Consider the following 288,358-nt stretch of genomic DNA (forward strand, 5'->3'; position numbering starts at 1 on the left):
AACTAGGATAATTCAGGTACAACCCTATCCCCCCAGATTTATCTAATAAAAAAGGTGTTTTCTACTAGAATTTTATATTTTCTATAATAAATGTGATGATATTTTTAGCATCATTTTGGTTGAGAAACTAATAAATAAATACTGCTATCTCACATACTGCCATGCTATCCCCCTCTTTTTTCCCCAACACCAACCTCACAGCAAGTCTACTTCCATATAATTTGCTCTACTGAGCTACTCCGTGTGCCTCAGATGCCAGCAGCACTCTCATTGGTTAGATAAGGACCTTGTTCATGAAAGTTATATAACCCAGTGCTGTACACGGGCTTACTGAATATGATTGAGCTTTGTGCATCCTAACTTAACCCTGTGGGTGCCCCAAGAAGTACTCACTACGTCATGGGGTGTTGTGGCATTCATGGGGTGCCATTATGTAGTGGCCAAGTTATGCCCACAGAGGGTTCGTTTTCTAGGGGAGATTGCTCCATGGGAATGCAGAACACCTTCTGCACCCGTTTCTTGGTTATGCAGTCGTGTGACCACGCTTTGCTGGAGGGGGCATCCACGCTGGTGCTGTGGCCCCTCCAGCACCCAAAATGTTAATGCTTTGCCAATTTGTTCAGCAGAATTATCCTCTCTTTAAATCAAGAACAGAATCACTCCTTTTAAATAGCCCTTGAGCATTACCTGACAATAGAATACCTCACCTTATATAAGGAATGTTCTGGACTCTGGAGGATCAGTACATTTTCTAGGAGTAAAAATGATATAAATCTAATACTACTGCTATTTCTCCCAACACCCCCCCCCCCTCCTCCTGATGCCAGCTCTGCTCCGATCTCAGCAGCCGACACCAAAGGTAGGGAGGGGGAGGGGGAGGTGTGGGGAAGTGTGCTGTGAGTGCTGTGAGAGTGTGCTGTGAGTGCTGTGTGCTGTGACAGCTGTGTGCTGTGAGAGTGTGTTGTGAGTGCTGTGTGTTGTGAGAGCTGTGTGCTGTGAGAGTGTCCTGTGAGTGCTGTGTGCTTTGAGAGTGTGCTGTGAGTGCTGTGTGCTTTGAGAGTGTGCTGTGAGTGCTGTGTGCTGTGAGAGCTGAGTGCTGTGAGAGCTGTGTGCTGTGAGAGTGTGCTGTGAGTGCTGTGTGCTGTGAGAGTGTGCTGTGAGTGCTGTGTGCTGTGAGAGTGTGCTGTGAGTGCTGTGTGCTGTGAGAGTGTGCTGAGAGTGCTGTGTGCTGTGAGTGCGGTGTGCTGTGAGAGTGTGCTATGAGTGCTGTGTGCAGTGAGAGTATGTGCAATGAGAGTGTGTGCAGTGAGAGTGTGTGCAGTGAGAGTGTGTGCAGTGAGAGTGTGTGCAGTGTGCAGTGAGTGCTGGGAGTGTGTGCTGGGAGTGTGTGCAGTGTGCTGTGAGCAATGTGCAGTGTGCTGTGAGCAGTGTAGAGTGTGTGCAGTGTACAGTGTGCAGTGAGAGTGTGTGCAGTGTGCGCTGGGAGTGTGTGCAATGTGCAGTGAGAGTGTGTGCAGTGAGAGTGTGTGCAGTGAGAGTGTGTGCAGTGAGAGTGTGTGCAGTGAGAGTGTGTGCAGTGAGTGTGTGTGCAGTGAGTGTGTGTGCAGTGAGAGTGTGTGCAGTGTGGCAGTGTGCAGTGTGCAGTGTGCAAAAAAAATTCAAAATGTTTTTTTTTTTTTAACGGGAGCCACGTGAAAACCGCGTTATAACGGGTCGCGCTATAACGGTGTTCAGCTGTATATATATATATATATATATATATATATATATATATATATATATATATATATTAGAAAAACAAGAAGAGGAAAAGCGCCCGATCCTTGTTTAAAATCCAATAACAAAGTTTTAATGGCATGAATCACGACAAATGCACACTCACAATTTGTCACTGCATATAAAGCATTGTATGGGTAAGCCCATGTGCCAACATATAGCCGAATCGCCATCTGTTTGCTCCGTCCCATTAGACCTCACTGCTGCTCGTGTCACCCGGTATACAGTCCCTCCGGCAACCCGAAATTGCAGCCTGTGGTTCCTGGCAAACTCGATCTGTTTTACGTGCAATTCAGGGAACTCCTTCTCCTTCCTGGCCTCTGGCGTTTGAGCTAATCCACCACAGTATCTCAATTACACCACTTGACCCTACACGTTTCTTCCTGCACAGCGGATTTCATCAGGGGATAAACTGCACTTGCTACTTTATACTCCTTCCGTCCAATCAAAAAATCGTAACAGGATATTATACTAATGACTTATTCAGGTCGTCTGTGCTAGCCTTGACATTAAATTCTCTTAGCAACATACTAAACAGTGAATAACTATGATTGAATGTCTAAGTCCTGCTCCTTTAGCACCTGCCTTGAGCTGGCGTGTTTTTTTCAGCTCATTTTTAAAGCACGATCACTTATCGTAGATTTGAGAATCATGCAGACTGGCAGAAATAAGCGCATTTAGCTGATCGTACGAGCTTTGTGGGACTTTGAAAAATGTCTTGAAAAAAGCCCGTTTTAGAGCGCAAAGTGCCTGTTATCACTGCTGTATGAATCGCGCTGAGTGAAATATCATGTTCTAAGAGCCCTTTGCGCTCTTAAAATGACTTATCACTGTTTAGTGCATAGCCCCCTTAGTGTTTTCCCAGTAACTATGAATCCCCTTAACAAGCTCTTCTTTGTTTGCTGGCTTGATATATTTCCTAAGGTGATGTTTCATAGCATGCCACACCAGTTCTATGGGTTTAAATTGAGGGATCAGCATATATAGAAACAAAGACAGCAAGGTTAGGAACAAAAATATCAACTTAAAAATAAAGCTCAATACAGTTGAAAACAGCTTGAAACAGTTACAATACTTACTCTGGCGGTGTTCTGACCCAGTTGATTCCGCTTTCTTGGATAAAGGCAGCAGAGGGTCGTTATCCTGAAAGAAATGGTGACCAGATGGGAATTCATCTCTAATGTATGGTACTATCGGGGTGATAATGGACTCCTGGAAAAATACTTTATTTATGATTCCTGGACAAATAATAAGCAACTCTGTTATGGCAGGAAATAGTAACATTCATACAGTATACTAACTAGTTGTACTATCCTGCCTAATTTCTGCACTGTATAACACACTCACATATGGTATGGTAATTGCAAAATTTAGATACATTAGAATAGTGTTTTGTCTAATGTAACAAACAAGGACTAAAATGGAAACACAGGGACTTACCTTTAAATATTAATATGGGTCCTGGTCCATGTCTCGATATTGCACCCGACAAATTGACCTTGAGTGTATTCTTGGGCCGAGGTTTCAGGGCAAGACTGTTTTTTTTCCGGAACGCAAAAGTGACAAATATTTCAAGAGAGACTGATGTTTCATCCAAAAATATTACATCATCAAACCTTTCTCCACTATCGATCCATACAGGTGCTTGGTCGACACTTTATCTTGTTGGCCTCCTTTTTCATGGGAAACACGCTGCAATGACAAGAAAGAACGGGTAAAATAAATACTGTAAAACTTTAGCATACCCAAAAATGTTATACTGGACTGTACATATAATACAAGAATAAACAATGCCTGTAGGAGCTGCAGTAGGTATAGTGATGTAACAAGAGACATGACACTTTTAAGAGTCACCCTAATGTACCTGACATGTCCATAAGTCCAGCCCAAATCACATCTCATTTGCCTGATGCTGGTCTCACACACTGTAAGATCATGAACCTCTGCTGCAAACTGCTCATCATTTGTATGGCTGATCTCACCCACCACCCGCGTTGCTCCCCTATAGTATAAGCAATGATTAACGATTAAACGCGTGACAATGATTAAAAGTGTGCAGATGCATACTGTAGGCATACAGTACTGTGGTGCTGTGTGAGGAAAATATTAGAAGCATAAGCGTATACAGTACAGTATTTACCCGGTTCTGACCCTACGGATCCTTCAATCCTAGTCTTTCCATGGGCACGATACCAAACACCTTGATGCCCTGATTCCGCTAGCCACCATTGGATGTGCATTATTCTGTGTACATCTTTGTACATGCGCATTATCGCTATACTCCTTAGAAATTACTTTTCTAGTCATCGCTGCTTTAGAAAGGAAATTAATCACTAATGAACGTGTATTCAATGTGTATTGCGTCTACATAAATTATGCTGTATTTATCAGGTAAATCGACAGGTAAAGTACACGTCTACTTTTGACACCTTTCCAACTTGGCCCCGCCCTACTCCAAATGACGTCAGTGATACTGTGCATAAAAGCTGACAAATTGCATAGCCTCACACACTGATCTCTATCTGAAATATCTCTTGTCCTCTTGTGCTTTCACATACTTTATCTTGCGTGGATCGTATCCACTTCTACAGATGCAAGACCCAGCTTGCTGCTGCTGTCCCAGCCCAGAGTAAGTGAAAGGCAGCAGCTGTAGCCCAGACCCCTAACCAAAAGGCCAAGAATCCTGGACCAGCATGGAGAAAAAGGAACATGGCCAAAGTCATATCCACAAAGAATCCTTGAAGGAGCAGCTCCGGCTCACCTGCACCCAGCCCAGCCCAACCAGCCTTCCCCCCTGCTCACCTCACCCTGCACCCAACCAGCCCCCCTTCTCACCTCGCCCCATTTAAGCACAACCGGACTTCCCCATGTCACCTCAAGCCAGTTCAACCACTCCGAGTCCACCTCGCACCAGATCCAGCTTGCTTGCATGCATGTTGGAACTATTTAGTGCTTTCAGAATGCCTGTTCCAATTCAGCAATACAGGGACAGAATGGAGGCAAAGTTGTATCTCATTTTGGAGAGGATGGAGAGGGACATGGGGGGTCTCTATTCCTTGCTACATGTGCCTGTATGCCATCTGCAGCAGGAGGGAGATCTGCAGGCCCCCTTGCCATCCCCAGAGGCACCACGTGCACCCTTTCCAACACGAATCATCCTGCACACCCCCTACACCATTTGCACCAGCGGAGGCCCATCCCCCGTTTCTCCTGGTTATACCCTTGTTTTGGAGAATATCCCAGATGAGGAGGCAAGATCTGCAATGAGAACCCTAGACAAATGGCTTGAGGGGGGAAGAAGGCGCTTACGTTTATTTGAGGAAAAGTCTGGGGGATGAACTGAGGCTGCATTTCAAAATAACCCCTCTCATTTTCAAAGCCATCAAAGACGCCATAAATGCACTTTTGAGGCATCATAGGGCTCATGGCACTTTCAGGGCATTAAAGATTGCTACCTCAATTATTAATAAAAAAATAGAGATGTGCCAGAAATGTTTTTAATATAATACCAAAAAGTTTTGAAACAAAAATGTTTTTTTTACATTTATCGGAGCACTATTGTATTCATTGTTCAATTCTTCTGTTTATTTATGTTTTGCAGGTTTAGCATCGGGACTAAGCCAACACCATGTTCGTGCAGGAAAGACATCAAGCGACACTGCCTGGTATTGTACAGTACTGTAATTCATGCATCTACTGTTTATTTTCAACCAGGTTCCATAGACACATGCATGCGCAGCACACTACTGTATGTGCGATTATTAATATTGAATATTCTTTCTTTACAGGCCAAGATGTCCAAGAGCCAGCCAGGTCGAAGAAGATAAATTACGAACAAAATTGTAAATTTGGAATAAGAGCGAAGATCTTTGTACAGTATTATTGCATTATTCAAGTAAACTTTGTTAGCAAATAAAAAAATTATTTCTCTAAAACTACTTTTTGGTGTTTTCATGTTTTTACATTTTACATTTAATTACAATACTATTTCATACTATTCAATAGAGTTACATACAGTGTGATACTGTGTGATATCGGATCATGTGAAAATGAATAGGAATAAGGGACGGGTTACATTGCATTTTGATTTTTAAGACATAATTGTGCGCTATCGCCTACTAGCGTTTCTGGCCGGTATTGTAAACAATTGAAATTCCATGTCCAGCCCTCAGTCACAAATGGAATGCGCGTGGTTTGGGGAGACGACCGCAAGGGTACAGCGACCGACCATAGGGCTACTTCAGTCTTCTTCTTAAAGAAATCTATGGCATAGAGTCATCAAAGGTTATTAGCCCCAAAATACGGTATTATAGCCAAAAAAAGGGTTATATCTGTACTGGCAGCAAAATGAGTAAATCACACAATTGTACTCATTTTGATACTAGTCAAGTCTTGACACTATATGAGCATCCATCGGCAACATTAAAATTACTTGGGGGATATCTAAATAAGATTAAGATATCAAATGATACGAGACTGGGATGTCCCCTCTCCTTCTTGCCCTGAATACAGAACCGTTAGTGTGTACCATTAGAGAGAACCCAAACATACACGGCATACCAATTGGCAATGAAGCATATGAGTTGTCTCTATTTGCTGATGATATTATACTGATCATTAGAAACCCATTAATGTCCCTCCCAAATTTACAAGTTTCTGCCGAGCGCTATTCATTAAGCCGCACAAAGAGGCACTTTGCGCTCTAAAACTGACTTTTTCTTGAAATTTTTTCAAAGTCCAACTATGCTCGTACGATCAGCTGTTTGCGCTGAATCCTGCCCTTCTGCGGGATTCACTAAGCAACGCAAACTGATCGTACGTGAAAGTTGCGCTGAATAAAGCTCATCAGCTAAAGGCTAGTGATAAAAAAAGCAGAACTTAGAAAAAATTCTTTGTTTACATTTTTGCATGCGCAACACCCATACAACAGGCCGGCGGGTGTCCCCGGCTGACCCCGCGGGGGTCCGGGTGTCCCCGGCTCACCAAGCGGTGGTCTCCGCGGCAGTGCGGGGGTCCTGGCCGGAGTCCTGGGGTACCCGCAGGCCTGCGGTAACAATGTTGCGCCTCCAAAAATAATAAACAATATTAATAACTAAATACACCCCCCTACCACATACTATACAGTAATGGGCAAAATTACTATTATCCACATATGGATAATAATGCATTTGCCCATTGTAAATACATAAAACTTTCAATAAATACAGTCAATACATATTACACTTACCTTTTACAGGCACCCACGATGAAGGCCGTCTTCATCCTCATCTTCATCCTGCCCATGTCCCTCTGGTGCTGCAAAACATACACAAGAATAAAAACATCCAATGTAATGCCCCCTAACCCCTTAATCACCATAGCGGTTATTAACCGCTACAGTAATTAAGGGGTTAAACCACCCTCACCCACCACTCGGGAGGCCTACATACCCTCTCCCACTACCCCCCACCCTGTGAGGCCTAACTACCCTCACCCACTACCCAGCCGGGAGGCCTACCCACATACCCTACATGATTTATTCTTTTACATACAGGGTTCATACCCCAGGCCCACTTGAGTCCCCGGTGGGCGTGACGGGTCACCTCACAGACCTACAGGTTACCAGCAACATGTTTTACACAGGTTCTGGAGGCCTGTTGGTGGGTCCCGCCAGGTGCCAAGGCCCACCAGGAGGTCTCCGCGGGTCACCGTGGGCCACAATTGGGTCCCCACCGTAGGCCCGCGGATGTCTGGGGGCCCCGGGTCAGACCCACAGGTGTCTGAGGGGCCTCGGGTGGTTCCCACGGGGGTCTGGCGACCCACGGGTGGTCCCTACAGGTCCGCGGTGCCCCCACAGATGTGTGGCCACCGGGTCTTCCCCGCAGGTGTCCCCGGTGGACCACGCAGCGTGATACCTGTGAGAAGCCCGAGGATACCGCAGGTGGTCTCCAGAGGTCTATAGCAGACCAAAGGAACAAACCCTGTATGTAAAAAAATAAACCGGGCCTATACATTAAATACATACATCCACCCCCCCCCCCCCCCCCAACACATAGAGTACAATAATGTGCAAAAATAACTATTATCCAGATATGGATAATAGATTATTTGCCCACTATGAAACACATAAAACATGCATAAATCAAAATGAATTCTTAATCTTAAAATCACCACATAGCATGTTACAAAAAATCCAGCAGCAATTGTAAATATAAACCAACAAACCAGAAGCTACACAAATGTATAGGAAATGTCGCACAATTGCATTGAGTGTGTACATGATGCAATTATCTGTGCATCATGTAACACTATGCAAAATATATGTAACAATAAAATACACTATGAACAATGTCCCCTAACCACCAATGCCATCCTGAAAATCAAATAGAAACTAAGCAACATCAATACAATTACTATCAATCAATTAATCCATTTCCTAAAACAATTACAATACAATTCAAATCAATTATACAATTTCCTATTCAATTCCTAAAGCCAAACCATTGCCAAAACAATTCTAATTGAAAGTAACCACCATCATTCTAATCTAAGTACCATAAAGAAGCCATTAAAACTAAGCTGTAACTAAATACAAATTACATTATTCACACCAATGAAAAAATAAAGCTGATAAATACATTAGCCATACATGAAAAGAACATAAACATTAGCAAAACAATCAATTATTATCCCTGTATGTCTATCCATATAGATAGATATACATAACATACAGGGGCAATAATAGAGCATAAAAACAATGCATTTACATACAAAAATCACATAGAATACACCCATTCAGTGTCCGTGAATGTATGTATATACATAGGTACATAACTACATTCACGGGCATTAAATGGGACTGAAAAAATAAAAGACATGAATCAAAAATCCAAAAAACCTGTAAAAGTTAAAATAATAAACTTTTCTTTTGTTTACTCACCATTAGATGCCCACTCACCAAAATCCAGGCGACCCGGAAGCACAGTATCCAATCCACAGGTAAACCATAAAATAATAAACCCTTACAATCCATAATGGTGTCTTCTTTCTTCTATTTGTAATCCTTCCCGTCTGTCTTGGGGTCTTCTTTTCTTCTTTGGGGTCTTCTCCGTCTTCTTCCATCTTCTTCCGCCACGCCATTCTTCTCTTCTTAGGAGGGGAGGTGTTCCCTACTCAGCGACTGGCTTCAAAATGAGGCGACATAGGCTTTTATAGGCCTATGACGTCACATTTTGGTCAAATGTTTCCCACGGTCCTGATTGGGCCGTGAAAAACATGTGATTTGGCCGGAAAAAAAAAATGATGATGTCATTTAAAGGCAATGAAAGCACAACCAATCAGAATGGCTGTGCTTCAATTGCCTTTAAGATGACATCATGAAAAGAAAGATGGCCGGCTCACATGGTACGGTAGCCAATCAGAGCGTGGGAAATACATTCCAACTCTGATTGGCTCTAGTACCATGTGACAGGCTTTCAATGACGTCACCTCCGTTCTCCCCCAAGCCTCTGTCACATGGTCTACTAGAGCCAATCAGAGTTGGGATGGAGTTCCCACGCTCTGATTATGTACCGTTACTGGTGTTTTGCATAACATGCTGTTCATTTATATGTTAGGATGGTATTGTTATGCTATGTTTTGATTTTAATTATTTCCATGTGTGGTTTGTCTGTCTTTTTTAAAAATGTTTTTTCAATTGCTTTGGATATAGTTCACAGTGAGCCCTTATAGGAGATTACCTCTATGGGGTTTATGTTTTGGATGCACTTCTAAGGAAGTGATTAGTTTATTATTCATCTGGTGTGTTAGTTTTTTCCTACCAATTGATGACGTCCAATTATGGCTTTGGGCTCACTATATAGGCATCACTGTGGGCTGAACCAGGTACCCTATAGGTGGACGAAACGCGTCAGAGTTTTTCTCTGTAGCAGAAGATTTGATGTATAATGCACTTAATATACAACCTTTTTATTAGATTGCGTTTGGCAACCAGTTTTGTGCCTCTACGGTAGCTGTGAACCGCCTGATACTTTCCCTTTAAATGTTTTGATTTATGCATGTTTTATGTGTTTCATAATGGGCAAATAATCTATTATCCATATCTGGATAATATTTATTTTGCACATTATTGTACTGTATGTGTTGGGGGGGGGAGGGGTGGACGTATGTATTTAATGTATAGGCCCGGTTTAATTTTTTTACATACAGGGTTTGTTCCTTTGGTCTGCGAGAGACCTGTGGAGACCACCTGCGGTATCCTCGGGCTTCTCACGAGTATCAGGCTGCGTGGTCCACGGGGGACACCTGCGGGGAAGAACCGGTGGCCACACATCCGGTATGGGGCATCAGAGGCCAGTGTCGCCGCCATCTTTATAGAGCCCACATCGCGTCTTGGACGCTATAAAGATGGCGGCGACACTGGCCTCCGATGCCCCATACCGGGGCCTGTAACTCGGGAAGCAGGGGGTCTCTGAGGCAGAAATCAAAGCGGTTCAGCTCAGGGGAACCCCTGCTCCCGCACGCTATTATTAAAATGTACATTAATGCAGCTTCATTACCCATAGCAGATAGCCGCTACGGTAAGGAATTATTGTTTATTGTTATGTGTGTTTTGACAGTAGTGTAGATGTGTAGGGGGTCTCCTGAACTGAACCCCTTATGGGGTGCCGGTATCCCTCTGCAGAATTTAAATGTCCCGGTCACGTGACGCGGGAGCTTTAAAGTGCAGGGGATACCGGCACCCCATAACGGGGCCTGTATCTCCTGAAGTAGGGGGTCCTTGGACCTGAAACCAATGCGGTTCAGCTCAGGAGACCCCCTGCTCATGTACACTATAATTAAAATGTATTTATTTAGTGTACAATCGCCTGTAACAGCCTTGCATGGAGATGGCAAATCTCCATGCAAATGTTACATGCGGCTTTTTTTTTCTATCAGCTAGCGTACGGGAAGTTTCAATGCGCTAGCAGAGGGAAAATACATTGCACGCACGATAAGCCAGTTTTGGGCACGTCCGATAGAAAATGGGCTCAGGGCCTTAGTGAATCGCGCCGCCGGCTTAATTTTTTATCGGACGTGCTAATTTTTTTCAGCCCGGCGCGAAAGCTCGGAGCTTAGTGCATAGCCCACTATAACTGCTAATGGTAATAAAAGAAAATAATATTCTAAACTGCTAAATCATTACAGGGTATACTGGAAATGCTATACTTGTGTATAATTAAAATTGAGAATAACCTTTCTGGAGCTTACTCAAGTGCCCTAATAACTACAAATATCTGAATATAACCCAATGAGTTCTAAGTATTAGTTATAAATGCTCTGCAGCATGAGAGTGATTTGCAATGCCTTTGTCATACAGTATGTTATAAATAGAAACTGGTTTATCATGTTTCGTGTAAATCTCTTCGGCAAAGTGGGTTTACACCAGATCAAACCTTGTGGTGTTTGCTGCTACAGATAAAACACATTTTTTAAATTGAAATTGAAGTTACAGTGCAGGCTCCCAAATTTATTTATTTATTTATAAAATATTTTACCAGGAAGTAATACATTGAGAGTTACCTCTCGTTTTCAAGTATGTCCTGGGCACAGAGTTAAGACAAATAATACATGTTTACAAATACAGTTACATAATGAGCAGGGAATACATTATATACAAGACATTGCATGCACAGTTAAAGATAATTTGTATTATGGGCGTATGAAACAATTACAGACCAGATTAAAATGTGTGACAGCCTTAGATTTGAAAGAACTTAGACTGGTGGTGGATGTAAGAGTCTCCGGTAGGTTGTTCCAGTTTTGGGGTGCATGGTAAGAGAAGGAGGAGGGTCCGGATACTTTGTTGAGCCTTGGGACCATGAACAGTCTTTTGGAGTCTGATCTCAGGTGAGACTCCAGGAGGAGCCAAAGCAAAGGTGCAACTGATCAGCTGGGTTTGAGGAACACAAACCATACTCAAAACTTTGTAGAAGTTGAGACTCATTTATAGATTGTACTGCAAAGCAGCTCTCAGCGGTGAATCAGGACCAAAAGATGGTGTAGTCTGCAATATGTGTTGCAGATATAAGTGATCTCCTTTCATGAATTCAATAATGTTTGAACACAATCATTTGTGGCTGCTCCTAGATCCTTCAGTGCTGTTTTATACCAGAGCTAAGCTGATTCAGCGTTATGATTTGTTCAGCCTCAAGCCTGTAAGTGTCATCTCAAGAAGGAGACAGTCTGCTCATCTTGACTGCTTTGTAATGACAAAAGTGCTATATTTAAATCATAGCTGGTAAATAGCCAGTGATCAAAAGACAACAGCCAGACCAGAAAAAAACCCATTTAGTGGCAATTCCAGTAAGGAAGGAGGTAATGCTTAGAGTTCAACAGGCAGTGAGTTATATTTGTGACAGGTGTTCCCCCACCCTCCGGGAGATTTCACTGTCACCTAGTGTTGTTGTGCTGCTCACCTTCTAGGCTTACAGGATACTTAGTGTCCTGGGGACTAACAGGACAGGCTTTAGGGATCTTCCCAGTTCTTTATGGGTTCAGCGCCTCCATTTCCAGCAGGCCCCAGCAGAGTTGGGTGCAGTTCATGCAGGAAAATCCTCTTGCACTCCCCCTGATAATCTGCAGTCTCAGGCAGGAATATAAAACAAAGGATGGTTCTTTATTCTTCATACAGCATACCAACATGTACACTCTTTTCTCTTCCTCTGCTCCCTGGAATAAACTCCCAGGGCTTGAGGGCCCAGAGGTATATCCTTGGCTCCCTTACTCCCTGGTGGTGTAAGGGGTAGTATTCCACTCCCCTGAGTGAGGGGAAGGAAGGTGGCCAGAGCCGTGGCTCCACACTTACAACAACCACTAAATTTGGATCTGCTGTCCCTTTTGTATCCAGGGGGAGGGTCCTAGGTCTGAGCTCATCATAGGGCAGCATACAGGCCTTAGACCCAGCCCCCCGTCACTCAAGGGAGTTGTTTACTGCTGCAGAAGCAAAGGTATAGATTTAACCCTAACACTGCCTGCGCTGGTACCAGGGCTTATGTGTTAGGTAGGAGGATACAAAGGGAGAAGCGCAGGGATTCAATTTCTGTTTTTCACATTTGTATGGTCAATTCCTTCGCCAGCTGCATGCTTCTTACATGGAGAAGCACAGCGATTATACATTTGTTTTACAATATCTGTTGGGCCGATTTTAATCCTTGGTAGCACGCTCCTAGACGGTACCACTATTAGGGTGTAATTAATATATTTAGCCAATCACCTGCAACTGCTTATTGGGCAGCTTGTGGGAGGCCAGTCCCTCCTTCTTCTAGGTATTTAATCTCCCAGCATGGTCCCTGTATTTCACTATTCACTTTACTTGCAGACATGTGAGTATCTTCACTGGTATTTGCCAGTTTTTAACTGCACTAGGTTATATAAGCATATGCTTGGATATATTAACCCCTTCTGGGTTTATTTCACATAACATTTGTATGCATTTAGCGTAGGGACCTGCTATAGAGACTTACCTTGACGTGGTTAGCAGGCTTGGCATTATTTGATCAAAGGATGTAAACCAAAAGTCTCCTTTATTTTATAGATTTTCACACCATATATATATATATATATAGTGTGAAAATCTATAAAATAAAGGAGACTTTTGGTTTACATCCTTTGATCAAATAATGCCAAGCCTGCTAACCACGTCAAGGTAAGTCTCTATAGCAGGTCCCTATATATATATATTCCCCATTTACTGCTATCCCAAAGGGAGAAGCGCAGGGATTCAATTTCTGTTTTTCACAAGAGGATACATGGCTACACTGTATAAAGGGTAGATTTATTTTACAGTACATTACCCCTTGAGCAGCAATAACTTCAACTAAGCATTTCCTGTAACTGCTGATTAGTCTCTCACATCGGTTTTGAGGAATTTTGGCCCATTCCTCCTTACAGAACTGCTTCAACTCAGTGACATTTGAGGGCCTCTTTGCATGGACAGTTCACTTCAGGTCCTGCCACAACATTTCGATAGGGTTTAGGTCCAGACTGACTAGGCCAATCTAAAACGCGGAATTTCTTCTTCTGCAGCCATTCTTTTGTAGATCTGCTTGTATGTTTAGGATCATTGTCTTGCTGTATGACCCACTTTTACTTTAGCTTCAGCTCATGGATGGATGGCCTGACATTCTCCTCTAAAATCTTCTGATACAATGCAGAATTCATGGTTTTGTCAATGATGGTGAGCCGTCCAGGTCATGAGGCAGCAAAGCAGCCCCAAACCATCACACTCCCACCACCATGCTTGACGGTTGGGAGGAGTTTCTTCTGTTCTAACGCAGTTTTGGTTTTCGCCAAACATAATGTTTCTCATTGAGGCAAAAAAGTTCTACCTTTGACTCGTCTGTCCACAGAACATTGTTCCAGAAGTCTTGTGGATCATCTATGTGCTCTTTGGCAAACTTCGGGTAGGTAGAAATTGTATTTTTGGAGAGCAGTGGTTTCCTCCTGGCTATCCTTCAATGACCACCATTCCTGTTCAGTCTTTTTCTGATAGTTGAGTCATGAACACTAACATTAGCCAAGGCATGAATGGCTGCAGATCTTTGGATGTTACTCTGGAGTTCTTTATGACTTCTTTGATGATTTGCCAGTTTGTTCTTGGCGAGATTTTGGGAGGATGACCGCTCCTGGGTAAAGTGACTGTGGTCTTGTACTTTCTTCATTTTTCTGACTGCGGATTGGTGGAACCCAAATCCTTGGAAATGGTTTTGTAACCCTTTCTATGACTGATGATCCTCAATAACTGCTTTTCTGAGGTCCTTAGAGATTTCTTTTAATCGTGTCATGATGTGTTTCCACACACCTGTATGTTGAAGACCAAACTCACAAAGTTTATGATCTTTATATAGGATGGGACCTCCCAAACTCACACCTGAAGATCTACCTAATTATTTAAACACCTGATGTAATTATCCCATTTAATTTAGCTGATAAAACCAGGGTTTTACTTACTTTTTCACATACCCTTAATTACTCATTGTTTGTTTAATTAATACATCACATTGTTTCAAAAGACATGGAATTGGTTAATATAAACCTTACTGGATATTTAAGAAAAGACTGGTTTTGATTCAAGAAGGTTATCAAGGAAAAACGATGGAATTTCTGTAATTATCATTGTGGTTCGCAAACTTTTTCTCACTACTGTACTGTATATACTTCCAAAACTATATGATATAGCTATTTTTTGTTTTGAAATAACACATTGTACTGTTTAATGTTTTTTTTTTTTTTTTACTATTTACATTAAAGTATAATATATCTATTCTACATAGAAAAAAGGCAAGGTTTGAGCACTGCAAAGAGCTGGGCTGGAGGCGGACAAAATTAAGGTCCGAGATGCTATATCAGACACAATGTCATTATAGCCAGTGTTCGACAAACCTATACATTTGCACGCCCCGGGCGAGTGGATTTAACATCGTGGCGAGCTCATTTTGGCCCAGGTATCACACGTTTGGTACTAGGTGGCGAGTAGATTTTTTTGTCGGGCGAGTAGATTTTTTGGTGATTTGTCGACCACTGATTATAGCCAATGATTGGCATTAACAGATGTTGAAATATACAATCTCTCTGTGTGACTTAGACAGCTTTTGCAATGAATACTCAGATTGTATATACTTGAGATGTTTTGATATTTGAACCATATTTAAAATACAAGTCAATCCACACACGTAAGTATTTTGAGAGGCCCACAGAGCAAAAATGAACGTTAGTCAACGTAGATATGTATTGCTATTCTTACTCACTTGTTTTAAAAAAATTAAATGTCATTCATTATTTATTGTAATATTTAGAAATTGTTTGCTTTTGGTCATCCTGCTACTGATTCGTGTGGGGAATCTCCACAACTTATAAGATCTTATATCATCTGCCAGGATCAATACAATATTTAACGTTAAAATTGATAAAAAAGATGGTCACATTTTGGAGCAGGTTTTACATTTTTTATTTGTCTGGTTCTGTGCAGTAAATAATTATAACATCACTCAAGGAATCGGGTAAAATGCAAGTGACTGGAAAACAATATCCAAACACTAAGTACATTTTTATTGGATTTTAAGGTGGTCTTAGTGGATTTAGATATTAGTTGAGTTAGAGATCTGCCTGTTTAAACAGGGTCTTAAAAATGTATTAACATATAAAACTAGACAATATTGAAAAACATTGGTCACTGTTTTGTCATTATCACTATTCCAGTTTTGTACATGTTTAAAATACTTTATTAAACACTGTGTGAATTATAACATTGACTAAAACAATCCAATCATATGCCAGTGATATTTTTTGACTTCTGTTAGTAATCAGTAGATTTTATTCTATGGATAATTATATATTTTTCATATATATGTTGGTGTGCGTTGTATTTTTTGTGTGAGTACATATTGCTCAACTTTGGAATGTATATTGCCCAAAATTGGACTATAAAATATGTAATTTTATATTTCAGAAAAGAGTGAAATATATGCAAGATTCTCACAGAATATGCACAATGAAATATTATAAAAGCATTAACAAATCTGTTTATTATTGTAAAATATGAAGAAAGAGGTTACAGCTATGCCAATTTAAAGATGGAGTATTTTTATGCTGGTCATTTTAAAGGTGTAAGCCCAACTAGGATCAAAATGAACTAGTGACGTATAAAGATTCAAATGTAGGAGATCAAAGTTTTTTTATGATATAAATATGTATCATATGTAAATGAAGGAAGGGTTTTTTTAACCTAAGAGTTAAACATTCCATAAATACATAGATTCTGATGACAGATGAGCACCATGTGATTCATCAACTGCTCATCTTTCCTATCTCAGACATTCCTTCATTTTTAATTCATTTGTTTTTATTGTGCCATTTCCAATACATTTTAGTTCCTCTACTTTATTTTCCCATACTGCCTTTACTGTAAAACTATCCTGTGCATTCAATACTATTTGAGTCTCTCACATTGCCCTGGATATTACTGTACACCCACTAAAACATTTATCTCTCTGATTTCTCCATTTTACCCTTTCCTCTCTCTGACCATTATCTCATCCAATTTGCTCTATATCAGTTCTCCCCTTCTCCACCTCCATCTACCCCTCATTTCTGCAGAGACCTGCACTTTATTCATCTACCGGCTCTTGACTCCACTTTACGCTCCTCCCTCTCCCCTCTTGGCTCCACGACAGACTCTGACAACCTGGTCATGAACTACAACTCAGCCCTATCCTCCTCCCTTGATCTACATGCTCCTTTTTCTCTCTACTACTCTTGCCCTTCTAAATCCAGACCCTGGCTAAACTGCCATACATGCTCCTGCACTCGCTCCTATGAACACCTCTGGAGTAAATCTCATACTCTAGCAGACTTTCTTCACTACAAAGGTACCTTCTCCTGTTTCAACACTGTCTTCTCCCAGGATAAACAAACCAATTTTTTCACTAATCAACACTCACAAATGTAACCCATGCCACCTTTACTCTGTCTTTGACTCTCTACTCATAACATTGTCTGTTACCTATTTTTATTCCTCCATTTCACCTAAGGACTTTGCTGACTAGTTTAAGGCAGAGGTGGATTCCATTTATTAAGACGTCCCGTCTGTACCCTCCTAATATTTTACACCTCCTCTTCCTAACTCTCCTCCTGCCTTCTTCTGCACTTCTTTCTTTGTCACAGATGAGGACAGCGGCAGGAGGATGGGATCTCCTCTTCTCCCTCTACCACTTGCCCTCTTGAACCCATTCCCTCAAACCTCTTGTTCCTACTATTATCCCTACACTCACACATATTTTTAACTCCTCCTCCATTCTGGAACCTTTGTTACCTCCTTCAAGCACACAACAGTTATACCATTACTCAAAAACAACAAGCTTGACCCTACCAGTCTTTCTAACTATGTCCCTGTCTCCCTCCTGCCATTTGCCTTTAAACTCTTTGAACACCTTGTATTCTCTCACTTGCTTCATTTTCTTACCTCCTATTCTCTCATAGATTATGTACAATCTGGCTTCCACACTGCTCAGTCCACTGAAACAGCCTTTAAAAAAATAACTAATGATCTCCATGCTGCCAAAAACAATGGTCATTACACTCTGCTTATATTATTCAAGTTCTCTGCAGCCTTTGATATTGTGGATCACCTCCTCCTTTACATTCTAAATACTCTTGGTATTCGTAACAGAGCTCTATCCAGGATTTCCTCCTCACATCGAACTTTCAGTGTCTCATTTGCAAATGTGAAAAACAGAAAGTGAATCCCTGCGCTTCTCGCTTTGGGATAGCAATAAATGGGGAATAAATATATATGGTGTAAAAATCTTTAAGATAAAGGAGACTTTTGGTTACATCCTTTGATCAAATAATGCCAAGCCTGCTAACCATGTCAAGGTAAGTCTCTATAGCAGGTCCCTATGCTAAATGCATACTAATGTTATGTAAAATAAACCCAGAAGGGGTTAATATAAAAAAAGGGGGTCTCGTTTGCAAACACCTCCTTATCCTCTGTCGCTTTCACTGTGGGGTACCCAAGGTGTCTGTCCTGAGATCTCTTCTCTCTTTACACACTCTCTCTAGGTGACCTTATCACATCTCTTGGGTTCAAATAACTCCTCTATGCTGACACACAAATTTACATTTCAACCGCTGACATTACACCTGCTGTACAGATCAAAGTCTGATTGTCTCTCTGCTATACAGTATCATCCTGGAAGGCCCTCCGCAACTGAAACTTAACATGTCATAGAAGGACCTCCTCATACTTCCTCCTAAGCCTGGCCCTACTTCCCCCTTCTACATTACTGTTGGCAGTACTATCTAGGGTTGCCAGGTGTCCAGTTTTGAACCGGATAGCCCGGTATATTGCCACTGCGTCCGGTATAAAATGAAAGATAATACCGGACATATATGTGTCCGTTAGTACCTCTCTCTGAACGTAGATGGCTTCGGGGGGGCTGGCAGACGGTCAGAGCAGTTATCGCCGGGCCCGGCCCTCCCCCAGCTGCAGGCTTCTACCTCACTATCTGTCCCACGCCAAGGTGTCTGATGCTGATGCGCGCTGGGTCTCTCTGACATCAGTACGCGCCAGAAGTTAGCTGCGCTCAGCTTGCGGTGTGCACTGGTGTGAGAGGGAGGCCCGGCGCTTATCAGCATCAGACACCACGGCGTGGGACAGACAGTGAGGGACATGCCTGCAGCTGGGGGAGAGCCGAGCCTGGCAGCAAATGTTCGTACCCACTGCCACCCCCCACCCCCGGCCCCCCGCAGCTAATGGGCCTGACCTGAGATCATCCCCAAGGTAAGTCTGAATTTTATATGTGTAGTGAGGTCCCCTTACCTGTCCAGAGTGGGAGCTGTCCTGCATCGGGGAGCTGCCCTGCATCAGGCCACTTGTGCCCTGGGTTGTCCGTTGTCTCCATTGGATCAGGAGCCAGTTGCAGTGGCCATCTTGGATTGGCTTTGCAAGTGCCTAACGGAACTACAACTCTCAGAAGCCTCGGGGTGTGTCACATGGGCCGTACCAGCCAATGAGGCACAGTGGTCATTTTGAAGGACTCCTGATATCCTCCGCGGGACAGAGAGAATTAAATCAGTTGTCACAGAGCCAGGAAAGGGGACAGATGCATCCAGGGAGCTCGTAAGCCCCTGGACTAGGCCAGACATCCACAATCCCCAGTTAGCTTCCCCAGCACAGTAGTTGAGTGTTGTAGGGTCTGCCCTAGCTCAGTGATTCCCGGTAGTGTTAGGCTGCAGCGGAGCAGGACGTCAGACAGCATGGAGATCCTCCGGACAGAGACTCCACCACGTCTGCAGGCCTACAGACATCATCCAAGACTCTAAGGTGTGAGGGGATTTGTGTTGGAGGTCCCGCTCCTTGGGACCCACTCCAACTCACTATGCCACGCACATGTGCACCTACATCCACAGGGGGTAGCGCTACCTCACACTTGGGTGGGAATTGCTGGGACAGGATGCCAGGGGTATTGGTGCCACAGCACCCTCAGTACTTTGGGGGAACCACCACGTGTTAGGTCATTGGGTGTACAGTATACTGTGGGTACAGTTGTTGCCGTTATTGTATGTGTGTATGTGTTAGTAGGTGTATACAGTAAACCTTAGTTATACACATTGTGTGGTGTATTATTCTTTACTGTGTATTGGTTCCTGTGAGGGGTTATTCCATCAACGCTGGGATCCCTCATGCACTAAGGAGAAAGAGCTCACCCCAGCCTCCCAGAGGCGGAGGCTTAGGCCTCCTGTGAGGAAACAGGTACAGCAGCACGCGTAGTTACCGCATAGTTCCCTTAGGCATAGGGAAAGGGGACTACATTTGGAGGTGCTGCGGAGACCTGGAGTGCCCGAGATAGCAGAACCAAATTTAGGGAACCATGTTCATACTCTCCAAACAACAGGTCCGTCAGTGGGCCGTGCCATTTCACGAGTCTCCCCGCCACGTGGTCGTGGTGGGGGATGTCCCGGCCGGCACACCCAACAGCAAGTCTCCACCACCTTAAGGCAGTTTCCTGGTTTAGCCGGAGCCTGGGCCATAGGCCAAAAATGGGACCCTACCTACCGCTGGAGTATCGTCATAGTTACTGCTGCAACGAGTTAAGTGAAGATGATAGTCCCCAGGCCCAGCATTTTCCAGAAGCCCTACCCATTTGTTGCCCGCTCATATACCCCGACCTACCCAAACAGATGGAGGAAGATAGTCCCCGACCAGCATCAGTGGGGCCTGCACCGCCATCCCCTGAGAATAGCCCAAGACAGAACTCAGCTAATCCAGAGTCAGTTCACAGCGTTTGGTTGGATTGCCGTAGTCGACACTCGTCCGGAGGCATGGATGTCGAGGAAATATTACAGTGATTGGCTGACAAATTTGCGCATCCCAGGGTCATCACTATCGCAAGCTAAAAGCTTTCTCTGGGGTGCGGCACATGCAGCTGGGAGAAGAAGAGTTTACAGAGTAGAAAGACCATGCGGTGCAAATCCTGCCAGGACTTGCACGGACGCTATCAAGAGACAGCGAATCGTGGAGTGTCTGCGACCCCCGGCCGCCAGCATAGTGTGATTATATCATGGGTGCCATGCAGAGGCTGATGCCCATCTCTGATTTCGGCCTTAGCCAAAGGGAGAGGGTGTATTTTTTTATATCTATTGGGGGGTGTATTTTTTATATGTATTGGGTGGTGTAATTTTTTATATGTATTGGGTGGTGTATTTTTTTATATGTATTGGGTGTGGTGTATTTTTTTTATATGTATTGGTTGTGGTGTATTTTTTTTTATATGTATTGGTTGTGGTGTATTTTTTTTATATGTATTTGGGAGGGGGTTTGCATCTTTTACCATTGTGTCCAGTATTTTTGGAGATACCACCTGGCAACCATAGGACTATCATACACCCAGTATAATAAGAATGCTGCATAGGTGTCACATTTAATTCCTTCCTCACATTCTCCTCTCACATGCACAATGTAGCTAAAATCAGTAAATTTCCCCCCCCATAACTGTTTCTAGAATCACTTTACTCTCTCCTAAATCTGTCAGTGACTCTACTGCTGAAATCCCTCTCCTGGCTCCTATTAAATCCTGTATTACAAGATTTTCCTCCTTTCTTTTAAGGCTATTGTATTGTATGTCTTTATTTATATAGCGCCATTAATGTACATAGCGCTTCACAGTAGTAATACATGTGGTAATCAAATAAATAACAGAGCATGGGAATAAGTGCTTTAGACTAAAAGTAACATTAAGGAAGAGGAGTCCCTGCCCCGAGGAGCTTACAGTCTAATTGGTAGGTAGGGAGAACATACAGAGACAGTAGGAGGGAGTTCTGGTAAGTGCGTCTGCAGGGGGCCAAGCTTTATGTATCATGTGTTCAGAATATCCAAAGTGCTATTCATATGCTTCTTTAAGCAAGTGTGTCTTAATGTGGATCTTAAAGGTGGATAGAGAGGGTGCTAGTCGGGTACTGAGGGGAAGGGCATTCCAGAGGTGTGGGGCAGTCAGTGAAAAGGGTTTAAGGCTGGAGAGGGCTTTAGATACAAAGGGGGTAGAAAGAAGACATCCTTAAGAAGAACGCAAGAGTCTGGATGGTGTATAACGAGAAATTAGGGCTCAGATGTTTCGGAGGGGTAGAAGCGTGTAAAGCTTTAAAAGTGAGGAGAAGAATGGAGTGTGAGATGCGGGATTTGATCGAAGCCAGGAGAGGGATTTCATGAGGGGAGATGCTGAGACAGATCTAGGAAAGAGTAGAGTGATTCTGGCAGCAGCGTTTAGGATAGATTGTAGGGCTATACACTCTTCTGCCCCCCCTTACTTGGCTGCGGGGGGCCTGGCGGCCGGTCAGAGCAGTTGCAGCCGGGCTTGGCTCTCCCCCAGCTGTAGGCTTGTCCCTCACTGTCTGTCCAACGCCAAGGTGTCTGATGATGATGCGCCAATCCAATGTGATTGGAGCTGTACCATCTGACCTAAAAATGTGACTTCACAGGCCATATTTAAGGCCTTGACGCCTCATTTTACATCAAGAAGCCGACATGACAACATCGTGTTGTGGATTTACTATGGGGCTTTGTGGATTAACAGATGAAGATAGAAGACTAAAAAAAGATAGAAATAATGACAGATGAAGAAAGGAGAAGGTGATAGAAGATCAAAGAAAGAAGAATTTTGTTACCTGTTCCGGATCTTCAAGGTGGATGGCGTTGGATTGAGTTTCATGATGTTGCGGTACGAGAGCTTCCTGATACCCCTGGATTCGAAGGGCCAACGCTTCTAAATGTAAGTAAAATATCAAATGTATGTGATTTTTTTTTTACAGGTTTTTTTGTATTGTATTTCTTCCTTTAAATGTTTTCATTGCCCATTGACTGTTAACGTATTAATCTGTGCCAGTTTAGGGTACTGATAAATACAGTGATAGCCAATGCATTTTTTTTTAAAATGCTTGTTTTTTATTGAGTGTTATTTTTTCTATTTAGCTTGATGATTTGGATTAAATGGTTTGTAATTTGGATGGCTTGTTTTTATGTATTTTTTCGATTGATTAGCGTTTTTAATTAATTATTTTGTTGGCTTTTGTTTGAATTGATGTGTTGGTTAGTGGTTTTATGAATTAATTGCTTTGTTGTTTACTAGTTACAAATATTTAATTGTTTTGTTGATTAGTGCTTTTATTAATAGAATTTGTTGGCTAGTGCTTTTATTTATTGAATTGTGGTGTTTAGGTGCTTGTGTATGTTTTATTATTGTATTTTTTGGGCCTTCATGTATTTTTATTAGGGTGACCATTGTGACGATGGGGAGGATTTGGCCCGGGATTAATGGGGTTACAACCCCATTTGGCCACCCTCTACTCTCATCAGGGAAGCAAGGGGTTAACTGGACTGAGGTCCAATAATGTGTTTTTACCTCGCTTCAATATCCAAATGCTTATTCCCCTGTGTAACTGTATTGTGTTATCCTGTTGTTGGCACGCACACATACACTTGGGTTGATGCGGGAGGGAAGGGGTTAATGTTATTTAGTGATTATAGCCCTTTGTTACCTTTTCCCGCCTTTTCAGGCTCCATTTTCAGCCGTCTAACTGGTTATTCCCCTGTAAAAATGTATTGTTTCTGGGCCAGTGTCTGCACCACACACACTGGGGCTTAAGGGGTTAATGAGCTGCAGTTTAGGAAAATACATTAGGATGCGTGGTATCTTTTTAGAAATATCTGGGCTTCAAAGGGCTTGATTGAAGTTGGGTGTGAAAAATTACAGATGGGGGTTTTGGTGCACAGTATGTTAATACCTAATTTGCAGGCCAAGGGAATATTGCTGGGAGACAGCTAGGACAGGAGGTCTGGGGCATTGGGTATGAAATCTAACACCAGGTGACAAATGTCCACTACCCAGGGGTCCCTGCTTCAATGGATGTATTGATGGGGGCCAGGGGTGCGGTTACGCAAGGAGATATCAGAATGAGTGACCATATTAAATATTAGAATAATATGAGATGTCCTCGGCTGAACGTGCTAGAGTTACATATGTGTATTTATGGGACTGACTCGCACATAAGGAATACAAACACCTGATGTTTAGCCGGTCCTAACAGACAGATATTAATATCTCTCTTAATTTTAGTATTACACGGTAATATTTAGTCTCATTGGGAGCGTCATGCGTGACGGAATGCGTGCCAGTAAGTACTACTGAACTGAAGTTATGAAGTTATTTACAGTGTATATGGAATTTTGGTTCTCTTCTGGAAACTGCAGACTCCACTGTTATGTTAATAGGCAGGAAGGGCATCCTGCAGGAATTAACATAGCCTGGTGATCAAAGGCTAACTGCCTAATTGTTTATGCTGGGCCCAGGAACCAAGGAACTGACTGTTTTTTAAGTGTGATACTTCACACTTACAATAGAAGCCCAAAATCTGCTTCAAAGATTTTTGCTAGACAACTCGGCATCTAGGGTTAAGAGATGAGTTTGACATGGTATTTTAGTCAGAGTCACCCCTTACTCAAATATCTTCATGCCGGAGGTCTTCATGTATAGTCTTTTCATGTCTTTCGTGTCTTGATGATTATGAAGATTGCTGTATGAACTGCCAGTCCAGATATGACTGTTTCATCATTTCCATCTTAAGTAAGTGTCCATATTTTGCCTTTTATTTGTATATCTCGTGTGTTCACCTTTATCAAGGAATACATTATATTTTATCATAGCTAAGTCTCGTACCAGTTCAACCCAGTTATATATATTTTGGTGTAAATTGCAGCCTGTCATAAGTCACCGTGACAACCATTGACTGCCATAGTAACTTATCATGCCCATATTATATGGGTATGATGTACCACTAAGCCAATCAATGGGTACAGGGTGGGTATAGTGGGTCCAGGGTGGGTGGTTAGGCCTCTCGGGTGGGTAGCGGTAGAGGGTGGGTTAACCCCTTAATTACTATAGCGGTTATTTACTGCTAAGGTGATTAAGGGGTTAGAGGCCATTAGATTGTATTTTTTTATGTATTCTTGCTGGCACCAGAGGACATGGCCCTGCAGTATGCTAACGAGGACACCCTGCATGATGGCAGGGGTAAGTAGAAAGGTTTATTTACTTTATTTCTTTTGCCTGGCTAATGTTTGATTTAATAATGGTCAAATGAGCTATTATCCATATCTGGATAATAGTTATTTTGCACATTACGGTACTCTATGTGTTGGGGTGGGGGAAGGAGGGAGGTGTATTTATTTCACTGTATGCTAAATTTTATTTTTGAATACAGGATTGGTATCGCAGGCCAGCGGGGACCACTCGAGGAGCCCCAGACACCCACAGGGACCAACTGAGGACCCCCGAACACCTGTAGGGAACACCCACAGGCACCACCCGAGAACTCCCAGACACCCGTGGGAACCACCCAAGGGCCCCCAGATACCCGTGGAACCAACAGAGGGCCTCCAGCCACGCACAGCTACCAACCGAGGGCCCCAAGACACCCATGCTGACCACCCTGGGACCCCATTGGAGCCCCCAGACACCCACGGGGACCACCTGGAGGTCCACGAACACCCGCGGGGACCACCCGGGGACCCCCACATGCCTCTGGTATCAATCCTGTGTATCCAAAAATAAATGTTGGTTTTATGTGGGGGCACAGGTTGTGTATTAGTGGTAAGTACATATTGTAATGTTTATTGGGACAGAGGGGGGGAATGAAGGGCCAAGTCACCGCTTCATTCACCCCCTCTGCCCCTAATAAAGTTGCTGTTGTTCCTTAACCCCTTCATTGCCTTAGCAGTTAGCTGCTAAGGTAATGAAGTTGACTGTAATTGCATTTTTATTGCAACAGATTGATGCTGGGGTTCTCCGGTGCTGATATTAATGAATATCAGCTCCGGAGTCTCCCGGCATCAATCCGATGCAGGAAAAATGCATTTATTTTTTCTAAGTCCCGTCTTGCCCCTTATCGGCAGCTTCTCACCACCCTCTTGCCAACTTTTCCTGGTGCAACGTTTTTGAGAAGAAATCTCAATTCTAGAGCAGCGATTAGCCTCGATAAGCTAACCGGGGCTACTAGAATAGCACAAGTTTGAGAAGCTGGCGATAAGTGGCTTATCATCGCGCGTTTGGCGGTTTTTTTTTCTCTGCAAATTTTTTTGCCGAAAACGTCTCTTATCGTCGACTTATCAGGGCTTACTGAATCGCTGTAGGCTTTTTTGGCGATAAGTGGCTTATCGCTGCTTAGTGCATACAGTAGGTCCCTATGTGTTATATTAGTATGTCACGAGTATTACTGCTGTGAAGCACTCTGTACATAGATGGCGCTATATAAATAAAGATATACATACATAATGAGGCATTCACAGAAGCTGTTGATAGTGTATACGGCACTGTAACTTGAAAAAAATACATTCTAAGTGTTCTTGGTCTTTGGCAAAACGTGTGCAGCAAAAACTGTACCAAGAATGTAAAATTGTTAAGAAAATTGAGATTGTCTTTTTAAACCTAATCTACTATTTATATGTAAATTTGGCCAAACAAAATTTGATAAATGATAACTGGCATTTTTTTTTTATTGAATACAACATATTGCTACATACTGACGAAAACTAAATTGTACATTGTTAACTGGGGTTTAACTGAGATTTGTTTTAACCTAAGTCTTCAATGACAGCACAATCCTTTAAACACACGGTCCTATCAGCAGGGGCAGTTAAACATACTGTTCTTGTAAACTGGTCTTGGCACATTCTGCCTACACTCAAGAAACATTCCATACTACCAAGAACAAAGCAACACTGGAACAAATATTGAGAAACTATTATGACCAATATGAAATTATTTCCTGGTTGACTTTCCATGTTAAAGCTGCAGACCAAGCAATATCCTACTTGTGTTTCTTTTTTTTTTTCCATAAATCAGTTCTGTACTATGAGAAAATACTTGTAGCATTTAAAAAAAAAAAAAAAAAGCAACTGTTAAATGACATTTTAATGTATTATAATGTAACAAGCATTTTATGTTTCTATAGCAACCATTTACAAAGTCACATCCCCTTCCTCTTCAGAAACAGGCTCTGGCACACCCCTTTTTGAGCCCAGCCTGCTCTCTAGCAGTGCACAAAATTGTATCTAGTAACTGCCTGATCACATGATCTTCCCCACAGAACTTTACATCTTTGGTACTCTTCTGCTGCACTGACAGACATTTAGTGAACCGCAGAGCCGAATCTTCGCCGATCAATCACAGGCAAACGGATTGATTGGCAACTTAGCTAATTACTTATCATTGTGTGAATTGTATTGATGCACATATTAAAAGGGGGGAAAAGAAAACAACTTGCCATGGGACCTCCCATTACAACAAGTGTCAGAGAGCAGTAGTGGAATTTTCTTCCCTAGCGATGTGCAAACTTTTAAGTTTGCGAACCAGGCGAAATTTACTGAATCTTCGATTTGAGACAGCCAGAGAAAGCGAGACTGAGATGGATTTTTCTCTGGCGAAATTTAACTATTTTTAATGAATCTGTCAATTTTAGCTTCAAATTGTCAATATTTCCAGAACTTTATTGGCTAAAAGGTTCTAGAGAACATCTTGCAACTTTTGAACTTTTTGTAGTTTGAAGGATACATAGGCAAACCGAATTTGGGCACATTTGTACATCTCCAGTCTTCACAAAAGCAGGGGCAGCCATATCTGGCTGGGCGGTGCCTGAAAAGTGTGTGAATGATTAACACAAGAACACCCAACTTGGAAGTCATTCCCCACAGTAATGGGGAGTCTCTGTTAGGGAGTTAAGAGCATGAAAGAAAAAGGTGTAAAATAAAAGAGCGCTTTTTGGGAAGCATGAAGTCTTGTTAAAAGGCCACATAAACTAATGTGGGGTAGGTGAACCTTTCAGATAAATAAATACAAAATGTCAATTAGCGCAGAATCAATCCAGGAAGAAACGGTCATCTTCCTGGAGAATAAACAACAAATGGATCACATCTGTAGGTTTCAGCGCATTTGCAATGTAAACCTGCTTACATGCCAGCACATAAATAGGGCAAGCTTCTGCAATGACGATGGGTCAGAGAGAAAGGGGACTGCTATATGGAACAAAGTTTCCTAGAAGCAAAACCTCTGGGAAAAAAATACTGCCCTATTTATAAGACAAAAATAAAATGCAAAACAATGGTTTTTTTTTTTTTTAATCGGGGTGGTATATTTTACCAGCGTTCTGAACCAGTCTTGCGGCAGGATACTTTGATACAAGCCCCAGAAGGGATAGTCCTGTGAGTCTACGTTTAAGAAGCCTGTCTGTGCTAATGCATTCCAGCTAGAAAAATGTGCACTTTTTTAAAGGTAAATTACAAATCGGTGTATTTCTTGAACAATACATACTGCTGCCCTAGTATTGTGCTAATAATACACGATTTATGTCACATTTAAGGTAATGGAGAAAACCTTCAAGAAAAGTAACGAAAGTTGTACATTTCTTAATACATTCTGCATACCTGTGACAATGTGGATTATTACATAGGCGCTGCCTGTCACAAAAATGTTTCAATGCTACTTTTTAGGACTTGATACATAGAGCTAGGGCCCCTGGGACAAGTGTCCCTTGTCTGGCAGCTCTGCGGGACCCGCTTGTCCTGGACAGGAAGTTAGGTCTAACTTCCTGTAATAATGTCAGCAACCGGGACGGGCCCGTCTCTCCCTTCTGTTCCTGGGTTGGCACGCCTCTCCCTTCAGTTCCTGGGCAGCTGGTCCTTCAACAGGGCAGTTCCTCGGCTGCAGGTAGACCCACATGGTCCAGTGCCCTCCTCTTGGCTTCCCCTCTGTCCCCCCCCCACAGCTCCTACCCTTTCCATAGCTCCTTTCCCCCACATGGCTCCTTCTCCCTTCTCATAGCTCCTTCTTGCCCCCCATAGCTCCTTCTCTCTCCTCCCCATAGTGCCTTCTACCTCCTACCTACAGCTTATTTTATTTCCCCCCTCCCCATACCTCCTTCTCCCTCTCTCCCCTGCCATAGCTCCTTCTTCTCCCCCCACCCCCATCCAGGCCCCTACCTCATCCCCTCCACTCCAGGCCCATACCTCCTCTCTTAAGGGGGGTTACGCCTTGAATTTGTTCTGAGCCACAAGATTTCTGTTGTTGGCCCTGCATGGACCTCCTGTCTATCTTAGTGTAGAAAACATGGCTTGGGCTGCAGGAAGAAGGGACCATCAATGTACTGTAAATCTTCTAAATGATGGATCCAGTCTTACCAGTCCTAATATTTTGCGAAAGGCCAACATGGATCAGCTCTTTAAATGAGGTTTTGGGATTGTCCTGTGAGTCTAAGTTTAAGAAGCCTGTCTGTGCTGTCTTTAAATGAGGTCTTCCGTAACATCAGGTGTATTCAGACAAGTAAAAGGGAAGATTTGATGTAACTTTCTTGCATCCAGATACATGGAAAATATCCCTTTACAGTTACAGAACATTCTCCCTACATGTCACTTACAATAGACACCTCTCCATAGCACATGCTGTCACATCGTTCAGGAATTTATAGTCATTATTAAGTTCTGTTACATTTATTGGAAAAACACTCAAAGAAAATTAGCCAGAAAAGAGTTAAGAAATCAAGTCATCTTTTTTTGCACAGAGAATGGTAAATATGTGGTTTGGCAACTTAAAAAGTATTTGTATTTTGTTGTCTGTATTGCGGTATGTATAACCATGTGTTGTGATACTCCAATACACACCGTCCAGTTGTAATAATAGCTAGCATGTGATGAAGGGACAGCTCCTTTGGATTTGAGGTCACTTTTATCACGCTAAGATGAAATTGATATATGAATATATGATTCTTTCCCATATCATATTGCAGAGGTTCCCAACCCCAGTCCTCGAAGGATCACTAATAATGCAGGTTTTAAGTGTATCCCTGCTTCAGCACAGGTTGTTCAGTCAAAATGATTGGGCCACCTGGGCTAATGAGAGGATAGCCTTAAAACCAGCACTGCCGGTGGTCCTTGAGAACTGGATTGGTGAAACTCTGGTGCCACTGTATGACATTATACACCGAATGTACCTATTTCTTTTCTGTGGATAGTTTTATTGACTCGTTCTCCTCATTAATACTCTCGGAAGGACAAGCCTGAAAAGTATTGCAGAGTACAATGTTTCAGGCTACTCCATAAGTAGTTGGGTCTAACAGAGTACTTACCGTCATTGTTACAGAAAAGCCAATCTCTTCTTACTGCAGTTCTTGCTTTTTTCTGTTTGTCCTTATTTTTTCTGCGCTTGCCTGTACTTTTGCTTGAGCTTTGCAAAACAATTTTATGAAACAAGTTTTTCTGGCAAGACAAGATTGCTTTCGCATGTTCTTGTTTGTATCGCTTAAGTTTAGGAAGTGGCTTCCTTGACATAACTGCTTGGAAGTGGTCAGATCTGGCCAGGGGTGAGATTCTCCAGCACAGACCCCAATATTACACAATGCTAAGATCTTTCAATGATCCTGCTATGGAGCGTGAGGACCCTGCCTCTCAAACCAAGATGATAAACTGGGATATTAATGACATCAAGCTTTCACAGGTACGTTACTAATAATATATTGAAACGGTTAATTGTTTTGTGCTGTCTGAGAGGCACTTTGTGTAGAAAGACATTTTGCCGAACCCCACCACTTGCAGAGTAGCCAGCGAATTTCTATGCATTGCCATTCCGTCTGACAATGTGTTCGTTAACCAAAGACAATGTGTTGCAGGCTTCAGTGGAGTTTAAGGGGTAACACTTTGTAGAAATGATGCTAGATGTTTGATCTCAGTTCCATGTTTTACTTTTTCTCATTCGATCTTGAATGTACTGTTAGGTAAATATTGGGAACACCACGTGGTCCCTTGTCTGATGTCAGTTTCGAAGGGCGTTATGCAGCAATACTGGGCTTTTAATGGGACACGATGAAACAGAAATAAAAAAAATAACAGTGTAATTGATTCCCTGGGAAAGTTTTTTTCACCGTTAAAGCAAAAGTTTTACTCATTTGCGTTCTGTGGAAAAAGGTTATCAGCCATGTAACAGGTCAATAAAAAGTTTTTTCAACAACGTATTAGTGTAATTTACTTCTTAAGAAAGATTGTATCCCCCTTAAAGTTACTGTTTTACTTATATACATCCTGTTAAACCAACACCACTACAGTCCCCCTTTTTTCCTTGTTTTAATATGTAAAGCTTGTGACAATGTATTATATACAGTACATTGTTACCTAAGCTGCCAATCTTTTGGTGCTCCTGTTATAAATCTGTAAAAATCCTGACTGTGTGCCTAACATAATGGCCGCCTTTCAGTTTCAATCAATCCTTCAATCAGTGTAACTCAGCAGCTACAATATATCCTGATATTACTAAGGTAATATTGACTATTGTTACAGTTTTGCAGCTCAAACTGCTGGGAACATTAGCAACAAATTATCCCAAACAGGAAAGTGTTGCAAATAGCTTGCACTGCTTGGGAGGTGGGTTAAAAGCTGCTATAGAAATCGAAGGATGCTTTCAAACTAATTTAAAATAGCATTAAAAGTTACATTCAAGCATATTACCTACTTATGTTGCTCTGTCTGGCTAATTATAGCTTCCTAATTACTTTACCAAGAAAAAACAGGACGATAAAAACATTTACCTGTAGAATTTAGGATTTGCAAACAGTATTTTCTCCCAAAAAGGATGAAATTATTATTGTTTAGCCCCAACATGGGGGGTACAGAGAGATGAAGAGCTCCTGAACCCTCCGCATCATTTGTTCAGCACGGAGACATTAAAAGTGTGCAAATTATTTTTAAAATACTTACATCTTGATTCCTATTATGTATCCTGTGTGAAAATATAAATAGAAAAGCTTTTTGTTTTTAACATGCACTTATCTCATTCTTGACCTATTGCACCAGCCACTGCCTTGTTAAATGCATTTTCTATTCACATATCCATTGGGTTTCACTTTTGCAATAACATCAATACCACCCACAGAAGCAGTCATGCTGAAAATGCATCAAATGTTGCAGAATTCCACTTAAAATCAACATGGAAAAAAACCTCTCTCTAGAGTTTTTTTTTTTTTAAGTTTTTTTTTTTTTTTTTTAAATCTCATCGCGAGCCGCACAGAGAGGCCGGGTGGGCTGCATGCGGCCCGCGGGCCGTATGTTGTGCAGGCCTGTTCTAGACTGTTATATACAGCAAGAGTTCCGCGCTCGGGCTGTCACTGACCTTCTTACAATTAAAATCCCCTTGCAGCAGTGTGTGCAAGAGCACTCTCTAGACTGTTTTTCAAGTGGCCCCACATCTTTTCCTGTGAAACAGTCATCGGACTAGAAAAGATTTTGAACTGGTTTTTTTTGGGGGGGGGAGGGGGTTGCAGTATTGTGCTGATTTTATGCTTTTACATAAACTACTTAATAGCTTTATTTTATATAGCACTTTATTCCCAATGGGACACAAAACTCTTCACAATGACAGTGTAGTGCGCAGTACACTGCACACAGGAATGTTACAGACACAGTCCTTGCCAAGATGAGCTTACAATCTATGTTTGTGGTGCCTGAGGATACAGTGATTTGCCCAAGGTCACTAGGTGCCAATACACGATTTTAACCAGGTTCCCCTGCTTCACACTCTGTGTTATTGTTTACAGTGTTACAGAATAGACATAACACTACAATATTTATCCTCTGTGTTATTATACAGAGTGACTGTGCTGTGGTTTCTTTTTAGCCTCCTGTACATATGATGTGGATAATAGTGATTTGTTTTACTAGAAGTTTATATATGACTGAAAAAATATAAATATTGCAATAATGGGGGAGGGGGGTGGGGAGTTTTACATCTCTGCCTAATTATGAATGTGTAGTAAACTTCATCTCCCTGGTCTGTCACTGTTGACAAAACCCATTTAGAGTTCTGCATCTACCATGACCTTGGTATGCCCTGTATATTGAGATAGTGCATGGAATTAACGTATGAAATAGCAAAATGAAAAGAGTATATATGTTTTATTACTGCTTCTATATTACCATGGAACCCTGGGTGTAATATTATTATAACTCTTGTTCTTTTTGGAATTCACCCCCTCGCTGCTGGAATCAAATGTTTAGTATACTTCTACTCAGTTGTTGAACTCATCATTTTCATATTTTGTATATTTGTGGTTCAGAACCCCTGTTATAGTCTTTGGGCTTTTAGAGATGTGCATCGTATACTCTCCACATGCATTGCAGGTTCTTCCATTGCTCCACATAAATGACTAACTAGAAGGCACTTGCCCGTGGCTATTTCTTTATTGAATGTCGCTACCATTTTGCTCTGCTTCCCTCTTTCAGGACCCAAAGCAAACGGACTGGTTCCAGGAGTGGCCCGATTCACATGTGAAGCACATTTACAGCTCTGCTGATAGAAACGCGCAGAGACATCTGAGCGGCTGGGCAATGCGCAACACCAACAACCACAACTCTCGCATCCTGAAGAAGTCCTGCCTCGGCGTTCTCATCTGCAGCAATGACTGCTCAGCCACAGATGGGAGAAAGACATATCTGAGGCCTGCCATTTGTGACAAAGCACGGCAAAAGCAGCAAAGTATGTATCTGTGTATTATCCTGTGCCGGCCTTTGCACACTTCACTAGTATACTAACAGCCTTATTCTATATTGACTGCGGAGGCATTAAGGCCGTTTTCTGTGGAAAAGTCCTGTACAGCCAATTTGTACAATATAGAATAACCCCCTACGTAGTTACCAAATGTATTATGTTATGATGTAGGTAACCTATATTCTCTATGGGGCTGCCAGCTAATCATGTTAATACTGTACATTTGCAAGTCCAAGGATTACTAAAACATGGGTAATTCCTAGGGCTATTGCACCGTAACCTTTATGATATATAAGATGACTGAGTCTGGGCATCACGGAGCTCGCAGTGTTAACTGACTTTGAAGTTACTGCTGAGACAACATTGAAATCTTATCGCAAACTTGAAATTCAGGTGAAAAAAAATCCCCTTCAGCAAATGCGTTTGAAATTCTTCACTGCAAATACCACAGGTAGGGCAGACACGCTGTGAAGCGATGAGGCTTTATGAGTTGAGGCAAGTGATGATGACGATTACTGAGTTAAACAGCCACAGTGGGCCGCGCCTCAGAGAGGTTAGCCTCACAAATCATCAAAGACCCACAAGCAAGGAATAGGAGCCAACCCCCGTACCTCCCTGTTCAGCGACCTACGGAAGATCTCGGCCTCAACAAAAGAAAAGAACCAGAACCACAATGAAAGAAGATGGGTCCAATTAAAAAAATAAAATTTAAAAGGTCCAAATAGAAGCATAAGAACCAGATGCCTGGGGATCAGAAAATCAATGCAGAGCTCACACCGGGCCCAAGAGCTGTTGGCCTGGCGGCGAGAGCAACAAGGGAGATCCGGCTTGAAGAGAAACACGTGGGCTCCGAAGCTCTGAGCGTGGCCAGAGTCCTGAGCGCTGCAGGAGATCGGGCGCAACATGTGGGTTCCGGAGGGGACATCAATATAGGAACGTGCTTCCTCCCCATGCCACGACCCCCCTCCATGCCCTTCGCCCCAACTCCAGCACCTTGTGCCCTGACCCCCCCATCCAGGCCCCGTGTCCTGCCCCCCCCCCCCCGCACCCTCTGTGCCCCGCACCCGACCCCTCGAACATGTCAAAAACTGTGGGAGGAGGCCGCGACCGACCAGGGCTTGGCCGGGGGGGTTACTGCGGGCAGGATGCGGGTTGCTGGGCATACGAGAGATGGGAGAGACCTGGGTGTCTGGTTGGAGGAGCACCAGCGGAGAGCAGTGCGTGGGCTGTGGAGCTCTACTGGAGATCCGGACGCTTCCTCCCACTCCACGCTGGTGCCGAAGCTCTGATCTCTGCCGGAGAGCTGGAGAGAAATAGACGGACGCCTCCCCCCCCTTCACTCCATGCTGGCACCGGAACTCTGAGCTCCTCTCTCCTCCAGGCCCTGCACCCCGACCCCCTCGATCATGCCCAAATATGCAGGAGGGGGCTGCGACAGTCCGAGGTCAGGCATGGGACCCGAGGGAGGGGTGAGAGACATGTGTCCGGTTGCTAGCCAGGAGTGGAGGCAGCATGGTACAGACGCTCGGCCCAACCAACAATCCAAGCTACAACATCGGACGACATGCCGCAGACACGCATAACTAGGTTTGATACTCCTGATAGATGGGCTCCAACTGAGCGCCGACTTGGGGTTAGGGGTGGGTGGTGGATAATCGGCGTGGCACAAATGCATGGGCAGGACTTGAGCCTAATACCAGTGGAACTGGGTGGAGCTTCGTAGTCGTCGTCCCCCCTCTAGTTATAAAGTTAAGATGGCCAACCAGCCTATAGGATCTTCGGAGGGGCCCAAAAGTAAAAATAACATTAAATGTAGTGTCAAATGCAGTTGGGAAAGTTATGTGAAAAGTGGTGTGTTACAGGGTGAATATACGTCACCAGCCATATACCTGGCAGACCTATGTTTAATTTTGCAGTGCAGCAGTGACGAGGTTAAGTTTCAGGTGAGAGGGCTGCTTAATTAGTCTGATACCAGCTGCCTCATCAAGGTGTTTTAAAACCCCCAGGCTGTACACACATGCAGGCTAGCTGGTCAAGAGAGAGGACTGAAATGCGGAAGTAGATTACTGCTATAAGGTCTGTCTTTTTGTATGCTGTCTGAAGCAGGGAGATACCCTGAAACTCTGGAGAGAGAATAGCTTGATTTAAGGTCTGTTTTCAAGATACATGTTTGATGAGCTGTTTTGTTTTTGAGTGCTGGAAAGAAGCTATTTTGTTTTTGTGTGCTGTATTTTTTAAGGCTCAATAAATAAGCCTTATCAAGAAACCCTGCGTGTGGTTGCATGTACCCTGCAACATGGTGCAAATAAATAAATTGATGTTTCTGGTCCCCCTCCCTCCTTGCACTCAACCGCCCCATTCCCTAGCCCCATGCCTACCGCCTGCCTCCCCCATTCCCACTTCCCCCCTGTACCCACCCGCTGCAAAACTTAGAAATCCCCCTGTGCCCCCTGGTATACCTGCTGGCCAAACCAGTAGAGGAAATAAGCCACCCTATTAAGCGCCTGATATTGTATATTCTGACAGCAGCCGCTTGGAAAAACCCATCGTCTCCATCCAGGTCAATGGTAACAAATAGAATTAACGAAGTGATGTTGATGGAGAGGCTCACTGCCTTCCTTAAACACAAAATATGGGATCCATGGCTAGAAGCCTATTAGAAGACAATATAGGTCATATAAGTAGGAGTTCGAGAAGCTCGAGACCTAGGGTTGAGCCTGGAAGAAAGGGAGTTAGACAGCAGAAATGAGAGACACACAGAGACTCGCTGCCCAGGGAGCCAAGCCAAACAGAACAAGATGGTTGGTACCCAACCTCCCCCCCACCCTCCTACCCTTACCCCCCCCACCCTCCTACCCTTACCCCCCCCACCCTCCTACCCTTACCCCCCCCCCCCTCCATTTTATTTTCTCTTCTTTTGCTGTTTATCTCAAATCAGTTTGGGTTCCACGGTTCCCCCATGTAATAACTGTATGTATTTACAATTGTTTGAAAACACAAAAAAAACTTAAAAATAAATAAATAAATATAAAAAACAGCCACCGTGGGGAAGGAGACGCAACCTCTTTGTAATCACACTATTTTTACCCACTCCTGAAGGTCAGGATTCCCAAATGCCCAAACATAACCACTACAAATGCAATAAATACAATGGCAATGTGCTGCAGACAAAAGCCACACAACCGTCCCTCAGGGTGCTCATGGAAACCCAGAATATGGCGGTATATACAAACCTCTTGGCCCCTTTAGTCTGTCCATTGCTATTCTAATCTTCTGTGGAACTTCAGACCCTTGGAAAATGACTTGATATTAATGAAGAACCCTTTCCTGGAGGAAAACACAGGACACGTTTTTCTGACTGCTCTTCTCAGACTGTATCAGGAAGAAAGATAGCTATCTGAAATACCTTCTCACTGCTCTTGTTAAAGTGACCATGTCTGCACTCTGAGTGAAGTACAGTATACACCACATTAAACTGGAATGAGATCAGTCAGACAAGTGAGTTTGATTTTAAATGAATCCCAAAGATAAGGGGCGACTAACTCCAGTTCTCAAGGGCTACCAACAGGTCAGGTTTTCCGGATATCCTTACTTCAGCAAAAACCTGACCGGTTGGTGGCCCTTGAGGAGTGTAGTTGGCCACCCCTGCCCCAGATGGATTGCGTAATATATAATTCCATGAGAGGTTCTTGTTACACCCTCCCCCATTCCTCCCTAACGGCCCTGCCCGTTCCTCTGATACACAAGAATCTCTATAATGAATCACGTGATCAATATGACGAGATTAACTCCTTTCTGCTATAAAGCCACCATCACACATTTTTGCACACAGATACACTAGAAGGAAAACAACTGGAGGCATGAGACTCTGCCAGAGCATATTATTCTTAGGGAATGTCAGAGGAATGGCTCAGCATTATAGAATCTTGAGTTTCTGAAATGCTTGCATGAATTAGTGTATGAAATCATCAATATGTTATTAGTGTTCTTTAAGAAGTGAAGGATCCCCCATAGTCTGAAATTGGTTAACAAACTGCACAGTTAGTGTGTGATGATTATACATGAATAAATATGATTCTGTGTGCCAGTTAACATCATTTGACCAATATTTTCTGCATTTCTTCATATAATTTAGCCTCGACAATTTGTAATTTAAATAAAAATCACTATATATATATATATATATATATATATATATACATATACACAGTGGTTGACAAATCACCAAAAAATCTACTCGCCACCTAGTACCAAACGTGTGCTGACTGGGCCAATATTTACTCGCCCGGGGGTTAAATCCACTCGCCCGGGGCGAGCAAATGTATAGGTTTGTCGAACACTGTGTATATATATATATATATATATATATATATATATATATATATATATATACATATATATATATATATATTGTGGTGCCGTCGCTGCCCTCTAGGGGCTAGAATGGGGCAGTTGTGGGACTTTACAGATCTCATAGAGTTAATCATTCTGGATAGCGCTGTTCAGCTGTGAGTTAATGAGCTAATTAGCCTAGCCTGTATAGTCAGGAAGTGATACAGAGATCCCCCCCCCCCCATGCTGCCAGACAAACACTGTTGAGAGTTATACAGAGAGGATGAGAGAAGCTGCTGTAGACTGATCTGGGAAGGCACACACAGACAGCCCTGTGAGAGACTGAAAGGAGACCTGCTGCAGGTACACTGGGTAAAGTGGGGAAAGAGTTTAGTTCTCCCACGATTTAGTTAGGTTCTAAGCAGTATTAGTCAGTACTCCTGGAAGGAGTTAGGTCTTTTGTTTCTGTTTTGTGTTATGAGTTAACCCTGTACCTGCCTTATACCCTGTAAATAAACCCCTGCTTAGAAAGTACAGCGTTTCCTGCCTTTGATCTGGACAAAAGATCCGACGCTGGGACTGAGACGTCACAATTGGTGGAGTTTAACGCGGGCAGTCCACAAGGCAGTGAAAGGGGAAAATGGAGTTATTTCTCACCTCGCTTCAGTACAAGCAAACGGAAAATTCTGCAATTTTAATGCGGGGTTTGCAGCAATTGGCAAAGACACAAGAGGAGATGTCAAAATCCTATAATGAGGGTTTACTACAGATGACAAAGTCACAAACTGAAAGTACGGCGGCGTTAGTACAGCAGATGGCGCTGTCCCTACATCAGACGCTAAAAGAGCAAAACGAGGCGCAACTTCGCCTACACCAGGATCTCCGAGCGTTGGGACAGAAAATTACCGCCCAGCCTAGAGTGGCCCCACAGGTCGCTCACCAGGTAAAAACGCACCTCATTCAGAAAATGACAATGGACGATGACGTTGAGGCGTACCTGTCAATCTTCGAGCGCACCGCAGCACGCGAAGGGTGGCCAGCTGAGGAGTGGGCGGGAATAATTGCTCCCTTCCTGGTGGGTGACTCACAACAAGCCTATTATGACTTAGAGCCCGAGCAAGCTAAAGACTATGACACCCTGAAGGCGGAGATTATGGCACGGCTAGGGGTCACCCTCGCGGTTCGGGCTCAACGGTTCCATTCCTGGCGTTATGATTTAGAGAAGACACCCCGCTCTCAACTCTATAACCTTATACACTCTGCAAGAAAGTGGCTCCATCCTGAGGTATGTTCCATCGCTGCAGTTGTCGAAAGAGTCGTTATAGACCGGTTCCTGAGAGGCCTCCCCCGCACCATCCAGAAGTGGGTGAGCCAGGGTGACCCCAAAGATGCCGAACAGTTGGTCGCTTTAGTCGAATGTTACTTGACTGCCGAAGAGATGTCCAAGAGCTCAAGTCCAGATGAGTGCACCGGTTCTCGCTTCCTGCGCTCCAGGAGGTCCGATAAGACTGTTCAACCGAATAGGAATCCCCAAGGACTCACTGACTTGTGTAAGGGAGTAGGAAGTCCCACAGCACCTAAGAGGGACTCTGGTCTCGTTGTTCCCAGTAGACTGGTGACAAAACGCCGACCCAGTTTTGGAAGGTATATAGAGTGCTACAGATGCCATGAACTTGGACATGTGGCCGCAGTTTGCCCTCGGAACGTGGAACAAATGGAATGTAACTTTTCTGTGGGGCATGGTTCGCGCTGGGTTTCTACAGTTCAGCACAGTTCTTGCAGTTCAGAAGAGGACGATGAGGACTCCTATGTGGCCCCGCGGAATGGACAACCTCCGTGTGCAACAGAAGCTGCAGGGAAAGGTTACCCCGTGGCATCAGAAAAGACCAGAGATGGACTACAACACAGAGCGCTTGGCGCAATCGTCACAGGAGTGACTACTAGCCTTGGCATGACAAAGGATACCGCCATAAGCAGAAATCCAAGTGAGCCAGACCAAAAGACTGTTGACTGGAAACGGTTCTATGAGGCGTCCCAACAAGACGTTCAACGCCTCATCGGCAAGCAAGAAGTTTCTCAGCGAGAGGTCTGCACGTTAAAAACAGAGCTGGGTAAACTAAAGCAACAAGTGCTACAGGAGCGACTGAGTACCCAGTGTGTCCCCGCCGAGCAACATGATGAGCTGAAGGCCACCCTGAGCCTTACCCGAGCATCACTGGAAGCGGAATATGAAAAAACTAAAAATGTCCAAACCTTGGAATCTGAAAAACTGAAGTTGGATAAAAGGCTTCTAGAGCTGAAGCAGATAACTGAACACACGTCCCAGCAGCTCACAGCTATAAAGGAGGACAACCTCAAGCTGGAGAAAGAGCTGGAGAAGCAGAGAGCCTGCTCCATCACCAAAAATCAGTACTCCCAGGAGAAAGAGGCATGGGAAACAGAAGCAGCAGCAATCCTAGCGACAAAAACTACAGAGATCCAAAATCAGAAGGATGCGCTGACACAAACCCAGAGCAAGCACCGGGAAGAGATGAAGGCCCTGAGAGGAATTGAATTGGCAGCTGCCTTGAGCCAGAGAAGAAGTATAGAAGGACAGCTTCAAGACCTGAGAAAGGAACTGGAGTTTGAGCATGCTGGCCGCAAGAAGGCAGAGAAACAACGGCGTGACCTAGGCAAAGAGCTCGAAGCTCTGATGACTGAGTGGGACACTATGCTGGGCTCTAATATTGCTCGGCAGGAGGTCTAATGAAGAAAACCTTTAAGAGGAGGTGGATGTCAGACAGGTCTGACAAAGATGTTAGTGCACGGGCCGCTCACAGGACAGTGTTTCGCTGGGGGGAGGGATATGTGGTGCCGTCGCTGCCCTCTAGGGGCTAGAATGGGGCAGTTGTGGGACTTTACAGCTCTCATAGAGTTAATCATTGTATTGTATTGTATGTCTTTATTTATATAGCGCCATTAATGTACATAGCGCTTCACAGCAGTAATACATGTGGTAATCCAATAAATAACAGATAATATAAATAACAGATCATGGGAATAAGTGCTTTAGACATTAAGGAAGAGGAGTCCCTGCTCCGAGGAGCTTACAGTCTAATTGGTAGGTAGGGAGAACGTACAGAGACAGTAGGAGGGAGTTCTGGTAAGTGCATCTGCAGGGGGCCAAGCTTTATGTGCCATGTGTTCAGAATAGCCACAGTCCTATTCATATGCTTCTTTAAGCAAGTGTGTCTTAAGGTGGGTCTTAAAGGTGGATAGAGAGGGTGCTAGTCGGGTACTGAGGGGAAGGGCATTCCAGAGGTGAAGGGCAGTCAATGAAAAAGGTTTAAGGCGGGAGATGGCTTTAGATACAAAGGGGGTAGAAAGAAGACATCCTTGAGAAGAACGCAAGAGTCTGGATGGTGCATAACGAGAAATTAGGGCTGAGATGTAAGGAGGGGCAGAAGAGTGTAAAGCTTTAAAAGTGAGGAGAAGAATGGAGTGTGAGATGCGGGATTTGATCGGAAGCCAGGAGAGGGATTTCATGAGGGGAGATGCTGAGACAGATCTAGGAAAGAGTAGAGTGATTCTGGCAGCAGCGTTAAGGATAGATTGTAGGGGAGACAGGTGAGAGGCAGGAAGGCCGGACAGCAGGAGGTTACAGTAATCAAGACGGGAGAGAATGAGGGCCTGAGTCAGAGTTTTAGCAGTCGAGCAACAGAGGAAAGGGCGTATCTTTGTTATATTGCGGAGGAAAAAGCGACAGGTTTTAGAAATGTTTTGAATGTGAGGGGCAAATGTGAGAGAGGAGTCGAGTGTGACCCCAAGGCAGCGTGCTTGGGCTACTGGGTGAATGATCGTAGTTCCAACAGTAATGTGGAAGGAGGTAGTAGGGCCAGGTTTGGGAGGAAGTATGAGGAGCTCTGTTTTGGCCATGTTGAGTTTAAGGCGGCGGAGGGCCATCCAGGATGATATAGCAGAGAGACATTCAGAAACTTTGGTTTGTACAGTAGGTGTAAGGTCGGGTGTTGAGAAATATATTTGTGTGTCGTCAGCATAGAGGTGATAATTAAACCCAAAAGATGTTATTAGGTCACCTAGAGAGAGTGTATACAGAGAAAAGAGAAGAGGTCCCAGGACAGAGCCCTGGGGTACCCCCACAGAGAGATCAATAGAGGAGGAGGAGGTATTAGCAGAAGAGACACTGAAAGTACGATGGGAGAGGTAGGATGAGATCCAGGATAGAGCTTTGTTCCGAATGCCAAGAGTATGGAGAATGTGAAGGAGAAGAGGGTGGTCCACGGTGTCAAATGCTGCAGAGAGGTCGAGTAATATGAGCAGAGTGTAATGACCTCTGTCTTTGGCAGCATGGAGGTCGTCAGTTATTTTAGTGAGGGCTGTTTCCGTGGAGTGAGCAGTGCGGAAGCCAGATTGTAGAGGGTCTAGGAGAGAATAGGTGTTGAGAAAATGGAGCAAGCGAGCGAATACAAGACGTTCAAGGAGTTTAGAGGCAAAAGGCAGGAGGGAGACAGGCCGATAGTTAGAAAGACAGGTAGGGTCAAGCTTGCTGTTTTTGAGTAATGGTATGACTGTTGCATGTTTGAAGGAGGATGGAAAGGTTCCAGAGCAGAGGGAGGAGTTAAAAATGTGCGTGAGCGTAGGGATTATAGTAGGAGCAAGAGGTTTTAGGAGATGGGAGGGAATGGGGTCAAGAGGGCAAGTGGTAGAGGGAGAAGAGGCGATCAACAGCGACACATCCTCCTCTGAGACAGTGGAAAAAGAGTCAAGGAAGGCAGGAGGAGAGTTAGGAAGAGGTGTAGGATGGGAGGAAGAAACAGAGGGGATGTTCTGACGTATGGATTCCACCTTTTCCTTAAAATAGTCAGCAAAGTCCTGAGCGGAGATGGAGGAAGGAGAGGCAGCGGAGGGTGGTTTGAGTAGAGTATCAAAGACAGAGAACAGTCGGCGTGGGTTAGACTTGTGCATGTTGATTAGTGAAGAAAAGTAGGCTTGTTTAGCTTGCGAGAGGGCAGAGTTGAAACAGGATAGCATAAATTTGTAGTGAAGGAAGTCTGCGAGAGTATGAGATTTCCTCCAGAGGCGTTCAGAGGAACGAGTGGAGGAACGCAGCATGCACGTGTGGGAATTTAACCAGGGTCTAGGGTTAAAAGGGCGAGTGCGGCAGAGAGAAAGCGGGGCATGTAGATCAAGAGAGGAGGACAAGGCAGAGTTGTAGTTCCTGACCAGTTTGTCAGGGTCTGTAGCAGATCTGAGAGAGGAGAGGGAGGAGTGTAACGTGGACTCAAAGTCAGGTAAGTGAATAGAGCGCAGGTTTCTGCAGAACCGGGGTGTAGATGGAGGTTGAGAAGCGAGATAGAGAGAATGAGATGAGGTGATGGTCAGAGAGAGGAAAAGGGGAAATGGAGAAATCAGAGAGAGAGAAATTTTTAGTGAAAACCAGGTCTAAGTAGTGGCCATCCTTGTGGGTGCTGGCTGCAGTCCACTGTTGAAGGCCAAAAGAAGAGGTTAGAGAAAGAAAGCGGGAAGCCCAAGGGAGAGAGGGGTCATCAATGTGGCAATTGAAGTCCCCAAGGAGAAGAACAGGGGAGTCTGAGGAGAGGAAGAAAGAGAGCCAGGATTCAAAGTGAGAGAGAAAGGCAGAAGGGGGATGAGTAGAGGTAGGTGGGCGATACATGACCGCCACATGAACAGGGAGAGGAGAGAAGATCTGGACAGTGTGAACCTCAAAGGAGGGAAAGGCAAGAGAGGGGGGAATAGGAATAGTTCGGTAACGGCAGAGAGAGGAGAGCAGGAGCCCCACACCTCCACCCCTGCCATCAAGGCGCGGAGTGTGGGAGAAGGAAAGGCCACCATAAGAGAGGGCAGCTTCCAGAGCAGAGTCAGACTGAGTGAGCCAGGTCTCAGTTATAGCAAAGAGAAGCAGGGAGTGAGAGAGAAAGAAGTCATGCACAGAGAGGCACTTGTTAGAGAGGGAGCGAGCATTCCAAAGGGCACAGGAGAAAGGGAGAGAGGAGGGAGGGTGGCAGGGGATGGGTATGAGGTTGGAGGGGTTGACACCAGAAGGAGTAGAAGTTGTATGTGGGAGGCGAGGACGAGAGCAAGTAGAAATAAGGCAGGGACCAGGATTGGGAGAGATATCCCCAGAAGCAAGGAGGAGAAGCATGGATAGAAAGAGGATGTGTGAGGATGATTTGTAGGGGTGTGTTTTAGTGCAGGAGGTATAGCTGTGTGGTGACAGAGGACGCAGGTAAGAAAGGAGTTCATGTGAACTGAGAAGTGGGGAAGAAAGGAGAGATGGAGATATATGAATAGAGTTAGAGACATAAGGAGACTGGTGGAAGGAAGTGCATAATTTGAAAATAAGTGCGGTTGCAGCAAATATAAAAAATAAAGGCGGCATCACAGCAATAGTTAAGTGTTGAGATGTGCATTCTGGGATAGATGATATCCTCTTTTCCAACGTAGATCAAAAGCAGGAATCAGAAGCAGTAGGTGTTGTCCACTTTTCCACTTCTTTTTGAACTTCCTTTTTAAACTTCATAAATACTTGAAACATATATACTTGGGAGGATATCAGGATAGACAGACAATTGGAATATGTTTTTACCTAAATAGAACTAAATACACAGCATGGGAGGATATCAGGATAGACAGACAATTGGAATATGTTTTTACCTAAATAGAACTAAATACACAGCATGGGAGGATATCAGGATAGACAGACAATTGGAATATGTTTTTACCTAAATAGAACTAAATACACAGCATGGGAGGATATCAGGATAGACAGACAATTTGAATATGTTTTTACCTGAGGAAAGAGAAGAGATGAGTGAGTGATTCAATAGTCTTCCTTCCTTTTTAAACTTCATAAATACTTGAAACATATGTAACGGGTGTTCCCTATGACTACCGCCGCTACTACTTGCTGTACAACCTGTGTGGCTCTCAGGAGCCTAAGCCTCCGCTTGGGGAACCTGGGGTACATCTTTATCATACATCTCTAGGTGCAACGCCTCCACCTGGGAGGGATCCCAACGGAGTGGGAGGAGGCCCTCACAGGAACAACCACACAACACTACCGAATATAAAACAGGACGGGCTTTACTGCATGGAAACACACAAATCACGTAACAGCATAACATCAAAACAGCATAACATCAAAACAGCATAACAGCATTATGCGCCACGGCGGACGCTAACCACACTATGCGTCACGGCGGACGCTACCACCTTTAGGCGTCACGGCGGACGCTATCACCTCTAGGCGTCACGGCGGACGCTATCACCTCTAGGCGTCACGGCGGACGCTAACCACCCACAATGTGACCCCACCCTGTGTCCAGTAACCCCCACCCAAATGTCTCGTGTTCTCGAAGTCAAATACCACTGTACATGTGTGTGTGTGACTGCGCAGCCACTATGTTTGGTGATAGGCCTGGTTGGTGCACGTGAGTTGCAGGTTACCTGCCCGGGCTCCAGCCACGGGTACCGCGATATAAATCCACACGATCCGACGGGGTCCTCCACACCGCGTGGGTTGAAAGTCCAGCGCGACAATGTCACTCCTTGTCGCAGGGTCTTGGGTGGTGTTCTGAGCCCAGAACCCACCTCACAGGGCCGCACGGCTTCAACACTGTGTCCCTGTCTATTCAACCAATAAATGGGGTAGTGTCCCTATCTAGGGCCTGTCCCTACACTCCACAAGCTAATAGATGGCTCAGGACCTAACTGGGACCTTGGGGGCTGCTGGCCTAATGCAGAGGGTCACTCACCCCTGCATCCACCTCCTACCCCTAGCTGGTCCGGATCCTGAGTGCCTGCGTGGCTGCAAAACCCCGCGAAATGTAGCAATCTCTCCCCAGGCAAATCCCTCAGCCCTATTGGTTCCCTGGCGTCAGGTGTCTCTGCCCCTATGCACCCTGGGGGCTGGCATGCTCATCTCGCGCATGCGCGAACTATCTGGTCCTCCCGCGCTGGGTTGGGGCACTGCGCATGCGCAACAGCCCTAACATGGCGGCGCCCTGCTTCCCGAGCCGCCGGGCCGGTAGCAACGCGATCGCGGCCTTAGCGACGGCCCGATCGTGTCCCCGGCAACCGGCCTGCTCGCCGCTCGCGTCCCTAGCTACCAGGGATCGCTCCTTCGCGCGCGCGGCCCCCCCTCACTCCCTCGCACACAGCGTCTGCCGAAAGGGAGGAGGGGGTCAGCCATGACAGGGGGGAACCTGGCTACATCCTCCCCCTGGTGAGAACTCCAACGTCCTCGCTTGAACCACATAACCTTCCAACATGTACAAAAATTATATAATAAAAATGCAGTGTTAAAGTACAACTTAACGATTACTCTAAACGAGATTGTACAGTTCAACAAACATATTGATAACTGAGGCTAGCTTGGCTTTAGCTTGCTGCTGAGATAAGCCACTCTAGTGGGAGGGCGTCTCACTCTCTGACTCCTGCGAGTCTCGGTCTCCATTTCTTCCTCTTGAGACAGACCATCGTAGGCTTGAGGCCTAGACTCTCTGGCAGAGGGTGAACCAGTTTGGGGAAAGTCTCTTTGCAACTGAACATTGTCTCTTTGAGGCACAAAACTCGGAGTGGTAGGATCTAATGATTGATTACTTGGTGAAAATTCCAATGGAGGTACTTTGTCAGTTGGCCCCTTACTTGTTGCGCCTTCGGGAGGTGCCCACCAGTCTCTGTTGGATGTTCCCTCCAAAGGATCCTGAATGGTCTCATCTATGGGCCCTGGATTCTCAATAGACTCTTCAGGCTCACTGTCGTTCATTACTGTTTCTGTTTCGGGTTCACTTTCTCCCAGTTGGGAGATAGGTAACAAGTGGTTTCGGTGCCAGACTTTTACTCTGCCATTCACGTCACGTATGCGATAAACAGGGAGGCCCGGCATTTGGGACTCTCCTTGAAAAGGCCCCTCTCTCCAGCGATCAGCTAACTTGTGCTTGCCTGGAATCCCTAAGTTGCGTAGGAGAACGGCGTCTCCTGGTTGGAGCGCTCTATAGCGTACTTTGTGGTCGTACCGTCTTTTATTATTGGCATTCAGTCGAGCGGTGGCTCTTTCAGCTAACTGATAGGCACGGTGCAGACTGTCCTGGAGTCTCTGCACATATCGATAATGAGCCATGTTGGGTATCCCGTCGGTAGATACCCGTAGGCGGATGTCGATTGGCAGTCTGGCTTCTCTCCCGAACATCATGAAATATGGGGTGTATCCGGTGGACTCGTGCCTAGTGCAATTATAGGCATGCACCAAGGCCTCAACATGTTTACTCCATTCTCCTTTTTGGGAATTTTTCAGAGTGCCTAGCATGTCCAGCAATGTCCGATTAAATCTTTCAGGGAGCGCATCTCCCTCTGGGTGGTAGGGAGTAGTCCTGGACTTTTGAATGTTCAACAGTGTTAGCAACTCTTTGATCAGCTTGCTCTCAAAATCCCGTCCCTGGTCAGAGTGCATCCTGCTGGGCAGACCATAATGCACAAAATACTTCTCCCACAGCACTTTAGCCACTGTGGTAGCCTTCTGGTCCTTCGTGGGGAAGGCTTGAGCGTATCGAGTGTAGTGATCGGTCACTACTAGCACATTTCCTATACCCTTTGAATCTGGCTCTATGCATAAAAAGTCCATACAAACTAAATCCATAGGCCCAGCACTTTTGAGATGGCCCATTGGGGCAGCACGGGTGGGAAGGGTCTTCCTATGAATGCACCGTAGACATTTTCTGCAGTGTTGTTCAATTGACTCCCGCATTCTAGGCCAGAAGAACCGGTCTCGCACTAAACCCAAGGTCTTATCCACCCCCAAATGTCCATGATCATCATGTAGTGATCTTAAAACGAGGCCTTGCATACGCCGAGGTAGAAATAGTTGTCGACGGTCAGGATGATTGTGGAATTGAACAACCCTATAGAGTAGGCCGTTATTCATCTCAAACTTATCCCATTCTCTCATGAGAAGACTCACATCCTCGCGAGGAGCCCGTTTCACCAGTGAAGAGTCATTTGTGTGTAGGGCCTCTCGGACAGCCTTAGCCGCAGGATCATGTGTCTGCGCTAGTACCAGTTCCTTCACCGTGAAGATGACGTCTTGTGTTAGACCCATGCCATCAGGGTGGCAGTAAGCTTCTGGAAGGGCTTGAGGTCGACACCCTAAAGAATCCACTACTCGTAGCTCGGAGAATGCCACTCGGTCGTTTACAATAGCAGCAGTGGAACACATAGCTCTCATTCCTGGTCCTGGAATTTCTTCCCAAGGGCCATCGTCGGCGGTCTCGCCCAGTCCCGATCTCCTAGATAGAGCATCGGCTCCTATATTGAGAGGTCCAGGCTTATATTTCATAGAAAACTGGTAATTGGCGAGGGTGGCCAACCATCTGTGACCGGTCGCATCTAATTTGGCCGTGGTTTGTACATAGGTCAGCGGATTGTTGTCTGTTCGGACCTCGAAGGTAACCCCATATAGGTAATCATGTAGTTTGTCAGATATGGTCCATTTGAGGGCGAGGAACTCCAATTTGTGAACTGGATAATTCTTTTCACTGGGAGTCAAACTTCTACTTGCATATGCCACAGGACGAAGCCCAGTGGGGTACTTCTGGTGTAGCACAGCTCCCAATCCGTTGAGGCTGGCATCCACGTGCAGGATGTAAGGCTTCTCCGGGTCAGCATATGCTAGAACGGGAGCCTCTGTTAAACTATTCTTCAGCCTCTTAAATGCTTCCTCACAAGCCGGCGTCCACCAATCCCCGAAGGGGGTCCTGGGGGGGGTCCTCTTCTGCTTGGGTTCCTCTGGATAGACCTTCAGCAGATCGTTCAGCACAGCTGCCTTCTTGGAGTATCCATCCACGAATCTTCTATAATATCCACAGAACCCGAGAAATGACCTCAGCTCCAGCACATTCTCGGGTCTTGGCCAATTCACCACCGCCTCCACCTTGGCCGGGTCGGTGGCCACTCCGTCTGCGGACACGATATGACCCACATAAGTGACCGATGTTCGACAGAAGCGGCACTTATCCAATGAGAGCTTCAGGCCTTCTTTCCCTAAGCGATCCAATACTTTCATCAGCCTAGTCTCGTGTTCTTCAAGGGTGGCTCCGAACACGATTATGTCGTCTAGATAGACCAAACACTCACGCGGACACATATCTCCAATCGTCTTTTCCATAAGCCGTTGGAAAGTGGCTGGAGCGCCACAGATACCTTGGGGCATCCGAGTGAACTGATAAAATCCCAGGGGACAGACGAACGCCGTCTTTTCTTGATCAGTAGGGCTCATCGGAACCTGGTAATACCCAGATCGAAGGTCCAACACGCTAAACCACTGGCTTCCGGACAGTGCGCTGAGAATCTCCTCTATTCGGGGTAGCGTGTATTGGTCAGGCACAGTACGTCTGTTCAATGTTCTGTAGTCCACGCACAATCGAACAGACCCATTCTTCTTTCGTACCACCACAATCGGTGAGGCATAGGGACTCCGAGATCCGGTCACTATGCCGGCCGTTTCCATCTCGTTCAGGACACCCCGCACATCCTCCACATCTCTGGGAGCTAAGCGGCGCGACCTTTCCCTAAATGGCGTGTCATCATTCAGACGAATCGTGTGCTGAGCGCTTCTGCTGCATCCCACGTCCATCTCACTAGTAGAGAACACATCTCGTCTCTCTCTCAACTGAGCACATAGCTTCTCTTTCCATGCCTCTTCAAGGGGAGACTCTCCGAAGTCGAATTGTAGTGCCTCGGCCTCTTCTCCCACACGGGCAGTGTGAACGGTCACTGGGTCGTCTACAGGATCCACAGGATAAATTCTACCCAACCTTTGTCCTACTTCTAGCGGCACGGTATGGAGAGACATGTTCTGGATAGACACAGTAATCTTCCTGGGGACGGTAGATGGCCAATCCCGTACTTCAGGTATCATTCGGTATCCCCACTGATTCTCAGACTCGGGGAGGGTCTCTAGCGAGAAGTATCGGTCGTGTTCGCGCCGACTGGGGTACTTGATCAGCGCTGTCACGTGCCTCACTCCCCCTGGTGGAATCTGCAATAACCCTCGCTCTTGATTAAAGATTTCACCATACTGTTCCTCATACGCCACCCTATAGCATTCTTCCCGCAGGCCAGGGGCTATATTCAGGGATGACAACGGTAGCTCACCGGCTTCTTGTAGGAATGAGCGAATCACCGACCTCACAATATCGGCATTCGTGCCTAGTATGATGGGGGCACTGGGATGTTCTCGAGCCTCTGGACAGACCAAAGCTTCCACCAGCATGGGATGCGACTTGTTAGTGTTCAACTGCAAGATATCCAGCTTGACCGCTACTATTCCGTCTATGGGATAATCATCTTTACTCAGTCCCCATAACTTCATCTTTTCGGCTGACTGCAAGGGAAGATGGCTGAGGTGCTGGTCGTAGAATGGACGGTAGATGATGGTCACTTGTGATCCAGTGTCCAGAAGTGCTGAAGAGTATATCCCCTCCACGACGACTCTTATTACAGCGGTGGGCCCTACTCGGCAGTAAGCATCGGACGGGGGCGTCTCCTCCGTGGAAGGCCTCCCCGACTCCCCGGCAACATCTTCGGGTATGGTTGATAGGGACGAGCTTGCCTTCCGCACGGTCACGGTGTAGGTCTGGGCCTTAGTGGGGTTTGAACAGTTCCTTGCAACATGGCCCTGCTCGCCACAGTTGAAGCAACGGAAGTCTGGGCGGGGACCCGGACCGTCAAGTGACCTGGGAGCGGACCTAGGCACCTCCGGGGTGGCCGTATCCTTACCGCTCTTGCTCCCCTTTGCTTTGGGCACTGTTGCTTCCTTGGTCTCATCCTTGCGCGGGTCTTTGGCCTTCTTGGGCGTATGCAACCTAGTATAGGCCTCATGACCCTTCACCTCATCCAGTAGGTCTTCTAGAGTAGGGGGGTCTCCCTTCTGTAGCGTGCATCTGATCATTATCACGATATGGTGCGTGGGTATGGCTCCCCGCAGGAATTGAGTGCGCCTATACTCATTTACTTCTGAGGCCTTGATGACTTGGCGGGAACGTAGCTCCCACAAGAGCAATTGGATCCGTTGTATGAACTCGGATAGGTCTTCCCCCTCTTTCTGGCGGAGATTATAATACTTAGTCCATAGCTTACTCACATCATCTTCCTTACCATATGCCCGGGTAAGCGACTCCATCATCTGATGTGCGGTAACCCCCGTATGCTGATCTTTATACATCTTGATGGTAGTGGACGCAGGCGGGCGCAGGCACTCCATGATTTGTTGTCTTTTCACCTCATCAGGACAGGTCCACTCTTCCAGTACCTGTGAAGCATATTCCTTCCAAACATCAAAAGCCTCTTCACCAGTGGGAGTAGGGTTTACCCCTGAAAAGAGCTTTAACTTGCGGTATGGCTGAGGGGAAGGGGATTCGTGCTTGGGCCTACCCAGTTGTTGGATGGCCTGGGCTAGTAATTGGATTTCTCCCATTCTACTGGGGCTGGAGCTCCGTCTGCTTGAGCGACAATTAGCACAGGATAATACACTGGCCTCATCCCCACATATACTTTCTGGTGGGGTCCGGGACATGCACATACTAGTCTCTAGCAAGTCTGTCCGGGGGCTACAGGGTTCGGGTTTTATCGGCATTTCAGGATATATAACAGGACACCCTGAGCTGAGGGCCCCGTGGAAACGCAAGTTGGATGGGCCTTGTTGGGGCGACAATTCACATCCCCCAGTGATTAATACGGTGCACCATGACCCGTCGGGGTCGGAGCGGCGACCCAAGATTCTGGCATCTTCTAAGCCTGGGTACTGCATTAGGATTAAACATAGTTCATAGGATGAGGCATTGGCGGGCACTTGCCCTACAGCAAGGGTTTGTGAGGGCGGGACTTGCCTTTTTACCGCCCACGTGTACACCTCTTGGCGGGAAGGTAACGTGTAACCTAACGACATTTTTACTGAGTTCGGGCACCCCAGGTCTGAGATCTCAGCAGCGCCTCCAAATGTAACGGGTGTTCCCTATGACTACCGCCGCTACTACTTGCTGTACAACCTGTGTGGCTCTCAGGAGCCTAAGCCTCCGCTTGGGGAACCTGGGGTACATCTTTATCATACATCTCTAGGTGCAACGCCTCCACCTGGGAGGGATCCCAACGGAGTGGGAGGAGGCCCTCACAGGAACAACCACACAACACTACCGAATATAAAACAGGACGGGCTTTACTGCATGGAAACACACAAATCACGTAACAGCATAACATCAAAACAGCATAACATCAAAACAGCATAACAGCATTATGCGCCACGGCGGACGCTAACCACACTATGCGTCACGGCGGACGCTACCACCTTTAGGCGTCACGGCGGACGCTATCACCTCTAGGCGTCACGGCGGACGCTATCACCTCTAGGCGTCACGGCGGACGCTATCACCTCTAGGCGTCACGGCGGACGCTAACCACCCACAATGTGACCCCACCCTGTGTCCAGTAACCCCCACCCAAATGTCTCGTGTTCTCGAAGTCAAATACCACTGTACATGTGTGTGTGTGACTGCGCAGCCACTATGTTTGGTGATAGGCCTGGTTGGTGCACGTGAGTTGCAGGTTACCTGCCCGGGCTCCAGCCACGGGTACCGCGATATAAATCCACACGATCCGACGGGGTCCTCCACACCGCGTGGGTTGAAAGTCCAGCGCGACAATGTCACTCCTTGTCGCAGGGTCTTGGGTGGTGTTCTGAGCCCAGAACCCACCTCACAGGGCCGCACGGCTTCAACACTGTGTCCCTGTCTATTCAACCAATAAATGGGGTAGTGTCCCTATCTAGGGCCTGTCCCTACACTCCACAAGCTAATAGATGGCTCAGGACCTAACTGGGACCTTGGGGGCTGCTGGCCTAATGCAGAGGGTCACTCACCCCTGCATCCACCTCCTACCCCTAGCTGGTCCGGATCCTGAGTGCCTGCGTGGCTGCAAAACCCCGCGAAATGTAGCAATCTCTCCCCAGGCAAATCCCTCAGCCCTATTGGTTCCCTGGCGTCAGGTGTCTCTGCCCCTATGCACCCTGGGGGCTGGCATGCTCATCTCGCGCATGCGCGAACTATCTGGTCCTCCCGCGCTGGGTTGGGGCACTGCGCATGCGCAACAGCCCTAACATGGCGGCGCCCTGCTTCCCGAGCCGCCGGGCCGGTAGCAACGCGATCGCGGCCTTAGCGACGGCCCGATCGTGTCCCCGGCAACCGGCCTGCTCGCCGCTCGCGTCCCTAGCTACCAGGGATCGCTCCTTCGCGCGCGCGGCCCCCCCTCACTCCCTCGCACACAGCGTCTGCCGAAAGGGAGGAGGGGGTCAGCCATGACAGGGGGGAACCTGGCTACACATATATACTTAAAAGCATATCTGCTTAAAAGCATGGCTGCTAGCAGCAATGGCTGTTAGGAGTTTACTTATATACTTTTACAAAGTCACCTGGTTGGCATAACAAACTTAATTAGCACATGTGAGGGTAGTTAAAGCAAATGGTTTTTCTAAGGTGGGTGTTGCCTTGCCTTGCACAAGTGTGAAAGCTGAATTAAATTAAGACAGTAGGGGGATGATTTACAGACAGACAATTGGAATATGTTTTTACCTAAATAGAACTAAATACACAGCATGGGAGGATATCAGGATAGACAGACAATTGGAATATGTTTTTACCTAAATAGAACTAAATACACAGCATGGGAGGATATCAGGATAGACAGACAATTGGAATATGTTTTTACCTAAATAGAACTAAATACACAGCATGGGAGGATATCAGGATAGACAGACAATTGGAATATGTTTTTACCTGAGGAAAGAGAAGAGATGAGTGAGTGATTCAATAGTCTTCCTTCCTTTTTAAACTTCATAAATACTTGAAACATATATACTTAAAAGCATATCTGCTTAAAAGCATGGCTGCTAGCTAATCATGCTAGCTAATGCTAATCATTCTGGATAGCTCTGTTCAGCTGTGAGTTAATGAGCTAATTAGCCTAGCCTGTATAGTCAGGAAGTGATACAGAGATTCCCCCCCTCCCCCCCCCCCCATCCCATGCTGCCAGACACACACTGTTGAGAGTTATACAGAGAGGGTGAGAGACGCTGCTATACTGATCTGGGAAGGCACACACAGACAGCCCTGTGAGAGACTGAAAGGAGACCTGCTGCAGGTACACTGGGTAAAGTGGGGAAAAGAGTTTAGTTCTCCCACCATTACTGTAGTTGGGGACTAAGCAGTATTAGTCAGTACTCCTGGAAGGAGTTAGGTCTTTTGTTTCTGTTTTGGTGTTTTGAGTTAACCCTGTATCTGCCTTATACCCTGTAAATAAACCCCTGCTTAGAGAAATACAGTGTTTCCTGCCTTTGATCTGGACAAAAGATCCGACGCTGGGACTGAGACATCACAATATATATATATTGTGACGTCTCAGTCCCAGCGTCGGATCATATATATATATATATATATATATATGTCAACTTTTAAATATTATTTGCAAATAAAATTGTGTAGAATATTATGTTGTTATGTACAATGCAAGGTAAATCAATTGGGTCATTATATGCACATAAAGTAAAGAAAATCTTTGCATCAAATAATATTTTATTCCTAACAGTTCCAAATACAGTATTGCGGCTAATCTGTGGCAATAGTTCCACTATAGAGCGGGCCAGCCCAATTGGGCGGCACAGCCAGTGACCGGGGGGCGTGGCCTCCCCGAACCAGGTGGGCCACAGGAGTGGCCAGGGGCAAGCCGGGGGAGGGGCCAGAAGGGGGGTTATACCTGCGGCCAGGAGCAAGGATCAGTCACTTGCTTCTGGCTCGCAGCAGAATCCCACCCACCCATCTTTTTTCTTAGTTAAGGATCATCACAATCACGGGGGCCGGTATAACGTCTCTTTATTCCACAGAAGCCAAGATAGACCGGATCGAAAACGGAGACGGAAAGATCCAGATGGAAGGATCAAAGTGGGGCCAATTTGCTTTGTCACGGCGGCAGTTGGGGAGGGGGGGGGGTAGGTGCTCGTCCTGCCGGAAGGGACTCGGGGCTGGTAAAGCGGGTTGAAGCGAGGGGGCAGGTCACCGGGACATACTTCCGGGCCCCCCCCCCCCATTGCGTTACCAGCACCGAGCACTTCGGGCGCGGACCGGGACAGTAGCTATCTCCAGTTGTAAATAAACAAATCCACGGCCTTTATACCTCCAAAACGTTGTCCTTCTCGTCATTCGGTCATTAACGTGTAATTAGTGTAAAGGGGTTGGGGGGGATACTCGCGCCTCCCTGGTCATAAAATCAGTAAGTGTCAACTTCTTGAGGGCAGTTCCTGCTAATTTGCATAAATTCAACATTTTTAAAACAACTGTAATTTGCCTTCCTTAAAGAAATAAAAGTATACTTACACAAACATGTGTCTTTGGTTTCTTCGGAAATTAAAATTATTTTTAATTGGGCCTCTGGATGTTGGTGCTTGTCAATGAAGTGTTTACCCAACCTGTAGCTCACACAGCCGATAAAGCTAAAAGGGAGTAACGAAATCAAATCACACCACTTCCATGTGTCAGCTCACCATGTTTACCAAATAAAAACAATATTCAAAAATACTTATTAGTGTCATATTTATGTAAATAATAATAATAATTAGTCATCCAGATTGAACTACTTAAACTTGTCATTGATATTGTTTTAATTGGTCGGAGCAGGGACGGTACCTTGTATACCTATATAACCCTGTTTATTTAATGTAACCATGTATTATTTGTCATCTTAACTCTATGCCCAGGACATACTTGAAAACGAGATGTAACTCTCAATGTATTACTTCCTGGTAAAACATTTTATAACTAAATAAATAAACAAACCTTTGAAAGTGGATAAACATCTCTCAATGATGAATAGTCATCAGACCAATTATAATGCAATGATGGCAGTCATCACTGCAGTAATATTATGGACACTGTTCTGTTTGCCAAAAGAACATTATAAGAAAGGCAAATGTATTTACCACTTATTCATTTTCTTTTACCCCTATAGAGTTTACCATTGCAGCGGCTAATTGTCTCATTTCATTATAAACACAAGGAACGACAGGGGAAGGACAGATAGTGCAACTTGATGTGGTTGTATTTTGAGATGATAGACGGATAGAGTGGGCGGGGAATACGTGTACAGTACTTTTGAATCTTGGGGTAAATCATGCACTCCTTTCCCTCTGTAACCTATTTATGATTTATTTACAATACAATCCTCACCCTGTCACAATGAGCTGGAAGGTGACAGAAGAATCTGAGATGGAAATCATTTTGAGAAAGGTTTTCAGGCATTGGGTTAGCCAGTTCTGGTAAAGGTTCTGTGTAGCCACACAACACGGATATATTTATTTTTTACGTACAGTTTGGTTCAACCAGAAACAATCCAATATTTTGGTAGCATTGTGCTTGTGCGTATGCAGAGCCTTTAATATAATTTTACTCATAGTGCATTTGCAAATTTTTTGCATTAATTCAAAAGCTTGTGAATCTCTTTTCAACTTCATTTTATGTAAATAATATGATACATGAAAGATAAAAAACTGATTTGATGCTAAAATATACTCATAATATACTTTGTTCCACCACATGCCTTTTTTGTGGGTATCCCCACATTCATCAAGATCAAGTTCTCACTGAGGAATCGATGGTCTCTTTTGAATGGAAAAATAAATTGATGGCACATAAGGGTCACTTGACGCCGTCTGGGTAGATCCACAGAAGTCCGTTAATGACTTAAGCCGTTTACGTCTCGTTAAGTGGTAACGGGGATCTTGAAAGTTGCCTCACGAGGCGTTAAGTGCTGTCTTAAAAGTAAGACAGCCTGTCGTTAACATTAAAGCTGCAGTTCAGTCTTTTTTATTTTTTGTTTGTTTACATTTATTTTTTTACTTCAATAGTTTCATGTGTGCAATCTCTAATTAGCTAAAGAACTGTACAGCTGCAGGTCAATTCGTTCTCCATGTATTGATAGGTCGAAATTTGGTGACATATTAAAAGCTGGGATTTGTTTATAATCTGCTTGTCTGTCAGTGGAAGCTCATGAATATTCATGAGCATTCCTGCACTGACAAGTGCTAGAGGGAGGGCAGGGCTGACAAAGGGGTGTGCCAGGGCTTGTGACAGGACATGAAGGGGCAGTGCCTTAGCAAATGGCTGTTAAAATAGAATACAAGAAAATTGGTCTTTCAAAGTTGTTTTTTTAAAAACAGAAAATGCTAAAAGTATTTTTTCTTACTACAGAACAGATTTATTAAAAAAAAAACACACATGCAGGATATTGACTGAACTGCAGCTTTAACGGACGTTAGTGCTAATGATAAGAAAAACAGGTGTGAACCACTCAACGCATATATAGTGTGTATATATATATATATATATATATATGTATATATATATATATATATATAATTATATACACACACGTCTAATTGCAGTTATGATTTATCTTCCAGGTAAACATTGCCCAAATTGCAGTGGATCTTTGAAACTCATCTCTTGTCGTGGTCATGGCGGATTTCCCGTCACCAATTTCTGGAGACATGAAGGAGCATTCATATATTTTCAGGTTGGTTGCAAAATGATTTAATCAGCATACATACAATAATCTGCCGAGAACCAATATCTCATCTACTGTCCTCCACCCAAGGTGGTTCTCTGTTAATTGACGGAAGAAATCTTCAGAAACTTGGGGAGCACAGGTGCCAAAAAAAGGGAGATAAGGAAACGTAATAGTGCAATACTATTTTTTCACAGAGTAGTAGTGTGGGTTATCTGATGTAGTCGCACGCATATGTTGTATATGTGTATAATGAGAGATGCCGAAGAGAGACGCGGTCCTACAGACGCCCCTTCACCCGAAATCCAGACCGGATGTGACGCGGACGCATCGCAAAGGACGCTGAGACCAGTGTCGGAGGCGGGGAGACCGCAGAGACGCCATCTTTCTCAAAGAGATTTTTTTTTTGTCTGATATATGATTTTTATTTGGAGTGCAAACTTTGATGTTCTGTTTTTGAAACCTATACAGTTGCTATACAAAAAAATATAGTGTTTAGCCAGCACAAAAAATCCGAAAATCCTAATAATGGTGACGCAATAGGAACAAATGGGACCCCAGATCCCTAAGAGATAATAATACAAACAAACAAAAAATAGGGGGAAGGAGATGAGAAATACTAATTTCCTTTTGTTCCCCCAGATTGGTAGTTCCTTCTATGCTTAGTCTCTCTTACCTTATTTTGATGTATAATTCCCCCTTCTGTTAGTTCTGATATTGATGCCTTCTGTATGTATTTATTAGCACTGTATGTGTTTTTACACATTGTCTATTGCTATTGATATACATTTTCAGTAAAAGATTGTGTCAAATGGTATAAATGGTATAATGGTATATAGGCTATAGTGTGTAAGGGTTAATTCCGTCAGAAAAAAGTACCTGCATGCAATGAAGCCGTACTATTATCTAAAAAACCAGCAGTATAATGAAATAATATCTACCGGTACTGAATCTAAAGGAATATAATCCAAATAGCACAAAATAAATACCAAAAAATGGTGACACACGCCTATCATACATCTACACCGTTATATAACACTAGCCTTGTACTTCATATTGGCCATTTCTTGGTATTTACTCTGTGCTATTTGGATTATATTCCTTTAGATTCAGTACCGGTAGATATTATTTCATTATACTGCTGTTTTTTTAGATAATAGTACTGCTTCATTGCATGCAGATACTTTTTTTCTGACGGAATTAACCCTTACACACTATAGCCTATATACCATTTGGCCATGTATAGTGTATTCTTAGGTCTTCTTCCCTACTGACTTGATGTGGAAGTTCATCTGGTATGTCATTAGGGGGTGGTCTTGGACCTTCTTACCACACCCCTCTGTACAAACATATTTTTATTATTCATTAAATTGATTTTAATTACATTTCATCAATTTCACTAGGTCTATCTGAGTGCATTCATGAGGGACCCTTTTGTTTGTTTTTTGTATATTTGTATATAGTTATCATACTGTATCCCCTCTTAGATGCCTCTTTTCTAATGTAAACAAATATAATTTAGCTAGCCTCTCCTCATAAATCAGATTATCCATCCCCTTTATTAATTTGGAGGGTCTTCTATGCACTTCATCTAGTTCCATAATGTATTTCCTAAGGAGTGCTACCCAAAATTGTACTCCATATCAAAGAGTGGTCTTACTATTGCTTTATAAAAGAGCATAATTATGTTTACTTCCTTTCCATCAAATGCCCGTTTGATGCAAAATAAGCTCTTGTTTGCCTTTGCAGCTACTGCATGACTTTGGGCACTATTGCTAAGTCAGCTGTCTACAAGCACTCCTAAATCTTTATCCATCAATGATTCTTCTAATGTATCCCCATTTAATTTGTAAATTGCCTGTTTATTCTTGTTTCCCAAATTCATTAAGGTCATTAATAAACAAGTTAAAAAGCAGCGGTCCCAGTACCGATCCTTGAGGTATTCCACTCACAACTTTAGCCTAACCTGAAAATGTTCCATTTATTACAAATCTCTGTTATCTGTCTATCCTTTATCCAATTTGCTTTATTTTGTACACTAACCTCGTGTGGAACTGTATCAAAAGCCTTTGCAAAATCTAAGAAGACCACATGAACTGCATTACCCAGGTCTAAATTCCTACTTACCTCCTCAAAGAAACTAACAAGCATTGTTAGCATTGTTCGTTATTATAGAGGTTGTGGCTTCCTCCTGCAGCACTACTATTGCAATGGATTCTTCCCTGGTAAACACTGAGGCAAAGAATTTGTTTAATATCTCTGCTTTTTCCCTATATCCAATAATCTGCCTGCCCATCTCACACAGAAAGGGTCCTATATTATATTTTCTAAAAAATTTTGTTATTAAGGTACTTAAAGAACTTTTTTAGGGTTGATCTTACTTTCTATTGCAATCCTTTTTTTCATTATCCATTTTTGCTAATTTGATTGCCCTTTTGCCATTTTTGTTACATTCCTTAGAATTCTGATATGATGCCTCCATCTCTGCTGACTTTAAGAATAGAAATGCCTGCCTCTTCTTTTCCATTTCCTCCCCTCCCTGTTTATTTGGCAACATTTGGTTTAGACTTGTTTCTTTTATATTTATTACCAAATGGTATACACTGATAAGTGTGCTTTTCTAACAATGTTTTATAGACTGTCCATTTATATTCCACATTTTTCCCTTCAAAAACATCATCCAAATGTATTCCTTGTAGATTAGTCCTCAGTTTATTAAAATCTGCCTTTCTAAACTTTAAAGTCTTTGTTGAACCCAAGTAATATAGTTTCTTGATCATTTATTTCAAATGAGACCATGTTATGATCCCTATTACCCAAATGTTCTCGGAATTGAATATTTGTTATTACTTCTACATTGTTTGATATTACCAAATCCAGTATTGCCCCTCTCCTGGTTGGTTCCTCAATAATTTGGGTCATGCAATTGTCTTTAAGCACTCCCAAAAACGCTTTTTCCTTTCATTATAACACGAATCTCATTCCCCTAGTCTATACCTGGATAAATAAAATCACCCATTATGCAAAAGTGACCTAGTTTTGATGCCTTCTCTGTTTGCAAATGCACTTTGGCTTCCTCCCTCTCACAGATATTTGGTGGTATTTGATAGCCTATCCTTACAAACATTTTCTTTGTACTTTTACCTCCACTGCTAATTTCTATCCACACATGGTTTATAATCGTATATATCTTTGCTTCTTCTGAAGTAATGTATTAATGTATTAATTTGTTTTGATCATATATTGTGTCTTAGTTATTACCTTTAGTGTGTTTTCATTTCTTGTAGACAAAAGGGGTTCATGACCATTCAAAACCGGAAACAAAACTAGAATCAGAAGCCAGAAAGACTGGACATAAGAAACGTACAGCTATTGTATCCACCTCCCTGGGACTTAAAAGGAGCAGAGCTGATGAGGTACAGTAGCTTTGTTTATTTCTGTACATTTAGCATATATAACAGACAGCTCTATAAACCATCCAGCCTCTTCAATTGCATAGTTGATTGTATTGCAATATGTTACTGAATTATTTGGCAGAAACAGTGTAATTATAGAATTTGCTGCTCTTTATTAAGATCACGGTGAGGGAGTTCACAGGGCTTACAAGAGAATGGGTAGTGAAGTGAGAAACCCCTTCACTATGTGAGGCTCAGGAAACCACACCCAACTCTGAGGTTCTGCCTGGAGTGCAGGGATTGTTCCCACTCAACTACTGATAAGGATTGGGGTTATAAGGGAGAGGGATCTGCAAGATCTCCAAGAGAGTAGGTTCCAAGAGGGGCCATCGGGGGAGGGGGGGGGGGCGGGGGACACTTCTACCCTGCACCAAAGCTGAGCAATTTGTTAGCTACTTTTGTTTGGTTGTATTCAGGGCCTGCTTGGAATTTTGCGGGGCTCGGTGCAGGGGCTTTCGCGGGGCCTCTAACCTGGTCCGGTGGGCCTTTCTCTTCCTTAGATGTCACGGCATCACGTTGTCATGGCAATACGGCATTGATTTCAGGTTCGGGGACTCCCTGCTTCCCGAGGTACAGGCCCCAGTATGGGGTGCTGGTATCCCCCTGCATGGTTTAAATCTCCCGCGTCACGTGACCGGGACAGTTAAACGCATAGGAAATACCGGCGCCCCATACCTGGGCCTGTAACTCGGGAAGCATGGAGTCCCCGGACCTGAAATCAATGTGGTTCTGCCCCTTAAACCCCCTGCTCACGTACACTAGTATCAAGATGTAAATAAAAGCTGTGCAGGGAGAGGCAGCTCTCTCTGTGCAGCTCTTACAGACTGCGTCCAGATCGTACAGGGGAGAACTTTGAGAGAGGCTGAGATACCATCGCTGCTACACCGAGAGGTATTGGCATTTTCGTACCTCATGGTTTGAGACTTGTGGAAATGGTTTCAGATTCTTGCTGAATACCGTGATGACACAAATGACAACCCGTTCGGTGGGAACAAGCCACACCGTTCGAGATGGCAAAGTTATCGAACCTACTAGAATAAGCCCCAATGTGTTTTCTTCACTTCCGCATTGTTTTGTGTGTCCATGTTATTTGCCCTATGACTATATTTACATTGTTTTTGTTTGTCTGCCTACTTTAAACCTTTTAGTTTTATTTTTTTTCCCTTTACACATTAAAAATCCTTGTAAAATGGTGTTGTCGGTGGGTTTTGTGAGCATTGCGATTCCCTGGGCGACAGTGAGAATAACAATGTTCATGCTTTGTTGACTTTACAAGGTCTATTACAGCAGTTTTTGCACGGATTTGAATCTTGCCATATTCATTAAGCCCTTCTCATGTCCAAACCGTACAAAAACCAACTTTGTTAGGATTTTTGTGCTATTTGGTTGTGTGTACAGTATGCGATGCCATGTGAGATACAAATGAGGCAAACTTGCTCAATTACAAATCCATGAGCTGTCACCTGGACAGTCACAGCCAGGTATCTCACCTCGCTCAGGTAGGCAAAGTAATGCTCCTGCTGCAGAGGGGGAGGAGAAGGGGAGATTCTCTCTCATGCAAAAGTCCTATTTCACCTACCGGAGGGAGATGCGATTTCTGTACGTTTCCAGCTGGTATTGCAGTCAGGCGAAAAGCGCATGCAAATGAGATGTCAACCGTGTATCTTTTGTGCAGGTAATTTAGAAGGCTAATTGCCAGATTTTTATTGCGTCACATTGCACGCTGGTTTTTTTTTTTTTTTTGGCCGATTGAGTTGGCAATATTGCAGTTTTATTAATAGGTTCCTACTGTATGTCTCAGACCTAATCTCCCACTATACCTGTGCTTTATTTATTTATATATCATGAAACCTTTGCCCTCACTGCCCTCTACCTCTTTATTCACAAAGCACCTTTATTCATAAAGCATCTCAAATGCTTAAAATAAAGACTCCACAATCTTATCACCCAGACACCCCTTTGTCCGAACACTTCAACCCACTCCACTCATTATATTTACTCCTACTGCTTCTGTAAGTGTCACATTCACATACCACTTCGTCCCAGTAATTTGAATGGTAGCTTCACATTTATTTTAAATAGGGACCTGACATAGGTTTGTTTTTTAAACTAAAATCTTCCCCTGCACTGTGACACAGGAGCCAGTATATTGAATAGGTGCCGTCAAGGAGATTCAGTAAACTCCGATAACGGGTATTGAAGATCAATCCTGAGTTTACTGCCATTTAGTTCAATGGCAGTTAATGAGGGATTGAGCTTCAATACGAGATAAGTGAATCCAGGCTTGTCACGAACACCATGCCTGTGCGCACGCGGCTGTGTCTGTGAAAGGGGTTAAAACATTCAGCTGACTCACTTACCTCCCCCGCAGGCCACTAAAAAGGAGCAATATCATGCTACACCTCAATTATGCTCCGACCACCAGGTCTAATTTAAGGTTTTACCCTCAGGAGTTCCTCGTCTACCATTTACCAGAAAAAAAGATGTAATTAACAAAAAAAAACAAACAATGTAGCAATATGTGTCCGAAAATGCGATTAATCAAAAGGGTATTATGTTTAATTAGAGCCCAAGGACCATAACTTATTACATCTTAGATATAATAGACGAAACACGGTACTGTGCTTGTTTACAGAAAATAAATGTTACAAAGACATACAATATATAAATGGAGACATTTTCATAAACTGATAAAACAGAGAACCTATATGTTACCAATGAACAATATTAGTTTCCGTCAAAGAGGTTTTGATGTTGAAGATATGAGAATTCCCGTGTTAATTGGTATAATACCCCTCTTTGTTGAATTCTAATTTTGATACCTAAATGCATTAATTTTGTCTCAAATCTTTGCACCTGTGACCAGGACAGGCCAACCTTTTGTGGGTCTGTCTTATCTCCCACTCATCAATGTTTTGTGACATTTATTTCTGGGAGAGAGAATTATTTTAAACTCAAATGAATCGAAGAGTATAAAAAACCCTATAACGCTCTCCCTGTAGACCTTAGAACGATCGGTGGAAGTCATCTCAATTTGATTTTTTCAGCGACCGCAGCCTGATGTCACCGTCGCGTCGCCATCACCGGCACTATAAGTGCAGCCTAAGGCTAAGGCCCCGCTCCCTGCGTCAGCGCGCCCGCACTGCAGACAGGCGGGGCGCTGACAGACACAGACCGCGATATGCGGTCTGTAGGGAGCCGGAGCCGGAGCGGGAGGTGGGCGGGAGTGGGAGGTTTGAGCGGGAGGGGGGGCGTGGCTTGAGCGGAGGGACCCGTTACAATCCCCCCCTCCCTCCCTCCACGAGCTCGGGCTGGCACTCATACACACACGCAGACACACACACACACACACAGAGACAGAGGCAGGCACTCACGCACTCAGACACACACATACACACACACGCAGGCACTCTCACACACGCACGCACGCAGGCACTCATACACATACACACACACACACACACACAGAGGCAGGCACTCACGCACTCAGGCACACACATACACCCCACACTCCTCCCCGCTCCCCGAAGCCTCTCCTCCTCCCGAAGCCTCCCCTCCTCATTGGCTCACAGCCACACCACGTGACGTGTCAACGCTAGGGATCACCATTCTCTTGTATCCCGTAGCGGCTGACGCGTCACAGCATGTAGTGAGCTGTGCAGCCAGGGGGGACCGGGACCGGCTAGGGAGGATTCCCCTGCTGGTGGGGAACTCGCGTGTGGCCGCCCGCGCCGCCGGGCGCACCGGGTCCCAGGCCTAATGCATACTGGGACATCTGTCTTGACAGGGCTAATTTTAATCTTTGCGGAAACAAATATGACAAATGCACCACAGACAACCATATTCGATATTGTTGCCTAATTTTGCCCACTACAAATCTTTGTTCTCCTTGGGAATTGCATCAGATTTTAATTATCATACATGGTTAAATGCGTAAGGAAATAAAGAGTGCTCTTTCTGTCACCGCTTTGTCTGCTAACCAGGACAGCGTCAGGAATGTACACGATTCCCTTTGCAGTTAACCTAGGTCAGGGGTAGCCGACCACCAACAGGTCAGGTTTTGAGAATATTCCTGCTTCAGCACAGGTGGCTCAATCAGTAGCCCCGTCTTTGATTGAGCCACCTGTGCTGAAGCAGGGATATCCTCAAAACATGACCTGTTGGTGGCTCTTGATTACAGGAGTTGGCTACCCCCGACATAGAGATCAGGTCAAATCTCTGGTACATCTGTACACTTTCACCAGTCACTACTATTATAAACACATTGTTTTTATTGGCCCATTAATGCCAAGACCAGGTTAACCCTGAAGACAGAGAATTACATTTTTTTTTTTACATGTAACCCCTTGGTGGCTGTATTGTTACCACAACTAAATGTGCGAATACCTTTAACCTAATGTAACGGGTTCCCCCCCCCCCCAATCTCACATTGGCCCGGGTACGTAGTCTAACCAACCCCCCATTACGTGTTTGTGTGTGGTGGTGCACCTGTAGGCAACAGGACTCCTGAGTCTCCCGCTTGATGGTATTAGGGGATGTCATCAGGACAGGTAGCTGAGGTAGTGGGTGCGAGTTCAACTTACATCATGTGCAGCGCCTCCACCTCATCAGGGTCTGTGCATCCGCAGGGAGATGGTCCTGATGAGGAACTCCTTCTTGGTGGTGACTGCCACTGCTGAGTAATCTCACACTCACACAGTGGGGGTTTCATTAACAAGGTCATCTTTATTGTAGATTGGGATGTAGCAGACTGCCCCATGCAGCTGCCGGCTCTAGCCGCACATCTCTCCGTGCTGTCCCTTTGCCAGGTACGCCCTCCCAAATTGGAGTGGGATTCCCTCTTCTCCTAGGGAGATCCTCTCTGTGCCAGGTCCCTGGACACAGAGTGGCTTAGACAGGCTTGATTGGTCAACCTGGACCGCTAGTTACTGCACTAGGGTCACAAAGTGTTCCTATAATCCCTTATGCAGGAAAATACAAGCTACCAGCTACTTCGTATAACTGCTGGAACCCACTAACTTATATACTTCAGGAGGCAGGCGCATCCCTGATGTCACTATCCAGGGACTCAGAGCATACAGCCACTCCCCTCCATACATAGGGCACCTCACCAAGGTGTGAGGGAAAACCTCCATAACTACTACTGGCATACCCGTACATATCAGGACTTACTGCCAACAGAGAGGAAAGTAGTATACCATTATTATGCATGGCTATATACTCCCCCTGGTGAATCCCCACCGTCCCGGCTGGGGCCTAAATTTGGTGTACCTTGCGCCAGGAAACACTGTAAAAGAACACACAAATTAAGCGTCAAACATTACCACATCTACATAATAATGTCAGAACATCACGCTCACTGACCAGCAGGGAGCACTTAAAGAAAAAGGCAGACCACTCTGTTCCGGGACCTAATAATAGTGTCGAGGGTCTGGTTTCTTCACCTCCCGCCCCGCTGCATCGGTGACTGTCACGCTGTACTCTCGAGGCAGACCTCGCTCATTACAGTACACCGCTTTGTGCATATAAATGCTGCTCCCGATTTTCCAAACCCTCATTAGTTGGGAAACCCTCTGCTCAGCCTGAACTCCCTTAATGGCCCCTCCCTTATTAACAATGTAATATTCTATGTCATTACGGAGCCACCTTTCTCGATTATCCTCTATCTCTCTCATCAGAGGTTCGGGGACATAAGGGTACTCAAGCCCATGAGACCGCTTATACTTTGCCATAATGGCTCGTTCCGCTCGACAGGCTCGGGTCAATTTAGTGTGCCCAGCCCTTCCCGGCAACACCCATGACAGGGGCTCATCTGACTCCACCGGATCCTCTAATCCTTCGGAACCCTTCGGTTTAATATAACCCGCTTTAATTCGGCTCCACCTCACTCTCAACTCTTTGAGGTAAGCATCATCACTGAACTCCCCGGGAGCCCACCAATGGTCCACTACCCCATCCCTTTCTAAAATGAAACGGGTGCGGTCTATCCAGGCGACATACCCCTCATATAGTGGCGCCCACCATCTAGTTTCCCGTACCTCCTCTGAGTTGGATTCTAGTGGCTCTTCCTCTTCAGGCCCGCCCGATGATACCCCTGAAGTACTCTCAGATGGCGTAACCTTTCCCCAAGGCTGTGATCTGTTTCCACCCATGATACTCAACACACTGGTACTATCACTGGGTACCGACCCTTGTCGGGAAATCCTCCCTCCACCCTCCGATCCATCATCCGAAGTTCCCCAGTCCAGGCTCTCAGTCCGATCCTCGGTAGGCCCCCGGGAATCCCCTGACATCCCCAGGCTAGATGTAGACCCGAATGAACACGTGACAGGGACAGGGGATTTAACTAGGGCCTTGGGACTAACTCTGGGAGTGGACGGGGTTGGGGGACGGGGCCGGACGGTAGGTATCGGCAGGGTTACGACCTGCTCCTCCGCAATACCTGACTCGCTTCCGCCACAAAGTCTGTTCTTTTCTTTGGCAGCTGGGCTCCTCTCTCTCCGGCTCGAGCGCCCATTCCGTCTGTCCGTAGGGGATCGACTTCCGCTGCTCGACCGCAGAGGCGCGATCATCTCCCACTCGATGCCACTCTGGTCATCCGGAACTGCCTCTGGACACGCACGTGCTGCGACGCCATCTTGGGTTGGGTCCCCAATCGAGACCTCTTCCTCCACAAGGACATCCGGCAACGCCCGTCTGCTACGCGGTCCAGCCTGACCCTGGATCCGCTCTTCTTTCACCTCCACCCCCTGGGTCTGCGACGAGCACTGGGCTGGCCTACTGCTTCGCAGCGTCGGGGTGGATCGACCTCCTTCCGATCCGCTAGTCACCACGGCAGTGGGACTCCGGCGATCGGGTGGTCGCGGTACTGGAGACACTTGACTCCGTGTCTCCACACCACGCGGGATAGCATCCCGCCAAGGCGTACCACTGGTATGGTACTCGTTTAACAAGTCCTGGGTATCAGCCAGTCGGGCACACTCCTCATCCGAGGACTCCAATTTACAGTTCGGGCGGGGCATTCCAGTAGGGGACCGCCGATGAGCTCCTTTCCGGTCACCTCTCCGATGGCTGGTCTTCTCGGCCTTGAGAACCCGGCCTGATTCCTGCTCCGCGGAGCCTGCACTCTCCCTCCACAGTGCACCCGGAAGCTCTGCTGCCAACATCGGGGTAGAATCTTTCACTCCCATGGCTTGTACCGGCACAAACGTCGTCATAGGCCACATATACTGCAGTCTACAGTGAGGGCACCGAGCCTCGCTGCCCACAGCTCCACCCGGCAGTCTGCACTGCAGGCAGAGACAGACCACTGTCTCCACACCCTCTACGCGGATAATCAGGAAGCCTCCTGGAGCCGAGTAGGGATGGTTAGAAATCAAGGGACTCTGGTCCACTTTTTCAGACTGTTCAGCCATAGTCACCAACGGAGGCACTCTTTTTAGAGGTCTGTATCGATCAATGGCTCTTTGCAACTGAAGGGCAGGGGCTGGTTGAGCAATCCCTCCTCCTTCTTTCTCCATCAGCATCCGGTGGAAAGGCAAACCACTCCCCCTGGTTGAAACTAGGGGGATGTCTCCTAGACTTGTAGGCTGACCCAGCACAGGTGCACAGTGAGTCATAGTCCATGAGGGCGTGGCTCCAGCTTTCGCGCCAAACTCCCCAGCAGGGTAGAGTTTTCTCGTTGCCGCCACCTGGCCAACAATTAGCAAACTGCAAAGTTGCAAGACTTTCTGCAGCTGGCCCACGCGGTAGCCCGGGAACGCGGGAACCGCCATTTTGGTGAGTATCGTCTTTTTCCATATTTGAGGTAGTGTCTGGCTGTTTGTGTATTGGTGTATAACAAAGTCCATTTCGTTCCTCCCATCTCGCAAGGCTGTCGTCCTCACTAGTCTCGAGGGTACTTTCCCGAGAACATAGACAGGACAAACACGGCGCAGCCACGGCTTTCACGCCATTCCATAACAAGCTCACAAAAGTCTCTTCTGTAGCTAGTTCTTCTTCCTCAGTCCGACATCCTGGACCTTCTGCGCTTTGCAGATCCTCCATTCTGATGGTTGTTTCTCGATCACTGTATACTGGATTATTGTACATGGAGCTCCGCTCTGCGGGGCAGCTACCACATCAGTACAATAAACATGCCTTGTACACCACCTTATGTACCTAACGTAGATCTGACTCGTGCTTGCACTACCTCAGGCTAGGCTCACTCTCTCAGTGTCTACTGTATCTCCTTCCCCCCAGTCTGTGCTCCCTTCGGTAAGTGATCTGGAATGGCTAGAGTACTCTGGGGCTTCCATGCAGTACTTGGGCGTCTACCTCTCTTGGTCAGCCTAGTGCAGACCCTCTCCAGGAGTCCTGACCTAGTTAACAGGTTATCCCTTCAGGTGTCCTACCCCTAGCGCTACCTCAAGGTGACTCGGACAGCTATAGCCCCTCTCCAGACCCACTAACTCCTCTCAGGTTCTCAGGTTATCCCTGCGGTTCCATCCCAACACAGCACAAAGTGGCAGCATACACTTTCCCTGTTTCCTAGCGTGTGCCTAGCAAAAGCCTGTCCTGTTGACAGGTCCCATCTCAGCAGCGCCTCCAATTGTAACGGGTTTTCCCCCCCCTAATCTCACATTGGCCCGGGTACGTAGTCTAACCAACCCCCCATTACGTGTTTGTGTGTGGTGGTGCACCTGTAGGCAACAGGACTCCTGAGTCTCCCGCTTGATGGTATTAGGGGATGTCATCAGGACAGGTAGCTGAGGTAGTGGGTGCGAGTTCAACTTACATCATGTGCAGCGCCTCCACCTCATCAGGGTCTGTGCATCCGCAGGGAGATGGTCCTGATGAGGAACTCCTTCTTGGTGGTGACTGCCACTGCTGAGTAATCTCACACTCACACAGTGGGGGTTTCATTAACAAGGTCATCTTTATTGTAGATTGGGATGTAGCAGACTGCCCCATGCTGCTGCCGGCTCTAGCCGCACATCTCTCCGTGCTGTCCCTTTGCCAGGTACGCCCTCCCAAATTGGAGTGGGATTCCCTCTTCTCCTAGGGAGATCCTCTCTGTGCCAGGTCCCTGGACACAGAGTGGCTTAGACAGGCTTGATTGGTCAACCTGGACCGCTAGTTACTGCACTAGGGTCACAAAGTGTTCCTACAATCCCTTATGCAGGAAAATACAAGCTACCAGCTACTTCGCATAACTGCTGGAACACCCACTAACTAACTGTGTTGTGCCTTATATACTTCAGGAGGCAGGCGCATCCCTGATGTCACTATCCAGGGACTCAGAGCATACAGCCACTCCCCTCCATACATAGGGCACCTCACCAGGGTGTGAGGGAAAACCTCCATAACTACTACTGGCATACCTGTACTTATCAGGACTTACTGCCAACAGAGAGGAAAGTAGTATACCATTATTATGCATGGCTATATTAACATGGCCACAGAGTGAAATCTATTGGTTGCAGGGTTTCTTTATGGATAATGTTCACGCTTGGAGCACTTAGCTCTGTGTTGTATTCGAGTTGTTGGTATTTTAATATCTCTTTTGTAAAGTGCTGTGGTTGTGACCTTATAAAGACACGCGCATTATTGAATTCCTTTGGGTATGCATTAAAACTCACCTTACAACATTCCACAGGCTCTGAACACACCATTTCACTTTGCCTGGGGCCAGGAGGCTTCTTACCTACTTTTCAGCAAGACATGCATTTCATTGTATTGCAAAACTATTCAATACAAGCAACATCATGTTAACAGGCTCAGCAACATCATTATAATAGCTGCTGGCATTCTGCAACATTGCAGAGTAGCAATTACAGTATTTTTTTTTCTTTAATCTTATACGCTAGCAAAATTAATTATGTTTGCTATTGCATCGATACACTATCTGTATTTCTACAGCAGCTTATGTACCTAATGTATTTGTGTGTATTTTTTTATTTAATTTATGTCATTTATTTTGCACTGTCATGATGGAGCAAACTTCAAAGTGCAATCCCAAATAAGACAATAATGAACTGTTAGCGTGCATTGGGTTACTATATAGGTAATGTCAGATATTGATCATTGTCTTGGTAATGGTTCTTACCAATGTACAGTACCTTACAGGCTGCATGTTATCCTTTTGCTGTTGTCATACTGCAAATTAAGTTAGGTTTGCTACATTTAAGTTTTGTAAATACGGGACGCCAAAATTCAGTACGAAAATTACATTTAAATCCAGACATTTCATATATGTTTTCATGACAAAAACACACACTGTTTTCTCTCCCCCCGCCATTCTCTCTCCTCCCCATCTTTCTTGCCCCCCTCTGTCCATCTCTCCATCCTCCTCACAGCTCCTCTTCTCCTCCACCTCACAGCTCCCCTTCTCCTCCTCCTCACATGGCCCGATCTCCTCCATACAGCCCCCCTATCGCTGCACAGCACTTACCTGGGGGAAGACAATTCAAGGACAAAGGTCAGGCCAGTAACGATGGTAGGAGGATGGCAGCTGCGGAGGAGGACCATGGTGGCGGAAGCGACGGCAGAGGGCAGTGCTGGATCCTGCCCCAGCAGACACTGAAAGTTGTAATTGACTTCTGGGTCATATACCACTGGGGCGAGCTCCATCACTTCCCTCCGCTGCCATCGCCATGGTCCTCCTCTGCAGCCACCATCTGCCATCCTTTTCCTCCTGTCACTGCCGGTCGGACCTTCGTCTTCGAATTGTTCCGGTGCCCCTGAAATACAGGACAATTATGTATCCTGGCACACCTTTCAGGGACAATTCATTTAAATAAGGGACAATCCCGTATATATACACGGGATGTCTGGCAACCCCAGTTAAGTATCATCCCACTCTGCTAAGCCCCTATTTAATATGGGGAGAAGCAGGGTAACATTCAGCAATACAGTAACTCTTTCTGTCAGAGGGGTGAGCAGTGCATTGTAGGCCCACACTAACTTCAATTCACAGGAGTGGAAAATAAAGCATGGTTAACACTGTACAACTCTAATACACACCATATAAACAGTTGGGCTAGTTTGTCCTCTGACAAAAAGGTGAGTGGTGCTCAAGGGCTTAAAAAAAGCGGAGTTCAAGAAAAAGTCTTAAAGCCAGAAGGAAAAAGTGCAGTTTGTCAGTGGGATAGATCAAACCAAATGCACTCCAAAGAAAGTAAACAGCATTAATTTCTTACTCACAGAATATATGCTGCATTTACTATGTGAGTAATACAGTAATTTTATTTACTATATTTGGATTGCTGCTGCATTTTTTACCTGTCCTCGTAAAAAGGGGAATACGCCTAAATCTGTTTATATTATAAAAGGGGCGGGGCAAACATGATACAAATAATAGCATCCCTTTCTCAGAGTCCCATTGTAAATAAGAACTAGCAAATGTTCAAAAATGATTTCAATATTGCTACTTGCCAATTTGTTTTATAGCATCAGCCACCAATATTTAACCCATTGAACCTGCTGTTAATGGACTGTAAATGTGTGCAAAACAACTACAGTACTAGAATACATTTCTGAAATAACTCATTTGGAGTCTAAACAATATGCTCCTTTTCCTCGATTTTACTACACTGAGCACTGAACGGAGACATTTGACTTGGCATGGTTGTGTGCAACTACGTCAATGAACTTTAATTCTTCTCTATGAACCAATACAGTTACTAGAGCATTAGATGTGGAATATGAAATAAGAGTACTATGGAATGAAGACAGTCTGGTGATTCTACCTGATTTTCTTATGTCTTTGCAATTTTTGATAGATGACGAGGCAATAGAATATAATGATTGTTTGAGAAGAGAAAGATGCTATGTATAAATCAGTGCACAATGCAGTGGTTGTGTGATTGGAAGGTAGTTCAAGAAGAAAAAAGGTCTCAGATGTGAGGACAGAGCATTCGACACAAGTGGGGAAGAGAGGAGACATCCTTTAGCAATGACAAAGGAGGGAGAAGGAGTAGGTGGTATGTTAGCTTTTATTGGACCAACAAGTAGCTATGTTACAACTACATATCAACTACTTGTTGGTCCAATAAAATCTATCATACCACCTACTCCCTCTCCCTCCTTTGTTACTACATGGAAGAAAGGATCAACACCGCTACCCACCCTTCCATCCTTTAGCAGAGAAGAAATAGCAGGCTAAAAGGTAAGAGATGGGCGCTCGGATATAAGGAGAGGCAGTGTAGTGTGAAGCCTTGACAAACTCTGTAGTAGAATTAAAAAAAAAAAAAAAACAAGCGGATTTATAGCAGCAATTCCCCCAAAAATGCAGAAGCTACTGAACACTGAAATATTTTTGGCAAATCAGAACACATTTTACGTACAGTAGGAACGTTGAGAGTTATGGTAAACCAGACCATCACTGTGTAAATATCATGTTAGGGTTATTCATGTTGCTCTACAGCCTATAATAACAGCAAGACAGCCTTTCCCCACCACATGAATTTCAATGTAACGGTGAGAAATACGCAGTGGGTGTCAGCAGTTATAATTTATACAGGGCTTGAGACTATTTTAGTATTGTAGCTGTATTCATTTTTGCTTAGTAATGCAGCATATGCATTATCAAAGGGGTTTATGAATATATCCATTTTGCAAACAAAGCATTGATGCACATTAGTTTACCACAATCTACAATTCTGAACTAAATATCTTTATAGTGCAAGATGCCTTATTGGGCTCAACTACCATTTTACTTCTGATGAGAAAGCAAATGAACATGTTGCACAATACGTCATGTCTCGAATTTGTATCCATACAGTATACTGAAATATTTGCAAATATACAAAAATTATTGAGATCTAGTGCTAACTTAATATTCAATTACTTTTCTCTCAGACCCTCCCAGGTGAAATACATAATCAGGAGAACCTGCTCTCCACAGTCTTCAACCAGGAGGGCCTTCCACCTTCCTATGACTTTAATGATATGGATACGGATCCCTCACCAACCAAAAACATGCTGAACAACTGCTTGTCTCTTGCAAAGAGCTACAACTTTGGGAGAGCGACTTATTTCATGGAACCTTTCAGTGAAGTGGAATGGAGCAAAAACCCCAACAGATACAACCAGAATGACAGTGATGAGTACAATGGTGGGGACTTGACAAAGCCAGCTATGGACTTTGATCTATATAATGAAGATCAGCAAACACGGAACAAAACTTTGGTGGGAAAAAGTCCTCACGGTGACAACTACTTCTCCAACTACACACAACCACTGGAAGATCTGTGCTGGGAAATCTCATCTTTACATAGCTGCCTTGACTTGAATAGCCACCAAATTCCCAATGTGGAATCTACAACAAAGGGGGGTTTCCTCAATTTTAAGTCCACCGTAGATGATCTACACGGAGGGATATTGCATATCAACCATAACAGCAGCGTATCTCCATCAGCTGTTTATCATCTCTATCAGGAAGAGCCATACGTAATTAGATATAGTTCAAATTGCCTTTCTCCAACAATGTGAAAATGAACTGGGGTTTGCCAGAGAAAGAAAGTACCCGATTTATTGTTTTGAATTTTCTTACAAAGCTGATACTCTGCTTGATTTTGAACCTTTGGACTTCCTACAGCATTGAACAGTTCTCCCGCTGCAGGACAATGTATTTTGACATGAATCAGGGGTGCCCAAGCATGGATATCCTGAACCTGATTTGTTGGGGGGGGGCTTGAGGACTGGCGTTGAGCAGCCCTGATTTATGTCAAAATACATAAATGACATAAATCACTCCGTTCATATGAGCAGTTAAACAATGAAGCTTCGGTTTTAAGATTAGACATATGGCTTCATACAGTTTACCACAAAGGGCAAACAAATATAACTCGTTTAGAAACCTGGTGTATTTCAATAGGCAACAACACAATTTATTTGGACCAGATTTATCAGTGAATTTATGCTTGTAAACAATAGATCTATGAAAAACATATTGCTACCTGTAGGTCGCAAAGCTTCCTTTTGAACAGCACTTTTTCTTTGCCAGAGGAAGGGGGGAGAATAAAGCCCAATGTCCGTGTGTACAATAGAATAATTCTATTAAGCAGCTACTATTTAAATAGGTCCATAAGGGAATGTCTACTTCAGCTTGCACTTTGGTAAGGTTCCGAGCACCCAATTACGTCAGGTGTCCTTGATATTGCATGTACCCTCATTTCATTCAAATGTAGAATAATCTCTTTCCCTAATGGTTATGAAAGGCTTGACATTGTGGTGGAAGGGCATCACACTGAACAAATGTCCTTGAACAAGAAAAAAAAAACTTTTTTTTTAAACATTTGATGTTGTTGCTATGGGGGAATAATAAGATTTAGGGAAATAAAGGGTGAACTAAGACAAATGGATAACAAAGTGATCACCACTGGCAGCAATTTACATGGATATTTAATGTTAACCTATGCGCAGGGGGTCTCAAACTCAGTCCTCAAGGGCCACTAACCGGTCATCTTTTATGGATATCCAGGCTTCAGCACAGGTGGCTGAATCAGTGGTTCAGTCATCCACCTGTGCTGAAGCAGGGATATCAATAAAAGCTGTCCTGTTGGTGGTCCTTGAGGACCGAGTTTGAGACCCCTGTCCTATGGTATCCTCAAATAATTGGAACTCTTGCTGCAGTTGGTGGCTAATGAGAATAGAAAGTAGAAGACCTCAGAGTGTTCCTACTGTGAATACAGAAGATGTGAATATTTGAGTAAACATCAAGTAGGGGGTGAAAATATTTGATTGCACCTGCATGTTGAGGGCTGTGTAAATCGGACTATAAATAAAACTGCCAAAAAGAAAAGAGGCTGTTCTTTCTTTTATATGTAAAATATCTCTCAAGAAGAGACATTGTTTAATGCCTGTAACTATTACATAAACCAATATTATTTCCTTACATAAAACTTTAAATGCTGAAGGCACGGGTTGATAAAGTGACTTGCTTGTCAAACAAAATTTAGCAGATACCAGACCACTCCTCATATAGAAAATTCAGATGCATATTATTCCACCGATACGTACAGCTCATAGTGACCCTACCCGTGTCCTCAAGTGGTTATTTGACAGTAGTCGGAGAGAAATCGGGGCACAAAGATTTTGCTAGCAATTTTTTTTTGTTAAGCCATAATTTATAGAACCACCATTTTGGCTGTATGATACAGCCTTTTTTTTTTAAGGATATTGCTTACAAAATAAGGTTAAGGGGATATACATATACGGGGATATACACATACAAAAAGTGACTCTCCTCAGCTTTCCCGGTGCACTCCAGCTATACAAAACGCATGGGTGAGGCACATTTTTCACTAGTCCATGGGACAATTATTAAGAATATTCAGGTACCTGCAAAATTTGGTTATGCCTTAACATGGCTTGCAGGCTTATATCGCTTTGGCCAAAGTGTTTAACAAAATCACCTTATTCATGAGATTACTGTTTTATTTTAGCCTAATTGGTAGGAGCGCAGGAATCGTTCTTTTCGTTTTTCTATATGTAAGGCCCATCTTTTATCAGCAGCAAACTTCTATAGGGAGGAGCGCGGTATTATGTACAGTCTCTCACGGTAATGTCAGTGCATGATAACCGATAACTGCACTAGGCATAATACACCATAAATGCCACAGTAAAACAGTGAATCGATCCATAGGTTAGGTACTATAGGGAGATTGACTAACCTCCGGTATGGTTAACGCATATTAACTACCCGAAGCAGAATCTCTGTCGCGCAGACTCTCCCTTTGCTCCAAGGTATTTGGTCTTGTAGACAGAATCACCTTCTTGCAGCATGTGTAAAAATGGGCGCTCCGCTCGCCCAAAGGTGAGACCTGACAGGAGCTCCAAAGACTAGGAAAAGGACACTCAGCGTGTTAGAAAAGCCTTGGCAATGTAATACTCAGGAATCAGGCTCTGTTCAAAATCAGCATTCTTTTTATTATTCTTCAATCAGCTTTAGCCAAGATACAGCATATTAGATAATCTGATAGTCTTCAGTATCTAAGAAGGTAGTAACTTATGCTTAATATTGCTCCCTTCTTATATGCTAAGGACAAATAGATATAAATCACTTATCTTAGCTAACTTCTTTTGCGGACTAAAACATTCTGTTTTTTTAGTGCTAAGCTGTATTTACTCTTGTACTACACCAAATTGCCCTCAGCAAACATCTGTCTAGGATCTTATCACTAAAAAGGGTTCACAGTGTAGTGCAAGACCTGCGTTAATTTGGTTATACCTTGACGTTGGTGTGCAGGCTTATGACGCTTTGGCCAAAGGGTTTAACTAAATAACCAAGTATATACAGTATTATTATTGAAGTATGCAAACCTTATACTTATTACTTTATGTTTTGTCAATTGGATGTAGCATTGGGCACCCGTCTTTTGTTGTATACATTTGCCACGCCCAGTAGCACTCTTTTTGACAAATATATATTCATGATGTGGTGTGTGTGGGTGTTTGAGCTAGCACTGGGTAGCAACATCACCCCTTCATATGCCAACCTATGCATGACCCATTTTGATAAACAATACATTTACCCCATGAGCATTTCTGCAAAATCTAAAAACTATGGGCAGGGTCAGTTGGAGGATGTCTATGATTCTTTGACTATACTGGATACTATATATTCCTACAAAACCATGCGAGTCGTGAGCAGATACCCTTTCTTGATATGCTCAACTCTCTATCACAACAATTGCTTGCGATCCATCTGTTATCCAGTAATGGTCCCAGAACAAGAACTCATCCTCACTTCATGCATTGGGACAGAATAAAATGGCTTTAGAATGTCATGGAACTCTTATTGTGCTTAAATATCATTGGACTGCCACATATGAAAACTGTAAATGGTGTAATGTTCTTCTCTCTTTAGCTGGGATTCACTAAGCTCTAATAGCAGGTATCACAGGGCGGTCCCCACCACTAGCACCTATTCACTTGATTGCGATAGCCTCCCGACTAATCCCCTGACCTGTCTCAGAGCTTTTCTGACAAAAGGAAAAGCTGATTATTTCCAGCCAAACACATTGGAAATAAATACATTGCAAGCTGCAAAAATTCCGGGCATTACTGAATGAATAATGCCCGGAATTTTAACCTATCTGAGAGCAGGGATTTCAGTAATGACCAGAATTTACCAGCTTTAGCCTATAATAATTATCACCTATTCTAGATTGGCTGGTCTTATATATTATATATAATTTTGGCCATTCATACAATATTGCCAGACATTGGAGTTTAGTAAAGATCATTTTAATAAGTAATTTGGCGTTACTCGTGTAGGTGATGCGGTAAATATATTGCCGTGGCGTAATGCCCCATAACGCTGCTTTAAAATTGGCGTTAAACACTGGTAACAACAATATTTAAATTTAAAGACCTTTAAACAACCTGGTCCATTAAGATTTCAGTAACAGTTTGGGAGACACTCAAATGCAATTCAGTGGACCAAAAAAACAAAAGCACGCAGACAATTTTAAAAGACATTTATTTTAGATCTGACAGGTCAAAGCACAATTTCAACAAATTTAGGACATACCTGATCCTGACACCTTATTTAAAGACTGCTTGTTGCATAATACAGCTGTGGGTTGTACACTTCAGTTGCTTTGGGCTTAAAAAAGGCATTTAAAATGGGGCAGTCCCTGTTGGGGTCAAACTGGACTTCTGATGTGTGGCATGTTTAACATTGTTAAAAGTATGTGTGATTGATGCCCGAAAAGAAAAAAAATACAAAAACAGACCCGGAAGAATTTTTCTAATTATTTTTTAAACATGCTTTGGACGGTGTTTGTACAATAGTTAATCTCTTTCATAAGACAAGACTCGTGGCACTTGAAATCTATATTTGCATTGAAAAGTACTTATGAGGCCATCATTACAAGATAAGATTACATTGAGGACCTATGAAGAACAAGGTGGTTCTGGCGCAGCAGCCAAAGAGTGGGTCCCAAACAATTGATGTTAAAAATAATTCTTTATTAATCCATCTAAAAAAGTGGAGGCACTAACCCTCCAACATTCCCAATCATTTTGACTGATTATGTATATAAAAATTTACAGAATTAAAACCAGTGTCCCTCTGAAGCTGAACCATGCTATCTTTACCCCCAGTCATCCCCTGGTTCACAAGACACGCATGGTTTTAGTTGGATGCTGCATTAAAAAAAGTATCAACTTTCCCAAAGGGACTTTAAGCACGATTATTTTGTCAACAATGTGGGACAGCCCCTTTAAATTCTTAAGAGAAGAAAGGACTTTCAATCTTCCACAGAAATTAGATTAAGGCCCCAACCAGTATATAGGTGATAAATTAGTTCCACCGTCACCTTAAAACAGATAAAATCCTATGATGGCAATGTAGACCATTTTTACTAAGCAGTGTTACACTGTAAAGCACCTCTAAGCCCATTCAATTGAACAAGCTGTAAGGTGTCTAAGCTCTTAGCACCGCTTGTTAATATGGCCTTGTAACCCCAAACACACAACGGTCACTAAAATACAATTCAATCATGTTGCCCATATTCTTCATCAAAAAGTGTACCCTAGATATGCACAGGACATCGCCCGGGGATAATTTATCCTGCACAAAATATGGTGATTCGAGAAGCATCATATTCTCCCAGGCCAAATTTACAACATAAATGAAAAGCAATAAAATGAAACATTAGCAGTGGGGGCGGAGAGAAATGTGTTTGTATAGATAGCAGACAGTCACCCCTTGAATGTAAGAAGGGTTCAAATAGAACAATGCATTCAGCACATTTATTTTACCTTTAAGCTTCATCACTTTAAGATAAAAAGAGAAGGGGGGGCAATAAAGTCAAGGAACTTAGGAGGAAACCCAACTTCTAAAACATAATTGTGTAGCAAAATTATTCTCTAGTTCCTGGCTAGGCTTAAGAACGGCATCTATTTGTGTTGCCGACAATGATTAGACAACAACTGAAACAAGGAAAAAGTTTTGAAGGGTAGGAAATACCGTGCAGAAGGCCGCTGTCTCCAGCGAGAATTACTGATCATCAACATGCTTTATTCATTCACCACAAATAAAATCTCTAAATAGCTCAATATGTATATAAAATATATATTATATAGATGGTTTCATTTATTTAATTATATTAGCAATGTGTTTGTATTCTGGGGACTATGCACATGCATCTATCAGCTGCTGACAAATATTATTTTGCAGACTTATGGGGGGAGGGGGAGAATAATGATTTGATTGCTCTAAAATGTATTCTCTTTCCCATCAGCTTTTCTGCTGCTCTGCAACATGTTCTGGAGTACGGGAGTCAAACTCGGTCCTCATGGGCCCTCAACAGCACAGGTTTTATGAATATCCCTGCTTCAACACAAGTAGCTGAAGCCTGAGTTTGACACCCCTGTTGTAGAGCAATGAGATGTACGTAACTGCAGCAGAAAAACATTTAACAATCTGAAGACCTGGTGTGCCAACGAACCCTTCTCTCAGAGCAAGACTTGTAGGTATGAGGTGTGGTTATAAACTTAATGTTTCCAAACTGATCGCACTGCTCCAAGAGAAACTTGGCAAAGCCTTTGCCAGGATTACCCAAAAATTATTGCAAAATGTACACGTTACATAGTAGAGGAAGTGAAAAAAAAAGACATACAGTATGCCCATTAAGTTCAACCTATGCTAAATTTAGAAACTATTTATCATCTAAACTCTAGAAAAAACAAATCTCCCTCCCCCTTCCACATATGCGCACTAGTGATTCGATTTAGGGAAAACCCCCCCACCATTTGCAGGAAAAAAAAAATGTATACTGTAAGCGCCAATGCTTGTTTTTTTTGTAATGATTACTCATGCAAGAATTAGGGGAGGAAAGACTCTAGAGAGGCCTTTCTGAAACAGCAGTGAAGCTCTTCACACGGGCAAAGAACATTGGTGTGTACATCTTGTCAATGTCAAATGCGGTGACAGCCGTCTCTCCAGTGGATCTGAAACAGAGTGCACAATGAGATTATTTACAGTTTAAAGCAGGATTGCAGACCTATACAAAAGTTAGCCTATCCACAAACAATTACAGTACTTCCATCCTTACCCATTAGTATTTTATAACCTGTGGAATTATTCTGGTTATTTTAAATTGGAGTTTTATTTTATATGAACCGCTAAATTAACCATCTAATGGGCAAGGCCAACAAACAATCCTTCACAATGTGTATGCTGGAACTCAATATTTACTGTACCCAACGTATATACCTGTAGGGAAAAAGAGCTATTTACAGATACCGTAATGTGCAGTCTGATGCTTCTCGGTTATATCGGCAGCTGGTCTTATGTGATGCCAAGACAGTGTCTGGAATGCTCCATTCATTGGTTATCCCATTTTTTTGGCTATCCCTATTCTTCTGATTAGAATCAGAGGTATCCTATATCCAAAACAATCAGATGCTTTTGCAAATGAAGCTCATTCATCCATACCGCAGTACTGCCGTATGGATGAATGAACTTCATTTGCAAAAGCATCTGATGTTTTGGATATAATCCACCTCTGATTCTAATCAGAAGAAACAGGATAGCCAAAAAATGGGATTAAAATAAATAAATAAATAAAAATAGGTACGGGGCAGTAATGGAGGTTGCCACTTAAAATTGCATGAGAGACAGACCATGACAGGTTTGCTGCAGTACATTATACACCAATGAATGCATGATCAAACCAAGAATCACAAACTATGGAGACCAACACCGCTACTAAATTTCCACGTAAGAACCAGATTAAATGTATCCCGTCTCCAATGCCTGATGAATACCCACGTAAAAACCATAGTGCTCCACAAATCCTTGCCAATTACACAGTACGGAGCATTTTACATGGTTAACATCTAGATATAGCTTCACTTTCAAACTTACCTGTACGTAATATGGCAAGAATGATGGATCCAAACCATTTTGTTGAATTTGTGACGACCGCTTGAGCATAGCTGAAGCGCCACGTGGAAGCTGCGGTCTGTTTCCGGCACAGGGGCACGACGGATATATCGATACTTTTGGTACTCACTTGGTTTCTGTAGGATGGATAGGAGGTGGTAAATGGTGTAATTTAATTCTGGGATATTCAGCACATAACAACCGTGCAGCTATTCTCTTCTCCTTTAATAGTGCATGGAATGCCTAGAATTGTACCCTTTCCCTTCAAACCTTTTCTATTATAGTACCCTGCCAAACACCAACACAATGCTATTGCAAAAGTAGAATTGCTTCATTTACTTAAACCCTTTGCTGCTGGATGGACAGGCAATGTATTATGTTACCAATAGTGTCCGACTGCTGTCCAAAGTTATAAGGCTCATCATATAGAATGTGTGTTGTGACCTCTTAGGCCAAAACAGAATACTACTGACAACAGGCAGAGAATGTTTTCTCTGGAAGGCAACCATCACATTGTATATACAACATAGAGCTCTACATGAAAACTGTACATGAATACAAAAATATATACTTTCAGTCAAAATGCCCCAATAGTAAGTCACAGTATCAGCTTTGAATGTTACCAACTTCATTAAATGTACTATTTTAAATGGGGTCTTTTTAAACAAGGTTATAAAAGTTTTGTATGGCTCAAACCATTTTACCAATTATATGCTCAAACTTAAGAGGAAAATGTGAAAATTACAAGTGTTTACATTTCCACTACCTAGTACTAATTCCTACGTAGCATACAGTGATAGTCATAATAGGAAAAATACCACACAAGCACAGGCAAAAACTTACCTCTTCCTTCTTGTTAGTTATTACTGCAAAAACTTTGGTTTGGTTGTCTGTATCTTGAGACATGCGGTAATGGCCAAGCAGCATTGGATCAGTTCTGCATGGGTGAACCAAGGATGGGAAGCAATTAAGTAGAGATGCTTGTGTTTCAACAACATATCTGAAAATGCGTGATTGAGTTGCCGCACTGAAAGGATTTAACATGTTAACTGTGAGCTCTTAAACCAGTGTTTTTGAACAGGATTACCAGGACCCTTGGGATTCCCAAGCATCCTTAAAGAGTTCCCTGTAATTTTCAGGTCATTTGAAAATTGTACCAAATACAGAAGAATGTACAATGCATCTGATCTCAGACGCGCTATTAGAGAGGGTTGGGGTGCCGCAGAATGCATTTGATCTCAGACGTGCTTAATAGAGAGGGTTGGAATTCCTTACAATGTATCTGATGACAGACGCGCTATTAGAGAGGGTTGGGGTTCGGCAGAATGTCACAATATAAATTATAGAGTTTAACAAAAAAAAGTTTTTAAAAAAAAACTGTGTTAAACAATGCGACTGGAATGTAATATGTGCTAGCCATGCAAAAGTCAGCATTAAATGCTGAAACTATTCTGCCATGTCGAACATGGCTTCAAGATTCATAGAAAGCAGGAGCATTGCACGGGGGCACATGTGAAAATTGCATAACCACATTGTACTTATATATAACAAGGGAGTTAAGCAATAAACATGAGGTTTAATATCTTAAAGTTCAGCAGCACAATATTTATACAGTTTTTTTTTTTTTTTTATGGAACTTAGAAATTTAGTTAGCAAGCAGTGGTAATTACATACTGAAGGGTAAATGGCTTATTTATAAAAAATATTTTACTGGGAAGTAATACATTGAAAGTTACCTTTCGTTTTCAAGTATGTCCTGGGCACAGAGTTATGCTTAGTATTATGCCAGAAGTTAATACTCACACAACAAAAATGTGGCGTGTTGTTTGGATGGCAGGAAAAAGAGGTTCTACTGGGAGAGGTCCTCTATCAATACTATTACTCCACAGAGTTTGCTCACAGTCAGCAGCTATTGCAGTGGGAGCAGACACAATTCTAAACCCAGTCAGATAACAAAAAGGTGTAGTTTGGTCATGCCCTGGCTTTGACTCCAAGAGTTAAGTTTTGTTGGACTTGGTGGGACCTGCTTATTAAGCAGGACTATAAAATGCAAAAGGGGTGAGAGTTGAAAAACCTGTGAGCTGGCTATTATCTTAGCTGGAGCACTGTAGGAACAATAGCAGATGAGGTTGAAAAAAAAAAAAGACAGAAGTCCATCAAGTTCAACCTATGCTAAATTTAGACTACAGATACTTTATCCTATATCTATACTTACAGTATTTTTATCCAGAGGAAGACAAACCAAAAACCCCAGTGAAATATCATCCAATGATACCTCTTAAGGGGAAAAATGAATTCCTTCCTGACTCCAAGAATTTGCAATCAGATTACTCCTTTTCTTTCTAAAAAAAGATGTCCAACCTTTTTTGAACAAATCTATTGTATCTGCCATCACAGTGTACATAGATAATGAATTTCACATTTTAACTGCCCTTACTGTCAAGAGCCCTTTCCTTTGTTGCTGGTGAAATCTCCTTTCCTCCAACCTTAAGGGATGACACCATGTCCTTTCTACTGCCCTTGGGATGAATAGTTATTTTGAAAGCTCCTTTTACTGTCCCCGAATATATTTGTATATAGTTATATACCCTCTTAGATGCCCCTTTTCTAATGTAAATAAATCTAATTTAGCTAGCCTCTCCTCAGAAGTCAGATTTCCATCCCTTTATTAATTTGGTGGCTCTTCTCTGCACTCTCTCTAGTTCCGTAATGTCTTCTCTAAGGAGTGGTGCCCAAATTGTACTCCATATTCAAGGTGTGGTCTAACTAATGCTTTGCAAAGGGGCATCATTTTGTATACTTCCCTTCCATCCATTGCCCGTTTGATGCAAGATAAGATCTTGTTTGCCTTTGCAGCTACTGCATGACTTTGGGCACTATTGCCAAGACTGCTGTCTACAAGCACTCCTAAAGCATTCTCCATCAAGGATTCCCCTAATTTATCCCCATTTAATTTGTAAGTCGCCTGTTTATTCTTGTTTCCCAAATGCATAACCTTACATTTATCTGTATTAAACCTCATCAGCCATTTACCTGCCCAAGTTTCCAGTCTCTCCAAGTCCTTCTGGAGAGAAATTATATCCTGCTCTGATTTTACAACCTTATACAATTTAGTATCGTCAGTAAAGATGGAGACTTTGCTCTCAATGCCAACCTCAAGGTAATTAATAAACAAGTTAAAAAGCAGGGGTCCCTGTACCGATCCCTGAGGTACTCCACTCACAACTTTAGTCCAATCTGAAAAAGTTCCATTTATTACAACCTCTGTTGTCTATCTTTCAACCAGTTTTCAATCCAGGTGCAAATATTTTTACCATGTCCAATTTGCTTTATTTTGTACACCAGCCTCGTGTGGAACCGTATCAAAAGCCTTTGCAAAATCTAAGTAGACCACATCAACTGCATTACCCTGGTCTAAATTCCTACTTACCTCCTCAAAAAAACAAAAGTTTAGTTTGGCATGATCTATCCTTCATAAATCCATGCTATTACTAATAATTTTATTTTCCATTAGGTATTCCTGAATATTATCCCGTATTAAACCTCCAAGTAGCTTCCCCACTATTGAAGTCAGGCTTGCAGGTCAGATTTCAAACAGAAGCGGCAAAGTCTGCTTTAAAGGTGGGAAGGGGTCTCTGGAGGTGATTAGCCGGGTTCATTTCCATGATACATACTTCCGAAGGTGCCTCAGTTTTGTAGAGTCCCGGGTGAACAATATGGCAGTTTAACGATCCCAAGTCACCGGGGTCAATAAGAAGTCGCTATCCATCACAGCTTCCTATTGGCCTGCATGACCGGGACCTTTAAACCTGTATGACGAACCTGGCCAGTGTTTGTAAACACTGCCATATACAAAGCGCTTTATTTATATTTACAAAAATTTGAATCTTAGACTAAGGTCGTGGATAGAGTAGGCAGGCGCGCACGAGATGGAGAGCATGGCATCGCGCGCACCTGTTGCTTGAGCGATCCGTTGCCTTAGGGATGGGAGTGGTAGGCACAACGGGGAGGTGTGGCAGAGGCGTGACATCACGAAGCCGGTCCGCCTTCATTGGATGAACCGATCACGTGACCCAGCAGTCGTGCGACCAAAACAAAATCTTTTGTCTGCTTCAAATTCGGCCACGCCATCGCGCGCTCTATGACCTGCCTCATAGAGGTACGGCCTTTTGTACGCAAGCCATGCGGAGTATGGACGCAGCCTAAGTATTTTTAAAATGTTGACACTCCCCCCCCCCTCCAAAAAAAACCAGTACCTTGCATTTTTCGTCCGTAAACGAGGTACAACAGTTTGCGGCTCCTCGGGTGTGGTCAGCATTATAACTTGACCATCTGGAAAGAATCTCAAATACCTTAATAAAAATAATGAGAGATTAAAATGATATTTTACTGTACAAGAATGGTCCAGAACAAAAAGCTAACCCCCCAGAAGGAAAAAGCCAAATTAGGTTCTTTCAATATCTCTAAAACCTGAGACACCCTGGGTCCCGAAAATACAGTAACAACAAGAATACAGTAGGAAGAAAAGCTACTTCAATTTGTTTTGGCTGTCGGGAAGGTACAAAAAAAATTGGCTTTATGATTGCACAGTCGTTGACAGTAGTATATGGGTGGGCCCACGACCAAACTGGGGCTTAGGGCAAACAGGGGTCACCTGGTTGAAATGCCCCCACCCAAACTTCCCACAACGATATAGATATATAGATATATATAGATATCTATCTATATATATATATATATATAAAAAAAATTCAAAAAACACATCCATGGAGTACAACCTTTGTTACTTGGGTAAGAAACCCATCGTGAATGATATATAGATACTGTATATAGATATATATCTAAGTACAGTATACGATGGATTTCTTACCCAAGTAGAACTTAAAGGTCACACACAACCACACAAAAAATAATATACAGTATATAATCATTTTTTATAAAAAAAAATTAAAGTTCCCCAAGCCATGCGTTAGTTTATCACAGCTTATACCTATAATATTCCACTTGGTGCCAGGCCCGGTAAAATCCATCCAGAGACTGTTCTCCCATGCGTATGTACGTGGTCTTGCTGATATACACACCTGAAAAGAATAAAATATATTAACTCCTTGTGTGTGAAACAAATAATAAAAAAAAAGAATTACAAATAACTTCCATGTTTTATGTAAAAGTAACAATGTTTTAACATATACAAACAAGATATAAAGCGCTAATAAACAATCTATAATATAAAAATATATAAAATAGTGGTGACCACAGTGAAACTGTCCCTAAGTGACTATGCTGCTGAAATAAAAATGGTCCTTAGTCCATTTTGATTGTAGAATAAAAAAAGAGAAAATACTCTGAATGTTTTAACATAGTAGGCTAAACAAATAGTATTATTGCACCGAGAATCACAATACACCAGTCTTCTCCTAAACGCAGACATATTTGTGGCAAAGTTATTATATTAAATCATTACTGCATAAAGCATTTATAGCATGCTATGCAAGTCCATGCAAAGACAAAAATGTAGTGACATTTTAACTTTGCTTTAAAGTTTGTAACTGTAAACCTACTGTATAATGAAAACGATTCATACATATTGCAGATCAGGCTTGTTTAGTGTAGCACAAATCCTACAGCTAACCCCTCTGCCACGTGGAAAGGAACCACGCTTCTACTATTCGCTTATTGTTGTCCAGTGAGAACTTTATTTGCGCTGTAGTGTGAGAACACTAGTGTGTGCGACTTTGAAATAACCAACACAGACAATAAACTAGATGTTTTATAAGCGGTTATGTAAAAGAGGCAAAGAAGTGGGGAGCGCAAATATCAGTGATCAGGTGAAATAAAGAAACAGAATTGTGTGACAGAAAATCAGCAAAAAGCCCGTCCACACAAAGTGATGGAAGAAAGAACGCGCATAACCACACAAAACTAGCAGCTCTAATCTAGAGTAAGTGGCAGAGGCTTTCGTTTGCAGCGGTCTCTCCTTGTTTGATCTTGTAGTCGGCAGAATAAGCTTTTGAGTGAAACGCGTAGTAGAAAATCTACTGCTGCCTTGGAGACTGCTTCAAGCCTCCTCGTTACCGGAGCTTCTGGGACTGGATGAGTCAGCGCTGATCGAGGCCAGTTACGAGGGACGCACTAGCTCAGTGGCGGTGAGATCCCCGATACTCTAAAGCTCAAACCAATGCGATTTTTATATGGCTACAGTGTGAGGGTGCATTGTGATGTGTTTTACTTACTATCCCTATTCTGCTGACTACAAGACCAAACAGGGACAGACCGCTGCCTCTGCCACTTACTCCAGATTAATGAGCTGCTAGTTTTTTGTGGTTATGCGAGTGCTTTCTTCCATGCAGTGTAGACGGGCTTTTGCTGATTTTCTGTCACATTTCAGCGTTTCTTTATTTCACCTGATCACCAATATGTAAGCTCCCCCCGCTTTTTTTTGCCTCTTGCATATATGTTGAAGAATGAGAACAGTTCTTCTTTCTGGGTTTTGAGCTGCAATTTAACCATTGGCACCTGTTCACATTTCATGGATTATTCTTTTTTGTTAAACTATTTAATTTGTAATCACAGTTTTTGGGAGCAACGATGAACTTTTTGTTCATTATGTAGAAGACCAAAACCGTGATATTGGAAGGCGCTATACACACCACTTATTTACAAATAGTGAAAAATAATAATCTAGTATGATATATGTGTGTAAAATAGAGTGATCAATAGGTGATATTAAGTGACATAAGATTGGGTAAAAAGGCTCAGACCTCCGGTGGGGACTTGTTTCCACAGTCCCCCGCCACATATAACTCTCCAAAATTCCAGAGGGAGTACGATCAAACCCAAAAGAAAAAACAAAATACATAGTGCACTCTGATGTGACAGGTTGATATTAATATTTAATCTTGGCTCGTATAGATTTCCTACTTACATCAGGTAAGTAGTATAATAGCCTTTCTCCAAACTGTTGTGGTTGGATAATAGATGTTTCCTCAGGGTGGGAAAATAGCTAACATGGTGCAGATCAGATTGTCATACCTTTATAAATATAAGTGCAAGCCATACTCACATTTTTACAAGAATAAAAAGCACAAAGTAAAAGAGGAAGATATGGACACGGTGCTGTCTTTATATTCCCCTTTGGATTCGAGTGGTCGTGGCGTCCCTTTGCCGATATGCATCGCTAGCTGCCTTCGCTTCTCAGCAGCTGATGTCCCTCACAGGCTACCTTTGCGGGTTCCTCGGCGTCCAACGTCACTCTCGCGGGATTTCGATCGCGTCACTTCCGGGTGTAGCTCTGTTCGGCTCGTCTGTGTTATTTGTCTTGGCACTTAGCTCCTGATGAAGCAGTCAACTGCAAACCGCGTAGAGAAGCAGAGAGAAGGCAGGAGTCAGATAGCCAAGTGCCATGACAAATAACACAGACGAGCCGAACAGAGCTACACCCGGAAGTGATGCGATCGAAATCCCGCGAGAGTGACGTCGGACGCCGAGGAATCCGCAAAGGTAGCCTGTGAGGGACATCAGCTGCTGAGAAGCGAAGGCAGCTAGCGATGCATACCGGCAAAGGGACGCCCGACCACTCGAATCCAAAGGGGAATAGAAAGACAGCACCGTCTCCATATCTTCCTCTTTTACTTTGTGCTTTTTATTCTTGTAAAAATGTGAGTATGGCTTGCACTTACATTTATAAATTTATGACAATCTGATCTGCACCATGTTTGCTATTTTCTCACCCTGAGGAAACATCTATTATCCAACCACAAGAAGAAACAACAAACCACAACAGTTTGGAAAAAGGCTTTAATACTACTTACCTGATGTAAGTAGGAAATCTATAGAAGCCAAGATTACACATTATGTAGAAGAGACTGAATTGCAACGCAGCACTGTTAGCATGGGAAGGCGGGAAGACGGAAACATTATTGATAAACACAAAAAATAAATACAGCAGGGCCCCGCTTCTCGGCGATCCGCTGATACGGCGGCACCGAGAAGGGGGCCGCCATGTTCAATCCAAAGTCGCGCATGCGCAGAACGGGCAGGTGAGCCCGGCGCAGTTTGCGCACGCAGAGCATAGGTCGCACATGCGCAGACCGGCGAAAATGCCGGTTTGCACATGCGCAGAACTGAAAATCGCCGAATCTGCTTTCCGGCGATTTTCACTATACGGCGGGCCTCTGGAACGGTACCCGCCGTATACCCGGGCCCTCCTGTACAGAATCAAATTTGAAAAGTTTTTCATTTTTGTTACAAAAATAGCTTAATGGCTCTACATTTATCGTCATCATTGTTGGAGAAAATGTACCGTACACATTTTGAAGCCTGTCCGCTTTAAATATAGCCAATCTGATAACCAAGATTATAGCTTTGAAATCCATAGCGGTAGGTTTACCAAGGTCTGTTTGCCGGTTAATGCACCAGATCCGGTGTTCACGTCAAGAGCTGTTAACGCTGGATCTGGTGCGTTACCCCACAATCTGGAAATCTTTCCTCCAAACAAAAACAAAAAAAAGGTGAGATCAAGACTAAAAATCGATTCATTTTAATTTTTTGGGTGGTTATTAATATTAGTCGTAAAAAATTTCAAATAAAAACATGCAAAAGAGCACTTTGCAAAAATGTAACATATGTGAAAACAATGCAGCAAAGTTAATAAAGATTAGAAAATTACATTTTTGTTGCCAGAAATGTGTATGGTTCTTTTAAACTATCCTGATGCCTCAGAGTTGACAAGTGGTAATGCCAATATGTAGCACGTACCATCAAATCGGACACGCGGCCTCTCTAGAAACATTTGCCTCCAGGTGATGTACGGGACCAGCTTGACACAGTTCCTGCCCCATATCTTTAAGCATGCCAGGCGCCAGATCTCAGGATCCCTGCACGAGGGAGAACACACATCTCATATTTTGCCACTAAATAACCAGTCTGTAAAATACTAGAGGCATTATTAATAGATCAAAGGTAAATAATTGGCACCATAAAAAATAAAGTGTAAGTATTTTTAAAAAGATTCTTTGAAAGGTTGATTAAGTCTTTATCAAGTCCCTTGGTGAGGAGACTGTATAGTGAGTGCCAGACCCCATGACATATTAGCTACAGTACACACGGCACTCAAAGGCTAATGGACTAAAGTGTAATAACGGCAGTGACATGTCTAACCATTAGGGTACCACCGGATGCCGTAAACAGAAGTGGAGGGGGCCGCACTTACGACCGATAACCCCTAGAAAACAAGCATGTGCCTATATTATAACTGCTACATCATAAGGGCAATGTAAAGAGTAATGGGTAAATAATGCTCTGTGCTCTTACAATTTTTACCCAATCTCATTTGAGAGAAGACTGTAACCTGTTGTATATACAGGAAAATGGCAATCCAGAATTTGCTTTTTTTGTTCTGTGTAAAGTAATTATGTTGTTATCAGTAGCAATTGATAAAGAGGGAAAACAACAATTAGTCAACAACATTAGACTTATACAGGCACCCAGGAAATTAACTTATTTTTTACAAGCATGCGAGTAAAAAATGTACTTTAATGGTAGCTGAATTTTTCCAAGGAAGACGGTTAAATCGAGAAGTTGAAACAAACAAATCCACCGTCTCTCTCCTGCGTGCCTTACCAATAAGCACCCTCACCTCAGCATCTAATCAACGTTACAAAAATCAAAGAGTAGTGGTGCCAAGGAGACTACATCAACGTTATCTTCATATCATCTCCAATGCCATCCTACCATGGCGGAGTAGCAGCGCATACCCTTAACACTCCTACTCCCGACACATTTCGCAACATCACGTCCTCAGAGCGAAGAAAGTGACACTGTGGTAGTAAACGTGTCAGGGGAAGGAGAGTGTAGAGGTTTGCTGTGACACTCAATGATAATCTCTTAAGGATTCATATACATGTGTACTCCAATAATTTTAAAACACCCTGTCTCTTAGCAGAGGCAGCTGTATACCTTGCACAGATGTAAAAGCCCTTGCAGACCACGGATAGTTGCTCTAACGCTCGGAGATCCAGGTCACTGGAAACCACCCAGCGAAAAATGTACATCAGCACCTCCATTGGGAGCACTAGGAAGAGAAACAGACATTCATATAAAAGCATTCCATGCCAGTACATTACTAGAAGAATATACCGGCCTCTGCTACAGAAAACCCAACATGGTCATGCCACTAATCAGGGAGTATTCTATACAATTGTTAGAATGTAAAACTCAGTAGAAACCTTCTATACTCTGCAAGTATGCATGCATCGCGTTTGTTGTGTCACTTTTCCAACACTAAATATGATTTACCTTTGTGGAATATTGCTTCTGTATAAACACATGGTTCCAATTCCTATTTTAAAATAAAGTGGATATGTTTTCCCCCCAGAATACATTTGCTCTGCAAGGCATTTCAAACCTTTCTAGTTGCAAAGAGGGTCATTAAGTATGATCATGTACTTGGGGTCTTTGCTTTGACAAGTATCTGAAATGGTCTTAATCAGCATTCTATTTGGAAGAGGAATTTCCATTCCAGTAGCATGGAAAATCTCATACCCGAGATATGAGTCTGGTTGACGTCATACTCTGGCTGGCATAGTTTATAGTTTGAGCGCCCTTGAAATGTCAGCTGCTGCTGGAAGTAATATAACAGGTCAGCCATCTTGCTGTCATCATTGGCATCTTCCATGCTGCAAGGAGAAGATAAAAGAATTATCTTACCAACTTATCTGGGAGAAGGAATAAAGCTACTGTCTAATGTTTGAGAGTGAAAGTGAGGGGATGGGGGTGGAGGGGGGTGCTGTTCAAGCCGGTGCCAAAACCATGTGATACTCGGCGAGTCAGGTCATCTCCTTTTCTCTCCGCTGTCTAAATACATATTATACTATAAAAAATCCTGCCTAGGCCCATTGATCAGAAAGTGTATTACACAGATGCCAATGTCAATTGTTAACTAGCAGGATATCGGGTATACTACAGCACTCCAAATTCACATCAGCAAACTTGACCTTCTATACAACTCAATATGCCATTAAATGTTATTATGCAACTTCAACACACAGCATTGTGATATGTTAATTGGACTAGTTTATCTATCTCTGAGTCCAGGCGCAACGTCTCATGTTTTACCTCCAAATACTATCTGGATAAGTTATCTACATTATCTGAGCAGGCTTCTCACCCCTACTGTACACAGCACTGATCTACTTAGATCCGGCACCGGAAACGTGCTATAGTTAAGGTTCAATAAAGAATCTGATCGCACTTTCTTCTCTTACCCAATATCCCACTCTTAAAACCACCTTCGGTCTAAGGTCTTTCAAGACTTTGGCTGTTTCCTACTTTAAACATGAAGATGTTTGTATCTGTAACTTGTAATGTTGTATATGTATTTTGTTAGCAGGACATACTTGAAAACGAGATGTAATGCACAATGTATTTTTTTTCTAGGTCAAATATTTTTAGAAATAAAATGTGAAAAATTCCATTCACTTAACTGTTACCGTGCTTCTTACTATACGTAGTTGGGGAATAATTGAGGAAAAGTCAGCTACAAAGTACAGTACTAGGAGGCCTCTAAAAAGTTAAAGAAGCAGCTCTCCCCAATACCAGAACACATTTGTTGCCCATTATTTGAACGGATTGTCCCCCAGAGATGAACATCTCTTTTCATGGAAAGGGTTAATGGTCCTCTTGGTATGCAACACTGAATCCCCGAGTCTGACTGCATTGTTAATATTGGGCCAGGGATTTTGGAACAAAAGAGGTGGAGCGAATGAGGAAAAATACAAAACATAAGGAACCAGTTTGGACCAATGATAATTATTTGGGACTGAGTTTGAACTGTTGTACAAGGATCTAAGTGAAAGGATATCATGTATTGTTTATTAAGCAGGTCAATATGTAGACTTCCTGGAAAATGAACACAATGTGAAGAATTATTGGACATCCATTGACCACCAAAATAGAAAGGATTTGGTACATACAAGCTTTTTCCAACTCCATCACCATCAGGAGACCAGGTGTAGTTAATTTTAAACTCAATGTCTGGCACGAGTTGCATTGCTCGACGATAAAACTTGATGGCTATAAAAACACAAAAGAAGCAAAGCAGCAGAATTAGTTTTACTTTATAAATTACACTACAGCCGCATGTTAATAAAGTTCAGATAGTTTAACTTTGGGGTTCTAAAGTTTAATAAACAGATCTTACCAAAATATGTACATAATTCCCTGCTAACAAAAAAAAAAAAAAGGAAAAATTCAGCGCAACTTACAACAATAGGGAGGGGAAAAAAAAGTTAAGTATAGTGTAGTATATTAAAAACAAATTGTACGGGGAAATCGATTGAAAAAGAGTCACATTGAGTGTTCAGAACAGGTGTGACTAATCCGTGGTCCACAACTGCATTTGGAATGGCCCGTGTGATGAAGGTACAAAAAAATACAATTGACTGAAAAATTGTTAAAGGAATAAAACTCGGGAGATCAGCTGCTCCGGGGGGCGGGAGCTCCACCGGTCTCCTCCTGCAGCCACAAGTCACAACCCCTCCACCCCCCGCAAGTCAGGAGACTTACCCCTCCTGCCGCCTTCTTCCGCTGCCCCGTGCACCCAAGCAGACGGCTCTCCACTCTGCTATCGCGAACTCCCAGGCTGCTGCTGTCGTCTTCATCGCTTCACTTCTCCCCGTCGCTGAGGGATTCTGCTTCCTCTGGGGCTTGTCCCCGAGAAAGCAGGATCCACTGTGAAATGCATAAGGCCGACGGAGGACTGGAGGCGGAGCTAGATGTGATGAGCAGGAAGTGACATCAGGCGCCGATAGCACTGCTGAGCGCATGCATGAGAGACTTCCCTGCATCTGTCAGTTGCTCCGTCTTTACAGCAAAACAATATTAAGCCTTTTGATATTTGTTACATTTCTTGATTGAACATGTATCCCCCAAATGTGGACCTCTGAACCAGGATATCTACGGTTATTCAAATTCCTATATTCTAGGCACTCCATGTGAGTATTTTAAAAACAAAATAAATATACTACAGTATATTATACTTTTTATTTTCTCCTTTTCGCTCTATTTTTGGACGTTGCGCTGGATTTTTCCTTTGTAATTTTTTTTTAAATCTGTAATCTGACTATGGAACGGTAATTATCCTAGCAGCGTTGTCGTAATTAGGGTTAAACAGTATACATCACGTTTAATCACTTTCAACACTCATATTTCTTCACGTGTGATTCATTCACGCTTTTCTAATACATATACATAATTGACTGTATATGTTAGGATTATTTGCCTGGAGAATGCACCTTGTTTATTGATATCTATAAGAGACCAAAAGGACTTTGCCCTTGTTGCATACTGAAAAAAAAATGCAATATCTTCAACTACTTCCGCATTCAACTAATCCTAGAGACATGTCCTGTACAATTTGCTAATCATTGTTATTCTACTTTCTATTACAAATGTGGGACACATCCTCGTAAAAAACAAGAAGGAACTAGCACTCCAGAGGTCTTCATACAAAAAAGAATAATTTTAATCCACACAGATCAACGTTTCGATTAAATACACTGACCTTTGTCAAGATAAAGTGGTGTGCATACAATGCTCCTTATATCTGGGACTAAAGTGAACTACTTTACATGATACAGGTGAAAGGGGCGTGACTAATCACCGCCCATAAAAAGGGACATTGAGTGTGTTGGTGTATCCTAGATCACACCAATAAACACAGTGATAAAGTTAGCCCTATACACCTTAGCATTGTAAAAAATACCTGATTGCAATCAATCATGAACACCACCATCCTCATAATAGTGTGCAAAACTGGTGGAGCAACCTAAAAACAAACAGCTTCAAAAACTGACGGGGTGCTGGAGGTTATGCTGCAAAGAAAGTCAGCCCTGGGATGCTGCACTTAGGCTATAAATAAATTTGATGGCGGCCGGCCACACACACACACACACACACACACACACACACCTTGGAAAAAGTAAAAGCTTAAACTTTTATTAGAACAACCTGAGAAATGTGCTGACGTTTATGTTAAACAATCACCTCCTTCCACATAAAAACAATTATGTGCACTCTTATCCACCCGTTACGCGCGCGCCTTCTTACTGAGTGCAAGTTAAAGAGCAATGCCCTTCAGAAGCTTATTCGAGTGGCAATATAATGCTAGTATCCTGCCCCATGAGCATCATGTGTTTTCTCAATGTCTAGCATCCGTGGTTGCCATAATAACCTCAGACTGCTCGGGGCTTGGAGGAGACATCCATTTTGACCTAACAGACACTTCCTATTTCATATCCTCAGCTCCTGAACGAAACACTAGATTTTACATATAAGAACTTCCCCTGACGGCGCAAGAGAATATTTAAATAAATAAAACGCTGACCAGAGCAGAATCCGGCTTTACTATTATAATGGCACCCCCCATTGCAAATACATGCACTCGTGATGAGGTCTTGACATGATAGGGTCCACAGGCCATGTATACATATCCAAAGTGACTGCAAGCTCACTCAACTGATACATTTATATTGTACTGCATCTAAAATAGGAAGAATACAGTAGTTGCTTATTTCTATTACAACAAAATACATTTCTATTTAATAATCATTGCTGCTTTGTGTTTTTATTATATATTTTTTGATTACATCAAGTAGGGACAGGGGCATTCATCACATACAGTAAATATTTCGGCAGTACCTTCATATAAAGCTCCATTTTCTTCTTGTTCTGCTGCTCTAAGGAAAAGTTCTCTTGCCTGCATACAAGGAAAGCAGATTGACTCACAAGCATTCAGCATCTCAACGTTAACACTACAAAGATGCACTGAGACTAGTGAGGGGTACGGTGCTGGGAAGAAGCACGTAGAATGCAGAATATATATGGACTAATCGAGTTTCAGATCATTAGTATTAGTCACAATTATAAAAAAGATTATACGAGTGCTCTAGCAACTGGATCAAACAAAAATAGTATAGGATATAACTACAGAAATCCAATGTGGGTAATGATAATAATTGTGCATATAAACAGTCCTGATACCTTGGAAATGCCAAATTGACAGATGTCCCCTGAAGGATTGAAAAAAGTGCGGTGCCCCACACTTGACCAAAACCTCATTGGCGGTGTCTTCCAGGAATAGAACTTCAATCAGGGTACAGTATATGTTACGCACAGTATAAGTAGAAGCTGCCCACTCCAGGAAAACCTCTGTGGCATGCCAACTGCTGCAGTTGAACCCAGTGCTGAAGCGTAGAAAAAAGCAATGCACAGCCAGGATCAGGGTCCAAAAAAACCACTTTTGCTTCATTAAGACATGGTTAAAAAATAGGACAATACAACCCTCCGACGCGTTTCGTACGGCAAGTACTTTATCAAGGAGTAAAGATGTCATCTTCCCTGAACACTTTTAAACTCTGAGACCCAGCTGTGTTTTCGCGCCTAAAACGTAATGACGCATGCGCGCATGAGCCCTCCGACGTCCAGCCAGTCAACCACACCGAGTCTGCGGTAAAAAAATATAAGATGCAATTGTCTCCTCCCTTACGTCACATCACCGCCTCATAACAGGGTATGAGAGAGCGTGCGCACACAAGTGCCTGCATATGCGCCAACCATTAACCCCCAAGGAGAAACCCCATACCACCGGCGGTGAACGGCTTCACAGGATGAGACGACAAACAAACATACAAAATGAAAAAACTAAAAAAATTATACTGTTATCATTTTATGACAAAAGTTGTCAATACTAAATTTCCAATAAGGGAAAATGTCAATATGTCTCTCTGCAACCACACTCTTGTGTGATACTTTTTGTGTATTTTTGTATCTCCTATCAATTATACATAGGGATTCACATATTCTCAGTACTGAGACAGATTAAACAAACTACATGATGTATTCCTTATAGTAATTCAAAGAAAATCATAACAAATGCCATTTTTACCTGCGTGAATAGAATGGCATTATAGAAACTACCTAATCCAAGTCAAGGCAAAGAAAGACTCACCCACCTACAGAGATCTAGTAGAATCATATATCAGACTACTAGCATCAATTTCCTGTATACTCTTTCACATATGATTGTTGTAAGAGGATACATCATTTTTCATAATACCTTTTATATGTATATTATAAATCCTCTATTAAGGCAATAAAGAGACTTCCAGTTTTTATTCTTAAATCAAAAAATTACTACGATTCAATTCAACATTAATACCTTCAGGTGCTCAGAGTTTAAAAGTGCTCAGGGAAGATGACATCTTTACTCCTTGATAAAGTACTTGCCGTACGAAACGCGTAGGAGGGCTGTATTGCTCCTATTTTTTTAAACCATGTCTTAATAAAGTAAAAGTATTTTTTGGACCCTTATCCTGGCTGTGCTTTGCTTTTTTTCTATGCTTCCACACAGTTAAAGTTATACTAGAGTATATATTCAGAAAAAATACACTCGCAGAAAATCACATTTTGAAGAAACCGGCAAGTGCATGATTGCCACAAAATTTAGACAAAAAAAAAACACACACAAACAACCACAAAAGCAATTCAGATACAGAGTTTCTTCCATCTGATAAGGTTGCAAGCATAAGCAGGGAAACAGCTTCATAGCAACTCCTTTGACACTGATGACTGCACATTTGAAATGTAGATTATATTTACATATCTGACATGGTGAAAGATTGTTGTTCTAATTATTCGCTAAACCAACTATGACATTGTGTAAAGATGGTCTCTGAGTATTTGTGGAGCAAGAGCCACTTAACTCCAATAGCTTTCAGTGTCATACTTATCTGAAGGAGAAGATCACTCGCCCAAACCTTATGAGGTAACTGTTTTTGAGAGTGAATAAATGAGTGTGTCTGGTTTCTATTTTATGTGTGTGCTACGTGTATATATGGGATTGAGGCAGTGCCCCAAAGTTTAATAGAGCACTTCATCAAGGTGCCTTCTTTCTTGTTTCCTTTTCCAGTTTCTTCCCTTTTGTAGCGTGGCCTTTTTTTGTTATTCTTTCTTTTACATCAGTAAGGCATGTTACTACTTTTTACAGTTACCGAGTATTTAGAAAAGATGCGGATCTCTACTACGGAGACGTTATTATTCCTCTATAGATTTATACAATACCTCATCTCTGCTCATATATGCCCAATAAAACTTTTGTTCACATACCATGTTTTGAGGCATGGCATGAAAACATACACACATATACATATATATGAAGCCCTCTGTCTACACAAAAGGTTATATTTGACAAATGTACAATGACAATGTGTGGCCTGTGATTTACCTTCTCCTCTTTAGCCAAATCTATTTTCCCTCTGGTATCTGGGGCCTTTCCCATAGGCCCTCTCGCTGACGCCTTGCGGGGTCTAGTCTCTGCACCTCCAGGACTCACTCCGGGAGCGAGTTCAGACATCCACCGAGCTCGGAACATCTGCAGCTCTTCCTGAAAGACAGTGTATTCCATTGCAGTCTCAATTCAACCTTGTTGGCAACCCAAAGTACTACCACAGCAATACATGCTACAGAAGCCAATGTGATGCTGCTGTGGTAGTACTTTGGGCAGTAGACAATGGTGGCGACTGCTCATGTTTCCAGAACAGGAGGGTCTCTCAGAGCATGAATGGCCCAGTCTTTGTTGCAGAAAGCTGCTTGCTACACACCATGACATGGAGGATAAGAGGGCTCCTAGTAATGTTACGGCTGCTAAGTTATGGTGCATAACATTCCTCCTTATGGTTGGCTCGAATTGTGCCATGCTGCTGCCAAAGTCAGAACCTATGGAAGCAAACAGCACACAACAGAGGTTGCTCCCTGGAGCACATCGGCTTTACCGGATTCAAGGCATATGACAGTGTGAAATGCTGACAGTGGGAGATTACCCCTTTAAATCGTCAATACAAAGTCGCCACCTCCAGAAATGAAAGGAGGAATTAGTACATTACTGAGACTTAAGACTTACACATCGACAGAACAACAAATGAAAGATCCTTTACCTGAAGATTTGTTTCTCCAGGTCTTCCATTCTCGTCAGACTTTAGGATGTCCGGGTAACAATCCTTATCACCTTCCGCCTGGAGAGAGAAAAAGGGAACACACAAAAGGAAATATTTAAGTTTCTTTACTTGCCGTAATCGAGATGGAAAGTTTAAGCCAAATGATATCTTCTAAAGTGGTGTCCCAAAACCAACACCTCATGAATTCATATACAGAGACAGTTCAGCAGCATTTTTCAGGCCACCTGCTACCTTCTCGTTTCTGTTCCCTGAAATCATGGGTGGTCAGTTTTAAAAGCAGCATTAAAATATACACACACACACCTCTGTGTGCGTAACAGATGCACACAGCCGGCAAACTCCCTCCCCCGCCCTGTTTTTTTCCACTTCAATTTTTGACTCTTAAAAAATCCGTCTGGCTCCTAAGTTTTCAGTCTTTTTGTCCACCCTGCAGTCATATTATTGCTGTGGGTGTGTGAAAGTATATTAAACAGCAAGCTACCGCAATGCTTAATAACATGGAAAGCAAAAGAAAAGAAAAATGCTATCAGTGCTGCCCTCGAAAATACAAATAGTCAGCAGGATGGTACCTCTGCAGGAGCAGGAACTCCACTGGCCCCATACTATTGTTTATCAGTTCGTGTAGGGTGCTTGCCCCCAAATTGCAGACTGATTATTTCTTGCGGGAACTTTAAAGTTTTGAAGCATCCCTGAATCGTTTTAGACAGACAGACACTGAAAAGCAAAGTATTCTTAAAAATGCAGTGCCATTCTTATTTACTTACAATTCTTTGAGTTTCTGCCTATTTCCTATGATGTAAACCGTGGTTATTTTTGTATCCAGGCATATCTATGCATTTGTGTGTGTGCATTTCAAACATCTCTGCAGTTTTACATCATAAAAAAAATAAATCAAAACAAAGGAGCAGGATAAAATAATTGAAAGGTGACGTGTACTCCCAAATACGGTAACAAGGATTGTACATGTCACACTTATGGTGCTGGTAGTATCCGATGTACCAGGGCGCCAGACCTTCCAGTACAAGGATAATGTGATTGCAACACAATCAATACCACATTGCTACACAATCAATACCACACGTTCACAACCTGTTCCAAACATCAGGAACAGAAGAGGAAGTCCCCCTCTATCATCCTGATCACTCCTGGCCATGAAGTTCATTGTACGTCAGAACACCATGTGGCATTTCGTCAATGTCAAATAGGGCACACTAAGGATTCATTCTATAGCTCGAGTTTACAGGAATAGCTTACTAATGTCAAGCGCTGGAAACTGCCCTGCAATAGGATTCATATATATCCTTATATATTTAAACCCTCTGCCTTAGCCTTTCTGGCTTGAGGTGTAGGCATTTCTGCACCTCTGAAAATGAGCATGTCTCAGCGCAATATGTGCTCTTACAGACGATTCTTTTAGGTCTGATACAAATATTGTTCATCCACTTTCTATTAAGCACAGTAAGTGTCCCTGATAATTGTAGCTTGCGAGACCCATGGCATTCTAATACTTATCTTAAGCCCCCCCAAAAAATAAAACACCCGGATTGGCAAATATCAGTTTCTTAAAAACACTTTCAGTTCAACTTCTGTTAAGCAGAAGTGTCTGGAAATTAACATGAATTATTAATTTGAGCCTGTGATTAATGATTTTGCAGAACTTTAGGTTTTCAAATAAATAAATATTCACTTATGGGAGACAGATTAGAATCAAAAGGTGGTGCAACACAAACATAAAATGTTCTTTTAAAAATTGTAGGAGTTAGTTTGCTTGGGCAGGACAGACACAACAGGTGTTACACCACTAGGAATCTGCAGCAAGAATGTCAGACTATAGCTAGACCACCAAGGATATACGCAGCATGCAAGCAGATAAATATGCAGTGTAAACAGGATAAGCCTTGGGGGCATCTGACTCAGCAGCGGCTATAACAGGGACGATACATGAACTCCACTCTCTTCTTACACCTAGAGCCGGAAGTGCCAGTGCATTCTAGAACATCTTTTTTCCTCCCATATTAGCTTACAGTAAAATGATAACTAATACAAGTATTGCTGGAGACCAAAAAGTTGGAAACATCAATTTAACCATGTCAATATATTTTAGCACTAAAGCATACTATTTCAACACAAGGATACACTATTAAAAAAAAAAGTGAAGCAAAATGTCACTCTAGTCAGTTAACATCATCAAAACATGAATTAATTAGGCACATCACCCAAAAATGTTTTGCTTTAAAACTTTAATTTGGTTTCAACTTACCCGACCAGTTTCATAGTTTATTTGTTACCACAGAAGTAGTTCCATGGTAACACTTTGCTGCGAAATAATAATAATAATAATAATAATAATAACATGTTCTTGTATAGCGCTGCTAGTTTCTTCATCTTCGCCGCTGTCTGTCGGCTCCCCTCTCCCTGCCGTGCGCGCGCGGCACATCTATAGAAAGGCTGACTAACGTCAGCCAACTAAAAATCAGCACGTGCCCAGCACTATAGAACGTGCCTTAGAACACCGAAAGAGAGACTGTTGCATGAATACAAGTTTATACAACTGTTCGGGACACCTAATGATGGCCTCAACCGAGACCGAAGTTTTATGAGTCACTACTGACATGAGAAAACTCTCTTCCCATGAGTGCTAAAGGTCATGTCTATACATACTGTGCTATATACAAAAACAGAAAAATAACAGGCGCACTCAGAGCGTAAAAAAGTATAACAAATATTTTATGGAGTCAAGGATATAAAAAACACACTCACAAACATAACAGAATAAAGAGCAATTTTGAGTATTACTCAACCAGCCAGACGCAGGAACCAGGTGTCGGGTGACTTCAGTAAAGTATCCGGTGTGGGTGAACTGCAGCAACCTCGGTAATAGCCTCCGAGTACCGGGGAACATGAGGAACGCCGCCTTCCTCCAAATCCAGCGTCACAGCAGTAAGTTCTCAACTACAAGTACCGCGAGAACTCGATGACGTCAAGGGGATGAAGTCTTTTGAGACGAAACGCGTAGGGAGTGTTATATGGACGTGATATTGTCCAGTTTTATTCTACATCACTCACTATTCTGTACATGGGATTATACCCTTTATTTGCAATATACTGATCCCAGCCGGTCACTTGTTGAACTCGTGGGGACTGTCTCCGGTTGCATCCCTTGACGTCATCGAGTTCTCACGGTACTTGGAGTTGAGAACTTACTGCTGTGACGCTGGATTTGGAGGAAGGTGGCGTTCCTCATGTTCCCCGGTACTCGGAGGCTATTACCGAGGTTGCTGCAGTTCACGCACACCGGATACTTTACTGAAGTCACCCAACACCTGGTTCCTGCGTCTGGCTGGTTGAGTAATACTCAAAATTGCTCTTTATTCTGTTATGTTTGTGAATGTGTTTTTTATATTCTTGACTCCATAAAATATTTGTTATACTTTTTTACGCTATGAGTGCGCCTGTTTTTTTTCTGTTTTTGTAGATATCTTCAAGGAAGTGGTTCATTCGGGCTGCAGTGACTCTTTTGGATAGCATTTGGAGTATTTTTTGGATTTGTATTTTTTATATTTTTTCTGGACTTTTATCTTTTATTATCATAATCTTTATTTATGTAATGTTTATTTTAATTATCCATTTTGTATAGTATAGTTTTTTTTCCATCATTTATTGTCTTTTTATATATATAGTGGGTTTTGGTTGGCGCCATTTTCTTCCTTATCCTGTGCTATATGTATGCGCACACACAGCTGTCTCTTACACATACAAATACTCAAAGTAATCCCATCCCTATATACCAATAGGGACCACATAGTATCTACACACACTTTTAGTAATGCTACAGTCTCTTACATTTCCACACCTACGATATACACTCCCACTCCACACACACCTTTTGTAAAGCACTGTATACACTGTGGGCTCTTTACCAATTTATATTTACATACATACAGTACATACATAGACTCTTACATCACTAACATTCAGGGACCATACACCAAGTCATAAATCGCATACAGCACGGGGGGGAGCGGGTTAGGTTTCAGTCACAGATAATATTCCTACAGTATATGCACTGTTTTTACAGTTAAACTTGCTGCTTTATTCCATGTACCATCGCTGGAAGAAGGGATCAATGTATCTTGAAAGCTCGCACAAATAAAAGCATTTTGTTAGCCACAGAACGGTATCGTCTATTCATTTTTGATTATTAAAGCTCGGCTAACACGGTACCGATACCTCTATACACACACAATATATACACACACACATCCCCCCTCCCCCGGAGTTTACCATGCTATATACACACATATACACCCCCCTCGCACACACACCGGGGGATTACCATGCTATATACACACATATACACCCCCCTCCCACACACACCGGGGGATTACCATGCTATATACACACATATACACCCCCCTAGCACACACACCGGGGGATTACCATGCAATATACACACATATACACGCCCCTCCCACACACACCGGTGGGTTACCATGCTATATACACACATATACACCCCCCTCGCACACACACCGGGGGATTACCATGCTATATACACACCCCTAGCACACACACCGGGGGATTACCATGCAATATACACACATATACACGCCCCTCCCACACACACCGGTGGGTTACCATGCTATATACACACATATACACCCCCCTAGCACACACACCGGTGGGTTACCATGCTATATACACACATATACACCCCCCCTCCCACACACACCGGGGGGTTACCATGCTATATACACACATATACACCCCCCTCTCACACACACCGGGGGATTACCATGCTATATACACACATATACACCCCCCTAGCACACACACCGGGGGATTACCATGCTATATACACACATATACACCACCCTCCCACACACACCGGGGGGTTACCATGCTATATACACACATATACACCCCCCTCGCACACACACCGGGGGATTACCATGCTGGGCGGGGTCCGGAGTTGGCTCCTCGGGGTTCAGCACAGTTCTCGGTCAGAGAAGCGCAGGACGCAGCGGGAGTCAGCGCGGGACCTGCGGGCGGCGGCCATAACTGCGCGGGGAGACCCGGGGGGACTGAGCAGGGAGAGACCGAAGCGAGGAGAACTGCACCGGAACAACAGAGGGGAGGGGAATGAAGGGGCACCGGAACCACAGAGAGGAGAACGGCGGGGACAGAGACACCGGAACCACACAGCGGAGGGGAATGAAGGGGCACCGAACCACAGAGCGGAGGGGGGTGGAGGGGAATGGAGGGGCACCGGAACCACAGAGAGGAGAATGCCGGGGATAGAGAGACACCAGAACCATAGAGAGGATAACCTGGGGGATAGAAGAACCAGCTGGTGGATGAGCGGACGGAGACTCGGGAGAGGAGCAGAGGGGGAGGTCAGTACATTAGTTTGAGGGATTACATAATGTGCAGATCCGTGCAATGACCCCATTATAGGCAGCAGTTGTCCCCTTGCAGGGCGAACCGAAGGGTAGTGATAGCTACTTGCTGCCTTGAGTTATCATGTTGTGCGCACACCACAGTGACACCTGCAGCACTTCTTCCGCATCCTAATACTAAGCAGTGTGCACCCCACACACCGCATCCTAATACTAAGCAGTGTGCACCCCACACACCGCATCCTAATACTAAGCAGTGTGCACCCCACACACCGCATCCTAATACTAAGCAGTGTGCACCCCACACACCGCATCCTAATACTAAGCTGTGTGCACCCCGCACCCTAATACTAAGCAGTGTGCACCCCACACACCGCATCCTAATACTAAGCAGTGTGCACCCCACACACCGCATCCTAATACTAAGCAGTGTGCACCCCACACACCGCATCCTAATACTAAGCAGTGTGCACCCCACACACCGCATCCTAATACTAAGCTGTGTGCACCCCGCACCCTAATACTAAGCAGTGTGCACCCCACACACCGCATCCTAATACTAAGCTGTGTGCACCCCGCACACCGCATCCTAATACTAAGCTGTGTGCACACCGCATCCTAATACTAAGCAGTGTGCACCCCGCACACCGCATCCTAATACTAAGCTGTGTGCACCCCGCACACCGCATCCTAATACTAAGCAGTGTGCACCCCGCACACCGCATCCTAATACTAAGCTTTGTGCACCCGGCACACCGCATCCTAATACTAAGCTGTGTGCACCCCGCACACCGCATCCTAATACTAAGCAGTGTGCACCCCGCACACCGCATCCTAATACTAAGCAGTGTGCACCCCGCACACCGCATCCTAATACTAAGCAGTGTGCACCCCGCACACCGCATCCTAATACTAAGCAGTGTGCACCCCGCACACCGCATCCTAATACTAAGCAGTGTGCACCCCGCACCCCGCATCCTAATACTAAGCAGTGTGCACCCCGCACACCGCATCCTAATACTAAGCAGTGTGCACCCCGCATCCTAATACTAAGCAGTGTGCACCCCGCACACCGCATCCTAATACTAAGCAGTGTGCACCCCGCATCCTAATACTAAGTAGTGTGCACCCCGCATCCTAATACTAAGCAGTGTGCACCCCGCATCCTAATACTAAGCAGTGTGCACCCCGCATCCTAATACTAAGCAGTGTGCACCCCGCACACCGCATCCTAATACTAAGCAGTGTGCACCCCGCACACCGCATCCTAATACTAAGCAGTGTGCACCCCGCATCCTAATACTAAGCAGTGTGCACCCCGCACACCGCATCCTAATACTAAGCAGTGTGCACCCCGCACACCGCATCCTAATACTAAGCAGTGTGCACCCCGCACACCGCATCCTAATACTAAGCAGTGTGCACCCCGCACACCGCATCCTAATACTAAGCAGTGTGCACCCCGCACACCGCATCCTAATACTAAGCAGTGTGCACCCCGCACACCGCATCCTAATACTAAGCAGTGTGCACCCCGCACACCGCATCCTAATACTAAGCAGTGTGCACCCCACACACCGCATCCTAATACTAAGCAGTGTGCACCCGGCACACCGCATCCTAATACTAAGCAGTGTGCACCCCGCACACCGCATCCTAATACTAAGCAGTGTGCACCCCGCACACCGTATCCTAATACTAAGCAGTGTGCACCCCGCACACCGCATCCTAATACTAAGCAGTGTGCACCCCGCACACCGCATCCTAATACTAAGCAGTGTGCACCCCACACACCGCATCCTAATACTAAGCAGTGTGCACCCCGCACACCGCATCCTAATACTAAGCAGTGTGCACCCCGCACACCGCATCCTAATACTAAGCAGTGTGCACCCGGCACACCGCATCCTAATACTAAGCTGTGTGCACCCCACACACCGCATCCTAATACTAAGCAGTGTGCACCCCGCACACCGCATCCTAATACTAAGCAGTGTGCACCCCACACACCGCATCCTAATACTAAGTAGTGTGCACCCCACACACCGCATCCTAATACTAAGCAGTGTGCACCCCGCACACCGCATCCTAATACTAAGCAGTGTGCACCCCACACACCGCATCCTAATACTAAGTAGTGTGCACCCCACACACCGCATCCTAATACTAAGCAGTGTGCACACCGCATCCTAATACTAAGCAGTGTGCACCCCGCACACCGCATCCTAATACTAAGTAGTGTGCACCCCGCACACCGCATCCTAATACTAAGCAGTGTGCACCCCACACACCGCATCCTAATACTAAGCAGTGTGCACCCCGCACACCGCATCCTAATACTAAGCAGTGTGCACCCCACACACCGCATCCTAATACTAAGCAGTGTGCACCCCGCACACCGCATCCTAATACTAAGCAGTGTGCACCCCACACACCGCATCCTAATACAGTACTAAGTAGTGTGCACCCCACACACCGCATCCTAATACTAAGTAGTGTGCACCCCACACACCGCATCCTAATACTAAGCAGTGTGCACCCCGCACACCGCATCCTAATACTAAGCAGTGTGCACCCCGCACACCGCATCCTAATACTAAGCAGTGTGCACCCCGCACACCGCATCCTAATACTAAGCAGTGTGCACCCCACACACCGCATCCTAATACTAAGTAGTGTGCACCCCACACACCGCATCCTAATACTAAGCAGTGTGCACCCCGCACACCGCATCCTAATACTAAGCAGTGTGCACCCCGCACACCGCATCCTAATACTAAGCAGTGTGCACCCCGCACACCGCATCCTAATACTAAGTAGTGTGCACCCCGCACACCGCATCCTAATACTAAGTAGTGTGCACCCCGCACACCGCATCCTAATACTAAGCAGTGTGCACCCCGCACACCGCATCCTAATACTAAGCAGTGTGCACCCCACACACCGCATCCTAATACTAAGCAGTGTGCACCCCACACACCGCATCCTAATACTAAGCAGTGTGCACCCCGCACACCGCATCCTAATACTAAGTAGTGTGCACCCCGCATCCTAATACTAAGCAGTGTGCACCCCGCACACCGCATCCTAATACTAAGCTGTGTGCACCCCGCATCCTAATACTAAGCAGTGTGCACCCCGCACACCGCATCCTAATACTAAGCAGTGTGCACCCCACACACCGCATCCTAATACTAAGCAGTGTGCACCCCACACACCGCATCCTAATACTAAGTAGTGTGCACCCCGCACACCGCATCCTAATACTAAGCAGTGTGCACCCCGCACACCGCATCCTAATACTAAGCAGTGTGCACCCCGCACACCGCATCCTAATACTAAGCAGTGTGCACCCCGCACACCGCATCCTAATACTAAGCAGTGTGCACCCCGCACACCGCATCCTAATACTAAGCAGTGTGCACCCCACACACCGCCTCCTAATACTAAGCAGTGTGCACCCCACACACCACATCCTAATACTAAGCAGTGTGCACCCCACACACCGCATCCTAATACTAAGCAGTGTGCACCCCACACACCGCATCCTAATACTAAGCAGTGTGCACCCCACACACCGCATCCTAATACTAAGCAGTGTGCACCCCGCACACCGCATCCTAATACTAAGCAGTGTGCACCCCGCACACCGCATCCTAATACTAAGCTGTGTGCACCCGGCACACCGCATCCTAATACTAAGCAGTGTGCACACCGCATCCTAATACTAAGCTGTGTGCACCCCGCACACCGCATCCTAATACTAAGCTGTGTGCACCCCGCACACCGCATCCTAATACTAAGCAGTGTGCACCCCACACACCGCATCCTAATACTAAGCAGTGTGCACCCCACACACCGCATCCTAATACTAAGCTGTGTGCACCCGGCACACCGCATCCTAATACTAAGCAGTGTGCACCCCACACACCGCATCCTAATACTAAGTAGTGTGCACACCGCATCCTAATACTAAGCAGTGTGCACCCCGCACACCGCATCCTAATACTAAGCAGTGTGCACCCCGCACACCGCATCCTAATACTAAGCAGTGTGCACCCCGCACACCGCATCCTAATACTAAGCAGTGTGCACCCCACACACCGCATCCTAATACTAAGCAGTGTCCACCCCGCACACCGCATCCTAATACTAAGCAGTGTGCACCCCGCACACCGCATCCTAATACTAAGCAGTGTGCACCCGGCACACCGCATCCTAATACTAAGCTGTGTGCACCCCACACACCGCATCCTAATACTAAGCAGTGTGCACCCCGCACACCGCATCCTAATACTAAGCAGTGTGCACCCCACACACCGCATCCTAATACTAAGTAGTGTGCACCCCACACACCGCATCCTAATACTAAGCAGTGTGCACCCCGCACACCGCATCCTAATACTAAGCAGTGTGCACCCCACACACCGCATCCTAATACTAAGTAGTGTGCACCCCACACACCGCATCCTAATACTAAGCAGTGTGCACACCGCATCCTAATACTAAGCAGTGTGCACCCCGCACACCGCATCCTAATACTAAGTAGTGTGCACCCCGCACACCGCATCCTAATACTAAGCAGTGTGCACCCCACACACCGCATCCTAATACTAAGCAGTGTGCACCCCGCACACCGCATCCTAATACTAAGCAGTGTGCACCCCACACACCGCATCCTAATACTAAGCAGTGTGCACCCCGCACACCGCATCCTAATACTAAGCAGTGTGCACCCCACACACCGCATCCTAATACAGTACTAAGTAGTGTGCACCCCACACACCGCATCCTAATACTAAGTAGTGTGCACCCCACACACCGCATCCTAATACTAAGCAGTGTGCACCCCGCACACCGCATCCTAATACTAAGCAGTGTGCACCCCGCACACCGCATCCTAATACTAAGCAGTGTGCACCCCGCACACCGCATCCTAATACTAAGCAGTGTGCACCCCACACACCGCATCCTAATACTAAGTAGTGTGCACCCCACACACCGCATCCTAATACTAAGCAGTGTGCACCCCGCACACCGCATCCTAATACTAAGCAGTGTGCACCCCACACACCGCATCCTAATACTAAGCAGTGTGCACCCCACACACCGCATCCTAATACTAAGCAGTGTGCACCCCACACACCGCATCCTAATACTAAGTAGTGTGCACCCCACACACCGCATCCTAATACTAAGCAGTGTGCACCCCGCACACCGCATCCTAATACTAAGCAGTGTGCACCCCACACACCGCATCCTAATACTAAGCAGTGTGCACCCCGCACACCGCATCCTAATACTAAGCAGTGTGCACCCCACACACCGCATCCTAATACTAAGCAGTGTGCACCCCGCACACCGCATCCTAATACTAAGCTGTGTGCACCCCGCACACCGCATCCTAATACTAAGCAGTGTGCACCCCACACACCGCATCCTAATACTAAGTAGTGTGCACCCCGCACACCGCATCCTAATACTAAGCAGTGTGCACCCCGCACACCGCATCCTAATACTAAGCAGTGTGCACCCCGCACACCGCATCCTAATACTAAGCAGTGTGCACCCCACACACCGCATCCTAATACTAAGCAGTGTGCACCCCGCACACCGCATCCTAATACTAAGCTGTGTGCACCCCGCACACCGCATCCTAATACTAAGCAGTGTGCACCCCACACACCGCATCCTAATACTAAGTAGTGTGCACCCCGCACACCGCATCCTAATACTAAGTAGTGTGCACCCCGCACACCGCATCCTAATACTAAGCAGTGTGCACCCCGCACACCGCATCCTAATACTAAGCAGTGTGCACCCCACACACCGCATCCTAATACTAAGCAGTGTGCACCCCACACACCGCATCCTAATACTAAGCAGTGTGCACCCCGCACACCGCATCCTAATACTAAGTAGTGTGCACCCCGCATCCTAATACTAAGCAGTGTGCACCCCGCACACCGCATCCTAATACTAAGCTGTGTGCACCCCGCATCCTAATACTAAGCAGTGTGCACCCCGCACACCGCATCCTAATACTAAGCAGTGTGCACCCCACACACCGCATCCTAATACTAAGCAGTGTGCACCCCACACACCGCATCCTAATACTAAGTAGTGTGCACCCCGCACACCGCATCCTAATACTAAGCAGTGTGCACCCCGCACACCGCATCCTAATACTAAGCAGTGTGCACCCCGCACACCGCATCCTAATACTAAGCAGTGTGCACCCCACACACCGCATCCTAATACTAAGCAGTGTGCACCCCACACACCGCATCCTAATACTAAGCAGTGTGCACCCCGCATCCTAATACTAAGCAGTGTGCACCCCGCACACCGCATCCTAATACTAAGCAGTGTGCACCCCACACACCGCATCCTAATACTAAGCAGTGTGCACCCCGCACACCGCATCCTAATACTAAGCAGTGTGCACCCCGCACACCGCATCCTAATACTAAGCAGTGTGCACCCCACACACCGCATCCTAATACTAAGCAGTGTGCACCCCACACACCGCATCCTAATACTAAGCAGTGTGCACCCCGCACACCGCATCCTAATACTAAGCAGTGTGCACCCCACACACCGCCTCCTAATACTAAGCAGTGTGCACCCCACACACCACATCCTAATACTAAGCAGTGTGCACCCCACACACCGCATCCTAATACTAAGCAGTGTGCACCCCACACACCGCATCCTAATACTAAGCAGTGTGCACCCCACACACCGCCTCCTAATACTAAGCAGTGTGCACCCCACACACCACATCCTAATACTAAGCAGTGTGCACCCCACACACCGCATCCTAATACTAAGCAGTGTGCACCCCACACACCGCATCCTAATACTAAGCAGTGTGCACCCCACACACCGCATCCTAATACTAAGCAGTGTGCACCCCGCACACCGCATCCTAATACTAAGCAGTGTGCACCCCGCACACCGCATCCTAATACTAAGCTGTGTGCACCCCACACACCGCATCCTAATACTAAGCTGTGTGCACCCCGCACACCGCATCCTAATACTAAGCAGTGTGCACCCCGCACACCGCATCCTAATACTAAGCAGTGTGCACCCCACACACCGCATCCTAATACTAAGCAGTGTGCACCCCACACACCGCATCCTAATACTAAGCTGTGTGCACCCGGCACACCGCATCCTAATACTAAGCAGTGTGCACCCCACACACCGCATCCTAATACTAAGTAGTGTGCACACCGCATCCTAATACTAAGCAGTGTGCACCCCGCACACCGCATCCTAATACTAAGCAGTGTGCACCCCGCACACCGCATCCTAATACTAAGCAGTGTGCACCCCGCACACCGCATCCTAATACTAAGCAGTGTGCACCCCACACACCGCATCCTAATACTAAGTAGTGTGCACCCCACACACCGCATCCTAATACTAAGCAGTGTGCACCCCGCATCCTAATACTAAGCAGTGTGCACCCCGCACACCGCATCCTAATACTAAGCAGTGTGCACCCCACACACCGCATCCTAATACTAAGCAGTGTGCACCCCGCACACCGCATCCTAATACTAAGCAGTGTGCACCCCGCACACCGCATCCTAATACTAAGCAGTGTGCACCCCGCACACCGCATCCTAATACTAAGCAGTGTGCACCCCACACACCGCATCCTAATACTAAGCAGTGTCCACCCCGCACACCGCATCCTAATACTAAGCAGTGTGCACCCCGCACACCGCATCCTAATACTAAGCAGTGTGCACCCCGCACACCGCATCCTAATACTAAGCTGTGTGCACCCCGCACACCGCATCCTAATACTAAGCAGTGTGCACCCCGCACACCGCATCCTAATACTAAGCAGTGTGCACCCCGCACACCGCATCCTAATACTAAGCAGTGTGCACCCCACACACCGCATCCTAATACTAAGCAGTGTGCACCCCGCACACCGCATCCTAATACTAAGCTGTGTGCACCCCGCACACCGCATCCTAATACTAAGCTGTGTGCACCCCACACACCGCATCCTAATACTAAGCAGTGTGCACCCCGCACACCGCATCCTAATACTAAGCAGTGTGCACCCCACACACCGCATCCTAATACTAAGTAGTGTGCACCCCGCACACCGCATCCTAATACTAAGCAGTGTGCACCCCGCACACCGCATCCTAATACTAAGCTGTGTGCACCCCACACACCGCATCCTAATACTAAGCTGTGTGCACCCCGCACACCGCATCCTAATACTAAGCAGTGTGCACCCCACACACCGCATCCTAATACTAAGCAGTGTGCACCCCGCACACCGCATCCTAATACTAAGCAGTGTGCACCCCGCACACCGCATCCTAATACTAAGCAGTGTGCACCCGGCACACCGCATCCTAATACTAAGCAGTGTGCACCCCGCACACCGCATCCTAATACTAAGTAGTGTGCACCCCGCACACCGCATCCTAATACTAAGCAGTGTGCACCCCGCATCCTAATACTAAGCAGTGTGCACCCGGCACACCGCATCCTAATACTAAGCTGTGTGCACCCCGCACACCGCATCCTAATACTAAGCAGTGTGCACACCGCATCCTAATACTAAGCAGTGTGCACCCCGCACACCGCATCCTAATACTAAGCAGTGTGCACCCCGCACACCGCATCCTAATACTAAGCAGTGTGCACCCCGCACACCGCATCCTAATACTAAGCAGTGTGCACCCGGCACACCGCATCCTAATACTAAGCAGTGTGCACCCCACACACCGCATCCTAATACTAAGTAGTGTGCACCCCGCACACCGCATCCTAATACTAAGCAGTGTGCACCCCACACACCGCATCCTAATACTAAGCAGTGTCCACCCGGCACACCGCATCCTAATACTAAGCAGTGTGCACCCCGCACACCGCATCCTAATACTAAGTAGTGTGCACCCCGCACACCGCATCCTAATACTAAGCAGTGTGCACCCGGCACACCGCATCCTAATACTAAGCTGTGTGCACCCCGCACACCGCATCCTAATACTAAGCAGTGTGCACACCGCATCCTAATACTAAGCAGTGTGCACCCCGCACACCGCATCCTAATACTAAGCAGTGTGCACCCCGCACACCGCATCCTAATACTAAGCAGTGTGCACCCCGCACACCGCATCCTAATACTAAGCAGTGTGCACCCCACACACCGCATCCTAATACTAAGCAGTGTCCACCCCGCACACCGCATCCTAATACTAAGCAGTGTGCACCCCGCACACCGCATCCTAATACTAAGTAGTGTGCACCCCGCACACCGCATCCTAATACTAAGCAGTGTGCACCCCGCACACCGCATCCTAATACTAAGTAGTGTGCACCCCGCACACCGCATCCTAATACTAAGTAGTGTGCACCCCGCACACCGCATCCTAATACTAAGTAGTGTGCACCCCGCACACCGCATCCTAATACTAAGCAGTGTGCACCCCGCACACCGCATCCTAATACTAAGTAGTGTGCACCCCGCATCCTAATACTAAGCAGTGTGCACCCCGCACACCGCATCCTAATACTAAGCTGTGTGCACCCCACATCCTAATACTAAGCAGTGTGCACCCCGCACACTGCATCCTAATACTAAGCTGTGTGCACCCCGCACACCGCATCCTAATACTAAGTAGTGTGCACCCCGCACACCGCATCCTAATACTAAGCAGTGTGCACCCCGCACACCGCATCCTAATACTAAGCAGTGTGCACCCCGCACACCGCATCCTAATACTAAGCAGTGTGCACCCCGCACACCGCATCCTAATACTAAGCTGTGTGCACCCCACATCCTAATACTAAGCTGTGTGCACCCCGCACACCGCATCCTAATACTAAGCAGTGTGCACCCCGCACACCGCATCCTAATACTAAGCAGTGTGCACCCCGCACACCGCATCCTAATACTAAGTAGTGTGCACCCCGCACACCGCATCCTAATACTAAGTAGTGTGCACCCCACACACCGCATCCTAATACTAAGCAGTGTGCACCCCGCACACCGCATCCTAATACTAAGCAGTGTGCACCCCACACACCGCATCCTAATACTAAGCTGTGTGCACCCCGCACACCGCATCCTAATACTAAGCAGTGTGCACCCCGCACACCGCATCCTAATACTAAGCAGTGTGCACCCCACACACCGCATCCTAATACTAAGCAGTGTGCACCCCGCACACCGCATCCTAATACTAAGCAGTGTGCACCCCACACACCGCATCCTAATACTAAGCAGTGTGCACACCGCATCCTAATACTAAGCAGTGTCCACCCCGCACACCGCATCCTAATACTAAGCAGTGTGCACCCCGCACACCGCATCCTAATACTAAGTAGTGTGCACCCCGCACACCGCATCCTAATACTAAGCAGTGTGCACCCCACACACCGCATCCTAATACTAAGTAGTGTGCACCCCGCACACCGCATCCTAATACTAAGTAGTGTGCACCCCGCACACCGCATCCTAATACTAAGCAGTGTGCACCCCGCACCGCATCCTAATACTAAGCAGTGTGCACCCCACACACCGCATCCTAATACTAAGTAGTGTGCACCCCGCACACCGCATCCTAATACTAAGTAGTGTGCACCCCGCACACCGCATCCTAATACTAAGTAGTGTGCACCCCGCACACCGCATCCTAATACTAAGTAGTGTGCACCCCGCACCGCATCCTAATACTAAGCAGTGTGCACCCCACACACCGCATCCTAATACTAAGCAGTGTGCACCCCGCACACCGCATCCTAATACTAAGCAGTGTGCACCCCGCACACCGCATCCTAATACTAAGCAGTGTGCACCCGGCACACCGCATCCTAATACTAAGCTGTGTGCACCCCGCACACCGCATCCTAATACTAAGCAGTGTGCACCCCGCATCCTAATACTAAGTAGTGTGCACCCCGCACACCGCATCCTAATACTAAGCTGTGTGCACCCCGCACACCGCATCCTAATACTAAGTAGTGTGCACACCGCATCCTAATACTAAGTAGTGTGCACCCCGCACACCGCATCCTAATACTAAGCAGTGTGCACCCCACACACCGCATCCTAATACTAAGCAGTGTGCACCCCACACACCGCATCCTAATACTAAGCAGTGTGCACCCCACACACCGCATCCTAATACTAAGCAGTGTGCACCCCGCACACCGCATCCTAATACTAAGTAGTGTGCACCCCGCACACCGCATCCTAATACTAAGCAGTGTGCACCCCACACACCGCATCCTAATACTAAGCAGTGTGCACCCCGCACACCGCATCCTAATACTAAGCAGTGTGCACCCCACACACCGCATCCTAATACTAAGCAGTGTGCACCCCGCACACCGCATCCTAATACTAAGTAGTGTGCACCCCGCACACCGCATCCTAATACTAAGCAGTGTGCACCCCGCACACCGCATCCTAATACTAAGCAGTGTGCACCCCGCACACCGCATCCTAATACTAAGCAGTGTGCACCCCACACACCGCATCCTAATACTAAGCTGTGTGCACCCCACACACCGCATCCTAATACTAAGCAGTGTGCACCCCACACACCGCATCCTAATACTAAGCAGTGTGCACCCCGCACACCGCATCCTAATACTAAGCTGTGTGCACCCCGCACACCGCATCCTAATACTAAGCAGTGTGCACCCCACACACCGCATCCTAATACTAAGCAGTGTGCACCCCACACACCGCATCCTAATACTAAGCAGTGTGCACCCCGCATCCTAATACTAAGCAGTGTGCACCCCGCACACCGCATCCTAATACTAAGCAGTGTGCACCCCACACACCGCATCCTAATACTAAGCTGTGTGCACCCCGCACACCGCATCCTAATACTAAGCTGTGTGCACCCCGCACACCGCATCCTAATACTAAGCAGTGTGCACCCCGCATCCTAATACTAAGCAGTGTGCACCCCACACACCGCATCCTAATACTAAGCAGTGTGCACCCCACACACCGCATCCTAATACTAAGCTGTGTGCACCCCGCACACCGCATCCTAATACTAAGCTGTGTGCACCCCGCACACCACATCCTAATACTAAGCAGTGTGCACCCCGCACACCGCATCCTAATACTAAGCAGTGTGCACCCCGCACACCGCATCCTAATACTAAGTAGTGTGCACCCCGCACACCGCATCCTAATACTAAGCAGTGTGCACCCCGCATCCTAATACTAAGCAGTGTGCACCCCACACACCGCATCCTAATACTAAGTAGTGTGCACCCCGCACCGCATCCTAATACTAAGCAGTGTGCACCCCACACACCGCATCCTAATACTAAGTAGTGTGCACCCCGCACACCGCATCCTAATACTAAGCTGTGTGCACCCCGCACACCGCATCCTAATACTAAGCAGTGTGCACCCCGCACACCGCATCCTAATACTAAGTAGTGTGCACCCCGCACACCGCATCCTAATACTAAGCAGTGTGCACCCCACACACCGCATCCTAATACTAAGCAGTGTGCACCCCACACACCGCATCCTAATACTAAGCAGTGTGCACCCCGCACCGCATCCTAATACTAAGCAGTGTGCACCCCACACACCGCATCCTAATACTAAGCAGTGTGCACCCCGCACACCGCATCCTAATACTAAGTAGTGTGCACCCCGCACACCGCATCCTAATACTAAGCAGTGTGCACCCCGCATCCTAATACTAAGCAGTGTGCACCCCGCACACCGCATCCTAATACTAAGCAGTGTGCACCCCGCACACCGCATCCTAATACTAAGCAGTGTGCACCCCGCACACCGCATCCTAATACTAAGCAGTGTGCACACCGCATCCTAATACTAAGTAGTGTGCACCCCGCACACCGCATCCTAATACTAAGCAGTGTGCACCCCACACACCGCATCCTAATACTAAGTAGTGTGCACCCCGCACACCGCATCCTAATACTAAGCAGTGTGCACCCCGCACACCGCATCCTAATACTAAGCAGTGTGCACCCCACACACCGCATCCTAATACTAAGCTGTGTGCACCCCGCACACCGCATCCTAATACTAAGCAGTGTGCACCCCACACACCGCATCCTAATACTAAGCAGTGTGCACCCCGCACACCGCATCCTAATACTAAGCAGTGTGCACCCCGCACACCGCATCCTAATACTAAGCAGTGTGCACCCCGCACACCGCATCCTAATACTAAGCAGTGTGCACCCCACACACCGCATCCTAATACTAAGCAGTGTGCACCCCACACACCGCATCCTAATACTAAGCAGTGTGCACCCCGCACACCGCATCCTAATACTAAGCAGTGTGCACCCCGCACACCGCATCCTAATACTAAGTAGTGTGCACCCCGCACACCGCATCCTAATACTAAGCAGTGTGCACCCCGCACACCGCATCCTAATACTAAGTAGTGTGCACCCCGCACACCGCATCCTAATACTAAGCAGTGTGCACCCCGCACACCGCATCCTAATACTAAGCAGTGTGCACCCCGCACACCGCATCCTAATACTAAGCAGTGTGCACCCCGCACACCGCATCCTAATACTAAGCAGTGTGCACCCCACACACCGCATCCTAATACTAAGCAGTGTGCACCCCACACACCGCATCCTAATACTAAGCAGTGTGCACCCCACACACCGCATCCTAATACTAAGCAGTGTGCACCCCACACACCGCATCCTAATACTAAGCAGTGTGCACCCCACACACCGCATCCTAATACTAAGCAGTGTGCACCCCACACACCGCATCCTAATACTAAGCAGTGTGCACCCCACACACCGCATCCTAATACTAAGTAGTGTGCACCCCACACACCGCATCCTAATACTAAGCAGTGTGCACCCCGCACACCGCATCCTAATACTAAGCAGTGTGCACCCCACACACCACATCCTAATACTAAGCAGTGTGCACCCCACACACCACATCCTAATACTAAGCAGTGTGCACCCCGCACACCGCATCCTAATACTAAGCAGTGTGCACCCCGCACACCGCATCCTAATACTAAGCAGTGTGCACCCCACACACCGCATCCTAATACTAAGCAGTGTGCACCCCGCACACCGCATCCTAATACTAAGTAGTGTGCACCCCGCACACCGCATCCTAATACTAAGTAGTGTGCACCCCGCACACCGCATCCTAATACTAAGCTGTGTGCACCCCGCACACCGCATCCTAATACTAAGCAGTGTGCACCCCGCACACCGCATCCTAATACTAAGTAGTGTGCACCCCGCACACCGCATCCTAATACTAAGTAGTGTGCACCCCGCACACCGCATCCTAATACTAAGTAGTGTGCACCCCACACACCGCATCCTAATACTAAGCAGTGTGCACCCCGCACACCGCATCCTAATACTAAGCAGTGTGCACCCCGCACACCGCATCCTAATACTAAGCAGTGTGCACCCCGCACACCGCATCCTAATACTAAGCAGTGTGCACCCCGCACACCGCATCCTAATACTAAGCAGTGTGCACCCCGCACACCGCATCCTAATACTAAGCAGTGTGCACCCCGCACACCGCATCCTAATACTAAGCAGTGTGCACCCCGCACACCGCATCCTAATACTAAGTAGTGTGCACCCCGCACACCGCATCCTAATACTAAGCAGTGTGCACCCCGCACACCGCATCCTAATACTAAGTAGTGTGCACCCCGCACACCGCATCCTAATACTAAGCAGTGTGCACCCCGCACACCGCATCCTAATACTAAGCAGTGTGCACCCCGCACACCGCATCCTAATACTAAGCAGTGTGCACCCCGCACACCGCATCCTAATACTAAGCAGTGTGCACCCCGCACACCGCATCCTAATACTAAGCTGTGTGCACCCCACATCCTAATACTAAGCAGTGTGCACCCCGCACACCGCATCCTAATACTAAGCAGTGTGCACCCCACACACCGCATCCTAATACTAAGTAGTGTGCACCCCGCACACCGCATCCTAATACTAAGCAGTGTGCACCCCGCACACCGCATCCTAATACTAAGTAGTGTGCACCCCACACACCACATCCTAATACTAAGCAGTGTGCACCCCGCACACCGCATCCTAATACTAAGTAGTGTGCACACCGCATCCTAATACTAAGTAGTGTGCACACCGCATCCTAATACTAAGTAGTGTGCACCCCGCACACCGCATCCTAATACTAAGCAGTGTGCACCCCGCACACCGCATCCTAATACTAAGCAGTGTGCACCCCACACACCGCCTCCTAATACTAAGCAGTGTGCACCCCACACACCGCATCCTAATACTAAGCAGTGTGCACCCCGCACACCGCATCCTAATACTAAGTAGTGTGCACCCCGCACACCGCATCCTAATACTAAGCAGTGTGCACCCCGCACACCGCATCCTAATACTAAGCAGTGTGCACCCCGCACACCGCATCCTAATACTAAGCAGTGTGCACCCCGCACACCGCATCCTAATACTAAGCAGTGTGCACCCCGCACACCGCATCCTAATACTAAGCAGTGTGCACCCCACACACCGCATCCTAATACTAAGCAGTGTGCACCCCGCACACCGCATCCTAATACTAAGCAGTGTGCACCCCGCACACCGCATCCTAATACTAAGCAGTGTGCACCCCGCACACCGCATCCTAATACTAAGCAGTGTGCACCCCGCACACCGCATCCTAATACTAAGCAGTGTGCACCCCACACACCGCCTCCTAATACTAAGTAGTGTGCACCCCACACACCGCATCCTAATACTAAGCAGTGTGCACACCGCATCCTAATACTAAGTAGTGTGCACCCCGCACACCGCATCCTAATACTAAGCAGTGTGCACCCCGCACACCGCATCCTAATACTAAGCAGTGTGCACCCCACACACCGCATCCTGGCCAAATTCCATTTTGACCATGTTCAAAAAGAACATTAACTGTTAACCTCTTCAACACTTGAATAGACTTGTGCGATTTGGAAAGCTCCTTTTACTGTAATAGCAAATACAAACAGCGCTCGAGTTGTTCACCTAAAAGGCATCCGAATCTACATTGGATTTACACTTCTCCAACATTAAAAAGGGCTAGTGCTTTCAGTGCCGTGTAAAATGGTCACAAATGTCATTTGATCTTTTTTGATGATTGCTCATACCAAACATTCTTTCCAAAGCAATATATTGCTTTTCTTCTTTTTAAAACTCTACTGTGGTTTCCTTTGTCAAATATAGTTTATTTTTAATTTAAAGTTTTTTTGTTTTTAAGATGTCTGGTTCATCAACAGAAAATGTAATCAAAAGGGAATTGCCAGAGTGGTGTGGAGTAACTTAGCTTTCCATCACACGCTCCTGAATGTAGCAGGTGAAATTTCCCTCTCTGGTTGTCAGCCGCTTCCCAACACAGAAGCACTTTAATATATGGGTATTTAATCCGTGGTTAAAAAAATAATATATAATGTATTGTAGGCAGGGGCTGAACCATAACAACCACCATGATGAGTTTACAAACAGTTTTATACAAAACTACAAAGCAATTTTTACACTGTGCAGAATAATCCACTTTATTGTTTCCGGAACTTGGCATCTCTGTTTTCTATTTTAGATCCATAGTGCTCTAAAAAAATATTTACAAACGGTCTTAAAATTGTGCCGCGACGCGACGTCGCGCCAAAACAAATACATTGAATCCGCCGCATGCGCTTATAGTAGGCGCGACGTAGCGTCAAAATTTGGTGTCAGTATTATTTGATTTTTGGAGAGACAGTCGCCACGTGACTGTCTGTAAACCAATCACAGAGCGCCTATTGCACTCTGCCCACCCCCTTGGTGACGTCCCTGGCCTTGTCGCCAGCAACTTCGCTCAAACTTTAAATACAACTTTCGCCAATGGCGACTCGTGACGTCATCGGTCGCGTCGCCGGCACTATAAACGCGGCCTAACTTTGCCATCACTGTCACTACGATGTTTTTACCCCCCCAGTTCGTTACATGAGCCTAATAAATCTATTATGTTTGTTCTGTGTTTATTGGTAGTCATTGTTCTTTGTTGGTTTTTGGACGACTTCCTTGTCTGAGAGCTTTTGATTTGTTGCAAGTCCAATACGCTGTATGTGTTGCTAAGTGAGACTGTAAACTCTGTTTTTCTATGGAGCTGTAGTGGACCGAGAGCATATAGTAAAGATGGTCATTACTTGTAAACACTGCTGCATGCTCATTTGCATTGTCGGTTGCTACTATTTTAAAGTCATTAAGAAAACAGTAATCTGAATGTCTTTAGGTAATCATTTTTTTTATTTTTTTATTTTTTAACTATATCAAGAAAGGCCTCACTATCTGTAAATGAATCCAGGTAATAGACTTCATGGTTTCTCTCTGTGTGCTTTTATGTTTAGTGTTCTGCATCTCTCTGCTATCCGGCTGTCGCATCCTGTAGTGTTATTTATGGCTCTACCTGTGACCGGGACCATTTTGGTAATGGGGTGTGTTTTTTAAATGGTGATTTTAAAGTACAGTAAACAATTAATGTAATAGTTTATTTAGCAGTGATGTAGCACCACAGTTCAAAGTATCTGTGCTGTCAGATCAGGCATGCAAATATCCTAGTCACGTGGGCGCCTAAACTGCTGGTTCTGGCGCATAGATGCACTTGTACCAACCGTGCGTTTCCCTCCTTCACCCTCCTCTCAGATGCTGCAGTGAACGCACAGCACACTTGCACCGAAATGGGAAGCAGGGCTGTCAGTCACCGCTTTGCCCTCTAAAGGCGCGTCCCACAATGCCTTGCATAGTGCTACACATGACAATGTGGGGCTCCACTTCAGAGAGCAGAGCCATGACAGCTTTGCCTCCGATCAGGATGCAGGTGCGTGGTTTCCCTTCAGTTCAGTTACCAGCATGCACAGCCGCTCTTTACTTGGAGAATGTGTGCAGGGCTCATCAGGCCCCTTTAAAACCTGCAGCTTCAAACTCTGACTCTGCAGCAGAGTGAGGACTGATAGATGATGGAGTCTGCTGGGGTAAGAGACTGACCAGGAGGGATAAAAGGAGACGGGGCAGGGGGGCCTGGCTAGCGGAAAACCAGGAGGGTGGGTTGGGGATGGCTGCATGAAGGCGTGGGTCAGCCAAGGAGCGCCATCTTCTGGAAGGGATGATAAATATTTAGGGTTAAAGTTTAAAAAAAAAACAGGTAGAGTGTTTTGCAATAGGAAATACCCTCTGCCTCCCCTCCCCACTAAACGCAGTGGTTACATCCATGTCCTTGATCAAGGTGTCCAGTGCTGAAGTGTGTGGGTTGTGTGGTTCCCTGGCTGCTAAAATTCCCGTCTGGCTTCTAAGTTTTGTATCTCCGGGGCGGGATAAGTCGGTAGCTCTGTATCGTGTCCTCCATGAAGAGTTGGAACGTCTGTGAAATTTAAATTGCTGTCTATTGTACCTGGAACTTCATGCACCTTAAACATCACCAAACTAGCAACCTGAGAGCCCCCCTTTTTTTGAAGCCTGTTTAGAGCGTCAATGTTGTCTGCACTGTTATGTTGCATTAACTATTCAGTGATGTTGGATTTAATTGTACTGTTTATTGCATCCAGTGTTTGACAGGTTGACTGCACGTGGAATATGACTGTGTCCGCTCCCCCACCCCATCTGGGCACTTGCAGTGTGTGCTGCTTCGTACACTTGGGCTTTATGCAGAAGAAAAATTGCCAGTAGACGGACACCCCCATCCTTTTGAGATGTTCCTCGTGTCCTGGATCGGTCACCATGAACCGGTATACAACAATCAAACAGCTTGGCGATGGCACCTACGGCTCGGTCCTCCTGGGAAGGAGTGTGGAGTCAGGAGAGCTGGTCGCCATTAAAAAGTAGGTTGACTCCTAGGTCTCTTTCTTCTGGTTAGAACTGTAGATTGGTCAATGTCACAGGAACAATCGGAATGCTCCAATCTGCAAAGTTGCCATTCCCCTTTTATTTCACATAACAGATGCATGTAGTTTTCAGTCAGTGATTGGCAGGTGTATCCTTGACAGCAATCATGTATTCAGCGGAATGGGACGTTTGGTTGCGGCCGTTTTGCTGTGACCAAATGGCCAACCGGAGTTCAGCCGCAGACAGGCCCTCCACCGCCGGCCGCTTCTAAGGTAAGTGTTACTGGTTAGGGTAGGGGGTTAATTTGAGGGGTTTCAGCGGTTAGGGTAGGAGGTTTATACATTGACCCTAGCGGCCGGCAACGACAGGTAGCGGGGCGAGGCAGCGACGGAGATTTGGTTGTGGTGAAACGGCAGTGGCCAAATGTCCTAGACCGTGTATTGAGTGAAGCCTCACATATATTTACTTCCATGTTTAGACCTATAGTACTAGATAAAAGAAAATGCATTTCCATCCGGTATCACATGCAGTTCTGAAAAATAGTTTGTTTGCCACACACATTTCTAAGTCGCATTACTACAATGTGTGGCAATATTCACTTTCCGGCACTGTATAACAAATGTACATATCCAATCTAAAAAACATGAGCAACACAGATTGCGTTCTTCTGCTTTGCTGCAAGTAGGACTGCACACGTTAACTGAACTCTCTGTGCTAACTCGGGTGTAATAAGTTCTTCATACTGGGTCCCTTTGTTCCATTGTAATTTATATGGGCAATGAGTGTTAAAGTCAGTGGGATTCATTGCTCTATTTCTCTTGAGCAGGGCTCATTGTTTGTTTAGTCAGGGAACACTACTTATGTTTCATGTAGCAAAGCACTTAAAGAGCAATTGGTGCACCAAGAAACCATGGAAGAGGGTGGGGTAGTTTTCTGTTGACACTTTCATACCTGTCTTGGTATCCATAAGCAACGGGCATGATGTGTTTTGCAGGAGGAACCGAAATGAGCCATTGGAGTCGGAAAAATGTTTCCAATTAATGGTTTGATTCACCGCACTAAAATACCGTGTGGTCTAAAACACCAGTGGTCAGCCGTCTGATAGCCCAGTCACAGGCGGAGATTCACTAACCTCAGATAAGGGACATTGCAGCTCATTCCAGATTTATCCGCCATTGACTTGAATGGCAGCTAATGCAGCATCAACTCCAACGCCCCTTATTGGAGTTTAGTGAATCCTGGCTCTGGTTTTGTATCGCCATTTGCTACTCTGTTGTTCTACGAGTAAGATCTGAAGACCAGCCCAGGTCCCGCTCAAACTGGGGATCTGGAATTAACTGGTAGATATAAACTCGGTCCAAAAATATTTTGTTGAGTACAAAGTGTTTTACGTTCCTTTTTTAACCAGGTTACACACTACACTGCAACATTATTCAAGCTTTCAGTTGTGGATGAATACACACTGCAGGAAAACGAGAAATCCGGCACCATTGTGATTTTCTTAAAGATTGGCAAATTGAGTCATTGAAACAGCAATCTTCTAGTTACATTCTGCCGCTTCAAAAAAATATATATATGTATGTTTACAGGCATACCCCGATTTAAGGACACTCACGTTAAGTACACTCGCGAGTACAGACATAATCGCCCAATAGGCAAACGCCAGCTTGCGCATGCGCCTATCGGCACGTCCTGAACAGCAATACCTGCACCGAAGCTGTGCGCAAGCGGGGAGACTATAGAGCCTGTTACGAATACGTTATTTACATCAATTATGCACGTATATGACGATTACAGTACAGTACATGCATCGATAAGTGGAAGAAAGGTAGTGCTTCACTTTAAGGACATTTTCGCTTTACATACATGCTCTGGACCCATTGCGTACGTTAATGCGGGGTATGCCTGTATTTATTTTGGGCTGCTAAACATATCTTAGATGATGAAACAAGTGTGGCATATGATGCACTATTTCAGAATATATGCCACGGTTCCTTTAATGCAGGGGTTTTACTGTGCCCGGGATGTTTTTATGTACTTAACTTTCTTCCCAATCATGTCCCCGCTGTCTCCTGTTTTTTTAGTTTATTACTTGGCTGCCAGCAACGCGTTTCAAATATGACCAAATAAACTTGCTCTTGAATTCCTCATTGTCAAATATCACTTCACCATAAATAAATTTTAAGTTATATATATATATATATATATATATATATATATATATATATATATATATATATATATATATATATATATATATATATATATATTTATATATTTAACCGGCGCTTTTTTTTTTTTTTTTTTCCCCCTGACATTGTTAATAATGTTATTACTCTACTCTAATAATATAATATGAAATCGGAGATGGGAATGCTATGTATTAATGTTTTTTCTTTCTATGTGCTAGAATGAAAAGGAAGTTTTACTCCTGGGATGAATGTATGAGCCTCCGAGAGGTTAAGGTAAATTCCGCATGGAACTTTTTTCTGTGTGTTTGGATCTAGGTGCCATTGATATTTCTGAAAGAACTTTAATGTACAGTTACCAAGATCATTTAGTGGGGGCCCCCACACTAATGATTTATTTTACCTATAATGCCCACACACACACACACACACACACACACACACACACACACACACACACACACACACACACACACACACACACACACCAGTTTTAATCTATTGATTTTATTTCCGTCTAGTTAAAGAGGCTTTTCATTAAGCTAGATTCATCAGTGTAAGTACTTTGTGATATTTATTGCTATTAACAAATTCCCTGATTTATTTTTACTTTGGAACATAACCTCTCTGATTCTGAAACCCCTTCCCGGTGGGAAAAGCATATATAAGACCTTTAAATCCATTTTAATGCCCACTATTATCGGGAGAGGGAGTAAGAGGCCGTGTAGACAGATTGGGGCCATTATTACAAAGTGGTGCTGTAAGACCCCTTATGTCCCATGGAAATGAATGGGCTATAAGGGGCATAGACCAGATTGTGAAGAGCGTTCATTAGATTAGAGCACCATTATTTGAGACGTGTGTTTGTGCAGTTAGATCAGTAAAGCTAATAAAAAAAAAATATATGGGGAGCTACCCTAGAAAAATACGGATCTGGGATATAAACTTTGACCTTGAACCGTGATCACTGGCTGATGGTGATTAAAAGTTAGACAGCAGGAGAGCGTTAATTTAGAAGGGGACTACCACTAAAATCTTTATTTTATTGGTGGTCCAGATGCCACTGTACCAAGCTGGTTTACAGTAAAAACAAAACGTTCATTACCATCTCTCTCTCTCTCTCTCTGCATTGCTTTTCTAGTCACTGAAGAAGTTAAACCATGCCAATGTCGTCAAACTGAAAGAAGTCATCCGAGAAAATGATCACCTTTACTTTGTCTTTGAATACATGAAGGAAAATCTCTACCAGCTGATGAAAGATCGGTGTGTACGAGCCCTCGCATGCCAACTATCATCGCCACTGGTGTCTCAGTTTGAGATGTCTGCGGCTCCTCATGACTTGTTAGTCCTCCACACCAGAGTGTTATTTCTCAGTGTTAATTGTCGCATTTAACTGGAAAATAAGGAATCATTCCAGCTATGTCAGAATAGTTTTTTTATTTTCCAGGTAGATATCTTAGTTTTGGACACTTTTTTTTTTTAAATTTATATATACATATTGGATGAATTTGTGTACAGTTTCTCAGGGACCATAGTGAGGCTGACATACTGTAGTGACAGGAGCGATCTGTTGTAGTGTCGTGAATGTTGATATGGGTGGTCAGATATTAAAATATTCAATTCAGTAAAACTTTTATTTTAATGTTTCCTCATAGGAACAAATTGTTTCCAGAATCTACAACCAGGAATATCATGTATCAGATTCTTCAAGGGCTTGCTTTTATACACAAATACGGTATGGTCATATCTAATCATTTTTCTATTTTTTGACCATATCTGATTGTTTTAAAAAATTCAGTGAAAAAAACCCCCCATTTATTCAACTTTGCGGCAGCACTGTGTTTAGACTTTATCTTGGAAGGATTTAAGCAAGATTTTTTTTAACTAAAATTATGGAGGGTTTGAGGCTTTCTAAAATAAATTACTTTGCCTTAAAGTGACATTTTAAGTTGGAAAATAAAAGAATTGGTACACTGGGTGTGAAAACAAAGGGGGGTTACTGCACCGTAACCGCTATTACCATCACACATGGCCACCATGTTGGGATACAAAACGTGTTCATAACAAAAACGGGCAGAAATGACATGATTTGTTACTTTTTTTTTGTAGATAATGTATGCGGTGCTATAGAATGTCATTGGGTGTAGCATTGGTCTCCCTTGTCTTTGTTGTACATTTGTCATGCTTAGTAGCAGTCCTTTTGACACATTAAAAAAAAAATCTAGATATAGAGAGAGAGATGTGGTGGGTATTGGGGTTTCAGCTTACTGGGAATGTGTGTGTTAATCAATTTCTGACAAGCAACAGGTGTTTGTAGCTTGGCGGCCCCTCCTCCCAGAGCTCACCCTCCCCACCTTTGTAACTTGGGAGGTTCTCTTATTTTGCTGTATGAACAGGACCTACTATTATTGTTTCCCCTCATAGAGGTAAAGGAAGGGTTCACAGTGTAGCGTTAGGACCTGCAAATTTGGTTATACCGTGATGTTGGCATGCAGGCATATGACGCTTTGGCCAAAGGGTTTAACTAAATAACCAAGAAAATTATTATTATTGAAGTATTTAACTTTATACTTATTACCATATATGTTTTGTCAATTGGATGTAGCATTGGGCTCCCCTGTCTTTTGTTGTAGAGCAGTGGTGCGCAACTTTTTTTTTTTTTTAGCGACTACACCTAGATTTAAATGTCCGCTACGCGAGCAAGGGTGCCTCAGACTAACCAGAAGGGGTCCGCAAAGCATACCAAGTTATGAGGTGATTTTAGGGAATTGTTAATCATTTATAGATTCTATATTACATTTTAAATGGGAATTTCCAGCTACAGTATGTCTGTAAATGTACAATGTTGTTTTCCCAGTTTGTGGCCAGTTTTGGTAACTGTTGGTAAAGGGAAGGACTGTCGTAGCGACTGGATCACACAAATAGAAGCTGCTTGTGGGCTGAGGGTTGAGAAACTGGTTATGTTATGAACAATGCTCATGTTCAAAGAGCTTACAATTTTCATACACAACATGGTGTGGTGGTCAAAATAATACAAGTGCGTCTTCAACTTACAATGCTGGCTGGCAGGAACACTTATGTGCTAAACTCGAGCCAGAGCACAGCAGCTTACTTTCTGAACCTCTTCCACAAATACTGTATAGCACATTCTACTCTTGTCGTGTGCATATAGTTTGTGGTTGATTTACATTATTTTCCACCATTCCCCAATATGAATTACTTCTTGGACTAAAACAATACGCAAATAGCCTTTCTTTTCTATCGCATGGCTGATATACCACCAGCATGGGCTGATAAATCAGTGTTTTGGTCTGATTTGAAGTAGCAGGGGTATGAAATCATAAAGTGGAATAAATTCCTGATGCTCTACTTTTAAAAAAACACAACATTTGTTAATTTTAGTGTACCTTCTAAAAACATTGTTTGCCTATCATATTACTTATCTTAATGTTAGGGGTTCCATAATAAAAGTTTGTGGTAAACAATTTGTTGCCATTCCTCCCTTTGATTGATTTGGTGTGTGTGTGTATATCTTGTGTGTTTGTTATGAGAGTCTTGGAAGGATCTTTGCTTTAAATGAACTTTTAACCAATCCTATACTAAGGTATTTTATCATTTGGATTTTTTCCCCTTTATAAATCACCTGCAGGAGTTGTGTATTTATCGGAGTTATAAATTGCAAGCTACAGATCGGAGGTTATTTCAAGTGATTTACATTTTGGAGCAAGAGAATATCTCCATGAGCTGTTTGTTATAACAATGTAAATTGGAGTATAACGAGGTGTAGAGGAGTAACGAAGGACGTATAAAAGGAATGAAAGGAGTATGAGTACATAGGCTTCTGTGATGATGCTCAGGTGTTCTGTATTCTGTTGGGCTTTCAGGGTTCTTTCACAGGGACTTAAAACCTGAAAACCTCCTTTGCATGGGACCAGAACTTGTGAAAATTGCAGACTTTGGACTAGCTCGAGAAACCAGATCAAGACCACCTTACACAGATTACGTGTCAACCAGATGGTATGCTTATCTTGTTTAAAACAAGCATTCATGGCTAATACATAATCAATAAAAATGTAATAAAATATGTAAAAGTACTTAACCTCATTAAACCTGGTGCAACATATTACATCTCATGTGAAATCACTCAACCATGTAACATCTTTTTTGTTTAATGGTTTTTTTATTCCATAATGTAAAATATGACTGGTCCCTGTTCTGCCATTGCAAAGTGTTGCTTGTCCCTCTAGACGTGTAGGAGTTAGTATCTTTGCAAACAGAAGATCAAAGTGTTCCTTCCAAACAGCACAAGAACAAAAACCATTTAAAATATATAAGGACTCTTCAAATGGTGACCCAAAGGTTCTCCAAGTGGTCCATCGACCAGCTGCTCGCCGTTTTACAGCCTGTAAGATATGATAATAAAAATCTAAAACGGATGAGATGTCTGTAAAATGTTCTATTTTATTCTTAAGGTTTGTAAATCTTGTTAAATGCAACTAAAATTATATATATTTTTTTTCTACCTCCCCTGTTCCCCCAAACTAAACGTCTGTGATTCGGTCTCTGTGGAGAGCTAGTTGAAGAGCACTGTAATGTAGCATTCATACTGCTTTCATTATCACTTGTTGAAGGTGATACATTCTTAATGACACAGATCCACTGGTCATCCTACATTGTATGTGCAATAAAGTGAGAGCATATAACATTTGGTCTAGCAGTGTATGAGTTTTGTTTTTGTAGCTCTTTTCAAATGTAGGCTTAAAAGCTTCACTCCAAAAAGCACAAGATAAAATGCCACTGAATAATACAATACATAGTGCTTTATTTAGGGATTGCACCAAAACAACATATAAATACTAGGCCGCTTCCAATGTTTTGCAGTGGAACTCGTGATAGACCTTAAATGTTGAAACTTTTGTAGTTGATGCCATTATTCGATATACTAGTGAGACTAAAACCTTCTTACAGTCAGGGAGGTGGCTTGACCACACGTTCAGTGGACCGCCAGAGCAGGTCATGGGTGTGACTTTCTGACATGGGTTAAAATCTGTACCTTTTTGCTGTGACCACAGGTATAGAGCCCCTGAGGTTCTTCTAAGATCTACCAACTATAACTCTCCTATTGATATGTGGGCGGTCGGCTGTATCATGGCAGAAGTTTACACACTCAGGCCTCTCTTCCCAGGCTCCAGCGAAATCGACACAATATTCAAAATTTGCCAGATCCTGGGGACGCCAAAGAAGGTACGAGGTGCACACACATGACAGATATCCGTAGGATTGCCTAGTTTCATTTGCTGATTTGTTTAGTTTATGCATCACTTTTATACAACACTTTTTAAGGCAGATAAAATTGCAACCTGATGTCCTTTGCTCCCATTTGGAATTGTTGTTCCCTGGCTTTTTATTCAGTTTTCTATATTTTGTGCAGTGTTTCACTCCTGAGATGCCCTGAAAAATCGGGTGCCATGGGTGGAGCCATGGGTTACAGTAGAATACACAAGCCACATGGAAATGACAACCTTGATTACTAATTCAGCAACATTTTAAAATCTTAAGAGTCCATGGACTTTTATTACATTATTCACCGTAATTTCCCTCTGCAGATGCATTAAATCTATTTTCGTTTCTAAATTCTTTCGTGGAATTATCTCAATCATATAGTTTTTTTTTCCCTATCTAGACTGATTGGCCTGAGGGCTACCAGTTGGCCAGTGCAATGAGCTTTCGCTGGCCCCAGTGTGTACCTAACAACTTAAAGACCTTAGTTCCCAATGCAAGCGGTGATGGGATCCAGATAATGCGAGACATGCTGCAGTGGGATCCAAAGAAGCGGCCTACTGCTGTTCAGGTAAGTGATGAGCTCCACATGAAAGAGAAGGCTCACAGCCTGTGGCCTCTGGACCACCAGGGGTCCCTACAAGCTATACAGCTCAATTCAGGCGTCTCTCCCCTGCAGTCCATGTTTTTTATTTTTTGCTTGTTTTTATATTTTTTCTAGCACTCCCCTTAGTTTTGTTCTTTTTATATATGTTATTTTATACTTTTAGATTACTGTGTACACACACACTTGAATGGCCTCGAATACTTAAGTAGAAGAAATGACTTCTCCTCCACCGAAGCACTGCGTTCTTGGCAGAACGGTCATAGTGCTACACAAGGCGTTGCCGAGCTCGGGAGTCAGATTAGTGATTCACAGGTCTGCACCCATGACATACTCAAATATGTTCTTTCTACACAATTTATTACCATTGAATTTGTCTGCGAAGAGAAAAGTTTGGAAACCCACTGGTTATTTTCCCAGGACACGCACCCATTCCCAGAGAGAAGTACATTTTTGTCCCTTGTGGGTTTTTACGTTACACAAAACGGTTGCCTGCAACTTCAGTGTCTGCCAGTAAGTCAATCAGTAGTGTATGCACCTATGTGGCGCATCTGTGTTTTATGGATCCGGGCACATGCAATGACATTATAATATTGTTTGGCTTATCAGCAGGGAATAAACAAGACACACAAATGGGATTATCTCCTGAATGGGTAACAAGTTTGTTTGACATTAATGAAAAGGAAGTTTGTTGTGTCGTGCTTTATACACGGAGGGGTGCACTATTTCCGGAGATGACTATAAGATGATTCCACCATGATATTTTATATTTGTTGACGGTGTGTGTCCAACATTGAGGGCGCTTTAAAGAAAAAGGAAATAAAATCCTTCAGTGGTTAAACTCGTTCATTAATCTCTATAACTGATATCTCGAGGGCCTTGTGTTACGAAAACTGTATACAACATACCATCACTTATTGCATTCTTTTGAACGTCATTGCAGAGGTTTAAAGCCTGTGGTTGCTTTGCATGATGAACATACACTGGAGTAAAAAAAACTGTCCCGTACCAAAAATACCTGTATCGTAACATAGGTTTATAAATGCCCCACCACTATACTACCTGAAATAAATCCCAAAAAGGACTTATTTGCACACCATAAAATATTCAGGCAGTACAATGACACTCTGAATTAACTGGCATAACATGTCATCTAACAGAAACAATGAGAGACGGACGTACAGAAATATTGTTTGTAATACCATGGTCAGTCCATGCTGATATTATGTAGTTCAAAGTTCTTGTAGTCATATTGGTCATGAAGAAGTCTATATTCCTTGTAGATTTTGATGCCTTTTAGTGTTTTAACATGTGTGTTTCATAGACGAAATTGTCCTTCACCTGTGAAGAGCTTACATGTTCGTGCCATCAAAAGTATTACAACCTGCATGCCACCACCAATGTCTGGGTCTCTTAGGACCTCTACGTCACCTTGGGTCGCCAAATTTAAACTTCCATAGTGTTTTAGGGCGTTACATTTGTAACCTCCATGAAAATAAACTATAGTGCAACCATTAGAGGATGGGAAAATAGAATTGGCAGATGGCTGCATAGAAGAAATGTTCAGTTTGTGTATTACTCGCTGTGTCGTTAAAGTTGACAAAATGTTGCACTGTTCAAACCCACTTCCACCAGGAGGTGGAAGGATTTCTCCAACAATCTGTAGAGACACAAACAGGACTCATATACAGGTCTTGTACAGGTTTCTGAAGCTACTCCAATATAATATCATACTGTGTTTTAAATGCACATATTTAGTTTCTGGGTGTGGACATGCAAATATAATATCCAGAAATAATCATGTCAGATCAGCCATAACAATTCCTCTATTTCAGGCTCTCCGCTACCCCTGCTTCCACGTGGGCCAGGCTCTTGGAACAACTCAGCGAGTAAAAGAGTTAACAAAACAGCAGAAAGAACTTCATGAGAAGCAAGTCCCGCTACTTATCAAACCTGTGCCCCCTGCCCACCCCCCACCGAAACATCAACCCCGGCTGTCCTCTAGAGCCTTCCAGCAGGGCCAGCCAAATGGACAACCTTTCAAAATGAGTGCCTCATTAGCAGATTCCGCTAATAACCCTCAAACGAAGGATAAAGTGGGCCAGCCCACTTTGCCTGCGCTAATTACCAAGGCTCATCAGCACGTAAGTAGCAAGAAGGCCACACCTACCCTTTGTTAAATTCATAAAAACTACTGCATCAGAAGTTAGACAGAAGTAGGGGTACTGGCGAGTGTCATTTATTTTCATGACTAGGGCTCGACAAATGCACTCGTCCTCCCCCTCCCCCCCCCCCCCCCCCCCCCGCCAGAGGCGACTGCATTTTGCCTGCTGTCGAGACCTTACCGGTAAGCACTCGACAGTGGGAGGGGGGTTACATTTGGGGGAGGGGAGGGGGGGGGCGGCGATGAGTGCCTTTTTTTTCGGGCAAGCGACTTTTTTTTACAATTTGTCGAACACTGTTCATGCCGAACATATTTTGGGGTTGGATATAACAAAAATTGTGGCATCAATTTAAGGCAGCCTCTACAATGGCATGTCTGAGTGCAGCTGCAGGGAAGAGGCAGTTAATGTAAGTGTATGCATGGCTCGATTTTCTCCATCAATCATATGTATGTGTATGGACCCGAGTGCATTCAAGAATGGGTAGTTGTATACAGTAATGAAGGGGTATTTGAGCCTGTGTACACATGCGTGAGTGCAATCCCCATGATACCTTTTTTACTTTCTGTTCTGCTGTGGGTTCCTGGTGCCCCAGTTTGACACTGCTTGTGTTTTATTTTCTGCACCAAGTTTTTACTCTTGTTAGAAATGTATTTATAGAAATACTAAAGAGTCTATATATTGCCTATATTTTGAAGCCTGAGACGGAATGTTTGCTAATGCTCATATTGAAACCAGACTCGCCTAGAGGGCAAGTGATGTTATTCTTACATTACTTGTCATCCAAAAACTCAGATGATTACATTATTAATAATATTACTCCAGTAAATCTAACATCTAGTCCTCATTGTTTTTTTGAGCATGATGAGTGTCCCATCTCTGCATTTGCTATCTTGGAATTATGCATCTTCCCTTAATTAAAGTGAAAGCTGAGGGGGATTAATGTAGAATAAACCAGTGTTCAGTAGCTGTTTTTTGTATTTCCGGAGGTACAGTATGTGCTGTCCATGAAATCCTTTAAAATGGGTTATAGGGAGTAAAACGCGGCATGAAATCTGCATCCTACAGATTACAGAAAACAATGTAAAATCACAACAACAAATGTCACAGAATATCCAAGACGCGCTAGGCTGCTTACAGCAGCAATACGGGTTTCATTTTTATTATTTTTTTAAAAATGTTTTTATAACTACAGGATTGAAGCAGGGGGTCTTTGGAGCTGAACTGTTAATTTCAGCTCTGGGGATCCCCCTGCTTCCAGAGGTACTTACCTCCCATAGAGGGTGCCAGTATCTCCGCTTTCAGAGAAACTGTGTGCCTAAAATAATGGCGGCGTTTAAATGTCCCGAGGGCCAATAGGGAGCTGTGACGCATCTGCTGCGGCTTCATTTTGGCCTGCGTGACCGGGACATTTAAACGGAAGAGATACCGCCACCCCTGCGGAGGTAAGTATCTCTGGAAGCAGGGGGTCTCGGAGCTGCAATGAACACATTTCAGCAATGGAGACAAAGTGCTTCAAACATGTAAGAATTATTATATATTATATATATTATATATATATATATATATTTTTTTGTGTTTGTTTTTAAATGAAGCCCATATTGCTTCTTTAAGTGCTTGTATTCCATGAAAGTATTTTCCCTTATTGCCTCTGCTGAAAGGCTTTTTCAGTCGTATATTAAACTTTAGCTTCAGTACATGCCCCCCCCCCCCCTCCCCATCCTGTTTATAATTTTACCATGTTGCATAATGCATCTTTATGACCGTTTTGTAAAGCACGGTATTTATTTGTGACTGCAGAAAGGAACATCTAATTCAGAGAGCACAAATGGGGATCTTAACCCCAAGAACCGGAGGCGATGGGGACACATTACCAGAGCACTGAAGGGCTCTGATGAATGGGACGACTTGGACGACCTTCATTTACATTCTTCAGTTACCAGAACTGAGATCAATGAAAAGAGAAGACCAAGCGATGAGGCTCTTTGTAGGTAAAGTGGGTTCATTGACTCCATTCAGGCTGGAATTGGATGTTTTATTTCTTAAAATTTGTAACAATGTCAAGTTTGTTTTCATTTTTTTATTAACACACACAAAAAAAAGCACTCTAGCATATCCAAAAAGTATCAATTTTATTATTGCAACATCTAAAAATACACACACGTATTAAAATCGGCTGAGGAAAAAAAAACCTAAGTACCCAAACTGACTGCCTGATAATAGAGTAATCTACAAATACTTCGTATCCAGTCTTCAATACAAAATACATAAGTAACAGATGTAGACACTCATAAATGTAAAATCTAACTCCTGTTCCCGCGGTATAAGGTGAAAAATAATTTTCACCTTACCCTCTGACGTGTGTGTGTGTGTGTGTGTGTGTGTGTGTGTGTGTGTGTGTGTGTGTGTGTGTGTGTGTGTGTGTGTGTGTTTTTTTATTGGTGTAAACATGACATCCCCCAATAACATAACATCAAAACAAATATATCACAAATTAGAAGAATAGTATATTGAGGTGATGACTGTGATATAAAGGTACACAAACAGAATTAACACACTAATATATTAAGTCTGGGGTTAGCTCTCTAAAGTGGATGAATAGTAGTCCGTTTAATCATATAATTGGGATGGCTCAATAAAGCAGTTACTTATCCGCTTGTAACTTGAAGCACAAGTCCCATGGCAATCGCCCTACTGCAGGCACGCTTGAATAGCTTGTCCAGAGCGTCCAGGTAAAGCTGCTGTAATGCAAGGGATGCCAAAAGGACAGCAAAGAGCCCGTCTCGTGATGCACAGAAAACCGGGCACCGCTGAGATTAAAAAAAGCAGTGATAATTAGCCAAACATCACTAAATCCACGGAGCGCAGGAAACAATCAGCAGGCAGCTGGGGGGCACCTCCGCATACTAGCACACTAACCCGACGGCCGTTTCGCTAAGTACGAGGCTTTCTCTAAGGGCTGGAGCACACTTGTGGCTTTGCGACGCTGCGTGCGCGCGCCTCCGTCTGCTGGGCGATGTGTGATCATCCCCAGCAGACGGGATGAACCGACCCACCATGCCCCCACGTGACGCGCTCAGCCTCCTACCCTGAGGGAGCAGGAAGCCGGGGAGTGTGAGCAGCGGGGACAGGGGAGTGTGAGCAGCGGGGACCGGGGAGTGTGAGCAGCGGGGACCGGGGAGTGTGAGCAGCGGGGACCGGGGAGTGTGAGCAGCGGGGACCGGGGAGTGTGAGCAGCGGGGACCGGGGAGTGTGAGCAGCGGGGACCGGGGAGTGTGAGCAGCGGGGACCGGGGACCGGGGAGTGTGAGCAGCGGGGACCGGGGAATGTGAGCAGCGGGGACCTGGGAGTGTGAGCAGCGGGGACCGGGGAATGTGAGCAGCGGGGACCGGGGAGTGTGAGCAGCGGGGACCGGGGAGTGTGAGCAGCGGGGACCGGGGGTGTGAGCAAGTGGTGACACCTCTATTAGAGATCTTTATTGTATTGTTGCAGCTCTGAGTGTTATGTCTCCTCCCTCATGTACACATCTCATTTCCATGTTATCAGTTCACCGTTGCCCTTGCTCACACCGGTGAGAGAAACTCAACATACAAAGTTTCAAAGTTAAACTTTGACCCTTTTTGAGAGACATTGCAATCAGTGATTTTCTAGTGTTTCTGTTATTGCTTTAATCATTTGCTGTAGTCCCGTCCCCTGCCCCAATTTCAGCAGCCAATCGATGAAAACGCCTGGACATGGATTGGCTGCTGAAACTGACGTCACGCTGCTGCAGCCTGGAATTACAGTTTTGAAAGACTCCAGCTACAGCAGAGGCAACGACGCCGTGCTTTGCAGCCAATGGTAGTTTCAACAATGAACACTACCATTGGCCGTCCGGGGTCGGTGACGAACGCGCGCACGAAAGAGCGTGCACGTCGTGTAGCGCGGTGTGTGCTCCAGCCTAAAGGCTGTGTCCATGAACTGTATATTTAAGCCCGATTGGCTGGATGCTGCACCAATCAGGAGCCGGCGAAACAGTTGAATTGTAGAATCCTAATTGATATGTGATCACTGGAGGGAAACATTGTGAAAACGGCCATTAGATTTAACAAACAATGATAGATCTTCGGAACAATGGATATACAAATATACAATAATCCAAGATTCGGAGTGATGGAAATGATTCCGTTTTGAATATAAATCTTGTATTGGGGTTCATGTTATGGTCTGTAATTCGAAATGCATATACATATAAGGAAGCATCTATAATACCACCCAATATGTAACAAAGCAGACAGTTATAGTATTCTGAAAGGACTTGAATAAAAACAAAATATATACAGAGTAACTTGATTAGAGCCAAAATATCACTCCGCAGAACTGCAGGACAAAGAAAGACCTCAGCTAATTTAAATACACGTTGTGTGTATTTTTAGATGTTGCAATAATAAAATGTATACTTTTTGAATATGCTAGAGTGCTTTCTTTTGGGCAACTGTTTTGTTTCTTGTTTCCTATATTTTTAGCCCTAAGCACCGTCAGAAGTGATTTTATTTAATTTTACATCTGTTTAATAGCACCCAATACTATTAGTCTGTTGCAGGTATTTTGTTTGTGTTTAATATATATATATATATATATATATATATATATATGTATATATCTATATCCATCCATTCCAGGGAGCACCCACTCAGATGTGAAATATTACATTTTCAAACACCATTGTAGAGCCTACATTTCTTGGGAACTTGCCTAGATGTAGCCGTTTCGCATTTTTCAGCAGCGGCAATGTAGTTCAGCGACTTCAAGTTTTTGTTTTTTATTGGGCTGTGTTTTGTTTAATGAAGTAAATATTAATGGGAGACTCGGCAGGGACGAGAGGTTGTACTGACTCTCCTATGAAACCGAAGGGGGTTTTTTTCGGGCAAATTAGAAGCTTAACACCGCAGGCACTGAAGCAGCAGCCGTAGTACTCTGGTAGGATGCACCATCAATTTTTTGAATGTTGGTTTAGTATGTTATTCAATACCTTGCTCAATTCTGATTCTCCAACATACAAATTCTCACGCCGCTTGCTCGCTTATTGGACATGACGTTGTAGTATACCTATGTAATTTAAAAGGGGTTATGCTGCACTCCACAATGAATAAATACATACAGTTTACCGGTGCTGCTGTTTAAAGGAGGTACCTGTCAGGTATATTCCAAGGCAATACTCAGGAAGGAAGGATCCAACACTTCACGGTTTTTTAAATAAAGTAAATTTATTGTGCCACACAACGTTTCGACCAAAGGTCTTTCTCTAGTGCTAGTCACTTGGGAAAGACCTATTGGTCGAAACGTTGTGTGGCACAATAAATTTACTTTATTAAAAAAACCGTGGAGCGTTGGATCCTTCCTGAGTTGTAGTATACCTAGCACAAATATACTAAAATGTTTATTTGGGGGGGAGGGGTGGTGGTAAATGGTCAGCTTATAATGCTGTACAATTCCCCCCCCTCTCTCATCATATTTCTCTCTGCCTGCCTACCTTGTCCCTTGGCTGCATACTACTGGCTACCATTCATCCTGTTCCTTTTTCCAAACAACTTTTTTAGGCTATATTGGGCTGGCTTAGGCTGAGGACCCGCTGCGGTCGGTGGACGCGCGGACCACCAGCCCCTTACCTCCAGTCTGGTGGTCCCCGCTGCCTCCTTCCGACGTGGCTCACTACGTGCTGTGACGCGTCAGCCGGCCGGAGCTATAAGGCTCTGGTGATCAGAAGCGCTGACGCGTCACGTTGTATGCAAGGGAACCAATCCCATTACCTTTCTCTGTTGCTTATGCTTTCCAAACATTACAATGAAGTGGAAAAAAACCTGTTGTTCTATTATTACTTTTGCTGTTATCAGAATACTGAATACTGTAAAAGCAAATTATATTTGGTACAATAGGTATCTAGGTGCCAGTTTGGGAAGAGGATCTTTGTTCTTCTGAGTATTCAGGCTGATGCGGTTAAAGTGTCTAGACCAGGGGGGGGTGTGTAGATTTTGACTCACCAAGTTGTATGTTCTGACTCTTGACATGTGAGAGTTGATGTCTTCAAGTAACAAGAAGACTATTACTTTAATCTCAATGCTGTATTGAAGCAGGCCAAATTTATTTCAATGCAAAGTTATTCTCCCTGCTTTATTTTGCATGACACAACCCCTGGCACAGAAAGTGTGATGGCCCCGCCTCCCCCACCCCGAAAAAAGTTTACTGCAGATTGCGGTGCAGTGACTTGCATGCGCCACCGGCAATGGCGCGTGCAGCGGGGCCTTGGCCTTGTGTATGATGCAGGCCTTCTTATGCCATGTTCTTCATGAAATTTATATTTTCAATTTTTTCCCTTACTGTTGCATAGGCATGCATACAAAACCATTGTGTACCATGTTACGGGTCACATATGCAAATCAGCACAACTGGTTTCTATTTAGTTTATTAATTTCTCTCAAGATCCTGCAGCTGCCGGCAACATAACAGTGCTCTGTACATGTATGAGTTTTTCACCTGGGAACACTTGGGACATACACTGGACAAGCCAGCCAAGCCACTGAACCAACATAAAGTTTGTTGCTGGCAGGTTAAATGCTAGCTTGTTTGGGCCCCCACAAAACCATACATATACAGTATGTAATCTTCAGGCCCTGTCGAACCACTGCTGGATGGAGACCTCCCAAGTGATCTTCCAGGTACTGCGGTTGCATCCCCTCTCTTCCCCGTTGCTCCAACAAATTTTCAGATTTTATCCTCCCATCTTACTTTTTGTCGTCTTGGTCTTTTAATCTCTTTGAATCCAGTTGTGTGCCATCTTTGACCAACGAAGCTCATTCCTTCTTGCGATATGTTCAGCCCACTGCCATTTTAATTTCTTCACCCTTGTGATGTCACAGACTTGTTTGGTTTTGGACCCATTCATTCTTTTTCCTGTCTCTGGGTAATACCCAGCATACATTCTCCATACTTCTTTACGTTTTCTGAATTATCTTGGCATTTAGGGTCCAAGTTTCACATAGATTTGATCATGGGCAGAATACACTGGTAGAAAATGTTCTTCTTGAGGCATATTGGGTGGTTCCCTTGAAATATTGTCTGTCTTGCAAATGCATCTCCCTCAACCTCAGTCTTATGTGTCCTCTCCTGCATGTTTTACTGAAGAACAAGTCTCTGATCCTAACCCTAACCTCACCAGTAGTTCTGGTGCCCGTGCACATCCATAGGTTGATAAACACATTCAGAAAAAAAAGTCTTCCCTCTCGCTCACACTAGTAACGTGTGCTTACTCTGACATAGCTACTCAGTTACTTTGAGTGGTGCCGGCAACATGCAGTGCTTTCTGGACAACCTGGTGCACTGTGATGTGACCTCTTTATCCTGACCTGGAGATGATGCTGATGTTGGTTAAACCTCCCTTTTCAAACTAGAAATCTGCTGGACTCAAGTACAGCTTCTTCTGTTTTTGTGGGAGCTCCTAGAGTTTTTCTCTAGGGTCCCACTTAAGTCTGTTCCTGCAGCCACAATGGCAAACACCCCTCCTTTGCCAGTGTACCGAGACCTAATTATATTGTATTTGTGTGTATCTGTTAACGTTCTCTTCCAAATGCACAAGTTCATGGTGGTGTGCCTTATTTAGTCATTTAAGTAAAATTATTCAAAATTGCAATGCACATGGTCTTTTAATGCTGTATTTAAATTTTTTTGGGAACTTTTTTCGCAAAGAAAAATGGGTATATTTTGCAATGTTTGGTGAAGTTGGGCAAAAAGTTTGCAGATCTCTACTCCCATTTGAGGCAATGCGGGTTATTTATTAAACTGCAATATTGTTGATTGGGACAATGTCAAACAGAAACTTCAATTACCTTTCTGGCATTTTTGCTCGAAAACTACCAGTGATCACAGTTTTATGAATAACACCCAAATGCCTTCACTAGTACGCACTTCCTCTTCTTTGTTTTAAGATTGCTCTTCTCTTTGAGCAGCATTGAGAGCATTGTGGATCTGAAGCCCACAGATAGTGGCACGACTAGACCTGCGCACACGTCATTCTCCCGACAGGACAATGGGGCATCCAGGAGGACGTCCGCAGCTAAACAGCATTACCTGAAGCACTCCAGGTATTTACCTGGTCAGTACAACAATCATTCAACTCCATTATCCCCTGCACCACCATAAACATGCAGAGCTAACTCACGTTACACAAGTTTATTTTTTTTTCCTCCCATTGTATAGCATTGACCATGTACGCAGCACTGTACAGAGTTCCCTGTAGAGCTCCCAGCCTGTTTTTTCGTGCCTGAGGCACAGGGAGACAGTGACGTGCCCACGGTAACAAGGAACGGACACCGGGATGTGATCCAGGCTCCCCTGCATCACTCTGTGTCATTGTGTTCAGTCGGTGCCTGTACGCCATGGCTGCTTCTGGGGAAGGAGGGGAAACGTTTATATAATTGAGCCATTGAGAATTTGCAATAGTCCTTCCTCCTCCCCAGATTAACTAGAAAAGCTACCTCTTTCCTGGGGGTGTGTATGGGAGAACCTGCTAAGCTGCAAAGGGATTATTAGTTTTTATTTTTATTTTTTTTTATACTCTTCTACTACTGTACTGATATTTTGTCCACGTTGCAATCCAAAGATTTGTGCTTTCTAGTTTTAAAAAAAGCTCTGATTTTGTATGAAATGATTTTCTGAAAAGTTTTAGAGAGAGAGGGAGTGCTTTGCAATTGTATAATTGAAGCACTAAGAGGATTATAATAATGGTCTCTCTTGGTCAGAGACTTGAATCCCCCCTTTTTTTTTTATTAATAGTAAAAAAATTAAGACTCAAAATAGTCCTAATTTAGATTTTGCGTTTGACACTTGTGTTGGGAATGGGTCAACAGTGCTGACCGTAAATTAAAAGGCAGCCGCAAACATTACACAATCTGCTGACTGGGATTGCACCTTTACTGGCGGGCGAGCCAGCAGGTAAAAAAACAGATCCATTATAAAAAGGCTTCAAAATATCCATGTGACGTCCTGCCTGGTGGCAGTCGTTTCTATCAGAAGCTTCTGCATTGAAGTAATAGGTGCATAAGCCCTTCTTCATAACTTATTTTTTTTTTTTGCACATGATAAACTTACCTGTATGACTGACTATAGTAGTTTGTGTGTTTACACATTTTGCATATTTCATGTTTCCACAGGGCTTAGCATCAAGAATAGCCCTAGCCACAATCCAGTCAATGATTCTACAAACGCCTCCTACCCCTGGCCAAATCCTAACCAGCCCCTCAAGCCTTTAGGACTGGCAGGAGGAACATGTAGTAGACTTTCAGGTAAGACCCACTTTTATATGTAAAAACATAAGTATGGATGACTGGTAAAGATTTTGACCCATCTATTCAGTCCCAGTAATTCTATCTCTATTTTAGGGTTTCCTTGTGTCTATTCCCAGTACACTTCAAATCCTTCACTGTATTCTCCTTCCACTGAGAATCTCATACACTGTTCATGTCAAAGTCTGTGACTTTTTTCTAGAGCTATATACAGTATAACAAATGAATATATTAAAAATATATATCTCCCTCTGTCTCCCTCCCCAGGACAGTATTAGGTCAGCATCCCCATACTTCTCTTAAAAAAAGAAAAAGATAATGCCTCTATTTTAAAATATGTTGCGTTTTTCAACATTAGTTTGTAGCCATAGTAAACACATTTGGGGAGATGAGGAGGAGGAGGGGGTGGGGGGGGGGGGGGTCAGCTCCTGTTATGTGTTTGCCTTCAAGAACCTACCTTCCCTTCAAGGTGCTCTGCCTTCTTCTGTTCTTTGAGAACGGACTAAGTTAACAGGTTTTAACTGGATTGTAGCTCATACATAGCCCATGTAGTGCTTCTTGCATTTTAACCCTTTAGGCACAGCATATGTCATGCACCCCATGCTGTTGGCTGCAGTATTTAGTTTCCTCTTCTCTCTATGCAGTGAAAGAAATACATAAGACCGTATAATATTGGTAGTGTAGGACCTACTGAAATCATCTGTTTACTGTGACGTGGTTGCAGGCTTAAAATATGTAGGCGAAAGAATTTAACTAAGTGACCCATATTTATGAAGAAAGAATATAGATAAAAATACACAGTAATGTTCTAAATGATTTGTCGTATTGGATGTAGCATTGAGCGCGTCTTTGTCCCAGGGTCGACTAAGAGCAGAAAAAACACATTATTGAGACTGCTCAACGGAAAAATGTTCTTTATTTACAGAGAGAAGGGAAAATAAATGAATTGCTTTAAGATCTTTTATGTAGTATTTCATTGAGTGTTAATGCACCCTGTTTGATCGATGCAGTAAGATGTGATGAAGAAAATTGTACCCAATTGGTAGTTTGACTTTCGCAAGCATAAAATCTGGCAGCAAACTTACTGGTGCAGAATTGAAGTCGCCATTGAAAGGTCAAACCTTTGTATTCAATCCAGCCAGTTTGATTGCTCTGTAAAGGGGTTAAACAGTTGCGGGCAAATCCAGTCCTTAAATGCCACAAACAGGTCCGGTTTTCAGGATATCCCTGCTTGAGCACAGGTGGCGCAATCCAGCAAACCTGTGCTGAAGCAGTGATATCCTGAAAACCTGACTTGTTGGTGGCCATTGAGGACTCTAGTTGCCCACCCTTGGGTTAAAACATTGAACTGGATGCAGACATTTAAGAAAACAGGAGAGTAGGTGATGGTGTGAAATATTTCTACTGCATATAGACCCACAATTGGTGGGTAGTGAATTAAAACAAGTCTGTGAAATGATTGTAGAAGATGAAAGGAGGGTCCTTTTAAAAGATTGTTGAACAAATAGAACAATATAAAAAATAAATCCCTTAATATATAGACATATTTACACTAATGCTATATAACACTATCTAAAATGCGGAATATAAGCCCTTCGCTAGTGTGAGGGGTTATGTTCTGATGTAGAATATTTTGGGCTTTGTTCTTTGCTGCTGGTGTTTTCTATACGTTTTACTAGGTACTCGGACGTTAGGTGCCCTACGGCTTAAAATTGTTTAGAGTACGGCTGTGTTTTATTATTTCCTTTATAAATCACTCTGAGATCTTGGTTATGTAACAACTAAATACAACGTTTGCATTTGCATGTACTTCTGTGTGGCTTTGAGTCATTAAAATAACCTACTGCAAACATCATCATTGTCTTTCTGGTCTCCTTTCAGGGCACACAGGAGGCAGTGGACGGGTTGCTGGTTACATCCCGTCCTTCTTTCAGAAAGAAATGGGCTCTGTTGGACAGAAGGTGCACTTGGCACCAATTGCAGACCCAGGATCTAGTACGTTTCATACAGGAAAGACTTGTGAAAAGCAGTGTGTGCTACTTACACATCTGAGATGTCCTCTCCTAGGAGGGGGAAGAAATTGAGCACTTTACTAGCCTCCCTGCCTGATACTTACACAAATGATGTAGAAGTGTTTATTCTATGTGATCTTCATACCACAAACACCTGCAATAAAAAGCATGTTTCAATCCCCAATACATATTATTTTATTTTTTTTAAAGCCTACCTGAACTAGTTGCATGAGGATATATTTAATATTTTTTCTACTGGCATCAATAATGAATCAGGCGCTGTTTGAAGATACACCCACCCACACACCCATATACATACACATACATGTGCACATGCACGCACACAACGCGTAGAGAAAATATGGTGATCATTGACCGGAGTCACCTAAATTTAAATACGTTTGTAATAAATAGAGGGCCTGCTGCTTGCCAGGCTCCAGTATTAACATTCAACCAGTTGACTGATGTTAATTTAAATATATCGCCAATTAAACATTTTACAGCATGATATCACAGACCTAAGAAAAAGGTAAAAGCCTTGTGGTATTTTAGAATGTGAAAGACAGTGTCCAATTGTGTTATAAGCCGTGCATATTCTTGACTAATTGTGGAGGCCTCCTTGGGGAATAAATGAGTTGTCGAGGTTCCAGTCTCAAGACCATAGTGAACAAATCGCAAAAATGTGTTTAGTAGGTTAAACCAGGTGATTGATGTCCTCTTAATAGGAAATCATATTGGTTTTTGTAATGCAATGTTTAGCAATCCCGGACGCTGTCAATCACACATTAGGATAACGGGTTTCCATGGCAATGGTGGATGCCAGTGAAATAATAAACCCGGTAAACACTTTGCAAAGAAGGACGATTTTGGGAAAAATGGAGACTTGGTTAATTTTCTTCTGATCTCGCTGTTCTATCTTCTGACTTAATTTGAGTGTTTTAGGGATTGATGCTTTAACCTCTACCTTATTTCTTTGTGTTCTCTTTTCTCTCTCTAGACTATGCATCCCTGAAGTCTGTTGGGTCATACCTCGGCCAGCCTTCCTTCAATCCACCTTTAAAAAGCACTCCAGGATTATCACCCAGACCCCCACCTCCTATTCATACAATTCATGGGAGAACAGACTGGATTTCCAAATATGGGGGTCGCAGATAGACAATGGAAAGCACTTTATATACCCCTCAGTGCCTTTCTCCTCCAGCATTGAAGATTACATTGAACGTTGCGTTTTCATCATTGAAGAGAGGAAGACCAAATATTTTGAATATCTTCATATAGATTGCCGTTTTATTTCCAGACTTCTTTCTTGATTTGACTTTATGTTGGTCCTACGTTTGGGGCGTAAGGGTTTTCACCAATTGGTTGTGAATCCACGATTGTTAGGACTGTATTTTAGGGGATGCACTATTTTATGCAAGTTAATATCCGCATATAACACTAACCATGTATTTTACACCAAGCGTATAAACAGGAGTGTCCTTTTATCCCTTAGTGCTGGAAGGACTGCAGCATATTTGCTGGGCAATGCTTTGCCGTTCCTTTTTGTTTTATTTTTTTTTATATTTGAACTGCTGGGCAATATTGTGTGCGTCTTATTAGGCATATAGGGTCATATTTACTAAGTGGTGCCATTCCCCCAGACCCCTTCTAGCTCCAGAAGACACCTTCCAGCCCAGTTACTTCACTGGGCTTCAAGAGGTGTTGTGGAGTAACACCACATACTGTATTATATATGGGCCATAATGCTCGGTGGTCTGACCTGTGCTTCAGGCTGAGCGCATATAACATCTGTTGGTTGATGGTCTACATCAGTGGTGCTCAAATCCAGTCCTCTAGACTCTTTCCCCCCCCCCCCCCCCTCCAACAGCTCAGGTTTTGAGGTATCCCAGCTTCAGCACAGGTGGCTCAATCAGTGACATACAATCAATACACATACACCTCTATGCGACATATGGGCCTGAAGGGCTTCATGTTGTAAAAATTGTCTTTTGTAACATTAAATGTTAATCTAGGACCGTTAAGGCAATGCACAGTTGTGCAATGTGTTACAGACCCCGCTGGTAGGGAGTAAAACCTGATTTGACTCGCTGCATTCAATACACTACAGATCAGTGACCAAGTTATGATTTTCTGTGTCCCAGCTCATTATGTTGAATTGTGTTTCATGTACAGCAGCATTCCATATTCAGGAGCTCCCGACGAAAACCTGTATGTGTCAGCATGTGAGCAGTCTTACGTTTGTCTCGCAAAGATTCATTCCATCCTCTGCATACAACAATAGGAACCCGTATTGTAGTGAAGGAGCAGCGGGCCAATGCAGACAATAACCTTGTCTGACAGTGAGATGCTGAAGCAGCAACCAATGTTAAAACATTTTTCTTTTATCCAGCAGTCATTCACTTCCATTTTTATGTTGTAGTCTTTTAGACATATTCATTCTCCAAATTAAATTAAAAGAATAATTAATCGGAGAACTGTATTTTTAAGAGTACTCTGATCTTTGCATGTTTTTCAACAACTTATTAGAGGAATTACGTTTTCTCCGGTGGGAAGCAGTGTTAGGGCGGCTGGTGTATAATTATGCAACTCTTGTTTATTTTCAGAGAGGAGATGTAACTTTTCCTTTACTTGGTAATCTTAAAATCAAGCTCTTTGTGTAGGGCCACCTTTTGAAAATGAACATATTCCAGTGTACAGTAAATGGTGATTGTCTAATACTGTACATTCTTCCCACTCCTTTTAACTCCTACTGAAAGAGTATATTCCTGAAGAATGTTATCAGAATGTGTTGCTACGATTTCTCTGGTTCAGTTTAACCAATGAAAACTATTGGTGAGGCTCAGGGTAGGGACTCTTGTACTTGTGGTGATCATGGTTGCCACCTTCTACTGAAGGCCAAACTGGAGAAAAACCTCTCTTACTTGGTGCGGCGTCTCCCGGCATCCTCCTGCAATTCCCCGTCCAACTGCCGTGAACGTGGATGCGTGGCGTCAAATTACGCCGCGTTGCCATGGCAACGTGCCGCTGCGTAGCGTTTCAACGTCACGTAGCGTCCCATTGTCATGGCAATGCCGCAAAGCCATGTTTACTGCAGTTGGAGGGGGACTTGTAGGGGCATGCCGGAGACGCCGCCACCCGGAGATTGACGGGCTAAACCCGTAGCCCAGAGATAAGTACCCAAAACCCGGAGTCTCCGGGTCAAACCCGGAGAGGTGGTAACCCTGGTTGTGATTGAGTGGAGCCACTTAGCCAATATGCCTGGTGTTCTTAGTTTGCAAAAGAGCATATATCTGTGCACAGGTCAACTCTGCATATTCAGTGGGAGGTTTCTACAAAACCCCACAATATGGAGGCATCTTGAATTTGTCTGATCTCCCTCCCCTCATTAGGGTTTCTTCTTTTGTGTCGTAATTGACTTTTGGTATTGGCCTCTTATGTTTTTGCAATTATTGTTCCTTCATTAATCTTTAAAGGTGTCTTAATATAAGCACAACAGCCATAGTTATTGTAAAATTTCAGCACTAGTTTTAGTACTAATTTGTCTACTTGTGTATAGACACACAACACACACAAAAAGCAGTGCTTGCCCGGTGTGTTAGGGATGTCTAGATAGTAGGATCTGGAAATAATATTACTCAAGGTGACTGTATTGGAGAGTGTAAAAAAAATTATATATGACTATAATACATCAATATAACCACAGAAATACAGAAAATACATTTGAAAAAAATCTTCAAACCAGTCCCACAATGTAGATGAACATAAGAGGTCCAATTCCCAGAAAACAGTCGCGTATGGAGGAGGCAGCTGCTTCTCTGTGATTTTAGCTGGCGCTTCTCTTTTTCTATTTTTATATATATATATATATATATATATATATATATATATATATATATCCTTATATATTTCTTTGAGACATGTTTCTTTTTCTGTGGGTTTGAGCCCAGAAGCAGAACTGCTTTGAATTGAATTAACAGCTGTCTAAATTTGACAAGCCCTTTAGAGTAATAAGTAAATCTTGGACAAAGCTGGTTTCTTTACATGTAAGAAGACTATTGGTAGGTAGTAACCAGCAGCCGTGTATGTGCACAAATATGCACTTATTTATTTTATTATAAACACAAGCTACACATTTCAGGTGTGCCAATTGAAGCAGCAAAAACACGGTTTTGTAATTCAATCGTTCTCATTGCAGAATAAGTTTACAGAACAAAGCTATTTCTGCCAACAAATAACTCTTGGAAATGCTAAATCCCAGCCTCTTTCGTTACACTGTGCTAGTGGATTACTGTGAGATAATGACATTAAAGTGAGTAGCTTTAACATTACTAGAGTTGTCCAGCGAGTGAGTACAGCTGAAAAGAAACGTTTCGGGGCAAAAAACACTTCTTTTTTACATTTCACCGTGAAAACAGTTTTTCCGAATAGAGTTGTCAGGGTATTATTATTTAATTGTTACATTTGTTTTAGTCCTCGGCATTTCATTTGCATATATTTTTAAATACCTATTCCTATCATTTTTGTTTTATAGGACCAGTATATTGTTCATTTCCAGCTCCTCCCGTCATTTAGCTAGAGAGAACAGAGTAATGGCAATATTGGTCTCGCGTAAAAGGAGAACAAAAGCTAGTATAACTTTATATATTGAGCCAACAATGTTTTACATTATACACGCTCATTTCATTGACTTTAGTTCATTGTGCAGGTCGTCCATTGGTTCTCTATTTTGGAGCAATAATGATGGGAAGTAATATTTTGGGGCACGGATAAAATGTCCTTCTGTAAATGTCTAACACAACCATTATATACAGAATCCGCTCGTCTTCTCACAACATTGGAAGTGCTGTAGCGGTTTTTCACTGTTGTGTAGGAGTCTCCATCTAAAAATATCGACTGGGTTATTCATTGAACAGCAAGAGAATGGCTCTGACTCACATTTAGTAAATATCGCCAGTGTATCTTACCCTGGCGTTTTATAGTTTTATTTGCAGTTGAACATAGAGCTATCAAACATCTATACAATTAGGAAATAAATGGTTGAAGTTTGGTATGTAAAACAAAAACCAATAATTGCTTTCGTCTGCTTAACCTCATTGTACCAAAACGGCTGTGCAATGCATTGCCCTGAAGTGTGTCCCTCCTACTCAGGTTATACTATACTAAGTGTGAGCCAGACCTTATTTTTATTATACAATCTTTTGTAATGTATGCATTCATTCTGTGTGTGCGTATTCATGTTCTGTTCATGTTGTGGTTTTGCCATTTCCATTCATCGGAAATATGTCAGTGATATTTCTCTAGAGAATGTTGCAGGTTACATGGTGTCGTGCCAAACTATGCATGTTTCAAGTTCATTTTCTGCTTTGTAAGTAGACTAATTACAGGTCACTAGTTAATCATTATTTGGTCTGTTCTCCAATTGTATGCAAATGTAGATAACTGGATGACTACACAAAGTTTGTTTCGTTTTTTACAAAGCGGGATTTATGCTAATAGTCACTTTTTAAGAATGAATCCCTGTGTGTGGTACTGCACCGACACACTTTATTCGAGCAAATACCCAGTATGTACCTGGCAGATACCTGGAATGCGCCGCTCCTCACCTCTGACAAGCCCCGTTGCGTTTGCCTTCCCAGCCTGGGTTCATGCCTGGCTGACGGGCGGCTGATCTGTTAAATGATAATGATTAGGATTTAATAGGCTGCAATGCTTCGCGTGTCTACCAGATGGCATCAATTCATGAATTGTAATGCAGTATATATATATATACTGTGCAGTATTGCAGCCAGCGGGAATAAAATGCTTCAATCCCTGCCTGGAAAATAACCCAATGCACTCGGGCAGAAAACAGTCACAAACCTCAATACACCCGGGTATACCCGAATTCGTGGGACTAGCCGAGCTCGAATAAAGTGTGTCGCCAGTGTACACAGTTGCTCCATAGTGAAAACAGAATACAAAGCACAGTTATTTCTTGAGGTGAAGTCCTGAAAATAGTGAACACCAGGACACTGAGATTTTACATTTGGTTTTCATTGTGGAGAAAACGGAATGTTTCAGAAGTGGTTTAATCATAAATTCATGTTTAACTCCGGAAAGACATGGAGCGTTTGTATGGTGGCAATTAAACCGTGTTATAATGTGATTTAGTCTATGCATTCCTCTTTAACACATCTTTGCTTCTCCACTAGCCTGAAAGGATTTGATTGGTGCTACACAGCTCTCTGGCACCAAATCAGTTAATATAGTTTAAGTCAATGTACAGAAAATACATGTTTTATCGGTTTTTTTTGTTTTTTTAAATAAGTGATACTGCTCTTTTCAGTTAGCTTAATTTTCTACAAACTGACTTCAATTTACAATAAAGAACTTTCTCAAATGTATTTTTTTAGTCTGAAAGTGGAATGTTTCATTAAGATGTTCTATTGCATATTTTTCGTTCTCTGACCCTCCTTTTTAAGTAGTTGGTCTTATGTGGGACTCCACCCTTACACCATTCACAGTGAGCTAAGGACATTGATTTCTCTGTTCCCCTCCTTTTTATAAAAAAAAAAAAAGTTTCTGGCCATTATACATTTTAATCTATTTTCGAGAAAACAAATTGGAAAATTGTATGTCTTTATTTATATAGCGCAATTAATGTAAATAGCGCTTCACAGTAGTAATACGTGACAATCATAAATGACAAATACAAATAACAGGTCATGGGAATAAGTGCTTCAGACATAAAAGTAACATTTAGGAAGAGGAGTTCCTGCTCCAATCTAAGCTTACAATCTAATTGGTAGGTAGAACATACAGAGACAGTGGGAGGGCATTCTGGTAAGTGCGTCTGCAGGGGGCCAAGCTTGGTGTATAGTATTAGCCACGGTGCAACTCGTGTTTCTTAAGCAAGTGCGTCTTAAAGGTGGCTAGAGAGGGTGCTAGTCGGGTATTGAGGGGAAGGACATTTCAGAGGTGTGGGGCAGTCCGTGAGAGGTTTAAGGCGGGAGAGGGCTTTAGATACAAAGGGGGTAGAGAAGACATCCTTGAGAAGAACGCAAGAGTCGGTGATGGTGCATAGCGAGAAATTAGGGCTGAGATGTAATGAGGAGCAGAAGAGTGTAAAGCTTTAAAAGTGAGGAGGAGAATTGGGTGTGTGCGAGATGCGGGATTTGATCAGAAGTCAGAAGAGTGATTTTTTTGCAGGGGAGATGCTGAGACAGATTTAGGAAAGGGTAGAATGATTCTGCCAGCAGCGTTTAGGATAGATTGTAGGGGAGACAGATGAGGTAGGAAGGCCGGACAGCAGAAGAGAATGAGGGCCTGAGTCAGAGTTTTAGCAGTCAAGCAACAGAGTAAAGTGCGTATCTTTGTAATATTGCGGAGGAAAAAGCGACAGGTTTTGAATGTGAGAGAGGAGTCGAGTTGACACCTAGGCAGCGTGCTTGGGCTACTGGGTGAATGATCGTACTTCCAACAGTAATGTGGAAGGAGGTAGTAGGGCCAGGTTTGGGAGGAAGTCTGAAGAGCTCTGTTTTTGCCATGTTGAGTTTAAGGCGGAGGGCTATCCAGGATGATATCGCAGAGAGACATTCTGAAATTTTGGTCTGTACTGCAGGTGTAAGGTCAGGGGTTGAAAAGTAAGTGTCGTCCGCATAGAGGTCATATTTAAACCCAAGAGATGTGATTAGGTCACCTAGAGAGTGTACAGAAAAAAGAAGAGGTCCCACGACAGAGCCCTGGGGTTCACCCACAGAGAGATCGAAAATGCATATATCCATTATCCTGTTCCTTTCTGAGTTAATCCTTTTTGTAAGGAACCACGTGCGGGGTTCACATCGGTGTGTGCAGGCACTGCGGCGGACAGCTCTGTGACTTTGTCACCTGGCCATGTCACCGTCTATAAAAGATGCCTGAGCCCAGCTTAACTTGCTTTGCTAACCTGGAGTAAGGTTGTATTGCTCAACAGCTGCAGTACCTCAGGAACTTCCTGGTTCTGTTCCCCGCTTACTCCAAACACTGGTTATGACTATGCTTTCTGCTTGCCCGACTGGTCTCCGCATCCTGATTCCAGTCCCGACTAGCATCTGGTCCCTAGTTACTAAACTGAATCTCCCTGTGGTTTTCCCGGTGACGCCTGCTTGTTTAAGAAGAAAAAAAATACATGATCTATCCACTTGGAGAGGAAATGGTCAAATGCAGGAAATCTGCAATATGCTGCAGTTTCCATAGTTGCTACTTTAAGGGTGGAAATCGGCGTTCTCCAGGATACCATCTGCACTCTGTTACAACAGGTGGCTCTAGGAGTGATGGCCGCATGCCCTGCTGATCCTGATGTTGCCTATGCCCGATCACTCTGATGGGCGTTACGTACAGAAACACCAAAGTACTACTGTATATTCAAGTTACAAGCAGAACCATTACTGAAAAAAGTGTATTTCGCAGACAAAATACACTACAGAATCCCTATATATGGCACACTGCAGATCTATTTTATGGTATATCAAGGTCAGATAATGACTAAAGAGCAGTTAAAATATATTTATTAATAACTATACTAATACTAAAAATAGACATAGATCCTAAAGAAATAGGATCTATATCCATAACAAATTACTTCTATGTCTAGATCCACATATAATAGATAGTATATATCAGAGATCTTGTCATAACGGTGATAAGTGAGGATATCCCAAATGGTTGAGAATGTCCCGTGTGTGTGTGTGTGTGTGTGTGTGTGTGTGTGTGTGTGTGTGCGTGCGTGCGTGCGTGCGTGCGTGCGTGCGTGTGTGTGATATTTTTATATATATATATATATATATATATATATATATATATAACATAATACTGAGTTAAGTTATGGTGAGTAAAAAAAAGTGACAAAAACCCTCCACAGGAAAGCAAATATGCAAATATAACTGTATGCTCATATATATATATATATTAGAGCCTTGGGGAGTAAAACCCCATATCGTTGAAGTCACAGTGGAATTCAAATCCAAAAGGGGTACAGGTAATCCTTGAAAGAGTAAATATATTAAATGTCAGTGTCGTAGCATGGATTTAATAGTGGTGTACTTTTGCTGCGCATGCGCAAGGCGTTCCGTGTGCACTGCCTTGCATAGCAGTGCATTTCTGCCCTAAAACTGTTTGTAGAGGGCAGAAAACAAACAGTTCATTGGAGGAGTTCTTGCTGGTTAGTATAATTAAGGTAAGTAATAGTGTTTTTAATCCTCCTCATATACACAGTATGACAATTGTATTGTATTGTATGTCTTTATTTATATAGCACCATAAATGTACATAGCGCTTCACAGTTGTAATACATGTCATATAAATAACAAATAATATAAATAGCAGATCATGGGAATAAGTGCTTCAGACATACTGTAAAAGTAACATTAAGGAAGGAGTCCCTGCTCCGAGGAGCTTACAATCTAATTGGTAGGTAGGGAGAACGTACAGAGACAGTAGGAGGGAATACTAGTAAGTGCGTCTGCAGGGGGCCAAGCTTTATGTGTCGTGTCCATGATTATCCAGTGCTACTCGTATGCTTCTTTAAGCAGATGTGTCTTAAGGTGGGTCTTAAAGGTGGATAGCGAGGGGGCTAGTCGGGTATTGAGGGGAAGGGCATTCCAGAGGTGTGGGGCAGAAAGTGCTATTATAGAAATACTATTGGCCACTACATCCACCCTGGTTATCTGTGAATCTACAGTACAATAATATTTGACCGAGTCATACTGTGCACTTGAGGAGGACTAAAATGACCATCTTTTACCTTACTCATACTAACTAGTTAGAACTCCTCCAGTTGTACGTCTGTCTATGTCCTTTATAAACTTTTTTAGGGCAGAAACATACAGCTATACCAGACAGTATACACGGAATGCTACGCGCATGCGCAGTATACGTACAGCTGATCATTGGACAGAGCAGTATTGTATCTACGATACTCTGTTCCCCTGATGAACGTGTAGTGCTATGATTCTGGACAGAGCCTAATTGTGTGCTACAATATTCACGCAGTCCAATGCTATCACGTGAATATTACTGGCCATTATATGTACTTTGATCATCTGTGAACCTATAACGCAAGAATATTTGACATTGTCATACTGTGTATATGAGGAGGATTAAAAACACTATTACTTACCTTAATTATACTAACCAGCAAGAACTCCTCCAATGAACTGTTTGTTTTCTGCCCTCTACAAACAGTTTTAGGGCAGAAACGCACTGCTATGCAAGGCAGTGCACACGGAACGCCTTGCGCATGCGCAGCAAAAGTACAGCTGATTACTAGACATAGCAATATTAAATGCTGCGGGTTTTGTGCAATTTTATGCCATTAAATGAACAATAGTAACCACCACAATCACATTGGCGTTCGGTTTCAATATACAGCATCACAATATTTGACAGTGTCATACTTGAATTTATATCATTCGCTGAGACCATAGATCGATACCGAGTCACTATAATGTACTGTATGCCTAAAAGCAGTAATACATAAATACATCTGTATAAATTATACATGGGGGAGATAAAAATTACTATTTCTTACCTTACTACTACTTTTTAGTAAGAACCCTTTAGTGTACTGCTTGTTACTCATCTTCTATAAACATCACTAAGGCATAAATATACGGTTATACTTGGCAGTAGATATGGAACACGGCGCGTATGCGCAGTAATTATAAAGCACTTGAATTTCACTAAGTTCCAACTATAGACTCTTGTCTATATACATGATTTTGTTTACATTAGCGGTTAAGTTTCACACCACTATTAAATCCATGCTACGACACTGACATTTAATATATTTACTCTTTCAAGGATTACCTGTACCCCTTTTGGATTTGAATTCCACTGTGACTTCAGCTATATGGGGTTTTACTCCCCAAGGCTATATATATATCTATATATATCTATATATATATATATATATATATATATATATATATATATATAGATATATATATAGATATATATATGCTCAATGCTCTACACAGCGGACACAATACAAATACCACACAAGAATCGGGAATACAAAATCAGAGGAGGGTTCACCTGTTCCTCCAGCAATGTCATGTACCTCATCATGTGCATGAAATGCCCAGGGGGCTGCTACTACATAGGTGAGACAGGACAGGGGCTAAACAAGAGAATGAACCTGCATCGCCACAGCATCACACGCGGAACAAGAGACAGTCCTGTTGGCGAACATTTCTCTGACTCTGGCCATAAGATGAACGATCTGAGGGTTGCCATACTCAAAGGTAATCTTAAAACCCCGAAAGAGAGACGGTTGCATGAATACAAATTTATGCAACTGTTCGGGACACTTAGCAGTGGCCTAAACAGAGATCGAAATTTTATGAGTCATTACTGACACTAGCGAACTCTCTTCCCATGAGCGCTAAAGGCCATGTCTGTACATACTGTGCTATATGTATGCACACACAGCTGTCTCTCACACATACTAATACTCCTTATTTTTCCATCCCTATACACCAATAGGGACCACATAGTATCCACACACACTTTTAGTTGTGCTACAAACTCTCACATTTCCACACCCACCCACACCATTTATATCCCCTCACTCCACACACACCTTGTGTAGAGCACTGTTTATACTGTGGGCTCTCCATTCATTTTTATTCACACTGATACACATACACACTCTTTCTTCACTTGCTTTCAGTTACCCTTTGACACCTCTAGCCATAAAACACATCCACACCGGGGGAAGGACCAGCACAGATAACATTCCAAGAGACACTGTTTTTAAGTAATCCTTGCTTCATTCATTGTAACATCGCCGGAAGAAGAGATCAGTGTATCTCGAAAGCTCGCACAAATAAAAGCATTTCGTTAGCCACAGAACGGTATCATCTATTTATTTTTTGATTATTGAAGCTCGGCTAACACGGTACTCATACCTCTACATGTTTATATATATATATATATATATATATATATATATATATATATATATATATATATATATATATATATCAGAAAATAGCCGTGTTAGTCCAGTTGCGATAGTGCAGAATAAATGAGTTCTTCAGTATTAGGTGATTTTTTATTGGACTAACAATTTGTCATAGGACAAGCTTTCGAGAGTTCTCCTCTCTTCTTCAGGTCACAATACTGATATACAAAGGATTCAATGGCTAAAGCAGTGTAGAGAGAGGATTATCTACAGTAAATATCTGTTGTTTTTTGTTTTTTTTTCCCTCTCTCTACACTGCTTTAGCCATTGAATCCTTTGTATATCAGTATTGCTTGACCTGAAAAGAGAGGAGAACTCTCGAAAGCTTGTCCTATGACACAAATTGTTAGTCCAATAAAAAAGGTATCACCTAATACTGAAGAACTCATTTATTCTGCAATATATATATATATATATATATATATATATATATATATATATATATATATATATATATATATATACACACACACACTTAGGTATAAGCCATAATAATCCTATACAGGGGACATTCTCAACCATTTGGGATATCCTCACTTATCACCGTTATGACAAGATCTCTGATATATACTATCTATTATATGTGGATCTAGACATAGAAGTAATTTGTTATGGATATAGATCCTATTTCTTTTGGATCTGTCTATTTTTAGTATTAGTATAAAGTTATTAATAAATATATTTTAACTGCTCTTTAGTCATTATCTGACCTTGATATACCATAAAATAGGTCTGCAGTGCGCCATATATAGGGATTCTCTAGTGTATTTTGTCTGTGAAATACACTTTTTTCAGTAATCATTCTCTTCTCTCCCTGGCGGCACGAGTATACCTCTCGTTTGGGGGTTTTGAGCAAGGTTTCTCTCCATTCTACAAGCAGAACCAGTAGTCTATTGATGGATCACCATTAAAAATCCGGACCAGTTACAGTGCAGACAATTCCTTTTTTAACTTCTCTCAATCATCAAAAATAAGTCTCTGGTTGTCATTTCTCGGTTTGCCGTGGGTGATGTTACGTTATCCCGTTATTAACTGATCTTTGGGAGCCATAGTTTTTTTTTTCTCCCCCTCTACTTTCTATGTACAAAATTGTCTTCCGTGCACACCCAATTCAGCCCCTCTTAATCCTCTAAAAAATGTTTCTTGCTGTATTTGTATAAATAATGGTTAATTTCATCCAACATGTAATGTTTTGAGTGTTTCATAATGCCAAAACATGCTGAAACATAATGTTATGACCATGGAAAAGCAGCCCTTCAATATTGTATATCGGTCAGTACACACATACATTCTCTGGGATTTCATCAAATATCAACGTTACAAAAGGCCGGGACCTGGTTTAACATTCAAAACGCCTGTTTTTTTCCTAACACCACGTGAGTGGGCATTCAGACGCACTTTTTGGAGCATATTTTGATTTATTAGCAATGTTGCACTGTGTATTTGTTCATGACCATGGAGACACTTGCACTTTAAAGTTTATTGCATTCTTTAAAAAGATGTTATATATTACTAGCTATTTCTATTTAGTTATCCTCCTGAGAAGCATCCTTGTACCCTTGCTAGGTAGGAGCGAGGGCTGGAGACATTGTTGATTCCATTAATATTAAGGGGGTGAATTTCACCATTGGATGTGAGCGATCTCGTGAAGAACACCTATACCTTGCTACCATAAAAGTGAATAGAAGAGGCCCCGCTCACACAGCACGCTACACGACGTGCGCTGTCAGATGCCTGGCGGCCAATGGTAGTGTTCAGTATTGAAACTACCATTGGCTGCAAAGTGCGGCGTTGTCGCTGCTGCAGTCGCGGGAGTCTTTTCAATCTGTGATCTCCGGCTGCAGCGTGACGTCAATTTCAGCAGCCAATGAGAGAGTGGGGGAGAGAGGACAAATACCTCGGTAAAATAAAACTAGCTGTGATAATGGGATCCGGAGTACAGGCGCTTCGGGGCCCTGCTACACAGACAGACACATATATACACACACACACACACATATATACACACACACACACACACACACACACACACACACACACACATATACACACACACACACACACACACACACACACACACATACATATATATATACACACACACACATTCATATACACACACACATACATTCATATACACACACACATACATTCATATACACACACACACACACACATTCATATACACACACACACATACATACATATACACACACACACACACACACACACACACACACACACACACACACATACATACACACACACATTACATATACACACACACATTACATACATACACACACACATACATACTTTTCTATTGTCTTCAAGTTGCCAGGCTCACGTACCTCGACTAACCTTTGATATCAGCCTGTCTCGACCTCTGCATCCACAACTCTGCTGCCAGCCCTGACCTTCGGCTTATGACTCACTACTCTATCAGGACTCTGACCTTCGGCTCAGGTTGGTTCTCTCACCTTCCTACATCAGCCCTGTGGGTCCGTTTCCTGCTTGAGACGAGCATCGTTACAGGTGAGTCCGTCCTGGCTTGTCCATGAAAAGACTCCCATACCTTCCTCACAACTCTCACACCTGCTTCCATTAGGAAGCTGCGAGCTGGGACCCTATCCCAACGTCCTCTACAGATCCTCCCTGTCTGGCCTCCCCTAGGAGATCGGGCAGAGCTCTGCTCGTCGTGTCTCTCAATGGTGCGATCTGGTCCTTGGTCCAGGACCGATACTTGGCCGACATCCTTGTAGTCTTGTCTGTACATCGACTAAGCTACAGGGAATGGTAAGTGTACTGTAGGGTGACCAGATTTTGAAAATGAAAAACCGGGACACACAATTTTTTATTTTTTACATTAACAGTTTATTTATTGTATTACACGTATACTTTACTACCATTAGTCCTTGTTACATAGTTACGTGTGTGTACGTGTGTGTACATGTACGTGTACGTGCGTGCGTGTGTGTCGGATGACCTCACTAATCGAACAAAAAAAAAAGCCAGATGTTAATGATTCTGAACCCATTAACCAGTGTCAGGATGCCCCCTCTTCACAATTTCTAAAGCAGCAATCCTGCCTGGGATCTTACCTGATCCGCAGTCCCTCAAGGTACTATACTAGAAGGGAGGTGTTCCCTACCTATCTTCCGATGTCTCCCGTGTGAAGCTTGAGTCAGATCTGGAAGAAAGCAGTATAGGTTATTTTGGTGTAGGTATATGGCAGTTAAGATAAGACAGAGAGAGTGGGTGACAGAGTGAGTGAGTGACAGAGAGAGAGAGACAGTGACAGAGAGAGAGAGAGTGACAGAGGGAGACAGTAACAAAGAGGGAGACAGTGGCAGAGAGAGAGAGACAGTGACAGAGAGAGACAGTAACAGAGAGAGAGAGAGACAGTGACAAAGAGAGAGAGACAGTGACAGAGACAGAGACAGAGAGAGAGACAGTGACAGAGAGAGGGAGACAGTGACAGAGACAGAGACAGAGAGAGAGACAGTGACAGAGAGAGAGAGAGAGAGACAGTGACAGAGAGAGAGAGAGAGACAGTGACAGAGAGAGACAGTGACAGAGAGAGACAGTGACAGAGAGAGAGTGACAGTAGCAGAGAGAGAGTGACAGAGAGAGAGTGACCGTGACAGAGAGAGACTGACAGTGACAGAGAGAGAGACAGTGAGTGAGAGAGACAGAGAGACAGTGACAGAGAGACAGACAGTGCCAGAGAGAGAGACAGTGCCAGAGAGAGAGACAGAGAGACAGTGACAGAGAGAGACAGTGACAGAGAGAGACAGTGACAAAGAGAGACAGAGACAGAGAGACAGTGACAGAAAGACAGAGACAGTGATAGAAAGACAGTGACAGTGACAGAGAGAGACAGTGACAGAGAGAGACAGTGACAGAGAGAGACAGTGACAGAGAGAGACAGTGACAGAGAGACAGGAGGACAGAACAGAGAGACAGAGGACAAAGAGACAAACAGAGAGACAGACAGAGAGAGACAGATGACAGACAGATGACAGACAGATGACAGATGACAGACAGATGACAGACGAGAGACAGATGACAGATGACAGACAGATGACAGATGAGAGACAGATGACAGATGAGAGACAGATGACAGATGAGAGACAGATGAGAGACAGATGACAGATGAGAGACAGAACAGAGAAAACAGAGAGAACAGAGAGAACAGAGACAGAGAGAGACAGAACAGAGAAAACAGAGAGAACAGAGAGAACAGAGACAGAGAGAGACAGACAGACAGAGAGAGAGAGACAGACAGACAGACAGAGAGAGACAGACAGACAGAGAGAGACAGACCGACAGACAGAGACAGACACAGACAGACAGAGAGAGACAGACAGAGAGAGACAGACAAACAGACAGAAAGAGAGAGACGACTGATTGACTGACACTTGGGTGGGGGACTGACGGACTGACTGACTGACACTTGGGTGGGTGGGGGACTGAATGACTGACACTTGGGTGGGTGGGTGACTGACACTTGGGTGGGTGGGTGACTGACTGACACTTGGGTGGGTGGGTGACTGACTGACAATTGGGTGGGTGGGTGACTGACTGACACTTGGGTGGGTGGGTGACTGACTGACTGACACTTGGGTGGGTGGGTGACTGACTGACACTTGGGTGGGTGGGTGACTGACTGACACTTGGGTGGGTGGGTGGGTGACTGACTGACACTGACTGACTGACACTTTGGGTGACTGACTGACACTTTGATGGCCTGACACTTGGGTGGGTGACTGCCTGTCACGTGGGTGGGTGGGTGACTGCCTGACACGTGGGTGGGTACGTAGAGTGCCTGACACGTGGGTGGGTGACTGCCTGACACTTGGGTGGGTGGGTGACTGCCTGACACTTGGGTTGACTGCCTGACACTTGACAGCCTGACACTTGGGTGGGTGACTGCCTGACACTTGGGTTGACTGCCTGACACTTGGGTTGACTGCCTGACACTTGGGTGGGTGGGTGACTGCCTGACACTTGGGTGGGTGTGTGACTGCCTGACACTGGGGTGGGTGGGTGACTGCCTGACACTTGGGTGGGTGGGTTATTGCCTGACACTTGGGTGGGTGGGTGTGTGTGACTGCCTGACACTGGGGTGGGTGACTGCCTGACACTTTTTGATTGCCTGACACTTTTTGACTGCCTGACACTTGGGTTGACTGCCTGACAAATGGGTGGGTGGGTGACTGCCTGACACTTGGGGCTTGTGTGACTGCCTGACACTGGGGTGGGTGGGTGTGTGACTGCCTGACACTGGGGTGGGTGGGTGACTGCCTGACACTTTTTGACTGCCTGACACTTGGGTTGACTGCCTGACTCTTGGGTGGGTGGGTGACTGCCTGACACTTGGGTGGGTGTGATTGCCTGACACTTTTTGACTGCCTGACACTTGGCTGCCTGACACTTGGGTTGACTGCTTGACACTTGGGTGGGTGACTGCCTGACACTTGGGTGGGTGGGTGACTGACTGCCACGTGGGTGCTTGGGTGACTGACTGCCACGTGGGTGGGTGACTGCCTGACACTTTTGACTACCTGACACTTGGGTGGGTTTGACTGCCTGACACTTGGGTGGGTGGGTGACTGCCTGACACTTGGGTGGGTGGGTGGGTGACTGCCTGACATTTGGGTGGGTGATTGCCTGACACTTTTTGACTGCCTGACACTTGGCTGCCTGACACTTGGGTTGACTGCCTGACACTTGGGTGGGTGGGTGACTGCCTGACACTTGACTGCCTGACACTTGGGTGGGTGGGAGACTGACTGCCACATCGGTGGTTGGGTGACTGACTGCCACGTGGGTGGGTGGCTGAATGCCACGTGGGTGGGTGGCTGAATGCCACGTGGGTGGGTGACTGACTGCCACGTGGGTGGGTGAGTTACTGATTGCCATGTGGGTGGGTGAGTTACTGATTGCCACGTAGGTGGGTGACTGACTGCCATGTGGGTGGGTGACTGACTGCCACGTGGGTGGGTGACTGACTGACTGCCATGTGGGTGGGTGACTGACTGACACGTGGGTGGATGACTGACGTGTTTGACTGACACGTGGGTGTCTGGGTTGTTGTCTGTATACACACTGTCACTGATACACACAGACACTGGAAGGGGGCAGTCACACACACACACACAGACACACACACACAGACAGAATGGGAGGGGGCAGACACACACACACAGAATGGGAGGGGAGCAGACACACACACACACACACACACACACACACTGGGAGGGGGACAGTCACACACACACACACACACACACTGGGAGGGGGCACACACACACACTGGGAGGGGGCATACACACTGGGAGAGGGCAGACAGACACACACACACGGACTGGGAGGGGGCAGTGACATATACACACAAAGACTGGGAGGGGGGCAGACACACACACTGGTAGGGACACACACACACAGGCGTCATCGGGCTTACCGGTGAGTGTAGTGCCACTGTATGGAGCCAGAAGTAGTGAGGCTTTTTTTCCAGGCTGCCGGCAGTTTCAGTTGCCAGCTGTGAGACTTCCTTCTGGTGAACACACACATACACACACACACACTTCAACTCACTACATCCGCCCCCGATACTAAGCCCCGCCCCTGGCATACCCTGACCTCCAACCAATCGCCTGCTTCTACTCTAAAGCCCCGCCCCGGCATCTTGCTATTGGGGGGAAAAAAATACTCACGGCTGCCGCATCCTCCTCATGCTGCCGCCCCCGCGCACCGCCGCCAACTCGCGCACGGGACCAGTCACCAGGGGCAAAACCCGGGACATTTCCGGGACGAACCGTCACCCGGGACAGGCCAGAAAAAACAGGGACTGTCCCGGCAAAACCGGGACGAATGGTCACCCTAGGTAAGTGGTGTGTGTCTGAGTACTGGAATAGCTGTAACTCTGAGTTATGTGGTCTGCAAAATTGAGACCTTACTCAGGGCAGATATTCTTGGAAGAATATCGGTGCTTAGCCTAGCGATCCCACCCTGCCACCAGAAAATAGCCTGTCACAGGAGACCAGGACTAATACACTGGGGATCAATTCACCAGACAGAAGCACAGAGTTTATAAAATTAATTTATTGGAAAAAGAAATATCCACAACTATTTACAGTAAATCAACACACGCACTTACTGTACAAATGGCTTACCCTATAAAACTAGGTACAGGGACCACACTAAAGAGATTTCCACGGTTCTTTCTTTCATGCAATGTCCACTGGAACAGGACTCCAGGCTTGGCACCAGCACTGGAGTGGACACTGCAGCTTCTCCCAGCTGCTTCAACTAAAGACCTCTGAGCTCACAGCTAACAAAGAGCTGATCTTATCTCATCTAGCTAGCTGCCAAAGTGTGTTTGCAATATGACCCCCCACCACCCCCAATCAGGGGCTGGAAGTGCAACAAACACACACAGTTACTTTGGAAGATCACAGCCCACTTTACAACATACCTAAGGCCTGGGACCCGCTGCGCCCGGCGGCGCGGGCGGCTGCACGAGCTTTCCCCACCAGCAGGGGAATCCTCCCGAGCCGGTCCCGGTCCCCCCTGGCTGCACAGCTCACTACACGCTGTGACGCGTCAGCCGCTAGGGGATTCAAGAGAATTGTCATTTCTAGCGTCGACGCGTCACGTGGTGTGGCTGTGAGCCAATGAGGAGGGGAGGCTTCGGGAGGAGGAGAGGCTTCGGGGAGCGGGGAGGAGTGTGTGGAGGGAAAGCAGCGTGAGTGCCTGTCTGTGTGTGTGCCTGTGTAGTTGTGTGTGTGTGTATGTGTGTGCCTGTCTGTGTTTGTGTATGTGTGTGTCTGCCTGTGTGTGTGTGTGTGCATGAGTGTGTGTGTGTGTGTATGTGTGTGCCTGTCTGTGTTTGTGTATGTGTGTGCCTGCCTGTGTGTGTGTGTGTGTGTGTGCATGAGTGTGTGTGTGTGAGTGCATGAGTGTCAGCGTGTGAGTTAGTCTCCTGCTGCAGCCGGATACAGTGTCCCTCTCCCAGTGCTGTCTGTACAAGCCCAGCCGATCACACACCTAGGGCAGCCCGCATCAGCTCCCTGCTGCAGCCCGAGCCCGTGGAGGGGAGGGGGGGGGGGGTAGCGGGTCCCTCCACTTAAACCACGCCCCCCTCCCTCCCACTCCAGCCCCGGCTCCCGCTCCCTACAGACCACATATCGCGGTCTGTGTCTGTCAGCGCCCCGCCTGTCTGCAGTGCTGGCGCGCTGACGGAGGGAGCGGGGCCCTAGTCTAACTGAAAACAAAATTAACCCCTGGACCCTGAAGTGCTGCAACCAGGCTACAGAATACATACACATATAACATAATACAAATGTAGTACTGACAGGTAGGGGTAATGGCAGGCTAAAAGCAGTCACATTTACCCCTACCGTCACAAAGATCCCATGGTCAACAGTATCAAATACTGCAGAGAGGTCACAGAGTACCAAGATCGGACAAATTGTATGGAGTCCAGTAAAGAAGATGCCTGAAAACCTGTCCTGTTTTGGAGAATAAAGCATGTTTATTGGTTTGTATAATAAAAGTCTCTGGTGCCCTTTTTCACCATCTCAACAAAATACCTCAAGCTTACACAACCAGCCTGCTGGACACCAGCCCTGGGATCAAAGGTAAATAGAGTCCAGTGCATAACATCTGCACTTCTACATACACTTTTATATGTGCAACCACTCCCTTGTAAGCTGGGCGAGGAGAGGGGACAGAACCCCTTACCTCAGTTCAGTGTCATTTGACGCCATTGGGACGTATCCTGAGCCGGCTGAACCTCGGTAAGTAGAGGTTGCAGAGGCCTCGCGCGGTCCCCCGGCAATTATTTTAAATGCCTTGGGGAAGCAGTCAAAGGGTTTAAAAGCATTACTGTAACAGGTCTGTTGTTAGTACATTGTTATTGCATGGTTATTGTTATTGCATGGTGTGTATTGCTGATTGCTGCTGAGTTGTCATTTGAAATTGGTGGCAAGTAAGCAAAGCAGCCTGGGGCAGTATTTGAATAGGGTCTGTGTGATTGGTGGAAGGACACACCCCTCCCTACTCCTTGTCTTAAAGTAGCTAAAGCGAAGCATATAAAGCACAAGCACAGTGACCGGTCACTCCCATCATCACAGCGGTGCTAAGAAGACCCTGCACACCTGCGGTCCCAGGGCTTATGTGAGTTTTTACCCCTCTATTTCTAGTGAGCAGCTGGGGGTGTGGGAGACTGTTTGAAGGCAAGTATTAAATAAATTGTTATGGGCAGTGGGAGTAAGTACTATCAGAGAGCGGGGGCAGCAACTCATTGCTACCAGCAATGGTCACAGTGGCTTAAAAACTTGTGTTTCTGTCAGAATTAAAACAAAATCTACATTTATTTAACTTGAGGACATAGCTATTTGAACTTTATTTTAGAAAGATTTAAGCAAGATTTGTACTGTAACGTGACATAAGCTTTGTAAAATCCATCATATTCACTTTAAAGAGAGTGGGACTGTAAGATTAGGAATCTAGAAGTACTGTGAAAATAGAATTGGTAATAATACCCCAAACATACTCCTTGGGGCTATGACATTAAACAACATAGTTATTGCCCATTGCAGGATTTTAACTGTAGGGTTTGTAAGTTGGAGATTTATAGGAGGAGCAACAGGATAATTAGTTGCTTTTACGTGCAAACTGGTTGAATATGCAAAGGATATTCTTAGTGTAATGATGTTTCTCTAACAACACCCCCCCCCCCCTATCGCAGATAGGGGCCATTACGGGGTGTGTGTGTTGCATACCTGCTGGTAACAAGAGGGCTGAGTCGGCCGCGATTACTTTTTGGGACACAGGAATAGGCTTCTGGGGTTCATACCCCATATAATACTTGCAATGCAGCGCCTCCATCTGCCGTAGGCTCCAGGGATATAGAGGCGATAATCTCCCACTGTAGAACTTGTACCTCTCCCCCCAGTTAGATCACACACCAGGCCGGAGGTATATTGCAAACAGGAACGGTTTATTACTACACAGTTTGCAATAACACTACAGCTACGCTGCAGTCTTCTCCCGGATACAGTCTCCTTAGATCAGCTCTCACTGGAGATGGTCCCTGGACTGTCACTACAGGCCAAGGGCACCCACAGCCGTCCTAACTCTTCCCCACCTCAGAGGTATAATAACACTCCTCCCCGCAGGGAAGAGCACATGGGTAGGCCCCAATCTCAGTCTCCCAGACGTGTGACCTGCCTTCCTCAGAGGGAAGGAACAACCTCCAAATTTAGGGCGGAGCTGCATTTCAAGCTCTCGTTTTTTTTTTCTCTTCAATAGTTTCATTTGGGCAATCTCTACTTACCTAAAGAACTGCATAGTTGCCGGTCAATTCGTTCTTGTCTATTGATCGTGAAACTTTAGCGACATCTTTAGATCTGGGGAATGTAAATGGTTGCTATAGGAACAAACATGCTTGTTAAAATAGAATACAAGAAAATTGGTCTTTCAAAGTTGTGTTTTTTTAAAACAGAAAATGCTAAAAGTATTTTTTCTGACTACAGAACTGATTTATTTAAAAAACACACATGCAGGATATTGCCTGAATTGCAGCTTTAAGTACAGCCAGAAGGGGGGCACCCCGTTGTCCCAGCTACAACACGATGTACCACCCTCTGCTGTCACTCAAGTGCAGTACCAAAGGTGAAGGGGAAAACCCCATACCAACTACTGGCAATGCCTGCTTATACCAGGACACTGCCAGGAGGAGGGCAGATTAGTACTCAGGGGTGACACTGCTACATTAGTATTGCATTATTTTGCATCATTTTAATTTTCATGTTGGAGTCCTATTTAGCAGCCTCACTCGTCCCCACCCCCCTCTCTCACTAAGGCTGGGGCCATGGTGTCTTCGCCCGTGTAGAGGCGTGCGTGGCCGTGACGTCACCCGCGTGAAGCGGTTGCGTTTTGTGGCCAGTGGAAACTGGGCGTGCCTAGGGGCGTCACAGAGCTGGTTCGTCCTCATTGTGCGATCGGCTCACGTGACCGGCCTGTCGCGCCAAGAAATCAGTTCCAACTGATTTCTTGCGCAACGTGTGCCCGCTGCCGCCCGCACCCCGCATGGACGCGATCACTGCCTTAAGGCAATCTGATTGCTCACCATACGGACGCCTCCGCGCGGTCTGAGGCACCATGGCCCCAGCCTTAGGCTGCGTCTACGCTGCCACTGACCGCGCTCTGCGGCGTGCACATGCGCTTGCCGAGACAGATTAAATTGACTGAGGCGCGCTGAGGGGTCACATGACCTCCTCAGCCAATCAGCGCTAGTCAGTGTTTAGGCCACGCCGCCACGTTTCCTCATGCTTGCACTTGCCGAAAAAGTTGGACAGTTGGTGACGTCACCACTCAAGCATGCACGGGGGACGCAGCCTAATCTGTGATAGCAGCTGCAGCTTATGACACCCTATTTCTGTACAATTAGAATACAGTGTTCCCCTCGGGGAGAGAGATCACATTTATGTAGCTCGGCTTCTGCTCTATATTTTTTTTGTTGTTGCTGACGTTCACCTTTTGTCACAGTAAATGTGTAGGGTACAGGTAATAGGGCAAACACAGAAGAGGAGACATCCAGACCTAAATTTGCCATGTAGGTCCTTTCTTATTCCATATGCTGCTAGAGAAGATTTTATTCCAATTCAATGGCGATGAACTCTTCCCCTTGGGCTGCGTCCATGCTGGCAAACACTGCGCAGTGGCGCGGTCACATTGCCTTAAGGCGTGCGACAGCAGGAGGGGGCGCGCGGTGCGCGAGGAATCTGTTCAATCTGATTTCGCGACAGGCAGGTCACGTGAGCAGTGACCCAATGAGGGCGAAACGGCTGTGACGTCAGACACGCCCCTAGACATGCCCCCCATGGCGTGTCTACCTTGGCCACAAAACGGTCCCACTTGATGCGCGTGACATCACTCGTGCCCAAGCCTCCGCGCGGTCTGGAAGCAGCCTTACGGGGACAGCTAGTGGCGTATTTCCTGATGAAGCGGCATGCGCGGTTGGTGCTTGCTTGTTGCTCGTGGGCATGTGTAGCCAGCAAGCGCCTAGTACGCATGTGTTGCCGAGGTAGCACTGGAGGAGGGCGGCACCAGGTATGTGCCTAGGGCGGCATTTATTTTTAAATACGACACTGGGGACAGCATAATGACTGTATATTTAATGGGGCCATAGTGTCTAAAGCTGCGCTTATAGTGCCTTGTGACAATGACGCGATGTCGCGCCAAAACAAATGCATTGTCGCCGTCGCAAGCGCTTAGCGTAAGCGCCATGCAAAGGAGCGACGTCGTGACCAAAAATTTGGTAGCTGGTTAAATTTGCTGTCGCCACATGTGACAGTGACAGCCTCTGAACCAATCAATGGCCAGGTCGCTAGCGACGTCGCTGCAAAGCAAAATTCAACTTTCGAGGACGGCGACAGGTGACTTTAGCCGTCGCGGGCACTATACGCGCGACCGTATGCGTATAGCTGAGCTGTGTATAGCTGAGATGCTGTGACTATTTGCCATGATCCTTGAATTTGTAATAACTTACCGTTTTTTTTATTTTAGATTTTAATTTACGACCCATGTAACGCCTTGTTTCCTGTAGCACAGAATGTTTGTAGCTTTATAATACCACTCATTTGTTGTGTATTTATTGCCTCAATCCCTATGTGTTGCCAGACCCCCTTATGCAGTGAAGGGATAAAACCATGCAGGAAAACATTTCTCTCTGATAATCACATTAAACACATGTAATATTGTGTAGCCCCCTCTTCCATGCCTGGTCCCCGCATGCTACTGCAGCGCCCGCTGTGGCGGACGCTGCAGGGACGAAAGCCCTCCCCTCAATGGCGCCGGGCCCGCTGCGAGGGTGGGGGCCGCAGAGCTGCGACGAGAGCTGCTCCTGCTCTCAATAGAATTGTGAGCAGGACTCGCGACGGAGCGCTAGGCCACCCCCCCCGGCGGTTCAGCCAATGAGGGCGAACCTGCCGGGTGACGTCATGGCCGCGCCCCCGTCACTCCCCCACTACGCCCCCCCCCCTCTGGTCTCTCTTCCTGCAGCTCACTGCAGACCGGGGAATCGGCTGCACGCGCCGCCATCCTCGCGGGCGCGCATGCAGCGGAGACACTGGGGCCTTAGCCTAAGGGAACTACGTGTGCTACGTACAGGATGCCTGATCCTCTGCTACTGGGTACGCAGAGCGCCTCCACCTGGGTTATCCTACTGCGCTAGGATCCCTCCCATCGCAGGAAAAATACCGGCAGTAAATAAAGGCGCCCCCCCCACAGGTATAACCAACTATATTCACTGACACATAACACAATCACACAAGACCCCACAAGCAGTACCCAGAAAATAAATACACCCCCCCAAAGTACTGAGGTGCCCTGGGCACCTAACCACCCAGTGTCCACAGAGCCAAGCCCACCTAAAGTGTGTGGAGTAGCGCTAGCCACTGTGTATGTGGCCATTGGTGCACGTGGTACCTATCCTGGTCTAAGGCAAGACAAGGTCTAACTGTAGGACCGCAGAGTGAGCCCACGACGCGGACCGGTCCTCTCGTGAAGGGGCCTGCCTCTTGAGGGAGCTCCCGCGGGAGTGTCCCTTTAAATGTCTCATATATGCCTGGGTCTGATCGCAGGCCGCACGCACCGCGTGGCGTCCGTCACCGGTGCACTAACACTCTATTCAGCTACTGGGGGAAGCGCCCTTATCTCTGGGCCTTTCCTGCAGCAGCCACAACCTGAGGGGTGTCGGGGCCTAGCTAGGACCTTCCTGCATCCCTGCTCCGCCCGGCTTGGTCCTTTGCGTGGCAAAAGTATCTACCCCCCTTTGCGTAATTCCTGCAGCCCTATTGGCTGTTGCGCAGCACATGGGAACAGCCCCGGGGGCTGCTGGAACTGCACATGCGCAACTCTTCCATCGCACACGCGCAACATCCAAAATGGGCGCCGCCGGTCCGTCGCAGGGCTCCCGCAACTCTACAGTAGCCTCCCCTCCCGCATCGGAGGTAAGGGGGCTCGGTTACAACTTGGAAATATAGAAAACTGCTGCGTTAATCCCCCAAACTCAACTTATTGTGAAACCCCAGAGAAGGGAACCCATTTTCTGACTTTAAAAGGGATACTCTGCTTAAAACCAGAGTCCCTGGAGCCCTTCCTATATTCACAATAGGTGCTTGTACACATCATTTTCTATATTTTGTGCTGACTTTTAATCTCGTGCAAAACATATGTATAATTGTGTGTGTGTGTATACAGTACTGCTATGTAACAGAACAGAAATGAAAATAGTGGCTCATTAAACCCGAAAAAAATCAAACAATTTAAAATGTATCCCTGTCCCAAAGAGTATATAGTCTAAGGGGGTTAATCATTAAACTGAGATGCTGCTGACTATGACACTACAGCAGTTTAACAATTAACCCATTCTTGATAATTCTTGATAATTTTCCTCAATGCATTTTTATTTATTTTTTATTTTTATTTTTTCCTCAATGCACCCTTAAGGATTACAGTCCACTAGGGGAGAACTGGAAGAGTTGAAAACATCAGTTTATTAGGTGTGAATAAAGAGCATTTGTAAATAATTTGTTAAAGAGAAATGCATTAAGGCTTGTATTGCTCAATCGTCTTTCCATGAAACTACTGATTCGGAGGCTACATTTAAAGGAGCCTAAACGTAATTTTTTTTTTTTTTACATAAATGGGAAACAGGGGTTCTCCTGAACTGCATTAATTTCCGCTCAAGGGACCACCTTGTTCATGATATATTTTCCAATAAAGGTACCAGTGCAACTATCTGATTCATAAATATTCTGCATGACTAGGAAGTGGTATTGATTTGATGAAACGTATGTAGCACCTTTATCTCCCTCCTATGGTGGTGCATACCTCTAGGCTCACAGAAGATTGAGTGCTCCGCAGATTGTATAAGGAGGTTTAACAGGACAGGTCCTTAGCTCAGATCTTCCAGTGCAGCGCCTCCATCGTGCAGGGCTCCTGCCAGGGACATGAGGTCTCCTCACAAGTTCTCCTTCTCCATAAACACGCATAGGCAGATAATACAACCAGTGTTTATTGAGATATTCACAACCACTCCATTCTCCTACTTCCCCCCCCAAGGGCCCATCCTTGACCCTTTAACCCAAAGTGGAATAGCTCCCACTCCACAGAGGGAGAGAACAGAACCAGCACAATTTAGTGGAGTGCCAACATGTATAACTGGGGAGGGGTTTGTAACCCTGCCCCATAACAGGGCTGGTCCCAGGTACTGACAGGCATCACACCACTTGCATTTGATCCAGTCAATATCCTCCCAGGCATTACACTCCTGCTGTTAGGCCTGGACCTGGATAGGGTAATATTGTATCTATCCAGTCTGCAACTTACAAGCTAGGCCCTGTGCAGGAGTTTAACCCCAACACGGCCTGTTCCTATCAGGACTTATAGTGTTAGGGCCAGGGAAAAAGGTATAGCCAGGGGCACTAGGCTGCACGTATATCATCTATAAGGATATTGAACCTTTTTGTTCTGAGGCTCATACACCATTTAGGAACACATTTTTATTTTTCATTTAACTGCTTTGCTACCCACAGCCAGAGGGACCTGTACTGTTTTGCTTGCCTCCTTGGCAGAAAAAGGGTTAATGCAGGAATCGTGTAACCCCAATGAGGCTAAGATTTTCTTTCCAGGTAAATGCACTGCAGTGCACACGTATGTGAGGCTCGCCCATTTACATGGGACGGTCTTCTGCCTGTAATATAATGACTGTATTCAAGAGGCCACTACCTTGAAACAGACCGTATATTGTTTCAAACAAATATATGAGTTGGGGCATTTTATACATTTCGTGTGAACCAGAAAAGTTTTTTTTTCCCTTGGGTAATGCAAGATTTTTTTTACTTAAAACTGAGATACAGTATTTGTATGCTAACACAGCACTTTTGACCCCATAGTCCAGGGGTGCGCCAACTTCTTGCGCTGCGCCCCCCCCTGCCCGGGAGCCGCATCATTTGCGCCCCCCTCTCCCAATGACTAGGCTTCAAATGACATTGCGGGTCATGTCACGTGACCCCGCCGTGTCATTTGACACACGTTCCCATGGGGACGCATGACGTCAGTTGACGCCGTGTTGCTGAAGACCCGCGCAGAGCAGGTAAGTGAGTTAGAGGCCTCACGCCTCCCCCGGCATTTAATTTTAAATGCCTTGGAAGTGCGTGGGGCCTCTGTAACTGCGGCGCCCCCCTACAAATTCTCGCGCCCCCAGTTTGCGCACCGCTGCCATAGTCAGCAGATTTCCGGATGCAACCAAAAGCAGTAATACCCAGCGTGGCACGCTTAGTTTTTTTTTTTTTTGAGGGGGTGGGGAGTTGGTTTACCAAAGTAGGGGTTCCCCAGTTTGTTGTAGTTAAGCAGTGCACTCTGAAGTTTTATCAGAAATATATTTTTGTTCCTTTTTTTTTTTTTTTTTTTAATATGAAACATTTTATTTAAAAAACAAATTCATTTACATTTAGGCCACTCATTCTGTGAGTGATTTCAGTGTTGATTTGTATAATATGTAACAAAAACCACAACATGTGTTTCTCTCCGTAACCAGTGAGGTGACCCGTCCGTTCCGTTATACTATGGAAATGACTGGGCAGAATTCCACAGTTCTTACTATTGCTGTGGGATCCTTGATCACCGCTGGATGCACCAACATTTCTGCAGAGCGAGGACCATACATTTCCTTTACTTTGAGTGCTCCATGTGACGGTAAGGGGTTAATGTTGCTGCTTTTAAAAAAGGTCAAGCTTTTTTTTGTTTGTTTCTCTTCCTTTCCCCCTACTTGTCAATACATTTTGTGTTGTGTATATGTTTTCTGTAGCCTGGTGCCAGCACTTCAGGGGTTAATTGTTGCCCTGGTGCCAGACCTTCAGGCGTCATGCTTGGGGATCTCTGAGACTGCTTTTAATAAAGGTCAAGCTTGACCCCTACCTGTCAGTAATACATTTGTATTCTGTTTTATATGTATGTATTCTGTAGCCTGGTTCCAGCCTGGTTCCAGCACACCAGGGGTTATTTTTGTTTTCAGTTGGGAATGTTGTAAAGTGGGCTGTGATTTTCCCAAATAACTGTTTGTTGCAACCCCCCCCCCCCCTCCCCACCACCAATCAGGGGCTGGGTCATATTGCCAACACCTGGACATGTGGGGGGGGGGGGGGAGAGAGGGAGATAATATTAGCTGTGAGGTCAGAGTTCTTTAGTTGAAGCGGCTGTGAGAAGGTGCAGTGTCCACTCCAGAGCTGGTGCCAATGTTCCAGTGAACATTGCATGGAAGAAAGAACAGGGTAGATCTCTTTAGGGAGATCCCTGCACCTATATTTATAGGGTAAACCCAGTTTCCCGTGTGTGCACGCGAGTTGGTTTGCTGTAAATTGTTGTGGATATTTCTTTTTCCAATAAATACATTTTATTAACGTTGTGTTTCTGTCTGGGGAATTGATCCCTGGTGTGATAGTTCTGGTCTCCCATGACACTCCACTTAGGTTACGCTTATAGTGTAGGCGACCACGTGACGTCGCCGTTGTAATATGTTGCAGGAGACGAGGGGCGGGACTGTTAGCGGTTCGCCCTCATTGGCTGAACCGCTGACGTTACGCAGCGATCGCCGAAAAAGTCAAAATCCTTTTGGCAACCGCTCTGTTGCTCTGCAGCAGTTGCCAAGCCCGCGACGGACTGCATGTACTTGCTAAGGCGCTGCGTGACGTCGCTGTACCCAGTACTACAAGCGCAGCCGTACTTATTTGTCCTATCCCACGTAGCAACACGTACAGAATGTGTAGTGTATAAATATCACTGACAGGTAGCCTTATTTTAGATTTCTTTCAGTTTAAGATAGGATTTAGACATTTACACCCAAAATCAATCATTAAGTTAGTCTGCTTCTAAATTCACTCAACACCAACCTTCCTCAGGTCTGCAGAACTAAACTGTCCTGTTTATATAGCGCACAGCCAGGGAGTCAGGTGGTAAAAAGTAAATTCTATTTCAGTCCATGACCAGTAAAATCATCACCCCAAGGGGGGAAACACACAACCTCCTACGGGACCGAGGGGGGGGCGTGATGCCATTTCAGCCTCTCTCCTATTGTCAGAGTGGCGGCGCGCTCGGACCAATCGGTGGCCTGAAGGTATGTCACGTGGGGCGGAACTAAACGCATAGTTACAGGTTGTAGCTTCAGCTATTTACTGTTTCATGCGCGCACGAGCGGGAGGGGGGGGGGGCGTGCCTACCCACCGGCACTTGTGCCTGTTGTGGTGGTGCCTCGTGTGACGTCACGCGCATGCGCACCGAGGGGGCTGTTTGATTTTTCACAAGTGTTCTTGATCATTATGATAGTTAGGGGTATATAAGACACCCACTTGCCCTGTGTCCCTTACTCCTTGATAAAGGACCTACCGGTCCGAAACGCGTAGGAGGTTGTGTGTTTCCCCCTTAGGGTGATGATTTTACTGGTCATGGACTGAAATAAATGGAATTTACTTTTTACCACCTGACTCCCTGGCTGTGCGCTATTTGCTCTTTTCTCTACTATAATAATAGTATCCGTTATCTATCCAGGAACTCCTAATAATGAATTTTCACATACCAAATAGCTATACAGTATGCTTGTCTTTATTTGTGCATCTTCTTGCCCATATTAAGTGTTTCTCTATAGCAACAACACATGTGCTCCGGTTTTTTTTAATTGCTTGACTCTGCTAAGTTTTTTTTTTTTTTTTTGTTTTGTTTTGTTTGTTTTTTGGCTTTATAGCAAGATACCTACTATGCTTATATTTATATCTGTGCACCTATACTATCCAAATGCTTACCTGCTATTGTCATACTACCTTGGGATTTATATTGTTAGCACTCCCACTTGTAATGAGTCCATGTCATTTGCCTATACCAAGTCATAATCCTTTTGCTGGGTGTGCCACATAATTCAGGGGTTATTAACCCAGCATACATAGATTCATACTATATCTACTTAAATAGCTGATGTACCCTAGCTGCATTGATATATACCATGTATCCTCTATTATAGAGATTTATTATTTGCATTTAACACATAATTGTAAGGTTGCCACAACTATCAAGCATTTATCCTAGCTGTGTATACACCACTGCTAGATCGTGTCCCAATACTTATGTTCACACACTACGCATTATACAGTAGATGATAGTATCCACACATCTTGGATCTATTACATCTATACTGACCCTACAACCACCTTTGGGGATTTTATACACCGTGTATATATGTTAATACATTTTTATTTTTGAGTACATTAAGAGTTGTCACCATTTTGGTGACAGGAGTAATATACTCTGAGACCACTGAGTCCTCTCTACTAACCATTCACGCAGCTGAATGAGTGCAGTATACTGGAAGCTTTTTTTTGTTTTCCCATTTTTGGGAAAACATTTATGTACTCTACCGTGATCCTATATTCCTGTTTGCACCTCCGCTTCTTATTCATACCTATCTATTTACGATTATTGGGTTGAGCGGTAGGACACCTGTCTGTTTATGAGCTGTGTATTAATCCTGGATCCTGTAGAGGAAATATTGTCCCATTTGACAGACCTCTGCGGTGGTGAAAAGTGTGAGCGCTTGCAGGTGAGAGTATTAACCCATGTCGCGTGCTAGCTGGGTGCCGGATGTGACATTGACCATGGGACGTTCACCCCATTGCAGCACCGCAGGCCTCTCTGGCAGCAAAGAGATATGTGGAGTTTGAGCAGAAAGGGCACTGGCTTACACCACAAAGGCTTTATGCGCCGCCCCTCCTTTGTGACGCTAAACCAAATAATGGAGACCACACAATGTTTGAAGAAAAGGTCACAGCTTTATTTTAACATCCGCTGTTAAAATCCTACCAGCCTGCCCGCCAGCCAAGCATGCTTCATGCAAAATGGGGGGGGGGGGAGATTGGCCGCGCTCCCTCCCCCCGCCCGTAGCATGTGAATGTGGAGGAGATCCTTGCCCAGCGGCCAGCAATTGGCCGCGCTCCCTCCCCCCCCCCGCCCAAAGCTCTGTAAAATGGGAGGGGGAGATCCTTATCAACCGACGTTGGGCTGCATTCCCTCCCCCTCCCGCCCCTAGGGTCAGCTTAGGCCCAGCCCTAAAGTTGGCGCCCAGCCTTTTACCAACGTTGATTGGGCATAGGCCGGCCCGGCCCTAAAGCCGGCGCCTCCAGCCTGCCGCGCTGTTCTAGGGGCTCCAGCTGAGGGCCGGACCCTAAAGTCCTCGCCCGTTCTCCGTCTCCTGAGCTTGGCTGGTGCGGCAGCTCCGCTGTGACGAGGAGACAAAATGCTCCTGTGTGATACAAAATCATGTTAATATAACATTCCAACAGCTCAATACAATAGCAAAACATTGGGGATGGGTGGGAATTCCATTAGCACTGTGCTCTCTTCCCGGGGGCCTCCCACCCCTCCCCCTGCATGGGAGGGGAGAAGCAGCCTTCCCCACTCCGAGGGGAAGGGGGGGGTTACCCCCCCCCCCAGCTCACGCAAATCAGGACGTGGCAGCCCTTAAGAAGCCTACGACCCCATGCTGTAGCCTCTGCCTCTTCATAACGGCTTTATGCGCCGCCCTTCCTTTGTGACGCTAAACCAAATAATGGGGACCACACAATGTTGGAAGAAAAGGTCACAGCTTTATTTTAACATCCGCTGTTAAAATCCTGCCCGCCAGCCAAGCATGCTCCATGCAAAATGGGGGGGACATTCACCCCATTGCAGCACCGCAAGCCTCTCTGGCAGCAAAGAGATACAGGTATGTGGAGTTTGAGCAGAAATGGTATTGGCTTACACCCAATATCAGGCTTTCTCGGCAGATAGCACTCCAGTGTGGCTGGTCATACAGTACTCTGTCTCGTTCTTACCCTGCTGCTGAGTATGCGGAGGGAGTCCTAATGTGAAAGGAGCTTGACTGCATTTGGCTTCCTGCTGAGAATGAAACAGAACATTCATTGTTTGTACTGCCAAGCGAATAACACAACTCCCCCAAGTTTCTCGCTGATAGCACCTCCTCAAACTGGGGGCTAAGGCCATTGAAACATTGGGAGGGTCACTGGAAGGATACAGGATGGGAGCTGCAGGATAAAGGAGACAATTACTGAAGGGTGAGATACAGAGTCTATTACACGTACATGTATTGGCCTGAATATAGTGCTGTGTTTTTAGTTTTTTTTTTTTTTTTTCTTCCTAAAATTGTCCTTCTGAAAACTGTACTCATATTATATGCTCAGTCTAACACTTTAAGGTGTTCTACATGATTTATTTATTTTTTTTAAACTGTAGGGGTTGTATTATGGACGAGGTCGCACTATATTCTGGCCAATACAGTATATATTTCTCAGATTTGAGGTGAAACATTTGCATTGATCACTCTACAATTACAATTAGACACACAGTACCTTGGCTAAGGCCCCGCTGCACACAGCCGCCTTGCTTGCCGGCGGCGCATGCAAGTCACTGCACCGGGATCTGCAGTAAACGTTTTTTGGTGTGGGGGGCATGGCCAAAACAGGTCAGGGGGCGTGGCCATTGAGCCCGGGGAGAGGAGTGGAGGAGGTTGTGGGTGAAGGAGCAGAGGTTGTGGGTCTGCACGAGAGGGGGGGGGGGGATTGTGGGTCCGGGAGGAGAGGGCTAGATCGGGCCATCTACTTTGCTCTTGCTTTCTCTTTTGAGGGAAGATGAAGGATGTTGTGTAACCCCAATTGGTTTCACATTGGTCTCTCTAGCCAGTGCTGCAAACTTCCGCACTCCAATTCACCTTCTACCCTGCGCCCCCCCCCCATCTCTTCTTCACCTAGCTTCTTTCTTTAAGCCTAGTTTCTTTCTTTAAGCCTGCGCTGCTCCTCATTTCCCACATCACCACAACAACGGTACATTGTGCACACTGATACACACAGGCACACTTCCCTACCAAGCCGCTCCCCTCCTTCCCTCCTCTTCCCTCCTCTTCCTCATTGGCTCACTCGCGTACCACGTGACACGTCAGCGCTTCTGATCACCAGAGCCTTGCAGCTCCACCCCGGCTGATGCATCACAGCATGTAGTGAGCCACGTCGGAAGCAGGCAGCGGGGACCACCAGACTGCAGGTAAGGGGCTGGTGGTCTGCACGGGCGGGTCCTCAGCCTAACATGGATTTTGAAGTTGCTGGCAAACAGTTTGTGGGTCTGTACCATTTGTTTATTTTACATACCTATTGAAAGCTCTTGGCAGGGAGCACAGCATGCATTTGGCAACCATCTGGTTTGCTTGTCCCGGTGCATAATCCCAGCTACAGTATAATGCATTTTGTAATTACAAAAATTGCACATATACATGCACAAACAAACAGTACCTTCCCAGCTCACCGCATGCACACGGCCGCACACACTATATAACAGCCCTAAGGCTACGCTTATAGCGACGGCGCCGCATGACGTCAGCCGTCACCGTTGTAATAGCGATTCCTGGATATAGGGCAGGAGTCTGTACAGGGGGCGTGGCAGAGGCGTGGCCGTGAGCGGTTCGCCCTCATTGGCTGAACCGCTCACGTGCCGCTGACCTTGCGTTGCGATCGCGGAAGTAAAAATCCTTTGATTTCCAACGACCATGTGACGTCGCGGTGGCGCCCACTATGGGCACCTGCGACCTGACTGCATGTACTTGCTACGGCGCTGCGCAACGTCGTAGCCAGTACTATAAACATAGCCTTACGGTCACTCTGGGGTAACAAATGATTGCGTTAAAGCAGCAATAGAGGTGTGACACAGGAGATGAGGTTGAAAAAAAGACATACGTCCAAGTGTAATAATTTATTTTTTAATTTTCGGTTTGATGCATGGGCTCTCCGGAGTTAAACTGTGTTAGTTTCAGCTGCGGGGACCCCCTGCTTCCAGAGCTGCTTACCTCCTGAATGGGGTGCCGGTATCTCTGCTTCATAAAGCTCCTGCCTCGTGGGCCTATAGGAAGCCACACCGGATCATGTCACGGCTCCCTATTGGCCCACGAGACGCGGGACATTTAAACGTTGCCATTGCGTTGGGCACACAGTTCTCTGGCTGCATAGATACTTAACTCCGCAGTGGGGCTGGTATCTGTGGGGGAGGGGAAGAGAAATATATCTATCTTCACTGTATCTATATCTATCTTCTACTGTATTTCTGCTTAATGTATATTGTATTGTATGTCTCTATATAGCGCCATTACTGTACATAGCGCTTCACAGCAGTAATACACGTGGTAATCAAATAAATAACAGATCATGGGAATAAGTGCTTTAGACATTAAGGAAGAGGAGTCCCTGCCCCGAGGAGCTTACAGTCTAATTGGTAGGTAGGGAGAACGTACAGAGACAGTAGGAGGGAGTTCTGGTAAGTGCGTCATGATATGATAATACACATTGCACAAATCCGTATTTCATTACAACCAAACTTTAAATTTAACCCCTTTGCTACCAATGTCAATAGGGCATTTAAATCTCAAGAGGATGAGTGTGATGAAAAATAATGGCTGGCCCATTAAGTTGAGGGATAAGGTCATTGAAACCTTAGTGGGGGGTCACTGGAAGGATGGAGTATCTAAGCTGCAACATCAAGGGGGGCAGAGTACATAATGTAGAGGTGATTATAGCCAAAGTCCCAGCATTTCACCAGGGGATGTATTGGAAGAGAATGTGATCCACACTAATCTGGAGTATAACCTTAAGAGCACAAATAGTGCAAGGTATCAGGACCACAACGGTCCCTTCTATGGGCTAACACTGAATCATGCTCTGTTCTAAGATATGCATTGGCTATTAAAGGCATCACTTCTACCTTTCTTATGCCTATTACAAGAGCAGTTCTTGTCAATTTTATATTACCTCCAAAAAAAGGGGGGGGGGGAGAAAGTTATTAAACGTGGCCCAAAAGCGACAACAAAAAAAGAGATGGTTTATTGATCGTCAATGTCTATATTCTTGGGAATTGGTTAAACTGTGATTGTGCTGATCTGGGTGGTGTGGGGATAAAGAGCTGTGAATGTCTGTTAAACCCATTGCCTTGTACAGACTTTGTATCACATTATAGTGGGTTTGTAATGAAAGCCAGATGGAATCATCATTCTCATCTCAGACTGACTTGCTTTATTTCTGACGTTTTTATTTTTTATTTTTAAAGAACTTTTCTTTTCTGGACTATTTGTTTCTATGTTTATGATAAACTATGCTTGTTAATCAGGTAAATCAAGAACTGGAATATGGCTGAAAAAACCAAACTTTACTACTTCAATGGAAGAGGTAGAATGGAATCCATACGCTGGCTGCTTGCCACAGTTGGTGTTGAGGTTGGTGTTTTTTTATTTAATTGTAAATATTATTGGACATTTATAGCCCCATCAACACCAGAAACACATGTTCAGTCAGATTTCCCAGGGAAATGTGGGAGATCTCTTAAACTACCTTTATTTCCAAGGAGAAAATTGATACATTTTTCAGCCAGATAGGGAGAATTGGCCAGTATGTCAAGCAGATTCCTCTTGTGGTTATGGGGCTAAAGATAAATGAGGATGAAATACTGTACAATGTCTACTAGAAATGCTTTGTACAACCACAATACATCTATCTACACAATACTAATGTTGCCACAAAGGTCTATTTGGATGTAAAGGCGCTAACTTGGCTTACTGATCCCTTCTTACTTCCTCAGTCTCTTCCTGGTTCTGAATTCTACAGTGCACCACAATGTTGTATGAGAGACGAAGTCTGTATGGACAGTATAGTGTCTTCCCTTCAGCATAGTCTAACATTACCATATGTTCACATTAACTACAGGCATGTAGTCATTCCAAATGGTTTTCAAGGAATGTATGTGGGTCTTTACAATGTCAGCCATAAATACACCTACCAAACTCTGTCGGTTTGAAGTATTTACACCCAAGTGTAGTGGAAGCATTGAAACATCTTTACATAGAAACATCGCATTTGCTGGCAGATAAAACCACGTGGCCCACTTACTCTGCCTATCTTCCTTTCTGCTGTAAAACCTCAGACGCTATTTGATCTTTGGCTTCTTTTCCCTTCCTTTTTTATTTTGCAGTTTGAAGAGGAGTTTTTAGAAACGAGGGAACAGTATGAAGCATTAATTCGAGGTATGCATGGCGGCAAATGATTTTATTAATGCAGTGGGGCAATCCATGATGAAAACGATGGCTGCAAAATGTTTGCGATTTAAATTCCTTGATCTATAAGTATTTTACAATAATTTTCTACAATGTGATCCCCTTAGACCTTCCTTTTTGTGATATCACTGACCTGATCGGGCACTATCCTCCGCTGCTATAATCCCTTTCTCCTGTTGGTCCTCTCACAGGCATTCAAAGCAGCACTTCTATAACCTTAGTCCTGGATCCACTCTAAAAAGAAAAAAAATCTTTATTTTTAATTTGATTATTTCTATATTTTTTAATTTGTGTGGGCAAGCTCATTGCAATAAAGTTATTGACCATATTTATTTTTTTTTTGTGGACTAGACGGCACTGTTTGGACTATTTGAACAAAATCCCTGTCATTGTTTCTATGTAGTTATAAAAAAAAAAAAAAAAAAAAGATTTATTCTGATCAAGTTTATATAATCTAAGGCTGCGCTTATACTGCCGACGACAGTGATGTCGCGTCAAAACAAATGCATTGCCGCAGTCGCGTGCACTTATAGTAAGCGCGGCACGATGGAGCAACTGCTTGGTCGCGATCGCTGGAAGTCATCTCCATTTGATTTTTCCAGCGACCGTAGCCTGACGTCACCGTCGCGTCGCCGGCACTATAAGCGTAGCCTAAGACTTTAAAGTTCTACCTGAGGAAGGTGACTTCTATTTAAACATCTCCTTCATGCAGCATATACAATGTATGTAGCCCTCTGCGTAGAAGTTTCCAAGCACAAGTTACAGCCAAGCTTCCAATTTTGCCTTTTGTGGTATTACCATTAGGCCAATCTATTGTCCATGTAGCGTTTGCATTAAAGAACCTGTTTGCATGTACAGTAAGTGGGAAAAGAACGTGTGCGCTCAATATGTGAGGTGCAATAAAGTAAATATTGCTAATAAAAATCCACAGGTGGAAGTGACAAGTGTGTTAAGTGATTAATAGGAGGACACAAAACTTCCCTTGTGGTTGGGGATATGCTGCTGATCAATTGGATGGCTCGGACATAACAATCTAAGAATGAAGAAATAATTAGAAAAGTGCAAAACCCTTATAGTATAGCATCAACAATATTTTGTGGTAACCAGAGGGGGGGGGGGGCGGTAGTAAACACGCACAGAAAAAACGAGTTAAAAGCATTTAGGTATTAAAACCATATGCCTGGCCATCAGAATCGGTCCTCGCTTCATCGTCCAACCGCGTAAGGAGACAGGCAGACTTGAAATCACCGCTGGTGTAACACTCGGTCTGGCACATAAAGTACCAATTTTGGTGGAGCAGTCTCTCGGAGCAATAGTATCTGTAGGAACTCTGCAAGAACACCAAGCGGGGAGATGATCACTGTAATGGAACGGGCAGTTGACCCGATGGATACTGATTCGGGCACAAAATTGGCAACAGTCCAAATAACAGGAGCGTCTAAGCTTCACACCAGCAGGAAAACCGTGTGACTGAAGGGTGTGCCAGTAAAGCACCAAAGTGCTCACGTATGACATCACCCCCGACAGGAGGAAAGAACGGTCCACAAAGAACAATGTTGCAAAATTGCAATACAAATGAATAACCTTAGAATCACCAGAAGGTAAATGGTAGATACATTAATAGGTAGATCTTGCACAAACTAAATCCAACTCGTGGCGGAGAGCTACTTCATCAGGGCCTAGTTTGAAACCAGTTGTGTGCACAATTTTAAATCTCTTCACAGTGCGGGATTGGTTGAAAAACAGATGTCGGTAATTAAACACTTAATCAATTTATACAATGAAAATGCAAAATTAGAATACCAAATTATAGTGGCTCATGTTCCTAAGAGAAAAATGCAAAAAGGACAAGACAATGCGTAAGTTAAATATGACAGTAGAATATTTATCTTGCATATCTTGTAGTATATCATAGTAGGAGGCGTAGATCTAATGGAGAAATTAGTTGCATTAAGCAGCCCCCAAAAAAGGGGAGTTAATAGACAGTAGAGTTAAAACCACTGAAATAAATGGGGATAACAATGGGGTGGATCATACAGTTAATGAATAGAAAATGTATATTAAAAAAAAATGAATAATATATTTGAACTTATTATTCCAATGATATTGTAGAAAAAATAATTAAAAAAATCTAACGAATAAAATAAATAATAATGGAATATATATGTAAAAGAAAAAAAGATATATATTTTATACAAAAAGTGATGTCCAGGCTTAGTGTTTTTATATCCAAGTGCTTTTAGCTGCTGTATTTTTACTACAACCCCCCCCCCCTCCTTTTTTTGTTACCACTATATATTGTCAATACTATACTGTGAGGGTTTTGCGCTTCTCTTTCTTTCCAAATACTGCAAGTAGTTGATGGCATATAAAGTATAATTGCAGGTTACTGTTATTACATTACTTGTTACTTTCAGATGGAGCGCTGCTGTTTAAACAAGTCCCAATGGTTGACATTGATGGGAGGAAGATGGTGCAGACTAAAGCCATCCTACAGTATATTGCCGCAAAATACAAACTGTATGGGGGAGACCTCAAGGAGAGAGCACTGTAAGATCTATTCTATATCTGCTGTAAAATGGCTTTTAACTATTGGTCACATTGTAAAGAACAATATGCAAGCGTGAAAAGAATATTCCACAAGCAAACCTTCAATTAAATGATTTAATGATCTAAAATGTGAATTTGAAGACCCACCTTAATGCTCATTAGACCTGCCCAGAAGGACTGTGATACCCGCTGTAACTCTTTCCAGGCTAGTGCTGTCAAACACAATCATTCAGAAATGGGTGCGGTGTTTGTCTAGGACCGATCACTTCAATACCCGGCATGTTGGCTGTTCTATACATTATAAGTAAAATACTTTGTTACCATATGCTGTCAATAAAACCACAACACCAAATAACTCTTTTGCTACAGAAGCTGCAGATTGTTCAAACTGATATTTGTGTAACTTCATGGTGTGAAACATCTCTACCCTCCTTTTTTTTCCTCCCCTATACCGGCAGCTGCCTTTTTATACTTCAAAACGCTCAATATTCATGGACTAAAATCTGGGATTTGTAAGGTTTTTGTTAGTCAGTTTAATGGCTCGGAATGAATAGTGGGACTCGAGAGTTGGTGCGATAAACTATTCCTCAGTTTGCTTAGAGCCCTAGACATTCCAACCACCTTCCAACTGTATGTTGATATGGATTGAAAGGGAGAATGGATAAAACCAGCAGAAAGAGATGATAGGACAAGGACCTGATGATCCTAGTGACATTCCAATACGGAGGTGCCAGGATCTACATCAACCAGCGTCCAGATGAAAAATTCATGATTTTACGAGGCTACAAGTTCTCATGTATTTGACAACTGTGACAAAGTGATGCTTATTATAATAAATAAGAAAGGCATAATTTAATTAAAACACTCACTTTCTCAGGATTGATATGTACGTGGGAGGGACAACTGATCTTATGGAAATCATTCTGCCCCATCCATTCCTGTCGCCTGAGGAGAAGCAAAAGCACGTTAATGTCATTACACAGAAGGCTAAAGACAGATACTTCCCAGTCTATGAAAATGTAAGACATGTTTTTATTGGAATTTCTAGCAATATATGCATCGTACAGCACTGTACATAAAGCAATACAGGCATTTATAAAGTGTTGCCCTATGAGTAAATGGTTTTGCTTGCTACTTGGCGCACATCTAGACAGTCACAAAGTAATAGCGCACCAATCCATAGCATTTTTGTTGAATCGTCTTGTTTTTGTATTTTTCAATCTTGTTTCTGACGGTGATATTAAACTAACACCTAAATAGGCTGTACACTTCGATCATGTTTCCAATGATATCCGAGCATGTACGCTTGCATATATTCTAAGCTTTTGGATGTGTAATTTGACCAGTTGTGGTTGGCACCGTGAAAGGAACAAACTGCCTCGCCAATTAGTTTTAGTGCAGAAGTTCTTCGGACCTTCCAAAGAAAAAATGATTTTAATGGCCATTGACGTTTCATTTAACAAGGCACACAAGTGGGCGAAAGCTAATGATGGTACTTCTGTCATTTGTGCTGAGACAAGGTTTCATTTTTCCTGGCTTTTTTTTCCCCTCCAAACCGAGTAATAGTGCTCAATGCTTGCTACATAAATCAACGGAAAACACTGCATGGCTTCTGTATTTGTCACATTCTTTGGAGTTAATAGGCACGGCTTGTAGAGTGTAATTTACAGGGTCTGTCACTGGCTGCTCGCTATTATCTCATTTTGAATTCGGCCAAATAAACACTTCATGTAACTTGGGTATTTTTTTATTTCTTTTATACAAACTACAATATATTGCAGGTCTTAAAAGAGAATGGACAGGACTTCCTGGTTGGAAATCGGTTCAGCTGGGCAGATGTACAACTGCTGGAGTCTGTCTTAATGGTGGAGGAAAAATGTGCCAATGTCCTCTCTGACTTCCCACTGCTACAGGTAATTTCCTATGGAGTGGACTGTGAATTATGTTCTTTGTATATTTGGATTGTAAAGAACTGTAACCAAACCAATTGGAAAATGTAAACAGATCTACAAAATAGAAATGAAGGCTCCAATTCAGCAGCTACATTTTGGAAAATGTAGAACTGTAAGCATAAGCCCCAATGTGACAAATGTAGTTAATTTATAGATGTATCGATCATTTAGTTCAATCATTTGGCCAACACACGTTAAGCCTGCAGCCCAGTGGCGGATCTCCCATTAGGCCCGATAGACCTCTTTGCTGCCGCCCTTCTCCTTTCCCAATCGCAGTGTGAAATGGTGCCACGGACGTCACCAATGTGACGTCACACGGCATCTCGTTGCCATGGCAATGTGACGTTGCACCATCAAGTGACGTCGCGTTACCATGGCGACGTGACATCCGACGCTGTGATTCGGAAGGAGGGTGGCAGCAAGGAGGCGGCTGCCACATGTAAGTGCCTAGGGACCTCAAATCCTCCGCTGCTGCAACCACAGCACATCAAAGTAGATTATTCAGCAGGTTCATACACTAACAATGTATACTGTGGCCTTTGAATTTATGGACAGAACAATGATTTAGTCCAGGGATGCGCGAACTTGCCCTCCTGTGTGCACTACCCCCTGCTCGTGCCCCCCCTAATTACCTTGTCCCCAAAGTTAAATAACGCAGCGGGGTCACGTTGTCCCGCGACATATGACACCCCGTTGCCATGGCGACGCATCACCGTAGACCAGGTTAGGGAAGTTGCAGAGGCCTCAAAAGATTACCCACCCTCCGGCATTTAATTTAAATGCCTTGGGGGAAAGTGCGGGGCCTCTGCAACCGCCACGCGTCCTTCCCCCCCCCCCAGTTTGCGCTCCCCTGATCTAGTCTAGTTTTTTCCAACCGGGTTTCCGTGAGAGGATCAAAAGGGTTTCTGATCTCCCAGAGCTGTAAGAGAGCATGGCAATTTCCTCTATCCTGATTGGCTGCTGGGTAATTGGGTGTATCAGGAGTCTGCAGGAGGAGGAAGTAGCATGAGCTGTGTGTGTGTGCCCCTCTGCCCTGTGTTTTCTGTGACTGTATGGGTGCCTCAGCAACTGAGCACTGTAGTTAGGGATGCCCCGAGAGAAAAAAGTGTGTGTGTGTGTGTGTGTATGTGTGTGTGTACTAAGGGGTTAGACATTAGAAGCACACGGAGCTAAAGTGCAAATAAAACTGGGTAAAAAAAAAAAACACGCCCCAGAAAATGTGGGAGGGGGGGGTCTACAAAATGTAAAGAAAATATATATACTTCCCAAGCTTATGATTGCAGCAAAGGTTCTCTACGTTTTCTCTTGAAGGAGAAACCTATTAGGAGGGTTACAGATAGTGACCTTCAGGAAACAAAATGAAAAACTATTGATTGCTCTACTTTTGTGCTAGTTCAGAGAGGGGCACATTTTGGAAAATGTATATTTGCTGTCTCTGAAGAGCCACAAAGTAAACTACACTTCGAATAACATTGGCCAGGGTTTGTTAGGACTACAAAGTCTCCACAGAACCCCACTTGTCTCTCGCTCCCCCTATATCTTATGGGTCTCCCCATAAACGCAATTCATATTTTGGGGGACGAACAGGGGTTTGTGCTGTTTCAGGAGAGCAGAAGAATAGCAATAAGTCTCAGCATCTGATAGTTCCAATGCAATAAATGACAGTACAAAAAACAATGACTCTCTTCCAGATGTACGTAGAATATCTTTAATTAAATCTCTCCAACCACACTTTTTTTTTTCCAGTGTTAACCCATTGTATTACATTTTATATCCCCCAAAAAAGCTCTTGTATTTTTCTCATTTGTCTGGATGTCTACTTTGTCACCTAGGATTTCAAAGCTAGAATAAGTGAGATTCCTGCAATTAAGAAATTCCTGGACCCCGGAAGTCAACGTAAACCTCAACCCGATGATAAATATGTGGAGACAGTGAGGGCGGTTCTCCAGATGTACTATAACGTGGCTTTCAAGTAGCATGTGCATTGAAATCCAGTAGCAGCAAACTATGTCTAATGCAACTAAATATCTAAATTGTTACTGTTCTCTTCTAGCTTTACAATACTTTTATGATCTCTTATTGCTATGAAGATTAGAGCAAGAACGTGCCAGAAAAATATAATAAAGTTATCTACAATAAGCCCACATGTACAGTTGTCGTGATTACATTTGTGAAAGCATAATTTTATTTATTTATTTGCTGGGGGTCAATTTTTAAAGTTATTCAATAAGGATGGGATTTTTTTTTTTTTTAATGCTGCCCTTAGGCACTTGGTGCCACCCACCCCCCCCCCCTCCAGGGTCGTGCAGTTGCCATGGCAACGCAACACTGTCACGTGGCCAGCCGCGCTTCCCAAATTCTGTCACCCTAGGCCTAATGGGAAATCCACCACTGTGGGTACTACAGGAGAGAATAGTGTCAGGTTGTAGGGCACTATGTAGTTCTGAGTTCTTTGGCCTATACGTCTTTTTTACAAAAAGACGAAAGAGGGTCTGTTGCAGGGTACATGCAACCACACACGCGAGTTCTCTTGATAAGGCTTATTTATTGAGCCTTAAATACAGCACACAAAAACAAAATAGCTTCTTTTCAGCATGCAGGACACAGACAGTTCATCAAACATGTACTTTGAAAACAGACCTTATAGCAGTAATCTTCCTTCAGCATTTCAGTCCTATCTCTTGACCAGCTAGCTCCCGTGTGTGTACAGCCTGGGGGTTTTAAAACACCTAGATTATGCAGCTGGGACCACTCTTGTCAGGAGCTTCCCAGCTGAAGATTAACCTTGTCACTGCTGCACTGCATACCTACACATACGTCTGCCAGGCATATAGCTGGTGACGTTCATTCACCCTGTCACATTCCTCCCCTGTTAGTGTGTGGCTGGGGCAACGCACGGCTGAAGCCCGACCATCCACCCCTTCTCTAGAAAAGAAATCAGCATTGGCATTTTCTTTTCCAGGCCTGTGCTGAATCTCAAACGAGAAGGGTTGGAGGGCCATATACCACCTGGTCAACCTAGCATTGGAGTCTTTCATCGTATTTAACCATTTCAATGGAGCATGGTCTGTTACCAATGTAAAATGGACTCCCGCCAGGTAGTGCCTCAAGGCCTCGATTGCCCACTTTACTGCGAGACACTCTTTCTCAATTACTGAGTAGGTTTTTTTCCCTTGGGAACAATTTCCAACTCAGAAAAAGGATCTGATGTTCCACTCCCTCAAACTGTTGCGAGAGCACTGCCCCTAGCCCTATCTGTGAGGCATCAGTTTGCATGATAAAAGGCTTATCGAAGTCTGGGCTTCTAAGGACGGGACCCTCTGATAGACAACTTTTTACCTCCTCAAAGGCTCTCTGGCACTTCCTTGACCATTCCACTTGTGTAGGGGCACACTTTTTTGTGAGGTCTGTTAGTGGGGCTGCAACTTCCGAGTAGTTGGGGATGAACCTCCGATAGTACCCTGCTAAACCCAACAGGGGGAGCGTACCTGCGTTTTTGTTCGGGGGGGGTCGGAACTTCTTTCAGGGCAGCTACCTTATCGGCTAGTGGCCTTACTTTTCCACCACCCACTGCATACCCCAGGTACTTGGTTTCCGCCTTACCTAAGGCACATTTCTTAGGGTTGGCTGTGAGCCCTGCCTCTCTTAGCGACTTGAGGACCGCTTTCAGCCTATTTAGATGGGCCCGCCAGTGTTTACTATAAATGACAATGTCATCTAGATAGGCCGCGGCATAAGTCCTATGGGGTCTCAGTACTTTATCCATGAGCCTCTGAAATGTGGCTGGGGCTCCATGCAGTCCAAATGGCATTGTCACAAACTGGTATAAACCCATGGGAGTGGCAAAGGCTGTTTTGCACTTGGACTTTTCCTCCAAAGGTATTTGCCAGTATCCTTTTGTTAAGTCCAGCGTGGATATATATTCTGCGTTACCAAGGGCGTCAATTAACTCGTCCACCCATGGCATCGGACATGCGTCAAACTTGGATACCGCATTGACCTTTTCGGAGGTCCACACAAAATCTTACCTTCCCATTAGGTTTAGGGACCATAATTAGTGGACTACACCACTCACTGCATGATTCGTCAATCACGCCTAAATGTAACATTTCTTGTACCTCTTTCTCTACCAGGGCCTTACGGCTTTCAGGCAACCTGTAAGGAAGAGAACGTACTTTACCCCAGGTGCTGTCTCTATCACATGGGAAACTAAATTAGTTTGCCCTGGTTAATCAGAAAAAAACATAATTGAATTGTGCAACTATTTCTAACATGTCCCCTTTTTGTTCAGAGGACAATTGTCTACCCATTGGGATTTTATCATCACACACAATGTTCTCCTGCGGGGGCTGAGGAACCAGGTCCGTTTCCTCCTCCACCGGGTGGATGAATAGAGACCGCTGCACCTTCCAGGGTTTTCAGCAAGTTCACATGGTAAATTTGTTTACCCTTCCTGGAACCTGGTTGAGTGATCTCGTAATCCACATCACCCGTGCGGCGGAGTACTTCGAATGGGCCCTGCCATTTGGCTAGAAGTTTGCTCTCACAACTGGGTAACAACAACATCACTTGATCTCCTGGGTGAAACACTCTCATACGAGCATTTTGATTGTAATGTCTCTCCTGACTGTCCTGAGCTGATCTAAGATTCTCCCTAGCAAAATGGCCGACCACATCTAGGCGCTTCCTAGGGTCCAATACATATTGCAGGGTATTCTTAGAAGGGGACCGCTGTTCCTGGGCTTTTAGCAGGTCTAGGATACCCAGGGGTTGGTGGCCATACAGCAGTTCAAATGGAGAGAAACCACTGGAGGCCTGGGGAACTTCCCGCACTGCAAACAGCAGAAAAGGGAGAAGTTCATCCCAGGCTCTCTTCTCTGAATCTACAAATTTTCTCAGCATCCCTTTTAGAGTTCGGTTAAATCTTTCCACCAATCCGTCAGTCTGTGGATGGTAGACCGATGTCCGAACAGACGACCTCTAGTAATTTTAAGACATCCTGCATCACTTTAACCATAAAATTTGTACCTTGGTCTGTCAACATAACCTGGGGAAGACCAACCCGTGAGAACAGCTCCAATAACTTGTTGCCTACTTGCTTCGCCGTTGCTGTACTCAGGGGGAACGCCTCAGGATATCTGGTTGCATAGTCCACTATTACAAGAATAAACCTGTGTCCTTTCACAGAAGGTTCTAGAGGTCCTACCAAGTCCACCCCAATCCTCTCAAAGGGAACTGACACCAAGGGTAGAGGAACCAAAGGGGCTGGTTTTTGTCCCTTCTGACTAGTTAGCTGGCACTCCGGACATGCCGCACATAACTTAGCAATATCACTATGCATCCTTGGCCAATAGAATCGGGACGAAATACGGTCCAATGTTTTATCCCTACCAAGGTGACCACCCCAAGGGACAGTATGGGCTAGAGTGAATACAGATTTAACAAACGCCTTGGGAACCAATATCTGTCTGGTGACCTCCCCTGTTTGTGTCTGCCTATTCACCCTATACAGGATATCATTTGATAATTCAAAATGGGGGAATACTATCACCCCCTGTGTATTCAATATCTGCTCATCAATCTTTACCACCTTGTCATACTGTCTAGCAAGGACTGGGTCTTCCCTTTGCCTCTGGCGAAAATCAGGGAGGTATAGGTCTCGTAAATCTCCAGGGCCCATATCCCCCTCCTTCTGGCCAACCCCAGCCATCACTTGTGACTTCTGGCTTCTAGAATGGTCACCTTGAGACCCAGATTTCTGCAACCAGTCCTGTTTGTCAGAGCGTCTTTGCTTCCGACCCGGTGTCTACTGGGGAAAAGGTCTGCCGAGAAGGAAAAGTTTGGAAACAGAAAAAATAGGGGAGCAAGGGGTTAACACTTTCCAGCTAAAAACATACAAATATTGAAAGAACTGTTAAGGGACAAATGGAACTGATGTGATAATGATATCAATAATAAACTTACACGGCCTTGTGTAAGTGTGGATTTATAATGGTATCTGTGGTGTATCCTCCAGTCTGTTCCAGAAGAAAAGGGTAGGGGTTATAAAGTAATAATCAAATAACAGAATACTTACACGGCCCAGTGTAAGTAAATGTGTGGTATAATGGTCTGTGGGGTTCAGCTTAACCCTTCCAGGATATCGACCGAAGTTTAAGGCACCAGCATATGTTCTTAAATTAAAGATGCAATCGGGACTCCCCTCTTTAGTGTCTGGGATCAGGCAGATGGAACAACACTCAGACTCGCCGCCGTGCAACAGTGTCAACTTCCAGCCGCAAGAGCTGCTCTGCCTCTGCGTCCGGAGTGCAGGGTGATGACGCGCCTCTGCTCAGGAGCAACTGCGACTGTCAGAATGTCCACTGGCTACGGAAGCCTCAGTTGGACAAAAACAGGTAGGGATGGAGCAACGCGTTTCGCCGTCACACACGGCTTCCTCAGGCTCATAAAAAGTTTACCAGGGTTCTCCTGAGCCATAGAATAAGGCTCCTCGTGAGAGACTGGAGCCATTAGGTCTGAAAAGAAAGGCCAGTCCCGGCTGAGCACAACGGGGGCAGGGAGCCAAGGAGCGACTTCTACTTCGAGGTAGGTCTCCTGACCTTTTACCTGTAGCCGGATTTTGGCCGTTGGATACCGTTTTACATCGCCGTGTATACATTCTATACTCCATGGGGAGTCAAAAGAACACACGTTAGGCGGTAACAGTTCCTGGAAGACCAGAGTTTTCCCAGAGCCCGAATCTACAAGGGCCTGGACGGTTTTACCTCCAACCTGGGCTGGAAGTAGCCAGGGCTTGTAATTTTCTCCGGTGAAGGCCGAGGCGACGGTCCTGCTGAAGGAACAATCCATCTGTGGACAGTCCACGTAACGGTGGCCTTGTTTTCCGCAGGCAGAACATGGAGAGGGTTCCCTCGCTGGAGGGTGACGCGGATATCGCTCAGCTGGGCCTGATACTGGAGACCAGGCTTCCGATGGGTCCTGTGTGCGATGTCTTCTGAAGTTCCTCTCATGTGGCGACAAGTCAACATCAGGAAGTGGAGGAGGTTCTCGGCGGTGACCGGCATTTAGACCTCTCCATTGTTGGAAGGACTTCTCCTTCCGTGGAACTTGGCGGTGGCGTATAGATGGTCCGTCGTTTCCCCGTTGCTCCGGTCTCCCTCTTTGGGCGTCCGCAAGTGCCGGTGTAGTCGGATCCGTCCCCTCCCGGACACTCGCCTGGTCCTCGGCCCCAAGGAAGTTCTCAACGAGTCGAACCGCCAAAGCTAGGGTTTCAGCAGCATGGCGTTTTACCCAAGAGTGTGCAGAAGGGGGTATTACCTGTATTAATTGTTCCAAAACAACTTGCTCAAGAATTGCCTCCTTAGTGCGCTCATCGGGTTGTATCCAGCGAGTACACAAATCCAATAACCGCTGAGCGAGGACCCGGGGTCTCATCTTAGCGGTATTCTTCAGGCTCCGGAACTGCTGCCGGTAGGTCTCTGGGGTCAGACCTAAGTGATCCAGTATGGCGGCTTTTACTTGTTTGTAATCCATTACCTGGTCTGCTGGGAGGCCCTGATATGAGGCCTGGGTTTCTCCTATGAGGAGCGGGGCCAAAGCAGTTGCTCAGCGAGCTCAGCGCTAGCGGGGACGCAGCCTTAGTCCCCAGCTGTTGACATTGTGGAAGAAATTAAACCCCACTCTCAAGACTTTTAGGATAACAGTCTATCAGAAAACTTTTATTACATATTGTGTCAGTGAGAGACTGGAGCCATTAGGTCTGAAAAGAAAGGCCAGTCCCGGCCGAGCACAACGGGGGCAGGGAGCCAAGGAGCGACTTCTACTTCGAGGTAGGCCTCCTGACCTTTTACCTGTAGCCGGATTTTGGCCGTTGGATACCGTTTTACATCGCCGTGTATACATTCTATACTCCATGGGGAGTCAAAAGAACACACGTTAGGCGGTAACAGTTCCTGGAAGACCAGAGTTTTCCCAGAGCCCGAATCTACTAGGGCCTGGACGGTTTTACCCCCAACCTGGACTGGAAGTAGCCAGGGCTTGTAATTTTCTCCGGTGAAGGCTGAGGCGACGGTCCTGCTGAAGGAACAATCCATATGTACAAGAGTACATGTAATAGTCAAACCTGAGTGAATAAAATGGGCACTGAAACTTTATTCTTAAAACATCTACTTTTATAACCTATGCAAGGAGGCGTGCATTCATAATTTCACCATTACTTACAACTTGGGGCGTATACTTCACGTTACAGCAATTAAACTGTTACTCGCTACACAAATTGGCACATTTTGCAAGTTGAGCTGAATAAAAATTAAATGATTAAAGAGGAGAGAATTTTTATTCTACTTCCAAGTGCAAATGCACTGCCTGGCGGCTTCCTATTTATCCTACATATAGTGTGAAAGGAGCGATGGCAGAAATGCTGTCTGCAAAAAGAGACAGACAGTTTATAATTAGATAAGCAAAGTGACAATACAGCAGTTTCTAGGGTTAACCAGCATATTGAAACACATTTGTTATTGTGGTAAAGTGCTCGTACCCATAATACACTTCTGTACTGAGCAAAAGTCTGATGTTATATTTCACAACCTTAACTGTTCTGTTGCATCGCCCTGGGCTGTCTCCATGTCCTGTAGTCGCTCTGATTGTTTCAGGCGCATCAGGAAACTTTATAGACATTACGTACAGGTACAAAAAGGTACTACATACAACAATTTACAAGCAGAACCAGTAGAGTCTATTGACGGATCACCATTAAAATCAGGACCAGTTACAATGCAGATAATTCCATTTTAAACTTCTTTCGACCGTCATGTCTTTCTTGTTATCTCTGCTCCTAATTTTCCTGTCATCCTCGATTTCATGTGGCTAATGTTACATAATCCCGTATTAACTGAAAATTGAGAACCATAGTTTTTCCTCTACTTTCTCTGTACAGAATAGTTTTCCATGCTCACCCAATTCAACACCCCTTGATCCTGTTCAAAATGTTTCTTGCTCCATCAAAGATAACGTGGTGGCAACTTCCCACCAAATACTTTGACTTTCGTGGTGTTTTTGACCTAAAAGACGCTGAGACCTTACCTCCGCATTGGGTATACGACTGTCCCAGTGATCTGCTGCCTGGAGCTATTATTCCCTTCAGTCATATATATCCTCTGCCATGTCTGGAGACGAGTTGTTGCGCCAGTGTATGAATGAGAACTTTGAAAAGAGCTTCCATTACCCGATCAAAGTCTCCCACCAGAGCAACCCTGTTTTTTGTTCCTAAAAAAGTGCGAACCTTGTGATGTGAAGTTACAAGATAAGAGTAGATATAATATTGATATATTGTAACTGTAAAACTGTATTTGGAACACTGAAAGTGAGAACGTGTATCTCGTCTGCCATGGGAAGCTACCAATCAATGTTAGAGTCTTATAAACACTTTAAAGTAGAACATTAGTGCAATATTTATCTATGATAGACGTCTTTAGAAAGCATGTTTCATCCCCTTCATAGGGCTATATAACACAGAACAAGTGAGTCCCTCTAATTCATTCTCATTACTGGTTATATTACTAATGGTTCATTTTATACATCAATTGCTTTATTTTTTTTCCCCTTTCCCTTCCCTCTTCTCTCCCTCCTATTTCCTCCCTAAGAATGAAGGTAAAGGAACACGGTCAATGGACTGAGCATAAACTAGTTATGCACCAAACTATCATCTTCCTCCATAGTTCACATAATCCCTATGAGAAATAGAGGGATCCACATCACAGCAATGAGGTGATGATCATAGTGAAGCCTATAGATTAAAAAGTTGTTGCCGTACAAATTAGCCTCAAGTGTATATGTTCATGCTAATGCTGCATATTGTTGCCCTGGAGATCAGAAATCAGTATAACATATGTAATTCCTCCCCCTCCCCCATCCTTTTAGGGACACCTGGGGCAGTGATGGACAGGCCCTTTGGCCAAAGAATGTGAACCCCTTCAGGAGATGAAAGACGTTAATTAGACTAGTTTGCCTGCATATACAAATGCCCTGCATCAGTATGGAAAGTTAATATACAATATATATGTAGCATAGCCTCCGGCCACTACTACTTCCCATGGGCCCTAACAGTATAAATCCTGCTAGGGACAGGCACTGGAGGGGTTACATTATCTCATAAGGGCCGTGTGTGCTATTGCAGCCCTTGATATATTTACTGTATCCAGGGGCAGGCCTAGCAACAGCCTGAGAGTGTCAGCCTGGGGGAGGATACTGGTTGGGTCATGTAAATGTATGATGCCTATCAGACATGCCCTGTTATGGGGCAGTGTTACAAGCCCAACCCCAGGGTATTTACACTGGCACTCTCCCAGAAATAAGTGTCTTTTCCCTCCCCCTGTGGAGTGACACAGCTACCCTATATCCCATAAGGGGATACAGGAGGAGCACCAGAAGGAAACCTAGATGGGCCTCAAGCCTTAAGGTAGCCTTCCAGGGAATGTGGACTGTTGTACATTCTGGAATATGCAATAAACATCAATTGAACCATCCAAGTGTGTGACTCACTGCCTTGGGATAAGAACAGTGTCAGCATGGACCATCCTGCAGACACAGGATCCTCACTGACTGGAGGCGCTGCCAACCTTATACGAATAAGGTACCCTGAAGCCTGATTCTCCCCACACCATCGCGGAACAACTCAGAGCCTCCTGTTACCACCAGGTATGCGCAGTACTAGGAAACATACAGGTAGCAACCCAATCTCACAGAGGGTGGGGGTAAAGCGGCTACATATAGATTAAAATGCAGTTGTTATACCTGCAGAGTAAAATAGGCATGTGTGTTCAGAAAAGAGACATGATTTATATACAACAAACAACCATACATGAGATCGGACAAACAAATATTTTCACTGATGTCCTCAGTATTAAAAGCCCACATTCATGTACAGGCATACCCCGCTTTAAGTACACTCACTTTAAGTACACTCGCGAGTAAGTACATATCGCCCAATAGGCAAACGGCAGCTCACGCATGCACCTGTCAGCACATCCTGAACAGCAATACCGGCTCCCTACCTGTACCGAAGCTGTGCGCAAGCGGGGAGACTATAGAGCCTGTTACACATGTGTTATTTGCATCAGTTATGCACGTATATGACGATTGCCGTACAGTACATGCATCAATAAGTGAGAAAAAGGTAGTGCTTCACTTTAAGTACATTTTCGCTTTACATACATGCTCCGGTCCCATTGCGTACGTTAATGCGGGGTATGCCTGTATAATAATTTCTGCATCACTTTGAGTGGTGATTAAACTATATACAGCTTTAGATGCATTTATCATACGTACAGAGTGAAGTAGGCATGTACATTGGGACAATAAAAATAAGTTATAATTAGGGTTTCCGTTTTTCGGTTTTAACTGAAAAAAAAAAAAACACATGATGAAACACCACCGACCAATCATTGTTTTTTTTTTTATTTTGTTAAAACCAATTAAGACCGGAAAAATAAGAATTGAAATTAATCGCCAATGATTATCATTTTGGGAGTGTCTTCACATGGTATGTTTCCCATGCCGTGTGAATATGGCTGTGCGGGAAGAGGCAGCAGCACTAGGCAGCCAACGGGAGATGGAGGAGAAGGAGTGAGGCAACCAGGTACTGCAACCCCTGCCCCAGCACACAGATCTCTTTGCCACAGCACACAGATTTCTTTGCCCTAGCACACAGATCCTCCTGCCCCAACACAGATCCTCCTGCCCCAACACAGATCTCTTTGCCACAGCACACAGATCCTCCTGCCCCAGCACACAGATCCCCTGCTACCATCTCATAGATCCCCCTTCCCTCAGCACACATAATCCGCAGCACACAGATCTCTTTGCCACAGCACACAGATCCCCCTGCCACCATCTCACAGATCCCCCTATCTCCAGTACACAGATTCCCCGGCACACAGATCCCAAAAAATGAAGAAAACATTTAAAATAAACAGAATTATACAACCCTCCATAGGAATTATCTACTGCCAATCGGACAGCTTGTGAGGTGTCCTCCCTGGGAGGAGGCCTCCACCTCCCTCATGAACCCTAGGAGAAGGAGTTGAGGACCAGGCAATGTGTGTTCTGTCAGAAACAGGTGTTTAACTTGTAACACTTGGTTATTAAAACACTTTCTGTTCTCACACAATAGGAGAATCTTTCAAAGTAAATGGACGAATTATCTATCTAAGTACCTACATTATATATATATATACAGGTAAACCCCGTTATAGCGCGACCTGTTATAACGCGAAATCGGTTATAACGCGGTTTTCACGTGGCTCCCGTTTTTTTTTTTACATTTTTTTTGCACACTGCACACACTGCACACTCTCTCACTGCACACACACACTGCACACACACTCACTGCACACACACTCACTGCACACACTCCCAGCACACACTCTCACTGCACACTCTCACAGCACACAGCACTCACAGCGCACTCTCACAGCACACAGCACACAGCTCTCACAGTACACAGCACTCACAGCACACTCTCACAGCACACAGCTCTCACAGAACAGAGCACTCACAGCACACTCTCACAGCACTCACAGCACACTACACCACACCTCCCCCTCCCCCTCCCTACCTTTGGTGTCGGCTGCTGAGATCGGAGCGGAGCTGGCATCAGGAGGAGGGGGGGGGGTGTCGGGAGGAGGGGAGGTGAGTGAGGAGCAGGCTGGTACTTGGAGGGCCGCGTGAGCTATGCCGCTGAGGGCCGGTAGGTGTGGGGGCCTGGGGGGGGAGGAAATGGATGCCGGTGGTGGGAGGTAAGGAGCAGGTTGTGGCTGGACTCGCCATTGCTAGGGGACGTGTAGGGCTTCCGGCCACCTCTTCCTTCCTTCCCTCCTCACTCCCTCCCGATCAGGCGCGCGGCGGCCATGGTTTTTTTAAAAATTAGCGCGACCCCGGGTCTAGTGCGGTCGGATCGGGTGGCCCCCGAGGACCGCGCTATAACGGGGTTTACCTGTATATATATATATACACACTTTTCTGCTCTCGTGTCCACAATATGTGGGAAGCACTACACATACTCTTAGTACTAGGTTTTTAGAACACTGACGTAACATCATTAAGGGAAACATTAACCATAGTATGTAGAGACATTCTTGGGAAAAACACCACAAAGAGGTGAAAGGGGGGGTCATTGGAGGTGCAGAGGGGGGGTGATTGGAGGTGCAGGGGGAGGGTGATGTGAGGTGCAGGGAAGGAGAATGATGTGAGGTGCATGGGGGGAGAATGATGTGAAGTGCAGGGGGGGAGAATGATGTGAGGTGCAGGGGGGAGTGTGATGTGAGGTGCAGGGGAGGGTGATGTGAGGTGCAGGGGAGGGTGATGTGATGTGAGGTGCAGGGGAGGGTGATGTGAGGTGCAGGGGAGGGTGATGTGAGGTGCGGGGGAGGGTGATTGGAGGTGTAGGGGGGGTGATTGGAGGTGCATGGGAGGTTGAGGTGCAGGGGGGGAGAGTGATGTGAGGTGCACGGGGGGAGAATGATGTGAGGTGCAGGGGGGGAGAGTGATGTGAGGTGCAGGGGGGGGAGAGTGATGTGAGGTGCGGGGGGGGAGAGTGATGTGAGGTGCGGGGGGGGAGAGTGATGTGATGTGGAGGGGGGAGAAGGATGGGAGGTGCAGGGTGGGTGGGATGTGTGTGGTGTGCAGGGGGGTATTATGTGTTTGATGTGGAGGGGGAGTATTATGTGTGTGGGTGAGGGGGAGAGATGGGGGTATGAGAGATAGATGGGGAGTATCACAAAGGTTGATAGTGAGGGGTTCAGGGGGAGATATATGAGGATGATGATGATGAGAGGTGCTGGAGGAGAGATGATGATGATATTAAACGTGCGGCCCAAATTTTTTTTCCTTGGAGCAGTTCGGCCCTTCTCGCTTTACGAGTTGTGCAGGCCTGATGTACAGACATTCTTGGGAAAAACACCACAAAGAACCTGGAGATCTCAGTCATGGGGATTGAGCATGTTCCCTCATCTCTCTCTCTGGAGGGGACCGATTCAGATCTCTTTCTAAGAGAGAATCTTTCTGGATATTCCGATTGGACACTCTCCCCCAAGGGATTCAATGGATACCAGTACACCTTGTTTAACATTATTATTTTTTTTTATTTCTCCCTCTGGTTCACTCTGTTCCTTTCCATTTGATTGCTGACAATGATTGCTGACAAAATTCATTCAGTTATGCAAGTTTACTTATACATATATCTACTCTCAATTTACAACATATATAAGTTTTATTCCATTTACATTACTCTTATATATTTATTTGTACTTAATGGTTATCCGAGGGGTAGAAGAGTTCAGCCCCCAAAAGCACCTCAGGTGCTGGTCCGGGACTAAAATCCTCCCTTTTTATTGGGAGGGGACATCCGCCAGGCGGTGCTCCAGGAAGCAGCAAGGCCTGTGGACCATCATCCTCCTGCACGTCACAGCCACAGTTAAATAGAATCAGACTCCATTGAAGGTTGGGGTCCCAGTCTAGGTCTATGATATGGGCATCAGCTAACCCCAGTAGCTGACCCACTGTTGAACACACTTTATCTAAGGAGGTGAACATAGGAACATGGCCAACGGCGACCACGTGTCGGAGAGGTGCTTGTCATTCCAGGGCCCGCTCGCAGACCCTCTGGCGGGACGGTAGGGACATGCTCCTTTCATAACATGATTTCTTTTAATTTAGTTTGGGCACCTCTGGTCTGAATATTAGCAGCGCCTCCAAATGTAACCCCCTTTCCCTATGCCTAAGGGAAACCGCAGGCAATTACGCGTGCTGCTGTCACCTGTACGATCACAGAAGGCCTGAGCCTCCGCTTCTGGGAGCCTGGAGTGAGCTCTCTCTCGGTGCAGTGCCTCCACCCATGAGGGATCCCAGCGTTGGCGGGATGACTCCTCATACTGTAGGAACCAATACAAACAGTAATGACAATATCACACCAAATATATATATATGTAGCCCCCTTTCCCCTGTGTCAGGGCGGTTTGCCTGCTAATACCTGCGAGGCAAACAGGAGGCCCGATCCTCTGCCACAGGGAGCCTGGGGTGTTTATATCAATATCCACTAACAGTGCCTCCACCTGGGAAGGATCCGGACAAGACAATATGCCCAGTAATACACACACAACGTATTGGTAACATTATTTAGTGGAAGGTTCTAAACAACAACCATGAACACACACAGTATACATATACAGTATAGCTTATTACGACTGCGGTATATTCCCACAGTACTTTGGTGCAGGGGCACCAGTGTCCCAGTGTCCAGGCCAGGAAGGCCTATTCCACCCCAAGTGTGAGACAGTGCTGCCCCACTATGTGTTGGTGCACTTGTGGAAAATACCTGCCCGGAGCTCCAGCCCCGGGGGTCGCTGAGTAAGGCCAAGTAAACAGTCAGTCTGTTCCACCGAAGATCCGCCTCAGCATGGGGTAGCCTCCAGCCGGAGCGTCCCACCTTAGATAGTCTCTGAGATGATGGCCTGGTCTGGTCCCAGATGCAGGCCACGCACGCCGCGTGCGTCCGTCACTGGTACACAGGTACTAGCACTAACAGGCTAAGGGGAGCGTCCCTATCTGAGGGGCCTTCCATACAGGCATACCCCGCATTAACGTACGCAATGGGACCGGAGCATGTATGTAAAGCGAAAATGTACTTACAGTGAAGCACTACCTTTTACCCACTTATCAATGCATGTTCTGTACGGCAATCGTCATATACATGCATAACTGATGTAAATAACGCATTTGTAACAGGCTCTATAGTCTCCCCGCTTGCGCACAGCTTCGTTACAGGTAGGGAGCCGGTATTGCTGTTCAGGACGTGCTGACAGGCGCATGCGCAAGCTGCTGTTTTCCTATTGAGCGATATGTACTTACTCGCGAGTGTACTTAAAATGAGTGTCCTTAAACCGGGGTATGCCTGTATAGCACCACAAGCTAGTGATGGTTGGGGCCAAACTGGGACCTGAAGGGGAATACTCTGGCCTAGTCCAGCGGAGCACTTCTCCATGGACCTTACCTGTCCCCTTGCTGTCCTGCTTCCGCCGTGCTACCCTCAGCGCGCGAAATGTACCTTTCTCCCTGCAGGAGATTCCGGCCGCGCGATTGGCTGTTGCAGCCCATGTGTCTAGCAGCCCAAAGGGCTGCTGGGGATTGTAGTTCCCCTGCGGAGTACTTTGAAATGGCCGCCACAGTGGGAATGCTCTGCGCATGCATGAGGTGTACCAAGATGGCCACCGCAACCCAAACCTGCACATGTGCAAGGAGTCGCAAGATGGCTGACGCCTGTGCCGAGGAGCTCTAGTGATGCACTCGCCTGCACCAACCTCCCTGCACCGGAGGTAAGAGGATAAGGCACGCAGCTGAACCGGGGGACCAAGGGGTCCTGGCTACATATACATCGTCTTTACTATACAAACTATAGTACTGAGGGTGCCTTGGGCACCTATAACCCCGGTGTCCACACAGACAATCCCACCCGAGTGCGATGTAGCGCTACCCCCCAAGTGTGAACCGTTGGTGCACGTGTGATACCTGCCTGGGTACTCCAGTACACCAGGGGAAGCTTCCGGAATTACGCTGAAGCAGGTCCCACGCAGCGGGGCCTCCGACAGCAATCCCCTCTCGCCTAGGTGTCCAGGCCTCCACGTGGTGTGAGCTCCAGCTGGAGTGTCTCACACAAAGTCTGGTGCCACGTGCAACCCTGTCCAGGCAACAGGTCGTCGCGCGTCCACCGACACTGTAAGTGCTACTACAACACTAAGGAAAAGGGTCCCTATCTAGGGCTTCCCTACATACATCCAGGCTCAGGGCCTAACTTTGACTTAGGGAGGAAGAGGGCAAGGTCTAGGCCTAGTCCAGGAGCTACTGCTCCCTGGACACTACTTTACTCCTTGCGCCTTAGTCAGCACTGACTAGCGAGCTCTCTGCTCGCAGAGGATATACTCCTCCTCCAGGATGCTCACATCCCATTGGTTGGGTCTGTCCATGTGATCAACCCTCCCCCCGTGGATTCTGGGACTCGTAGTCCCGTTTCAGTCCGTGCTGAGCCATTCCAAGATGGCTGTCACTCTCCTGACACTGCGCATGCGCGCCTTGCCGCAAAATGGCCGTCCCCATAAACTCCCTGATCGCCTGCTGCTCCGCCGACCTGCTGAACAGTTACCCCTCACCGGAGGTAAGGAGGGGGACTCTGCTACATACATACACACACACACAAAGAAAGTGTGCCTATTCATGTTGTCATTACTACAACGCCACAATAGCTCTTATTACTTATATTTGTTTTATAACTGTTACCTTTCAACAGGCCTGAAATAAGTGAGATTTCTGTGTTTTGGACCCAAAAATGTAATTTTCAAGGAGAAATAATGCTTTTTTTTTTTAAGTGAAACTTCTTTAGTGGCACCTAGTCAATTTTGATTGAACAGAACTCCTTCATGGAGACGAACATGTGAAACGGAAATGACGTCACGCTCCTAACGGCCGCCGCTCCCCCCACACGCCCGCTGACATATGCCGTGCATGCGCAGTATTGATGGCGCCGCTGACGGACGCCACGCATGCGCAGAAGCGGCTGGCAGCGGCGCCTTTCCCCCCACACGCCCGCTGGCATATGCCGCGCATGCGCAGTAGTGATGGTGCCGCTGACGGACGCCACGCATGCGCAGAAGTGTTCCCCCCACACGCCCGCTGACATATGAGAAGAGGACACGGAGCGCAGACCACCCACCCACACCCCCTGTGTCACACCCCCTGTCACACACACACACACACACACACTCACACACACACACACACACGTTGCTGACAACACACAAAGAAGTTTCACTAACTATGCGCATGCACAGCACACACAGCTTTTTTTTTTATCAGTGAGTCTACCCTAACGTCACTGAAACCTCTGCTGATAAAAATCAGTGAGACTGACTGCAAAGCAGTGAGACTTACAGTGAGCGTTCCTGTAACAGGTCTGCTGTTAGTACATTGTTATTGCATGGTTAATGATATTGCATGGTGTGTATTGCTGATTACTGCTGTGTTGTCATTTGAAATTGGTGGCAAGTAAGCAAAGCAGCCTGGGGCAGTATTTGAATAGGGTCTGTGTGATTGGTGGAAGGACACACCCCCTCCCTACTCCTTGTCTTAAAGTAGCTAAAGCGAAGCATATAAAGCACAAGCACAGTGACCGGTCACTCCCATCATCACAGCGGTGCTAAGAAGACCCTCCACACCTGCGGTCCCAGGGTTTATGTGAGTTTTTACCTCTCTATTTCTAGTGAGCAGCTGGCGGTGTGGGAGACTGTTTGAAGGCAAGTGTTAAATACATTGTTATGGGCAGTGGGAGTAAGTACTATCAGAGAGCGGGGGCAGCAACTCATTGCTACCAGCAATGGTCACAGTGGCTTAAAAATGTGTGTTTCTGTCAGAATTAAAACAAAATCTACATTTATTTAACTTGAGGACACAGCTATTTGAACTTTATTTTAGAAAGATTTAAGCAAGATTTGTACTATAATGGGACATAAGCTTTGTAAAATCCATCATATTCACTTTCAAGAGAGTGGGATTGTAAGATTAGGAACCTAGAAGTGCTGTGAAAATAGAATTGGAACTAATACCCCAAACATACTCCTTGGTGCTATTACATTAAACAACATAGTTATTGCCCATTGCAGGATTTTAACTGTAGGGTTTGTAAATTGGAGATTTATAGGAGGAGCAACAGGATATTTAGTTGCTTTTACGTGGAAACTGAGTATGGAAATGGTATTGCATAATTTTAATTTTAATGTTGGAGTCCTCTTTAGCAGCCTCACTCTTCCCCTCTTCCCCTCCCCCCTCCCCCCTCTCCCCTCTCCCCTCTCCCCTCTCCCCTCTCCCCTTCCCCCTCCCCCCTCTCCCCTTCCCCCTCCCCCCTCTCCCCTTCCCCCTCCCCCCTCTCCCCTTCCCCCTCCCCCCTCTCCCCTTCCCCTCCTCTCTCCTCTCCCCTCCCCTCCTCTCTCCTCTCCCCTCCCCTCCTCTCTCCCCTCCCCTCCCCTCCCCTCCTCTCTCCCCTCCCCTCCTCTCTCCCCTCCCCTCCTCTCTCCTCTCCCCTCCCCTCCTCTCTCCCCTCCCCTCCTCTCTCCTCTCCTCTCCCCTCCCCTCCTCTCTCCCCTCCCCTCCTCTCTCCTCTCCCCTCCCCTCCTCTCTCCTCTCCCCTCCTCTCTCCTCTCCCCTCCCCTCCCCTCCTCTCTCCTCTCCCCTCCCCTCCTCTCTCTCTCACTCACCTACCTGTGATGGCAGCTGCAGCTTCTGACATCCTATTTCTGTACAATTAGAATACAGTGTTCCCCTCGGGGAGAATAGACACATCACATTGTGTAGTAGCTGCTGCTCTGATTGTGTGCAGATGTTGACCAGTAAATGTGTAGGGTCCAGATGATGGGGCGCACACACATGGAAGGGTGACACCCAGATAGGGGCGCACACATGGAAAGGGTGACACCCAGACCTACATCTGCCATGAAGTTCCTTTCTTATTCCATATGCTGCTCTATGTGTTTTAGTTCAATTTAAAGGGCATGAACTCTTCCCCCTTATTACATAATGACTGTATAATTAATAGGGGCCATAGAGTCTTATTATGGGTAGGCCTGTGCTATAGCTGAGCTGCTGTGACTGCCATGCACCTTGAATTTGTAATAACTTACCATTTGATGTTCGATTTTGATTTACCACCCATGTAACGCTTTGTTTCCTGTAGCCCCGAATCTATGTAGCTTTATAATACCACTCATTTGTTGTGTATTTATTGCATTAATCCCCTATCCGTTGCCAAATCTCATTGAACAGTGAAGGGATAAAACCATGCAGGAATACCTGTATCCCTTTATAATCACATTATAAACATGTAATAGTTGCTATTATAGTAATAAACATTTCCATAAACAATACCAAATTCTAAGCTGATTTTCTCCTGAAGATTACTCTAAAGTTATTTCTGTCAAATATTATCCATTTTGCATTTACAGCGGTTGTTTGCACTGATGGCTCAGTCTTATTTACAATTGTATTATTTGCTTGCAGATCTCTTGTTGCTCTTTCCAGTAATTACTTTTAATATTATTTATTATTTATTTATAAAAATATTTTACCAGGAAGTAATACATTGAGAGTTACCTCTCGTTTTCAAGTATGACCTGGGCAATATAACCCCCCCTTATTTTAGGTCATGTGGCAAGATATAGATAAGCGTTAAACTCCTATAGTCTTCTGAGGGGGAATTGTTGCTTTAAACCCCCCGAACAACTTATTATCTTCCTCTAGAGAAGGGAACCCCCTTTCTGACTTTGAAAGGGGTGCTCTGCTTAAAACCAGAGTCCCTGGAGCCCTTCCTATATTCATAATAGGTGCTTGTACGTTTCCCTATGTAGAGTCTATAGTCTAAAGGGGTTATCTTTAAACTGTGATGTTGCTGATTATTTATTTTTCTCCAATGCACTCCTATATACTCTAAATACGGATCTGTTTAATAGCTGTGGGAAAAAGAGAATTTCTAACTAATTAATTTTTGAAAGAGAATGATATAGTATTGCATTGCCCAATTCACATGGTCCCACAACACATGACTCTCAATCTCCTCCCCATGGAACCACTGATTTATAAGCTACACTTAAAGAGCCTAAACTAGGTGTTGTGTTTTTTTTTTTTTTTTTAATTGAAAGCCAATTATTTTATTTATTTTTGACATAGATGGGAAACGGGGGTCCACTGAACTGCATTAAAGCTCAAAGTACCACCTGGTTCCTGATATATTTACCGGTAAAGATACCACCGCTACTTCCTGATTCATAAGTATTCTGCATGATGGAGGGGGGAGGGTGGGGCAGCAATAGGACATTTTTATAGATTTTATACGTTTCATCAAATCAATCAGGATATCAAACTTTTTTCTGAGGCTCATACACCATTTAGGAATCCTTTTTTTTTAATTTAACTATTTTGCTACCCACAGCCAGAGGGACCTGTAATGTAAAGGGGTTAATGCATTAAACATGTAACCCCAATGAGGCCAAGGTTTTCTTTCCAGATAAATGCACTGCAGTGCACACGTATGTAAGGCTCGCCGTTTGCAAATGACAGTCTGGTGTCTGTAATATAATGACTGTATTCAACAGGCCACTACCTTGAAACAGACCGTATATTGTTTCAAACAAATATTTGAATTGGGGCATTTTACATGCATTCTGTAAAACAGAACATTTCTTTTTACTTAAGACTGAGTTACAATTACTGTATGTTAACACAGGCACTTTTGACACCAGTCAAAAGTTTTTCAGATCAAAGCAGTAATACCCAATGTGACACAGTTTCTCTTTTTTTTTGTCTGTGGCTTTGCTTTGCTTTCCACATCATGGTGCTCTGGTTTGTTGTATTGAAGCAGTACACGCTGAAGTTTATCAAATATATTTTTGTTACTTTTTATATGAAACATTCATTTATTATTTACAAATTCATTTACATTTAGGCCAGTCAATCTGTGAATGATTTCAGTGTTGATTTGTATAACATGTATCAAAAATAACATGTGTTTCTCTCTAACCAATGAGGTGACCCGTTCGTTCCATTATACTATGGCAAGAACAATGGAAATGACTGGGCAAAATTCCATAGTTCTTACTATTGCGAGAAACACATTTGTTGGACTAATACAGGATCTGTTTTTACAATTTGGCATGGAGATTGGGGATGCACAAAATCAACCAGAAATCTACTACAATAAACTCCAGTGAGAATCCTGTGCCATGGCCAATCTACGAAAATCACAATATGAAAAATCCCAGAATATATAGCAGCTAATAATTTACTTATCTTGAAAATGAGCACGCCAGACCATAAAGGCTTCTCTTTAGCAATAACATCATTTAAGTTGCTACTTGACTATTGTCATGTCTTCATCTTTATTCTGTATGGTGCTAGTTTCCATTGCTATGTAGACACAACAATAGCCTGGTTTAATTTACAATAAGTAGAAGAGGAATGGTACCTTTTTCTGTGCAAAATCCTAAATGAAACTGCAACATCACACAAAAAAAATATGTAGAGGAAATTGGACCCCTTGTTAATAATTACTCTGAACCCCTCTTTTTCAGTGACCCCTAAGACATTCAGCTGACCGACTATGTGGGATTGCACATTTAAATAATTCAATGTTAATCCTACATTAAACTGTGCTTTCTACCCGGAGAAGTTGTCTGGAACTGCTCTAGTCTCCTAACATCTTGCAGGATTTGAGTTGGTAAATGTGAAATGATGGGTTCTAGCTGATGTTTTGTGACAAAGCTCTTGCTGTGTGTGTTGCACTTTCTCCCCCCCCCCCCTGTGTGCCCCTGTGCGCCCCTGTGCTCACAGGTGACATGAGCCTCCATTGCTAGGAGCCTGGGGTGTATCCTAAAACGATGGTAGGTAGCACCTCCACCTGTGCGGGATGCTATTGTGTAGAATAACCCCGTTACAGGACCCACATACAATAAAACACACACTTAGTGAAAAGATAAGTTTGTGTGTCCTCGGGGCCCACCCTGGTTTCCCTGAGTAAGTAGTCCCACCCAAAAGTGTGTAGGTCAGCGCTGCCCACTAGAACTATTTGTTGGTGCACATGAGGAGTTGGGTACCTACCGGGTGATGCCACACCCAAGCGCGCTGTAGAAGATGGGATCCAGTGATGAGTCTGCCTCCTCGTGGGTGGTATTCAGCTGGAGGGTCCCACACTGATAGTCTCTGATGGTCTGGTTCTGGGCCGCAGTCACCGTGCAGCGTCTCACTGTGTCCCTGACACTGATAGTGCCAAGCGGGCAATAGCTCTGTCCAAGGACAAGTCCCTATAGCAGCCATAAGTTATGTGGGAGTCGGAGCCTAATAGGGGGTATCTGGCCTAGTGCAGATGCCACAGACACCTGCACACACAACCTACCCCTTCCTTTACCCAGCTCCGACTGGCGCGGTCTTCAAAGCGTGCAAAATGTATCAATCTGTAGCCCTATTGGCTGCCGTAGATCAGGTGGTGCAATGCGCCTAAGCATCATGGGGGTTGTAGTTTCCTTGTGGACCTCTGGGGGTAATTGCCACCGCTGTGAATCCCTTCTGCGCATGCACGAAGTGCTCTAATGGCTGCCACGCATGGAACTGTTTCGTGCATGTGTGTATATATATAAGATGGCAGCCCCCACTAGCCAGGTGCGCTGCAAAGCTCCTGGTGACCGGCTCGCCTCTCCAGCCACCGCCTCAACCTCACTGACTGCCAGCAAGGTCCCCCGCTGTGTGTGTGTGAAGTGTGTGTGTGAAGTTTTTTTTTTTCCCCCTCCCCCTCTTGGAGATCTACATGCTGCTTCATGATCTGTGGTGCTTTACTTGTTGGTTCAGGAGACTGGGAGCGATCTGCATTGCGTTGAGACCAAGACAGGCTTTTGATCTCCTTCTGAGTTGGTATTGTGCACCTCCAGCTGTGATGGGCTCCATGGTGTATGGATCTCAGCCCCCACCACTGCATACTTCATCCCTCCTGCCCAATGACTGATACTCAGACAGGAGGGGAGTGAACAAGGGCCTTTATTGAGTAGCAGCCACTGCATCAGCTTTACATACAGCGGTGCCTCAAGGTTCCAGCCCCGTCTGGATGGTGCTACCCCGATAGTATTGGGTGCTGAGTCAGATGGTCCCCCAGGCCTACGCATGAGGGTGGGCCCGCTCATCCTCGCAATGGGAGACACTCGCAGCCCGTCTGCTTACTCCAAACTCCAAAGCAGGACTGCATAAGTTGTGGCTCTACCTCTTCCTCAGGAAGCAGGGGATGGCCCATGGACTGTACCTATCCCTGATAGGCTGCGCACAGGCCATGAGTCATCACCGCACTCCTGTCCATCAAAGGAGGAGCACAAAGGGGGTCAAGAGCCCAGATTAACCTGTTAATGCCCTGAATTTATTAGACTTGCATAACGGGTGTAGCCCTTTTACCCCCACCCTAAGTGAGATTGGGGTGGTTATGCTTTCTCCAGCTACTTCTAGGTGTGTTGGCGCTATGTACCTGGGGTAAACAGGAGGGCTGAGTGCTCCGCGATGGTGTAGTGAGAGCCAGAACAGGGGTGCAGGTTACTTTTATTCTTCACCGGTGCAGCGCCTCCAGTCAGCATAGATTCTCTTCAGGGGATGTTCCATACTGACACCTTGTCTTTCTTCACAGCAGCAGACAGTAATCACACTGTTTCTGGTACAACTGGCTTTATTGCAGGCAGACGACGATAGTACAGCAAGCACAGAAGTATCCCTTTTCTCTCTTTTCCTCCCATGCTGGTCAAAGCCCTGACTCGGGCATTTTGCCCCTTTTCAGGCCTGTTACTCTTCCCTCCCATCCCCTGGTGGGATGGAGGAAGAGGCTCCTCACTCCACAAGTGGAGGAAGATCAACCAGGATCAACATAACTCTTCTCCTTCTAGAACTTCTCACTGAATTTAGGAGAGTGTCAGAATTTATAACCTGAGATTGGGAGTTGGAACGCTGCCCCATAAAACAGCACATGTTGAATACTGATTGGTTCATCTAAATGCAGTGATCACCAATCAGTATCTTTCTCTCAGGCTGACACTCTGGTGGTTGCTAGGCCGATACTTGGATTGTATCCAAATCTGCAATACACACAGATCCTAAAAGAAGAAATGAACCCCTCCACTGCCTGCTCCTAACAGGACTGACACTGGAAGGGCCCAGGAAAAAGAAGTAGCGGCCAGGAGATTATGCTATATGGGGGGAGGGGGGAGGGGAAAGACAGACAGAATAGACTTACCCTGATATATTTATTTCTGTACTATAAGAAATTACTCCCCTTCATCTTCTAAAACACCTTCCCCACAGAACTTTACATTTTTGGTCCACTTCTGCTGCACTGACATTTACTGAACCCTCAAGCTGAATCTTAACTGATCGACCAGCAACGTATCTAATTACTTATTGTGTGGATTGTATTGATGCACATATTAAAGGAGGGGTGTGGGGGATGGAGAAAGGCAGCTTGGACTGCTGCTTTAACTGATCTTTTGGTGATCCGACTGTTTGCCAGATGTCCTTGTTAGCGTTGAATGTGGTTTTGTTAATAACGTAGTTCTGATGCAATCATTAGTAAAACAGAAGTAGCTGATGTGCTTAAATCCAGCCACACTTATTTTTTCACAAAATAGAAACGTTTGATCAGCCTTAAAGTAACAGACTTATTTCTATGGACGCCAACTACACTAAGGACAGTCAATGCTGATTTGACATTTACTTATTTATACTATCTAATGCTTGGTTCAGGAGAAGCGGTTAAAATAAGTGTCCAGGAAGTTTACAATTGAGGTCATCCCAGAGTGCATTGTATGTATCTTTCTTTGTATAGCTGCATCCATGTACTTGGTGCTTCACGTGTGACAAAATAAGACATCATGGGAATAAGCACTGCAGAAATAAGTACACATTGGGGAAAATGAGCCCCTCCTGAACAGCCTAGGTCTGGGACAGGTGTCCTCCCCAAGTTCCTACACGCTCTAGTGCTGCGTTTTCTTGGCGAGTAGCGCGTTGGAGAAAGTGCTAAATAAGTACAGTTAATACTAATAGGGTACCCTGGGAACCTCAAATACTAGTGATGGGAGCAGGACCTGCTTGAAAAGTACAAACCGGAGTTAAACTCTCTGACTTTGGAAGGGAATTGCTGCTTTAAGTGAGGGCTTTTGACCTTAGCCGCCCCGCCCATTACAGTAATGCAGGACCCTCTGGCAGCAAAGAGATATGTGGAGTTTGAGCAGCAATGGCTCACTTGTACACCCCACAATATCAGTCTCTCAGCAGATAGCGCTCCTGTGTGGCTGGTCATACAGTACTCTGTCTCGTTCTTACCCTGCTGCTGAGTATGCGGCGGGAGTCCTAATGTGAAAGGAGCTTGACTGCATTTGGCTTCCTGCCAAGAATGAAACAGAACATTCATTCTTTGTATTGGCAAGGGAATAACACAACTCCCCCAAGTTTCTCGCTGATAGTTGGCACCTAAAACTGGGGGCTAAGGTCATTGAAACATTGGTGGGAGGGTCACTGAAAGGACACAGTATGGGAGCTGCAGGATAAAGGAGACCATTGCTGAAGGGGGAGGGGAATATACAGTATATCAGATGTGAGGTGAAAAATATTTGAACTGATCACTACTTCAGTTACAATTATAGACACACAGTACCTAGCTTGTTTAACATGAATTATGAAGTTGCTGGCAAACAGTTTGTGGGTCTGTACCATTTGTTTAGTTTACATCACTATTGAAAGCACTTGGCAGGGAGCACAGCATGCATTTGGCAACCATCTGGTTTGCTTGTTCCAGTGCATAAAACAGACTATACTGCATCTTGTAATTACCCGGTCCCAGAAAAGCAGTGAGAGATCACAACAGAGAGAAATGCTGAGCTTGTAATGAGTACTTCTCAGTTAAACATTACTGTATGTAGCCAGACCAGCAATATCTAGACTAAAGGTCCCTCTGGTGTAACAAATATGATTGAGTTAAAGCAGCAATAAATGTTTAATTATCTTTTTAATTCTAGGTTTGAAGCATGGGATCTTCGGGAGTTGAACCGTTAATTTCAGTTCCGGGGACCCCCTGCTTCCAGAGGCTTGCCTCCGAAGGGGGTGCTGGTATCTCTGCTTTTAAAAAGCTCACGTGACACAGGAGCCAATAGGAAGCCACATTGGATTATGTCATGGCTTCCTATTGGCCCATGAGTCGTGGGACATTTAAACGCCGCCATTGCATTAGGCACACCGTTCTCTGGCTACATAGATACTTAACTCCGTAGTGGGGCGACATATCTTCATATTCTACTGTATTTCTGCTTAATGTATATGATTAATACACTTTGCACAAATAATTCCTGTATTTCATTACAGCCAAACTTTACATTTAACACTTTTTTAATATTTAAGTGCCCTATTGACATTGGTAGCAGAGGATGAGTGTGATGAAAAATAATGGTTGGCACATTAAGCTGAGGGATAAGGTCATTGAAACCTTAGTAGGAGGGTCACTGGAAGGAAGGAGTATCTAAGCTGCAACATAAAGGAGGGCAGAGTACATAATGTAGAGGTGATTATAGCCAAAGTCCCAGCATTTCACCAGGGGATGTATTGGAAGAGAATGTGATCCACACTAATCTGGAGTATAACCTTAAGAGCACAGATAGTGCAAGGTATCAGGACCACAACGGTCCCTTCTATGGGCTAACGAAGAACCATCCTCTGTGTTTAACCATGCATTGGTTATTAAAGGCCTTCTTCACTTCTACCTTTTTTTTTTTTTGCCTATAAAATTGACGATAACTGCTCTTGTAATAGTCTCCACAAAAAAGGGGGAGGGGTAGTTGTTAAATTTGAGATTTTCTGATAGTGGCCCAAAATAAAACAAAGATGCTTTCATGAAAGTCAATGTCTGGGTTCTTAATGATTGATTAAACTGTGATTGTGCCGATTAGGGTGGTGCGGGGATAAAAAGACCAGGGAGTGCCTGTAAAACCATTGCCCTATACAGACTTATCACAGTGGGTTTGGAATGAAAGCCAGATGGAATAATCATTCTCAGACTGACTTACAAATATAAAACACAAGGGGTTCCTAGTTGATCCGGCTGGATACAGGGAACCAGAGGAGCACAGCAGCAGAAATTGGGGACCAAACCATTAAGTGCCGTTGAAACGCATTAGAGGATCACTTAGCCCACCTGTATGTTCCGGTGTATTTCCCTCATGGATTAAAATTACCTTGTTTTAACGGCACTTAATGGTTTGGTCTCCAATTTTTGCTGCTGTGCTCTTCCAGCTGGATACTCGGAACCAGATCAACTAGGAACCCCTTGTGTTTTATACTGCTGCAGGAGAGGCACGTGACCTGGAGCCTATACTGATGGTCACATTCAGTGAGTATTTTTCTACTAGTATTACTGACTTATCAATTGCTCTCTTGGACTATATGATTGGGCTACTGTTGCCAACAGGACTGAACTGTTTATCGTTGTGGGCTGTGCGTACCTGCATGAATCTGTGCTACAGAGATTCATTATTGGATTGGTATCATCAAGATTTGCACTACCACCTATGTACTCTCATGCAATCTATGACCATCTTGCTCTGGTTTTAAAGCATTTGATACTATATGAATGTCCGTGCTGTTAGTGTTTTTTTTAGCGCTACGGGAAACTCTGTGGTCTCTTGTTCATTATGACTTGCAAATATTCCTGACCCTTTTATTTGTCAAAGTTTTGTTTTCTGGGATATCTGTTTCTATGTTTATGATAAACTCTGCTTGTTAATCCAGATAAATCAAGAATTGCATTATGGCTGAAAAACCTAAACTTTACTACTTCAATGGAAGAGGTAAAATGGAATCCATACGCTGGCTGCTTGCCACAGTTGGTGTTGAGGTTGGTATTTTTTTTTTATTTTTATTATTTAATTGTAAATATTATTGGACTTTTATAGCCCCTTCAACACCAGAAGAGCCTGCAATAATGCTGGCTAACACATGGTCAGTTCAGTGAGATTTCCCAGGGGAATGTGGGAGATCTCTTAATCTGCCATTATTTATTTATTTCCAAGGAGAAAATTGATACATTTTCCAGCCAGATAGGGCGAATTGGCCAGTATTTCAAGCAGATTCCTCTAGTGGTTATAGGGCTAACAATAAATGAGGATGAAATACTGTACAATGACTGCTAGAAATGCTTTGTACAACCACAATACATCTATCTACACAATACTAATGTTACCACAAAGGTCTATTTGGATGTAAAGGCGCTTACTTGGCTTACTGATCCCTTCTTACTTCCTCAGTCTCTTCCTGGTTCTGAATTCTACAGTGCACCACAATGTTGTATGAGATGAACTGTGTATGGACAGTATATGTAGTGTGTATGGACAGTATAGTGTCTTCCCTTTAGCACAGTCTAACATTACATGTTGTAGTTCATGTTAACATATGTTAAAGCCATTCCTAATGTTTTTCAATTAATCTGTGTTCTCCAGAGAATTCAGGTGTATGTACAACTTTACATCGCATTTACTGGCAGATAATTACTTGGCCCACTTACTCTGCTTATCTTTCTGCTGTAAAACCTCAGATACTATTTGATCTTTGGCTTTTCCCACTACCATCCCCCCCCTTTTTATTTATTTTGCAGTTTGAAGAGGAGTTTTTAGAATCGAGGGGACAGTATGAAGCATTACTTCGAGGTACGACTGGCAGCAAATGATTTTTATTAATGCAGGGGGGCAATCCATGATGGAAACAATGGCTGAAAAATGTTTGCGATCTTAAATATATTGAGATCTATAAGTATTTTACTATTTTCTACAATGTAATCCCCTTAGACCTTTTTGGGATGTCATTGTCCTGATCGGGCACTATCCTCCACTGCTATAATCCCTTTCTCCTGTTGGTCCTCTCTCACAGGCATTCAAGGCAGCACTTCTATAACCTAAATCCACTCTAATAAATTAAAAAATCTTTATTTTTAACTGACTACCATTTTTTAATTTGTGTAGGAAAGCTCGTTGTTATAAAGTTTTCACAAAATATTTTTTGTGGGCTAAACGGCACTGTTCTGACTTCGAACCACAATCCTGGTTGTAGTTTCAAAAAATAAATATATCTATATCCTTTAAAGTTATACCTGAGGAAGGCTTCTATTAAAACATCTCCATGCAGCATATACACTGTATGCAGTCCTGTACGTAGAACTTTCCAAGCATGTCACTGCCAAGCTTCCAATTTTGCCATTTGTGGTATTGTTGGGCCAATCTGTCTGTGTAGCACTGGCATTAAAGAACCTGTTTGCATATACTGTAAGTAGTTGATAACAGAAACCTGCAATTACATTACTTGTTACACTTTCAGATGGAGCGCTGCTGTTTAAACAAGTGCCAATGGTTGACATTGATGGGATGAAGATGGTGCAGACTAAAGCCATCCTACAGTATATTGCCGCAAAATACAAACTGTATGGGGAAGACCTCAAGGAGAGAGCACTGTAAGACCTATTCTATATGTAACTGTGTTTGCCCGGGCCAGTCTCCTATTGCCCCCCCTAGGTGGACACTGACCCCTGTTACATGAAGTGTAGTGTGGTGCACCTGCTGTCTTACAGAATCCCTGAGTCTCCCGCGATGGTATGGAGGATGGCATCAGGACTGGCTTATGAGGTATTGATGAGTTATACTCACTCATGGTACAGCGCCTCCATCTCTTCCAGACCCCCAGCGTAGTAGGGAGGAGTCTCTGAAAGAGAACCTCCTATGTGCCTCTTCTTCCCAAGTGACTCCACAATCAGGACAGAAGCGATCTCTTTCTTTGGCATCCTTTGTCACCATACATGGACAGCCGCCCATCATAGTGGCCGGTCTTCTAGCTGCTTCTCAGGTTGCCAACCCAAAGGAAGTCCCTGGACAACACCTAGTCATGGCCCTAGAAGCTGTCCTTGCTCTTCCCTTACTCCCTGGTGAAGTAAGAGGAATAGCCTGCCCACACCTCTCCCCTAAGGGAGGGCCACAAAAGCTGCTAAAGCCTTGACAGTTTGCTGGGTCAGACCAGTCTCACTCAGGTGGGTGAGACAACTAACTAAATACAGGATGTGCTGCATATTAAATAGATTCAGTGGGCACCACCCCTATTAAATAGATTCAGTGGGCACCACCCCTATGTCACTGTTAGTGGACACAGAGCCTGATGTCACTTCCTTAACTATATATTGCACAGCACAGGAGTGTGAGGGCAAACCCCATGATTACTCCTGGCAAACCTGCCCTTAACAGGGATTATTGCACAGGAGAAAGACATGTAACCACAAAACTACACAGGGCTACATATATTTGCTGTAAAATGGCTTTTAACTATTGTCACTTCATAGTATAAAACAATATGCAAGCCTGAAAAAAAATATTCCACAAGAAAACCTTCAATTAAATGATTTAATTATATAAAAGGTGAATTTGAAGACCCACCTTAATGTTCCTTGGACTTGACCAGCAGTAATGTGATACCCACTGTAGCTCTTTCTACTGTAAGCTAGTGCTGTCAAACACAATCATTCAGAAATGGGTACATATTTGCGTATGACTATCACTTTAATACCCAACATGTTGGCTGTTCTATGCATTAAAATACTTTGTGGGTTACTACTGTATATCCTGTCAATAAAACCACAACATCAAATAATTTTGCTGCTAGGGAAGCTGCAGATTGTTCAAACTTAAGTGTAAATTCATGGTGTGAAAGATCCTTCATCTCCCTTCGTAATTGGTTTAATGGCTCAGAATTAATAGGGGGACCCGTGAGTGAGTTGGTGCAATAAACTATTATTCAGTCTGCTTAGAGCCCTATACAAATGGGTAAATCAATTGACTAACCCTCCAGGCGCTCAGAATATAAGCATAGTCCTGCTGGTGAGCAATAATAAAATGAATCTTTCAGACCCCGGCTATAATCAACCACCTGGCAGTGTAATAGGTATATAATGTCCTTCCCCCCCCAACCGGCTCACCATGAGCACTATCAGGCTGGGACACGGGAAACTCACGTATAATTCTTGTGGCTGTTGATGTCAAGCCTGTCCGGTCTTGGCAATGTGATGTATGCTCCTGCTCCTCCTGGATGAAGCTGGGATCCCTCCGTCTCAAGATCTTTTTTCTTCACCGCCAACCCGCTACCCGCCGATGCGGAGGGTGGTCACCTGACCGGCGGCATGGATGGTGCTTCTAGATGACGTCCCGGCAGCCAGGAACAAACCAGCAATGACTCGGTGTGCAGACGCGCAATGTAACAGCATAGAAGACCTCTCAAAAAGAGAAAAAACGCCGCACAGCACAAAAAAGGAAGGTGAAGGCTGATGTGAGGAATTAAAAAGAGCTTTATTTGCACAAGGTGCAAGCGAAACCTCTTGACGCGTTTCGGCCTGGCAGGCCTTTGTCAAAAGAGTGATTCGCTTGCATCATCAGACATCTATTTATACATCAGCAAACTTAGGACAGCTGTACATGTTGTTCACCTGAAATGCATTACATTGAACAACATGTACAGCTGTCCTAAGTTTGCTGATGTATAAATAGATGTCTGATGATGCAAGCGAATCACTCTTTTGACAAAGGCCTGCCAGGCCGAAACGCGTCAAGAGGTTTCGCTTGCACCTTGTGCAAATAAAGCTCTTTTTAATTCCTCACATCAGCCTTCACCTTCCTTTTTTGTGCTGTGCGGCGTTTTTTCTCTTTTTTTCTCTTTTTGAGAGGTCTTCTATGCTTAGAGCCCTAGACCTTCCAACTGTATGTTATGGGTAGAGAATATGGAATTACCCAGTATACCGAGGCTGCTAACAGGTAGTGCACACACTTTATGGCAACTTGATTGAAGAGAGACCCAGCAATGATTAATGAAACAATAAGCCTCCGGTATTGAAAACAGGGAGTTGGGTAATAGTAAGCCGGATAGAGGTACAGGGGGACACCTCCCTAAGGGGCGCCCCCAAGTAAATCACAGCCCGGCACTAACCGCCTCAATAATCTCCCTGAAATACCGCGTGGAGGTTAGGAGTACTCACGAAAAAGCCGTCCCTGTTGGTGCAGGGAATTCTGCAGCGGCTTCCTCCTCTGGTGTAGCTGGCGTCAGCGTGCTCCGCCGGAAATGATGACACAGGAAGAAGGGGGTAAGATGGTCCGTGGTTCACAGCAACTTCAGCAGCCAACGCATGGATGTCTAAAAAAACTTTATTGATCGCTAGCAGCAAACATCAGGCAACCACTCTAACATGTTTCGTCCAGGCTATGGACTTTTGAAAAAGTCCATAGCCTGGACGAAACATGTTAGAGTGGTTGCCTGATGTTTGCTGCTAGCGATCAATAAAGTTTTTTTAGACATCCATGCGTTGGCTGCTGAAGTTGCTGTGAACCACGGACCATCTTACCCCCTTCTTCGTATGTTATGGGTAGAAAGAGAGAATGAATAGAACCAGCAAAAGAAATTATTGGACAAGGACCTATATGATCCCATTGACGTTCCAATATGGAGGTGCCAAGATCCGCATCAACCAGCGTCCAGAAGAAAATTCAGGATTTTACAAGGCTGCAAGTTCTCATGTATTTGACAACGGGGACAAAGTGATGGAATTTTTTATTTTTTAAACGCATGATTTAATTAAAATGTTCACTTTTTCAGGATTGATATGTACGTGGAAGGGACCACTGACCTAATGGAAATCATAATGTCCCATCCATTTCTGTTACCTGAGGAGAAGCAAAAGCACATTGATGTCATAACACAGAAGGCTAAAGACAGATACTTCCCAGTCTATGAAAATGTAAGACATGTTTTTATTGGAATTGCTAGCAATATATGCATCGTACAGCACTGTACATAAAGCAATACAGGCCTAGTACTTGGCGCACATCTAGACATGCTCAAAGTAATAGAGCAGCAATCATATATATTAAGCATTTTTGGTGAATTGTCAAGTGGGGTGTCTCACTTTCTTAACTTTCTTACTTTTCCAACTGACATAACATATATGGTAATATGCAGTGTTCGACAAATCACCCAAAAATCTACTCGCCCAACCAAAAAATCTACTTGCCACCTAGTCCCGCCCCTAGTCCCGCCCCCAACCCGCTTTAAAAAAATATATATAAATAAAATACATTTAATAAATTCCTAGTCGCAACAACATTCGTTTTTGGCATAAATGTATTTATTGTATTACATTATACTACTGTGTGTGTGTGTGTGTGTGTGATATCTAAAAATAAAAGCCAGATGTGAATGACTAGTTTCCTGAACCCCTTAACCAGTGTCTGGACGTCCCCGCTTCACAATATCTAAAGCAGCAATCCCGCCTGGGATCTTACCTGATCCGCAGTCCCTCAATGTCCAGGTACCTCATTCCCGCAATGTTATACATTGGAGGGGATGTGTTCCCTATCTGTCTTCTGGGTTAGGGGGGGTTCCGATGTCTTCCGTGTGAAGCTTGAGTCAGATCTGGAAGAAAGCAGTATAGGGCAGTTAAGATATATAGGGTAAATAAGAGATCGAGAGAGAGACTGGATGGGGGGTACCTCTGGTGTCACACATATATACACACACCCATATACAAGCACACACACATACGGTGGGGGAGGAAAGGCTGCGACCACCACGCTCCTCCCCCACCCACCTGCGCCCATCTCCCACTCGTGGGGGGGGGGGCAGGCCGACACCCCCACCCCCACCATACCTCGTGGGCGTAGTGGAAGCTTTGGGGAGGTGGCAGGGTGGGTGGGAGTCACGTGGCGAGGTGGCCCCACGGGACAGTCAGCCCCGCCGTGGCCGTCACTGCCCTGCTCTCCTCGCTGGCATGGCCCGCAGTGCGCGGGCAAACAGGTTTGCACCATTAAGCTAGTGGTTGGGCAGGCGGTCAGACCGGCATCTCCCCCCCCCCCCCCCCCCTCACCTCATGCGGCGGCTGCCCCATCATGAAGTTAGCTTGCGGGGAGGCACGTGGTGAGGGAGTTACGTGGTGAGAGCGTCCCCCCCCCTCCCCCCTCCCCCCCCCGTACGCCAACCGGGCTGCAGCAGTGGGGACGTCCCGGGCAGCAATCGGTGGATCGAGGGACAGGAGGAGGGGAAGGGGACAGGAGGAGGGGAAGGGGACAGGAGGAGGGGAAGGGGACAGGAGGAAGGGAGAGCTAATGCAAATGCGCGTACTGGCGGGAGAGGGCACGAGCAGAGGGCCGTGGTGGGGACCAGGGGGATCGCACGGGTTTGCTTGCAGGGAGGGAGCAGAGGGGCCGCAGCATGGAGAGTTTGCAGAGTACTTACCCTCCAACAGAGCTCCAGGCAGAAAGAATGGCCGCTCGTTGGGGGCGGGCTCATATAGAGCCTGGCCGCGCGCACACAAAGCCTGGGAGCGCGCGCCAATCAGCTGTCGGGTAGGGGGAGTTTTTTTTTTTTTTGTTTTGTTTTTTTTCAGCGCGAGCAGGGAAATTTAAAAAAACAAACATGTGTTCTGCTTGGGCCAATATTTACTCGCCCGGGGGTTATATCCACACGCCCCGGGCGTGTAAATATATAGGATTGTCTAACACTGGTAATATGTATAAAGTTTAAATACTTTAATATTTTCTTGGTTATTTAGTTAAATCCTTTGGCCAATGCGTCATATGACTGCATACCAACGTCAAGGTATAACCAAATTTGCAGGTCCTAACGCTACACTGTGAACCTTTCCTTTACCTCTGAGGGGAAACAATCATAGTAGGTCCTGTTCATACAGCAAAATGAGAGAACCTCCCAAGTTACAAAGGTGGGGAGGGGTGAGCTCTGGGAGGAGGGGCCGCCTACCGCCAAACACCTGTTGCCAGTTAGAAATTGATTAACACATATATTCCCAGTAAGCTCCAATAACCACCACAGAGTGTGTATCAAAAGGAGTGTATCAAAAGGAGTGCTATTGAGCGTGGCAAATGTATACAACAAGACGGGGTATGATGAATGTTGTAGACATTTGCTGTGTGTTTGTTGCCGCACGTGTTTCCGCGTCTGTGTGTAAACTGCCTCGCCAATTGGGTTTAGTGCATAAATTCTTAGGAGATTCCTCCAATGACCTGTAACATCCTTTTCATTAAAGTGCCATTTAACATGACACGCGTGGGTGAAAAGCTAATGATGGGCCACTTGCCATTTGTGCTGAGACGAGGCCTTTTTTTTTTTTTTTTTTTAATAACCAAACCGAGGAGAGTGCTCAACGCTTGCTACATAAATTAATGGAAAACACTGTATACTAACAATCACTTCTGCATTTGTCATATTCCTTGGAGTTAATAGGCACGGCTTGTAGAGTATAATTTACAGGGTCTGTCACTGGCTGCTCACCATTATCTGATTTGGAGTCAGCCAAATACCCAAGTTACATGAACAGTATATTTTCTCCTTGGGTTGTGCATTTTCTCCATTTTTATTTTTTATATACAAACTACAATATATTGCAGGTCTTAAAAGATAATGGACAGGACTTCCTAGTTGGAAATCGGTTCAGCTGGGCAGATGTACAACTGCTGGAGGCTGTCTTAATGGTGGAGGAAAAATGTGCTGATGTCCTCTCTGACTTCCCACTGCTACAGGTAATTTCCTATGTAATGGACCATGAATTATTTCCTTTGTATATTTGGATTGTAAAGAACTGTTTACATGTGTAATTGGTTGGTTACAGATCTACAGAATAGAAATGAGGGTGCCAGTTCAGTGGCACATTATGGAAAATGTAGAACGGTAAACAGCCCCAAATGCACAGCCAATGTGACAAATGTAATTAATTTATAAAGCAACAGTATAATTATAAATCCAAGTGATGCCTAAACACCAGCAGTTTTCCAAACCGCAATTGTGACAACTAAACAATTAGGTGTTCATGGTGCAAATTGAAATAAACAGTGCAGTGAAAGTGCAAAATACCGAGTGTGTAAAAATAAACACTGATAATATTTATACTGTTAGTTCAAAGACTGGAATCCTCTGGGGTAGGGACTCCTTGTAGACCTCATATGGCAAAGACACAAATGCATAGAATATAGTGCATTAATGTATTACTTATGACAAAACACCAGGGGGAAAGGGGCGACTCAAGGAGTGACTCTGGGCGCACTCCAACCCTCTCCCAAATCTGCTTCCGGGCGTGTGCGCGCATGGTCTTCCTTGGTTCACGGCTCTGAAACTCATTGGGTTTTTGAGGCCACTGTACCAACTCTGCAATAGATCCGTGGAGAATCTGATTGGCTGAGGTGGTTGATGCTAGTGACACATGCAGCAAAGAGATCCAGACGTGATTGAGAGCTGTGGACCAGGGAGACCGTGCGCACACACTGGGAAGCAGATTCGGGAGAGTTGGAGTGCGCCCAGAGTCGCTCCATGCTTTTTACCAGCGGGGAGAGGGAGTTGTCCCTTTTTTTCCCGGTGTTTGTCATATACTGTAAGTAAACCGTTGATGCACTATATTCTATGCATTTGTGTCTTCATATGAGGTCTACAAGGAGTCCCTACTCCAGAGGATTCCAGTCTATGGAGTAACAGTATAAATATTATCAGTGTTTATTGTTACTCACTGGGTATTTTGCACTTTCACTGCACTGTTTATTTCAATTTGCGCCATTAACACCTAAGGCTAAGGCCCCGGTAACTCAGCTGCAACGCGCGCCCGCGAGATTGGCGGCGCGTGCAGCCGATTACCTGGTCTGCAGGAAGAGAGACCCGGGGGGGTGGGGGGGGGGGGGCACGGCCATGACGTCACCCGGCAGGTTCGCCCTCATTGGCTGAACCGCCGGGGGGGTGTGCCGTATCGCTCGACGCGAGTCCTGCTCTCAATTCTATTGAGAGCAGCTCGCGCCTCAGCGCTGCGGCCCCCCCTCGCAGTGGGCCCGGCGCCATTGAGGGGAGGGCTCTCGTGCGTGCAGCGTCTGCTGTGGCGGACGTTGTAGTAGGCAGCGGGGTCAAGCCCTAATGGTTTAGTTCATTTTTTTTTATTGATGCATCGATCATTTAGTTCAATAGTTTGGCCAACACATGTTAAGCCTGCAACCACATCAAAGTAGATTTCAGCAGGTTCCTACACTACCAATGTGTATACTGTACTGTCCATAACGTCAAAGGACACAGAACAATGATCTAGTGAAGTGTTTCCCAACCGGGGTTCTGTGAGGATCAAAAGGGTGCTGTGGAATTTCCCCAATCTACTAGAGCAGGGCAGTTCCTCGGTTTTAATTGGCTGCAAGGTAATGCAGCGAAAGCGTGTGTCCCTGTGCCCAAGTGGTTAGACATTAGATAGAAGCACAGAGCTACAGTGCAAATAAAACTGGATAAAAAAGTGTCCCAGAAAATAGGAGGGGAAATCTTAACACACAGAATATATATATATATATATATATTTATTTCCAAGTTTATGACTGCAGCAAAGGTTCTCTCCACTTTACTCCTGAGGAGGAAACCTATTAGGAGGGTTACAGATCCTGACCTACAGGGGAAAAAAAGCGATTGATCTACTTTTGTGCTAGATCAGAGGGGCACATATTTTGGAAAATGTATATTTGCAGTCTTTGAAAAGCCACAAGGCAAACTACACTTTGAATAACATTTGCTGTGGTTTGTTGGTCTACAGTCTCCACAGAACCCCACTTGTCTCTCGCTCCCCCTATATCTTATGCTTCTCATAAACCCAACTCATATATTTTGGGGGAAGAAGAAGGGTTTGTGTTCCAGGAGAGCAGAAGAATAGTATTAAGTCTCAGCATCTCTGATGCTTCCAATGCAATAAATGGCTATATCTATATCTATATCATCTCTCCAACCACACTTATTTTTTATTTTTTACTACCCCCCAAAAAAGCGCTTGTATTTTTCTCACTTGTCTGAATGTCTACTTTGTCCTCTACTGTAGGACTTCAAAGCTAGAATAAGTGAGATTCCTGCAATTCAAAAATTCCTGGAGCCCGGAAGTCAGCGGAAACCTCAACCCGATGATAAATATGTGGAGACAGTGAGGGCGGTTCTCCAGATGTACTATAAAGTGGCTTTCAATTAGCATATGTATTAAAATCCGGTAGCAGCAAACAATGTCTAATACAACGAAATATCTAAATTGTTACGATCCCCTTCTAGCTTTACAATACTCTTATGATCTCTTCTTGTTGTGAAGATTAGAGGTTGGAGAACTGGACCTGACAGAAAAATAATAATAAAGTTGTGTACCATAAGCCACATGTACAGTTGCGATTACATTTGTACAAAGCATAAGGTGTGTGGTGGTGTTTGTTTGTTTTTGTTTGTTTGTTTTTTGGGGAGGGAAGGATGGGGGTTCTTTAATCCTTAAGGGTATTCAAAAAGGATGGATACTACAGGAGAGAATGGTCTCCGGTTGTCGTGAACTATGTTATACTGACTTTTTGGCCTATATCCAAAGTTTTGGCGGTGTTACAACTAATATAGCCTCAAACTACAAATCGCTTACAATTTTAAATCTTCGAGGGAGTCGGGGCAAATACAATATCTTGTAACCACAAATATAAACACTATTTCTGCCAGATGAATCGGCAGCACATTGCAGTGAGGTTCCATTTATAGATGCTCAGTGTGTATAATGCCAGCACCTGATGCTTTAACACTGCACTTTAAATAAAACATTAATGCAGACACTGATTTATGCAATGGTGCACACAGATTTACAGTCTCGTACAAAATGGTGCCCGCTGGATCACGGTATAGTTCAGGAAAGTGAAAGTAAAGTACAGAAGACCCTGACTCTTACCACAGGGCATGGAGTTGAATGCTTGTGACCTGCTTGGTGTGGTCTTTGGTTGGAGTACGAATGATGTGAGAAGCTGTGTGATAAATCACTTTTCTTAAATTGATGTGTAATGGTTAAAACGAATGTTTATGGTACAGTCCGACTAAAAAAACTCAATTCTAATCAACCAAAATGGGTTAAAAGACAGTCATATGAAAGGGTAATCAAATCCTTTTGTGGTAACCACAATCTACCAAATGATTGCTGGTTACACTGGTTTGAAAAAGTGGTTATTCTTGATCACCTACTGTACATCTGTTAATTGATTTTTAAGATATTATCAAACGGCCACTGACCATGAGTGTAAATATTACCACGCTCCTCCCTATAGAAGTTTGCTGCTGGTAAAAAGATGGGCCTTACATATATAAGAACAATTCCTGTGCTACCAATTGGGCTAAAATAGTGATCTCATGAATAAGGGTTATTTAGTTGAATGCTTTGGCCAAAGCATTATAAGCCTGCAGCCAACGTCGAGGTATAACCGAATGTGCAGGTACCTGCACTGAATAAATGTAACTGTCCCCAACTCAGATACACTTAACTTCTTGGCTCATTACGCTGAAGCATCAGCACATAAACACTTGTGGTAACTGCTGCTTGTACTCACTGCACTTGCTGCTGGATCCAGGCTCATTTTCTCATTGAGATACATGGGTTATATACCTTATCGGGATCTGCTTCACCTACCGAGCACTAGCTTTTGAGTTTCGTAACGTCTCCATATTCTGTATATTACTAGTAGCTTAAGATGTCGCATTTGATGGATGTACACAATTACATTTTTTTTTTTTTTTTTTTTTAATTTGTTTAGTAAGTTTATTGAATTGTAGTATAGAGACTCCGTCTGCTGAACGCTGGTTGGCTGACTCATGGGGGGGGGGGACATGCGCATCTAAACAGCTTGACTGAGGGCAGCTGACTGCCTATAGGACGTCATTGCACATGTGCAGAGGGGGGGGACCATCCGGGTGGCGCCACGACAGCAGTTGGAGATAGAGTCTTCGTTTGGTGGCAATGCGCATGACGCAGTAGGGATGGACCCACCACACGCAGGTACCTAATTAACTTATGACTTATAGAGTACGGATACTATTCGTGGAGATGTCATATGGTACTGGGATAGCATGACGTGTGGATTGGGGGCCGACCTAGTGACGTCATCACGTTTTTGGCGTGAAACTGAACTACAAGGTGTATGCTTTAAAAGGGGAGGGGGTTTGTGTGTCTAGTATACTCCTTGATAAAGTGCTTGACGCACGAAACATGGAGGAAGTTTTTACACTTCTGTATATGATGGACGAATAAATAATATTTTTTACTAACTTTTTGACCCACTCTCTTTGGCGGTGCGCTACATTCCTCTGGATATTGCATTGGTGGGCAGTATAACTATTAGTTGGCATTTAAACTATTAGCAGTTTTGCATGGGATACAGTCTGAGTGTGCATCAGCTTTGGTGTTATTGATATCCTTGCAATGTTTGCCTGCATTGAACTTTGTGTACACTCATTCTCTCCCTGTGGGGCTGGAGTTTGATAAATAACATTGACTTGTTTTTTCACCTGGATTAAACCTTTGGATTTTGATCAATAACATTGACTTGTTTTTTCACCTGGATTAACCATTTCCACTTGGATTTACTTCATTCGGTGTAGTACTTTAATTTAGGGAATTTTCACAGGGTAGAAAGGGGAGTACCATTGGACATTTTTTGCCCTTTGGGAACGGGCCTGTTGAAGGGGTCTTAACCCCAAAACGTCCATTGCCCTCCTTCCCCTGCATCACCTTTGTTTGCACTCCCTCCCCCTTCCCCTCCCTCAACATTGTGGGTTTTCCTCCCCTTTCTCCCTGGTGTCTCCCCTCTTCCCTTGCGTTTTGTTGCTATATTATCCCATACCCCCTGTTGGTATGTGTTCTATTTTTCATTAAATAATTTTGGCATATACCTATTTTCATTTGTCTTTTTGAGTGCTGGGAACAGGGCCGCCAAGAGGAGGGAGGGGGGGGGGAGGGGACAAAGGATACTGGTGCCAGGTAAACTAAACTTTAAAAAAAAAAAAAGTGCCGGGTCTCCCTATTGGCAGCGCCGGAAGTCAGCTGCTGGGTATGCTTCCAGCGCGCCAGCGTGAGAGGGAGGTCTGGCGGGTGCAGGAGCAGCCTCGTGGGACAGGTGCCTGCCGCCGGGCTCCCCACTGCACATCGCCCCCCACTGCAGCATCGCCCCCACCACCGGGACACCCCCTGCAGCACTGGGCCACCCCTAGCAGGCTGCAGCATCGCCCCCCCCCTACCTGCAGGACCGTGCCACTCCCTGCAGCAGCGGCCGTCCCCAGCCTCATGCAGCCGGCTCCTCACTCCCCCCCCCCACCGGCATCTACTGGACCCGGCATGATCATCCACAAGGTAAGTCTTTTTTTGGGGGGTGGGGGGGCTTGGGGGAATTTTTTATATGTATGGGGAGCTTTTTTTAAATCTATTGTGTGTGTGTGTGGGTGTATATATATAACACAAAAAACAATACATATAACCCTCTCGATATAGATATATATCTTACTGGGAATGTGTGTGTGTGTGTGTGTGTGTGTGTGTAACATATACACACACACATTCCCAGTAAGATATATATCTATATCGAGAGGGTTATATGTATTGTTTTTTTTATATATATATATATATATGTATTGGGTAGGTGGGTTTATTGTATGCATTTGGGGGCGGGGAGGTTATATATATTTGAGGGGGTGGGGATTTTTTTTTTAATGTATTTGAGGGTGGGAAGTTTTTTGGTATATATCTTGGGGGGGAGGGAATGAGTTAGCGTGGGGTAAATGACAGAGGGAGAGGAGAGGGGGCGAGTGAGGAAAAGAGGGAGTAAGGCTGCGTCCTCGCTAGCGCTGAGCGGGCGGCGCTTACCGCGGTTACTTACATATATATAGGTATATGTAAGTCCCCGCTCACGCGGTGCTCGTGCGCGGGCTCACGCGGTGCTCGTGCGCGGGCTCACCTGCACTCGCCCCTTATGTAAACAAAAAAGACTAACTTTCTAGCGCGCTCAGCTACCCGCAATGCCCCCAGAGCACGCTTGCGTAAATGCCAGGACACCCGTCACTCATGCTTGGAGCGCTTTCCAAGCGTGGGCGCGCTCGGCGCCAGCGGGGCCGCAGCCTTCGTGAGAAGCAGAGGAGAGAAATACATGCGAGGTGGGAGAGTGAGATGGGGTGAGACAGAAGGGAGAGAAATACATGGGAAGGGGGGAGAAAGTGTGGGGGCTAGTGAGGTGTGAAATGGGGCGGGGGGCGGCGGCGGGCAATACCGTCGACACGGGGGTGGGCCCTGCTTAAAATGTTTGTCCCGGGCCCCACGATTTCTGTTGGCGGCCCTGGCTGGGAACAGTATTTTATTATCTATTGTTGTGGAGGAAATAGGGTTTCTCCTTTTTTCTACGCTGCACCTGTCAAATTTCACGTATGCTACTGTGAGTGCTGTCTATTTTTGTTTTATCATAGTGGTTCAACACTCCAATCAATATCAACAACTGGGGTTCTGTGAGAGGATCAAAAGGGTGCTGTGGAATTTCCCCAATCTACTAGAGCAGGGCAGTTCCTCGGTTTTGATTGGCTGCAAGGTAATGCAGCCAATCATGTGTGTCCCCGTGCCCACAGTAAGTGGTTAGACATTAGATAGAAGCACAGAGCTACAGTGCAAATAAAACTGGTTAAAAAAAAAGTGTCCCAGAAAATAGGAGGGGAAATCTTAACACACAGAAAATACATATACTTCCCAAGTTTATCACTGCAGCAAAGGTTCTCTCCACCTTTACTCCTGATGAAGAAACCTATTAGGAGGGCTACAGATCCCGACCTACAGGAAAAGAAATGAAAAGCTATTGATTGCTCTACTTTTGTGCTAGTTTAGAGGGGCACTGTGGCAGGACGGCCTGTAGCCGAGGTCAGGGAACAGTCCACACGTATAGTTTCAGGATAAATAAAAACGCTCAGTGGCTTTATTTCTCCACAGTAACATACAGTAACATGCGGGTACACTGTCCCTTTAACAAAATAAATCCTGCTCCACTTTGGGAGAAAAACTGACTAATAACACAGCAGACCTATCTAGCAGGCTGGCTGGCTGGCTGGCTAAACCAGAACCAAACCATAAGGGTACTTTAAGCAGTCAGTAAACAAATGAATAATCCTTACTTTAGTTGAAGTAGTCTTTGGTGAAATCCCTCTGGCTAAGGGCTCACGCAGCAGTGTGCTTCTCTCTCTCTCTCTGGCAGCTACTGCCAGTCACATGATCCTTTATCTACCTTGCTGGCTCTCAGGTGTCAGCTAAAGAGTTCTGATTTCCTAACTTCCACCTGAGTTAACCCTTATGAGTGCTGGATGAAGCACTCAGACATATGTCTCTCAGGCGTAACTGATAGGAGTTGACTTCACTCTGTCACATACCTCCCCTGTTTGTGTGTGGCTAGTGTCCCACACGGCTGAAGCCCGACCCTCCACTCCTTCCCTTGACAAAAAATCAGCATTTCCATGGTCCTTTCCAGGTCTATGCTGAATATCAAAAGAGAAGGGTTGGAGGGCAATATACCACCTGGTCAACCTTGGATTTGTGTCCTTCATGGTGTTTAACCACTTCAAGGGCGCATGGTCAGTGACCAGGGTGAAGTGTACTCCGGCAACATAATGTCTCAAGGCCTCAATTGCCCATTTTACAGCGAGGCACTCCTTCTCAATAACGGAATACCTCACTTCCCTTGGGAACAGCTTCCGGCTGATGAACAGTATGGGGTGTTCAACACCATCAAATTGCTGACACAGCACTGCTCCAAGTCCTACCTCTGAGGCATCCGTCTGGATGATGAAGGGCTCTTTAAAATCTGGGCTCCGAAGAGCGGGGCCCTCTGACAGGCACTTTTTTTAGCATGTCAAAGGCGTCTTGGCACTCCCAAGACCATTTAACTTGGGTCGGGGCACTCTTTTTTTGTCATATCTGTTAGGGTGCAGATATTTCTGAAAAATTGGGGATAAACCGCCGGTAATACCCTGCTAACCCCAAAAGGGAGTGGACCTGTGTCTTTGTCTGTGGGGTGGGGACTTCCTTTATGGCGGCCACCTTGCTAGCTAGTGGCCTTACTATCTTTCCCCCAACGGCATAGCCCAAGTACTTTGTAGTGGATTTACCCAGGGCACATTTTTTTGGATTTGCAGTGAGCCCTGCTTCTCTTAAGGACGTTAGGACTGCCCTTAACCTTTCTATATGAGACTGCCAGTGTCTGCTATAGATGACAATGTCATCCAAGTAGGCCGCGGCATATGCCCTATGGGGTCGTAGTACCTTGTCCATTAACCTTTGGAACGTGGCTGGAGCCCCATGTAACCCAAATGGCATAGTGACGAATTGGTATAAACCGAGAGGGGTGGCGAAGGCAGTTTTGCATTTGGATTCTTCCACTAGAGGTATCTGCCAATATCCTTTCGTGAGATCTAGGGTGGAGATATATTCTGCTTTACCAAGCGAATCAAGCAATTCATCCACCCTAGGCATTGGATAGGCATCGAATCTGGATACAGCATTTACCTTTCGCAGATCCACGCAAAACCTCACCTTCCCATCTGGTTTAGGGACCAACACTATAGGGCTACACCATTCGCTGTGGGACTCCTCGATCACGCCCAATTCCAACATGTCTATTATCTCCCTCTCTACCAGGTCTTTTCGGCCCTCTGGCAATCTATAGGGAAGGGACCGTACTTTTACGCCAGGTTCTGTCTCAATCCTATGGGACACTAAATCAGTCTGCCCTGGCAGCTCAGAAAAAACATCTGGGAACTGGTCACATACATCAAGTAGGTCTGACCTTTGTTCCGTTGTTAACTGCTCTCCCATGGGAACCTGATGGTCAGTGTACGTACTACCCTTTGGAAGCTTTGGACCCAAATCCGTCTCTCCTTCCCGAGGGTGAATGAACAGCGATCTCATCGTTTTCCAGGGTTTCAGGAGGTTCACGTGGTAGATTTGTTTACCCTTCCTGGACCCTGGTTGAGAGATCTCATAGTTCACTTCCCCGGTGCGGCGGAGAACTTGGAAAGGACCCTGCCACTTCGCAAGGAGTTTACTCTCTGATGTCGGTAGTAGTAGCATCACTTGGTCCCCAGGTTGGAAGACCCTCAAGCGAGCATTTTGGTTGTACTGCCTCTCTTGACGTTCTTGAGCAGATTTGAGGTTTTCCTTCGCAAACCGACCTATCATGTCTAGGCGGTTTCTAAGGTCTATGACATACTGAAGGGTATTCTTGGAGGGGGAGGGCTCCTCCTCCCAGGATTCCTTCAGTAGGTCGAGAATACCCCGAGGTTGGCGTCCATATAGGAGCTCAAACGGGGAGAAGCCTGTGGATGATTGGGGAACTTCTCGTACCGCAAACAACAGGAAAGGGAGAAGTTCATCCCAAGCTCGCTTTTCAGTGTCCACAAACTTCCTAAGCATAGTTTTTAAAGTACGGTTAAACCTCTCTACCAATCCATCAGTCTGAGGATGGTAGACCGAGGTCCGGACGGATTTTACCTCCAATAACTTCAGGACATCCTGCATTAACTTTGCCATGAAATTTGTTCCCTGGTCAGTTAACATTACTTGGGGAAGTCCTACCCTAGAAAACAGTACTAACAGCCTGTGAGCAACCTGTTTAGCAGTGGCTGATCTCAGAGGGAAGGCCTCAGGATACCTGGTGTCATAATCAACAACGAGTATAAATTTATGTCCCTTCGCAGAGGGTTCTAAAGGTCCGACCAGATCTACCCCAATTCTCTCGAATGGGACGGCTACCAAGGGCAGAGGAACCAAAGGAGCCGGCTTCTGTCCTTTTTGGCTAGTTAACTGGCATTCAGGACATGTCTCACATAGTTTCATGATGTCACCATGTATGCCTGGCCAGTAAAACCGGGACGAGATGCGGTCCGTGGTCTTATCTCTGCCCAAATGACCACCACATGGGAGAGTATGGGCTAGGGTAAACACTGTTTTAATCAACCCTTTAGGGACTAGCATCTGTCAAATGACCTCCCCTATTTGTGTAACCTTATTCACACGATATAGTATGTCATTCAACAGTTCAAAATGTGGAAACACTTTTACACCTTGTTCATCTATTATCTTGTTGTTGACCTGTACCACCTTCTCATATTGTCTAGCCAGAGCTGGGTCCTCCCTCTGCCTCTGACGGAAGTCAGGAAGATCCAGGTCTGGCAACACTCCCGTATCTATCTGTTCCCCACCCTGGTCATCCCCGGCCATGACCTGCAGTCCTTTGGGCTGACTAATGTTACCAAAAGTCCCAGCCTTTCTTAACCAGTCCTCTTTTTCCGCACGTCTCTGTTTGCGTGTCTTTGGGACATGGTGTCTACGGGGGAAAATCTCTGGGGAAAAAGGGAACAAGTCTCCGGGCTTCTCCGGTACCAGTGAAGTAGGCTCCGTAGGAGTAGGGGCCAACAATGTTTCGAGGTAGGGCCAGTCTCGGACGAGTAGAACAGGAGCAGGTAGCCAGGGAGCAACTCCCACTAGTAGGCTAGCCTCTTGATCCTGGATACGCAGTGTAACGTTCGCCGTCGGGTATCTCTTTGTATCCCCATGGATACACTCGATATTCCAAGGAGAGTCATAAGATAGTCTATTGCTTGGAATTAGGCCCTCTAGGATCAGGGTTTTTCCAGAGCCTGAGTCCAGCATGGCGTTTACTTTTGTCCCCTCCAGAGATGCTGGGACTAACCACGGATTGTGGTCCCCTCGGAGACAAGCTGTGGCAGTGGTTCTGCCATATGAACAGTCCATTTCCTCATCTCCTGAGTCCGCAAACTCGGTCGTCCGCGGAAGCTCTCGACGGGGCTCGGTGTTTGGACCTCTCCGCTGTTGGATGGGGTCCTCCCTTCTGGTTGGTGGGGTTATCCTCTCCACCGGGTGGGTGACAGGAGTCCAGGTTCTCGGGGAATACTGTGGGTGGCGGCCTCCCTTGAGTGATCCAGTGGCCTCGGACCCAGGATGGGCGTCTCTGCGGGAGTTTGTACCAGGAACCCTCCGAGATGGGAAAGGTTCTTCCGATCGGGTTGACTGGATCTCCTGAGCTGGCGGGTTGTAGACCCCTCGATTGTCTGCTCTCCTGCCTCTAGTATCACCGGAAGCAACTGGTGTTTGCACCGGCCGTTCCCAGCTATCCTGTTGGGTGTCGTCGCCCAGGAAGTTTTCCACCAAGCGGACCGCTGAATCCAGGGAAAATGCAGCGTGTCTTTTTACCTAGGAGCGGGAGGAGGGGGGCAGTATCTGTATGAACTGCTCGAGCACAAACTGTTCAAGGATCTCTGCCTTGTCATGTTTTTCCGGTTGTATCCACCTGGCACATAAGTCTACTAAGCGGTGGGCTACGACCCGAGGTCTGTCTCGGTTTGTATATTTGACTGTCCGGAACCACTGTCGGTAGGTCTCTGGCGTGAGGCCTAGGCGATCCAGAATAGCAGCCTTTAGTTTCTGATAGTCCATGGCCTCGTCCGCTGGAAGAGCCTGGTAGGCTGCCTGAGCTTCCCCTATGAGTAGTGGAGCCAGAGTCGTTACCCAGCGATCAACTGTCCAGCCGTGTGCCATGGCTACCCTTTCAAAAGTGAGGAGAAATGCCTCTGGGTCTTCGTTTGGCTTCATTTTAGGCAGCATCACCGGTGGGTTATTTGGAATCCCTGGTCTGCCTGGGGTTGGGCCTTCGACCAGCAGTTGGAGTAGCTTTTCCTCTCGCCGGGCCTGTTGCTCATCTTGCTGGGCTTGTCGCTCAGCTTGCTGGGCCTGTCGCTCATCTTGCTGGGCTTGTCGCTCTGCTTGCTTCTCTGCTAGCTGGAGCTGTTGCTCAAGAAACTGAGAAAAAAATTTCTCCATTTTTTTTTTGTGTGGCCCTTCAGATACAGGGGCCGTCCGACATCCCACTTCTGACACCACCTGTGGCAGGACGGCCTGTAGCCGAGGTCAGGGAACAGTCCACACATATAGTTTCAGGATAAATAAAAACGTTCAGTGGCTTTATTTCTCCACAGTAACATAACATGCGGGTACACTGTCCCTTTAACAAAATAAATCCTGCTCCACTTTGGGAGAAAAACTGACTAATAACACAGCAGACCTATCTAGCAGGCTGGCTGGCTAAACCAGAACCAAACCATAAGGGTACTTTAAGCAGTCAGTAAACAAATGAATAATCCTTACTTTAGTTGAAGTAGTCTTTGGTGAAATCCCTCTTACTAAGGGCTCACACAGCAGTGTGCTTCTCTCTCTCTCTCTGGCAGCTACTGCCAGTCACATGATGCTTTATCTACCTTGCTGGCTCTCAGGTGTCAGCTAAAGAGTTCTGATTTCCTAACTTCCACCTGAGTTAACCCTTATGAGTGCTGGATGAAGCACTCCGACATATGTCTCCCAGGCGTAACTGATAGGAGTTGACTTCACTCTGTCACAGGCACATTTTGGAAAATGTATATTTGCAGTCTCTGAAAATCTACAAATCAAACTACAGTTTGTAGACCCAGCAAATGTTATTCAGTCTCCACAGAACCCCACTTGTCTCTCGCTCCCCCTATATCTTATGGTTATCCTCATAAACCCAACTCTTATATTTTGGGGGAAGAAGAGGGGTTTGTACTGTGCCAGGAGAGCAGAAGACTAGCAATAAGTCTCAGCATCTGATAGTTCCAATGCAATAAATAGCAGTATAACAAAAAGCAATGGCTCTCTTCCAGATTTATAGCCGCTTTAATTAAAATCTCTCTAACCACACTTCCCCCCCCCCCCCAGTGTTAACCCATTGTATTACACTTTTACTACCCCCAAAAAAAGTGCTTGTATTTTTCACATTTGTCTGAATGTCTACTTTGTCACCTAGGGCTTCACAGCTAGAATAAGTGAGATTCCTGCCATTCAGAAATTCCTGGCGCCCGGGAAGTCAGCGGAAACCTCAACTCGATGATAAATATGAGGAGACAGTGAGGGCAGTTCTCCAGATGTACTAGAAAGTGGCTTTCAATTAGTATGTGTATTGAAATCCGGTAACAGCAAACAATGTCTAATGCAACTAAATATCTAAATTGTTACTATGCCCTTCTAACTTTACAATACTCTTATGATCTCTTCTTGCTGTGAAGATTAGAGGTTGGAGAACTGGACCTGCCAGAAAAATATAATAAAAGTTGTGTAGAATAAGCCCACATATACAGTTGTGATTACATTTGTACAAAGCATAAGGTGTGTGATTTGTTTTTGTTTGTTTTTTGGAGGGGGGTGGAGGAGGATGTTGGTTGTTCTTTAATCCGTAAGGGTATTGAAAAAGGATGGATACTACAGGAGAGAATGGTGTCAGGTTGTCGTGAACTATGTAATACTGACTTTTTGGCCTAAGGTGGTGGACATAGGAACATGGCCGACGGCGACCACGTGCTGGGGAGGTGATTGTCATTCCAGGGCCCACTTCGAACCCTCTGGCGGGACGATAGGGACATGCTCCTTTCATAGCCTGATTTCTTTTAATTTAGATTGGGCGCCCCGGGTCTGAATCTTGGCAGCGCCCTCAAATGTAACCCCCTTTCCCTATGCCTAAGGGAAACCGCAGGCGATTACATGTTCTGCTGTCACCTGTACACTCACTATGACTGTGAAGGAGTCCCCAGGCCACCAATTAAAGCATTATGCCCAGCTGGGGGGCCCCTGAGTCATAAAAGGTGACTGTGGAGTGTCAGTTCTGCAGCCCAGTTGTGGTATATAACTGTTGGTATAATAAAGATGTATGTGGTTTTACTGTTCCAGGAGTGCCAGCCAGCGGGGATGTGCAGAGTGTGAGTTTAAGAGGTGATTTTACGGTAAAATGTTGTCAGGGTGTGTTTGGGTAGATGGGGGCCACTGTTGTGGGGTACCCTGAAACATGTACTCAGGAATTCCCCCAGATTCCTGAGGACATGAGTAACACAGATCACGGACAAAATCCTCCCTAGAACGCAGTTTGCAGCGCACTGCCAAATCCCCCTGCTTCAGCACAAACCAGGACAGTAAAACCGGGCAGGGAACTGAATTACCTTAAAGGTTCTCAGAATATGCCCAGACCCCAGTGTGGGGTTCAGTACATCTCTCACCAGGGATAAGGTGAAGAGAGTTATAGGGGTTTTAAGTTAAAATGTAGAATGTCAGCTCTTGGGCCCGGGCATTGTGTATGCATTACTGTGACTGTGAAAAATACCCACAACCTACACGGGGCATAAGGGGTTAATGTTTATCCCCACACTCCAGTCAGGTATAAGACTGAGCGGGGTTGTTTTATTAAAATAACAGGAAATGGGTATGAAGGGGTTAACATATATCTGCAGGTATAGCAGGGATTCCCCAGTATAGCAGAGGTACCCACATAAATGCCCAGGTACCCTGAATCCAGAATTGGGATAGGGGGAAATCATATAATGTGTTAAATGTATGAATTATGATAACAATGTTTTTGAATAAGGGGGAAAAGAGCATGGGTTTTAACCATCCCCAAGCTTAATATGTTTAAACTTTAGTCCTGCAGAGACTCAAAGTGGGCTTATGGCTAATAGTTCAAAGAGACATTAGTCCTAGAGGTGTTAAACCTTTTGTTGGCAGCAAGGGTGGTGATACTGCAAATGTATTATAAAAAATTGATGCATTAAAGCTATCCTAGTTTATGTGTGTTGACATTATAGACAGAAGGGGATTTTCTTCCATTCAGTCCAGAACAGGAGATGACACTTAGGGTGTATAATACTGGGCTTTGAAATGCTTAGCAGGAAACCTCGGGGAGGAAGCCATGCATAATTAAGACTTCTGAGCCCCCATGTGATACGGTTCCCCTGTGTCTGGGATTGACATTTTAAGGTGTTACGTGGGGAGGAGGAGAGGTGAACATTTTGGCCTGACAGATGGCTAGGTATGCTAAGCGGCTGAAGTGCGAAGTTGACACATGCTCGCAGCATACATTGAAGCTTCTGCCAGGCTACCTGAAGCACTGGCAGAGCGTGCCCATAGGTGAGATTAGTAATTCCCACGCAGTGTTTGGCTGCACAGCATAAGGATAGGCTCTGTGTGTCTATAAAGATTCGTGCAGCCAATCAGAGATCAGTTCCATCTAAGAATTCCATCTTGTAAGAAGTTCCATCAGATTCATCTGAGCTATAGCGTGCGGTGCAAAGGTCATAACATCGTAACTAAGGATTGCACTCTGCTTCAAAAGTTTGTTAGATCTAAGGACTTTAAAACGAATTCTGCAAGGGTAGAACGAAGTTATTTAATTTGGCGAAGATATAGGGGTGGCTAGTTGCGCCCCTAGCCAAAAGACTGTCCTGTATCCTGCTCGCATATCAACCCCGCTCTGGGAATTGATACCTGGAGACCGGATTGCATGAACTTTCATTCCAGAAACCTTTTATTTCGTTCCAGTAAGTGTGTTATTCGTGATATTTTTGGGATTCGAGCTGTGTGTGTTCTTTATGTGAATAAATACAATTTATTTTATTTCATGCTTTATTCAATCAAAGGACCCAGATGGTAAAGTGTAATAAGCTTGGTCTATCAGGACACTCACAGAAGGCCTGAGCCTCCGCTTCTTGGAGCCTGGGGTGAGCTCTCTCTCGGTGCAGTGCCTCCACCCATGAGGGATCCCAGCGTTGGCAGGATGACTCCTCATAGGAACCAATACAAACAGTAATGACAATATCACACCATATATATATATATATATATATATATATATATATATATATATGTAGCCCCCTTTCCCCTGTGTCAGGATAACTACGTGTGCTGCTAATATCTGCGCGGCAAACAGGAGGCCTGATCCTCCGCCATGGGAAGCCTGGGGTGTGTATATCAATGTCCACAAACAGTGCCTCCACCTGGGAAGGATCCTCAAACACAGTAGGATAGCCCCTCCCAAGACAATATGCCCAGTAATACACACACAAAGTATGGGTAACAGTATTTAGTGGAAGGTTCTAAACAATAACCATGAACACACACAGTATACATATACAGTATAGCTTATACCGACCACCGTGTATTCCCACAGTACTTGGGTGCAGGGGCACAAGTGTCCCAGTGTCCAGACCACAAAGGCCTATCCCAACCCAAGTGTGAGACAGTGCTGCCCCACGATGTGTTGGTGCACTTGTGGAAAATACCTGCCCGGAGCTCCAGCCCCGGGGGTCGCTGAGTAAGGCCAAGTAAACAGTCAGTCTGTTCCACTGAAGATCCACCTCCACATGGGGTAGCCTCCAGCCGGAGCGTCCCACCTTAGATAGTCTCTGAGATGATGGCCTGGTCTGGTCCCAGATGCAGGCCACGCACACTGCGTGTGTCCGTCACTGGTACACAGGTACTAGCACTAACAGGCTAAGGGGAGCATCCCTATCTGAGGGGCCTTCCCTATAGCACCACAAGCTAGTGATGGTTGGGCCTAGCTGGGACCTGAAGGGGAATACTCTGGCCTAGTCCAGCACTTCTCCCTGGACCTTACCTATCCCCTTGCTGTCCTGCTTCCAACTGGCGTGCTTCCCTCAGCGTGCAAAATGTACCTTTCTCCCAGCAGGAGATTCCGGCCGCGCGATTAGCTGCTGCAGCCCATGATTGTAGTTCCCCTGCGGAGTACTTTGTAATGGCCGCCACAGTGGGAATGCTCTGCACATGCGCGAGGTGTGCCAAAATGGCCACCGCAAACCAAACCTGCACTGCACATGCGCAAGGAGTCGCAAGATGGCTGCTGCCTGTGCCGAGGAGCTCCAGCGATGCGCTCGCCTGCACCAACCACCCTGCACACCGGAGGTAAGAGGATAGGGCACGCAGCTGAACCGGGGGACCAAGGGGACCTGGCTACATATATATCATCTTTACTATACACACTATAATGCAACACAGAATACGTACAATATTATCACACCCTGAGTGTACTGAGGGTGCCTTGGGCACCTATAACCCTGGTGTCCACACAGACAATCCCACCCAAGTGTGATGTAGCGCTACCCCCCTAGTGTGAACCGTTGGTGCACGTGTGATACCTGCCTGGGTACTCCAGTACACTAGGGAAAGCTTTCGGAATTACGCTGAAGCAGGACCTAAGGGTCCAGGCCTCCACGTGGTGTGAGCTCCAGCCGGAGTGTCTCACACAAAGTCTGGTGCCACGTGCAACCCTGTCCAGGCCACAGGTCGCCTCGCGGACGTCCGTCCACCGGCACTGTAGTGCTACTACAACACTAAGGTGAAGGGTCCCTATACAGGCATACCCCGGTTTAAGGACACTCACTTTAAGTACACTCACAAGTAAGAGCAAAACAAAACTGTATGGTGCTCTAACATAGACCTGACCAATATAGGTTGTAGCAGTATATAAAGAATTCAATCCATTCCCATAGATATCCCACACTATAATGGACCATCTATATTATAAACATCACATCCATTTGATCAATAAACCAGAAGAGTAACACCTTTGTGATGATGAATACTCACACTTGCTTGTGTCTGGTCTGTAGCATTGAAAAGGATTCCTGTGGTGTTAGCTGGAGTAAATTCACTCACTTTTTGCAGATGGGTCTTCAGTGGGTTCTTCATAGGTGTGTGCTGCCGGTTCTCCAGGGTAGTAGACAGGTTCAGCAGGGAGAGATGGAGCACTACTGGAAAAAATTGCTGGAGAGTGTGTTCCCAATAAAAATAAGGTTTATTGGATCAGAGCATGATAACAAGGATGAGCCCTGGGGCCCCCACCAACGCGTTTCGAGCTTCCGCTCTTTCTCAAGGTGATAACACTCTGATCAAATCTCTTACCTTATAAAGGTTCATTTTCCCGCCTTTCCTCACCCCTAACCCGTCGCTTGGTTGCGTCACGAGCAGCGCGCCGTGTGTATAGGGCGCGCCACGAGTGGCGCCCGTCGCGCAGGGTAGAGCGGTGACGTCAGCGCGTCTATGAACATCAACAACAACTTTATTATTATTTCTGACGAACATTGAAAAAAACTTTAAAATAACTTTATTAACACTAAACAATGAACAGTACATATAATGTTCATTACGAATGAAATGTACATTTAAATCATGTTAAAAACAAAGATAATCAATGTATCTAAAAAATGTTTTAAAAGAAAAGACAATCATGGATGTTAGAGTTTAGGATACATATGTATGACTCTGTACACGGACCCAGAGGATATAACTTAAAACATGTAGCCCTTTGTGTATATAGTTATGTGAATATATGGAAGTTCACTAGGTTAGCCTTATTTGTGAACTTATCCATCCCACATTTCACAGTATCCCTGTTCAGTCTGAGTACGGGAACAGAGTCATATAATCAGATGTTTATGATCCATATTATTGTAGAATTATTAGATGTGTGGACCGAAAACTTATTTTGGCATATAATAATCCATGTTTTTAGATCAATATTCTTTATTGTTTTACATCTAAACTTATTATACATATTATACCCAAGTTAATGACAAAAATTAGTATTATTAATTATACAGGTTGCATACTTCAAACCAATTATCAATAAGTTTTCGGTCCACACATCTAATAATTCTACAATAATATGGATCATAAACATCTGATTATATGACTCTGTTCCCGTACTCAGACTGAACAGGGATACTGTGAAATGTGGGATGGATAAGTTCACAAATAAGGCTAACCTAGTGAACTTCCATATATTTACATAACTATATACACAAAGGGCTACATGTTTTAAGTTATATCCTCTGGGTCCGTGTACAGAGTCATACATATGTATCCTAAACTCTAACATCCATGATTATCTTTTCTTTTAAAACATTTTTTAGATACATTGATTATCTTTGTTTTTAACATGATTTAAATGTACATTTCATTCGTAATGAACATTATATGTACTGTTCATTGTTTAGTGTTAATAAAGTTATTTTAAAGTTTTTTTCAATGTTCGTCAGAAATAATAATAAAGTTGTTGTTGATGTTCATAGAAGCGCTGACGTCACCGCTCTACCCTGCGCGATGGGCGCCACTCGTGGCGCGCCCTATACACACGGCGCGCTGCTCGTGACGCAACCAAGCGACGGGTTAGGGGTGAGGAAAGGCGGGAAAATTAACCTTTATAAGGTAAGAGATTTGATCAGAGTGTTATCACCTTGAGAAAGAGCGGAAGCTCGAAACGCGTTGGTGGGGGCCCCAGGGCTCATCCTTGTTATCATGCTCTGATCCAATAAACCTTATTTTTATTGGGAACACACTCTCCAGCAATTTTTTCCAGTAGTGCTCCATCTCTCCCTGCTGAACCTGTCTACTACCCTGGAGAACCGGCAGCACGCACCTATGAAGAACCCACTGAAGACCCATCTGCAAAAAGTGAGTGAATTTACTCCAGCTAACACCACAGGAATCCTTTTCAATGCTACAGACCAGACACAAGCAAGTGTGAGTATTCATCATCACAAAGGTGTTACTCTTCTGGTTTATTGATCAAATGGATGTGATGTTTATAATATAGATGGTCCATTATAGTGTGGGATATCTCTGGGAATGGATTGAATTCTTTATATACTGCTACAACCTATATTGGTCAGGTCTATGTTAGAGCACCATACAGTTTTGTTTTGCTCTTGTACTGACCCTCTGTGAGGTTGCTCACATATGACCAGAATCATCATTTTTCAACAATTGCTTAGAGAGAGTGTGGGAAACCCATTGTTCACAACATACATTTTTAATATATGCTCTTTTTGTATATTAATAAGTAGAGGTTAATATGGATCAAGAAAGTGTAGATATTGAAGATGAAAGTGGACCGGAGAATGAAACTTTTACCCAGTATGCTTTTTGTTGCTCGGATAACTCCAAAAGAGCAAAAAAGGCAGAACAAGTATTTGACAATACTATGGAACCAAACTGTGAGGATTTGTCTGACCTAAAAATTCAGTTCACAAAACTAGAAAGGTTATTATCTTTAAAAATACGCACATGGTGGGACATTATTACCCTGCAAAATTATGTAAGAACAAAGAGGATCCCTAGAGGATTACGAGTTAAGAAAACTCCCACTTTTGGGTTCATAAATGTGGACTTTGAAAATAGTTGGAAAGACGCCCTCAATAGTTGCTCCTTTACTTTGATGGACTTAATTATACAATTAAAAACCAAAGAAAAATCACAATTGGATAAGGACATACAAAAATTACAAATGGAATTGCGACAATTCATTGATATGGAGGGTTTTAATGATCTAGATAAGTCATTGTCAAAAAATATTGATACTATGGAAAAGGAAATAATGTTGAAAAAACAAACTAAGTTTGAGAGAGACAAGCAAGATTACATCCGGAACCAAGTCTATGTCTGGCAAAAACCAGTACCCACTAAAAGGTTCAATTCATCTACACCTAGAAAGATTTATCCAGAAAAACATCAAAAATCAATCCTTAAAAAGAATATTTCTTTTTCCCAAACTACTAGTGGGGAATCTGATTTTTCAGACAGTGAGGCACTCTCTCATACAACAACTCCACATAGAGATCAACAAAACCCCAGACCACAGAGGGAAACTAGAGGGGAATCCACAAGTACAGGACATTTTTCACAGGACAGTGATAGCAGCAACAAAGAATTTCACTCCAAAACGTTTTTCGGATCTTCAAAAAACCGGGAACGCACAAACACACGCGAAGAGGAAAGAAAAGAAAACAAGAAAAATCCCCCAAAGAGGAAAAAGAACTCCTAATTGAACATACAGGAGTTATTAACTTAACAGATAATCTCCTATCACCTGCAGAACTTTCAGTCCTTGACAAAGGATTGAAATTTGCACCCACATCTAAGTTCAAACTGTTTGATGTTATCATTGACCTGAACAAATATGTTCGAAAGTTGACCCTCAAACGTTTCTTTAGTGGAAGGGATGGGGTGAGCGGGGAGGGTGAAGGAGTTGAGTATGTAGAGGACACTGAGACAAGGGATCTCACACCCTTAAGCTCAGATGCACTCACAGAATCGGCTCTAGAACCTTATCCATCGCCCTCCACCCTGACATTCAAGGAACAATGTTGTTTGCAGGATTTGAATGCCTTAATTGATGATAATGAATTAACTAACACCATTGATCTTTCAAATGTTATAGGCAGACAACATTCAGGCCTAAGGAAAAAATCCGTTTTCTATCCAAAGCACATGAAGGGTCACTGTCTCAATACATTCGAGAAACTTGTTGAGAGGGATTTGACCCTCCTCTCTAGAGGATACACTTTTGAATTGTCTCCCCTACAGAGCAGGGTTAACAATCTCAGCAAGGATGAAAAAGATGCTTTACAGAAATTAAAAAACGATAAGGATATTATTGTAAAAGGGGCAGACAAGGGGGGAGCCATTGTAGTGCAGAGTAGGACCCAATACAGACAAGAAGCTATTAGACAGTTATCTGATACATCATCCTACACTGTACTACGTGGCGACCCCACTCCCATGTTTCTCAAACAGCTTAAGTCCCTCCTAGAAGAGGGCTCCTTACTGGGAGTCCTTGATCAGGGAGAATGTGAGTTTTTGCTCGAGATACATCCCATTATCCCAATCTTCCACCATCTCCCAAAGATTCATAAAACTTTGGTCTCCCCCCCTGGGAGGCCAATAGTTTCTAGCATTGGATCTTTGGGAGATGGTGTCTCTAGATATGTGGATAATTACTTGCAGAAATTTGTACAAGCCCTACCGTCACATATCAGAGATAGCGGTGACCTTCTGGATAAACTTACAAATGTAAAATGGATAGAAGGTTACATTTGGGTGTCATTAGACGTGACATCATTGTATACCGTAATATTGCATCAACATGGTATGGCAGCTGTCAAATCTTACTTTGATCACTCCACATTTTCACTTACACAAAGCACTTTTATTTTAGACTGTATTAATTTTCTATTGACGCACAATTATTTTTTGTTTGATGATACTTTTTACCTCCAAACACGTGGAACCGCAATGGGCACCAGCTTCGCTCCCTCATATGCCAACCTATTTTTAGGTTGGTGGGAGTCGGTCCACGTGTTTGGAGATAACAACCCTTATCGACACTTTATCACATTTTATAGGCGGTTCATAGATGATTTAATATTTATTTGGGAAGGAGGGGAAGAATCACTTTTATTATTTATTAATCACCTTAACAATAATGAATTAAATTTAAAATTCACTCACACTTTTGATTATCATCACTTACACTATCTGGATTTATTTCTGTTCATCGATATGGATGGGAAAATTAATTCTAATGTTTATAGGAAAACTAATTCCCGCAACACATATTTAAGATTTGACAGCTGTCACCCTAAGCCTCTCCTAAATTCAATTCCAAAGGGACAATTGATACGCTTAAAGCGAATATGCTCAAAAAATGAAGACTTCATTACTCAATCTAATGAATTACTAAAAAGATTTGAAGAGAGGGGTTACCCAAGATCTAATCTAAGAAGGTCGTTAGAAGAAGTGGAAAAAATGGACAGAGAAGATCTCTTGAATTCTCAAAAAAATCGTTTAAAGAGTCAAAATAAATGGGAAGCAAAAAATCCAATTTTTATTACACAACATAACAATCAAGTTAATAGCATCAAAGGGATTGTTAGAAAACATTGGAATGTTTTGTCTGCAGACCCATTACTAACTAAGGTACACACGGAAGGCCCTCGTTTTGTATTCAAAAAAGCAAAAACGATAGCAAATCATGTCTCAAGAAGCCTTTTTTCTTCCTCATGTGTAGATCAAAAAGAACATCTCCCAAAGGGTTGTTTCAAATGCCTCAATTGTATTTCTTGTGCTTATATGATGCCGTCCTCAAATTTTGTATCCTTTAACACAGGACAATCATATCCCATCAAATCCTTCATTAATTGTAATGCCACATTCATAGTCTATTTATTGGACTGTGGATGTGGCAAACAATATGTAGGACGTACCACACGAGCTTTAAAAGTTAGAATGAGGGAGCACATTAGATTAATTAAGTTAGGGGATCTCACACATCCAGTATCCCTACATTTTACTAATTGTAAACAAGGAGACATTAGAAAATTAAAATATAGAGGAATTGAACACATAAAAAAACCCTACAGAGGGGGAAACAGATTAGACATACTTGACAAAAGGGAACTCTTCTGGATTTTTACCCTCAATACAAGAATCCCCTTTGGTCTAAATTCAGAATGGGATCTCAATCCGTTTCTAAAATAAAATGATATTAATTAAAAAAGTCAAATACAATAGTGTTATGACAACAACTTTATTCTGTGCAATTGATAATTGGTTTGAAGTATGCAACCTGTATAATTAATAATACTAATTTTTGTCATTAACTTGGGTATAATATGTATAATAAGTTTAGATGTAAAACAATAAAGAATATTGATCTAAAAACATGGATTATTATATGCCAAAATAAGTTTTCGGTCCACACATCTAATAATTCTACAATAATATGGATCATAAACATCTGATTATATGACTCTGTTCCCGTACTCAGACTGAACAGGGATACTGTGAAATGTGGGATGGATAAGTTCACAAATAAGGCTAACCTAGTGAACTTCCATATATTTACATAACTATATACACAAAGGGCTACATGTTTTAAGTTATATCCTCTGGGTCCGTGTACAGAGTCATACATATGTATCCTAAACTCTAACATCCATGATTGTCTTTTCTTTTAAAACATTTTTTAGATACATTGATTATCTTTGTTTTTAACATGATTTAAATGTACATTTCATTCGTAATGAACATTATATGTACTGTTCATTGTTTAGTGTTAATAAAGTTATTTTAAAGTTTTTTTCAATGTTCGTCAGAAATAATAATAAAGTTGTTGTTGATGTTCATAGACGCGCTGACGTCACCGCTCTACCCTGCGCGACGGGCGCCACTTGTGGCGCGCCCTATACACACGGCGCGCTGCTCGTGACGCAACCAAGCGACGGGTTAGGGGTGAGGAAAGGCGGGAAAATGAACCTTTATAAGGAAAGAGATTTGATCAGAGTGTTATCACCTTGAGAAAGAGCGGAAGCTCGAAACGCGTTGGTGGGGGCCCCAGGGCTCATCCTTGTTATCATGCTCTGATCCAATAAACCTTATTTTTATTGGGAACACACTCTCCAGCAATTTTTTCCAGTAGTGCTCCATCTCTCCCTGCTGAACCACTCACAAGTAAGGACATATATCCCAATAGGCAAACGGCAGCTCACGCATGCGCCTGTCAGCACGTCCTGAACAGCAAAATAGTCTTCCTACCTGCACCGAAGCTGTGAGCAAGCAGAGAGACTATAGAGCCTGTTACAAATGCGTTATTTACATCAGTTATGCACGTATATGACGATTGCAGTACAGTACATGCATTGATAAGTGGAAAAAAGGTCATGCTTCACTTTAAGTACATTTTCGCTTTACATACATGCTCCAGTCCCATTGCGTACATTAATGCGAGGTATTCCTGTATGTGGCCTTCCCTACAATACATCCATTATATTTGGCTCTGGGGCTTAGGGGGCAAGAGGGAAAGGCCTAGGCCTAGTGCAGGAGCTTCTGCTCCCTGGACACTACCTTACTCCTTGGGGCCTTAGTCAGCACTGACTAGCGAGCTCTCCGCCTGCTCACATCCCATTGGTTGGGTCAGTCGATGTGATCAATCCCCCCCCCCCCCGAGGATTCTGGGACTCGTAGTCCCGTTTCAGTCCGTGCGGAGCCATTCCAAGATGGCCGTTGCTCTCCTGACACTGCGCATGCGCGCCTTGCCACAAAATGGCCGCCCCATAAACTCCCTGATAGCCTGGTGCTCCGCCGACCTGCTGAGCAGTTACCCCTCACCGGAGGTAAGGAGGGGGACTCTGCTACATACATACACACGCACAGAGAAAGTGTGCCTATTCATATTGTCATTACTACAACGCCACAATAGCTCTTATTACATATTTGTTTTATAACTGTTACCTTTCAACAGGCCTGAAATAAGTGAGATTTCTGTGTTTTGGACCCAAAAATTTAATTTTCAAGGAGAAATAATGTTTTTTTTATTTATTTTTTATCAGTGAGACTACACTAAAGTCACTGAAACCTCTGCTGATAAAAATCAGTGAGACTGACTGCAAAGCAGTGAGACTTACAGTGAGCGTTCCTGTAACAGGTCTGCTGTTAGTACATTGTTATTGCATGGTTAATGATATTGCATGGTGTGCATTGCTGATTACTGCTGTGTTGTAATTTGAAATTGGTGACATATAAGCAAAGCAGCCTGGGGCAGTATTTGAATAGGGTCTGTGTGATTGGTGGAAGGACACACCCCTCCCTACTCCTACATAGCATATAAAGCACAAGCACAGTGACCTGTCACTCCTATCATCACAGCGGTGCTAAGAAGACCCTGCACACCTGCGGTCCCAGGGCTTATGTGAGTTTTTATCTCTCTATTTCTAGTGAGCAGCTGGGGGTGTGGGAGACTGTTTGAAGGCAAGTGTTAAATAAATGGTTATGGGCAGTGGGAGTAAGTACTATCAGAGAGCGGGGGCAGCAACTCATTGCTACCAGCAATGGTCACAGTGGCTTAAAAATGTGTGGCTCTGTCAGAATTAAAACAAAATCTACATTTATTTAACTTGAGGACACCGCTATTTGAACTTTTTTTATTTTAGAAAGATTTAAGCAAGATTTGTACTGTGACTGAAAAAAAACTTTGTAAAATCCATTATATTCACTTTAAAGAGAGTGGGATTGTAAGATTAGAAATGTAGAAGTACTGTGAAATATAATTGGTAATAATACCCCAAACATACTCCTTGGTGCTATGACATTAAACAACATAGTTATTGCCCATTGCAGGATTTTAACTGTAGGGTTTGTAAATTGGAGATTTAGGGCCTCATGCAGAGAGCAGCGAATTTTAAAATTGGCGAATTTAATAAAAAGGAGCTTTTTTGGAGAGTTTTAATCTCCATATGCAGAAAAGTGCGAATTCTGCTATGTTTAACATGGATGCGTCAGGCGAGTTTAAATTGGCGAGATGCGCGCTTCAGAAATGTGTTAAAACAAATTCGCGCCTTTTTTTTCCCCTTTGCAATGGTCGCGAGCGGCAGTTTTTTTTGGCGAGGCAAAACGGAGACAATCGCGCCATTTTATTGGCGCGAACAGCCGCTAGATGCCGTTCGCGCCTCTCTGCATACGGATATTTTTTAAACTGGCGAGATTGCGGTTCTCGCCAGCCGCGAGGCGAGTTTTACAAATAGAAAAGAAAAATTGGCGCGTTTTTCGGAAATCTCCATTTTCTGCTGTTTTCTGCGCGATTATCTCCAAAAAATGGCGAATTTCGAAAATTCGCAGCTCTCTGCATAGGCCCCATATAGGGAGAGCAACAGGATATTTAGTTGCTTTTAAGTGCAAACTGGTTGAGTATGCAAATGGTATTCTTGGTGTTGCATCATTTTAATTTTCATGTTGGAGTCCTCTTTAGCAGCCTCACTCTTCCCCACCCCCATCCCTCACTCACCCCCATCCCTCACTCACATGTGATGGCAGCTGCAGCTTCTGACATCCTATTTCTGTACAATTAGAATACAGTGTTCCCCTCGGGGAGAATAGGCACATCACATTGTGTAGTACAGTAGCTGCTGCTCTGATTGTGTGCCGATGTTGACCAGTAAATGTGTAGGGTCCAGATGATGGGGCGCACACACATGGAAGGGTGACACCCAGATAGGGGCGCACACATGGAAAGGGTGACACCCAGACCTACATCTGCCATGAAGTTCCTTTCTTATTCCATATGCTGCTCTAGGTGTTTTAGTTCAATTTAAAGGGCATGAACTCTTCCCCCTTATTACATAATGACTGTATAATTAATAGGGGCCATATTGTCTTATTATGGGTAGGCCTGTGCTATAGCTGAGCTGCTGTGACTGCCATGCACCTTGAATTTGTAATAACTTACCATTTGATGTTAGATTTTGATTTACCACCCATGTAACGCTTTGTTTCCTGTAGCCCCGAATCTTTGTAGCTTTATAATACCACTCATTAAAGGCTTTAAGCGCCGCCCCTCCTTTGTAACGCTAAACCAAATAACGTCACATCACACAAGGTTGGAAGAAAAGGTCACAGCTTTATTTTAACACTCGCTGTTAAAATCAACCTGCCCGCCAGCCAAGCAGGATCCATGCGAAATGGGGGGGGGGGGGAGATCCTTGCCCAGACAGCCAGCAATTGGCCTGCTCCCTCCCCCCGCCCGTATCATGTGCATGGGGGGGAGATCCTTGCCCAGACAGCCAGCAATTGGCCCGCTCCCTCCCCCCACCCAAAAGCACTGTAAAATGAGAGGGGGAGATCCTCATTCAGCCGATGTTGGGCTGCTTCCCTTCCCCTCCTGCCCCTAGGGTCAGCTTAGGCCCAGCCCTAAAGCTGGCGCCCAGCCTTTTACCAGCGTTGATTGGGCATAGGCCGGCCCGGCCCTACAGCCGGCGCCTCCAGCCTGCCGCGCTGTTCTAGGGGCTCCAGCTGACAGGCGGACCCTAAAGTCCTCACCCGTTCTCCGTCTCCTGAGCTTGGCTGGCGCGGCAGCTCCGCCACCCGGAGGCCCCTCTGCCGGGCACCGGCTCCCCTGGGGAATTCCGTTAGCTCTGACTCTTCCCCCCCAGGGACCCTCACTTTATACCCTCTCACCCCCCTCCCCCTAGATGGGAGGGGACAAGCAGCCTTACCACACCGTGGGGGAAGGGGGGTTATCCGACCCCCCAGCTCACGCCAATCAGGACGTCGCAGCCCTTAAGGAGCCTACGACCCCATTTTGGGGTCTCTGTCTCATCATTGTTGTGTATTTATTGCCTTAATCCCCGATCCGTTGCCAGATCTCATTGAGCAGTGAAGGGATAAAACCATGCAGGAAAACCTGTATCCCTTATAATCACATTATAAACATGTAATAGTTACTATTATAGTAATATACATTTCCATAAACAATACCAAATTGTAAGCCGATTTTCTCCTGAAGATTACTCTCAAGTTATTTCTGTCAAATATTATCCATTTTGCATTTACAGCGGTTGTTTGCACTGATGGCTCGGTCTTATTTACAATTGTATTATTTGCTTGCAGATCTCTTGTTGCTCTTTCCAGTAATTACTTTTAATATAACCCCCCCCCCCCCTTATTTTAGGTCACGTGGCAAGATATAGATAAGCGTTAAACTCCTATAGTCTTCTGAGGGGGAATTGTTGCTTTAAACCCCTCAAACAACTTATTATGGAACTCCTAGAGAAGGGAACCCCCTTGCTGACTTTAAAAGGGGTGCTCTGCTTAAAACCAGAGTCCCTGGAGCCCTTCCTACATTCAGAAAAGGTGCTTGTACATTTCCCTAGCCTATAGTCTAAGGCTGCGCTTATAGTGCCCGTGACGGCAACGCGATGTCGCTCCAACAATTGACTCCGTAGCGAGCGCTTATAGTAAGGGCGACGTCGCGACAAAAGTTGGACGCCAGGTAAATTTGATTGTTCAGCGACTGTTGCCACATGTGACTGGTTTAGAGACAATCAATGACTGTCGCTGAAGATTAAACTAACTTTCGCGTGTGGTGACGGGTGACATCATCGGTCGCGTCGCCAGCACTATAAGCACTATAAGCGCGGCCTAAGGGGGTTATCTCTAAACTGTGATGTTTGGTTTTTTTGTTTTTAGTTTATTTTCTCTAATGCACTCCCTCCTAAATCCTCTAGTGAGGTTTTACGGATCAGTTTAATAGCTGTGGGAAAAACTAATTTGAAAGAGAATATATAGTCTTGCATTGCCCAATTCACGTGGTCCCACAACACATGACTCTCAATCTCCTCCTCATGGAACCACTAATTCAGAAGCTACACTTAAAGCTGCACTTCAGTCAATATCCTGCATGTGTTTTTTTTTAATCAGTTCTGTAGTAAGAAAATACTTTTAGCATTTTTCTGTTTTTAAAAAAACAACTTTGAAAGACCAATTTTCTTGTATTCTATTTTAACAGCCATTTACTAAGGCACTGCCCCTTCATGCCCTGCCCTCCCTCTTGCACATGTCAGTGCAGAAGTGCTCACGAATATTCATGAGCTTCCACTGAGTGACAGAAGCAGAGGAAAAACATATCCCATATCTAAAGGTGTTGCCAAATTTCGCCGATCAATACATGGAGAACGAATTGACTGGCAGCTATACAGTTCTTTAGGTAATTAGATTGCACACATGAAACTATTGAATTTAAAAAAAAAAAAGACTGAACTGCAGCTTTAAAGAGCCTAAACTGCATATGTTTTTTTTTTTTGTTTTTTTTTAATTTAAAGCCTTATTTATTTATTTTGCATAGATGGGAAACAGGGGGTCCACTGAACTGCATTCATTTCAGCTGAAGGTACCACCTGGTTCCTGATATATTTACCGGTAAAGATACCACCGCTACTTCCTTATTCATAAATATTCTGCATGACTGGGGCAATAGAAAGCTGCATTGATTTGATGAAACATATAAAATCTATCAGGATATCATTTATTTATTTATTTATTTTTATTTTTTTTACGGCTCATACGCCATTTAGGAATCCCTTTTTATTTTTCCCTTAACAACTTTGCTACCCACAGCCAGAAGGGACTGTAATGTCAAGAGGTTAATGCATTAATCGTGTAACCCCAATGAGGCCAATATTTTCTTTCCAGGTAAATGCACTGCAGTGCACACGTATGTAAGGCTCGCCGTTTACAAATGACTGTCTGGTGCCTGTAATATAATGACTGTATTCAACAGGCCACTACCTTGAAATAGACCGTATATTGTTTCAAACAAATATTTGAGTTGGGGCATTTCACATACTGTACATTCTGTGAAACAGAACATTTCTTTTTTTACTTAAAACTAGGCTTATTAGATGTAACCAAAGCAGTAATACCCAATGTGGCAAACTTTTTTATTTATTTATTTATTTTGGGGGGAGGGTTGGCTTACCAAATCATGGTGCTCTGGTTTGTAGTATTGAAGCAGTACATGCTGAAGTTTATCAAATATATTTTTGTTGCTTTTTTATATGAAACATTTATTTAAAAAAACAAATTTACATTTAGGCCAGTCATTCTGTGAATGATTTCATTGATTTGTATAATATGTAAGACAAACCACAACATGTATTTCTCTCCGTAACCAATGAGGTGACCCGTCTGTTCCATTATACTATGGCAAGAACAATGGAAATGACTGGGCAAAATTCCATAGTTCTTACTATTGCGAGAAACACATTTGTTGGACTAATACAGGATTTTTTTTTTTTTTTTTTACAATTTGGCATGGAGATTGGTGATGCACAAAATAAACAAGAAATCTACTACAATAATCTCCAGTGACAATCCTGTGCCATGGCCAATCAACGAAAATCACAATATGAAAAATCCCAGAATATATAGCAGCTAATCATTTTCTTATCTTGAAAATGAGCACGCCAGACCATAAAGGCTTCTCTTTAGCAATAACATCATTTTAAAGTTGCTCCTTGACCATTGTCATGTCTTCATCTGTATTCTGTATGGTGCTAGTTTTTATTGCTATGTAGACACAACACTAGCCTGATTTAATTTTCCTGATCACCCTGGCAGTGGGCACCTTTGGGTTAATCCCTCCTCAGTCTAGGTAGGATAGGAAATTGACTTTTGCAGGTAGGCCATAAAAGGCCCCTCCCTCTACCTGCACCTTAGTCTTTTTCCTGTCCTCACAGATAGGAGTAAGATTTTTTTTTTTTTGTTTAAGTGGAACTCGCCTAAACTGCAACTAGTGCAGTGATCCAGGGACCTCAACCTCTCTGCCCTGAAGCTCCGATTGACGCGCCCCTGAGGGTGGCAAGACGGAGACCCTAGAAGTCGGGGCAACCCCCAGGAGCTGTGTAACATGGGGGGTGGGGGGGGGAGGTGAGCAGCAGGAGCTGCGAGCCGTGTGAAGGCTCAGATTAGCCGCTATAGCTTCTGGAACACTGCGGTGGGAGGAACTGTACACGTGGCCGCACGGGAGAGCGCGAGTCACGTTCCGGGTGCGTGCGCAGACATGCGAGGCTGTGCATGAGCACTGCGGTGATGTCACAGAAGCAACGGAGTGAGTGAGTGAGTGAGTGAGTGAGTGAGTGAAAACTGCAGCATGGAACGCTCAGCAGGGAGAAGCGCTGGATGTCGAATCAAAATATGGAGACTGCTAAAGGATCAGTTTCCAAGAAAGTGGAGTTTAGTTTAGTACTACATATGAGAGAGAGGATCTATGATATTAGGGTATATATTTAGTATTTATTTTGGTTTTGTTAAATTAGCTCGGTGGTTACCCTTCCGGAAGGAGACATTTTGAAGGATACTGGGGAATCCCTGCAGCATAAGGAAAGCCACCAAGAATACTAAGTGGTGTGCTGCATGCGAGAAGCCAGCTCTGATGGGAAAGAAGCTGTGTGAAAATTGCCTTAAGGCAGCAGCGGGGGATTCTAATGAGCAGATGAGCACCTTCCTAGTACTAATGAAGGACGCAGTTAAGCAGAGCGTAGACGCTGTGGTACAACAAGCAGTCAACCCGGCGCAAAAAAGGTCAAGATCCCAGACCAGTTTGGATAAGGGAAAAGGCTTTTCATCTGATGCATCAGACATAGAATGCTTTCAGGTGTCAGAAGGTGAATTGGATTCATCAGAACAAGATATTCAGGAGGATTAATTGGATGTAGAAATTGTGGATCCTCATCAAAGCCATGAGACAGGCTTTAGAATTACACTACCGGTACACTTTATTTGAGTGCGGCTAGCTCCGCAAGCCTGGGGATGCCCCGGCATGCCAGCCGCACTCCCTCGGCGTGCCGCGCGTCATCGGGTGCCTGCGCCCCCTGCACGCGCGTCCAGGGCTCCCCGAGGGAGCCCTGGTGTCCCGCGATGTGGGGGACGGCGGCAGGGGGTTCCGGGGGACCCGGCGGACCCGGCAGCGGGAGAGAGAAAGCCCCGATCGGAGGGCGCTCCTCCGTGTCTTCGGCGCGCGCCCGGCACCCTCTGGCGCGCGCCAGGTTACTGCTGCGGCCGAGAACGGGCAAATGCTCAAATAAACTTGGCCGCAGCAGTAGAAGACACTGAAGATTTGACTTGGAAGAGATAAATTATTTGGGTCAAGACAGAAAAAAGTAGTCTTCCCAGTACATCAGGTGATCAAGGACCTTATTCAATTAGACATGTCGCGGCCAGACGCCAAAGTATATATAACAAAAAGATTTGGGAAATGTATCCGTTTCCACGGGAAGAAGTCAAATTTTGAGAAGCCAGCCCAAAGGTGGATGCTGCTATATCTAGAATAGCAAGGAAGACCACAACCAATAGAATCTGCAACCTTGAAAGGCACTATGGATAGGAAAATGGATTGCATGCCATAGCAGGAACAGCCTGTAAGCCAGCCATAGCAACTAAATCAGTGGCAAGGGCAATGCGTGTCTGGATTGCCAGCATAGAAGCAGTAGACAAACGTGTAAAGTTCTATCCTAAAGGCGCTGTCTGAAGTAAAGTGGGTGACAGACTACATAACGGAGGCTTCTTTGGATGCAGTTAGATTAGCTGCTAAACTCTATGGCCTTAGCAATGTCGGCAAGAAGAGCGTTGTGGCTAAGACAATGGATGGCGGACGCAGCATCAAAGAATAGCCTATCTGGATTACCGTTTCAAGGAGAATTCCTTTTTGGCAACCAGTTGGATGCTATAATAACGAAAGCATCAGGAGGCAAGAGTAGCTTTTTGCCCCAGGAAAACAGGAACAGAAGATTCGGTTTCCAGCAATCTGATAGAAATCAGTACAAAGAGGCAAAAGCATATAGACCTGGCAGATCGTTTTCAAGGCAAACATGGAGAGGCGGTCAGAACCGTCTTTTTTGAGGTGGAAAAGGATCATTTGCCAAGAACAAATTCGCACGAAGGTCAAAGGGCCCAGCAGTTGCCAGTGGGGAGGAAGACTGATGCAGTTTTCAGCAACATGGGCCCAAACAATACTGGACAAATGGGTACTGGAAACCATTCGTCAGGGATACAGTATAGAGTTCAAAGAAACACCAAGAAGAAATATATGCCTAACAAGGGTACAGACCAGGGCAAAAAGGCAAATGAATTCAGTTTTAAAGAAATTACTACAAGCAGAAGTAATAACGAAGGTACCTCAGGAAAGTGGAATTTATTCCAGAATATTCCTAGTACAAAAGTCTTCAGGAGATTACAGAGCAATTCTAGACCTGAGAAAGGTAAATATATTCTTGAGAATAAGAAAATTCAAGATGGTGTCTTTGAACCTGATCATTCAGGAGGTACAACCAGGAGACTGGATGGTATTGATAGATTTAAGAGACGCTTATCTACACGTGCCAATATCAAGACACCAAAGATTCATAAGGTTCGCAGTGATCCAACATTATCAATACACAGCACTGCCATTCGGTCTGGCAACCTCTCCAAGGACATTAACAAAAGTTCTAGCCCCATTAGTGGCAGAAATAAGAGGGGTAGAGATATACCCATACTTGGACGACATCTTGATAAAGTAAAGTCGGGAGAAATTAGAACAAGACCAGGAGATGTTAATAACCACCTTGGAACAACACGATTGATTTAATAAACAGAGACAAAAGCCACCTAGCACCCACTCTACTGCTAAAGTTTTTGGGTGTAGAATTCAACACGGTGAAAGGAGGTGAGGTTGCCAGACACAAGGAGGCAAGACATTGCACTGCAAGCGAAAAAGCTCAGGAAAGCAACTAGAAATTCAGCAGAAGAATGCATGCAACTTCTAAGGAAATTCACTGCAACATTAAGCGTCAAAGTGGGCAGGTCTACATATGAGACTGTTGCAAAACAATGGAACAGGGACCACAAAGCTACAAGACAAAGAATCTTGTTACACCCACACAAGAATTAAAGTGGTGGGAAGATACCCAAAATCTGGGGGACGGACACGACACCCAGTACAATGGGAAAAAAATACAACAGATGCGAGCAACGAGGGTTGGGGAGCCCAAATAGGAGAATCGCTGGTGCAAGGAACCTGGACAAACCAGGAACAGCACCTTCCATCAAATCTGCTGGAACTAATAGCAGTACAAAGGGCTTTGGAAGCATTTCAAGATCAAATAAAAGATACACGTTACAACCGACTGGTTGTCAGACTGTGTGTAGCCAAATGAACCTCACAGCAGAAATCCTCTCTTGGGCAGAAGGCCACTTATCAGAGATCACAGCCGTGCATATCCCAGGACTGGAAAATGTCACAGCCGGACTTTCTAAGTCGCAATGTTATACACCCAGGAGAATGGGCATTAGACCCACAGGTGTTTCAGGAGCTGGTAGAGCGATGGGGTCAGCCAGACATAGATCTCATGGTGACACATCAGAACCGCAAGGTAAAGAACTACTGTGCAAGACATTTTCATCCAAGCGCAAAAAGCACAGATGGGATTTCAAGTTGGCATACCTGTTTTCCCCAATTCCCCCTAATTCCAAAAACAATCAGGGAAGACCAAGCGGAAGTGATATTGGTAGTGCCATTTTGGCCAAGATGGCCTTCATTCACATACCTGGTAAATATTGCAGTGGATGTATCATGGCACATACCAGATAGCAAAGAACTAATGCGACAGGCCAGTATGCCACCCGAACGCCAAACAATGGGCCTTGACGGCATGGCAATTGAGCGGGAAACATTGAGGTTGAAAGGTTGTTCAGACAAGACAATCCAGACCCTGTTACAAGCAAGAAAGGGATCCACATCAAAAGTATACCATAGAATTTTTGGTTCTGTTTCCAGGATTGGTGTACAAAAGGGACAACATTTCTTCTCACCAAGAATTGTGACAATAGTGGAGTTCTTGCAAAAGGGATTTAAGAAAGGCCTAGGCCTCGGCTCTCTAAAAGTACAGGTGTCCGCATTATCGGCCTTATTGGAGAGATATAGCAACGGAAAGATTGATCATCCGGTTTTTACAGGCAGTTAAAAGACTAAGACCTCACATTGAAAACAGGGTATCGACATGGGACCTGTCTTTAGTATTGGATGTATTAATGGCACATCCTTTCGAACCTATACAAGAGATGGGGTTGAGATGGTTATCGTGGAAGATGCCATTCTTGATCGTGATCACCTCAGCAAGGAGAGTGGGAGAACTACAGGCACTATCAGCTAAGGAACCATTCCTAGTCGTGCACCAAGACGAGGCAGTTCTTAGACCAGTTCATCAATTCTTGCCAAAGGTCGTATCACAGTTCCATATGGATCAGGAAATTGTGACCCTGTCATTCTGTCCAGATTCAAAGAACAAGAAAGGAAAGATTACACAAACTAGATGTGTTGAGATATTTAAAGGTATACATGGAAAGGATGTGAGAATCAGACTATTCATCATACCAGAGGGACCGAGGACAGGTCAAGCGGCATCTAAGACAACAATTTCCCAATGAATCGTGTCATGTATTAAAAAAAGTTTGAGAGCAAAGGACAAGATGAACCTTTGAACATTAAAGCTCATTCTACAAGGGCTATGTGTACATGATGTGCATTCAAAGCTCAGGCAACACCAGGGCAGATATGCAAAGCAGCAGTCTGGTCCTCGTTCAATACATTTTTGAAATACTGCAGACTGGACGTACAATCGGCTGATGCAAGTTTTGGGCGTAAAGTTCTACAATCTGTAGTGAAATAGTGTAAAGTGAATTAATGAAGGTCAACTGATAACGGCATTGACTGGTGGTTTATTCTTTGTGTCCCTCCCTAATTTGTCACTGCTGGGGTATGTCCCAAAGGTGCCCACTGCCAGGGTAATCAGGAAAGAAGAAAATTTAAAAATTACCGTAATTTTCTTTTCCTGGAACCATGGCAGTGGGCACATAGGCATTAGACATACATAGGGAGGGTAACTATGTGCCCACTGCCATGGTTCCAGGAAAAGAAAATTACGGTAATTTTTAAATTTTCTTCTTTAAAGAAGTAGAAGAGGAATGGTACCTTTTCTGTGCAAAATCCTAAATGAACTGCAACATCACAAAAAAAAAAAAATATATATATATATATATATATATATATATATATATATATATATATATATATATATATATATATATATATATATATATATATATAATTAGACCCCTTGTTAATAATTACTCTGATTTTTTTTTTTTCCTCCCAGTGACCCCTAAAACATTCAGCTGACTGACAATGTGGGATTGCACCTTTAAATAATTCAATGTTAATCCTACATTAAACTGCTCTTTCTACTTGGAGAAGTCGTCTGGAACAGCTCTAGTCTCCTAACATGTGTGTATACCTGGTGGCTCACAGGAGACCTGAGCCTCGCTGCTAGATGCCGGGGTTGTATCCTGGGATGCTAGGTAGCGCCTCCACCTGTGCAGGGTTCTATTGTGTAGAATAACCTGGTTACAGGACCCACATACAATAAAACACACACTTGCAGTAAAACTTATCTTTTCACGATCTATCAATCACCGTCCATGATGGTCCCACACAAGGGCCCTCAGGCACCTATCCACCCTGGTGTCCCTGAGTAAGTAGTCCCACCCAAGTGTGTGTGTGTGTAGGTCAGCGCTGCCCACTAAAACTGTTTGTTGGTGCACGTGAGGAGTTGGGTACCTACCGGGTGATGCCACACCAGGGTGCGCTGTAGAAGATAGGATCCAGCGATGCGTCTGCCTCCTCGTGGGTGGTATTCAGTGGAGGGTCCCACACTGATAGTCTCTGGTCTGGTTCTGGGCCGCAGTTACCGTGCGGCATCTCACTGTGTCACTGACACTGATAGTGCTAAGCGGGCAATAGCTCTGTCTAAGGGCAAGTCCCTATACCAGCCACAAGCTGTGGGAGTCAGGGCCTAATAGGTGGTATCTGGCCTAGTGCAGATGCCACGACATCTGCACGCGCACACAACCTACCCCTTCCTTATCCCAGCTCTGACTGGTGCGCTCTTTACAGCGTGCAAAATGTATCAATCTCCCCCTGCAGAGGAAATTGTAGCCCTATTGGCTGCTGTAGGTGGTGCAATGGCATTGCCTAGGCATCATGGGGGTTGTAGTACCCTCGTAGACCTCTATGGGTAATGGCCACCGCTGTGTATTCCCTCTGCGCATGCGCAAAGCACTCTAATGGCCACCACGCATGGAACTGTTCTGCGCATGTGTGCGTAATACAAGATGGTAACCCCCGCTAGCCAGGTGCGCCGCAAAGCTCCCGGTCCCCCGCTGTAGCGGAGGTAAGAAAGGGGACCGGGAGGAAGACCCTGTGTATGTAACACTGTTTAAACCGCCTCCCCTCCTCCCCCCCCCCCCCCCCTCCTTCGGGAAATCTACATGATCTGTGGTGCTTTACCTGTTGGTTCAGGAGACTGGGCGCGATCTGCATTACGTTGAGACCAGGACAGGCTTTTGATCTTCTTCTGAGTTGGTATTGTGCACCTCCCAGCTGTGATGGTCTCCATGGTGTATGGATCTCAACCCCCACCACTGGATACTTCATACCTCCTGCCCAATGACTGATACTCAGACAGGAGGGGAGTGAACAAGGGCCCTTATTGAGTAGCAGCCACTGCATCAGCTTTACATACAACGGTGCCTCAAGGTTCCAGCCCTGTCTGGATGGTGCTACCCCGATAGTATGGGGTGCTGAGTCAGATGGTCCCGCAGGCCTACGCCTGAGGGTGGCCCCGCTCATCCTTGCAATGGGAGGGACTCGCAGCCCGTCTGCTTACTCCAAACTCCAAAGCAGGACTGCATAAGTTTTGGCTCTACCTCTTCCTCAGGAAGCATGGACGGGCCCATGGAATGTACCTATCCCTGATAGGCTGCACAGAGGCCTTGAGTCATCACCGCACTACTGTCCATTAAAGGAGGAGTACAAGGGGGGCAAGAGCCCACAGATTAATACCTGTTAATACAGATTAACACCTGTTAATACCCCGAACTTATTACATACTTGCATAACGGGGTTAAAGACAGGCAGAATACACTTGCCCTGATTTATTTCTGTACTATAAGAAAATACACTCTTTTCTCTTCTAAAACAGGCTGTTAAACCCCCTTTTTGAGCCCTGTCCTCTCGTAGTGCACCAATTGTATCTAGTTTCTGCCTGGTCACATGACCTTCCCCACAGAACTTTGCATTTTTGGTCCACTTCTGCTGCACTGACATTTACTGAACCCTCGAGCTGAATCTTAACTGATCGATCAGCAACGTATCTAATTACTTATTGTGTGGATTGTATTGATGCACATATTAAAGGAGGGGTGTGGGGGATGGAGAAAGGCAGCTTGGACTGCTGCTTTAACTGATCTTTTGGTTATCCGACTGTTTGCCAGATGTCCTTGTTAGTGTTGAATGTGGTTTTGTTAATAAAGTAGTTCTGATGCAATTGTAACTCTTTTATCCTATTCCCCCCCGCCCCCCTAAGTGAGATGGGGGGGGGGGGGGGATACTCTCCTTCTGGGTTACCACAAGCGGTCTGGGTGCTGCAACCTGCTGGCAACAGGAAGGCTCCGCGGTGGTGTTGGCAGAACCAGGACAGGGACAGGGGGACAGATTACCTTAATGCTGTTATCTCCAGATGGTGCAGTGCCTCCAGCCAGTGAGGATCCTCTGTGGTCTTCAGGGGATAGACACCCACTGACACTTCTTCATTCCCAGAGACAGGAATCCACACTCTAATGTCTTTTCAGTATTTATTGGTGGCAGCTCCATCACAGAGAATCAGTGGTAGCAGATCTCATTCCTATGCCTGCACAGCATTATATTCTTTGCCTCCCCCCCACCCTTTCCCCTCAGCATGGGGGGAAGGGAGGGACAGGTTGCTTCCTGTGTGGTCTCCTCTGACTCTTTCAACTCCAACTAACTGAACACTAATTTAGGAGGCATGTCCCAATTTGAACATCTTAGGGGAGTGTCTCTAGCTCTGACTCATTACAAGCCAGAGCCGGATACAGATTGGCCCACACACAGCAGGGGGCGTTCCAACTAATATCCACCCCTTAGATTGACAACCTCTGAGTTACAAAGCCCGCCCTTGAATATTGCTACAACATTCAAGGCTGAAAACTCACATACAGGCCTAAAACTGGATTTAACCTTTCCACTGCCTGCACTAACAGGACTGACAGAGGAAAGGTCCAGAAGCAGAAGTAACTGCTGGGAGGCCATGTTACACAATCATTAGTAAAACAGAAGTAGCTGATGTGCTTAAATCCAGCCACACATCTATTTTTCACAAAGTAGAAACGTTTGATCAGCCTTAAAGTAACAGACTTATTTCTATGGACGCCAACTACACTAACGACAGTCAATGCTGATTTGCCATTTACTTATTTATACTATCTAATGCTTGGTTCAGGAGAAGCGTTTAAAATAAGTGTCCAGGAAGTTTACAATTGAGTTCATCCCAGAGTGCATTGTATGTATCTTGCTTTTTTATAGCCGAATCCATGTACTTGGTGCTTCACGTGTCACAAGACATCATGGGAATAAGCACTACAGACATAAGTAAACATTAAGAAAAATTAGTCCCTCCTGAACAGCCTAGGTCTGGGACGGGTGTCCTCCCCATGTTCCTACACGCTCTAGTGCTGCGTTTTCTTGGCGAGTAGCGCATTGGAGAAAGTGCTAAATAAGTACATTTGATAGGGTACCATGGGAACCTCAAATACTAGTGATGGGAGCAGGACCTGCTTGAAAAATACAAACCGGAGTTAAACTCTGACTTTGGAAGGGAATTGCTGCTTTAAGTGAGGGCTTTTGACCTTAGCCCCCCCGCCCATTACAGCAATGCAGGACCCTCTGGCAGCAAAGAGATATGTGGAGTTTGAGCAGCAATGGCTCACTTGTATACCCCACAATATCAGGCTCTCAGCAGATAGCGCTCCTGTGTGGCTGGTCATACAGTACTCTGTCTCGTTCTTACCCTGCTGCTGAGTATGCGGAGGGAGTCCTAATGTGAAAGGAGCTTGACTGCATTTGGCTTCCTGCCAAGAATGAAACAGAACATTCATTGTTTGTATTGGCAAGAGAATAACACAACTCCCCCAAGTTTCTCGCTGATAGTTGGCACCTCAAACCGGGGGCTAAGGTCATTGAAACATTGGTGGGAGGGTCACTGAAAGGACACAGTATGGGAGCTGCAGGATAAAGGAGACCATTGCTGAAGGGGGAGGGGAATATATATATCAGATGTGAGGTGAAAAATATTTGAACTGATCACTACTTCAGTTACAATTATAGACACACACAGTACCTAGCTTGTTTAACATGAATTATGAAGTTGCTGGCAAACAGTTTGTGGGTCTGTACCATTTGTTTAGTTTACATCACTATTGAAAGCACTTAGCAGGGAGCACAGCATGCATTTGGCAACCATCTGGTTTGCTTGTTCCAGTGCATAAAACAAACTATACTGCATCTTGTAATTACCCGGTCCCAGAAAAGCAGTGAGAGATCACCACAGAGAAATGCTGAGCTTGTAATGAGTACTTCTCAGTTAAACATTACTGTATGTAGCCAGACCAGCAATATCTAGACTAAAGGTCCCTCTGGTGTAACAAATATGATTGAGTTAAAGCGGCAATAGAGGTTTAATTCTTTTCAATTCTAGGTTTGAAGCATAGGCTCTCCAGGAGTTGAACTATTAATCTTAGCTCCGGGGACCCCCTGCTTCCAGAGCTGCTTACCTCCGAAGGGGGTGCCGGTATCTCTGCTTTAAAAATCTTCCTTGTCACGTGAACCAATAGGAAGCCACACCGGATTGTCACGGCTTCCTTTTGGCCCACGAGACATGGGACATTCACACGCCGCCATTGCATTAGACACCGTTCTCTAGCTGCATAGATACATAACGCTGTAGTGGGGTGAAATATATCTATCTTCATATTCTACAGTATTTCTGCTTAATGTATATGATTAATACACTTTGCACAAATAACTCCTGTATTTCATTACAGCCAAACTTTACATTTAACCCCTTTTTAATATTTAAGTGCCCTCTTGACATTGGTAGCAGAGGATGAGTGTGATGAAAAATAATGGTTGGCCCATTAAGCTGAGGGATAAGGTCATTGAAACCTTAGTGGGGGGTCACTGGAACGATGGAGTATCTAAGCTGCAACATCAAGGGGGCAGAGTACATAATGTAGAGGTGATTATAGCCAAAGTCCCAGCATTTCACCAGGGGATGTATTGGAAGAGAATACGATCCACACTAATCTGGAGTATAACCTTAAGAGCACAGATAGTGCAAGGTATCAGGACCACAACGGTCCCTTCTATGGGCTAACACTGAACCATCCTCTGTTCTTAGATATGCATTGGCTATTAAAGGCATCACTTCTACCTTTCTTATGCCTATTACAAGAGCAGTTATCGTCAATTTTATATTCTCCACAAAAAAGGGGGAGGGGTAGTTGTAAATTTTTCTGTGATAGTGGACCAAAAGCCCAAAATAAAACAAAGATGGTTTCACAAGTCATTGTCTTAATGATTGATTGATTTAAACTGTGATTGTGCCAATCGGGGTGGTGCAGGGATAAAAAGACCAGTGAGTGCCTGTGAAACCCATTGCCTTATACAGACTTTTTTTTTTTTTTTTTATCACATTATGGTTGGTTTGGAATGAAAGCCAGATGGAATCATCATTCTCATCTCATCTCAGACTGACTTGCAAATATTCCTGACCCTTTTATTTGCCTAGAAGTTCTTTCTTTTCTGGACTATTTGTTTCTATGTTTACAATAAACTATGCTTGTTAATCCAGAAAAATCAAGAATTGCATTATGGCTGAAAAACCCAAACTTTACTACTTCAATGGAAGAGGTAAAATGGAATCCATACGCTGGCTGCTTGCCACAGTTGGTGTTGAGGTTGGTATTTTTATTTTTTTGATTTGATTATAAATATTATTGGACTTTTATAGCCCCTTCAACACCAGAAGAGCCTGCAATAATGCTGGCTAACACATCAGTTCAGTGAGATTTCCTAGGGTAATGTGGGAGATCTCTTAATCTGAAACCAGAGACAGAACATGAAACACAGACAGAGCTCAGTGCTACATCCATTGACACAAATACATGGTACAGTGCCTATATATAGATATCTTGAATAAAATGGTCTTTTAGTTTAACTCTTTGGCCAAAGTGTCGTTAGCCTTTGAGCCCCTCCAAGGCAGACCACGTCTCAAGGGTTCTAACCATAATATAAATTCTTAATAACCTGTACATTACCAGGAAGAATGATTTATAATAAATCTGTCAATTAGTTGCCTAGTTTTAAGTCTGATTTGAAGCTCTTATTAACCTGTACAATACCAGGAAAAGCACTCTGTATTAGTTTTGTCGCAATCAAACTGCATGCAAGTTCCCATGAGTGTGGAAGGTGAAATGGAGTGAGCTTTAACCATTTAAAAGTGGGAGGGGATGAGCTTCAAACCTGGGAAGGAGGACCCACCCTCCAAATCAGCTAGGAACAGCTGAACAGAATTGCAAAACATACAGAACCCCCTATAAGCTCATATTGAACCCCAAATATTGGAGGGTGGCTCCTCCTTCCCAGGTTTGAAGCTCACCCCCTCCCACTTCTAAATGGTTGAAGTTCACTCCATTTCACCTTCCACACTCATGGGAACTTGCATGCAGTTTGATTGCGACAAATCTAATACAGAGGGCTTTTCCTGGTATTGTACAGGTTAATAAGAGCTTCAATCAGACTTAGAACTATGCAACTAATTTTGACAGATTTATTATAAATCATCATTCTTCCTGGTAATGTACAGGTTAAGAATTTATATTAGTGTTGGGCCCCTTGAGACGTTGTCTGCCTTGGAGGGGCTCAAGGGCTTACGACACTTTGGCCAAAGAGTTAAACTAAAAGACCATTTTATTCAAGATATCTATATCTATATATAGGCACTGTACCATGTATGTGTCAATGGATGTAGGACTGAGCTCTGTCTTTTTAAAGTTCTGTCTCTGGTTTTAAATATATATTGCCATGCTCAGTGGCACTACTCTTTGACACTTGTGTGTTGTGGTTATTTTGGGGGTTCAATATGAGCTTATAGGGGTTCTGTATGTTTTGCAGATCTCTTAATCTGACATATTATTTCCAAGGAGAAAATTGATTTAAAAAAATTTAGTCATGGAGAATTGGCCAGTATGTCAAGCAGATTCCTCTGGTGGTTATGGGGCTAAAGAAAAATGAGGATGAAATACTGTACAATGACTACTAGAAATGCTTTGTACAACCACAATATATCTATCTACATAATACTAATGTTACCACAAAGGTCTATTTGGATGCAAAGGAGCTAACTTGGCTTACTGTTCCCTTCTTACTTCCTCAGTCTCTTCCTGGTTCTGAATTCTACAGTGCACCTCAATGTTGTATGAGAGATTAAGTGTATGTAGTGTATGGAAAGTATAGTCTTCCCTTTAGCACAGTCTACCGTGTGTTGGTGTGTCTTGGCCCACTTACTTTGCTTATCTTTCTGCTGTAAAACCTCAGACGCTATTTGATTTCCCCCCCCCCCCCCCCCCTTTTTTTTTATTTTGCAGTTTGAAGAGGAGTTTTTAGAAACGAGGGAACAGTATAAAGCATTACTTCGAGGTATGCCTGGCAGCAAATTATTTTTATTAATGCAGGGGGGCAATCCATGATGAAAACGATGGCTGCAAAATGTTTGCGATTAAATACATTGATCTATAAGTATTTTACAATTTCCTACAATGTAATCCCCTCAGACCTTCCTTTTTGTGATATCACTGACCTGATCGGGCACTATCCTCACTGCTATAATCCCTTTCTCCTGTTGGTCCTCTTGTACAGGCATTCAAGGCAGCACTTCTATAACCTAAGTCCTGGATCCACTCTAAAAAGAAAAAAAAATCTTTATTTTTACTTTTACTATTTCCATATTTAATTTGTGTAGGAAAGCTCGTTGTAATAGTTTTCACAAAATATTTTTTGTGGGTTAAACGGCACTGTTCTGACTATTCGAACCCCAATCCCGGTTATTGTTTGTATGTAGTTTCAAAAAATAAATATTTCTATATCCTTTAACATTCTACACGAGTAAGGCTTCTATTTAAACATCTCCTTCATGCAGCATATACACTGTATGCAGTCCTGTACGTAGAACTTTCCAAGCACGTTACTGCCAAGCTTCCAATTTTGCCATTTGTGGTATTACCGTTAGGACAATCTGTCTGTGTAGCACTGGCATTAAAGAACCTGTTTGCATATACTGTAAGTAATTGATAACAGAAACCTACAATTACATTACTTGTTACACTCAGATGGAGCGCTGCTGTTTCAACAAGTCCCAATGGTTGACATTGATGGGAGGAAGATGGTGCAGTCTAAAGCCATCCTACAGTATATTGCCGCAAAATACAAACTGTATGGGGGAGACCTCAAGGAGAGAGCACTGTAAGACATATTCTATATCTGCTGTAAAATGGCTTTTAACTATTGGTCACATTGTAAACAATATGCAAGCGTGAAAAGAATATTCCACAAGCAAACCTTCAATTAAATGATTTGATCTAAAATGTGAATTTGAAGACCCACCTTAATGCTCATTAGACCTGCCCAGCAGAACTGTGATAACCGCTGTAGCTCTTTTTAAGCTAGTGCTGTCAAAAACAATCATTCAGAAATGGGTGCAGTGTTGGTGATGTATGACTATCACTTCAATACCCGGCATGTTGGCTGTTCTATACATTAAAATACTTTGTGGGTTACCATATCCTGTCAATAAAACTACAACACCAAATTTTGCTGCAGATTGTTCAAACTTATGTGTAAATTCATGGTGTGAAAGATCCTTCGTAATTTGGTTTAATGGCTCAGAATTAATAGTGGGACTCATGAGCGAGTTGGTGCAATAAAGTATTCCTCAGTTTGCTTAGAGCCATAGACCTTCCAACTGTATGTTATGGGTAGAAAGGGAGAATGAATAGAACCAGCAAAAGAAATTATTGGACATTATATGTTCCAATATGGAGGTGCCAGGATCCACATCAACCAGCGCCCAGAAGAACATGCATGATTTTACAAGGCTGCAAGTTCTCATGGATTTGATAACTGGGACAAATATAATTTTTTTAAATTTTTTGCATGATTTAATTAAAATGTTTACTTTTTCAGGATTGATATGTACGTGGAAGGGACCACTGAGCTTATGGAAATCATCATGTCCCATCCATTCATGTTACCTGAGGAGAAGCAAAAGAATGTTGATGTCATTATACAGAAGGCTAAAGACAGATACTTCCCAGTCTATGAAAATGTAAGACATGTTTTTATTGGAATTGCTAGCAATATATGCACTGTGCAACACTGTACATAAAGCAATACAGGCATTTATAAGGCAATATTTTATGAGTAAACACTTTTCCCTAGTACTTGGCGCACATCTAGACATTCACAAAGTAATAGAGCAGCAATCATGCATTTTTGGTGAATTGTCAAGTGGTGTGGTGTGTGGTTTTTTTTTTTTTTTTTGTTTTTTTTTTAATCTTCTTTCTGACAGTGCATCTTCTTGACTCTACTCTTGCTATTTAAACAAAAGACAGGGGAGCCCAATGTTACATCCAATTGAGAAAACATATATGGTAATATGTATAAAGTTTAAATACTTTAATATTTTCTTGGTTATTTAGTTAAACCCTTTGGCCAAAGCATCATAAGCCTGCATACCAACTTGCAGGTCCTAACACTACACTGTGAACCATTCCTTTTTACCTCTGTATGAGGGGAAACAATCATAGTAGGTCCTGTTCATACAGCAAAATGAAAAGGAAAAAAAACTCCCCAGGTTAAAAAGGTGGAGGGGCCACTTACCTCCAAACAACTGTTGCCAGTCAGAAATTGATTAACACACATTCCCAGTAAGCTCAAACCCCAATACCCACCACATCATGTGTCTCAAAAGGAGTGTACTAAGCGTAACAAATGTACACAACAAAAGACAGGGTATGATAAATGTTGTATACATTTGCCACGCTCAATAGCACTCCTTTTGACGCGTATGAGTATATAATGTGGTGGGTATTGGGGTTTGAGCTTACTGGGAATGTGTTCTTAAACGGACACCTAATGGGCTGTACACTTCGATCATGTTTCCAATGATCTCTAGCACTTACATTTTGCATGTATTCCAAGCTTTTGGATGTATAAATTTGACCAGTTGTGGTTCCTTTTCACGGTGCCAAACTGCCTCGCCAATTGGGTTTAGTGCATAAGTTCTGGGGGCCTTCCTCCAATGATCCGTAACATCCTTTTCATTGAAGTGTCATTTAACAAGACACACAAGTGGGTGAAAAGCTAATGATGGCACTTTTGTCTTTTGTGCTGAGACAAGGTTTTTTATTTTTATATTTTTTTTATATAACCAAACTGAGGAAGAGTGCTCAACGCTTACTACTGTACATAAATTAATGGAAAACACTGCATACTAACTGCATCACTTCTGCATTTGTCCTATTCCTTGAGGTTAATAGTCATGGCTTGTAGAGTATAATTTATAGGGTCTCTGTCACTGGCTGCTCGCCATTATCTGATTTGAAGTCGGCCAAATACCCAAGTTACATGAACAGTATATTTTCTCCTTGGGTTGTGGTAATAGGAAGTTAATTATTTTTTTTAATATATACAAACTATAATATTTTGCAGGTCTTAAAAGATAATGGACAGGACTTCCTAGTTGGAAATCGGTTCAGCTGGGCAGATGTACATCTGCTGGAGGCTGTCTTAATGGTGGAGGAAAAATGTGCCGATGTCCTCTCTGACTTCCCACTGCTACAGGTAATTTCCTATGGAGTGGACTGTGAATTATGTTTTGTATATTTGGATTGTAAAGAACTGTTTACATTTTCCAATTGGTTTGGTTACAGATCTACAGAATAGAAATGAAGGTGCCAGTTCAGTGGCACATTTTGGGAAGAAGCCCCAATGCACAGCTAATGTGACAAATTTAGTTCATTTATAAAACCACAAAATAAGGCACAACAAATATATAATTATAAATTCAAGTGACACCTAAACACCAGCAGTTTCCCAAACTGCAATTGTGACAACTAAACCATTAGGTGTTCATGGCGCAAATTGAAATAAACAGTGCAGTGAAAGTGCAAAATACCGAGTGTGTAAAAATAAACACTGATAATATTTATACTGTTGCTTCATAGACTGGAATCCTCTGGGGTAGGGACTCCTTGTAGACCTCATATGGAGAAGACACAAATGTACAGAATATAGTACATTAACGTTTTACTTATGACAAACACTGGGGGAAAGGGACAACTCAAGGAGCGACTCTGGGTGCACTCCAACCCTCTCCCGAATCTGCTTAACGGCGTGTGGGCACGGCCTCCCTGGTCCGTGGCTCTAAAACGCGTTTGGCTTTTTTGTGCATTTGAGGCCACCGTACCAACTCTGCAATAGCTCCGTGGAGAATCTGATTGGATGAGGCAGTTGATGCTAGTGACGTGTGCAGCAAGTGAAGGGATCCCAGACGCGAGTGAGCCACGGACCAGGGAGACAGTGCGCACATGCGGGAGAGAGGTGGAGTGCGCCCATAGTCACTCCTTGCTTTTTACCAGCGGGTAAAAAGTGAGTTGTCCCTTTCCCCCCGGTGTTTGTCATATACAAGTAAAACGTTGATGCACTATATTCTATGCATTTGTGTCTTCTCCATATGAGGTCTACAAGGAGTCCCTACCCCAGAGGATTCCAGTCTATGGAGTAACAGTATAAATATTATCAGTGTTTATTTTTACTCACTGGGTATTTTGCACTTTCACTGCACTGTTTATTTCAATCTTGTGTGTCCCCGTGCCTAAGTGGTTAGACATTAGATAGAAGCACATAGCTACAGTGCAAATAAAACTGGTTAAAGTGTCCCAGAAAATAGGAGGGGGAATCTTAACACACACAAAATTATATACACTTCCCAAGTTTGACTGCAGCAAAGGTTCTCTTCACCTTTAGTCTGAGGAAGAAACCTATTAGGAGGGTTACAGATCCCAACCTACGGGAAAATAAATGAAAAGCTATTGATTGCTCTACTTTTGTGCTAGTTCAGATGGGCACATTTTGGAAAATGTACATTTGCTGTTCCAATGCAATAAATGGCAATATAAAAAAAAAAGCAATGGCTCTCCCAGATTTATAGACTCTTTAATTAAAATCTCTCCAACCACACTTCCTCCCCTCCCCCCCATGTTAACCCATTGTATAACTTTTTTACTACCCCAAAAAAAGCTTGAATTTTTCTCATTTGTCTGAATGTCTACTTTGTCATCTAGGACTTTAAAGCTAGAATAAGTGAGATTCCTGCCATTCAGAAATTCCTGGAGCCCGGAAGTCAGCGGAAACCTCAACCCGATGATAAATATGTGGAGACAGTGAGGGCAGTTCTCCTGATGTACTAGAAAGTGGCTTTCAATTAGCATGTGTATTGAAATCCGGTAGCAGCGAACAATGTCTAATGCAACTAAATATCTAAATTGTTACTATTCCTTCTAGCTTTACAATACTCTTATGATCTCTTCTTGCTGTGAAGATTAGAGGTTGGAGAACTGGACCTGCCAGAAAAATATAATAAAGTTGTGTACCATAAGACACATGTACAGTTGTTGTGATTACATCTGTACAAAGCATGTGGTGTGGGGGTTTTCTTTGGGGGGGGGGAGGTTGTTCTTTAATCCGTAAGGGTATTCAACAAGGATGGTTACTACAGGAGAGAATGGTGTCAGCTTGTCGACCTATGTAATACTGACTTTTTGATGCTTTAACACCTCACTTTAAATAACACACTAATGCCGACACTGTAAATCTCTGTGCACCATTGCATAAATCAGTCTCGTACAAAATGGTGCCCACTGGATCACAGTATAGTTCAGGAAAGTGGAAGTACAGAAGACCCTGGCTCTTACCACAGGGCATGGAGTTGAATGCTTGTGACCTGCTTGGTGTGGTCTTTGGTTGGAGTACGAATGATGTGAGAAGCTGTGTGATCGCTTTTCTTAAATTGATGTGTAATGGTTAAAACTAATGTTTATGGTACAGTCCGATTACATGTTGACTCCATTCTAATGAACCGAAATGGGTTAAGACAATCACATGAAAGGGTAATCAAATCCTTTGTGGTAACCACAATCTACCAAATGATTGCTGGTTACACTGGTTTCAAAAAGCGGTTATTCTTGATCACCTACTGTACATCTGTTAATTGATTTTTAAGATATTATCAAACGGCCACTGACCATGAGTGTAAATATTACCACGCTCCTCCCTATAGAAGTTTGCTGCTGGTAAAAAGATGGGCATTACATATATAAGAACAATTCCTGTGCTACCAATTAGGCTAAAATAGTGATCTCATGAATAAGGGTTATTTAGTTGAATGCTTTGGCCAAAGCATTATAAGCCTGCAGCCAACGTCAAGGCATAACCGAATGTGCAGGTACCTGCACTGAATAAATGTAATTGTCCATCGGACAACAATTACATATATTCAGTGTAGGTACCTGCAAATTTGGTCACTGACCATGATTGAGAGGCTGACAGTCTTACAAGTGTCATTAATTGTCCAAGGCAAAAAGTACACTTCTTTTTTTTTTTTTACCACTATTAAAAAAAAAAAAAAAAAGTAGATTACAGGTAGACAGTTTCCGATTAAGAGCTCCTATATCTAAGTGCACACTAGATTCTAAAACTAGCTATAGTATTATGCCTGACTACTGCGATACATACAGAACATTCTGCGATCTGTGTAACCGGTTGAATGGAAGGCAGTGGCTGACAGAAGTACAGTAGGTGTAATTTTGCAGTAGGGAAACAAATTAACTATTTACAGCTGAAACCAATTATAACTGGGATCGCGTTATAAAATTTTACCGCGTGAGGACTTACCGGCATCTGCAGCTCACAACTCCAGGCTGTGCAGAGGGTCACATGACACCATGTGGGATTTTTTTTTTTTAAAACATTATTGCTAACGGACACATACATACACCATGTGGGAATTGAACATTAATAATTTATATAATACACATGCAGGTATCGAACCCAGGACCTTTCATATGCTAGTACCAATTATCTACCTCTATATACCACTGGCTTGGTGTGACAAAATAGACTATACATATACTTCACCTCTACAGCACATTGCAATGGACTGCACTGTGTACTAGGTATATGTTAAGTGAATACCCCCATATAGCCAGGCCAATCCTCTCCTTTCAAAGATAAAAATGTCCCCAACTCAGATACACTTAACTTCTTGGCTCATTAAGCTGAAGCATCAGCACATAAACCCTTGTGGTAACCGCTGCTTGTACTCACTGCACCTGCGTCGCTGCTGGATCCAGGCTCATTTTCTCATTGAGATACATGGGTATATTATACCATATCGGGATCTGCTTCACCTACCGAGCACAGGACTTTTGCGTTTCGTAACTTCTCCATATACTGTATATTACTAGTAGATCAAGATGTTTCATTTGACTACACGTGGATTACAAAAAAGTGATTTTCTACATATCACAGAGTATCTCTACTATAAGTTTTTAATTGCAAAACGGGGACAAAAATTACGGATATAGTTATAAGTATCACGTTAAACATTTTTATATGTTAATTTTGATTGTATATATTGTTTAAGTACAACATTATAGTACAAGGAATCACAAAAATATGGATGCTGCCGAGGATGTGGAACCTAATGAAGTTGGTACATTTGCATATACAGTACTTGCTCTGATAACACAAAAAAGAAACTGTAGCGCCGACGAGTATTCTAAAACATATCTGGGGCAATCACCAACAAGACCCAGGTACATGCTGGATACAAGCTGCAAACATTTCAGTGACATTTCTGCAGACAGACTAATAGCCCATCGGATTAACAGCGGGGGTCCCTGGCCGTCCCATTCAAACTAAATGGGACTGCCAGGGACCCTTGCTGTGTTAATCCAATGGGCCATTAGTCTCTGCAGACATGTCACTGAAATGTTGCAGCATGTACCCAGCATGTACCTGGGTCTTGTTGGTGATAGCCCCAGATTTTCATGGGCAAGTTTTAGAATACTCGTTGGCGCACCTGTATTTAATACTCTTTTTGATGACCCTTCGGATCTTTCTATGTATATTACCAAACTTGAAAAATTGCTTACCCAAGACATTCGGCCCTGGTGGGATATAACTACGCTGGAAAATTACCTCCCAGTTAAAATAGTGCCAAGAGGATTGAGAATAAAAAAAAGTCACCAACCTTTGGCTTTAACTCAAAGCAATTTGAGTAAGATTGGAAAAAGATGTTGGATGACTGTTCTTTTAAATTGATTGAATTGATAGTCCAGTCAAAAATCAAAGAAAAGGTGGAATTAGAAAAAGAAATGAAAACCTTTCAATCACAGCTGAACCAATACGAGAAGATGGAATTGTTTTCTACAAATGATCAAAAATTGCAGAAAAACATTAAGAAAAAACAATTATGCAGAAGAAGCAGGCAAAGTTTGAGCTCGACCACTTAGATTATGAAAGAGATCAGGTCTATGTATGGCAAAACCGGTACAGTTGCACAGAAGGAGTTCTGAAGGACCTACAAAGACACCAACAAAGAAATACACGGGACCTAAATGGTTTACTCCAAAAAGATCCATTCTTAAAAGTAAATCTAATGAAACATCAAGCATGTCAGATGCTTCTGATATCGATGCTCCCTTTCATTCTGTCTCTTTCCACTCACAAGGAGATCGAGACTATGAAGAAAATAATGATTATAATCAGAGAAGATACCTTCTTCGATCGTATGACGACAGCGACCACCTTATACTTCCATGAGAATCTAGGTCATCAGATCATCCAAAAAAAGTAAAAGGACTAGATGCTCAAAAAGGAAGTCACCCATCCGAGAGAGAGAAGAATTCTTAGAATCAAATAGTAATGTTATTAATATTTCAGTAGAACTTACACAGGCAGAAACAAGCCTTTTAAATAAAGGTTTAAATGCGCCTGATAATGATTTAAAACTCTTTAATACAATCATTGATGTGCAGAAATTCATAAGGAAATTGTCCCTCAAAAAAAAATAATTATTCTGGCAAAGATAATCAGTTAGTTGAGATTACAGACTCTTCTCAGGTGCTGTCCCCCGATACATCCAATTGAGGGGATCAACATTTGTGTAGACTTAATACCTTTAAAGATGTATGTGCCCTTCATGATATGCAGGCTTTACAGGAGGAACAAGGGGCGTCCCCAGATGATCTGGCATTACGGGCCTTTCTTGGATCCGGGGATTCTGGTTTTAGACCTAAGTCAACCTTTTTTCCAGGTTACAATAAAGGCCCTCATGTAAAAACATTTGAGAAGTTGGTAGAACAAGGCCTATACACCTTGGCGAGGGGGTACACTTTTTCATTTAAAGGAAAAAAAATAATATGACAAAAGAGGAGCTTTTCACTATGGCATTCCTAAAGAGGAACAAATCCATTGTTGTCAAAAATGTCAACAAGGGGGGTGCCATAGTGGTTCAACTCTCCAGCGAACCCCACGGAGAGTGTAAACGAGAGGAACACCATCCCATAAACCTTCAAGGACACCAAAACTGCACTCTGAACTGGTCGGCAGTATGACTATTTATTAGTTGGCATTTAAACTATTAGCAGTTTTGCATGAGATACAGAGTCTGAGTGTGCATCAGTTTTGGTGTTATTGATATCCTTGCAATGTTTGCCTGCATTGAACTTTGTGTACACTCATTCTCTCCCTGTGGGGCTGGAGTTTGATAAATAACATTGACTTATTTTTTCACCTGGATTAAACCTTTGGATTTTGATCAATAACATTGACTTGTTTTTTCACCTGGATTAACCATTTTCACTTGGATTTACTTCATTCGGTGTAGTACTTTCATTTACGGAATTTTTACAGGGTAGAAAGGGGAGTACCATTGGACATTTTTGCCCTTTGGGAACGGGCCTGTTGAAGGGGTCTTAACCCCAAAACGTTCGTTGCCGTCCTTCCCCTGCATCACCTTTGCACTCCCTCCCCTTTCCCCCCCGTCCTTCCCCATTGTGGTTTTTCCTCCCCTTTCTCCCTGGTGTCTCGCCTCTTCCCTTGCGTTTTGTTGCTATATTATCCTACACCCCCTGTTGGTATGTGTTCTACTTTTCATTAAATAATTTTGGTATATACCTATTTTCATTTGTCTTTTTGAGTGCTGGGATTTTATTATCTATTGTTGTGGAGGAAATAGGGTTCCTCCTTGTTCTACGCTACACCTATCAAATTTCACGTATGCTACTGTGAGTGCTGTCTATTTTGGTTTTACCATAGTGGTTCAACACTCCGATCAATATAAAGAAGAGGCTTTACGCCAATTAAGGGATGATACTTCCTATCGGCACCTAAAGGGGTATCCTACCTCTGCATTTCTTAAAGGATTTAGGGAATTATTGCAATTGGGAAAGATTTTGTATGTATTACAAGATAAAGAATATTATTTTCTCTTAACAAAGCACCCTATGATACCCATTTTCCATCATCTCCCAAATATCCATAAAAGCCCCGATAGGCCTCCTGGTAGGCCTATTGTGGTGAGTATTGGATCTTCGGGAGATGGGCTGTCCAGGTATGTAGATGTTTACCTACAGCCCCTGGTACAGTTATTACCATCGTTTTTACGCGATACAACAGATCTCTTACAAGCACTGATGGATTTAAAATGGTCAAAAACTTACCTCTGGGTTACACTAGACATGACTTCATTATATACCATTATTAGTCATCAACATGGCAGTTCAACTCTTTTTTTGGGTGCTTCTAACATTTCACCAGCACAATGCACTTTTCTTCTAGAAGCCATTCACTTTTTACTTACACATAATTATTTCTTGTTTGATAACACATTCTACTTACAAACATGTGGCACAGCTGTTGGCACCTCTTTTGCGCCATCTTATGATAATGTATTTATGGGGTGTTGGGAGCACATGCACATTTATGGTGACACTAACATTTTAAGACATAATTTTTTTTTTTTATAGGAGGAATATAGATGACCTCATTCTCATCTGGGATAGGATGAGGCATCTTTAATATCCTTTGTTAATACTTAAAATAATAGCATATACAATATTAAACTCACTTACTCTTCTTATCACCACCATATTCACTATAAGATTTTTTATTACACATTGACTCCAACATTTAGACTGATGTATTTAGAAAAATTAATTCTTGAAATACATATCTTAGGGCCGATAATGTTCATTCACGTGCACTCTTAAAGGGTATTGCGAAATGTTAGTTCTTAAGACTTACAAGACTATGTTCTGACCAAAAATCTTTTTTTGTACGATCACGGGAACTCACGTCTAGATTCATGTCCAGAGGCTACAATATCAAAGATACACAGCTTGCATTTGAGCATGCAAATCAGACTAACAGAACTGATCTTATGACCTCACTAAATAAAAAGAAAAAACATAAGAAGGGAGGTAGATTTACTCAACCATCAGATCTATCTAGAGCACAACTTTCTCCTCTGTTTATAACCCAATACAACAGACAAGCCAGTAAAATTAAATCGATTATTACAAAACATTGGGATGTTCTTAAATTATGGTGGAGATAGATTAGGTATGTTAAATCGCAGAGAGATGTTTGGCTCCCGAAGGTATAAATGTAGATTGGGAGCTGCATCATTTCTTATGATATTTAGGGGCTTATGCAGAGAGGATCGTGATGTACTGGGATAAAGAATTGGCATAAATTATGGCCGTATGCTGAAAGCGCCCTTACCTTGTTTTAACAGTTGTTAGTCAAATTTCCAAGTTTTTCTGGAGACCTGAAACACGCCATATTAAAGGGCAGAATGGCGCGTTCCAGCGCTTCGGTCCTTCTGGAATCGCACGCTATAATAGTATGGCGAGTTCCAGGTTCTCGCCACCTGTTTGGCGACTTTTACTCTGCTGAAAACTTTTCAACCGGTTTTTAAAAAACGCGCCATTTTCTCCCGAGTTAAAGGTTTTCTGGCGAGTTTTTGGCCAGAAGATGGCGCAATTCCCTTTTAGATCCTCTCTGCATAAGCCCCTTAGTCCTGTATGGATTTGTAATGAGTTACGTTTTCTCCATCAATGCTTATTTGTTTCTCTTCTTTGGATGTTCTTCATGCTCCTCTACAAAATGATTCTATGTTTTGTTTATATTACTATATGGTTATTACATCAGGCTATTTGTATTAGATACTTTAATTATCTTTATCCCTGTATTTTCTTAGTTTATTACTTATGTTTGCGACGGGCTTTTTCTCAATTTAGTTTTTTGTTTTTCCTTTTTCTTTTCCCCGTACCTTTCTTCCTTCCTTTCCTCTCCCCCCCCACTTCCTCTCCTCCCTCCCCCCCCCCCCTCTCTTTATTTTCTGCTTCTTTTTTTCCTTTTGGTATTAGTCCTTGGTTCATACAATATAATACAATATGATCATTATAGAGAGCATTCAGCAAACTAACAGCCTAGTTCATTATAGAATATTTATATCAGAGGGGTTATCGTTGTATCCTAACTTTTGTTATGTTATATTATTTATATTTTGTTATATTTTTTACATTATGGATTACTCCAGGCAGCATTCTGCAAAATCTATGTCTTGTGTTGATATTAATGCTATTTTGTTTTATTTTCTTGGATACTCTTTCTTAGGAAGTATAATTTTAAATTTTCAGTTGTTTAAAATGATGTGTCTTTGCTATTTTTTGGAACTCTAGGTGGGTCTGCTGTGTTAAGCTCAGCAATTACTGGGCATATTATGATGCACCTGGGATTCTGTTCCAGGATATGCTCTGACCACCTGGGAACCTTTAAATAGCACTTGATTAATTGTGTTTGTCACTCTTTGATAAAGCGCCTAGAGCGTGAAACTACTATTGTTGTAACTGCAATGTTGCTAAGTGTTTCCGTGAATAAAACCCATTTTTATTATCAATTCTAGTTTTGTTCCCCGTTTATTTCTGGAGCAGTGCTCTCCTTTTTCCTGCGTGTTACTGTAGGAGATCTACCATCTACCTAGTCAGGTCAAAGCTGGTATTTTCATTCCCCGACAAACTGGACAAAAACCGGGGCATCAGATCCTGCCAGATTGGGGAAACTTACTCCAGTAGGCTCACACTCGGTAGCCTTATCCCGGGAATTACCCAAATATTCAGGTTATTATCCCGGCAATTACCCAAATATTCAGGTTATGGACCACAGGCTGGGGTATCCGGGGTATGATATTGAGTTTGTATGCCGCACATATCACTTAGCTCCATGGTGGCTGGAACCATAGAGACTGCATCACTCTCCTCCAGCGCCGTTGCTTCCTTGGGTACTTCAGCTCCAGCCACTTCCGTGGCTCGTTCCTCTCCGGGGGACATCCTAGGGTCCTTGTCTCACTCTCCCTGGTGTGAACATCTGGGGTAGGCTGTGACGAACTTACGTTTTTGCCGCCAATAGGCTTGGTGGCGGCCGCCCTAGCATAGTGCCATCATGACGTCACAGCAGCATGTGACGCCACGTTGTCATGTGACGTGGCAACGTCATTTGATGTTGGACCGCCATGACCAAAAGACACTACAGGAGGGGGCCCGCTCCGGAAAAGGTAAGACTCTCAAACACCCACATTTCCTTCCCAAAAATGTGCCGTCCCCAAAAAATTGACACTCTAGGCTATAGCCTACTCAGCTTTACGGGAAATCTGCCACTGAGTAGACTCTGCATCTCCTCTCCGGTTGCAGCCTGCTGACAGTACGGAGGAGGTGGCTCCACAGTAGATCAAGACTGACGAAAAAGATGTCCTTCTCACTAGAACGTCTGCTAATTGAAGTAGCAGAAACATCATTGTGGATATTTCTGAGTTCCCTGGATTTGGAGTCTTGCAGGTATCATGTACCACATCACAGCTGGCTTCACAGGACAACTCTCCTGATCGCTGATACAAGGCACACACGGCTTGAAAGAACTCTTTGCCTTGTATGGAGATTACCAAGACCCCACCCCAAGATCTCGTAGTGGGTTACTACACTATGGTCCCTGAATCTTTCTGTACATTACTTGAATAGATTCTTGCACACAATTACCTACAAATATCTGGGACTTTATAACAATAGTCGAGAGATAAACAAGAAAGCCTGGGCCCTCAACCTTAATATCAATAGATATATAATAATGAAAGGGAGGCCTGTCGGAAGCTCGACGTCGGACAGAGGGATAGAAGCATGCAGGCTGCTGCTGAGGGTAGAGTCGGGGTCTGGCCATGGGATCACTGGCAGCTGGGCCTGGCCAGAAGTCAAGCCCAACTTGCAGTGTCAGCCACCAGGCCCACACATCCAATGGACCCGGCCTAATCATCCACAAGGTAAGTCATTTTTTAATATGTATTGGGGTGTTTTTAAAAAAAAATATGTATTGGGGGGGTCGGGGTCTTTTTATATGTATGGGGGGTCTTTTTTATATGTAGTGGGGGTGGGCTTTTTTTAAAAATATGTATTGGGGGGGTCGGGGTCTTTTTATATATATGGGGGGTCTTTTTTATATGTAGTGGGGGTGGGCTTTTTTTAAAATATGTATTGGCGGGACGGGGTCTTTTTATATGTATGGGGGGTCATTTTTAAATGTATTGGGGGTGGGAGTCTTTTTTTATATGTACTGTATTGGGGTGGGCTTTTTTTAAATATGTATTGGGGGGGGTCGGGTCTTTTTATATGTATGGGGGGGTCTTTTTTAAATGTATTGGGGGTGGGAGTCTTTTTTTATACAGTATGTATTGGGTGGGCTTTGTTAAAATATGTATTGGGGGGTCGGGTTCTTTTTATATGTATGGGGGGTCTTTTTTTTATATGTATTTGGGGTTGGGGGTCTTTTTATAAATATTGGGGGGCTTGGGGGAATTTTTATATGTATTGGGGGGCTTGGGGGAATTTGTATATGTATTGGGGGGCTTGGGGATATTTTTTAAAGGTATTGGGGGGGCTTGGGGGAATTTTTATATGTATTGGGGGGCTTGGGGGAATTTGTATATTTATTGGGGGCTTGGGGGTATTTTTATATGTATAAGGGGAATTTCTATATGTATTGGGGGCTTCGGAGTATTTTTATATGTATTGGGGAGCTTGGGGGAATTTTTATTTGTATTGGGGGGCTTTGGGGTATTTTTATATGTATTTGGTGGGCTTGGGGGAATTTTTATCAGTATTGGGGGGCTTTGGGGTATTTTTATATGTATTGGGTGGGCTTGGGGGAATTTTTATCAGTATTGGGGGGCTTGGTGGTATTGGGGGCTTGGGGGAATTTTTATATGTATTTTTATATGACTCTTGCGTTCTGCTCAAGGATGTCTTCTCTCTACCCCCTTTGTATCTAAAGCCCACTCCCACCTTAAACCTTTCTCACTGACTGCCCCACACCTCTCTATCCACCTTTAAGACCCACCTTAAGACCCACTTGCATATGATTAGCACCGTAGATATTACTTGACACATGATACATAAGCTTGGCCCCCTGCAGAAGCACTTACCAAAAGGCCCTCCTACTGTCTCTGTACGTTCCCCCTACATACCAATTAGATTGTAAGCTCCTCAGAGCAAGGACTCCTCTTCCTGAATGTTACGTTTGCCTGAAGCACTGTATTACTACTGTGAAGCGCTATGTATATTAGTGGCGCTATACAAATAAAGACATACTGTACAATACATACAATTTGGGGCTTGGGGGAATTGTTATATGGGTTGGGGTATTTTTTATATGTATTGGGGAGGGTTGTTTTTTTCATATGATGTGTGTGTCTATATATATATATATATATATATATATATAAACAGAAAAAGAGAGAGAGCGCACGCCCCATAGCATAATACTGCGTAATTTATTATAAAATTGGGGAAGGGGATGGAAGGGGGGGGGGGGTGGAATCGCACTCACAAGATAAAAAGTTTTAAAATGCAGTTTGTGAATTAATTCACCACCATCCGGTACTGCTGGGCGAAGTTACTTCCCGATAGCTGGTCAGGATCACCGCCAACCGGATAAGGACGCCGTTATACCGTCTGTATGCTGTTCAAATTCAGCTCTCCACTCCGAATGGCCGCTGTAATCTTCCCGCGCTTGGTATGGCCTCATGCGCGTGCGCAGCGTCTTCGTGACGTAATCGCGCTTCTCAGTGTCCCTGACGCGTTTCGTCACCAATCGGCGACTTTCTCAAAGGGCTGATAATACAATACATACAATACAATACATACAATTTGGGGCTTGGGGGAATTGTTATATGGGTTGGGGTATTTTTTATATGTATTGGGGAGGGTTGTTTTTTTCATATGATGTGTGTGTCTATATATATATATATATATATATATATATATATATATATATATATATATATATATAATGTGTGCATGTATGGGGGGTTATACGTATTTTTTTACAGTATATGTATTGGGTATGTGGGTGTTTTGTATGCATTTGGGAAGGTTGTATATATTTGGGGGTAGGGATTTTTTTGGTATTTATTTGGGGGTGGCAAGTTTTTTGCATTGGGGTGTGGGAAGTTTTTTGGTATATATCTTGTGGGGGGGAATTGTGTGAGAGGGGAGGGAATAAGTGAGCGTGGGGTAATTGACGGAGGGAGAGGAGAGAGGGGGTGAGTGAGGAAAAGAGGGAGTAAGAGTGAGATGGAAGGGAGAGAAATTAGGGGGGCAAAGAGAGGGGGAAAGAGTGGGGGCTCATGAGGTGTGAAAAGGTGGGGCGGCTCGCAATACCAACACGGTGGGGGGGGGGGGGGGCTGCTTAGAATGTTTGTCTTGGGCCCCATGATTTCTGTTGGCTTGGCGTCCCTGACTGCTGTACTTAATTTCCCTGCCTGTTCCTGTCGGTGCCGCTGACAAGTGGGAAAGAGAGGAATTTGAGAGGGCGGGCACTCGCTCTCACAGAGGGGAGAAGGGGAGGGGGTGGTTGGTGTGTGTGTGTGTGTGTGTGTAAGAGGGAGTGTGTGTATAAGTGGCAGAGAGTGTGTGTGTGTGTGTGTGTGTGTGTGTGTGTGTGTGTGTGTGTGTGTGTGTGTGTGTGTGTGAGAGAGTGAGAGAGTGAGAGAGTGAGAGAGTGAGAGAGTGAGAGAGTGAGAGAGTGAGAGAGTGAGAGAGTGAGAGAGAGAGAGAGTGTGTGTGTAAGTAGGAGAGTGTGTATATCAGTGGGAGTGTGTGTGTATATGTGGGAGTGTGTGTGTGTGTGAGAGAGGGAGAGTGTCTGTGTGTGTATATGTTGGAGTGTGGGGGGGAGTGTGCGTAAGTGGGAGTGTGTGTGTAAGTGGGAGAGTGCGAGGACGCAAGGGGGAGAGGGAGCGTAAGGGGGAGAGTGAGGGGGAGAGAGACAGGGCGATGGGAAGGGGGAGAGAGACGGGGGAGACGGGAGGGTCGAGTGAGACAGGGTGACAGGCGAGACGGGGGAGAGATGGGGGGACGGGCGTGAGAGATGGGGAGGGGGGGGCGAGGGTTGGGGTTCCCCAGAATTTCAAAATCGAATTCTGGGGTTCCCTTACCAAAAAAAGGTTGAAAACCACTGACCTAGAGATTACCTAACTATGATTGATCTGATATATACACCCTTCTTGAAGACAGGAAGCACTTATACATGTATATACATCCTGATACATTTTCCAATATATATACATTTATGAAGTTACTTAGACATACTCTATTTTTACATCCTTTTGTCAATATGTATCTTAGGGGAATTGTGTAAACACTTTGCAGAGGGTAGCATTCACATTACTATGGTGGATACTTTGCCTCTACAGTACGTCAATCCAATACCCATCACGAGGATTTTAAATCGACACTGTAAATATTAGTTCACATTGTTGTAATATATGTTAATAAAATGTTATTATTTTTTAATTTGGAGTATATCTGGGAGTTATATCACCATACCTGGTGATGTTTCACTGTAGTCTTGTACTTAGGGAGAGGACTCACTGGTCTCTATCTCCCACTGAATGAGTGCAATCTATATGGGAACCTTTTTGTGGCCCTTCGGGGACACATATGTACTCTTGCATCTATCTGGGACTGCAATGAGCTCAAATGTTGCAAATGCATATGTGTGCATATTTGACCATTTTCTGAATGACTCTCTTGTTGCAGAAAAATGTTTGTTATATTGTTGCAAAAATGGAAGGTTCCAGGGCACTGCGGATTTGATTTTTTTTTTATTGAACAGGCACTGTTCTTGTTATGTTGTTGCTACATATAGACAACACATTTCTAATTTGAGAAGGAAGACATTTAACATTTGTAAATGAGCAATGAAATGTGAATGATGATAAACATGCATTGCTTCTAAGATGAGTATGAAAAGAAAGGCACACTGCCACGTGCAGCGCCTCACTTGGATGTGTCTGCAGACTTGGAGCTTGTACTACCCTACGTTTCTCCTACAATGGGAGCTTGAGCTTGTTTGGAGGTTCTAGCAGGGGAGCGCAGCTACTCGTATACCCTTGACTGAAGATCAATGCTTCTCTACCGGGGGGTTGCCATCCTCTGCGACCGAGCGCACAGCTTCGGGAGGGACGCACATGGAGTGGTGAGGGAGGAAGGGGACACCCGCCTAGCCAGCCAGATCAGCCGAATCAACCCTAGCGATCAATGGGGTGACAGATGTCGCAGCCAGATCGCCCTCACATCCATAGCTAAACAGTAACCACATTTGTATATATGTCTCCTCTGAAGCTACCTTACCAAGCATAGGGAGAACAAGTTGGTCATATTACACGGTTACATGCAAAACAAGTCAAAAGCACTTGCTAATAAGATATCTGCTAACATTATCACGATTGTCCCGAAAAATCTGATTATATTTGTTTTTCTGCTGTGTTTTTTTACATTCACAGGAATCTGAGTGAATGTGCTGGATATGCAAATCTCCTCACATCCGATTGGATGCCTTGCCCCCATCCTCCTCCATTCAGGCTTCTTATGCTTATTTCTCTCCCTGCACCAGTTTGATACACAGCTCCCACTGGGAGCAACAATAGGCATGTCTCTATTACCTGCTTCTTTTCACGTCCTAACATAAAGGGGAGCTGTATCTTGTTTCTAAAACAACAATAAACAAGGTTACTGGAGGTATTCTGAATCCCTCTTCCTTGGGCATTTTGCCATCAAGCTTTTCTCTGATTTATTCACCATGCAGACGTGCATTTTTGTATACATTGTTTTTAAATCCAGTGTTTATTATATCTCTCGTAAAGCATCCAAGAAAGTACAAGTTATTATCTACATGCTACAGCATAGTATTCTCGTGTAATAACTCCCCTGCAGATAAAGTCTAAATCGTGCATTACTTGCTGCACTAGGACATTCCTTGCAGTAAAGAATAACTCGAGCTGACATGGAACGCTCATTGTCTGCCCCCTACTCCTATTGGTTGAATCTGGAGCCCAGATGAGCGGCTGGCTGTAGACATGCACACTGTTTGGGGGGCTCTCGGTATAACGCAGTACCTCCCATCACTAGTCTTTATCACAACTGCATTTGAGTCCTATTCACGGCGGTTGGCCAATGTTACTTTGCAGCACTGGCTAGTCAATAAATCTATTTTATTTAGGCACAGATGTTATTAACCCTTGAGTGCCAGAAGGGGAGGACCAACAAACACATTGCAGAATAATGTTGTTGGGCCCCTTGGCACGTAAAGGGTAAATTCAGCCTGAGAGTGGGTTCCCTTATTAAAATCAAAGCTTGTCTTGACAGCAGCTGGCCTCAGAAGTAGCTTCCGACCTGGGTTAGAACAGTATGGCTGACACATTGCTTTTTTGTACCTATTGTAACCTGTTCAAACCAGTTCTGTCATTTAGCTACAGTTGTGGGAGAAAAAAAATGTCATTCATGATTTAGCAAAACAATTATTTTTCTAACTATTTCCTCACATTACTGTATACTGAAGTAGCTTGTCTCTTTGCATCTGTCCCAGATGTGTACAAGGGGAAGTAGTGGCTCAGTTAGTAACGTCACTGACTGTACAAACACTTTGAATCTTGGGCTCCTGGTTCAATTCCCAGGGCAGCTCCTTGTGACCTTGGTGCAAATCACCTTATCAGGTGCCAACTAAATATAGAGCTTTGAGTCCCATTGGGACAAGAGTGCTATATGAAATAGAGTTGTTCAATAAAAAGCAAAACAGTTATAATCAAAAGAAGCAACATACTCACATTTCTTTGGTCAGCAGGAAACATAATGTAACAGAAATTACATTTCAGGTTTGTATTATGTTTCCTGCAGCTCGACTGAATAAATGTCAGTTTTTTGCTACTTTTGAATACAGAATATCAGTACTGTGGACTGTTTTGTTTTCTATTGCAGGGGTGCGCAAACTTTTGTAGCTGCGTCCCCCTGTCTGCTCCCTTCACTGCTCGTTCCCCCCTTACCTCTTAGTCGGCGTCAAATGACGCAGCGGGGTCATGTGATTTGATATCACGTAACCCCGCGGCGCCATGGTGACGGGCGTCAAATGACCCAGCGGCGTCATTTGACCCATCACACTAGACATCTGAACCTCGGTAAGTTCAATGGCAGAGGCCTCACGCGATCCCCCAGCATTTAATTTCAATGCCTTGGGGAACAGCGCGGGGCCTCTGCATCGGCCCGCGCCCCCCAGAAAAATCCCACGCCCCCCAGTTTGCGCACCCCTTTTCGATTGTACTACTGTGGAGGATGGTGGCACTTCCTAGTCTGACGTGTACCTAGATACCTCTTCTAGCAACTATTCTTTTTGAGCGTTCCTGTGTGTTTTTCCCAGTATCAAATAAGGGATTTTCATCCAACTTCTATTTATTTTTTTCTGAAGCTGTTTCCATTAGTTTTTGCTGTGAAATAAAATTATTATTATTATTATTATTATGATTAATAATATGAAAGTCTTTGTGACTGTGCTGGATATGAAAATCTCCTAACATCCGATTGGATGCTTTGGCCCGGCCTCCTCCATGTGCATTCAGGCTGCTATCTCCCTGCCGAAGGAAAAAGCAACAGGACTGGCACTAACAACAGTATATATTAACAGTAATAACACTCCAGATATCCACAGAGAAAATACATTTGTAAAAGATTGACCTCTAGTGATGGGTTGTAAAAGTGCACTATATCAATAACACATAGAGTGCACCAAGCATCAGACAAACACCCTAATAGTGAAGGCTTAAATGATACAACAACATAAAAAGCGTCCCACTCAACCTTCATTAAGAAAAAGAGTCTTCTTTTTTGTTGCAAACAGTTGTAGGACGAGATGAGAGCGCGGGATACATTATATGTAAAAAATACGCAATTTAATAATAATGAAATATTATTTAATACTAATTTTAATATTAAATTGCGTAAGTCGGCGCTATGGTTTCTCCCTCTCTTCTGTTTTAAGCATACCCACACAGCGCCTGACTCCAGGTGTCATCTTAGACAAGACTGGATTCTATTTACACATATATACTTTAGAGTGTGACATGTCTGTTATACTTATATGAGTTTAATGTTTGAAGATTAGAAGAAATATCTTTCCATCTGTCATCTGCAGTACTAAAACCAGAGACATAACATAAAACACA

General features: G+C 44.3%; 6 protein-coding genes and 1 long non-coding RNA gene across 16 annotated transcripts; 6 read left to right on the plus strand and 1 right to left on the minus strand.

Moving 5' to 3' along the window:
- The first annotated feature begins 28,444 nt into the window (after positions 1 to 28,444).
- GCM1 (glial cells missing transcription factor 1) lies at positions 28,445 to 75,557 on the plus strand. Its single transcript, XM_075598183.1, has 6 exons — positions 28,445 to 28,547; positions 30,140 to 30,329; positions 33,104 to 33,356; positions 57,217 to 57,329; positions 60,608 to 60,736; positions 73,616 to 75,557. The coding sequence occupies exons 2-6, from the start codon at positions 30,231 to 30,233 to the stop codon at positions 74,246 to 74,248; spliced, it is 1,227 nt and encodes a 408-aa protein (XP_075454298.1). The 5' UTR covers positions 28,445 to 28,547; positions 30,140 to 30,230; the 3' UTR covers positions 74,249 to 75,557.
- Positions 75,558 to 78,225: 2,668 nt separating this feature from the next.
- FBXO9 (F-box protein 9) lies at positions 78,226 to 104,929 on the minus strand. Its single transcript, XM_075598186.1, has 13 exons — positions 104,619 to 104,929; positions 99,647 to 99,724; positions 98,938 to 99,096; positions 96,354 to 96,411; positions 93,629 to 93,728; positions 92,199 to 92,332; positions 91,614 to 91,728; positions 90,414 to 90,532; positions 86,647 to 86,737; positions 85,913 to 86,008; positions 82,500 to 82,593; positions 81,639 to 81,793; positions 78,226 to 80,719 (listed from the first exon to the last, which is right to left on the minus strand). The coding sequence occupies exons 1-13, from the start codon at positions 104,619 to 104,621 to the stop codon at positions 80,611 to 80,613; spliced, it is 1,311 nt and encodes a 436-aa protein (XP_075454301.1). The 5' UTR covers positions 104,622 to 104,929; the 3' UTR covers positions 78,226 to 80,610.
- On the plus strand, positions 104,908 to 151,904 carry CILK1 (ciliogenesis associated kinase 1). Of its 2 annotated transcripts, XM_075598184.1 has the most exons (14): positions 104,908 to 105,063; positions 123,681 to 123,953; positions 126,368 to 126,422; positions 127,288 to 127,409; positions 127,802 to 127,881; positions 130,031 to 130,163; positions 131,219 to 131,390; positions 131,830 to 131,997; positions 133,866 to 134,174; positions 135,993 to 136,183; positions 142,175 to 142,320; positions 143,378 to 143,509; positions 145,391 to 145,504; positions 146,519 to 151,904. In XM_075598184.1, exons 2-14 carry the CDS (start codon positions 123,853 to 123,855, stop codon positions 146,674 to 146,676), a joined length of 1,881 nt encoding a protein of 626 aa, XP_075454299.1. In that variant the 5' UTR covers positions 104,908 to 105,063; positions 123,681 to 123,852; the 3' UTR covers positions 146,677 to 151,904. The 2 variants fall into 2 exon arrangements, with proteins under 2 accessions (XP_075454299.1, XP_075454300.1); XM_075598185.1 differs by lacking the exon at positions 130,031 to 130,163 and having other exon boundaries at positions 131,332 to 131,390.
- Positions 151,905 to 166,601: 14,697 nt separating this feature from the next.
- On the plus strand, positions 166,602 to 189,347 carry LOC142493708 (glutathione S-transferase 3-like). 7 transcript variants are annotated; one of them, XM_075598191.1, is made up of 8 exons: positions 166,602 to 166,687; positions 174,120 to 174,277; positions 181,766 to 181,871; positions 182,624 to 182,675; positions 185,123 to 185,255; positions 186,133 to 186,274; positions 187,037 to 187,168; positions 189,040 to 189,347. In XM_075598191.1, the coding sequence occupies exons 3-8, from the start codon at positions 181,785 to 181,787 to the stop codon at positions 189,181 to 189,183; spliced, it is 690 nt and encodes a 229-aa protein (XP_075454306.1). In that variant the 5' UTR covers positions 166,602 to 166,687; positions 174,120 to 174,277; positions 181,766 to 181,784; the 3' UTR covers positions 189,184 to 189,347. The 7 variants fall into 7 exon arrangements, with proteins under 7 accessions (XP_075454306.1, XP_075454307.1, XP_075454310.1 ...); XM_075598190.1 differs by lacking the exon at positions 166,602 to 166,687 and adding an exon at positions 171,425 to 171,528; XM_075598192.1 differs by lacking the exon at positions 174,120 to 174,277 and having other exon boundaries at positions 166,624 to 166,687.
- Positions 166,606 to 226,039, plus strand: LOC142493707 (glutathione S-transferase 3-like). 2 transcript variants are annotated; one of them, XM_075598189.1, is made up of 7 exons: positions 166,606 to 166,687; positions 215,594 to 215,699; positions 216,456 to 216,507; positions 217,172 to 217,304; positions 220,478 to 220,619; positions 223,282 to 223,413; positions 225,720 to 226,039. In XM_075598189.1, exons 2-7 carry the CDS (start codon positions 215,613 to 215,615, stop codon positions 225,861 to 225,863), a joined length of 690 nt encoding a protein of 229 aa, XP_075454304.1. In that variant the 5' UTR covers positions 166,606 to 166,687; positions 215,594 to 215,612; the 3' UTR covers positions 225,864 to 226,039. The 2 variants fall into 2 exon arrangements, with proteins under 2 accessions (XP_075454304.1, XP_075454303.1); XM_075598188.1 differs by lacking the exon at positions 166,606 to 166,687 and adding an exon at positions 205,344 to 205,486.
- A 2,876-nt stretch (positions 226,040 to 228,915) lies between these two features.
- Positions 228,916 to 236,889, plus strand: LOC142492143 (uncharacterized). Its single transcript, XR_012800772.1, has 3 exons — positions 228,916 to 229,031; positions 230,135 to 230,289; positions 236,542 to 236,889. It is a non-coding gene; the product is annotated as an uncharacterized LOC142492143 (long non-coding RNA).
- Positions 236,890 to 248,972: 12,083 nt separating this feature from the next.
- LOC142493709 (glutathione S-transferase 3-like) lies at positions 248,973 to 272,355 on the plus strand. 2 transcript variants are annotated; one of them, XM_075598199.1, is made up of 8 exons: positions 249,041 to 249,099; positions 253,027 to 253,100; positions 265,484 to 265,589; positions 267,279 to 267,330; positions 268,020 to 268,152; positions 268,873 to 269,014; positions 270,400 to 270,531; positions 272,034 to 272,355. In XM_075598199.1, the coding sequence occupies exons 3-8, from the start codon at positions 265,503 to 265,505 to the stop codon at positions 272,157 to 272,159; spliced, it is 672 nt and encodes a 223-aa protein (XP_075454314.1). In that variant the 5' UTR covers positions 249,041 to 249,099; positions 253,027 to 253,100; positions 265,484 to 265,502; the 3' UTR covers positions 272,160 to 272,355. The 2 variants fall into 2 exon arrangements, with proteins under 2 accessions (XP_075454313.1, XP_075454314.1); XM_075598198.1 differs by lacking the exon at positions 253,027 to 253,100 and having other exon boundaries at positions 248,973 to 249,099.
- Positions 272,356 to 288,358: the final 16,003 nt, after the last annotated feature.

This window comes from Ascaphus truei, chromosome 4 (assembly GCF_040206685.1).
Source record: "Ascaphus truei isolate aAscTru1 chromosome 4, aAscTru1.hap1, whole genome shotgun sequence".
Classification (NCBI taxonomy): domain Eukaryota; kingdom Metazoa; phylum Chordata; class Amphibia; order Anura; family Ascaphidae; genus Ascaphus; species Ascaphus truei.

What these genes read in the sequence shown, in the direction of transcription:
- CILK1 (XM_075598184.1), top strand. Translation starts at nt 123,853, where the DNA reads ATGAACCGGTATACAACAATCAAACAGCTTGGCGATGGCACCTACGGC. An exon ending in GATTACGTGTCAACCAGATG is followed by an intron (nt 130,164 to 131,218) that starts GTATGCTTATCT and finishes CTGTGACCACAG; the next exon opens with GTATAGAGCCCCTGAGGTTC. An exon ending in TTACCAAGGCTCATCAGCAC is followed by an intron (nt 134,175 to 135,992) that starts GTAAGTAGCAAG and finishes TTGTGACTGCAG; the next exon opens with AAAGGAACATCTAATTCAGA.
- LOC142493708 (XM_075598191.1), top strand. Translation starts at nt 181,785, where the DNA reads ATGGCTGAAAAAACCAAACTTTACTACTTCAATGGAAGAGGTAGAATG. An exon ending in TTGCCACAGTTGGTGTTGAG is followed by an intron (nt 181,872 to 182,623) that starts GTTGGTGTTTTT and finishes TTTATTTTGCAG; the next exon opens with TTTGAAGAGGAGTTTTTAGA. An exon ending in GACCTCAAGGAGAGAGCACT is followed by an intron (nt 185,256 to 186,132) that starts GTAAGATCTATT and finishes TCACTTTCTCAG; the next exon opens with GATTGATATGTACGTGGGAG.
- GCM1 (XM_075598183.1), top strand. Translation starts at nt 30,231, where the DNA reads ATGCTAAGATCTTTCAATGATCCTGCTATGGAGCGTGAGGACCCTGCC. An exon ending in AGCACGGCAAAAGCAGCAAA is followed by an intron (nt 33,357 to 57,216) that starts GTATGTATCTGT and finishes TTTATCTTCCAG; the next exon opens with GTAAACATTGCCCAAATTGC. An exon ending in AAAGGAGCAGAGCTGATGAG is followed by an intron (nt 60,737 to 73,615) that starts GTACAGTAGCTT and finishes CTTTTCTCTCAG; the next exon opens with ACCCTCCCAGGTGAAATACA.
- LOC142493707 (XM_075598189.1), top strand. Translation starts at nt 215,613, where the DNA reads ATGGCTGAAAAACCTAAACTTTACTACTTCAATGGAAGAGGTAAAATG. An exon ending in GTATGAAGCATTACTTCGAG is followed by an intron (nt 216,508 to 217,171) that starts GTACGACTGGCA and finishes TTACACTTTCAG; the next exon opens with ATGGAGCGCTGCTGTTTAAA. An exon ending in GACCTCAAGGAGAGAGCACT is followed by an intron (nt 217,305 to 220,477) that starts GTAAGACCTATT and finishes TCACTTTTTCAG; the next exon opens with GATTGATATGTACGTGGAAG.
- FBXO9 (XM_075598186.1), bottom strand. An exon ending in GATGGAGTTGGAAAAAGCTT is followed by an intron (nt 92,333 to 93,628) that starts GTATGTACCAAA and finishes TTCTCCTTGCAG; the next exon opens with CATGGAAGATGCCAATGATG. An exon ending in GCCGCGTGTCCGATTTGATG is followed by an intron (nt 86,738 to 90,413) that starts GTACGTGCTACA and finishes TATTCTTTTCAG; the next exon opens with GTGTGTATATCAGCAAGACC.
- LOC142493709 (XM_075598198.1), top strand. Translation starts at nt 265,503, where the DNA reads ATGGCTGAAAAACCCAAACTTTACTACTTCAATGGAAGAGGTAAAATG. An exon ending in TTGCCACAGTTGGTGTTGAG is followed by an intron (nt 265,590 to 267,278) that starts GTTGGTATTTTT and finishes TTTATTTTGCAG; the next exon opens with TTTGAAGAGGAGTTTTTAGA. An exon ending in GTATAAAGCATTACTTCGAG is followed by an intron (nt 267,331 to 268,019) that starts GTATGCCTGGCA and finishes TGTTACACTCAG; the next exon opens with ATGGAGCGCTGCTGTTTCAA.